Raw genomic sequence first — 270,916 nt, 5'->3', positions numbered from 1 at the left:
GGGAGGATTAGGCCAGATTTACGAAATTCTGCCTGTTAATACTGTCATGTCAGGGAGCCTGGTGATAACGCTGACACCCCCTGCATTTGTTTGTGAGACAACAGGTACTATTTTGTTCGTAATAATCTCCGGGTAGCTTAAAGTGAGATGATTGTGATTTGGGTGACTTTGAACAGAACTTTTATTTGTTGATGCCAGACAGATTGGCCTAGTTTCACAGCCTACAGGGATTTTTTTCAACACACACAACCTTGAATCTTTAACCCTAACAAAAAAAAAAGCAACTGGAGCAACAGACCACTTCGGAGCAAAAGAAATTGAGGTCATTATTCGCAGCGGAAAAGATGATTGTAAAAACACTTTGTGCTCATGAGTCTATTTCTGCTGTGACATTAGAACGCTTGGGTGTCAAAGTGAAAGCAAAAATGCAGTCGGCTTTCCTTTCGTTAACGGTCGTGAGCACGCATGGTGTCATCTTATGGTTAGTTCTTCACAGGAAAAGGAAGTCAGACTGTTCATTATTTCGAGAAGCTGTCTTCAACATGTCACAGTGGTCTTGACACTCACTCGTTTAAATGGTGTGAAGAAAAACCAAGGGAAAAAGAGAACGCAATAATAGTTTGATAACCCTGAGAATATCATGTCAGTGAGAAATGAAAACAGTGTTCAGAGGTCAACTCACCTTATGAACTCCAGCCTGACTCAAAATAGTCTTTAGCGTCCTTCTTCAACTGGTTCCATCAGCCAAAAGCATGAAAGACCTGTCAAAACAAATAAAGACTGACGACTTGGTCAATACACAATTTCCCTGATTCAGTGAAAGTCTCAGCGCTCATTGATGGGTACCACTGGGAACAGAAGAAGCAAAGAACATGAAATAACTGAGACATTTCTACCGGTGACCAAAGCGGAAACAAGATAACTCAATTGGAAAGGAAGAATAAAAAGGTTTCTCCGCATAAATGGCATACAATGTATGCTTCATTAACCAGTGTCAGATCAATTTGGACAATGCCAATAATAGTTTAAGATACAACATGCTGTGACAAACATACAATTATTCCTTACATGAAGATATGTTTAGTGTATTTTAATTAAGCTCTCTTTTATATATTTATTTTTAAATATACATACCTTGCATGCTGACTTTGTCTGGCTCGTGTAATTTCTTCAGCTTCATGAAAATCTGCACGCGGAATCCGGAGAAAATAGAAACCTTGCAGAAACCACTCACATTGAGTGCTTATGCGAGTGACTAAACTGATACAAAATGAAATGTAAAAAAATGTGCTGTGGGTCAATAAAGGTTTGTAAACATTCTAATAGAGCAATGACCATTATTTGAGGAAAGGCTACACAGTGACAGTATAGCATAGCACAAAAAGAAAATACCCCCCACCCCCTCCCCCATTTAATTTGCTTTGGACCAGTTTGTTTGTTTTAGCCAGCAGCTACAACAAATCAAGTTGAAGAAAAGTTGATGTGACATCTCACCCCTTTGATTCTTCCCCTCCTTCAAGACTGACATTTTAGTATTTTTCTCCTCTTCACCACAGCAAGAGGCTTGAGCCTCATAAAATATTTGGCATTCAGGCGTGAATCAAGTTCCACCTCTGTTGTTTTATGCCGCTCATATCAATGAGTTTTACGCTGTGTAACCATAATGGATTTTTCACAACTTGGAGGGAAAAAGTCATTCATCTTGTTCCGACTAGTTTTCTGCTTAGAGAGTGACGTGTGGTTGGTTTTAATTACAGACACCAATGTGATGTAAAAAAAATAAAATAAAAATGGTACTCACCCATTAGGCCGCTGCCATTGGAATGGTCCGGCTGCAAAAAGAACAAACTCGCTCACAGCTAGAGGTAATTGTCTCAAAGGTCATTTTTAAAAGCTCTTTTCCACTCAATAAAATGCACGTTACACACCACTGCCCGGTTTGACACATGCCATCCAATTGTATCGAGCATAGACATATGTTAGCCTAGTGTTAATCATTTCGAAAGCTGGACAAGACTGGTTAAAAGCTTTTTAAAGCCCGGTCGGTGTAACAACAGGGCCAGCTATTTTCTGACCTGTCAATTGACAGAATCAATTGGAAACTGTGAAATTGACCACTGTCAATGTGACTTGTCAGAAAAAAATAGTATGGGAGCAGTACTCCAGTCCAAGGTGGAGTCCCACATACCGAGGACAAGACTTGCTGGAGTCCAGCTCAAGTCAAATGAATGCTTCTGTGAACAGAATTCCTTAGAAGTCTCTTCGCACTCCATAAATCACTTAAGAGGCCAACGTGTCCGAGAGGACATCGGCTCCTCTAAGATAAATTGATGCGGGCTGGGCCACTAGCGAGTGTCCGCTGCCTTATCGTCGGAGTGAGGAGAAACAAACAGTCTTGCTGAGAAGGACAATAAGTTTCTGTGTTTCAAACTTGGGCTTAATGGGCTACGCTGTTGGTATAATACAAACAGTATTAACATTAAGAATCTAAAGTTTTTGATCCAGGCACCTGTAACATAAGCCAGACACCAATCAAACATAATGTGCACCCCGAAATAAGATGGGGATTTAAAAAATTGTCTTCTGCGGAGGAGCTACTATTAAAAATATTTACTGCTCAGCCAATTTTGCAGGATCTCTAAGAGGCTCAAGAAACAGCTCTCAGTTGGAAGCAGTGCAGTTCACTACAACCACAATAGCCCAACTATTAAAATAATACCTCTGTCAATCAAACAAGGCAGATTTTGTGATTCAGCTCCTATATTAGTTTCCTTCAAGGTGACAGGTAATGTGTTGACTGATATACAGATTCGTCGCGGCAACAAAGCAGTAGAGGAAAAAAAACATGACTCTTGGGATGATGAAATCACAGGAAACAAATATTGCGTTTTCGTCATATAGTCATAGAGCGTTTAACTTTTGGACTGAATAACTGCATTTTATTGAAAGCATAAGGGGGAAATAATTTTTTTTCTTCCCCTTCCCAACAAAACACAAACAAAAGCAAAGTTGTCCTATTAACATAATACAAGCAGAGAGATAATCTAGTGTTAACGGAATCAAAAAACACACTGAAAAAAGAAGAGCCGTGTTTTAAGCTAGAGGCCACAAGGCTGCATGTTTATCTCCATCTTGTGTAAAACTAAAACTATTATGCAATAAAATAGAACTCTCACCTAATTTAATTATTATGCTCAACCAAAGAGTTTAAGTTCCCTTATGAACTCCAATTTTCCACACAATCGCTTTCAGTTTCGGAGCTCAAAAAACATTTAAAGACTTAATATATGTTGATCGATGAATGAAATTAAACCGTACTGAATACTGGTTCCACTACCACATCAAATATATTCTCACTAGGAGTGGGCAAACAAAAGTCAAAATAAGGTACTGGCACATTATTTTGACAAAAAAAGTATGACTCTTGAGTGAAGGCATCCTGCTGATAGTCATTGTGTTGAGGAACACGTAGCAGTGATGAGAAGGAAGTTTTTGGTTATTAAAGTGCTCCGACACGCCCACAATTAGCAGCAGTACATATATATATACATAATGTGGTTCCACATTCGAATCAATGGCTTGAAAAAAGGAAACGTCACCAATTTTCGAGATGAGAACATAACCAAAAAAAAGAAAAAAAAATTCAACCTCAGTAGTTACTTCAACTTGACCTCTGGTTATGACAACATCACTTTAAAACATGGAGGGAGGGGTGGGGGGAATGCAAAAGTAAAAACAAACTAAAATAGCCATGCAGATTATTGTCCATATTTTACATACATACAAAAATTACATTTCCTTTTTTTTTTTTGGTTAGTTATTTTTTTTTTTTTTAAGAATAGATTTTGTAAACACTGTTACAAGTCCTTCTGGTTTCCTTTCAGTTTGGCTCCAGTCTGTGGAATATTCCTTTGAACAGTCCCTTGCACGCAAACGATTTTTGGTTAGTACACTTCCACTCATTCCAATTCAAAACCACACAAACGGAAGAAACGGCAAGTTGAGAAGATGAGCGGAAGCTCGAATGAGCTGATGTTTTACAAAATCACGGTAAATACAGACATAGCCTATATTTGTTTTTTATAAAAGGAATATAAAGCAATCGAGTTTTTTAACGGAGCAATGTGAGGCGTTAGCGGGGGAATGGGCAAAGCTCGTTCTGAATATAGATAAGGCATAACATGGGCAGCGTTTGGGAAGATCCGGATTAGTCATCCACGTGTTGGGTTGAGTATCTTTTCTTGAAAGGAAAGAAGGCGTCGAGAATTAAACGGCAGCGGTGTGTTGTGAACGGTGGTGAAGGATTGTGGATGTGGTTCAGAAACCCTGCAGGAACTCCTGGAGTTGCTTCACGAGCTCCGTGTCCACGGTCTCCATGAGGCCGCTGAAGCTCTGGTCCCCTAGAAGGGTCTGCTGAGCCTTCAGCTTCTCATAAACAAACTGCTGAAGCGAGACACTGTGCACGGGGTCCTCCAGGGCCAACTGCAATACAAGAGAGAATGTGTTTTTTTTTTTTTTTTTTTAATTTATCAATGAGGAAAGCGCAGCCATTGCACAGAACAGGAACCATTGCTCACTTTCTCGTTAACACACACAGCCCAACAAATTTTATAATCCAGTATCGTGTTATTGATTTAGTCACATTCCTTTGGGAGTTTTGTCAAAAGCAGGTCACGAACATGTTATGAGGACAGCTAGGAACTGTTTGAAATTGTGGGGGGAATAAAATTGCATGTCTCCTTTAAATAATCGAGCCGGTTCAATTTGGACCATTTAATTACTTTGATCAGCAGTTCACACATCACATTGACCATGTTTCACAGTGATAAACTGCTAAATGGCACAGCATCAGCTCCTTTGAACCAACGTGTTAAGGGCTTTTCTCTGCCAGTTTGACCACAGGCAATTTGTTGTTCTGTTAGCCCGCAGTACGAAACTCCACAGATCCATTTGGCTCGACTCATCTGTTTACTTGCCGCCTTGAGTCTATTCAGTAAAATCATTTCACTATCATGGAGGCACATGGCAAGAAGTCAAAAGACTTTCTGACCGATGCCTTCAGTGCGGTGTGGTTTTTTGCAAAATCAATCCCGAATAACATTTCTATTAAGCATGGTGACCACAGCAGCAGGGTGACAACTCTAAGGCCCTGAGGCACAAAGTTTGCGATGCCAATGAGCGTAAAGTAGATTTTCGACCAGTTCTCTGGCAGCCATAGAAATTATTTCACATCTCATTAATTCCTGCCAGGGTTGTCATCATAACATAAACACCCTTACAGTGTTTCAGACTCACAAACCGAAAGGAAGAAGGCAACAAAGATACATTGCAGTATCCAATTTCGATGTCCACCCCAAAACCTGAGGTTGAAATAATCCCCCCCTGTATATTCAACAGCTGCCAGGTATCTTATAATGAAAGCAGCACGGACAATTGCAAGAAAAACAGGCAACAGAATTTTTGAAATACAAACAGCAGCTCAGATGAGTTATTTTTTCAGAGTGAAAACAACAAACGGAGAAGACAAAAGCAAAGAAACGTGGAATTTAAATTGTAAAGACTAGTGGAGCGACAAATGCACACACCAAAAAATAATCTGTTGCTCAATGCCGGCAGAGCTCAAGGTTGCAACACACACACACGATTTGATGACATATTGTGTGATGAGGACTAGTTATCTAAAAGACTTTGGTAAAAATCAAAATCGCATTAGGTGACTTTTATCACATCCCCTCAACAAACAAATTACGGTGGTGTTGTTTTTTCGTCAGCCTGCCCTTTGAAACTAGGTCGGCGTACGGCGACATGGAAACAGCGTGCGGCTCTCTTTAATCACCTAATCAGCCAAAGTTGCATATGCCCTCACTGTAGACGGACGGCGGCCATCTAGAGAGGTGGAAAGGGCATGAAAAGAATCATTTGGAGCCCTTGGAGAGCAACATTATTGTAAATGGCAACTTGGTCCCGTGCCAATCATGACACTTGTACGGCTCATTAGCTTGCTGCCATTACAGAGCAATCAAACTCCCGAAGAGTGGCTGCGGGAGTGTCTTAATGAGAAAAGCATATGACCATCGTAATTTACTAACTGACGACTCTGTGCTCTGCTCTGTGTTTTCAGCTTATCCGTCATTTGTTGGAGATAGCAGGCAACATTTTCCGGGGGGTAAAAAAAAAAAATTATTGTGGAGTCAATTATATTAAGGTGCGGCTTGGCCTTGGGTAAAAGTTTGACACTGAAGTTACCCATCTTTCAATCCAGTAAAAAGTGATCATTTCTAATATCTAGTACTCAATACATAAAAGACTTGTTTGTCGAAAATGCCAACCTAGATGTGAATGTGGACTCCAGTGTGTCAAACACGGGAGGGGATGGATAAGATTGAGCAGACAGATATAGGAGCAAAACTAACAAGCTTGAGCTAAAAAGATGAGAGAATGCTGAGGGGACCTGCTGCGCTAAGACACGAGCTACTTATCTGGGAAAAACAAGCGCACTCCGCTATCACCCCTGAGGAAAATCGGAGGCCCGAGAGGAGCACGGAGCAAAGAAGAACAAAGGAGAAATTTGAGAGGCGATGCAAGTGTGAGATTGAGGGAAGGAAAGGTGAAAAGGCGAGAAGAGCAAGGTGAGGGAAGGGATCATACATACACCAGTGAAGCAGAAGAACATCATGTGTGCTAGTAAATCTAATGAAATATACTAGAAAGGTTTTCGTCTATGGGGAACATTATCGTAATAATAAATTCATCAATAGGGGCTCCGTGTGAACTAGTGGTATCGGTTTGAATCTCAGATTGCTTGCGTGAGTTTTTTCCAGCCACTATCAATTGCGATAGACTGACAACCACAGGATCAACTCGGTAGAAAACACATCAATGGATTGAAGTGAAAGGAATTTTACGTCAAGGTATGACTGCAAAGACTTAACGGGGGGCCATCAATCACAGTAATGCACAGTAATAACATATGCATGATTTTGAACTGAATGTTAAATATATTCTAATGAGTTCCTGCTCTTCTCAGAGTGTTGACAAGTTTCCCCCAGCCATATAACATTCACAGAAAAGAGACACACGGGAAGTCAAGGTGGCCTTGACATTTGGTCAACAATCTAATCAGTAAGTGAAACTTGAGTCAGGAACTCCTCCCATGAATCTGGAGATGTTACATCTAACAGACTGGCGCAACCATAAAAAACACTTTTCTTGCTGCTTGAGAGGGATTTGAAATGTAGCACTAATCGCCACACAGATTTACCACATGTCGGCAACACGGTGTGTGCCGACACGCTCACGTGAGGTCTGATGAATTCAAGCATCAACCAAGAAGTGCCACAGATACGTTAATTCGATGAGCTCATATTTAACACGACATCTGCAACCGCGGCCAGCTGCGAAGCTTCTCCGCCGCAGCGTGACACGACCGTCACGCAGTTCTTAATTTGTCCCATTTGTCACAAGCAACGTGTCATCCAGCGTGATCGATTCTCGTCGGTTTGAGTTTTTTCCCAACTCCCCTATGTGAGAAATTACAAATACATGAGGTGTCACTCACAGTGAGTGACCCACAGGGGGATTGACGGGAGGAGGTTCAGCCTGAGCCGTATCGATTGGTCAATAGACTTAATCCTTTAAAAGAGTTAGCTGATACTCAAGGGATTAAAAAAAAAAAAAAAACCTGCAACTTTGGGCAACGTTAAATTAGCAAGCAGCTCATTCGAGGTATTTGATTCAAGACGATGAACTGTCAGGAAGTTAAACAGTTTGTGTCTGAGTAAAAAGAGGGTGGAAAAAGACAAATGCTGAAGTGTTCTGCCCTTTAGTGAAGAGGGTCTTTGGCAACAGCAAGTGGAGAGAAACATGCACAAGTGACGTGCAAAACGATTTAGGCGGTGATACACAGCACAAATAATATGATAGAGGGCTGAAGAGAGGCTTGAGGACTAAGTGGACTTGGAGGGATGATGGGAAAAACAACATCGATACAGAGGGAGCCCAAGGCTTTGACAAAGTCAAAGATAAATGAGGCGGATTGGTAGAAGCGAATAATCAGACGGGGAAAAAGGATTTTTTTGAATTGCCTTGTTAGCAGAAGATCTAAATTAAAAGATAAACAGGTTATATTTATACACAGCCTTTCTTGTTTTTTGAATCACCTTTACAACATTGACTCATTCATAAAAGAATGGCAGAATCGGTTTAATATTTTGAAACAACCGAGGCTTGATTGTAAAAGTGTGAAGCTCTTTAAAGAAACAATAATTGGAGGTTTCCCCTCAAGATTTGACAACAATGTGATCCTGCTTTGACATTTCTTAAAGGATGGTTGGACAGTGTAAATGTTAAGTCGGACACTGATGTGACATTGATCAAAAGATCAATACAATCATTACCGTAAGTGACCAGCGTCTAGACTTAATCGATGGCTGAGGTGAGACATGTAAGAAGGGTGTAATGGGACCAAGAAAATAAAATAAATACTCTTCACTGCTTGGTCTTTCTTTTATGGTCTCTTGGTTTAGTGGGAGGATTACATTTTGATTGCAGTCATTTGCTCAGGAAATGAGGCTGCACAAATTGGAATAGGTCTCGCTAATCGGAATTGGTGGAGGGCGTAAATGCTGGTTATCCAACCAGGACTAGTGTACGCTTTCAACACGAATCCAGCCCACGCGTATAAAACCGAGACAACTTATGTCTCGCCGAGCGAGTATGTGACAGGCTCGCGTATGGTTGAGACACTTGATGTCAAAATTTAAATCCTCCACAAGGTTACTTGTTTGGACTGAAAATGCACTCTGGAATACAAAATGAATTGTTGACCTTTGAGGCAAGTGTTTACAAGGAGTCAATAAATGTGTTTTGTAAATAAACAGTACTTTGCTGCAACTATTTTTGTATGTCATGTAGAATAATTAATAAAAAAAAAGCAATTTTAATCAATCTTGTATTTCCATGTCCGACAAAGCCCGTGTGAAATGCAGGCAGACTAACAACTTTTACTGCCAATTAATAAAAAAAAAGCAATTTTAATCAATCTTGTATTTCCATGTCCGACAAAGCCCGTGTGAAATGCAGGCAGACTAACAACTTTTACTGCCAATTATTCAAGGTGAGTGTTTTATTTAAATGACTCCCATCTGTTTTCAACAAATCCCAATTAATCATAAATTGTGTGACAGTGTACTCCGAGTACCGGCAATATTTTACAAACCCCGGTGGAGTTTTAGGTTCAGGTTGCATCTCCAATTACTTGCTTCAAAGTCTTTTGAGCAAACAATCAGCCAGAGATTAGTTTGTACAGTAATGAGCCACCGTGAGCCATATCGGTAATTAAGATGTATTAGAGGATCAATTTAACAACTGAATCATCTGATCTGATATTAATGACTCCCATTAACTCGGTGAGAAAAACACCCCAATGAAGACATAAAAGTGAGAATAAAAACTTAAAGGCAATTATGTTTCATCCAAACACAAGGTAGAGCCTGAAAAAGGATGATGCCATTTGATATTGTGGTTCTGTCTGAGAATGCAATCATGGGCATCATAAAAACAGTTAACTCTGAAGATGGTAAACACCAGCGTACAGTATTTGCAAAATTACCCCGCCCCGTGTGGGGATTGACGTGATCAAATGGCAACGTCGAGATGGGAACTCAATGAGATGGTTGCGCATTGCCTCTGGCAGCAGAATGGCTAATCTTTCTACGTGCTGGGGTAGAATAGCAGTCAGAGAGGTCTATAATTCCCCAAAAAAATCACATTATGCTAACACTGGCAGTCTGTTGAGATTGCGAGCAATAACAGAGCAAAATGCAAACGTCTTCATTACAAATGCCTTCTGTATCTCAGGGTGAATACATAATGCACAAAAAGTCATTTCGTATGAATATACGTATATCTCCACAAGAGTGACAGATGAGCTGAAGGAGGGTAATGGTTCATAAATATAAGAATAAAGGGGAGACGAAAAAAATCGAATAACAATAACAGTTGTGAATAATCATATAATCCATTGATTAATCTCGCTAAAAATCTGCACCTCGTTACCTGATCGAAGCAAACTCACGTGTGTGGACTCCCTGCGATGTGAATTATGCCAGTTTTCTTCCTGTCTGTTCATTTGAGTAAAATGTGCACACAAAGAGGAACTCGCATCCAAAAGTCACTTTGGGAGATGTGCTAAAGGGACAGTCTGACACCTTAAGCTATTTGAGGCCATTGAATATTTATTCCACTCTGTTCATCGCAAAAATAGTTCTTACCGTGGGCAATGAGAAAAAACATGGCTTCATAAGAGCCGAGATATTATTTCAAAAATGTTTCAATGCATGTTTCATATTAACAATAACAAGTGTAAGAGTGTAAGAAAGGGCTTTGAGAATAATTGTCAATTTTGGCTATGTGAAGCCCTTTGAGACTGTTTGTGATTTAGGGCTATACAAACAAACTTGACTTGACTTGGTTGAACACACGTGCACTCACGCATTCACACTCTGCTGGTGGTAAGAAACCCTTGTGAGTAGCCACAGGCAGGCTGACAAAAGCGTGGCTACCAATGTGCCCCTGCGACCACCACAAAATATTTGCATGCAGTGCGAGTGGCACGGGAGGCGAGGTGTGTCAAGTGTTTTGCCCAAGGACACAACAACACATGAGTCGGACAGAGCTGGATTCGAACAGTATGGCAGGGTATCCCTTCTTAATGTCCCACAAAGCACAATTTTACCATTAGTCTGTGTGAAAAGATCCATTCCAAATGTAAATTGCTCCTTTTGTGTCTACAAAATGGCTTTAAGTCCACTTAGTCTCTTGTCAGCAAAGTTTTTTTTTCCCCCCCCCTCTCCTTTGGGTTCACTTTCTAAATTTGGAATAAGTAAGCGCATTATTATGCATTTTTTACTTGGCACTTTCAAAGTCTTCCAAAAGCTGTTCTAAGCAGTACGTGCTTGCATGTGTAGGAAACAAATATTTGATGGTCATATCGCCCAGCCAGAATGCAATGTAAACATTTTTTTACGAGGAGTTCGAACAAATTATCTACAGTCCCAATTAGAATGTATTATACACACTATTTTACACAACATATCCGAAAAAGCATCAGCAGCAGAAAGTCCAAAAGTCCTGTAAAATGTCAAAGGCAGGCCTTTCCCTCAAATTCTTCTTCTCAAAGTGCATTGCACGCACACACACGCATTATCAAGTAGGGAGAGGTGCTACTTTTAAGTCTCCTCTCTTCCTTGGAGCAAGAAGTCAGTGTCTGGGATGTGGTGATAAGTGCATCGGGAAGCACGTACATCCGCACTCAGTCCCTGAGAAGAACAAATGGTTTGGGACCAGGAAAAAAAAAATAGACTGCTGTACGTTGTAAACCAAACAGCAGTGGAATTAACTTTGAACACACGCAGTTTTGTTCAGGGATTCATTCCAGGTGCTGTATATAAACAAAGAACATCGGTATTAAATATGTTTCCAAGGTGTTTATATTGCACCGTGTCAGTCTAATCCCAGGCAGCATGCATGTTCAAGGGTTTTTGTGTTCAGTTTTTATTAAAGACGCTTATCAGTTCTCTTTCAACATCTCGCCTCACATTAGTTGCTTCTAAACATGCAACCCTGACTCATCTTGTAAGAGTTGAACTTAACATGATGATGCAGCACTGTGACAGCAACTAAATCTCAAGATGGGTACTAAGCTTGAATGTGAAATTCAATTCAAAACTTGATTGCTCCCCAGCACCCAAACTTTCCCAAATATATCTTGGATTGCAAGAAGAAGTCAGATTTTCTTTTATCCCTGCAGCCTTTCCACAACACATTTAGACAAACTCAAGCAGTGGCGTGAAAAGACTTCTTATGTGCTTTTGGATGAAAACAGGATGATGATGATTTCAAGTAGTTAAAAAAGACAAGCACTTATGCTGCTGCTATTTCCTGTTTCAAAAGAGTGGTTCAAAATCCAACAAATCCCAGAAGCATAAACTAATATGTATTCAAGTAAAATAAATACAGTGTCCAAAAGGGATATTGAATGTATTACTTTATAATTATAGGTTTGCAGTTGTTTTGCCCAGCTGCCTTTATAAATAAATAAAATCATACTCTGGCGAGAATGGGGCATAAAATAAAAGGTGTAGAATACTGCGTGTGCTATTTGACTGACTCGTTTCTTTCTCTTGTCCTGTTCAGTCGGCGGCTCCTCGTCGTCACTCAGCTTGGGCTCCTCAAAGTGGCTCATCAGCATGCAGCTGCAAACACAATAATATTCCATTTAATATTAATAACCATACATATACTTGCACTGCGGGAGTTCACTTCAGAACAGGCATTATGCGTACACACACGCAAATAAACGCGGAGGGAAAACATAAGAAGCCTTCTGAGTCTAGTGTCCTGTAGCTATTAGGAAAAGTGTGTTTACCTACCACTGATCTGACGTTTGGCGATTTTGATAAGAGTTGCATCGTTCTTAAAATCCAAATAGAACTTCAAGCGAGTGAAGCTTGTATCAGAGCTTAAAGGATCCAATCTAACAGCAATTTTATTTGTTTGAGTGCAAAGTTGAATGTTGAGTTTTGATTTTGAGTTTTGAGATCTAACTCATCTGGTTCTTTTCTTCACATTTAAAGCTCATATATTTGGATTCAGGATGCAACTGTGTCCATTATTACAAGGTTGATGCAAAAAAAAAACATTTGAAAAGTTTTGCAAGTGGTGCAATGACATGGACAGTTTCTTAGTCTAACACTTAAATAAATCTCATATAGGCATCGACGAGCAAACAGATACATCAAAACTAACCTTTGTGTTAAATCTATGAGTTGATTTTTCCCTGACACATTGAGAGCCAGAAAAGGGCAACACCGACAGCAAGAAGCTCAGAAATGAGTCTGATGCCTCGGCGAGACACAGAGCAGACATACTCGGAGGCAGATTTGCTTTCAAAGGACGGCAGGCTATTCCCTTCCCACATCAAGCTGATGTGCATGGGCCATTTTCTCTTCAACTGATTGACTTTGACAATAATCTGCTCCCACCAGTGTCGCTCGCCCTGCCTCAGCCCATCAGTCACTAGCCAGGACTAAAGGCATGCACTTTCACCCTTGCCCTTATCTTGTGAGTGGGCGCCACGCTGATGCCAATCATGGCTTAATGAAAAGATGCAGTGATGAAAGTTTGTCTTCCATCACTGCATTCCTGGTGCTGGCAAAGTTCTTTTGTTCTTAAAAATTTCGAGGAGAAAAATATCCCTTTTTTAGTTCATGAGTCAGACAGACATACTTACTCTTTGTAGGTGCTCGTCTCGGGATCTTCCGTCATCACGTCATGCAAAGACTCGACGGAGACGTTGACAATCCCGCAAAACTTGTCTTGGATCACGCTGTGTGAGACATAAATAACCGGGTCATGACTTATGGTCACTGATGGCACTTGGACATGCAGCCATTTGATTAAACGGCAACACCAAAAAAAAAAAAAAAAAAAAAAAAAATCGTTATCATTCATCAATACTCTGTCAAGCGCTTATTTTAGCAATCACCCTCGACACTTCCCTTCTGACATTTGAAATTAACCTTTCTATTTGCGACATGCACACTTGAGAGAGCATCTTAATATATCACGGTTCAAAGATCATGAAGTGGAAAAAAAAAAAACTAGTCCAAAATACCACCCTGACTTGGACAGCTTGCAGAGAGCCTTAATGCATTAATAATAGGCACATACTGTACTTGATGACAAAAATGCGCCTCTTTTTTCACTTTAAAGTGCGCCCAGAAAACAAATAAATGACCAAAAATGCACCAGAACAGCAAGACTGCATAATCACCGCTGGATACTAAAATCCAATTAAAGACTCTTTCACCGCACGGTTAAACGTATCCGTCAGTTGTGATTTTATCCAACGTCTCCCGTGATTGCTTTCCTAACGACTGACCAGCGCTGCTGGCGACTTGTGCCTTTAATTCAAGTCGGTGAAATTTGATCTCAAAGTCAACAAGGTGCATGCAAATGACAAACGTGTTTCTGTGACATAAAAACGAAGATAAGTGAGCATTCAGGGTTCTTAAAGCAGAACAGAAAAAAGAATTGATGATTTAGGCCACAGGCCACACTAAGCAGCCAGCCGATTTAAATCACATTGAGGGAAAAGGGTGCCTGGACGAGACCCACGTAACTAATTTGCAGTGCTAAACACTGCCCTTATCCGCTGCTCTTTCTTGCTTATTAGCAAATTAGCGCTACAATTACCAACAACTGACAGCAGGAGTCAGAAAACTTTACCAACCTTTGCTCTACTCAACTTTAGTTGAACAACTCTGTCGCTCTTAGAGAAAGAACAAAATAATTAAATGCATAATGGGAAATGAAGATCAAGATACAAGCCCCTTCCAATTTTAGCTGCGATTGTCTGCGGGATAGTTGATTTGTCATGCAGCGACCGACCAGCCAAGGCTGTCAAATCCAATTGGCAATGTCGCGCAAGCATGAGGGTATGACAAAGGATTTCATGGTTGTCTAACATTACATATTCAGGGCGGCGGAAAATGTCAGTCGTCCAAAAATCTTGCTGAAAAAGTGAATCGCTATGTAAAATCACCAGAACATGACGTTTGATTCAAAAATAGGACATTGCTATTTAAACTGTCAAATTGGTGATCATCTTTATTCAAAAAAAATGAATGGATTAAAAATTGCTGCTCTTTACTCACCTTTCAGTTACATTGGGAAACTGCAAAAAAATAAAAATTGCCGCATCCAACAGCAATGGAGGAAAATGGTTGTCTCTTACATTTACTTCCCAACATGTGAGTAGGCACATTGTACAAAAACAGACTGCTGCAGTAAAATGTACTACATTGCCCTTTACTATATACTCCCTTGACACGAGATACTATCAGCAGTCACATTGTGGCATGGTGGAGCTTTAAAGAAAGCACACAAACAGGTAAGGATCTCAGCAAATAGCTGAGAATAGAAAAAAAGTCAATATGTGAATTATACCATGGAAAGGTGGAGCGTGTATACTGTGGATCAGCACAAAAAAAAAAAAAACCTAGAATGGATGCCTGTGACTCACAGATACGTCTTACCTGTTGTCAGACGGTAAAAGGGAAAGCAGGGCCATAGAGGAAAGCTTCCTCCTTTCAGGCTGCGTGATGTTGTCCAGGCGGTCCACCCACATCTCAATCACACTGCCTAACAACTGGTCAATCTGGTAAAGCAAAAGAGAAAGGATTGGATATTAACAGTCTTTGAGGGCGCCTGAATTAATCTCACTGTTTATGAAAATTGACCTTCCCTATTTTCTCCGCCTCATTTAGCAGTCGGCGTAGAAGAGAGCGGCTTGGCACCGTCGAGCGACGGTTGAGGGATTTTTCAAACAGCCTATTCTTTCCTTTTATCCATTTAGATTAAGGCCAAACTATAAACAGTAGGTGATTCATTCCCCCTCTAGCGGGGGCAAAAACAATTTCAAAGTTTCAGAATCAAAGAGGGCGAGAGCTTTGACTTAGCGCCAGGGAACGGTACTATTTGCAATTCCGTGGCTCCTCGCTTTCAGCCCACTTTTTGAAGGATTCCATTTTCACAGGCATCTCTAACGGGGGTTGAAAGAGACCGCTGAGAAGGCGGAAATGAAGGACGGGCGCCGATTCTCACCTCCTGACCCAACTCGGACGCCATCTGAGTGAGCAGCAATGAGAAGAAGCTGGAGTTCTGCAACAAGATGCGGCCCATGATGCCCAAGTAGGTGGACATCACCACAGGGTATCTCTGCATGAAACAAAAAAGAGCTGATTGCATATAAAGAAATACAGATATGTGCTTCACTGCGGGAGGAAAAGGGAGCTGACGCAGCAGTCTAGTAACTTTTAATTGTGCTGATTGATCGATAAATGCTATCATAAGAAACCTTTGTGACAGAAGAGGACAAGAAAAAATACTAGGGCATTTATTTACTCAAATCCAGGCTGGAAGAGGTGTCTAAGGACTTTATTTGTACCCAGGATTTATCGGATAGTAAAGGGAATATCGCAATTTAGAAGACGGTCTATTATGGAGAAAATAAGTTGACTGAGTGGAACAAATAAATTGAGTCGATGCACACAACTGTGGCGTAACCAAATGTCGGCGTTTACATAAAATGTAATTGTTGTTAAACGGGAATTGTCTCTTGAAATTTGTCTTGAATTTTGCACTGCCAAGACACGGGATCACCAGTCTGCTCTTTTAATTGGCAACAAAACTCAAATATACCTTTTAAAGTCTGCGTATGAAGATTATGCCATTTATTTTCCATAATTGCATGACTCACTCGGTGGATAATTGTGGGCACAGCTTCTATTAGAGGGACAGCCAACCTTTGAGTCAAATGTATGTTTACAACCATACATACATTAGGACGGGGGTGGATGGGGAAGGCGGGGGGTCAACTCACCTCGCCATTCACAACACCTCTGAGGACAGCTGGCAGCAGGGGTTGGAACATGTGGGCACCCAGTATGGGGCTAACCTTTAAAGCTATTTCTACTACCTGTCGAAACACACAGGTAGAAGTTGAAGGACAAAGCAGCAAGGAAAATCACAGGAGAAATGCAAGGAAACCTGTTATGTAAATATTATATATTTAAAAAAAATTAATTAAAAAAAGGAATAACAGAATGGCGGGGGAGGGGAACAAGTGTCAGTCAGAAAACCGTATTAAAGGGAAATTCTTTGCTTTTAATTGGGGCTGTGACCTGCAGTTTGAGCGGAAAGGTGAAGTTTCAAGTTTTAGTTAAATATGTTTCCGTGAGGTGCATAAGAAAGATGAAATAAAAAAAGGAACCTGCTTCGGTGCTAAAGTAAAAGCAAAATTAGAGCGGACTCACACTTCATTTTTATTATAAGTGAAGTGTACTTGCAAAATATATGAATAAATAAATAATATCCCCCTACTCTGCGCTTCACTAAAAGTCACAGCTCTGTTGATTTTTCCGGACTTCAAATGAATCCAATAAATAAGCACTCTCCTCGCTCACTAGCGTTCACACAATTAAACCTCTGCAGGAATCATCAATGGCATTTTCTTGTGCACTCTGTGCAAGTAATTAGCTCAAGTGTGAAAGACCAAAAGGAAAAGGGCAGATAGCTAGCCTATGACACAAAATATGAATTTTTCAAAGAAACACACACATGTCGGAAAGGACACGCATGTGTGTTATTGAGTGACACTGTGCGAGCTGACGTGTTCCTTTCAGCCAGAACAAAGGAGCTACATGTACTGGACATTAAGTATGCGCTGTGCACAGAAACATCACTAAAGCGTGAATATCATGCTGTGATGGTGGTGGAGGATGAAGAAACACTGTTGGTATTTGCCTGCTGATGCGCAGGAAAGAAAGTCGGCTCTTGAATTTAGATGGAACAACTCGCCTCATTCTATCACTAACCCGAAAAAGATCAAATTTTTTAAGAAAAATCCAACGACGAGAGTAAGGAAGATGGTAACTGAATGTGCTTCCTTGTGCCGCTTCACAACATCCTTAGGCTTCTGGCCAAATTAGTTCTTGCGCTCCATTTATAACCTTAAAATGTCAGATGTCAGCATCGATGTAAACCAACCTTCAGAACTTGGACCTGTCCCTCGTTCGTGATGTCTTTCAGCAGATCACAGAAGGACTGGCATAAGGATTCGGCATAGTTCTGCAAAAATCAAATCATGTAAATACAAAGAAACTGAAACGGCAAAAAAAAAAAAACATTACATATCAAAGATCAAATTATGTTATCTTCCAATTGAGCACTGTGGATTTCTCACCTGAAGAAACTCCGTTGGAGACAAGTATAGGTAGGCATTGACAATCTGGAAGCACGTGCGCAGATTCTCTGTGCTCAACTCTGCACAAAAGAAATGTTACATCACAGTTTGTAAAGCTTTGACTGACAACGCCGACAGGGATACAAAAGGAAGGGAAATGAACAAGGGCAACCGTGAGAGGATGACAATGGTTCGACTTAATCATGGATCGGACAAAAACTAACTTGCCCGGCAGCGGGTATTGGGCTTGTAATGAAAGCAAATTTAGACAATGCTCGTTGTATAAAAATAGAAGAAAAAAAGGATCAACTCAGAAATCAGCTGATTCAGCCTTTTCTAATTACTCACCTCAGGATGCGAGTAAATGAACAGCACAGCTTTGGGCTTAAGTGGCTCCAAAGAGACTGCTCATCTGTCAGCGCTAATGTAAGGCGCAATATTAACAATGACCTTTATTTTAACGACTCAACACCTTTGACTCCTTCATTAGGCAACTCTAACATCATTCATCCTTGACCTCCAGTATTTGCGTGACCTTCGCTGAAGCTTGTTGACATTCCAGCCTACTAATCGGGGTGATACGATCACCTTTTTTTTCTTCGTATTTGTTCATTTAATTTATCTACGCTACAGAGAAAGATAAATATTTTAAATCATCTCCTGGCGTCGGGTATTATTTGATAGTGAATCGAAAGAACGATAACCAACATGCTTCCTGTGAGAGGCGATGGATTTGGATGTGTGAGCTAAAATTTGAGACCAGTTCTAAAAGTGTGCAATGTACACCCCTCCGCTGTCAATCATATCGGTCACCGCTGGCACGAGGAATCTGCTGTTGACCCACATCAAAAGATCCTGATCTATTTCTTCCAGGCCAGTAGTTTTTTTTGGGGGGCAAGAATCCCATAGCTGCACGCATGCTTCACTCCAGTGAGCTTTGAATCCAAAATGATGCCGTGAGATCGTCTTGTACCTGTGACTAACATCGCCGGAAGGAAATTGAGCTCGGATTGCTCCACTGTCTGTAAATATGGGTGCACGCTTTTGGTTTGGTCAAGCCAAATTGACAAGCGGAAAAGAGGCAGAATCGAAATCAACATGGTTCTTTTATGATTCAAAACATCCCTGGCAGTTCGAGACATGAAGCAATCTGAAAGTGTGCGAATCTGCAATTCAAAGAGGAATTGAATGGTAGGAAATGAGCTTTCATTCCTACACACGCACGGAATTCCGTTGCCTTAATTATGAACTGACCCACTCACTCAACAACACAGCCAGCAAAGGCGACTGTGACATTTTCAACTCCCAGCCAAGACATCACATAGTAAAAATATATATCGTACTAAATTATTGCTAAACTACAATGTGTTTGGAATTGTGTACAAATTCAGCGTACGTTGCCACCATGGGAACAAAAAAAAAATTGTAAACCAAGGACCCATTTTACAGAGGCGTTAAAAGAAGCCATGAGAAAACACATTGAGAAGAAATTTGTTAAATCAGCCTGACAAAATAGTTCCATGCGAGGAACTGTAGCTTGAGCAAGATAAATCAGCCAAAGAGCAACTCTATTTACACCTTCGCTTGAAAGTAAGCCGACAGGCTCGACATTCTCTCGCATATAGAATAATAATAGCTTAATATGGACAAAGTGCACAAAGACGCACATCGGCAGGAAACAGAACACTTCAGAGGACCCGGAGGGACTTACTAAGAGGCTGTTGCTGTCGCCTCGAGCTGATCAGACATAATAAACAGCATCTAATACGTTTTGTTTTTGGCATATAGGTTGAACAGCTATGATAAAAAGCATCCAATATGTTTTGTTGAATCTCAAGCCAGCCACAATGAGGCAAAAAAAAGATCATATTTGCTGCCATCCGTCCAAGCACGCAGTGTGCTCTCGAGGCTCTTTAAGTCAGCATGCGCCACCACATGAATATTCACATCAACAAAACACACTAAGCCACGATATGTGTTACAGCACACAAGGAGAAAGCATCCAACCAGACATCAGGATGAGAGCAAACTTTGGAAAATAAGCCGAGTAGAATTGATGCCACACGACAACAAATGCCTGACCGCCGCAGGCCATTCATTTTGATCAGAAACAAGGTAAAGCTAAAAAAAAAAAAACAGATGAGCCTGGGATCACACATGACACTTACGATAAAGGACGAGAGCACAACGTGCTCAAAACATTGCAGAGTAAATGAATGCCCTTGGACAAGTGGCAAATATGGTCACTATTTGATGAAAACCATGTATCTCCATTCTACACACTCTCCTGCACATATTCTTAAGCGCTCAAAGCTCAACAACCAACCAAATAAAAATAAATGCTCGGATAAATTTATAAACATCTTATTTAACCTCGGAAATGTCTTTCAAATCCTTTTTTGCTTTCTATTGAACACGACAAGACTCCCAAAACAACCTTTACTTTTCGTTAATAAACAAGTAAAGACAATCTTGGCTAAAGAACAGCATGTTTTAAGTGTAAGGGTAAATTTCCGGTGAAATTGGTCCGATCGATGTGTGCGGGTCATAAATCGAGTGACTAAATTCACCGTTAATTAATTTTATGCATCCTATTTGAAGACATTAATTTTTGTAGAGACATTTTTATCTCTACCCACCGAGAGGAACATAAACGGCAAGTATCTGCTTGTCACAGGACGCCATTATTTACCAGTCCTCATTAAGACGCGGACACTCCGGACAAGTACGTCGTATGAACAGCTGCTTTAACGCTGCCAATTAAAGACGGGAATTTTCCAAAGTTTTCCCTCCGACATTGAATGACGTGAAAAATGTGTGATCAGAAATGAAGGGCAGCCAGAAGAATGGTGTGCTGTTGTTTCAGTCATTACATCTTCATTTGTATTCCGAAGTGATTCACAAATGCCCCGCTGTTTTTCGGGAATGAAAAGGAATGAACCAATCACTTCCTCCAAACGCTGTTGACACACCTGTAATACAGAACCAATGAACTATGACTGTGTATAAACAAAGTAAGGTTGTGATATTGTGACTACTGGTCACAATTTGCATAATAATGGAAAATAGCAGCCATTTATAGAATCAATTTACTGGTGAGAGTAAATCTATCTTCTAAAACTACAGCCATTTTTCTTTAGTGTTTGATGATGTTCACAGCTACAAGGACATTACTGCAAATATTTATTATTAAACGTATATATAGTAAAAAATTGAATGTATTTTTTTACCCCAGGGGGTGTGCTCAAAACAGATAAACATTTAAATGATTAGGAAAAAAATTCTACATTCTGATCATGGATCATTGTGTTTGTGACCTTGGGTAAAGAAATGGAGGATAAAGGCGTAAAAATAAAAATACGCTTTGAATCAAACATAATTGGCGTTTAATTTCACATGTAATCACAAAATTGGATTATAACCAGCTGAGTGCTGGGCAAAGAGCTGCAATTGTGTTTTGTTGCTGTGATGCAGTCTACGCCAAGCCAAAAAAAAAACCATCTCCACAAAAAAGAAGCTTAACCCTTGAGCACATGATGCCATCCCAACGTGCCTGACAAACCTCCATCTTAAATTTTACCAGTGAGGTGAGGTGTCACCACTTATGTTTCCACAAGCCTTGGATGACTCCAGAGGAGACATTTATAGCCGAGCAAAAGGCAGCACCTCGGGAGTGGAATAGAGAGTCGATTGTGTTTGGATGGCAGGCAAAACGACAAATACGAGAAAAAATGTGTTGCTTTAGAGAGGAGGTTGCCCTTGAGATGAAGAACCCTTTGAGAAAGCCTACTCGTAAGTGCTGCAGCACCAAGAAGAAAAGCATTTGTATGCTATATACGGCCGAAAACATTACGCTTAATTGATTTTTTTTTTCAAAGAGAAATATAATGGTTATAAATGTCTGTGCATCACAATAAATTACTTGATCCATAAATCCAGCTCCGACATATAATGAATAGCCATAGGTTACTAGCACAACACAAAATCACTACATTTCTTCTCATAGTGGCCAAACAAATATTGTACAAACACAATTTAGTGATTAAAAATACATGTGGATTATATTTACGAAACAAAATTCTCAAAAATGTCATACTGGCTACATCTGCATATATAAAAGTTAATTGCAAGCTTAATGAGCAACAAAAGCAATTACAATTTGGCTTTTAACGATTGCTTTGTGAGTTTTGCAATTACAAAGCTGGAAAAATACAAGCAGCTCTTCAACAAAGTGGGCCGTTTCTGTTAAAATTCACGACCTTGATTTCTTTCAAAATTGCAGCTCTTCTATTGCTCCTCACATAAAAATTATAGTGGCATTACATAAAACGGCTGTTAGATTAATGAACACTCGAGCTGTTGGCGCAATGCCGGCAACCAAAAAAGAAAAAGAAAAAAAACTGCTGCTTTTCATGCACCTTCTTGTCGGCGTTTCACACGCGGCTGAAATGCGTCCTACTTGGAGGGCGAGGTGGCAGTATTACACAGGGAAACGTGCTCGTTGAGTCAGGCCAAAGCGAGGCTCTTGACATTCTAATTAGGGAATTTGTTGCTCCAGTTTAGCCGTGATGGAGCGGGCTCTTTTATCAGGCAGGCCAGACCACATACCTGGCAAGCTGCGGCACCAATCCCAGCCAGACGCTTTTCTATGGCCCAACTCTCTGCACTGCTCTCCATGGGCAAAAATAAATGAACTGCCGGATGCCGCGATAAAAAGGAGCCAAATTGTGATAAGTGACGAGTTTGACAAAAAAAAGAGAAGGGGAAAGTTAATTTGCTGTATCTATGGACTTATGTGGAAATGCAAGCATGAAATGCTCTTCCCCAAAATAACAGCCTACATATTTTCCTGTCTACTGCATTAAAGTGACAAATTGAATATGTGTACTAATTTGTCTTGACCTGCTGCCATCATTCTGAGCTATTATCTTTCATTAGAGCAACTGGAGCGCTGCCCTCGCAAGTGCATTCAAGGTAATTAAGGGGCTTTAAATATGCTAATGTGACTTTCTCAGAAAAAAGATTTTTCAATGCATGGTACAATTTTAGGAGGCGATAAAGCGACATAAATTGTGTTACTGATGAAATAAGTTTTTGCTCTATAAAGGTCAAGGGACAAAAAAATTGTCATACGTTAAAATTGTATGACCTGACAGAAAAATATTATTAAAATGATCTTTTGGTCTAAGTAATTGTTTAATTTTTCATTGAATTATTAGTTTAAAAATGGTCCTATCGTAGTCCATGAGAGACCGAGAGAAAGAAGTTGAGCATGAGGAGTGTTGCCATGTAGTGTTGCCATGCACACACCGTGTCCACATAGTGATAGAAAGCCGAGAAATGTGACTCCATAGTAAACTCAGCCAACGATAATAATAGTTGACCAAATCAGGTCAATCTTTTTTCCATGATGCTCGATCTTGATTAATGAGGGCATGGGCAGAACAGACTGACAGAAAATACTGATGATTGAAGGGCGGGGGGGAGGGGGGCTGTGCCATTTAGTTTCAGTGAGGGGGTCACAATCTATGGAAATAAATGTGATGCAATGTTCTAAAAATGTTTACTACAAAAGCCTACTGAGCTTTTGTGGGTTGGATGTTGTTTTCTTAAAGGTGTTTGTTTTGGTTTTAGAATTGCAAAGCAAGTTGGATCCGAATACTTTTCCTCTATACGGCCCACAAGCCACAGGTTTCCTACCGCAGCTGGAGTGTGGCGGATGCTGATTTATGGCTCGTCCTCCTATCTGTCGTTTGCTCTTAAATCTAATTGATTCCAATCCATGCTGGGAATGATCAGACACCCAAGTAAGCCAATAAGTCTAAACCGGTGTTCATATTAGTGTGTCTCATTCGGTGAAGAGCAGAAGCACCAAATCAATGCGGTTCCTCACCACACAAATCTAAAAAGAGTGTTGAGGGAGGGGGGTGTGAAGCAGCATCCCGGTGCTCGATCACGCAGTTGGTTTCAATATACCAGCAGTTCCTGGCTTCCCTACAGATCTTAGCAAGGCCAGCGGCAAGATCATTACAGGCTGTCTGCTAAAGTGTGATGTAACGCCCAGGCTCATCACAAAAGATCGCACCAATTTTCTGTCCCCATTCTGTAAATTTCCATGCGCTTCCTCACGACAGGAACGACGTGCGCTTCTTCACGACAGGAACGTACATCAAGAGTGTGACTGTGCGTAGACTTTTTGTGCTTATAAATCTTGTTAGTCGAGCGGGAGCTTCTCAAGAGTTACATTACTGAGAAGTACTTTTTCTGAACCTTAACTTAGATACAGAAATGTATTTGTAACAGTGGCGACGTGAGATTTTGACTTTTTAGTATTCAAAACATGAATGAATGCTGGAATCAAGTAGGTTGTGATGTTATTTGATCAAAACAAATAACAAAAGTTATGTGATTTACCGAAGTCAAATTCCTTGTTTGGCATGCTCAAACATGGCGAATAAAAAACTCTTGAATCTTGAATCTTGAAAAGAGATAGATTTGCTCACCAAGTAGAGCTGACATGTTCTGGAAAATTCGGAGCAGCTCAGGGGTGATGGCTGGACTGTTCTCCAAAGTCACGTACCTGGACGAAGAGAGGGACAAGCCGAGGGAGAAGAAAATAAGCCTTTGGGTAAAACTAAGAGTCGTTACACGACGTCCTTTTAGCCAAAATGTTGAGTTCGAGCAGAATGATATGATCTTACTACGTCAAAAATAACTGGTGTGAATCAAGAGAGCAAGATGACAGAAGATAAAAGCCAAATTGGATGAACAAGCTGACTGTAAAAAAAGCAAATTGATATTTTGTGCGTGACTGTTTATCAAGGGAAGATAAAAGATTTTTTTTTTTTTTTTTTGCCACACGCTCTTACATCACAATAATCTGGCAGTGCTTGGTGGCAACACAAAGAGGGAGATTCAGGATGAGAGTTAAAAAGACAAGAGATGACAGGAGGGCAACAAAAAAGGTAACACCTGCAAAGATTCCACGCCACACGGGCAAACCTTTTGCAGGTGCAACTAAAGGTTAGACGAGAGTGTGCTTTTAAATGTGTCTGAAACATGAATTGAAAAAAAAAAAAAAGACCACTGGCCATGCCACATAGTCACAGCTCCTTCCATGCCACGAAAGATATGCAAAATTAAAACATAGTGACAATTACCACATATGCACCAATATCACAGAATGGCTAGCAGTGAAGCAAAAAAAAAAAAAACAAGGACCATACCAAAGCTCCAATCCATCCTCCAGCAGATACACATGAGGTGGCTGGGAGACGTCGGTGCTAAGCTGGATGACAGGAAGAAGGAAGGGATACAGGTTCTTGCTCTCCGCACCAAGGCCCTGCCAAAAAAAAAAAAAAAATCAATGAAAGCTGAAGAGTTTAAAAACTGTACTTTCAACTGAGTGGTTGTTCTTTGCAGACTGCCTGAGAAGAATGAAGTGGAAACAATGTTAGGTTAAGTTCAGTAGAACCAAGCACAGGGCTCAGATACAATGATTGCTTTGGACACTAATGTGCATTTTATAGCCTCCAATCCAAAAGCCCTGTAATTCGATTTACTTCAATTGCTCGAGAAAAGGTTTGGGTGTAGTTCACAGACTACTTACTGCTCATACACATTTAATGGTCTTTCAAGTAATACTGCTGTAAAGGAACAGTGGAATTTTCACCACTGAAAAGAATATTAACAACTAATCAATTGATCAAGTTTTAATTATAGTGGCTTTGCTTTCCTCCACACCATTCACGACAATAATTGGGTGTCAACATGCCACTTTCTTCAGTTCATGCCCCTCTGTGACTTGTGCATGACACTATGTAGTGCCAAGAAACAAATGAGAACGTGTTTTGCAGCACAGATTGACTGATGTTATTATGTTAATTAGGATTGGGTCCCTTGAGTTGTTTTGCAGGAACTACAATAGAAAGAGAATACTTCAAAGAATGTTATGATGGCAGCACCAGCCCATAATGTGGAACACGTCCTACCTGCACAAGGTGAACAAGAGTAGTAAGTATGGCACATCGGAGCATGTTGTGTTCTTCCGATTGCTTCCAAAGTAGGGGTAGGTACTGCACTAGACAGCCTACATATGGTTTGATCTGAAATAGAAAAAAAAAAGATCGATTGCAAAATGTTAAGAACACAACACAGCAACAATATCCAAATGGTATTAGAAATTATAACAACCCAGCATTACTGAGACAGTGGATCATAATTAAAAACAATTTAATTAGTAGAACAATTTGGAAGTCGGCCATCGTCACGGATTGGATTGTGTTCAACTTTGGTGGTCCCACTTTGGGAGCAGAGACAACAGTATTGCAGCTTTTGCTGTCCCCTCGGCAAAACATAATCATCCATCCAATTACTCCAGCGCTTACACCGCTAAGGGTTGCATAGAGGTGCTGACAATACTGACTACACTCTGGACAGGCTGCCAGTAAAACACACACATCACTGTTGTACAACCTGAGCAAAAAAACAATACATGTAGTTTTATTCAGACAATCTAAAATCATTTTGATCCTCCAGTAGATGATTATGTCCTTGACTGTGATTATGCAGCATCCCATTTGTGGTTTGTTGTGGTTCAAACAGCATTTAAAGGTGAACTGAAGTGTAAAGTGCTCTCCTAATGAGAATGCAATACACATATGCAGCCCACCATGCCATCCTCACTTCACATCGTTGGTAATGTATTAAAATGCCAGAGGCTAAATTGAGTATTTTTCAAAACAAACCAACAAAAAAGATACCCTCCATAGTCGGAACATCAGCAATTTATTTATGTACCTACCCTGTGACGGTTTTGTAAGTAGGCTACGTAGCCCACACTGGAAATCTTTTACTTGATTACGCAACTTTGTAGGGAGGTGTAATGGGGAGAGAAAATAACTGTCGGAGAAAGAGAATATAAGCCTGATGAAGATATTGCGCCTGCAAACCAACCCTTCAAATGAAGTACGAGAACAAAAACACACTTTTTTTTTGTGTCATCATCTTCTACACGCCCTGTGTATTTTTCTCAATCTCCCTACAGTCTTTGTGGGGACCAAAATCCCTTTCTGCCAGGGTTAGAATGTTAATAAGATTCGTGCTGACTCGAGAGGTTTAGTCGGGGTCGGGGACTGGGCGAAGACTTAACCAGACTGACAGTCCATGCGGATAAAAGTCATTTCTCTGACAGATTGAAGTCAAGGCATCGTTTAATGCAAGGTGCTTAAAGTGGATCAGAAAAGAGCCTGAGGAGGTCATTAAGAGGGTCAGCTTCTTTTTTTTTCTCTTTCCCCGTAGAGTCGGCAGATGTGGATGAGGGCAATTCATTGAATGCAAAAATATATAATCATTTTGCTACGGCCTTGAATTAAATCCCGGTGGTGCAAGGGGCATCTGTGTCGCGGGGTTAAGTGAGGAATGACATGGATGCAAGAGCCGCTTAAAGACTTGCAGTTACAGTCATTTGTGTTCCCGCTGTCAGGATGACAAATCATTGAGCTCCTTTGTGGGAAGACCCCCTGGGTGATAACTCTGAGCGATGTCTCCCCCAAGCAGACTGGGTTTTCCTCAAAATTAAAAACATTCCTCTTCGCTTGCAACAAATGATGAATTCTCCACTTGTGAATGTCCCAAACCTCACCTGTGTGTTGACTCTTTCAATAACGCAGGAGATGACGTGGAGCACCTGCATTTTGGTGTCACACTCGGTCACCTGCTGCAACAGCTGGAAGAGCAGCCCAAAGATGGACTCCAAGTACTGCGTGGTGTGGTAAAGACATACTGTGAACATTTTCACACTTTAAACAACAATCCTTGAACAAGTACTCACGGGGAGGAACTGCTCTGTCCGGAACTCAAAGTCATCGACGGGTAGGGTTGAGTTAAGGGTCATGTTATTCCATTAATACAACTGTGATCTGTTTTTTTCTCAAATTGTTCACAAGTGCAACCTCAAATAACTCATTAAGTATATCGTGACCAACAGTAAAGTACAGTAGTGTAATAGTTCTAAGCGCTCATGAGAAAGGTTTTATTCTTAAAAAGTATATCAGTATCCACAATTTAATACAATACATATTGGAATATAAAATAAACTGCACTCAAATAATGACTGAATTAAAACATCGACATAAAAGTTGACTAAAAACGCGCTTGAGTAAATATTTAAAATCTACTTCAAAGTTAAATACAGCCGAATTGTGCTTAAACAATGATTCTTTTCCATACCAAAAGCTGGAGGCAACATACAAATAGCGGCTCTCATACCACGCTTTGATTTCTCAATTGATCTTCAACGTAGTAAAAGGATATTAAGCTTCAGAGTTGTGGCTGTCTCAATTCGCACCTGTGGGGAAATAAAACATCACAATAAGCACAAGACAACAAATCCATTTTGCCACTCATCAGTTCAGTCTGGATTAGGCAAAGATGCAATAATCATCAATTCATGGAGTTTTGATTGTGTCGAGGTTGACTGTCTAAGTAAGTGCAAGATGAGGTCAGCTCTGCTAACCGCACAAAGTCAGAACAGACGCGAAATGTTAACAGGCTAATAGTGCACAAATGATGTACTCACCAACTAAGCCTGCCGTTGCATAAGATGTCAAATTTGCGGCAAGTAGATGAAAACTTTTCATCACGTTAATTGACTGGGTGGCAAATGTCACAGCAACCCATTAGCTGAGTTGACAGGACCGGCGGGTTTATACCTCTACCAAGGTCAAATCCAAGCACTTTTCAAGCACGTTCAAAATCAAGTTAAACTTTGGAGAACACTCAGCACTAAAAACATTAAAAGGGATGCTGTTTTGGTTTTCTAATATCAATGGCAAAAGAAAGTAAAACTATATTACAGCGCATTTTAGAGATGCGAAAGTTCCCTTTGCAATAAAAGAAGCTTTTTATAGTTGCAGGAAGAAAAGCTAAAATATACAAAGACAAGATCCGAGTCTTGTAAAAGCTATGTAAATATATCTGGTTAAACGTAGCTTCTGCTTTCTAAAGTCACGCCACAGTCCACTTTCAAAGGGTGCAATCTTGCCGTGTCAGAGTGATGAAGGTGGTAATGACGCCCAGGGGGGAAGAGCAAGCAGATGGAAGAGAGGAATTAAGGAAAGTAAACGAGTGAAGAAATTGGTGGGAGACTCATAAAGTCCATTACAGTCAGTGCTTTGCCACCCTTATCCTCAACCACCACGGATGCCTGGGTGAAAATAGAGTCAGCAGATTTTTTTTTTTTTTTTTTTACGACAGATGATATCAAGATCAATAAAGAGGTTTTTACAAGGATTGGAATGAGTTTGTAGGGAGGACATCTTTAGCTGTATAATTCCTACTGTATTTTATTCTATTTAGATAAAACGTTGCGAAGACATGCCATTTAGGAACAAGTGTTTATTGCAGTCATTTAAAAAAAAAAAAGTGGATATACTTTACTAAAGCAATGTTGTCAGCACTGGCCTTAATAATTCACCTTAAATGAAATAAACTAGATTTCAATTAGTGTGCAAAGTGCAGAAGACAACTTGATAAAATTTGGTTAAAAAAAAAAAAAACTATCTTGGTCCCAAGAAAACCAATCTGAAAGCACCTAACTGAAAAATTGCTGTAACATTAATAATCATTCAGACAAATGCATCACTTATTAAGATTAAATGAGGAGAAAATTAGTTTGACAAAGCTCACTGAATCAAACAGAGGAGTTTCGAGTCGGGGCAGACAAAAAAAAATATCTCCAAAAATCCCGCAACGCTCCTTTTGGGGAAATCTTTCCAGGGCTCAGCAAATAATGTCACCGTTAAATATAAATCCATGTTTAGCAAAAAAAAAAAAAAAAAAAAAAAAAAGATTAATTAAAAATGCAACACTAAGACACGTGTATCAAATATTAGTACTTAAAACTGTGAGACGGCACGTTGCAATATTAATCAAGCTTGTTCATTACATTTCCTCACTCAAGTTAGTAATCTACTTTAATTTGTATTCCTTTAATTACATATTTTCTACAATGCCTATTCATAACTACATTCCATAGCAGGTCCCTAAAGAGAACATCTATATTTGAACACCTTCAAAGTCCTCCTGCAGACATGGCAACGTAATTAACAGTTTCCTATATCACTAGCATTTGACGTTTTCAGAGCGTGCTTATCTGCAAATTCAAAGTAAATCAATGTCACCTACTACAAATGCAAATGGATAAAAAAAAAAAAAAACTCGGACGCATAAGCTCAACGTAGAATCAGCAGGCGAGCATCGTTAATGGGGGGAAAAAAAAGTCAACGTTGTGTTGCCATTTCTTTGGCGACTGTCTTATTGCTCCGACAGAGCGCAGCTGAACTCTCCCGTGGCTTCACTGCGAGGCTAATGGGTTTTGAGGCCAACTCAAAGGCACTTTCAGTTATGGTCTTCAATAAGCTAGTTTCAACTGGTTAAATATAAATAATACATTTATCATTTATGCAAGACATTGTATTCCAGCTTGAGGGCTACCTTGAAATTGCTTCTGTCTAGTCCTCATCAACAACAACAAATCACCATGCCTCCGACTATTTCAGACTACACCTTGCCATTTCAAAACTTTTGGAGTCACCACTATAACACAATTATGTCTTGCAACAATTTTGTTTCAGATGAAAATCTCACTTTTTAGAGTAACATTTCTCATTACTGACACATAACATTCAATTGCAATTTTTTTTCCTCGTCTCGCCGTACCACATAAAACGTATAGCCCGCATTTCACTTCTATACGAGTCGTTCCAGGCTGAACACTTGAAGGGATCGATGTAAATGGATTACATAGAGTGGGAAAATGACAAAGCGGAAATAAGAGCGCTACATTTGTGTATTGACTACAAAAATGTAAAGTACTATGTAAAATGCCCATTGATTGGTGTTTGCAGCTATTATTCAGACATGTTTTTAGGGCAAAGTCAATGTCATGTTTCAGGGGCAATTCGTGTTGCTTATTGGTCACACTATGTTGTTTGCTTCAATCTATTGAATTATCATCTAGCTGCTCAATCATTTAAAAAAAAAAAATATTAAACACGAGAAACATCCTTAAACATGAGCTGAAGGTAAAAATCAATGTCTCTCCCTTGAATTAAATACGTGCTTGTGTAGCAAGTGTAAATTTTAAACTTGTACCTCCTTCTTTGAGGAGAACATTTTTAGAACTTGATATCCAATTGAAGTGTCTTACTATGACCCATTGTTTCACTGTAGCCCATTTGTGATCAAAAATTCATTACGGCCCGGGAGACTCTAATTCACCCTGACAACATTGATCTGGAGCTGCTTTCGCCACACATTGTAATAACTAAAGCCCTATTTTACTTTGAAAATAAAAGCAATATGTGGAGTTACAAACATAATACACTGCTTCATATTTTCAACATGTACTGGGTCGGCGGAGAGCATGGAATTTGTGAGAGCTTCCCTGAATTAAGAGGATCTCAGAACGTATGTTCAGAATATGATTGCAGCGACCATGAACACGCAATGCTTACATCATAACAACAAACTTTGAGAGCTTATTAAAATAAGCATCTATTTGCAAGCTACAACTCAATATTGCAGGGGCAGTGGTATCTCTCGTCGAATGTGGGTGACTCAATCAAGTGCGCATCTTATTTCCTCCTAAGGCTTTTAGTAAGCTTTTGTTTGCTGAGCTTTTGTGGTAGTATATTGTGTGGGGTGGAGCGAGACGCATTAATGTCTGCTGGTTTGTCAATAGAGTTGATTTGATGGAAATCAATGAATGGAAAAGAAAAAAAATGGTGGTAGTGAAATAAAACGAATGGCACTTCTGTGGGTGTTTGGTACTTTTGCTTCAAGGTAACAAATAAAACATGATATACATCTCGATTTTATACCCGCAGGGGAAAGGCAAAACCTTGAGGAACTCGCAATGCATATTGTACGGAGGCGAGCAAAACTGAATGACACCGATGGGTGTAACCGGGGATTTTTAGAAGCAGACTCACCACTAAATCCGGATCCTGCATGAGACTGAGGATGACCTCGTAGAGTAAAGGGCGAAGGTCCGATTTGAATTTGACGGAGATCCACTGGCCTATTAGCCAAATGACCCTTCGACGAATCAGCTTGTACCTGTAAACAACAACAGGGTTGCATTTAGTACATTTAGAAAAAAATAATTTTAAAATACTTCACCAGGCAATCTTTAAACTGGCATGCAGAAGAAATGATGTTATCATTATGCACAAAACGTCAAAATATTTGCAGAAATATTCATTACTGGCTTTGCTTGTTCAGGAGATATAACAAGCCCCTGTCCAAATGCCAGATTTTTATTTATTTTTTTAAACAAGGAGACCGAGATCATTTCTAAATTTGTTCCTGTATTAAAGTGACCTATAACCTGGACAACGCAGTTAAGGGGAAGTAAAAACAAGCAACTGAGAGAATGTGGTAGCACAAATGTGTTGTATTATTTCGATGTACATGTTGTTTTACAAACAACAACACTCAGCAGTCTTTTGTAATTCTAAAATAAACTCGTTTAATTTACAGCTACTAGTGAGCCTAACTGGAATTGATTGATCTTCTCGCAAACAAAAGGTGGCATTTAAGCAATGGATCAAGTGAAGAGAACAGATGAGCATCTAATTAAATTGGGTTGCGAGACAAACAGAGTCTCGCACTGCATTCTGATTTTAGCCGAGGCATATGGTAGACTTCAAGCATGAGCAAACAGGTACAGCGATGCTCGAGAAAAATGGCTTTGGAAATGCTCCCAGAGTACACTGACTAATCAGGCAGCAAAAAAAAAAAAAAAAACCACCTCTGTTTGAGCTGAGTATATTAAATATCATGTAAGTGATATCACAGACAAATAAAAGATGATTAGCTGTGATTTATTCTTAAAGAAAAACAACGTACTGTTGGCAATATTCCTAAGTGGAAGCAGACAAAATTGTAAAATCCCAAAACTCCAGTGATGAAACCGAGTCCCATTCCGGCCCCCAAGAATTCGTACACCACCTGGGAGAGAGCGAGGCTTCATATATCGCAAACTAAAAAGGTCAGGCCACAAAAGGCAATGTAAAAATGTCAGTCTTTCACGACATTCATTGTAACCTGGCCAAGTGCCACAATGGAGCCTCTGCCCAACAATGTCTGGATGACACAAAAGCGCTTTCTTGGCTTATCAGCAATATTTAAGGCGCAAATGATGAATGAGCATCAGTCGTATTTTCATTCTGCTTGGGCAAATTGACTTCCCTTTATTTGAGGATTCAAACACAGTCAGCCATCACACTGCTACCAACTTCTACAACCCGATAATTACGCTTGATTCAACAAGAACGTGAACTGGCAGAGCTGCAGCTGATAAATGTGTAAGCTCATAGCTAAACATCATCTATTTGCGTGTACAGACGCCGGCCAGCATGCTCGTGCGGCTAGGATTAATGACCATATCCCTGCACAAATATATCTCTGACAAAGTAACTTGCTTTTAACTCGTTCCCTGCCATTGACGGCTATAGACATCCAAAATCCATTTTAACTGCGCTGGCAGTGAATAACTGGGGCGCTGCAAATCCAACGGCCCCTGCTATTGTTCGGTTTTAGACCTGGCAATAACCTACCCTTGCTGGCTCTGCTGAGGGTATTTTGCAGAATGCCTAGAAGCATTATTCTTTAATGTTACAGCCGTAATGATCGTTCGATCACCATGTTGTTGCTAAAACACTACTTGCACAAAAGTTTTTTTTTTTTTTCCAAGCCAAACCTCTAAGTAGTTTTTTAACAAGTGGTGTCACTGGCAGTAAAGACGATTGGTAGACCGGACCAAGGACATCGGGACATTGACCATCTTGTTGATGAAGAGGCTCCAAATGTCACGCGGTGCACAGAGACTCTCATCGGTGCATTTGGCCGCATCATTGTACTGCTTCTGGTCCAAGCTGACATCTGTTTGGGCCACTGTGGCCCACAGGTTTCGCAAGACCTGCGGCAGATGGACTTTTTCGGTTCCACCCTGAAAGTTTTGTGGGCATAATATTATGTCAAACTTTTTTGGAATAAATACAGGCATCATTTTTATATCAATCCTTTTCATTGCATTCAATTCTACTCAGACCACAGGTTTGTTGTTCTGGTTTATCGCAACACATTGTGCCCTCCGGTAAACTCATGACAATTCCCTTACTTTATAGAATTAACGGAATATCTTCAAAGAGTTTTATTCAGATCACCAAATAATTTAATGCTGGGCAATAACAGCTCATCTTCATGCAGTCAGGACAAATCATGTTGTGCTGTGGGAAGTTATTTTGAACAACCAAGTAAATGTAATAATATATTAAGATAAATTTGTTGTAAATGATGTTTTGCAAATAATGGTCTGCGTCTCCATGGGGTCAAGTGATGTCACACTTGTCTGTTGGTGCACTCAGGGTCTTTTTTTTTTTAAGATGGTTTCGAACTCCTAGTGCAATATGCGCCAAACGGGTTTAAATGTGAAAAACGGTAAAAGACAAAGAAGAAGCTAAACTAAAAAAAAATCTCACTCTTGCGCAGTTGACTATGGAAGTTCCTCTGCATCCAAAAGAAGTACTTCTTCTGAGGACACATGTATAGATAGACATGTTCCATTTCCTACGACTGCACCTTTTATGCAAAGGAGAAGTTTAGAAAGTCAACCAGCTGCCAGAAAAGCTTCTTGGAATGAGACTCTTGGCTTGAACTTCTCTTTTTGTTTTTCTTGAGAGATTGCCAAGTATATGACGCTACAGTGAAATGTATTTCCCGCTGTAATCAAGGTCTCAAAGTTGATTTTGATACAACGTGAATAATCATGACGATGTCTATAGTGGCTTCTTTTCATCTTCAGAACTACATCAGAACAGAACAGGCACAGCTCTTGGTGAGTGAGACAGTGACTAAAGCTAGTGCTCCCACCAGGATGTTTTATCCCTCATATGTCAGAGCACGTACTGTATATTATATTACTGTATATACCGACTAATGCACACCGCTGGGAACCATACATGCCAGCCTCTGCACGAACAAAGCATACACGCATTTCACGATAGACTACAAACACACACCAGTAATTGCTACAGAGGGAAAATGACTAGAACAGTTCAGAAAAGAAATGGTGGGGGGGGTTGTCATATTTTAATATTCATGACGACTCTATATATGCATAGCAGTCTCTTCAAACAACTCAAGAAACAAGTACAACCTGACAGGAACGTGTTTTGTTTTTTTAATTCCGCGCACGAGAACAAGGAAAAGGCAGCAGGAGGTCTATGAATACATTTAACGCTGACTAAAAGGAACTGGTGGTGAGTTGCTATTATCATTATAGATGTACTTTTAATGAATAGAGATAAATACTACGTTTTGTGACACAAAGGGAAATTAAAATAGCTCCGCCCACAAAGTGCGGAGGGGCTAAAGTGGCCATGTGAGAAAAGGTTTGGGTTTGTTCAGATACTGTGGATTGGCTGGATTGAGATAAGCATAAGGAAGCAACTTTCTGTAAGACCAGAACAAACTCTGATGACGCATTTTTTAACTTTGTGTTAATATCTGAGATGATGAAAATGCCCACGAATGTTTGAATCCTTGGCATCACTCGCAACATTATCAAAACAAAGTCAAAAGGACTGAAGCACCTGAGCAACCGTGTCACAGTGACATCAGTCCGCCGACTCACTGACGTACGCAGCCGGCTGAGTGGCTGATCTTTGGAGTGATGCCGGGTTGCTACTTTGATTTCCCTGGCATTTGTGCCTGCAGGGCGCTCCTTTGTTCTTCATATCACTCACGCCAGCAGCTAGCTCACTCTCCCACTTTCTCATCACTTTTTAAATGCGCTTATCTCCCGGCCCACTGCCTGAGTCTGTAGACTGAGAACGTGACGAGGCCACATTGCCAACCCAACTGCTGCGTCACTCGTCTGGGAGCAATTGAGCGGACACAGGCGGCAGTTTGTTAATGCAGCCGACGGATATCGGCTGGATACTAATGAGGCGTTTGGCATAAACTGACCGTGCTGATTATTCGAATCAATAGCGTAACAGAGGTCAGTAGGAAATTAGCTGGACTTATCTGATAAGGATGTTAAATCTGTAAGATCAATACTTGATGCTGGGGAAAAACACCATACATTAAGTTAAATGTCAATTTATATTAAAATAGTAGAAAAAGCAAATAGGATTTGAAAATAGTTCATGAGATTTACGAATGTTAGCCTCTGCTGCTATCTTGTTAGCCGACTTATTTGACGATGGCGTGTTCCAAATCAGTATATAATATTTATTATTAAAACACAGCCGCAGTGGATTGTGCAAATTCTACTTGAGTAGTGACTGAGAGTGTGCTCTAATCAATAAAATTGGATGCAAAGTTTTCACCCAACTCGTAGTCGTATCTATTTAAAACAGAAAAACACTGTCACCTGTGATGGCTGACTTGCAGCTCCCCGAGAAGCTGATTCTTGAACCATTGGTCAAAGTCCACATTGTCAAAAAGCTCAAAGGCAGCCAGGCCTACTGCGTTGAACACTGCAAACAATCAAAGAAAAAGCAGAGTCAGTCGATCCACTTTTGATATTGAAGAATCCTAAAAAGAAATGAGCCATCTCATTTTTGTACAGCATTCCTTAAAAACTGAGATTTGATGTACTGAATATAGTTTTGTTTTATTAAAAATGAAGCTCTAGGATTCAACAGAAGAACGACTGCGGTATTCAGATGAGCTGAATAATCTGCCCTTCAACTGCAGAAGGCAAGCAAAGTCAATATGACATAAATAAAAGCAATTTGGTAGTAGTACATTTTTGGCATGGGCTTCTACAGCATGGAAACAACTGAGAATATAAAAAAGCATAGCAGTATACCATAGAAAACATCAATAATAAAAAAAGGAAAATCATCAGTGAATTGTTATGTTCTGACAGCAAGTTAGCATTCAATGGCGGAAAGTAAATGTTGCAAAAAATATAGACGAGAGCAGGAAATGCAATTAAAGGGAGAACATGGGGCTATTGTTGCAACGTCAGCTTTCTGCCGTTGGGACACGAATGCCTCACGATATTGAGGTCTCGGGTTTGAATCACGATTTGCATACTTCCCCCATGCTTGTGTGACTTTTCTCTGTACTTCAGCCTCCTCACATATTCTAAAATTATACAAAAGTGTCAGTTAAGTGTGTATGGTTGCTTGTCCGTGTGCCCTGCGATTGATTGGCTGGATACCGTCAGCTAATGGATTGGTTGGATAATTCAGATTTGCAGTGGACTGGAATTGCGGTGTAATGTGATGAGGGTAAAAAAACAAGAGTGATACGTAATTACAGCCATAGAACAATTGTCTGATGCCGCTTGATGACGCGAATCCTTATAGAAACAGTAAAATCATGCAGTCAGTAGGGCATTTAGGATGTCGATGACTGCAGGGTACATCCCCGCTACTGTGGGAGCGGGAAGCCAAGATAATGTCCTCCAAAGTAGATGGCGGCAGCACTGTGGTGAGACCATATGCCTCGAAGGAAAAAAAAAATTTAAAAGTGACACAAGTGGCTTGTGCAGTTCGTGCAGCGCCACGCCTCAGTCACATTTGCTCTCCTTCATCATGACTAACAGATGCACAAGTCCAAAGAGTCACACAGGACAGATGGGACGAAGGTGCCAAATCAAGCGCTTGGATTCTTCTCAATGAAACATTGCCAGAGGTCGACTCTCTGGGACAGGTAAAAGGAATCTCTGCACGTTTTGTTCAACTCACTTCTTACGAGCAATGAAAAGAGATTACAGACACCGTTAAATAGATTCTTTGTCGGGAAGTCAATTAAGGTTGTTTTTTTTATGAGTGTCTGTCTTTTGTCTGCCCCCTTTTCACACGACCTTGTTAATGCCAAGCTGGCACACAACTTTTTCCTGCCTCAGGTCCGTGGACAGTATGAAAGATGATCTTACTTTAGACTCAGCCCATGACTTTAACATCAATTAAAATAACACTTACTCTCAAATAACTCTCACTTCACAATGTGCGTGTCCAAGTTTATGATGCAAGGAGCTGACCAAATTATTTCTTCTGCCCACCATGATCCAAATCTTGCATTTTCTCAACACCTTTCTATAATAGTGAGCTTTTATTCTGTTTTAAATCCAAATTTCACACAACATAAATTTTAATGCCTCCCCCATACCTGCACTTCAACAAAAAAAAACCGACAAAAAAAAAAAAAAAACGCAATACAGTTTATGATCACAAAACGCTTCGCTCTTACGAGGCTAAGCCACCTTGGAAAACGTACTCGATACTGTCAAATCTAAAAACCTAAATGAGTAGTGCAGTTTAAAAAAAGAGTTAAAAAGTTCCTGGCTGTAGTTTGACAACACACAGAGTCCCAATTTCTATTTATTAATTTACACATCATGTTTTATAGCCTGTATGATGGATGTGTGCGGCTGATCCAGACAACAAGCTCAAGTTATCATTGAGAGTTGAGGACTAACAACCCAGCCGCATCATTAATGTCAGATTCTATTCAGAGTGCTGTTAAAATGTTTTTATTTACTCAACACACTTATTTTCTCTTCAACAAGGTTGACACTAACTATTGTAATTATCTGCAGCAGAGCACACAGCTTCAACATCAAGTTGTGTTTTTATTAAAGGTGCCAGAAGATGACTGATGTCTCAATTGGAAACACTTTTGTAGAACTATCCACTTTGGGAAGCGATCCGATTGACATTTGGATGTTGTTAAATCATCCCAAGTGGCAGCGCTGACCTTCCTTAGAAAGACGAAAAGAGAAGTTTGACTCACCTGCGTCCTTCATTAACAGCTCAACAGGATTTTCCACATTGATTGGGCCTGCAACAAAAGAAATGGACATTTTCACTCTCCTTTTTTTTTTGGGTCAATTTTACTGTGGTGAATAACTTGGGAGACACGTTTTAAAATATTCAATATAATCTGTAGGTCCTCTATTTTTGTTCAGAAACAAGCGCTTCAGTTGGCTTCATAAATGGCTGTCATTCTTTTTTCACACTCGATCACAGAGTTTGCGGCTGAGGCCTAAGTTGGTGTTGTCCACAAATTTTATGATGGTAGGTTTAACATAACCTTTCGGAGACATCCGTTTATCAGGCCTTTGCAGACTTCATTCAAATTTTACAGGGTTGTTAAGAACGATGTTCTCTGTGGAGACATTACTTTCGATGGACTAGTTACACAAAGGTTGTGATTTCCATCTAGCGACTTCTGTTCCGTCAAGTCACATCTCTTCACCAGTCTGCTTTCTACCTCTATTAGTCCTTGTGGTGCACCAAGGTCTCAAATCAATAGCTGACTCCCCTCAACCATAGAATTTCATAATCTGCTGTCGCTTTTTCTCTGTCTGAACCTATTTCCACTTTGTCACTTGAAGCTGAAAGCAGAATAGAAGAGGCCAGAAGCAAACCCTACAAAGACAACAAACAATGGCGACACAGAAAAGCCTGTCGCCATCGAGGCGCAAAGGCATATGTGAGTGTGACCGAGTGCTGGAGATGCCATTGAGTGGTTATACAATAACAGTGATCTGTCACAAGGGAATTCAAGGTTGCTGACAAAGCTGTTACATACATTACTAAAGGCAACATGATTCTTTCATGCCTAAATGCTTTTCTGCTTTATAAACCACAGTACATATATGTTGAGAGGAGGACTATATCTACAGTAGGAGAGAATAGCGTCAGTTCTGAGGGCCTTTTTCTAAAGCAGCCAAAATGTGGGACTAACCTATTTGGTCGATAATTGAGAGATGATGATTATTTGTGTGAGAATTGAATTGCTGAATTTGCTGAATCTCAGTTCAATTTTAAAATGTGTTCTCCACAGGATCCAATATGTAATGTACATGTGCATAACAATGACATGTTCTGTACGGAAGGTAATAATAAAGGACAAAATCCATCAACTACTCTTGGAAATGGACTTAACTAACCGTGGAGATTCTGAACCATATCCAGGAGCACAGGCGTCAAGGTCTGGCCGTAGTTGTGGAAGATATCCAAAAACAACACTTCTGTACAGGGCTAAAAAAAAAACATCAAAGAGAGGGAAAATTATCATTAAGAATCGGGAAGAAAAAAAAAACATGTCACTCTGGAGAATAAATCACATTCTTGGGGGAATGCATGCAAGCACTCGCTCACCTTACCAACCCTGCAAGCGTAAAAAGATCAGCAGGGTGAATGAGTCAGACAAAGCCAATTCACTGGCTCCATTCACACAGGTTGATTGACGGCTAAAAGTCACTTCTAATCAGGCGGTGGGATTCATGAGCACAAAAGTTGCATGGTGACATGTCCTCTGTCAACCGTCCTTATCAATTCCCCTCACAGCATGCTGAAGCAAAGGTCAAAGTAGGCTGTGCAAAATACTATCGGAATGTAACGCGGAGTTTTGTGTTGAAAGCAAGTTGCCGCTGTCCAACAAGTCATGAATCTCATAGTCTGATTGCAGGGGAGCTCGGACATAACGCTTTATCTACTGTTACGCCTTGGATGTGACAATTTTTTAGGACCTCTGTGTTAAAAAAAAAAAAAAAAAAATGCAGGAAAACTTGTGTTGACTAGATTGTGAGTGTACTTTTTTGTCCGCAGCAAACTTTTGCCATGATTAATATCAGGGAATACACTGGTGATGTATTAAAGTAGAAGAAGCAACATGGAAAGAGTTCTCCATCTCGAAATCGGAAAGTTTTTACTCACCCTCAAACTGTATTTCCAAGAGTCGCCTCCCGTTTCCTCAACAGCTGCAGAGGGGAAGAGTGAGAGGGAGTCAGATGGTGCTCAATGACATGGAGAAGCCTTCATTGGGAAAGTTTTTCTGTTTTTCTCAACCTATTTACTCCACCATTTGAGCTCAAAGCTAATCATGATTTTCCTCATTTAGATGCAATGGAACCTTCTAAGTTGAACAAAATGGTTGATTTCCAAGTAATTGCAAATGTACTGTATGTGTCCATCATGCAGGGTTTCAAATGATGAAAGTCATGCAATTATTATGCGAGACGCGTAATTGAGAGATCAGATTAATAATATATATTCATGAACAGGAACGGAAATATCTGTTAAGTCTATCAATAATTAAAATTAGATTCTTGGTCACAAGGGAGTTGCGGGATTCATTTGATGTTTACCAAAACTCTCGGGATCCTCTTCCCACATGGTCAGCTCTTCTTCCGTGAGAAGGAAATAGTGGGAGACAAGTCGTCGTCCGATCTCCGTCAGTGTGGGGTGTGTGAAGAAAGCCGTCTTGATCTTGTGAGCCTCCAGACTTTCTGGTTTACTGTCTACAATGAGAGGACAATGAAGCTGTTAGTAAATATTCAAATCCAGTTGGCACGTTGTTATCTCTTGTCCCTGCCAACATTTCCTAAATCACAACAATTATTATTATTAATACAGAGTGCAACAATGCAGGAAAAAGTCATTTCCAACATCATTATTCATAATACTAATTACAAACAGCACATTAAAATATATGATCAGTGAGCCAATAGAGTCATTTGTTATTTTGCTTTCATTAGCGCTACGCTACTTGTGGACCTGTCATACTCGCAGATACACAAGAGACCTGCTGTCTGTCTACATGATTGACGTCGCAGTTTGAAAAAATACATCACAATAGCTGCAGCCAATATTTTTCTGCTAAATGCCCTAAGGCTCTTTAACCTTGCCCTCACAAAATTGCCCTGTGTGGAAGATGGGAACATCAAGGCAAACTTATATTACTCAGTCTGACGCGTGTCGTGAAAGTGATCTCAAACACATGTTCAACAAAATCACCTTCAATATTTTTGGCAGGTTTATAGGCGTCGTTCTTAACAATCATCTTGATGAGGTTCATGCATTGGACGATGAAGCGTTCGAAGGTGACGCCTTCTCCGACGGGCGTGAACACGTAGCTCACGGCGAATTCCAGCGAGCACTGGATTAAAGGTATAAATGCACAGGGGTGGTACTCCAAGAAATCCAACAACTAAGGAAAAGAGAAGAAAAGTACAGTTAGATCTCACTCTTCTGTTTATCAACTACCATTTGTTTTCCTTGAACTCACAACTTTGGTGTAGAGTATGATCGTCTTTTCCAGCTTTTCCCTACAAGTGCTGCCAGTATCGATTTGTCGACCTAAAACCACACCACGATCAAAAGACGGTTGGAGAATGACATCTGGAGTCTTAATTATTCATAATTGTCATGTTGCAGTAATTAAACCTTTACCAGTAAACACAATGCTTGCACGATTGCCCCAAATGGAACAGCATATTGAGGACTGTTTTATCAATCAATTCAAAGCAAACACTTTCATAATTTGTGACAGTGGTCTGATGGAGCCCCTTGTTTCATTAGTGAGCACCATATGGACCAAAGACATCTGTGGCGATGTTTGATTGACGGCAGAAAGCACAAACTGTGACAATTCAATTTTGTTTAAGAGTCGGAGCTGTCTGTTTCTGACATCGCAGCCATCAAGATGAGTGAACTAAAAAATTCATTTCAGGGGGGGTTCTCTGTGTATATATATTCCCACATTCCATACATTAAATGAAGATAATCAATGGTTCATAGTTATAAATAATAATGACTGTAATGCTAATTTGCCTATATGTGCCTTGCGACTGGCTAGTCCAAGACGTGCCGAAACTCTCAAGCAAAGTTTGCCGGCATAGGCTCCAGCTCACATGCGACCCTAATGAGAAAAACTGAAGAGAACGAAGGACAAAGCGCAGTGGAATATAGATAATTTAAAAAGAACCATAGAAAATAGACGGATAATTCAGGCCTTAATTTACAGGAAAACAAATGTAAGGGATCCCTTAATGAGGTGTGCAGACCCACTTCATTTTCTGCTCAGAAACTTGACTTCTCTAGTTTAGTAATGATAGCGTCACAAACGTTGGAGTCTTTCTTTGTGTCTTTCATTCAAAAGTGTTCATATCTCAAAGATGAAGAGAGGCCAAGTACTCACAGCAGTCCAGGAATTGTTTTAGCCTTTCAAACACTGCATTCAGGAAACCCTAAAAAGAAAAACAGATGTAATTGCCGCCATTTCTGCAGTTTAGGTGCTCACTATTTAAGCAAAGTTACACCTGCCTCTCCACTCAGGAGGATAAATAGCAGTGGCAGCCACACAGGATGAAAGAGAATCAATTTTCCGAAGCCCGTGGGTAGTCGTGACTAAAGAAATGGATTGATAAATGGAGATGCAGTCTGTTAAGATCTGCATTAGTGTTGAGCAATGAGGTCAACGGTGGTGTCATTAATCAGCCACCTCGTACCAACAGTCAGGCCAACTTCATAGATCCTCCCCCCCAAAAAAAGTCAAGTGAGGTGGGCTTCATGAAAAGAAAGTAGGGGATGATGAAAACGACTTCCATGGCATGTCATTTGTTGAGCTTGGTGAGCGAAACGCACTTGACTGACGATTAAATGGAACCTCTGGGGATGAGTGATGAGAAAAAGATTGCAACTGTATCGATTTTTTATTAGGAGGAGTTATGATAAGACAATAGTGACAGAGGGTAACCGATTGGGAAGATACACAAGCGCGTAAGAAAAGAGAAACTCCGCCTATAAACTGCAAATGGAAGCAGAGAGGCGATTGAGCTGTGCTTTAAGGTATTACTTTATATAAACGAAGGAATAATGCAATAAAAGCAGATTGTGAAAGTGTTGTTGTGATATACAAAAGAACATCTACTCCCACGAGGAGAGGTTTTTATTGCGGTGGCCGGTCCAATTTGCAGTTATGCGATAGTGGGCGACATTCAAAAATAAAACGCAGTGGCTTCACGCCGCCTCCCCATTGCACGGCACAACTTTTTTTGCCTTGACCTGCCTTAATTGGCGCAGTTGGATTTCCACTTAAAATAATACCACCAAAAAAAGACAATTAGCTGGAACCACACAAAATATCAAACAAGAGTTTTCTGTATTTTCTTGTTAGCATAAGTTTACAAGGTCACATAATAACCATCACATAATAAATTGGAAGGTTGTATAAAACCGGAGACTGCCTCATTCAGAGCTAAGGCCAACATTATTATTTGCTAACTCTATTTGACATAATATCAGGCAACTTTGACCGTGGAAAACCTGTAAACTGGTTAAAAGTAGCACATCGTGACAAAAACACAAATAAACATCTGTTTGAAGGCTTACTCTTACTTCGGAGAATGTCAAAGGAAATCCGAGGACGGCGAATGAACGCGAGTGAAAATGGTATTGCAAACTAAAACAGGAACTAGCCTGAGCTACAACATGTAAATCCAATCTGAACATGAAATATTAACTCTAAAGCCATTATGTCTGCCCGCTGAGTTGGAATAACTAGCTCGAGGCAAATGACATTTTAATGTAAGAGTTACAGCCTCTGTAAGACCTTGTCCCTTCTAGCTAGAACTTAACTCATTTGTGCAGACTGAGTGATTATCAACGATAAAATAAAAAAATAAAAAAAGGCTTTGGCCTCTACAAGGTGAGCAAGTAGGACTGCAAACTAAAAAATAAAGGAGTAAATGGCTAAGTATGTTTAGATGAACGCATTCAAAGTTTAAACAACTAAAGATGTGACGACGGCTAATGTGACGATGCACTTGGACTAGATCATACTTATATTAACATATTTTAGACACTTTCAAGCACAGTCGAAGCTACATTAGCAGTGAGTTAATGCGAAACAAAATGGCAGACAATATTCTATTATTAAACCTCCATTTTAGGAGAGTTTCAAGTAACAGTTTGTTGGTAGACGAGTCAATTTTTGCCTAAATGGAGCTTGGTGGCATTTGTGTTTTCAAACTTGCTGGCAGAAATTAGATCTAATTGGGCGCAAACTAATTGTTATCGTTAGAGCGTTCAACCTAAAAGGCGTCACTGAATTTGTTTTAAAAAAAAAAAAAAAATGGCCGACTGAACAGTAAGCAGCCATCTGCAGTTCAAAAAGAGGAGAAATGCGCACATTTGTTATTTTCAAGTGCGAGCCCTGAAAGCATCGGGGTCATAAGGTGGTTGATGGGATGCAAAAATGAAATAGCTTTATGGATTTGGACTTTGTTTATGGCGACAGTTGGAGAGGGGCTCAAACAAAACTCTGGGCTCTTTGAACACAGAGAGATAGATAGCTGCGGGCATTTCAAATCACCATGGCTATCCGCATTTTTTGCACACTGAACTCTTAAATGAAGCATATAGAAATGCTGAAATGTCTTTTTCCTGGAAATATGTGCAATTTAAGCAAAAAAAAGTGATAGCACTCACCATCACTTCCATATTCTGCTGTGGCTCTTGGAATCCATGGACGGTCAACTTGCGTAGTACTGAGGGGGAGGAAATATTTTTATAGCATTCCCAATGTTTTATTCATGATGCAGTAAAAAGAGAATTTCTTCTGCATCTTTTTTTTTAACAAAATCCCAATTTCTACCGCCTGTGAAAGCTCTTCTGCATAAAAGACACGACTTATTGTTTGAATCATCTTTACTATCCGAGGTTCCACTGAATCGTCGACTTGATTGGGTTCCACAAAGCACAGCCAAGTACTTAAAATTCTTTTATCGGCGGGATGGCGATTGAGCCTTGTGGTGAATGATGAAAAACTGTGAATGACTAATGCGCCGCCAATTTTTTTCCCTCTAAATGTTTAAACGGAATACATACCACTGACTATGACCTCAAAGCACTTAAGAATCCTATGAATCTCATGTGACATAACCCTTTTGAATAAAACGGCTCACAGATGATCTCTAAATCATCCATCGACCCGGGCGAGTCCTCTGCTCTTTAGCTCACGGCGCAGGTTTTCAAAATGGTTGAGGTCTGGGAAATGAGATGGCCGTGGGAGGAGCTCGACTCTGTCTGGTGAACGATTTATAAAAGTTTCACTTACATTTGACACCACTTTAAGCCTTTGAACACATCTTAACCAGGGGTGGCAATAATTATGGAAGGCATTTTATGTCAATTTAAAGCTTAGGAATTGAATAGCTCAATTACCGCCCCAATTTACTGTTTGGTCTTTATGATTCTCCCATTGCTAATGCTTTACATTATGTAATAAAATTCATTTAAAAAAATGAATTTTTATTCACTTTAAAGCATCCATGGCATGGGTGTCAAACTCAAGGCCCAGGGGCCAAATAGGGCCCGCTACATCATTTTATGTGGCCTACAAATTTTGCATCAACTTTGTGTCATTACTGAAATTACAAATTGTGTCCACTTTTAAAAATAGAAATGTTGCTGGCAATTTTTTATTACCATTCATTTTTTTTAAACTATTTGAACAATTTTTACTAGTCTAATTTCAAAACTCGCTATTCATCACTTTTGAGGACATATTACGGCACCATTTACAAAAAGTGTTCCTCGTGTGTGTGGTGCAGGCGTTCACTTTATGGCGCCAACTACCTTTAAGCGACAGCAGTGTTCTCTCCAGCGATGCCATCGCCGCCGTCTCGTCATGGGCACAAATCTGCTGGAGGAAGAGGTCCGTGTGGTGGCTCCACATGGAACAGGCAAAGCTGTAAATGCCCGACGCCAACTGCCGACACGCACACACAAAACAGTCAATCACACACTGCTCAAATCATTCTGGATCAGTGGACACTTTGAGCAAACACCCCAGTGAGCGCATTGAATGAATCTTCAAGTAACATTCACATAGCAAAATATAATCACACGGCTGGAGAAGCTGCTGCGCTAAAAATGACTCATAAACAAACAAAGCAGACACAAAAAGACAAGTCGGGAGAAAATAAGGACCTCGAGAGTCACCACGCTAATTTAAGTCTCAATGAACTGGCTATTTCCCTTACTCCCAAAACATTATTTGGGCTCAAAACCAATTACATTTTCTCCAGGAGAGCATATACTCAAAATGGGATGATCAAAGGCAAACAAAAGCACGGTTGGTCCCATTTGACAGCGGGGTAGGTACCTCGTGTGGCTTACTACCTCAGACAATCAGCCAGGGCATGGTAATGAGCTTTGGGTTTTGATTTTCATTCCAATAAAAGTATGTATACATGTGCAATGTGGCGTAGGGCCCGAGCATCGCTGAATACATTAACAGAAAAACCGAGTAGATGCAAAAAAAAAAAAAAGGCTCATTAGGGTCGATTCAAACCAAAGCTCCGGGCAACAGTTTCCTCTTCTAATTAAGCTTCTGCCAAGGGAGCGTCGTTTTGTTCTAGTTTGTTACTTTTATTAAATCGTGGTTAACATCTGTTTGTACATTTATGACAATTAAAGATGTTAAAATGTTTATTTAAATGTTTTTTTAATGGTCACGGAACAGTTCGAAGTCAATCACCGTCACAGAAGTTAGAAAGTTCCACAGTTCTGTGGGAAATCCTGACGACACTTCATTATTTAAACATTTTGGCATCTTCAGAATACTTGGTCCTCTGATGCCAATTATTCTCTGTCAACTCCAAGTTGTGCTAAGTAATTGACTTCCAGCATCTACACTAAACAGATCAAAAGGTAAAATGTCCAAAAAGTTCACAATCATACATGAAAGGAAGTCAAAGTGTCAAAGATAAAGGTGAGGAAAAACAAGGTTGAAATGAAAATGACAGCAAACACCTTCAGAAGGTGATAACCATGCACATTAAAAATGCAAAGACAGAAATATTCATCAACAAATGAAAGGAGGCTCCAGAGAGAGAAACTGCAAATCCAGCAGCAATCGTGGCATGAGGTAGGTACATGTCGAGGATTCAAGTGTTAAAAAAAAAAAAACTAGAAATGTTAGATTAGAAGGATAGGGAGCTGTAGGAAGCTTCCAAAGCTTGGGGAGTACAGCCGTGCTTTGCTTAGTCTTTTTGATCGTTTCTTTGCCCTAACACTATGTTTTATTCTCCAACTCCATATTTTTTTTTTTTTTTGCTTTAATCTTACATTCTTGAAAAGACTTGATGGCATTTAACGGAAAATCTTCAGATCTTCAGAATCAGAGCTTCAACAAAATGAGCATTACTTTGGATAAGCGCACGGATATATTCATCTCACGTTTGACAGACACACAGCAGCTAAACAGCACCACCTACAGGCAACATCCAACTCTGCGTTGAAAACAAACTTTCAACATTGGCAGCGGGGAGAGGACATGATGAGAAAAAATTTAACAATTTAAGAGACAGAATCTGTCCACAAATGAGGCCGCTGATGACTTACGTCCTGAAACAGCCGTCTGTCCTGTGCCAGACGTTTGGACGAGAGTGTTTTGGTAACGTGATAGAAGGTGAGCAGCGCTCTGTGCTGCTGCAGGGCATCCTGGCCCTTGACAACGGACTCCAGCAGAATGGGGATGAGCTCTGGCCACTGCCGGGGGCAGTCCAGCCGGGCTACCTTGGCTATCAGCACCGCGATCTGGGTCGCTATCTGTTGGCAAAGCAGACGTGCGCACACACACAGACACACACACGGAAAAGAGAATGACCGCAGGCAAACAGCATCAAACGGCAGAGGAGGGATGTGCCAGTGCATTTAGTTAAAAAACAATCCTTGGGAGAGATCACTTAAAAACACTTCTGCCAAAATAGTTTGGCATTTTTAAAACAGAGTTGCATTTCCAAAGTCAAACATAATCCATTTTAGGACACCGGTCAAATAATTTCCTGAGATTCTAACATGAATTTTCATCCATAATATAAGAAGGTACCTCGGTTCATCATTTCTGCTTCTTGTCTCGTAAACTGACATGCAAGCTAACAGCTAATCAGAGTGATTAATTGTAATGCCGCCGAAAACCGACCCGTGGCTCCCCGACGTGAGCAGATGGCGCTCGCCAAGGCCCGGCCAACTTCCCAACTGCTGACGTCAGATTGGTCTAAGAGGCCTTTACTTGCAGACATTTGTTTACCTTAACCTTGATAAATGCATTCTTTCATTCCAAAAGCACACTAAGCCATTGGGAAATAAAACATCGAGCGGTCAGTCTGGTTTTGGTTAGCAAAAGAGAAGGTGCGACTGCGGAGCGGTGGCACCATATGGTATTTAAACAGCCTGCCGTATGGACACTAATAGTCCTAATGTTTAAGGATCTGCCTTCAGGGAAAAGCAAGCAGTAGAGAACGGAATGCTCGCTGCCAGTCAGGGCCACCTTCCATGTACTGGCAGACCGATACATGCCACCTAAATTATTTTTCTTACACATTCTACAAACCTGTCTTGTTGATTCTAGTCCTCCTTGAAAAAAGTGTCATGAGCATGCTTCTAAGGTGTAACTATAGTGACATATTTGTTCAGAGAATTCTGTACAACTTTAGGGGTATTCAGGTTATAGGACACGAACATAAAAAAAATCCCCAGCCCGCACCCGGAGGCAGCAAGTTGGGTCGTCTTATCTTTCAAATAGCATCAGGAGGTACTTTAGGCCACACGGCATGTTGCCAAAGAGTGCAAATGACTTCATTCTCATGCCTTTCATCCTGCCAGCTGTGTCCAGTGGACAGCAAGAGAAATCCTGAATGGCTGAGTGCATATTCAGCCTCTCAAAGAGCTCCTCCGTGGTCGCAATCAGAATCGTTGTATTGTTGTCATCTCCAGAAGGTTCGTGGCAACCTGATTTCCACCCGCACCCAATTATAGCTTTGATCATGCCACCATAGGTCCAAGCCTTTAGAAAAATCACTTTTCATGATGATAAACAGTGGCCCACCACTAATGTCATGTTTATTTTTAAAAATCCCCATAAAACAAAAAACACAGTGTAGTGACCAGTTCAGAATGAGCCACGCATCGATGGATGGATGGATGGATGGATGGATGGATGGATGGATGGATGGATGGATGGATGGATGGATGGATGGATGGATGGATGGATGGATGGATGGATGGATGGATGGATGGATGGATGGATGGATGGATGGATGGATGGATGGATGGATGGATGGATGGATGGATGGATGGATGGATGGATGGATGGATGGATGGATGGATGGATGGATGGATGGATGGATGGATGGATGGATGGATGGATGGATGGATGGATGGATGGATGGATGGATGGATGGATGGATGGATGGATGGATGGATGGATGGATGGATGGATGGATGGATGGATGGATGGATGGATGGATGGATGGATGGATGGATGGATGAGTTTGCATTGACATTTTTCTATCTGACTGCATGTTTTAATTCCCACAAGAACCGTGAGAACGGCAAACGTCGGCAAGCCTCGCTTCCTACCTCCGACCTGTGGTCAGCTCAGGCAGATGTAAATGCATGGATGGCAATCAGTGTTCTACATATGGCATGTAGTAATCAAAATCTGATACGGAGGACAGGATTTCTCTTTAAAGGAGCCTACAATCAGGGCAGGGCAGGTGTGATTTCAGCGGGGTAGAGTGGAGTGAAACCACTAACCTGATTGACAGGCTCGTTGAAGTTTGTGATGAGACCAGCACGTAGCGTGGTCTTCTCCTCCTCTGATAAAGCGCTGGCAACAGACGCACAGAGAAAACATGTTCAGGCTAGAGGAAGAAATAGCATCTGACAGCGCAAAGAATATGCCGTGTTTTTAATCCCTGAGAGATGCGAGTTGCAAGATGGCAGCCCTTTGCAGAGCTCAGCCTCTGCATTGTGAGGACAGCAAGCCTGCCAAACTCTTGGAAGAATCTTTCGCACTTGATTTGAAATATACACATCCAAATAGAAATATGAAGACGTCTACTAAGATGCTAGGGGATAAATTCAAATCCTTGTATAGCAATGACACCAACCAGTTGCCAACATTCTGTAAATCCTCTACCTCCATTAAACATCTTATCGTTCGCAAAATTGCGGCTGACGCTCTTGCCATTGCTCTTTTGTGCAACGAATTTGCAAAACATACCAAAAAAAATTAAGCTGTCGATTTTAGCTGCAGCTGAAGCTTACTGGAGTAGGGGGAGTGCTGAATGATCACGGCGATGCGTCACTGAGCAGTCAGAGCGAGGAGAAGGAGGTACACATGGAGGGTGCGACAATTTACGACGCCTCGGCATGTGCTTAAGTAAAAGAGGATTTACACGCACGCTGGCAATGAGCAAAAGATTGAAATATACATCGGCATTGGGCAACCGGAGGTGAAAAGTGCTGTCGAAAAATCACCGGCTGGATAAAGACGTACAATCAATTGATTCCGGCGTGCCAGAACAGAATGTGCTCAAAACAATCTCACAAATGGGGCTGTTAAGACACCATTTGTTTCCGAGTCCGTGGTCAGATACACTTATTAACGCGGTGCAACAGAGTCATAACGTGGCCTGCGCTTCGTACCGTGACACCACATTCATCGCGCCATATCGCGCTTCAATTCATGGCAATGAGCCCAAAGGTAATCAAATTACATGGTGGCCAAAAAAAACCTTACACAGCACTCTAAAAAATCAAAGCGACTTCACTAAACTACCGACAGCTGCAAAACAAACTTGGTCGAAGGGAGGAAGAGGAGACGGTTGAGAAGAAGGAAATAACAGCGGGAAACAAAGTGGCCTAACACAAAGATTGCTGAGGCAGAACCAAAGACCTCGGGCCAGCCGCTGTCCTGTGGATTTATGGAGCAATGCTTCATTCAAATCCAACTAGAGTCATCTCGTAAAGTAGCCTAAGACACACGGGGCTCGGTGGAAGCACAGAGGCCACCGGATCAGCATGCATTAAAAAGACAAAAAGCCCGGAATATATAAATAATCAGGGAGGGAAGACACAAGCTGTAGCAGTGAAGACGGTAATAAAGGCACAATACACATAGGAGAGCTGTAACAGGAAAATGGAACCAAAACAAAGATGAACGCCATAAAACGAGAGAAATAAAGAGAGCGGCAAAGGAGATAACAGCAAGAGAGGCATTAAAAAGTGAAAAACATCTACTTACTTAGGGGCCACTCTTCTCCAGTATCTGTCAATGCCGTTTTTGAAGTAGAGTACTGCCAGCCATCTCACGTTCACATCCAGCATATGGTTATTGAAGATGTTCTGAAGCCAAACAAGGAATCAATGGTGTAATCGGAGAATCCATTCCAAAACGATTTATTTGCGACAGTCCTAATTGAAAGTATTTATATATAAATATGACATCACTCGAGGCAACTATTTTCTTTTCTATACAACCGAAAATACAAAAATTGTATACATTAAAATAAATAACACGATGTGTAACTTATGATGTGCTGACACCCGAGAGAAGTCGAGACTGCTGAGGCGCGCCATGGATAAATAATAATAATAATGCAACGCAGTCAGCAAGAGCCCTGAGACTTAATCATATACATCACATTTTGCCGTTGAGTTTCCATTTGCGGAGTCTCAATGCAGCTCCATAATCACCCCATATTTCCTGCATTTCAAAATTCGTGTGTCTAAAGCAAATGAGCCGTTTAGAAATATTGAACTCAAATGTAATTCTTGCCCACCAAGAGGACAGAGTAGAAGCCCGGCTGTGTCTCCCATTGTCTGAGCTGCTCCTCGGCGGGCTTCAGCACAGCCGTGTCTTGACTGGTGGCTTGGGTTAACGTCTTCAGCACCACCGAACTGGCACCGTCTATATCCATAGCTGGATATACCTGAAAGGAACACAGACAGAAACTTTTCAATGCTCTTGCTACGTAAAAGTTCTGACTTTGGTAGACATTTTTATTTTCACTATTTTCACAGGGACCGTTAGAATACTATTTTGTAAAATAATAATGAAAATAACAAAAACTTAAAAATAAAAGAAAAAAGTAAAACAAATGTTTCAACAATTCCCTCTCCATTATTTCCTATGGGAGAAATTGTTTTAAAATTCAATTCAATCGGAAGTCAACATGTCACGGAACAAATTGAATTGCAAAATATTTTGCCCCCATTTTAAGGCAAACCAAGCCATTAACCTCAACACGCACATTGTCATTGTCTCCATTACTGCTTTCAATTATGTTCAAGCCTCTCCGGTCCACAATCATCTTCACTTAGCTTAAGAGACAATGAATGAGTCCATCACTTTCAATAATGGGACTTTAGTGCCTAATAGTAGGGTAGGTAGGGAGTGATGTCTTTTTTTAAACATGTGAAAACCTGTGAAGGTTACCAACCCTTGAGGGGTTGCTTTTTTATTCCCCTGCCTCATTCTGTGAGGAATCTGAAGTCAAGATCAGTTGACAGGCACTTAATTCCAAACATTTAATATTAATGAATATTAACAAGCATAAATGTTTCAGGCCAGCAGAGGATGGAGCACAGTGTGTGGAAAAGAATATTGAGACATGCCTCTTGGTCAATTAATTATTATGAGGCGGGATTACGACTATTAGTTCCACTGGACCTTAATGTGTGATCTTATCGTAACATTCTGGACAATTGCATGCCTCCACTCATGTGGGAACAGTTTGCGTCAAAATTGTTTACTGTTCCACCAGCGGAAGTAGTTCTAGACATAAAGAAGTGGCCAGATGCCATTATAATGACCGCTTGTCCCAATACTTTTGTGCATTTGGCGGAGGGTGGCAAGTAGATGAGTTCGCATTGAGCAACACTGCCATCTTCAGGCCAGTAGTTGACATTGAAAGGGATGTTTTGCTGGAATGCTGGAACATTGAGCATCAACAAGTGTCGCATATGTGCGTGCATTAAATAGTAAATTTCTAAATGGGACTATTAAGAGCTACAGATGATATAATTTGGCATGATCATTAGCAAGGGTGCTAGCAGTCCTATCTGAAATGACTGTATATTCATATATTAAGACAATATTGTGTATATTAAGACAATAATGTAAAAAAATAATGGAATTGAAATAAAAATTAAATAACATTAAATTTGATTGGAAAAAAAATCACTGGTGATGGCGTGGTTAACATCGGAAACATTCTCACCATTAATTACATATAAATAATTGTTTTTAATTACAAATAACATCTAATAAAGTCTTTAAATACACATCTACATTCCATTTGATTGCATAAATCCTAATTATTACTAAATTATTACTGTATTATTACTATTATCTATTATTATTAATATTATTATTAATATTATTATTAAAAAAATTCTCCAATAGTAGGGCAGGTCCGCCTGGAAACACGTTAATTAGGATGCAATGTCATACTCATTATAATTTTATAGAAAAACGATACTACTTATAATCACTTAGTTGGGGGGTTATATTATTCTTCCTAAAGGGGCATAACAGAAAATAATTGAGAAGCACTGTCCCAATGTCTTAACCTTCCTAGAAAAACACAATGTCCCATCACTGGTGAGCTATTTTTAGAACAGGCTCACAGGCTACTCATGTGCTTTATGGGGGTAATTCTGAAGTAGCTTTAATTGTGTTTATACATTTTAGGTGAACATAACTGCACGGATGTACATGGACAAAGATCTTGATCATTTTGTATTTTAAATTATGATGTCAAGAAAACATTAAAGAACAACAACCACCTCCACCAACAACAAATCTGTCTCAATTTAAGATAGGAAAGCCACTGAAAAAACAGTATCACAGTTCACATACGACCACCTGGTCATCCAAACCGGACACGGACCAGGTTAGAAAGCCTATCTAGCCTGCACCACTACATGCATTTCATAGTTACACTTGCACTGTTGTTTATTCCTACATTACATTGACACATGCACGTGTCATCCTTTTATGCTGTGCAGCTGTCAAATGTTAGCAACAAGACCACCGCTTGTCAAGCCACAAACGGTGTCCAAGCTTGTTAGCCATGCCATTGGAGATCCCATACACGGGCCTCTCAGCCTAGCCCACCCAAAACTGACCATTTGGCTTTTCTAAGCAAATCACCACACACTAAAATCACGATTAAATCTGATGTATGATCCGCGATTGACCAGATCGTAGAGTCATTGAATGATTTGCACATAGCGGAGGCTTATTCGCATAGGCATTTTGCAGGGGCCTCTTTTGGTGTCACTCGTTAAGAGAGTAATGACATTTGATCAAAACACACAATATGCGAAAAAGCAAAGCTAACTTTAAGGCTAACAAGGGAGCTAAACTTATTGAATAGCAGATAAGATGAGGGCAATGCACGTTTTAGCCACCAATAATGTCTTCATCATCTAAAATCAGCAGACGACACATTTTCGAGAAAATGCTACGGGACTCACCTAAAAGATTGACTGCAGATGAGAAAACACAGAAGTAGGTAAATTGCAAGTAAAGCTGTGTTTAGTGGTACTCCGGCAGGTAGATGGGGGGACACACGCTTGTTAGAATGGCGCCAGCTCCACAACCCGGCGCGCTTTGATGACGTCAGTGGCAAAGTAACGCTTCAAATGGCTAAACCAATGCATTGATTTAAATTGCGGTTTCCGCTGATAATGAAACTTTGTCGCTTTTATTTTGGCATTGTCCGTAAGTAAAATCCTTCTGTTTTTTTGTTTTTTTAGAACGAGTTATATATAAAAAAAAAAACTATTATTTTGGAAGAACGTGCTCTTTAGTTCTGCTTGGAAAATGCATGAAAATAAAATGTGAATTTGATTAATTACTTTTAATCATGGCAAAATTTCACTAGTGGATCAGAGGCGTCATGATCACAGCGTGCATGACGTCACACACGTCTGCTACAGCTTACTTTGAAAGGCTGGAGGTTTTTTGAGCAAATTGCATTTGTTGAATAAGGATGTTTGAAATGGGTTTTCCGATCAAATAAAACCTAAAGCACCTGAATGCATCTATCATACCCTTTGAAGGTACACATATAACACGTGAATTGCAAATTCCTACAGTGATTACACTTCATAAAAGCCATTTATATTGTCTTTTGTTATATTCTATTCCATTTTAAAATGTTACTTGTTATAAATGTTCTTTACCTGCATTAATATGTTCTCTGAGCCCACAGTAGTCTAAACACAGTATTCTGATGACTGCAACTGTAAATAAAGCAGATGAATCCACCTGGTTTTATCCATTATAGTCCACCCTCTCATAAAAATATGGCATTTGGACCAGGATGAGGTAACTTTTCATCAATGCATCCATTCATTTATCCAGAGTAAATGGACTGTGAGCAATCAACCTTTGTACACATCTTAGTCACACTTCGGTTTGACAAATGCAGTTTTTCAAGTTGTGCCTCTCTCTCCAAAAGGACTCGTACCAAAGTTAGTCACATGCCTTACAGCATTTAATGGCTGACACCGACAGATACGATATGTTCAGTAGTTGTTGGACAGAGGGGGGCAGAGAGAGTGTGTGTTGTTCCATGCAAGGGAGTATCTTCTCTGGCAAAGATCACTATTTTCTGTGTATATTTATTTTGGTTGCATCACTCATCGAGATCCTGACTGGAGCACAAACACAGCTGTAAGCAGCAGTAGCAGCGGTGGGAACAGCAGTGTGCCTCAGGTGCCGGACAAACATGAAGAACTTTATGGAATGGTTTTTCACTACTCTCGGTGCTGTCGTTGTGATCTACTATGGAGCGAAGCTGCTTCTTTTTACAAGGATGTTTTATCCCAAAAGGTGGTTTCCAGTGCCAAAGTCTTTCTTTTTGTCCATGGGGGAATGGGCAGGTAAGCATGCTGTGTGTGTGAGTGTGCATGTGTAGCATAAACTATATGGGAACAGATTAGATGTAGATTGAGGTTAACATTCATTAAATCAACATTTCACATTGTTTTCTTCTTGCTAAAGTTGACACTGTAACCTCCACAACAAAACAAATTATGGTACTGTAATAACTTTGTCCCCAAAAATGACCCAAATCTAGATTCCTAAACATCATCTGGGTCATGATTAAAACATTTTAATTGAATCAGTTCACATTCTTAAGTTAACCTGCTTTTCGAATCACTCATATTGACATGACATTGCCATGATTTACTTGCAAACCAAGAATTAATCATTGTGCCTAATCTTTCTAAATGAAATGATCTGGCACATTGGCTCACAGCCGTGTGGCAACAATCGTGTCAACAAACTTGCACAAGTCCAGAATTGCCTATTCAAATACTTGTCAGACAGGAATCCAACAGTGTATTTGATTATGGCAATCCGGAAGATCTAATACCTGCCTGAATTACTGAAATTTTTCCCATCTGAGCTGCTTGGCAGTGTCAGAGTTGTTAAACTAATTTGTACTAACGATTAGTCTGGAGAGACGAGCAGTCACTTGCCATCTGTAACTGGTCCAACAGTTTCTTCTAAAGTTGACAGCATTTCCCCGTGACGGATTTTTAGTGGGATTAAACAGTAACCCTGTGGAAAAGTAATATTCCCATACACTTTGGTCATGCCCAAAGCAAAGGGTCATTAACCCTCTCAATATTGAGGACATTGTTTGACAAGAGATTCCAGTACAGTGTGACAGACAAAACAGTGACACAGCACAAATTATTGTAGTTAATTTTTCTTAATAATTTTAATTTGAAGGATCATTTTACGACAGGACCCTCCAAACATAAGGCGCAGTTTTGAGACAAGGGCTTAAGTCGAACTGCAAATCGTCTTGATCTACTTGGTTGGTGGAAATTACACCAGCAATTTTGCCATATTTACACCACAGAATGAGATATTTCCTCTTTGTGCATGACTCCATATTATAGGTTAAAAATTATACCGCAGAGTAATCTTATAGCATGCACATACAGACCAAAAATCGGAAGACCTGAGATTTATTTGGTATCATACATGTGAGCTCCAGTCTGCTCCACTGTCCCCGCCCCTTAACTCCCAGATCCAATCACAAATCAGACCGAGTTGGTTGCGTTTAGAGTCTCCCAGAAATTTGTACATTACAGAACTTATGAGAAACATACGAAAACGTGGAGCTGCCAACATGACGTAAATAAAAATTCTGTCAAATTCGTTCTAACAAACACAAATCCAAGTGCTGAGTGTTGGAAGATTATTTATCCTACTGCCTGAGGGGGCCCACCAGTGTTATCACACACTATGAGAATCACTGTTCTCAATGTTTTGCAGTTTTAGGAATGTAACTGTTACATATTACTGTTACATATACTGTTACAAGCTAATATTACTAAATTTTAGCACGTTAAAATTACTTCTTCATTCCTTCCATAGCTGACCCACTTTTTTATTATAACAGTTCCAGTATGTCACAACTGACTTGGAAGCCCCCCAAAAGCTTGCTGGAAAGGAAATATGTTATCTAAGTATTCAGGGCCTACGGAGATGAGAGGGTAGTGGCAGGCTGGACATGTTCTCAGCACGTTCCTTATCAGAGGAACAGGCTGTACGTACAGAACGTAACTCGAACGTGATGAATCAGTAAACACAAGCCTTCTCTTTGACATCATGATGATACCAATGCATCCTTGTAGTGAGGAATGCCAAGTCAAATAACAAAGTGTTTCTGTTTCAGTGGTCACCGGTGCTTCAGAGGGCATAGGAAGACAATACGCCTTTGCGGTAAGTTTTTATTTAAACTGGGATTGGACATAACCCTTTTTTAAAATTTATTTAAAACCTAATATGTATGACATCAAACTCACTTTTCACAAATTCATCTCTTCACTTTTTTTTTTTTTATTCTGTGGACTCTTATCCTCAGCTATTCACTGAAAACCTTAGATGTTTTGCATCTTTTTGAAATACCCCAAGATGCCACAAGATGGCACCAGAACTCTGTCATGATAGGAAAGTAGTACTGTGTTGCTGCTTTACCTCTTTTTGTCCCACTATTAGCTGGCTGAACATGGAATGAACGTGGTGATTATAAGCAGAACCAAAGCGACTTTGGACAAGGTGGCCAAGGAAATAAGTAAGGACTACCTCATTTTATTTTCAGTATCTACCAGTGTCATAACAGACTTGGGTAGTGTAGATATCGTGTGTCCATGTGCAGGTGAATCTACACAACGGGTCGTTAAAGTAGTCGTGGCAGACTTCACCAAGGACAATATCTTCACTGACATTGAGGAGCATCTTAAGTACTTGGATGTCGGTGTATTAGGTACATCTTCAGCATGATAATTTGCTATCACAGTCCAACTATACAATGCGTGCAAATTGTTATCAAATGCAATTAATCAAAGCTGGTTTTTACTATTGTGTCCTAGTCAACAATGTAGGCATGGTGCCCAGTGTGGTCCCTCGCAGATTCCTCGAAGGTGAAGATCTGGACCAGGTTAGTGGCGGCCGAGTTTGCAAGTATATTTGCTTGACAGAAAATGAGAAACTTTTGACACTGCACAGTTTTTTCTTCTCAAAGATCAGATGATTACAATGCTTGTTATCGTCCCTTTCAGACAATCACGAGGGTGATCAATTGTAATGTGAAAACCATGGTGAAGGTAAGTGTCCAACCTCCACATTCAAAGGTCCAAAAAATGATACAATTAGGACTTACGCATATTTTTGGGGGGAGGGTCTCAAAATTCTGATAATAACAATATAGAGAAAAATTAATTTTGTCGAAGGTAGGCAGAAGACTGTGGACAAACCAATACATTTGCAAAAATCTAATAAGTTCCATTTGAGAGTAAAGCTCTAATAATAAATTCTTTGCATTGCCCTAAAATCTATCTTTCTTTCTTTCTCTTTGCAACAGATGTGCAAAATAATCCTCCCGGGCATGGAAAACAGGTTTCCTTTTCAGGTTTCCTTCATTTGATGTAACAAACTATACTACTATAATGGCTGCTAGTAGTAGATGACAATGACCATAAAAAAAAAGCAAACACAGCTGCACCAACCGGCCACATTATTAGGTACACCTACACGATTCGTGATCCATTCCATTGACAAAGATAAAAATGCCCCGCTCTCATTGGTATTATTTAATAAAGAGTGGTTGAAGTTTGTGTGTATGTGGTATGCAGGAGAAAAGGGGTGATAGTAAACATTGCATCCGGAATTGCCAGCATTCCATTTCCTTTGTATTCGCTGTACTCTGCATCCAAAGTGAGTATCGTTCAACCTCTCTTTGGCTCCAAACGTGTTGTTACTCTCATTAAACTGTGCGTATCACTCTTGCAGATATTTGTGGAGAGATTTTCTCAAGGTCTTCACGCTGAGTACAAAGATAAAGGCATAATTATACAGGTGCAACCTTTTCAAGTAGGGGCGGGGAAACAATTAGTCAAGCTTCTCTTTGACCTCTTCCTTAGGCAGTCACACCTTTTGGGGTCTCCACTCGCATGGCGGGCTACCAGAAAACCAACGTGACCATGCTGTCCCCACGAGATTTTGTGGAGAGCTCGCTGCAGTATATCAGAGCTGGGGACAAAACTTACGGCAGCATCTGCCATATGTTGCTGGTAAGGAAGACTCGGTTATACTAAGATGTTGGTACAGAGCGCTTGACTTTGTCCATGTTTTGTTATCTCACAGCCTCATTCCAAAGTAGAACAAACCCCCCCACAGACACACAAAGATTTCATGCCGTTCTTTATAAAAAATATTGAGTGTACATAATTTAATATGTCCAATATTCATCCATGTTGTACATATTAAATTATGTATAGTCAATATCAAGCATGTTAATTTTAGTATATTATGTTTGACATTTTTTTTATTTGGGATTATTTTTTGTTTGTGATTGCTATTTTCTTTGCTTATATTTTTTGTGATATTTTTGTTTGCTTCTTTTTTTTTTGTTTGTGATTTGCTCTGCCGTAACTGTGGCCAGTTTGGCCCATTCCTCTGCCACATTTCTCAAACTCCGTCAGCAATCACAGTTATCCCGATGCCACATTTTTCATCTTGGCTGTAACATAGCAAATTTTGGAGAAAGTGGAGCACTATGAACACTTTCTGGATGCAATGAACAAGAAAATAATTTGTCTATTGTACATGTGCACGCACAGGGCTGGTTACTACTCTCTATCCCACTCAAGATTCTCCATTCAGACTTTATGCTACGAGGTATAAAGGACTACGTGGAGAAAAAACAAGCAGAAAAGAGATCCCGAGCAGTAATAATGGAAACCTAAAGGAGGAGGAGTGTCATAACAGTGCCGAGTCAAATACATTAACAATGGAATGTCCAAAATCAGACAGAATCGATTGTGATGTTGGAAATGTGTTTTATGGTTAGAAATCACGTAAAGTTGTTGCAGATTCATTTAAGAAGTTTTAACATGTAGTGCAATATTTAATGAGGCCACTAGAGGGTGTAAAAAGGCAAGTGTTTGGATGATACCCGTTGAGGCTGAGGGCAGGATTTGTGCTTATGGATATTGCAAGTCAGACCTTTGAGAAGAAGAATTTTAGATTTGTTTATGGTTGGTGCAGACAAGAAAAACATTGTCATGGGTTCATGCATATTTGGTAGTATTCTATTGAATTAGTTCGCACTAACAAAAGCAAAAATGTAAATAATGAAACTCAGTATTGGTAAGGTCAGAGAAGGACTTCATTTCACTGTTTATTTTATTGTGATTTTAATTTGCTGTGGTGTATTACTTTAATAGATGACTCTATACTTAATGTGGCTGAAATATCTTTTTCACTTGCAGGTAAAGCAACTAATATGAAATCAGTGCACAGAATCATAGACCAGTAACGTCCAACCACTGCACTAAAAATTATTTAATTTTGTCTTATTTGTATGCTATCCCATCCCAACTTCCTTCTATCTATTCAATATAGTATACTCCATGGCATACTTTAGTTTGCTTGTTTATCGTGAGGTTTCTCTGATGTAATGTGCCTTGGCTACATTATAAGTTTTTTTTTTTGGGGGGGGGGGGCATCATTTGATAAGATTGTGCAGGTATGTATGTTGGGTAAAAATAAAAGTCAGCTACATCCCATGAAACAAAACTTAATGGGCAAAGTTTTTACCTATACTGTACTTTACTTTAATGTGATGCTTACATGGGAATTTCCAGGTGTGTCTATGTTTATAGCGTGTATAGCTGAAATAAAACTTTGTTACTCCTCTTACAAAAGAACCAAAGGTGGGAGGGGATTTTTCTCACCTCAAATGCTCTGCAATTTAGCGATGCCACGACTTTGTGCTACCTTGTAATTTACCATTTTTTTAAAAGCGGCTGAATAGCACTTTTAATCATAGTACTTGTTCACTCACAAAATAATGTTAGAGTATCCATTGCAAGCATCCCCCAACCACCAGGCTATCGGCTATCAATTTTCTATTAACCCAGCTGTCATTGCACTAATGGCTTTATTTGTATAAAGGGATTTTTTGACTAATAAATCTGGACAAAAATATTCTGATTCATTATGTGTGTGTGGGCCCCTGGTCACTGTAATATTCTTGATCAATTCTGAATCGTGCACTATGTTGTATTTTCTTGTCCATGTGATTTTAGGGCAATATAAAAAGACTCCTGGTAGTACAAAAAATGCTAGGGGCTACTGATGGAACAGATCACAATTAAGCACAAACTCTCCATAAAAGTGGCCTCGAGAAGCGAGTGGAAGTCAAGGGAAAGTTGTTTTCATGTCACAAAGCCTGTGGGTGGTCATGCTGGAGGACACTCTCCATATGAGTGATGGAGCGTACGCGTGTTAGAAGTGTTGAAGGCGGGACATGGGTGGAAGGAAATTGAGGAGGAGGGAGTGATGTCTTTGAGGATGCTGCCTGTGTGACGCCCTCCCCCCCTCCCTGGACACGCCTTGCCTGTTGTCTCAGTAAACGCAACGGTCCAAAGATGATCCAACACAAGCACACGGCAGCAGTGGCCCACCCAGGAGACGAGGTCAGCAGCCCTTTTTCCAGCTATGAGCCAAGAGTTGAGACACGGAAGTCGTTCTCATCGCCGCTATCGGCTATCAAGCTTCTATTAACCCAGCTGTCATTTAATCTTTTCGTGAAAAAAAGATGGTGAAAATTAAAATGTAATGAGTACTAGAACAGCAAAAGGAGAAATTCAAGCGAATCTTTGTGGTCACATCGACGATAAGCCCAGTTTGGAAGACCAGATTGTGAAGACAAGATTGTGGCGGAAAAAGGATGATTAGCTAGTGATGAGAAGGGAAAAGAGGTGGAATACTAAAAAAAGAATTAGAGGGTGAAGAAAAAGTTCTCCATCGGGCCGCCGCTCACATATGGATCAGCTTTGCTTGTGTAGGCCCACTTCAAGGCAAAGGGCCTTGCAAACATAAACAGTGCAGGGGCTGCAGCTGGAGCGCGGAGGCAGCCGCTTGCTTAGCGAGACCTCCGTACGCTAAACAATGGATCAAGTGACGCACAGGCCCTTGGCAGCCCAACAGAGAGGCCGGCAGTTTAGCTTAAAAAAAAATCCAGCCTTTTTTGCGTCCGTTTATTTCTGCTCCCTCAATATTTACCCCCGTGAGAAAACACCGTTTCACTCACAGAGGGCAACATCAAATGCTGCTCAGGAAAAAAATTAAATGTGCAATTTTTGGGTGAATCTTCAAGATAAACCTAAAATGCACTATAACCTTTGCAGCTGAACTTAATTTGAACTTCTATAAACTTTTAAAACATATCTTTCCAACTATTGTTTGTTTATTGTCTCACTCACGACAATTAGTTCCGGTACATCCACCAAAACGACCAATCACGGTTAATCATGATTGGTCGCTACTTGAGGTCTGAGCAACTGTGATGACATTTTCAGTCAACAGCAAGTGGCAAAATGGCCGACCACTGAGATGGATAAAAACGAGTGGATTTTCTTGCTCAACTCATATTCCACATACGCAATATGAATCAGAATTGCTTGCTTACAAAGTGAGGGTACATACAATATATTTTTGGGTTGACCTCCTTTTCCAACCAGAGGGGGCCTTAGCTCCCCATCTCTGCTTTGGGGGTAGAACGCCTTTTCACAGAGGTGGTATTTGGTAGCCTTGATACTTGACTTTTCCAGCTTGGGAACAAACCTGCACTTTGTTGGCCCTGGAAAAGCTACATACAGCTACCTACCCCGGAGTCTAGTAATTGGCCCTTCAACACAAAATGAATGCAGATTGCATCTTGAGGGACACTTCTTGACTCCTGCTCAACCTCCATTTCTGACAGTGTACGCTTAGGATGTGTTTCATCACATTGTTGTGTAGCCTATGCGGAGCATCGAGGAGTCTGGATATGGAAACCTGAGCCATACAGATGGATTGGGTGGGCCGGGAGCCCCTTGGGTCAATCAAGGCCGCTGATCGGTCATTCACAGTTTTTTTTAACAAACTAGGTGTCACTGTCTTGACTTGTGCAAATAAACCACACAAGGCCGCGTCACCACATCCACTTTGTAACACGTTCACTGACAGTCAGCTTATTTTGGCAGGAAATGTAAACAGACGTCTCACCTTTCCCTTGTCACACTAATCCATTTGAGGAACTGGGGAGGGAAAATGAAGCCTCACAGCTGTGGGGTTGCCTCTACAAGGAATACAATTAAAATGGTTATTACAAACTGGAGACAATTTCCCATATCACTCAAGGCAGTACAGCAATATATATTCGTCACTTTTTGCAGACAAGAATAAATGCCTGTGAATAGTTTATATAGTCTGTCTACATGTGTTGCCTCACCATTTGTGATGTTACTGCCACATTGATGCTAATTGTTTCCCATTGCATGTTAGCATTGGTGTAGGTGAAGCTTTGCGTGTACTTTAATTACGTGATGACAATTTAATGACAGTAACCTTTAACTTATAATGGCAATAAACAGTCAATGAGCTAAAATTTGAACACTGAAAGACAGAACTTGTGAAGCCTGCTTACCAATTGCATACCAATTAGGACAATCACTTTGCCGAGCCAGTTGACCTCCGCGTGGGTCCAACTAGTGTCAGTCAGTGGATGAGCCGTTCCATTGTCTCGTACTTCCACCGGCTGCCAAATGAATGATCGGAATCTAAAACAAAAAGGCAGTTGTGGGTGGAATAGAAGAGTGAAAAAAGGTGAACGTGAAAGGGGCCTTTTCTTCTCCTCTGGCTGGCGTGTAAACAGGTGTGACAGTGAAGACAGCAGCCATCGTACCACCCATGCACACAAAGATATTCCTGCTGAGGCACGCACCTCCGCTGTTGTTTAGCGATAGCTATCAACGCTTTCTAGTGACAGATAAACAACTAGGGCAGCTCTGTTAATGTCTGCGCTGGGGCTGAAAGACATAAAACAGTCTATTGGGCTGAAATTTGACCACCATTGAAAAGATGATGATTTAATGTTGCACACAAGATCTGTGTTAGTCTGGACTTGTGTCAATGTGTTTTTTTTGTCTAATTTCAACATTAAATTTTTGAGGATGGAAAAAAATAGAGAAAAAAAAAGTTGAAAAACATGATTTTTCCTCAATAGAGCAAAATGGATGGTGATAGACATGTCACAAAAAATGTCTGAGTGGCAAAATCAAAAGGAATGTGAGTTTATTCAAATAAATACCAAGAACCCATCTTTGTCTGTTTTCATCTCATATCGCAAACATTTTAAAAAAATTTAAAAGAAAGATAAATATTGACCTTCAGTAAAAGAAAAACTGCAAAACAATAAGCACATTGTTTTTGCAGTGGTGAGCAAAAAATGCCTTCTCTTCTGGCCTAAATATGATTTAAAAATTACTATTTGCAATGAGTCTGTTTCAGTGAGCAGTTTTAAGTCATCAGATTTCAAATTTGTCTAGCATTTTCTCACCTGCTGATTGGATGGTCAGAGCAAAATGGGTAATAGTAGTCAAAACATTCATAAAAGATTTATTTCTTCCATATAAACTTGTCATTGGTCTTCCAGAGACTTTTGCTCTCCTCCACAGAATTAGCTCGAGCTGCCAAATTGGTTTTGAGGCAAACTCTCTGCACCTCGTCCAGGTCTGTGAGCCTATTGATACTCTCTTCGTTGCCCTCGTTCAAAATGTCCCAGAAGTCCCTGCAGCCTCGTCTTGCTGTTTTTTCTTGTGTGGGGGGAGAGTCTCGTGTACCCGTGTTTGCAGTACTTCTAGATGAACTGGGAGAAGCTAGGACTGAGGTGGACGGTTTTTGGGGGGAACCCTTGGATTTGGGTTTGAACAAGTCATCCAGGATGGAGGTGTCGCCCAAGAGTTCTGTTAGAATGCAGGACTGTTCTTGAGAGGGAGCCTCCTCAGAGTGTTCTTGAACTATTGTAGTCAACTTTTGCTCCACGTTGAGGGGAATCTCCGCCAGCTCTTGAGGTTCTGGACAACTGCTGCTGTGGTTACTGGCCTGACACCCACCAAGACCACCAACAGCTCTGGACACACTAGCCTTCTTTGTTCTCGTATGACTTCTCGCACGGCTGACCGCCTCCTCCCGCTTTTCAGGATCCACATTTGGAACATTACTTGGAGACTCCTCCGCATTTTTTTGCCGATTCAGCTTCTTCTTGGGTAGAGGACTCTTCTGGTTGGATTTACGCCTTCTGGTCACGGTGTTTTTCGGAGATGGGGTCTGGGCTGGCAGTTGAAAGTTGCTGGTGACGAAGCTGGCAAGTTCAGGGTGGCCGAGAGTGATGTAATATTGTCTCAGCCATTCGAGCCTCTGAGACGAGTCGCTACTCAGAACGTCGGCGGCGAGCTGATGGGCCGAGGGGAAATTCAACTTGGACGCCATCTCCTGCAGCTGCTGCCTACGCACCAAAACACAAACTTGACACTGAGCTTTTTAACACCTGCAGCTAATCCAGCTACCGAGTCAACTAAAGTGCAACAGACCTCGAATCTTCCTCTTAAAGATTGCATGATTTGGTATTCCAGGAAATCTTTCAGAAAAATCTGCCATGATGTGTGATATCAGTAAATCACTCTGTGTTTCATTTCAAAACTTTTCGGTAAATGCTGTGGGTGAGTAAATTTAGATAGCGGGGCACAAATGCCCCCCAGGCCATAGTTTGGAAACCACTGCTCAACATTCCCATCAGTGTGCATGTATGAAAGGTTGTTTTGTCTATATGTAGCTTGTTTGATTGACAACCCGTCCAGTGCCCCGCCTCTGAGTCAAGCAAGTCAGCTGAGCAAGCAAGGCTCAAGCTCACTGCCAACTCTGCTACATAAAAAAATGAATGGACGTTGCAGGAAACATTTCCTCTATTGTAAATATAGCTTTTATGATGGTAAAAGTTCTCTGGTATGAATCATTCTAAATATAATTGATATTAAGAGGAAATTTTGTTTTTATGTCAGCCAGCATCCCAGAATGCATTGTCTTCAACTTTGGCACTTCCGCTGTATTTTGAATGCACCATGTGCTACTTATTGTGTCTTTTTTTAAAAGCCACAAGCTATTAAACAAATATTCTGCGGGCATATCAAGTGGGACCCAAGATGAATACTTCTCCACATAGTCAGGCGTTTCCACTTTTTTTTTTTTTTCCTCCGGCGCTCCAAGGCACTTGTTATTAAAAGTGTGGTCTATCCGGACTCAGGAACAGAAACACTTCAAAGTGTGGCAGTATAACGGGTGGTGTTGGTTAATGCAACTTGTGGCTTTCACTGGAAAAACAATAAATAAAAAAGTGATGGCAGTAAAACCCCCCGTGCGGACTTGAATTAAACGGAACAGGGAATCAATATGGCTGGTATGTGTTTTCACACCCTGGTGTGCCTCAGGGCGGAGATAGCTTCTTCCACCTGGGGAATGATATCACAGCCAAAGAAGGTGCCTGTGCGTGTGTGTGCGCACATTTATGAGTGTATTTTGGAGCAACGTCTACATTAAATGTTCCTTAGGAAGTACAAGCATATCCGTCGTAAAGTCCCTGGGGGAGGGCATCTCTTTTTTTTTTCCCTGCACCTTCAGGTCTGAACACAAGTGTGCAATGTTTGGCAGGATGCTGGGAAAAAGGTGGTGGGGCAAGCTCAGAGGTGGTCTCTGTGTGAATGCACGCCATTTCCGAAGGCCCAGATGGGGGCGCTAGACATTCAATCTGCAGTGAGTTTTGGCCTGCGTCCCAACACTGCCAGGAATTCTCCCTCCCTGAAAAATCCACTACTTGTCTGGGAGGGTACACATACGCACTTTTTTTGCCCACCTCACATCTTCGTACCTACGTATGGCCAGAGGGGTCTCCCCCAAGATGAAGGTGTTACATCTGGTGTGCTGCACGATGCTCTTGGTGAAAGTGACAGGGTGATGATCAGGAGCAGGGCAAGGCTGGTGGTCGGGTGGGGTTTCTGGCAAGCTCTGCTGGAATACAGTATTTTTTTTTTTTTAAATTAGACGAAAACAAACTTGTGAATTGTCATTCATTTTAGCCCCAAATTATTGCACCCATCCACCCTGCAATAAACAGGGCTGCACTGCAAAGTGATTTTGTGTGTGTTGTGTACCTCATCGAGGGTGAGAACCTCATTTGCAGGGAATTGAGAGTACATCTTGCGCTCAAACACATCCTTCACCGCAGCTCTACTGATCAACTCCTCGGCTTTGCTCTCACCCACCACGCGCTGGTTGGAGTGGGTGTACGCCACCTCCTGCACCCCACCTTCCAATCAGGAATAAAGGCAATTCTAGTCAAATGCGACTCCTTAACATTTGTTTTCCATTCTTACCTAAGAGGGTGTCAATGGTTCCTGTGCATGAAGGATATTTCTGCCTTTTCACAGAGGTGAATGAAGCACCTTCACGTCGAACCATGCTTGAGCCATCTTTTGAGTGCCCTGCTTTGTCTTTATCTGAACTTGTGGTGCCTTCATCCTCTGAAGTTGTGCAGGTCTCAATGTCCTCAGTGAACATGGCGCCTCTGTTTGCATTTCTCTTTTTACTGGGTCCTCTTCTTCTTTGTACTTTGCGTCCTGTACTTTTGTGAGAATTCAGGCTACCATCCTTAGATCCTGTGAGCGTCTCAATGTCCAAATCGTCTGACTCATCGGAATAATGTTCAAAGGGGCGTTGTTTGGGATGCACTGGATTTTTGCAACTTCTATCGCTCTCCTCATCGCTCACTTCTAAATTACTCCTGCATGACTTCTGCCCTGGGTTTATATTTCCATTTATTAGCGTGTTTCTTCCCCTATTGAAGCTTTTGGAGGTCGAAGTGCTTGTCCCCTCACTACCTGAACTTGTGTCCCCTTCACCTGATTCCGGCATGGCTTGAAGCCTTTGGAGCAGTTTGGCAAAACCGTGCTGCAGCAGACTGGTTGGAGCAGGCCGGGCGGAGGAATCCACGCCACCCGCTCCACTCATACGTCCCCGCTCCTCTTCGACATCATCGTCACTCTCGCTACTGAAGTCCAGAAGCCCTCCGGGGATCTTAGATGCACCCATGCTCTCCTTGGAAGCATCTCCAGCTTCCTGTAATCCGAAAAAAAACATAGGAGTACGTTGGCATAGAAAAGGGTCGGAAGCTATGAAAAAACGGCCTATGAGAACATTCCTGGCGGGATACAAAACAGATGTTGGTAATAGCAAATCATAATAAACCACAATGCGACACAGGCTCCCATTATGATGTAATATGAGGAACTGACATGTCCAGAAGCTATAAATATTTGGACTTCATTTGGACCACCCAACCACGATCGGATTTTTCGTATTCACTGGACAGATCTGTCCATATCGGGAGAATTTGCGTGCATGCATGTGGAACAGTAACCGCTATCAGCTTTAGTATGTGTATAGTTCCGATTCTTTCCATGAATCTAATACTCAGAAGTAAACCTGACTAAACATGATAGGAGATATTTTGAAACAGATGGATGGAATCGGAAACAGTGCAGCAACATAGATTGATCGCATGATGTCATTATTTTTCAATCCAATACATCAGAGCGTTTTATTTACAATTGCTTCGCTTCATTTAACCGTTGCCCAGTTATAATAATACTGTACTTGCAGTGGTTGCTTATTATTCTTTCACAGTTTCATCAGTCAACCGGTTGACAGACACACAGGAAGGCCCCCAATGAGGTATCCCCGTTTTTAGCATGGGAATGGGAGGTTTGAGCCACTGGGGAGAGAAGATGTGCGAGCAAGGGATGGGAACGATGTGCGCCTCATGTTATGAGTCTATGAGAAAAGCAGAGTTGCTCACGCTAACGCTTGGCGTCTTGTCCTCCTCCTTTGTGTGTGTGCTGGTTGTCATGACACCCGCCTCCACTTGTCCTTCGCGCTGGAATGAGGAGAAATACATGCATGTTTAACATTTACATTGCAAAATGACTTCGCATTAAGGAAACGGCAGATAATACTTTTAAGATGTTACGAAACGCGCAAAATCCTTTATTTTCCAGACTGAAGTCATATTTTCAAGACTAAAGTTTTGCATTTGAGGTAAAAAGCACACCACATCTTACCTCAAGTATCTTGCGGGTGAGGCATGTGCCTTGGGTCTGTAGCCTGAAGAGGTTATTGATCCCAAATAGTTCCCCCTTATGAGCGCCCTGCACGGCATCAAAGTATCGCCGTGCGCTCTCTACACCAACAACAGAGCTCTGCAATTGCTGTTTTGAAAAAAAATGAGACTATAATTCTTCATTTCAAGATGCCTGTACTTTTTTTTTTCGCATTTTAGCATCGCTAATCTTTTTAGGATACTGAAGGGCTGCTACAAGTCAAAATTTAAAGCGAGATTTGATCATTTCTCACCACACACGTGAGTAGTACCTGTTTGTAGACTTGTCTGAGGTAGGTAATTTCCTCCACAGTCCCCAAAGAGATGAGCCTGAAAACAGTCACGTCTCTGCACTGGCCAATGCGATATGCTCTAAAAACCATGCAAATCATGTTAAAATAGTGGCACAAAACACTGGATTCTGAAAAAAAACAGACAAACCTGTCGATAGCCTGGAGGTCATTGGCTGGGTTCCATGTTGGGTCAAATAATATCACAACATTGGCCCCTACAAAGTTGAGACCAATACCTCCCGCCCTAGAAAGAGTCACATAACAAAAATGTTTAATATTTTCATAAATGCGTCATATGATCTAAAAAAAAAAAAAAAAAAAAATCTCCAGAGTTAATAGTCATTTTGCATTTTGTGAGGAATATGTTCGTATGAGCATACTAACATGGTAGACACCAGGCAGAGATTGATGTGAGAGGAGGTGTTGAACTCCTTGACGATGCAGACTCGCTCCTTGGCTTTGGTGGTCCCATCCAACCTGCTATAGTCATGCCCCTCAGCCATGCAGTAGTTCTCCAGAATGTCCAAAAGCTGCAGTGACCAAAACAATTATTTTCCAAATGAAAGATGCACTATTGCTAAATCAACAAGAGTCAATGAAAGCATCATTATCAACATGAACAGCTCATGGCTGATTGCCATAAAAACGCTGACTTAATGTTATCGTTCAGTCTCCGGTGACACTGTGGTGTCTCACTTTCTTAAAAGCTCTAATTGCTTTGGCTTATAAAGCCCTGCGGCTTACAGACTAATCTCAGTCATGCGAGGAGGAAAGAGCCACGTCTGCTGCATGTATTTTGTCTATAAATAAGGTGGGGGGCTCTAACAGCAGCAGTAATTAAGTGTTTTAAGACTAAAAGCTAAGCGGCTGTGATTACAAGTCAGCATCTGAGAATGTTGACGCCCTCCAAACTCCCCCCGCAAAGATCACAAACCATCAAATTTCCAATTTCCTATGGGACAGCTGCCCGCCCAGTGAGACAATGGACACGTCATAAGACACAATTCAATAAAATTTAGGAAAAAAAGCATTGACCAAAGTTGAAAAGAAATGGAAATAAAAAGAGAGAATAGCTTGCATTATATTCTCATTTGTATGACAGTTAATATTGTTGAGATTTTACCTAAATTGTTGCCTAGAAAGTTAAAAAAAAGTTTTATAACTGTGACAGTTGGAACAAATAAACAGTGCATGCATTTTGATTAATGCTCTTGTCCACAAGGGTAGACCTGAGCCATGATTCGAAACAAGAACCTGCTCACAATTTAAAGAGCCCTCACCTTAGTTGACAGTGAAAAGAGGAGCACCTTGTCTTTCTTTAGCAGATAGAATCTTAGGAGCCTATGCAAAACCTGAGAGGGACAAATAAGTTCAAGTACAAGGGAAGTCTCGACTGTATTTTTGTGATAAAAAGAAAGACCAAGATCCTTCAAAATGACTGAACCTCAACCCTGTGCCGCACCTTCATTTTGCCGCTGTACATCGGGTCCGACAGCGCCTCAAATGCTTCTTCTTTGCACCTCTGCATAAAGTCTGGAAACTTCTGGAACACCTTTTGACAAATAGCGCTAACACACTTTTCCTAGATGAAGAAATGAGGCGTGTCACTGAAGCCAATCTATTAGTGGAATGTATGTTCAGTGTTATTGGGCCAACACAATGCTCACAATAATTTAGAAACGTTAGTCCAAGCATCATAGAAAATGCGTAAAGGTGGAATCCACCTGTACCTGTTTCTTACTGGTGCCTGCGGTGGACTGGAGCAGTGCCACATGACTGGCAACCTTCCTTAGGATGGACAGGTAAGTGAAGTATAGTGCCTTCACTGGCCCGCCCTCAGAATTCAGCTGCAAGGGAGGAACTTGGGTCATGAAAAACTGTCTTTTTAATGAAAGGAACTATTCTCACGTCAAATGTGAACTCAAACAACCAAGTAAATCTTGTATCTGCCTATTCCTGATGTGTCTGCAAACAAAAACTGAACCTGGTTACCTAATGCTGGTAGTGACCAATTATCATTGTATTTTAAACGTTGTTATTCACATGATTTTATAGTATGTAGAAGAAAAACAATTATTCAACCCTTGTCCGCATTCCAAGAGCTGTAAAAGACTGACTTTATAACAGCATCTCCTCCGAGAACGTCCGCTTTGGCAATCGCATTTCTCGGAAGACTTCAGGAGCAATTGCACATCTTCAGAGTCCAGCACAGTTTGATAGACTGTCTGCTGAAAGTCAGTCAGAGAGCAGTACACCACCTAAACACAGCAAAAAAAAAAACACAGATTATAATGCTACTTGATCATCATTGGCGAATACACTGTTACCTACTCTGTCATCCTTCTTTGGGAGTTGGTCCTTGATCAGCGCTTTGGTCCTTCGGAGAAAACAGTGTGAAATCTTCCTCACCAGCTCTTTGATGGTCTTCCTCGCTGTTGCTAAGGCTCGCTTGGTTGCACTGTGTCTCTGGCCTCGCTCAATTGGATCTGATACCTTGCTCTTAAAATGGCCCAAGTTGCCAAGACAGCCAGGGACTGCCCTGTGTGGAAGAACAGAGCAACAAAGTTAAATTACACGCAGTTCCCACAAAAAAAAAAAAAAAACGCATGCCACTGAGCAAAGTCTGATGACATTGTATGACTTTGAATGATCCAAAAATGAGATTAAAAACTCACCAGTCCATAACACACCACAACTCCTCAAGGTTATTTTGAAGGATGGTGCCAGTTAGGCCAATTCTGACCTGAGTAAAAAAAGCAGAATCAAAATAAAATGAACAAGACTGATTCATTTCAAAGCCATAGAAATGAAAGGCCCAAATCTGACCTGACATTTGAGAGCCTTCATTGTTTGTGTGATTTGAGAGTTTGGATTCTTTATCTTGTGAGCCTCGTCTGCAAACACCGCAGACCAGATGATGCTGCGGGAGAGAAGAGGAGGTCATGTGAAGAATACAAATGGGAATGAAAACTGTAGGGATCAACAGTACCTGAAACACAGGTCAAACAAACAAATCCACCCAACAGCTTTGATGCATACAGATATCATTTGTGTCTTGTACTTGCATCTTCAAGTCTCTCACTTGTTAAATTGAGTCAGGCAGAGGCGAAGAGTGTCATAGGTGGTGAGCGTGATCTCCACGCGGCCCTTCCTGACGCGATCCAGCTCCTCCTGTTTCCTCAACCCGTGGACCACCGCATACTGGAAGTGGCCCCAGGTGTCCAGTTCATCTTTCCAGTTATACAGCACTGACAGCGGGGCCACAATCAGGAAAAGCTACAACAGATCGCAAAAACACTCGCGCTGATGAGATTTGCAGACAACAGCAATCCCCGCCGCTCACACACACACTCGCATTATTGTTGCACTTAATGCGGTCTTCATCTGGATGCACGTCATCTGAATGTCAACGTCCTGCCTAGAAATAATTTGTATGCTCTTAACACAGCACCCACTTTATTTGGCTTCATTCGCTTGGATGGGATCTGACTTTGCAGAAAGTCGGGCTTGTTGTTCTCAATGTCCTCCCAAGTTCCTTTTTTGTGCAATGCAGCCGCAAGAAAACCGAGGACCTGCAACAAACCCACAAAAAAACAGCAATATGAAGAAACACTCCCCACTATTCTCAATGTGTTGACTTCTATGACATATCATAAACTTTCGTCAAGGGATTTGATAAATTATGACTTGATGTGTTTTTATATTTACCTGTTACAGTTTAACTTTGACAAACCTTCACTTGAGCTGTGGCAAGATAATGAAGCAAAATATTCTGCCTTTGCTTGAACTTTGGCAAGACAAACACGCAAGCACACATACTTAAGACAACAGAAAAAAATACATAAGCCTTCACTTCACTGGTGGGTTGGCAACAAAATGAAGCAATAAATCGGGCCTTTGCTTGCACTTCAGCAACATAATAAAGCACCATTTCATGCTTCTTCTAGTACTCTGGCAAGATTAACAAACAAAATAACATACTGCCTTTTTTTATTTATTTGGTTTTATTCATTCTTTGTTGAACCGGGTAAGGCAATTGAGGAGAGTATCTAATTTACAATGTTGACCTGGACCCAGTGTCAAAAACAAAGAGTGTGAACTGGGATTCAAACCACCAACCTTGCTGTGACTGGACAAGCCGCTCTACCACCGTAGTAATGAAGCAACAAATTGTACCTTTGCTTCCACGTTTGGCAAGCAAACAGAAAATGCAGCATATTGTGCCTTTTCTTGCACTCTGGCCAACACGTTTACTAAATAGCCAGGCTGCTTCAGTGTATACCTGCACGGTCTTTCCAAGGCCCATGTCATCCCCCAGGATACATCCTCTCGAACGGCTGTAGTTACTGTAAATAAACTTGATGCCTTCTCGCTGATAATCCCTCAGGTATCTGTTGATGGTGTAAGGGACACTGTCGTCACTTTCATCACACAGCTTTAAAGAAGCACATGCCTCAGAATGTTCCACACCACTGGAAAACAATGGTTTCTCTCGATTCCAATGATTTAAATCAGATCTTGTTTGTTTTGATGCCGCATCTTCTTCATCTTCTTGTGCTTCTTCATCTTCAATGTCCTCATCAGTGGCATCATCGTCATCACAATGAGAAGTGATGTTTCGTTTATGGGTGATGTCTAAATGCTGGCTGTCATCATTATGATCAGGCACCAAGGGCTGATGGCTGTGCCAAGCTGCTGTAAAGAGAAAAGAATAAGCTGTAAATGTGAGCTAGTCTTCTTGTTTTGGAGGTCCAAAAATATAAGTAAACATGCAGCTGACTAGAAACTCCCAAACTATTGAGAAGAACCCTCTGTAGGCTTTATGTATTTAATGAGCAAACACTTATGAACGCTAATGGTGGCGATTAATGGAGGAATACCGACAAAAAAAGTTTAAAAATAAAAAAGTATGCTTTACTAACCTTCTCCAACTGAGGTAGACTCCATCATGCTACCGTTAGCACCCTCGTTTCGAGGCTCAGCGAACTCGGGCAGGGCTGTTTCTCAAAATACCTAATGTTTCATTTACTGTAGAATAAAACGCTTGTTCGCACAACATTTTCCTAAAATAGGTTTTGACTTGATGATTGAGAGTAGAGACTCTTCGTTCATCTGTTGCCTAGCCATGATCCCAGCCGCGTTGTTTACTTATTTGTACGTTCGTCACGGCACTTTCGCTATTTCAGCTACGCAAAATGAAGTAGCTGTAAAAAAAAAAAAAAAAAAAAAAGTAAGAAAACTATTTTTTTTAATGAATAAAAAACAGCCATCAGCCCTTGGTGCCTGATCATAATGATGACATCTCCATCTAGAGCAGTTAATCTTCTTGGTTTGCTACAGAAGTATATGTTGAAAATGCAGCACTGAAATTAAAATTGAGGTGCCGTTACACTTTGGCATGTTTGCTGATTATTTTGGATACTATTATTTTATTTATATGTATTTACACAATAAACTCTTTAGCATCTTAAAATATATACTTTTATTGAATCGTGGGGGGAAATGAGTGGATTTTTACGTAAACGTAAATTTATAAATTAGGTCTATAAAACAACCTAATTTAGACGTCTATTTTAGGGCTATAAAACAACCTAGTTTAGACGTCTATTTTAGGTCCATAAAACAACCTAATTTAGACGTCTATTTTAGGTCTATAAAACAATCTAGTTTAGACGTCTATTTTAGGTCTATAAAACAACCTGATTTAGACGTCTATTTCAGGTCTATAAAATAACCAGGACAATCAAGGGCATCTCCGTGCTCTTTGCTTTGACTTGAACATCCACTTTTTCATTGATTTTCATATTATGAAAAATTGAAACTGTGTACGGGAAGAACCTGATGACCACGTGTTTGCCATGATAGTCCAGCCAGATAGGCACTTCAGAGGTGAAACGAAACTCGCTGGGAGACAGACGAGCGAGAATCAGCGTTACGATGAGAATGGTCAAATTCAGGCTGAAATCAAAGCTGCGCTTGGCAATACCGAAAGTAGATCGGCTGCTCGGAGGAAGAGGTAGAGCCGACTGAGAAGGAGCTCTGCTTGCTCTGAGTAGTTTGATATGTGTCTAATTCACTACATTGTGCCAAGACTAACCTAGGTTCTGGGACTTGGAGTGAAATACTGTATTTGGCTGCAAGACAATATACAATAGCCCACCCAGCCCATCCTCTCCTCACTTGTCTAAGGCACCCCTAACACAACATGCTGCATGACTGCACCTCCCAACAATGAGGCCACACAAAAAGCACCAGCTCAGCAGAACTGGACGTCCATTTCTCAGGCATTTAGGCATGCAATTATATTTCGTCCAACCTCCTAACTCACAATCAGGGTCGGGGGTGGGGAGTAGTTGGGAGAACACAACGTGGTGTCTGTCGTGGCTCACTCCTTACTGGGGACAAGGACACATTGCTCATCTAATAATATCGCATGAATTAAGATATTCAGTTTGGGAATTTTTTTTCTCAATTTGCTGGTGTCTGATTTGTTTAACATGGTTAACATGTTAAATAAACAACAAAATAAACTCCAAATAAGGGGTTCTCCAACTTTTGGGGTCAAGGCACAAAATTGCAAATTTGATCTACTGCAGATAACTAGGTTACCAATATATAGATTTAATTTTTTAACAAATTGTATGCCTGATGTTCTTCATATGTGTCTATGCGTGTGCAGATGTGTGTTTTTACGGGGTGGTATCCAGCAGGGAGGTGTCCTGCTGAGGGCTAGGTCATGCATCCATGCGTGTAGCACACACACATTCACCATATGGAGTCCGAGGAGGGGAGAGAAGGGGGGGTTGACAGGATTCGAGCCAGGCCAAGCCACGCTTATGGACCGTTTAGCACACATTTCTCTCCCCACCACTTCACTGTACTGCAGTCCCATTTCCATAGCAATCCAAGCAAGAAAACTTTACAGCGCACACTAAAAAGTAAGAAGACACCCCCAGAAGAGCCCACAAGGAAGTATATTACTTTCTCTGACTCTTCGAGAATATTGTGGAATCAAACCTTGCATGATGATGATCAACATTGGCTTTTTGAAGGTGTTTTAGTTATGCTGTTGGAGTACTTGTGCCTCAGTCCAAATTTTATGAATGATTACGATTCACGTAATTTTATTTCAATATTGATTGCTGAGGCAAATTACCTGATTTGGCATTAATCAATGAGAACCCTGTGATGCAATTTCACCCGGCTAATAAACAGAACAAATACCTACTGTATATTCTATCACCAATATCAATAAATTAAACAAAATGAAAAAAACATGATGCAAATTTAACTTTCTGTGTCATTGACAGAACACAATCACATAAAATTGGCACTATGATTTTCAAACCACTGTTGTGAACACCAAGTGATGTTAAAATGTTCTCAGCTCCCATCAGGTGACCCCACCTATCTTCATCCTTTGTCTTGATTCCCTTCTTCACATGTGCCCTCCTTCCTTCCTTCCGTGCATTTGTGCATGTGTGTGGTCTGAGACATTGTGAGAGCGCCACCCAATGTGACACCCTCCTTATCAGCTACCATGTCACACCAGCTGGCTCATACACTTTATGTCCTTATCGCTCCTCTAAGAAACCCTAATCAGGAAATCTATCCATTTTGGAATTGTGTCACTCGTTTGCATTAAAAATAAAACACACAACAGAAAAAGTCAGGACTCCCCTGGATGGCAAAACAATGTAGTCCCTGAAATGTACTACTCATTCGGGTTGCAGGCAAGATGACCATGTGAGAGGTGATTTGGAGTTTTTAGTAAAGCTGACATGGGAACAGCGAGGACATGCAAACTCCATACAGGAAGGCCTGAGAATTGTGCCTTCCACCTGAGCGGCGCCACCACACACAACAGATCATGCATGCTGTGACCATCGGTGGGATTAATCTAAGTCACACTCTCGAAAGAGTGGAGGCGGTGAAAAAGAAATCCTGCCGACTGACTTGGGTGGTCTCCCAGGCACCAATATCATCGCAAATGACCGTTCCCTTTCTTTCTCTCTCTCTCTAGTTCACGTCAACAAACACAAACAAACAACGTGGAGTGCAGATAAAGGCGGGCAACACAGGACAGATGGACGGGAGGGTGAGAGAGGGCAAATGTGAAAAAAAAGGAGGGAGCGAGCGTGACTGAGAAGGAGGGAAAACGTGGCGAGAGATCTTCACACGTCTCCGTGTGTGGTCTCAAAGACCTCCGAATGAGCGTGCCCTTCCCGGCCGCATGGAGAAAGTCTTCACAATGGAGCTGGGGAATGTTTGCCTTGCATGAGCATGGGAGAGAAGGAACAGGACTGTTCCTTTATTTGGAATACACAAGCAAATAGTGGCGTGTTTGGACCTGCCATGGTAGAGATGGACATGTTGTCAACAAGGCCACCAAAGAGGATCTATGAAAGCACACACACACATACACACATACTTAATATTTTATTTTTGTTAAATGATATCTCATTGCAGTCATTATACACAGTTAACAAGAGGTGGGGAACTCGAGTCACAAGTTGATTCGAGTTGCCAATTTTAGGACTTGCTTGGGCAGCTAGTGGGACTTCACTTTTTTAACTTTAGTGGTTCGCATATCCGCCTTACAGCATTGAGGTTGAGGGTTTGAATCTGGCCACAGCTTTTTTTTTTTTTGTGAAATGCACACGTTAAGTGGATCTATTTATGTCCTGCAATTGGCTGATGACCAATCCAGGGTGTATCCTGACTCTCACCTCAACGTCAGCTGGGATAGACGCTAGCTCAACCGTAATGAGGAGAAGCTACTTTAGCTTCACAGTTACGCTAACTGTTAGCTTCGTTTATTTACTATCTAAAAAGAAAACAAATTATAAATATTTGCTGTAGGTAAAAATATCTTTCGAGAAACAAAAAATATATTTTACTTTTCTGCACCAATATGCTAGAGTTTCTGTTCTATGGTTGTCATCACATTTTTCCTCATTAGTACTGCCTGGGGTGAAAGAGTTCTGTCATCCACTCATGTTTCACCGCCCTCTTTCACATGTCACATGAAATCATGACGATCGGAACGCTCCCTGCACATGATCTTAACATGACAAAGCGGCCATTGGATGGCATTCGCACATGTGTAGTGGTGCTGGCCCACATCAAATGCATCGTGCCGCGTAATTGCGCTCAATTAACATCAACAATTGGCAAGAGGCCTCGGAGCCTGAAACAATTTCACTTGGAGGTATTTTTTATGTGGCATCAGCGAAGCGGAATACACTCGCAATAGAGCACAAAGAGAGCCAGCATAAAGACTGCAATTGGATTCCGTCACTCATCAGTTCTGCCGGGTCAGGTTTTTACTACCTTTGACCGAGAGGGACTCATGCCAAGACTCTTGCACATAAAAGATGCTTGTGCTATATTGCATATATTAATGATTCTGTGGGTGGCAAAGCACATATGGTTGACAGGCGGCATTCGTTGGCATGACGACAATAATGGTACTACTTTTTTTACACCAGTATCTGTACTTACATTTAGACTTTTGCCAGCCCTGTATGACGCCATCCGTCACCAACACACTCATGTATGCACAGAGTGTTTATGGAGGCTGTATTCCATCCCCCCTTCAGATTACAGCATTGAGTTGAGGTCATCCACGGCGGCACATATGGACTTTTTAGCCTGAGCAGGACGTCCTGTCTGACAGCTAGAAATAATCACCTTCATTAGTCACTCGGTTCAAAGATGCTTAAGGCCCCAAAAGAAACAGGCAAACACTACACCTAAGTACGGCTGCACAAACACAAACCCATTAGGTATGCATGGACATGCGCAGGTACAGAAAGATTTGTCCTTGTAGTCTGACTAAGAGTCTGAATTTCAAATGTGCCATGAATTCATAAGACTAAATATAGGCAAACACCCCGAATAAATACACAATGAGTGGTTCTCAAAGGCAGCTCCACTAAATATGGGAAAACTGAAAGTAGACTTAAATGAAACTATCTGAAAAGGTATTCAACTTAAAAATTAAATACAACTGAACTGTACTCAGGGAGTGATTCTGTCGCTTACCACTAGAGGGAGCCACACATAGTCCACTTTGAAAATCAATGCAATATATAGACTTTTCGTCAATATGTTTTTCTCCCTCTCTTGTCTGATTTATTTAAACATGCTTATTTTTTTGTGGTTTTGGGTGTAACCAATAAATTTACCCCCTGTGGAATCAAGAAAGTCTTATCCTTTGGTGATCTAACTCATTCGGCCTCAAGCAGACATTTTATATGCAACAACAACAACACAAAGCAGGTTAGCAGCCTCATACTGTGCATCAGACTGTACAGTACTACACTAATTGTTGTGTTTGTCAAGAAAAGGGAGAGTGCCGTTTTTACAAGTAGCCTGCGGAGCTTTCCCACATTTCCCACAGACTCGCATACAGGTGTGTGTGCGGGTGTATGCTGCAACACCACATCCTTGTTGGAAAGCAGAGACACTCACAATTTGCTAGAATGTTTGTGAGAAGCAGCAATAAAAAAAAAAAAAAAAATTGTTTAAGTGTTACATCATGTTTGGGTCAAATTAAACCGGGTTTTTAAAAATACCCTAATTTGTTGGTGCTCAAATCTGATCTTTGTTGACTAAAATGAATTTTAAAATTATTACTACGTTAAATGAAGGGTAATGCTAGTGATGGTGGCAATTTTGAGACTGTAAAACTGTATATGCTAAAAAAATTTGCATTACTATACTTTTTAATAGGACAGTGGTTACTGTGGGAGATTGAGAGAGAATATGTTTTAAGCATTAATCATCCATTCTGTAATTCACAATTTGATAAAAAATATATGAAATCATCGTTGGCCATACTGTGGTCCATATTATGTGTGCATGGAACAAGAACCTTGTGCAGGGTTAAACATTCCAAGTGCGATTCTGTGAAGGCTAAACATCCCATCTGCGTTGTTTTCCCTTGTTGTGACACATTAACAAACAAGCAAAGGGAAACAAAGGGCCCCTCGTGTCGAGTGGAGCCAGATGTGCCTCTTGAGATGCTGATTGTGTTTGTCTTGTTTACAAATACAGCCGTAAAAGTCCACATTTTCCAGTCTCTCTTATTATTGTGATTTGTTTTTCCCTGTAATGAATGTACACACATTCCTTTTGTTCACATATAAACTGACAAGGAGTGCCTGTGCCTTAAGTTAGGAGGTATTGTTGAAACCATAAACTGTCCATTAAATGTTATATATCAGATCGCAACACTGCCATACACAGTAGCTGGATCAATTTGGAATTAATATTCATCTATACAAGTTTTGCTCTGATCAACCAATCACAGCACGGGAAAATGGTGATGTCATCAAGGGCCAGAAGACCATTTTTTTTACAATTGAGAGTCTTCAATGTGGGAAAAGATGGAATAGAAAACAAGCAACCTCACAGAGATTCATACCCAGAACCTCCGAATTATGAAGCAGAAGCGCTAACCACTAGTCCAGTCACTCATTTACAGTCCGCTATTTCACTGCTTGTAAATTTGTAATTTATTTGAACAAAACCCAAATATTGTGTTGCCCAGCTGGCTGTCCTCCAACATCATCATCTTTGGGCCTCCCACCATGGGCCCCAGTTTCAGGTCAAACAATGTGGCCCCTTTGCGTCCCTCGCGGTCCCCCGGGCAGGAAATGACCTCACGCGCGGGGAATGAACCCCACGCCGACGCACAACAACCCCATTCACCCCGGGTCAGAGGTCAAAGGAGTCAGGAGGGAGTCACAATGTATGCGTTTGGATCGTGGTATCCAAGTCTCTGATCAATTGTCAACAGCGGACAGTTGTGAGTGGCCCGTGTGTTTCCGTGAGGGATTCTGTGGTATGTCAGGCATGTATGTTTGCTTTTGAAGTGTATTTGTGTGTGTGTGTGTGTTGACCGGGAGGGGGGGGGGGGGGGGGGTCAGGTGACTGTGTGTTTTTGTGTTTGGGATTTTGGGGATAAAAGCACGTGTGTTTCCTCTCAAAATCACGCACGGGCGCTCCATGATGAGGTGAGGTCGCTTTACTTACTGGAAGTCGTCTTTCAGTCATCACTTTGACAGTTCTACGAAAGCGTTGTGCGCCGTCATGTGACTGGTTTGTGGAAGATGATGACTGCACCAGTATATGATTCTTGGGGGACGGACGTTTCCGCTGTGACTTAAAACCATAACAATGGATGCATCGGCACCTTTATGTAGATTCCCTAAACCGAATGTTGCCTTGCTCGATTCATCAAAAACTTTCATCAATGTCACTTATTTTGTTTATTAATGATGCGGTAGTCCAAATGTTCCCTCTCTCATGATATTTTTACAGCCTGGATATTCCGGAGAGAAAAGTAAAAGTTCCCACTGTGTTTTTTTTACGAGGAGGTCCTGGTTCTTGTAAACAGGTCCAAACATCTTCCGAGCTTCTTACCCACTTTTAAATGTGTCACTTTTTCCATGTGGGCCTCCCACGGTGCCAACGAAGCCTTGAGTGTGATGTGCAATCAAGAGCATGTATATTTGTCTGTCCCGTCCTCCTATTTTGAGCTGCCCTTTCTTTCTTTTGCGACGTGTGGAGCTGCAGCACCGATATGAAATTAGACTTGCTTATTTGCGGAGGCCGGGTGCGTGTGTGTATACGTCCAAAGCGGTGCACGTTTCCTGTTAATGTTGGAGGGCTGTGCCGCCTTCCAAAAATTATAGCTTCTCGAGAGCTCTCAGTTTGCGCAAGAACAGGCCGCTGCCTTGTCTAAATATCAGCCGATTCCAACATTGTCTATCCCCAAAAAGTTAAGGTAAATATTGGCCCATGTGGAGCATTGTACTGCCACGTTTTCTCTGAATAATCTTAAATAGTCACCAGAAACGGAAGTTAGTCCGACAGAAGTCATAGCAGTGTGAAAAGTATTCCTCACTTGACCTTATTTCATTAAAAAAAATGTGCACGTTTTCTGTTGTTTTTGCTGTTGCTGGAAAAATGGTGACCTTGGCGTTAGCTTGTCTACCAATTATTTTTTATTTTTTTGTCATTTATCTGTATTTATTAGATTAATTATTTATATTTGCTCTTAAACCTTAGTTATTTATGTTATAGGTAAGAGCACATGCCGTGTGTGTGTATGCTTTGGCAATGATGAATTTTGTTTTTGGACATAATTCATCAAATGTGCGTATATAGTGTAAATAGTGTATATTTGGCAAGTGCAAAGTCAGGACATAAAAAAAAGACATACTTTAGTGGTTTTCAAAGTGGGGGCATTGGGGCTTCAGAAAAAAAGCTAACTTAAAGGTAGATTTTGTTTTGAATGTCTGTGGTATGAAAGCAGAGAAATCCTTTTAAATAAAGGCTCTTATTAAAAGTGGCAGCATGGTGGCCCTTGTGGTTAGCCCTGCCCGACCGTAAGGCGGGCTGAAGGATTAAATTCTCTGGCTTCCCTTCACGTTCCAAAAACATGCATGTACACTAACAGCCTTCAGTGACTTTAATCAATAGTGGGAAAATTGTTAATCCAGATCCACACAGAGAAGAGCAAGTCTCTACACGTAAGGATTTGCCATTGTAGATAATGCTATGAATTTATGATTGTCATCCTGACTACTTCTCAAGCAGATTGAGAAAAAAAAACACAGTTAACACACCCCGCACCGCAGGAAAATCGCTGAGGATAATATTTCAGGGACAACCGATAATCAGGACTTTGCTGATTTTGTTTGAAAAGAGGCATAATGATCCCAATTCTATCCAATTAAAAGGTCAGTTGATTGTGTTTGGATTTTTTTTTGACTGATGTTGCATATTTACCAAAGTACAGATTATTATTATGTTGAACGTTTTACTTAACATTGAGGGATGAGAGATGTCTGCAACAATTATTACTCCAACACCCCAAATGCAACGGAACAGCACACAGCTGTGTAAGGAACATTATCTGGAACATTAATAATCTACTGATTATTAAATGTGTGCAGATGATCACAAATGTGAGTCTTCTGAGGCACACTTTGCTTGCTTTCACCAACCAATCAGAGGATGGAAGTCAAGGAAAGACTAAAAAATGAAGACTTCAATGTAGGGGAATACATTTGCACAACTTTACGGAACTAATATCATAATTTAAGTTGTAAATGGAGGTCCGTGCTTTTGATGGGCCAAATTGAGATGGAATGCATTGTGGTAAGTTTTTTGGGGGGGCGGGGACACAATGCAGGCATACTCAAGATAAATATTTACCCACTTTGAATTTACCTCTAGAAAACATTCCTCGGCCATCCTCTCGCAAAGCGTTGCCATGTTGGATTCCTCCGCTGATTGTGAGCACAAAGCCAGAAATTAGGAAAGGTAAACATAAACCGGCCGGCGTTGCTGCAAGCTGTCAAACAGCTCCGCGTATGATTGAAGACAACCTTGAGTTGGAACATAAACATCCCCGCAGGCACTTCATTTGCACTCTCGCTCGCCGCTGCACCAGGCGACCATGAGGTGAGCTGGAGGAGGGTGGGTGGGGTTTATATGACATGGAAGAATTACTGCAATTGGTACCAGTAGAGGGCTTCAAATGGGCATGCACTGAGGCATATAGGTTCCCAAAGTTGACCATGTGGTGTCCAAGCTAAGGCTTGAGGCCTTCGTATCCCAATTTTCAAGATTCTTCAAGCTATAAGACTGATTTTTTTGTGGTAAATATTGGTGAGCAATGACTGATCTGAGTAACCTCCAGAGCCTCCATTGCTCTAAAGAAGTTAAAAAAACTGGAGGAGTCAAGGTCGAACTTTCTTGGGTTTCCAAATTGTGCTTCCTGATATCCACACTCAACGCTCACACAGCGTAAACATCATTCATGTTGTGTAGTTCAGATGAAACTATAAAAAGTCCACCAGCGGCTACATTCAAATACCTCAATCACTTCGCTAGGGCGGCGCCTGCAACAGTTTTCCAGTTACGACGTGTATTTTCCACATTATTAGCGATTGCATCTTATCTGGAGTTACACCTCTGTTGCTACAGCCAGTAAGCAAACAAAGCAACACTTCATGAGGAGGTAAACTTCATTTGCTTGACAAAATCTGTCATTGCATCGACAAACGGCGCACCGATTAGATTCCATTGTGATGTCATGACCGTGTGGCGTAATTACCGGAGTAAGGATAACAACGTTGCTTTGAATTGCTGCTGTTCCTTGTAATATTCGTCCAGTATCGGTTCAAATGTAGTTCTACTCGCTTACATCCATCCCAGGTGGGTGAGTAAAGCTGTATTCTGTGGGAAAATCTTTACTTTTGTTGCAATTATAATCGGCAAAAAAAAAAGATTGAAGTATGCATTATCAAAATGTTGGCTCACCTCCACTGTCAACTGTAATCCACCTGCAAATCATAACTAGGCGCACGCGTTAATCAACAACCTTCTCCTTTTTTTCCCATGGCCGCACTCCAGCCAGCAACCCCTCGGGCTATAAATGACCCTGCCCAGGGTCAGCCAAGGTGATGGGCTAATGAAGTCATTCCGGGACGAACGCCCAGAGCGCTCCGGCTCCTACTTCATATCCTATCTCATTAAGAAATCCATGTGGATTGGTCTGGCAGGACTAGATAAATTGGAATGATGACAGATAGAGGAAGTAGTACAAGTGCTTTGATTTTACTACAAAATGTTTAAACCTCCAGGCTTTGCGTTGTGGAGTCAAATTACAAGAATGTAGAATGGAACAGACCCTTACTTTCAAATAACAAACAATATATAAATATATGAATAAATTATATAAAAATCTAAATCACACAGATCATTTATTTATGACAAATGATTAAATTACAAATTAAAATGTAAATATAGAATGTGACTATTTTTTATCAAGTCATCTGTCAGCAATTTATTTTCAAGGTTAATGTATGGTAAATATGACATTACATTAAATGCCTTGGATTTTTTGTAAGTTTACGGTTTAAAATTATAGACAATTCTACACATCTTGGGGCGGGGCTTAAGTTACTCACGGTTTTTCACTGTTAGCAACTAGACTCGTTTCCGTAAATCATTGTAATCTCATGTGTATTCTATTAGTTCACACAGATGCACGCAATATAATCTTCTAGTACATTTTACAAGAATATCTTTACAGCCGTCACACTATGCTTTTCTTCTTCATGCCAACGACCTTTTTCCACATTTCCCGCAACTTGATGGTCTCTTGCTGCGTTACCGTCAAGATAACAGCATGTCCTCACATAGATGCTGCGAAACGGATGTGACTCCTACGTCCCGTTGAGATGGGTGTCCATACAGATTAAGTTGTTTTTATAAAAAAAAACTCCTTTATTATATTAGAAACTTCACAATAAAGTAAAGGAAACTATTCTACTTATGTCCTGCAGGTAGCAGTAGTGTAAATTACAAGACAACTACGTGCCACCTGCCCACCAATGAAGAATACTTTTTTTGAGTGACTTCCTAGAGGTACAACAGGTAGAAATTTTTTTCACAATGACACATTTTTGGCTTTTACCAATGTTAAGTCTTTGTAATTTGTATTATTATTATTATTATTTCATGTAATTATTATTAATTTCTTTTTCCATGGCCCTTGTAGTACTACTGACGGCCTGTGGGTGGTGCTATTGTCAATTACAATTCAAACCAATTAGGCGCCACCTGCAAAACAAAGATCTTGAACAGTGCGTTGTTGTATCTAAATCTGCCAAATTTATTGTAAAAGTACAGAAAATATTTTCACACACTTAGCAGGTAAGTTTTTCATATCTATTCTCTGTGATGTTACACTATGTGCGTTCACTGTAGTGACAGTATATTTGTCAATGAAGCGGTAAAGTTCGCTGCGGGCTACATGACGTTTAACAGTGAGTAGGATTCTTTAAGCGCTATAATGGCCATTTTTTAAAAGTCACGTACGACTGTATTTTTTCTTGAGTGACGCCTGGTTAATTTAAACGTTAAGCCTACAAAATACTACACCTTAGCTACATTTAACAAGCAAATTTGTTTCTGGTTGGGCATCCCCAAGCACCCCAGCTCCCCTTCCCTCCCCTCCCCTGTCTGCTTGGGTGGTCCTTCTTCCCTCCCTCCCCTTCTTTACTTTAGCGAGCTGTTGCTAAGCAGCTAATAATAGTCGTGTTTGCTGAGTAATTTTTGCCCTTCTGGAACCAATCAGAAGCGAGCAAACTGTGCGGTGTGACAGCGGCGAGAGGCGGGATCTTGTGTGCGTGTGTTTTGCGGGCCCCCTCCTCCTCGTCCCTTCTCCCTCCTTTTCCACCCCACCTCCTTCTCCTCCTCCTCCTCCTCCTCCTCTTCGAGCTCTTTTTCTGCTCTTCTATTCAAAGTCAGAGTTGGCCGTGACGCGCGGCCCAAGGGAAGACGAGCAGCAGCACACAACTCCGCACAATGCAGCGAGAAGCGTCCAGCGATCTGGCGTGCGGCTCGTTTTGAGAGACACTCCCGTTGTATTCCTGTGTTTTTCTATTTGCTCGCTTTGTTGTTGTCGTTGTGCCTGACGGGGTTTGGAAAACGCGGTGCAAAAGGCGGCGGAGACCCTCACCGGATCACGCGATGTGGGGATGGACGGCGCGCACTACTTTGACTCGCCCTCTCCAAGCGGACTATGAGGTCCCCCCTCCGAGTGAAACTTTGTCGGATCGCAAGTGGGAATCGGTAAGCAGCGCGCAGTCCCCGCAACATGGCCTCGGCTGCTAGTGCGCCCCCCGAGCCGGGGACAGGAGAGCCCGGCCGACCGAGGCTAACGCGGAGGACCCGGAGGGAATCAAGCCGCGAGCCGCCAGCGCAGCCGCATCCGCAGTCTCCACCGCCGGATTTGGACTACCTGCAGCGGCCGAGCTACTGCGACGCGGGCTTCGCTTTGGAGCAGATCTCCCAGGTAACTACTTTACATTCAGAAACACAGAACACCCACGTTCACCGGCGTGTTGCTTACACCCCCTTCTACCCGCTCCCCCACACGCTTGTTTGGACTCCTTCCTCTTGTTTTCCAAACACATAACGTCTTGTCGTCATATCGCAAGCTTGCGTGTTATGCACCAGCGTGGAAGTCCATGTGCCCCCCCCCCGCTCCCCAGCACCAGTCCACGGACCACATGCAAAGCAATGCAATGCACTCTTTTCTCCACTGAATCTCCCTTTTATTGCACAACGCTAATGACTGTGCAAATGTTTGCTCTCAAATTGGATGTTATTTGTTGATGTTATCTAAAAAAGGCCTGCATTTGCACCACGTTGGAGACTTTCACAGCTTTTATTTAATACACACACACACCCACCTCGGATCCAACCCGGAGGTCCAGCTGCAAGCCTTCTTTTGGACTCCTACTTACTGTCACTCGTCGTTTTTGTTACTCTCAGGAATTGTGCCTGGGGTGTGTGCCAACATGTGTGAGTTACCTGTGGAGTGATTTAAAAATCACTTTCTATTGAATTTGTGATTTACTCTGCTTGAATTTGCCCTTTAATACTTGAACACGGTGCAGCCCCCAAACCCGAACGCCCCAAAAGTAGTTAAACTGGAGTTGAACTACAACATAAGCCTTAAAAGTCAGTATGTGTGGACTTTTTCTTCGTGAGTATCTAAACTGGATTATTGTCATTTGCGTGTCAAACATTTTGTTTTTGGGGTGTTTTATGGCTTTTTTGTGATGCCATCCTAGACAGGTACGAGTGATGATAACCATAGAGCAGGAAATTGAATTTGCTGTGATATCACTATTGTAATATGATCAAATATCTGTTAAATGCACATACTATAAGCTTCACCAAGAAAATGCAAACTACACTTGTTATGCAACGCTCATTAGGTAGAGCAGTGTCTTTCGAGCGCCACTATATGATGGAATCACGATACAAACACCTAAAATTACAAATTACAAAACCTTAAAATTCCTTGAGAAGTCAGTTCCATAAGTGCAAGAAGAGTCTTAGACCAAATCAAAAACGATGCTTGGTTGACTACATCGTCGACATTCAACGTCTTAAAGTCACAGACAACATAGAACGAACTAGTTTGCGCAGTGGTGTAAAAATATGTAGTCACACGAGGAAAGTTAATTTACGTTATCGTTAGATTTTGGCCCAGGCGGGCTTTCATTCAAATATTTACTCTCATTATGACTTTACTGCTGCTTTAAGGCAAACTAGTGATAAACTACAATGCCATTTATGTGCAAATTTGGGTTTACACCGCCCCTTTAGCAACACAAGTCCGTCAGAAATGCAGGACCCCTCATAGATGCTTTATCACTTTGAACAAATTCACTGCAGAAACACTTAAAGTTGTGTATGACTCACCTGTGCAGGTAAGTGCATTGTTTCCCAGTTGAATCAGACCATAATGCTTCTTCTTTGGTGTCCTTTTTTTTTTTCTCCCTTTAGGGCAAGGCGACCGGGAGGAAAGCACCGCTATGGCTGAGAGCAAAGTTCCAGAGATTTTTATTCAGGCTGGGCTGCTACATACAAAAGAACTGTGGAAAGTTTTTGGTGGTGGGCCTCATGATTTTCGGAGCGTTCGCGGTGGGCTTACGGGCAGCTAATTTGGAGACGGACGTGGAGAAGCTTTGGGTGGAAGGTAAGACAGTTTTGCTTACGCCTTTTCATTTTTTTTTTTGTGATTTGTGGGCTTTGTATCAAACAAAAGCACATTTATAGGGGCATGTTTATTGTTGTTCAGTGCAACGGTTGGCTCATGTGCAATCATCAAAAAGTCCTCCCTGCTTCTGCAAATACACCAAAGTTATAATTAAGCAGCTTTTGGGGTAGACCTTTTTTTTTTCTCCCTTTTTGCCAAGCCGCCATTTTGTGTGAGTGTGTGTGTGTCTGTGAGTGTGTGTGCCTGCCCCCAGCAGTTGAATGCTCACAGTCTGTGTGTGTGGTCCCGTTTTGGACAGCTCTCAACTTTCCAAAAAGATTTGCCTCCGGCTGCAAGGGGAAGGGAGGGGGGAAAATAAGAGTGAGAGAGAGAGAGCGAGAGGGAGAAGCTACTCGAGTGAGGACAGGAACTCATGTTTGTGAGGCGGATCATAAAGCTCTCGCTTGTTGTTGCTCAAAGAGAAAATATACACAATGAAAGATTTAGTGCGGAAAAAAAAGAGAGAAAAGATTTTGCATGGGTGGTGTTGTTGGAGAGGAGGTGCCGGAGTGGGGGGTGTTCAGCGGCTGTGTTTTTTTTTTTTCTTCTCCCTTTTCTTCCCTTTGATCCACATTCCAGCACGGTCGTATGGCCCATTCATGAATAGAAGAGCACATTTTCTTCCTAAATATAAATTAAACAATGTTTTGGGAATTAAGATGATGAAAAAAAAATGCAGTTTCACATTTGCATGTTGGCCATTCTGCAGCATTGGTCATGTTTATTTTGTGCACAGAGAAAAAGTTACCCTTTTTGTGATTGTTGATTGACTGAAGATTAGTTTGAAATCAAGTCTTGACACATCATGTCATTTATATTTAGAAAAAAAAACAGTTTGTGTTTTTGGGGTGTGACTTCGTGAAAGGGCGATTTTGCTTTGTTAGCATTATTTTTAGCATTTCAAGTCCACAGACGATGCACACTACAGACATCTACAGGACTAACGTGGATCAGCAACAATTGCGCCACACACCGTGGACTTAAATCAAGCTCTGAATTTGCGTTGCCAGAGATAAGTCTAAAGCCATTGGTTTGAATTGTTCTGTTGAGTTTGATTCTGTTGAGCATCAGATACTCTAAAACTGCCGCTAGATGTCTACATTATCTACTTTTACTGTCTTGACTGACCTGTACACTGCACACAAAGAGCAGGCCTCAGTGGTTTCCTCGGTCCTGTACGTGAGGGGTTCCAGATGTTGGTGGGGAGAGATGTGTTTGTTTAGATTAGACTACACAGCTGAGGGATAGATTAGTTCTGCCTGGACCGTGGAACGCCGTGCATTGGTGCGGTGGAGGTGGTGGTGGTGACGGAGGGAGGGGAGGGGAGGGGGGTGTCCTGGCCAAGTCATCCAAGAGGAAAGAGAGCGGGAATGAGCGTATGGAGGGGCTGTTTATGTTTCATTTGGAGCTGCCCTCTGCTGCTGACCCGTGATCGACCCCGCTTGGAAGCTGTGTGGGCCCGTGGATGCACATGCACCCGCCTCAACCTACAGGGATTGCTTTTTTTTTTTTTTTTTTAAAAAACAAAACACTTTTATTTTTTTTAGGATTGCAATATAATGGGCACTCCAAAGTCAGTAGTCATCACATAGCGATAAAGATACGTTTCTGACAAGTATCGTTCTATCTATGCTGTTTGGTAAGCTAACCTAAGATTGACTCGGCTAGTTCGTTTAACACCCAAATTGGAAAGTTGCTCTTCCAATCAAGTCAATACTGCAAAATATAACGAGCCTTGGAGTTATAGTCATGAAATATTGTCCATACATTGTCTCATGTAACACTTTGTAAAAGGGAAGTGTTTCTGGAGAGTTTGCAAATTTTCCATCCATTTTCTATCTCACTTTTCCTCATAAGAGTGGCAAGTGAGTTGGAGCCTATACTGTACTAACTGGCTGGTGAGAGGCATGACACACCCTTGACTGGTCGCCAGCCAAATGCAGTACCTTATATTCCCTTTTGAAATAAATTATTCTCATATTACCGTATTGACAGGCCTTAATGCTAGAAAATGCTTTTCAGTTTGTAGTATCTATCCCGGTGGCCATCACGTGCTACAGCCTGTTTTTTTTTAAACCCAAGTAGGTCTCCTCGCTCATAGCAGTGTTTATAAGCACTCTGACACAGGAAGTTGTGTTTATTAGACAAAGTGACAGAGAGTGATGTGGATGGAGAGTCTTGCTTACACAAAGAGGTGAATGTGTCAAACCTAAGAGCCAAATATTTTGCACAGGATCTGGTTTTTTTTTTTTCGGTTTTTTTTATTCCACCCTTTCCCCCGCCTCGACCGAGTGGCTAAATGCCATGTTTATGCCAACTATGGCACTCACAGGAAGTCATTTGCTGGAACAGGAAGTTGTAGTATTGTTGTTTGCCCTCGACCTCCAGCTGACTTGGCTTTCTGCTCATCTTTCGAGTATCACGTTGCAGATGTGGATTTGCCGATTATCCGCTATTAAGCTGTATCCACGATGATGCAGCGGAGCGTAGGAATAAGACCCCCCTCTTCATTTTTTGTTTTTAAGAGCTCCACCCGGCTGCAAAATGGAAAACGGAGCCATCCCTCAGCATTCTGGGTTCAGGCAAACACAGGCCAAATTGTAAAGAAAATAGCGACACCACCTGCCTCTAATTAAAACAGTATCGCATAAACATTGGCCTTTCCTGTAGGACGGGCCCTCACGTGTTCGAAGACGGCCCGGGATGTGGCTCGGGCCAGTCAGCGCCGATGGGGTGGGGGGTGAAGGGGCTACGGTGAGGAGAGAATTTGCAAATGGGCCTTTTGAAGCTGAAGCGTTCCACGGAGGTTGGAGTTGAAACTGAGGCTGAAGCCGCGCTGTGTTTAACATGTAGTTTTGCTTAGTTATGATCCGTTACGCTAGCAAGCTTAGCCAGCTAAGATGATGATGACCATGACCAATTGCTTATTGCCCTTTAATTGAAGATATCGCATAGTCATTTGAATTTGTGTAAAAATCAACAGGCACACTCTCCGAAAGGCACAGTTTGTCTACTTAACCGTAAACAACGTATTATCCGTAAAATAAGGATATGTCGTGGAGTGTGAATATTTCCCTTGTGATTGATTGGCTGGCGACCAGTCCAGGGTGATAGACTTGAGCTCACTTGGGGCCTAAGCTACAAACGCTAGCTAGAAGTTCTTGGTAGCATCGTTTGTACTGATCAATAGAATTCCATAGGAGATATAGAGCTAGACAATTTTCTCCCATTAAAAAGTCAAATGTAGAGTTTTTTGTTATCCTGGGGTCATGTGACCTATGACCAGACTTTGGTGTGCCTTTTTCAGGTTCCAGCCTAAAAGATATATAGAGTACTTTTGTATGTCTGTCTGTGGGAGGGGTTATGGGGCATAGCGTAGAGGCCAGGGGCCACAGGGGTAGACCCTTGGGATCCTGAGGTCATCGCGTAGGGGCCTACGCTATTTAAAAGCTCACCTGATACTCACCCTGTGGCCTGAGTGCAGAGTGAAGACTCACAGCAGAGCGAAGGAGGCCGGAGCATGGTTTGGAAAGAGTGGTGGTCTTGGGGAGGGGGGGGGTCTTGAAATGCAGTACAGGTTGCAGCTGTCATCCGTCATTGTTTGTGTCCTGTGTGTAAGCATGTGTTGAATATACCAGGTGTCGAATGTGAGGTCATTTGCTGTATCATTACTCCATGAATGGACCCTATAGGTCCATTTTATAACTGTACAATAACACTTCTTTTCCGGGCTTCAACCTTTGCATCTGTTTTGCATCGCGTATGATTGAGAGCTGACTTGACAGAGTTAGTGCTCATTTTGTTGTTGTGCTTGTAAGCACGGTGGGGGGGCCAGGGGGTTGTGCGTGCGGAAGATGACGGGGGGCGGTTGCATCTTGCACGTATGGATGAGCCCGCTTTTTTAAAAATTTCATAGGCATGGGAGCACACACACAGTCACATAAGCAGAGTTGGAATTTTGGTTGACATGGACGAGGCTTACTATGCTATTTTCTCCTCTTTTCATTTTTTTCCCCTCCTCTCCACGCTTCGTCTCCAACCGCTCTCATTCGGCAACGACTCAAACATGGCCACACATCCCATGCTCGTACTATTTTTGCACATAACATCTAGCTTTCGCTTATTGATTGTTATGTTCAAAGAGAGGCATAAAACACATACAAATGGAAGTCTTTGCCACCCAAACTCGGAGCAAGCTTGCGTTGACCAGAAAATGGATTAAAGTTCTGTTGAAAGGAATAACATTCCAGCGTTGTTGTGTTAAACTTTATGAGTTGATGAAAAGTACAGACTAGCTGGTGAGGGATTTAGTGTGGGGAAACACTGCGCCTGTGGTACACTTCTTTTTTTTTTTTTAATCAAGCTAGCTGGCTTGCCTTTGAAAGCAGCTTTGTGTACATTACCCATAAAAAGCTACAATAGACCTGGCCGTTTGTGGTTAACGTCCAAATTGTTCTCATTTCAGAACAAAGGAAATTCTGTGAAATAAATTCATTTGTTGCAATCATCAAATCTATTAAAATGCCAGAGAGAGTTTTAATTTACATTTTCACATCACAGGTATAAGTGTAAAAAGAAGGTTACGGCAAGTCTTACAAGTACACCTCTAATCTAAATTTTGTCTTTGTAGAAGTCTTTGTATGATCACAACCTGTGTAGTGAGAGGGAAACTGAAAACAAAAATTGCAAAGATCTGTGTCCTGCCAATCCAATTGGGTCATTCTCCCAATCTGCCGCCGCCATAGTTGAATAAAGTACTCCTGGCGCCTGATCGATCAGCGATATCCATTATTCTGTCCACCGAGCACATGTATCTCATTATGTCCCTTCCATCAAAGTGAGATGTAAATTCACTTGGATGGAATGTTGACAGATAAATGCTAGTTTTATCGCTATGCTCCATTGTTATTCATTGGCGCACTGGCGCTACTTTACTGCCAATGTGGCTGCGTAAAAGAGACATCCGGAGCTCCATAACTGCCAAATAATTATTAAGAAAAGGTAGACTGCATAATAATGCTACTGTGTAGCTAAAACAAAAATGTGGTAAAATTACTATAAAGTTATACTTTTTTTTTTTGAGAGAGAAAAGAAAAAGCTCGACAAGATTTTCTGCCCTTTGACTTTCTAGGCATATTTTTCGTCCCCGACTCTAAATTTGATGACTTCCGCAGTGTCCAACTTTGGAGCTTTGACTGTATACGCAAATGACAGTCTTGTTATCTCTGTGTGTATGCGTCAGCGTGCACGGTAGAAGGTGCTCCCACTCTCATTCACAAATGACAAACCGAGAGATGCCTCCAAGCCGCTCTGTTTACATTTTGCATTCTTGCAGGCGCTCATATTCAAAAAGCAGAGCGAGGCCTGCGAATGACCGAGCACAGGAGACTGTGGAGAGAATTACCCTCCTCCCTCCCTCCCTCCCTCCCGCTCTCTCTCTCCTTCTCTTTGCCAGAAAGGTCTCTCTCTTTTACCCCTCCTGCCCCCCCCTCCCATCCCTGGCTGGAGAGAGTGGCCTCAGAATGCCAGATGTATTACAGAGTGAGCCACGGCAATGTAAACACTCAGGCCTGCCATGAGATCAGGGTGGTCTGGCCTCCCTCCCTCTGTCCCTCTTTCTCCTTCCATCCCTCCCTCCCTCCGTCTTCCTCTGCACCTCCCTCCCTCCCTCCCTACATTGGTTGCCAGAGGGGTGGAGGAAGCAGCAAACAGCATAGGGAGAGTGTGTTTGTAGCTGGAGCATAGTAGCCGCAGTGTTTTTCAATGCAAAGCATACGACATATAAAGTTGTTTGGCAGCCCTCCAGCCAGCCAGCCAGCCAGCCAACCAGCCAGCCCTCTGGCACGCACGTCGTCGAACACTCACAATTCCCGCTGCAAGGCCTCGGAGAATCTGGCAATTACACCGATACCACACATGCGCATGTGACGCCGAGTAAAGATTTAGAGATGCAAAACATTTCCGCTCTTGCTGAGGCTTCGCAGAGCCAGACGGTGTCACTGTGTGTGTGTGTGTCTCGCACAAGTTGTTTGCGTGTTACTGGAGCATTGAAGATGGGGTGATGAATACATTTCCTTCATCACTTTTGAGGAAAATGAATGATTAATATACTAGTGGTTATTACATCTTCCACACAGTTCTTTGGTTCTACTGATCCTGAAGGAAATTCTGGATCATTGCAAAATTTTGGTGTTCGAAGTGGGGATGTAATGCTTGCCTTCAAAGAAGACGGCCACCTGAACATTATCAATTGCTATTGTTATTGATATGTCGTGAACGCAAAGTAACCCTATGGCTGCCGTAACCACGGCAACTTGTCATGTCAAAGCAAAGAAGTTTGGTGGGGGGAATGAAATCAATTTGTCGTTAGTGTGCGTGCGCCACGCTTTAGGAATGTGCCACTTGGGGACACCTGGAATCACGGGGGCTATCTTTCCAGGAAATGACGAAGAGATGGCTGCTGCAGATTCGGGATGTTGGCCAATCAAGCAAAAGCAGGGACGGGCTCAGCTGTGTTGAATTTGATGGACACTGATATGAATTTTCCCAACTGAGCTACAGCAACAATGTGCTCAGATATGGTACAGTTATTTTTAATTGTCCACCAACCGCAGCATTTTCCAGCTCTCCTTCCAGTATTGCGCAAATCCGTTGCACTTGAATACCTTTTTTTTGGGGGGGGGGAGGGGGTGCGAGAGGGCAGATCTGAATGAAGGCAGTAACGTGGAAGAATCTGCCCATTGAGGCAGTGTGTGAATGTACACCTCATTCCGACTACTAAATACACCCATTTTAGGGGCCGCAGGGGCCGGACAGGTGATTAGCATAATCAGGGGCGAGAGAAGCCATACATATGTTAATGCCGGGCGATGGAATTGCTGATGGGGCTTTGTGTCTCATAGCTCATGGAGGTAGGTAACACATGCATGTCACAGAGCTGACCCCAATGCATCTACTCATCTTTTCTTGTTTTTAACTCATTTTTTCTTTCTCAAAATCCAACTTTTATTTATGCATCCTGCCTCCGTGTGGCGGTGCCCCTCCTCTCTGAAAAGGGAGAGAGCGGGGGACCGCGGTAAGGGGAGGGCTTCACCCTGGGTCAGATGGGGTTTCAGCTCTCAGTGAGGCCTTTCATCACATATTTGTGGCTGCGTGCACACCTGCATTGCTGAGCCCACATTCAAAGCTAGAACTACACTTTTTTGAAACGGCAGGGATCCCTGCCAAATGTAAAAGCAGAAGAAAAAAAAAAGATGGCCCGGATTTCAGCACATGCTGCACCCCCACCAAGTTTAGGGAAAATTTTGCCTGTTATTTTTCTTTAATAGCAACATGGTAGGCAACATGAAGCCGGTAGGCCATAAATGTCCATCTCACATTTCATGCAGTTAATGTGGCCTGCCACTCAATTCTAAAAACAAATAAAGTCACAGAGGAACTATTTAAAAAAATTCCACAAAATGCTCCTGTTACTTTTTTCCCTGTGTAATCTACACTGCAATATCACTCTCCATAATCTCAACTCTGCTACTGTGAGCTACTGTGGTTTGCCCACAGTCTCCCAATGGATAAATCACATGTCAAGAAGTAAACACAGAAGCCTAAGGTCCAAACAAGTCTTAAAAAAAACACAATATCTTGAACGAGGTCTTCAGCGGTTGTTTATTTTTATGGAAAAATAAGTGCCTATTACATTATTGCTTGTCCCATGGCAAAATGCAAAAGTGATTTTCAGGGTGAACTCAAGAGACAGCAGATGGTGGAAGGTAGTGGAGGAGGAAGAGTAATGATTTTGTGGGCTGATTGGTGGCAGCAGCTGAGCGGTTTTAATAGCAGGAAGGAGGCAAATGGACAGCAGACACATACTGAGGATTTCCTGTGGTAAACCGTACCTGCCGACACGAGGACACCAAAGATTTTTCTCACTTGGCTATTTTGTTCTTGTGGTGTGAGTGGAGGAAGTTGATTTACAGCCACATCATGGCTGATCTGATATTAAAAAAAAACATCCCTGCTCACATATGGATAGAGTGAAATTGTGGTTGTTATTGAGAGGCGGTTTTAATCCCATGATGTCATGTCACACTTACATAATGCATTGTATTGCCCTCAGCCGTTTTTAATAGCGGTGCGTGAATAAAATGTATTTTACCGTCAAAACATGCTCACATTTTGCCAGCTATCTAACCTGCAAGAAAACATGTGCTCACAGTGCTCGTGTTGTATTCTTGTCAAGTCATTTTTGCGTCTGACTTTTAGGGGTCTCAGGGCATGGGAGGTCGCCTAGTGCTTTGTGGCGGACAGATGGCCTGATTTTGGGGGGCTTCCTCCCCCACCGCAGGGGGTCTCTGCTGATAGGGGCTCTAATCCAGCTAATCCTTTTTCTACACACACACTCACACACACGCACACTTCCTCAAATCCACACACTGTATCTTGTGCACACATCGTGATGCAATGTGCTCACGTCTGGTTCATTTACTACCCCGAATTTGTTTTTATGAGTTTTAATTTGAGCCGCTAAAGCGATGCTTATTTTGCTACTGGGTTGCCCATGCGTGTGTGTTTTATTATTTATATTGTTTGTCTGTGTTTTCCTGGCTTCCGTTGTCAAGCACGCAACATGTGCATGAAGGGCGTGGGGCTGTGTTGTCGTGAAAGCTGCAGAAGTGGTGGGGAGGTGGGGCAGGAGGAAAAAAAAAAGAAGAGGGGGGGGGCTCTGGCTTTGACAGAGGGGCTGGGCTGATTGCCATCATGATCTGGCCAATCGCAAGCTGGCTTTGAATAGAGCAAAAAAAAGGGGGGGAGAGTGTAAAAAGAAGGAGGAGAAAGGGGGAGTTCAGAGCTGAAAGGAAGGAAGGAGGGAGGGGGCTGGGGGTCAGTGTCAGTTCCTTAGAAGCCCACTTTCTCTCCCTCCATTATCTCGAAAAGAGGGGAGTAGGGGTTAATGTTATGCAACACGCTGAATACTCACACAAGCCTTGGCCGACCTCATCTAATACTTTTAGAGCATCCATCGACTGGACTGTCTCATCATATTTGCGCCAAGGTAGATTGCAGATGTACACATGGTGGACACCTGGCTGTCTCACTTTTAGAAAGTGAAAATGGAAGAAAATATGGGAAGACTTTGTTTTGGCCCATTCATCTGACAAGTGTTTGATGGCCTCGTTCGTCCATATGAAACTTATCCAAACAATTTTTTTTATATGAATATTCACTGATCAAAATGTGTGCGATCTAGTGTGAATTTAGGGAGGCCCCACCAATCGGGACGTGAAGACCGGAGATGGCACAGGAAGTAGTCAAAGGTCAGGGACACCTTTCGGATGCCGTCATACATTAGAGGTCAAGCAGTTTTTGGAAGAGAAGGAATATGTGAATTTGTGTCACTGAGGAAACACAGCTGTGTGTACACACACACACATTTTCCTGGTCCAGCTGGGGTGTTAATCTCACCCCGAGGCTGTGTAAGTGTTGACCCCAAAAACGCTGTAACCTCGTGAAGTGAGGAATTCTGCTAGCCCGAGGCCGTAATGTGCTGTTTCCTGTCCAGCGACTACATTCCTTTAAGTTGTCCCGTCGTTTGCTCTGCCAACTTTGGTTGCCCCCCACCCCTACACACACACCAGCACATTCTGTCCCAGAATGTGTCTAAATAGGACGCGCCTCTTCCCACATTTGTGCAATTTGCTCTTTGCAGTGGACTTGAACAAAGCCTGGGGGGTCAACTTGAACTCCCGAGTGTTGAGTGTATCAGACAGACCGGCCCGGCCCCGGCCCGGCCCCGGCCCGGCCGTCTAGTGCACTGTCTCCAAATCACTTCCATGCGTGCTCCTTTTTTTAGGGGAGAAAAGGAAGAACGGCGTAACGTTGCCGCATGTCGTTTGCTTGGACGTGGCCTGCTATTAATGAGGACTCAGTATTACAAGCATGCGATCAGATGGGAATGCTGCTTGTGGTTCGGGGAATAAAAAGAAATCAAGTATGTTTTCCTAATGCCCCCAGACATGGCTCCCCTCTCTCTTCCCGCCTCTTCTCTGGGTGGTCCTTGCCTCAGCAGAACAAGCATGCTTATGTTTAACTTTAATGCCATTACGACGGCTTGAAAATATTCAATCTATGCCCGCTTACGCCAACTAAGCCGCATTGTTAAATTGGGTTAAGATGTCATAAAATGTTACAGATTTTCACACTTGGTGCTTGGTGTGCCAAAATCTAAATTGGGGAAATTGGCCATTTTTTAATTAACTGAAAGAATTTGTGCATACAAATCTGCACTCGTTGGTTTTGTTTTTGACATTTTATGATTCTTAGCTGATTAATGCATGATCAAGATGGTTCGTCTTTAGCAGAGGCAAGCGCTCCAATCTAGTTCTTTCCATGTGATGAGGCGTTCCTCTAGAAGAGACTCCAAACGTTTGCACCAGTGCAGTCTCATGCATTTGTCGACCCGTGTGTGTTTGTGCGAGAGGCTTTGCCAGGGCAGCTTGGCCGTACCGGAGAGGAGACGGCCAGCGGAAGGAGCTGAAAGGCCGCTTTTGTAGCCGGGGTGAGCTGAGAGCCGAGGGCGCACGCACAGGGCTTAGTCCCACCGTGATACTGGGAGCACAAGTTGGAAGAGAGCCACCCTCTTTATCACACACACACTTTCAGTCCACCTCGTGTTCGAGTGGAAGCGTCAAATGTGGATTTGCTCATCGACCGATTGTATGAGAAAAAAAAAGTGCTGTTCTTGAAGATGTGATTAGGTTGAGGTCAGGTGTGCATGACTGTGGCTTTGCTCTGACAACTACAAAGGATCGTTTTTGCACTCACACAGATGTTGCAGCACGTTGCAGTATGTGGCTTTTTCACACTCGCTGGTCACTTTTTTGGGTCTTACCAAAAAATAGCTAACATAAGAAAGGACATTTTCAAAAATGGTTGATGCCATGTTGGTGGTGTGGGTCCAAAGATTCAAACATCAATCACCGTGTAATTAGCCTTATAATTTACTGGGATGAGCGCAGACACATTTTTAAGATCTTAAGCGTTTTTTTTTTTTTTTTAAATGAGAGACCACACTGCTCTTATGGTGTGTGATGTACTCCAGATGACCAACAAAATATTCCACACACTGAAGAACTCCACCACCACTCCACGAGTCTTCTACCCCAAACCAGATGCCTCAAGAGTTGTCTTTTCACCTGTTGCTGAACTTAATTCATTAATATTACTGAATAAATTACTACTTTGGATATTACATACTTCCTGTATATTATTATTATTATTATTATTATTATTATTATTATTATTATTATTAAAACTTGATGTGCTAGAAACAAAAACAAGGCAGATTCAGAATCAGCGCCCAAAAATTACTTCTCTAATGTTAAAAAAAAAAAAAAAAAAAATTAGTAAAAAGTGCTTTGATCGGAATGCCCACATTTTGCTTCTTATTGCCGACGTGTGTAACTTGTTTTAAATGTTTCTCAACTTGCAGCACGTGTGGTTAGTTCATTTTAAGTGTAGGACATTTTGGACTATCAGTTGAACCACCTCAAATACATTGTCCACTATAAGTTTGAGAGAAAAAAAAGACTTTGAAGGCAAACTCCCCACAGAGAAGCAGACGGTTTTCGACTTTTCCTTTACAACTTCTTTTATAACTCATACTAAATCTTATCAGTGCTCGACTCATTGCAAAAAAAAAATCCCGGGTATGTAACATCAAACATTTTAAAACTTCTTTTCTATTTCTTCTCCCCGGCAGTGGGCGGACGTGTGAACCAGGAACTGAAGTACACGCGACAGAAGATCGGCGAAGAAGCCATGTTCAACCCTCAGCTCATGATCCAGACGCCACGCCAGGAAGGAGCCAGCGTGCTGACTGTGGATGCGCTGCTACAGCATCTGGAGTCAGCCTTGCGAGCCAGCAGAGTTCATGTTTATCTTTATAATCGGTAACGTCACCATTGTCACCCACTCTTGCGAAATATCATAAATGTGGTGACTACATTTAATTTCTCCCTTTTTTTTTTTTCAGACAATGGAAATTGGAACATTTATGCTATAAATCAGGAGAACTAGTCACAGAAACACATTATATGGATCAGGTAAGATGGGAAAATAAGGTCTTCTCTTTCAATATATGTATATGCTCAAATAAGAGCAGACTGGAAGTATAATGCAAAAATCAAGACCTCCCCCAAACCATAGAAATGAGCTCTGGACTCAGCAAAAATTCACCAGGCGCACCTTCACAATCTAATGAAATGCATTAAAATCCAAACGCTACATGAAAAATGCTCAGTATTGATTGGATCTGTCACAGGTTTTCATTTTACATAATGAAAGGTCAATAAAGAGTCAACAAACCAGAATAAATGTCTGAATTCCTGATACGAAATTAAGCTGACCCTAACGTACGTGTATGCCGTGTGTGATCAGATCATCGAAAAGCTTCATCCCTGTCTCATCATCACACCTCTGGACTGTTTCTGGGAGGGAGCCAAGCTCCAGTCTGGGATGGTCTATTTACCGTGAGTATTCTCACCTTCATCTTTTTCCTCCTGATCATTAGGATGCTTAGCCCATTGCCTCACTTGTAAACTGCCCAAGCCAATTAAAAATTAATTATCCGCACAATGTTTCCTTCTCAGTAAGAACCGGTTACTTGTTTTGGGGTTAGTGATTACTAAATGCATTGGAGGTTGACAGAGTTGCACTCTCATGCAGATCCCATTACTCTGATTCACATTGTGAAGTCTACCTTTAGCTCATTTGGGATAGACAGCCATCTTGGAATGGTTGTCATGGCAGCACTATAACAGCGAGTTTGTTTACAAGAGAAGAAGATGGGGATCTTTGAATCCTGTTTTTCTATCTTTTATGCGCGCTTCCCAGGCACACTCAACCCAACCATCAGACTCCGCAAGCGTGTGTGTGTGTGTGTCCTGAATTCGTCCCCTCTGAAGGCTCCATTGTAGTGGTTGTTGGCATGCGTATCGCTGGCGATCGCCTCTCTTCAGCCCTGGGCCTCACATCATTGTCTGGCCTTTCTGTTGCTAATGGCCTGTTGCTACAGTAATACTTCTCCTCAGCATATTTGTGTACGCATGCATACGTGTGCGCTTCTCCGTGTGAATCGCCGGCTCGAGTTGACCCAGATCAAGTAGCGGTCGGTTATCGATCTACACAGGCAATGCTTCCATTTGTCCTTTGGATGAGAAGCGATAGATGATGTTTTTTACCATGTTCTGGTTGGGAGCCTGTGAATAATAACCCAAGCCTGGTTAAGCACATACAATGTGCTGTGAATGACAGAGAAAGAGAAAGAGGGAGATTTAGGCTGGAATGTGCAAGGCATGGAGAGCTTAGAAGGGGACAAGGAGCACTCGGGGCAGGAATCCGACCCTGGCACTGGGAAATTCCTCTTTGCTGTCACCTTGCAAATAAAAGAAAACTTGGTATGGTGCCTTAGCATGAACATGAATGAAGATGAATGTCTTTCCGCCTCATGATTGCTTTTATATGATCATTCAGGGAGATATGTTTCGGTACAGAAGGTTGGTTGTATTCTTATCTGCGTCACCGTACCTTCACACAGAGGTAAAGACGCTTTGCAGTGGACCAATTTTGACCCCAAGGACTTCCTGGAGGACCTGCGACGGGCACACTTCCCTGTGGAGAGCTTTGAGGAAATGTTGGAAAAAGCTGACGTGGGCCACGGCTACATGGACCGACCCTGCCTGAACCCCGCCGACCCCGACTGCCCCCTCACTGCCCCCAACAAGAACTCCACCAAGGTCGGCAGGCGTTCTTTATATATGTTTTGGCTCCATGTGGGATTTTTGAAGGTAGCTGTTGACAGTTTATTTTCCCTTCTTGTTTTGCTTCTATCGCGCCAAAAGCCGTTAGATGTGGCATGGACCCTGAGCGGCGGCTGCCACGGCCTTTCCAGGAAGTACATGCACTGGCAGGAGGAGCTGATTGTAGGCGGGACCACCAAGAACGGTAGCGGACCCTTGCTCAGGTAACACATCCAACAAGATCTGCGCCTTGCTTATTCTGGAGCGACTGTGTGTTTTCTGTTCTTCTTTACTCTCAATGTATTCTGAAATTGTGTTTGTGTGCGTGTAAATCTTGCAGTCATTAGCAGATTCCAGTAAAGTCTTTCATTTCCAGCTGCTCCATTTCACCACATGCATGGACACTCCACATACACACTCATCAGCACGCATACTGTACATACATGTGCTCACAATGATCTATGGCCTCGCTAGTTTATCCAAATATACCACATTTTTTGCTCCACAGACCTAATTCCAAAGCAAGCCGCCAGACAAATATTTCAGGTCATGCGGAGGACACCTGCTTTATGTACACGAATGTTCTGTGTGCACTATGTTCATAAATGAATGGCCAATAAGCATAAACATTATTTAGTAAGCTAAACAAAACTGGTGTTATTAGGGATGACATAGAATTTGGGAAACATTGTTTTATTTGTAAAGTATGACTGAGCTTGCTGCAGCATCCCGATACTAAAGGGACAAAACATTTGGGCACAGCTCTTAAGGAAATAATTACATTATGTCTGCAGTTCTTTAACTCATTCACTGCCATTGAAGACTATAGATGTCAGATATCGATTTTAACTGGGCTGGCATAGAATGAGTTAAAAATGTACTGTAGATGGTCCACAATTAAATGCTAGCTTTTCTTAAACACACAAGTCCATGAAAGCATACTTGTTGTGGAAGCACTTTCTTTTGGATGAATGGCAAGGCTTCTCATAGAGTGTCTGCTCTGAGTTTCGTTTTTTCTCTTTCCAAAAAAGAAGAGAAAAGAATTGCTAGTTGTGTTCATCTTCCATCAATATGAACGTCTCTTCTCCCTCCAGCGCTCAAGCCTTACAGACCATGTTCCAGCTGATGACTCCCAAGCAGATGTTTGAGCACTTCAGGGGCTACGAGGAGGTTTCCCACATCAACTGGAATGAGGAAAAGGCCGCGGCCATACTGGAGGCCTGGCAGAGAAGATATTCAGAGGTACGCAAGCGAGACGGGAAAATAAATCTCCCGTGAATCCCCAACGATGATATTCTGAGGTTAGCATGTGAATGCAAGGAGCCCCTGATGGATGCTAGGTCGCCTGATGATATCTGCTAGTAGTGGGTACAACGTATAGTATAGTAGTAAGCTGGCCATGTCTGGAATATATTAGGAACATTTGGATCTAACATAACAATCACTTTCCCAGCTGTGGCCCCATTGGTGGCTCGGGTGTGACATCATCTCGCCCAACCCCCCACCCACCCCACACCAACCCCCCTGCTTGACACACAGTGACCTCGGTGTGTGCATGTGTGCGCACCATTCATCTTAGGGGCCCGGGGGGTGCCACCACAGAAAAAGATCATTTGTTCAATGGCTGTATATGTATTTTTTTATTTTTTTATCAATGGTTGTAATCCAAGCTGCCGGCGTCGTGCTGTGTTGCGTGTGTTCAAATGTGCGGCGTTGGGCGTGCCTGCGAGATGTGTACACGTGGTTGGTGCAAGTGTGTGTGTGTGTGTGTTCAAGAGGATGTGTGTGAGAATGTGTGTCAGCCAGCCGCGCTCCCCGCTGAGCAGTAACTGCAGGTCAATGTTGAAGACATCTGTCTGCACACGGATAGGAAGACAGGGAGAAGGTGGATCGTGGTACTGTCTTACAAAAACAAGTTTAGAATGGATACACAGCCCTGATTACCTCCCCCAAGGAGTTTAGGTTTTCTGCTATGTGACTCCTTCACTGATTTGCTTGTTTTTGTGAGCAGGTTTCTGTCAGGATTTTTCTGACACACCTCAATTAGTGGCCTGGGGAGTTTATTTACTCAACTGTAGAAAGCACCAGGCTTTATTTGAAGTAAGGCGTCTATTTACAGATGAGGCCTTTGTTTAAGAATTGATTGTCATCCATCCGTTTTTTATAGTGCCTGTTGTCATTATGGTCAAGGGTGGGCTATAATCTATCCCAGTTGACTTTAAGATAAGAGACAATGTACACCATATGTATATATGAACAACGCTAAGCTAGTAGAGACAAACACATCAGCACAAGAAAGTAAACCAGATGAAAATTGTGTTAAAATAAGAAATTTATGACTTAATCGTTAATGTCTCGTGTCCAGGACTGCATGCATCCAGTTGCAATTTGTTATCATTGCTGCCAAATTAACATCAACACTTGCACACTAAGTTCCATTTCTTGAATTCTGTTCCAGGCTGTTTTGCAGAGCGTGGCAGCCAACTCATCCCAGAAGGTCTTGACTTTCACCACCACCACCCTGGAGGATATTCTCAAGTCCTTCTCCGACATAAGCGTCATCCGCGTGGCCAGCGGCTACTTGCTCATGGTAGAAGACAAGCCTGCTCGTCCATATCCGAACGAGAGAGTTGTATTCCCCCGTGAGTCATCTTCATTATCCGTCCCCAGCTGGCCTACGCGTGTCTGACCATGCTGCGGTGGGATTGCGCCAAATCCCAGGGGGCCGTCGGGTTGGCGGGAGTCCTGCTGGTGACGCTGTCGGTGGCGGCGGGCCTCGGCCTCTGCTCTCTACTGGGCATCACCTTCAATGCTGCCACCACACAGGTAACTCGGACGAAGACACTTAATATAATAAGCAAATATGCATTGTATTATTTACAATCAATGGTTTTTGGGCTGCAGGTTCTCCCGTTTCTGGCTTTGGGTGTCGGCGTGGATGACGTCTTCCTCCTCGCTCACGCCTTCAGTGAGACAGGACAGAACAAGAGGATCCCATTTGAGGTGAGTTGAAAAACATCCAAATATTTTGTGTACAACCAAAATAGTTTGCACTGCTTGATGGAGAAAAAAAAAATAAAAATTGACTCGTCCACTGTTTAATCACCATTATGAGCCGGTGCCTTATGTTAAAAACAGTAGTCGGGATTGCTTGTCACTGTGAAAGTGCGTACAAAAAATGGCAATTTCCTATTTGTGTAAAAGCCGAAGAAGTGACATGTTTTTCTTCGGATCTTAAGCCCCCTTTTGCACTGCCAAAAGACACAGAATGGGTGGTTAGAGGACTTGTGAATTTGTGGCCATATTAGGGGCAATGTGCTGTTATGATATTTGTATTATGCCAAGTTTGCAGTTTGCATGGCGTTACATTAACGTGTTTGTCATTAGAACAATTTGATGGATTCTACAACAACAAAGGGTGTAGACGAGTGTGTTTTGTCTGAAAATTTAATCTCCTGTAGGGGAAAACAGGCATGCATTTGCTTGTTATTGTTGCATCTCTCCCTCCACCTCCAGCTTCCTTTGAGGAGATGAAAACTAAACAGAGCTGAACCAGATCTTGCCTCCCTCTCTCTCTCTCTCTCTCTCTCCCTCTCTCCTACACACACACACTTGCACAAACATGCCCGCAAGCAGACGCTCCCTGTGTGGTCCCGCACGTTGTCAAATCTTCACATAGCAGTTGCCGCCAAACCTTCCTCGTGCTTATCCGTGTGCGTTTTCAAATATGAAAGGAAAAAAAAAAGTTGCCACAATGATCTGCTTTGAGAGACATCAGCTTCCTCTCTTGTATAAGCTAATAGCACTTGAGCTGGCTGCAATCACTGTCAGTCAGCATCAGTTCCATGATAATGCTCCTCCGTCTCAAGTATTACACATTTGCCTGTGGCTACAGACGAAGTTGCATCAATAAGTCAGTAAGTCATTCCTTTGTCTCATCTGGCACAGGACCGAACCGGCGAATGTCTAAAGAGGACCGGAGCCAGCGTGGCGCTCACTTCCATCAGCAACGTCACCGCCTTCTTCATGGCCGCCCTCATACCCATTCCGGCGCTACGGGCGTTCTCATTACAGGTACGCACGGATCTAATTTCATGTAAACAGGAATTAAAGATTCAGGCAAGAGAACCTTTTTTTAAGTTCTATTCCCTCTTCTATGGTTGTCATTACACATTTTTCATTCATCACAATTGTCCAATTCTCTGACATTGGTGACTCCAAATTTTGTTTGACTTTTGAGGTGTAGTTTTCCAAAATATTTTGCTTGGATAGTTACTCTTTTGACTCAACTTTGGAGGTTCTTCTGTGTGTTTATGTGGAAATGTGTGTCTGTGATTAGAAGTCTAAATTCTAAATTGAAATTCACCTCCCTTCGTGGTCGGTCTGGTATCTATCCAGATTGTGGATGAGGTCCATGTAACTGAATCTCTACGTGAGTGTGTGTATCACATTTATGTGTGAGTTTGCAGGAAATGTAGAATCTAAGTGGGAGGTTTAAATAGCAATGAAACGCAATAATTTAGCTGTATATGTGTATAAAGATGGGGGCGGGCATTGTCCAGTGGGGGGGATTCTGACTTCTCTTACATCTGTCACAAATTAGAGACGTCATAAAAACAATGAAAAGTGGGACAAAATGCGACGCCTCACGCAAAAGGCCTCACGCTTATACAACATTATGCTTAAATAAAATGAATACATTTTGCTGTTGTGCAAACCTGAATGATTGCAAGATCAAAGTTATTAATACTATTATAATAATCATTAAGAATTAAGCTTCGATACTTTGGTAGAAACCAGGGCCTGAGGCGCTTTTACTAAAAGACCTCTGAAGAGGAATGTGGAACAGCTCCATTGTGGGATCAAAATGAGCAACGTTTCCATGATTACCACTACCACTGATTAAACCTTGTGCAGGACTGTGTTAAATTTTGGAGGCGACAACATCAATTTAAATATTACTAAGCTGATAGGCAGCAGACACTTTGCCAAGGGGGTGGAAAGAATGATGTATTTCTGTCCGCCAGAGGCTATAACAAATACAAACTCAAGGAAATTCACCTTTAAGAATGCAGTGCATGTTGGTATTTGTTTATTTGAAGTTAAAACAAAACTATATTGCTGTCTTTATTCATGTAGCATAGGAAATAGTGATCTTGTAACACATGCACGCAGAGGCCAGATTTCACCAGAGTGAGTATTAGCATGTGTGGATGGATGGCTTTAGTACAGCCACTCTGTCAAACATGATCTATTTACCCCATGGGTCGCACACAGGCTGCTTCATTGTAAGCTCACACTTGCATTTAGCAGCACATGCCTAATGCACATAGCATCCATTCTTATGTACGCTTCCTCTGCCTGTGCAGCGACCAATCATAGCGCTCTTGCACTCTTTCCCCTCCCGCGGGATCGACATGGCTCTGCTCGCTTTTGACACTTTTCAGGCACTCTTATATAGCACACGGTCAGGATGAATGGACAGAAATTCCCCACAGACACACTTTGACATCTGGAAAAACTCCCCGATAGGGCGAATCCATGTTCCACATGTCCCAATATTTTTGTCCAGGGAGCGTGTATCTCCTGCAGCAAGAAGCACTTCCTGCTTCCTGTCTTCATTAGCGTCCCTCCTCGTGTCAGTAAAGGGCAGGCAATTGTGTACAGATAACGGCACAAAGACGCACAGTGGAACACACACGTTTCATGTGTGGAAGACAGATGTGATGGTAAATCTTCCCACTCGGAGGTCAGCGAGCGGTCAACTTGTGTGTGTGTGTGTGTGTGTGTTTGGAGTCATAGGGGATCAGTCTGGACATTAGTGGGCCAATTGAGAATGAATTGTTTTTGCACGCTGTCTCTTGTTGTCTCTCACATTACTCCTGACTGCATAGTGAGCAGAGGAATGAGGGGGCGGGCACAGATGTTTGTGAGTCTGTGTGTGGAGAAGCATTTTTTTGTGTTGCTGTTTTTGTAGTGCATATTTTGGTGTGTAAGAGTTGTCTGCACCTCATCTCAGGCCTCTTGACTCCTTGGGTGGTCTCGCACAAGACTATGTGCCTATCGGGTGTGTTTTGTGTGTAGCGGTCTGGCAGCCGAGCAAGTCCCAGATTACGCGCCGGGCAGCGCCCCAGCCCATTTCAACTTCTCCCCATCATTATCATGATCCTCCTGCGCTCAGTCCACCGACTTCACAAAGTCAACCGCAATCCTGCACCTACTTGGATTTCATTTTTCATAGCAATATGTTCCCCTTGACATAGGCTTATTCTTATCATAAATTAAAAACGTCTTCATTCCTAATATGTTGTAAATGTACTATTTTGATTTTTTTTAAACTGTTCAAAACCAAAAAGTTTAGTTGTGATTGGGATATTTATTTTATAAGTACATATACATTGATTTCATAACACACCAGATGTATTGATTATTAGTCCTGTTCTATTGATTTGGGATTTCTAGCTATCATAATTAATGAGGGTAATTAATAATAGAAAAACAATACTATAAAAATATATGTAATAATAGAGTAATCCTATTATAGTTTTAGTATATTGTAGCAGCAAAAGTGATGTGGCCAAAGATATTCTTGTGTCTATTGTGGTCATAGTTTTCAGTGAGAGCTATTTTTAATATGTCTACGACATCTCATGAAACTAAGGTAGCCAAAAATGTAACAATACTTTCCCTCATAAACAATTAAAATGGTAACCCAAACATGTACTAAGTCAGCTGCAAACATTCCCTAATCCCTATTTTCTTTCTTCTGTTAAAGTGACTTTTCAGGAAGGCTAAGAAAGTTTTGTGTGTTCCCGGCAGGCTGCAGTGGTGGTGGTGTTTAACTTTGCCATGGTCCTGCTCATTTTCCCCGCCATCCTCAGCATGGACCTCTACCGACGAGAAGACAGACGCTTCGACATTTTCTGCTGCTTTCACAGGTTTGGATTGCACACACAAACTAGTTTCTGACAGTGACTATGTCTGACCCACGCAGCCTTTTTACCCTAATGACTTCTCAAGTTGTCTAGTACTGTCTGATGGTTTGTTTTATTTGTTGGTTGTCTGCCTTGGCCTTTGTTGTGAAAGCCTCGCCAGTTCGCTGCCAGTCTGGGCATGCTTTTTGGCGCTGTACTCGCACAGATGTGCATAGTCTAAACACACGCACACACAAAGTCAAATCCTCGTTGGCTCAGCTCCTCATTTTTCTGAAAACACAACATTCGGTACACCTGCATAAGTGAATGAGAGCCAATTCAAGAGCGGTACCGAAAAGAACAAATACAACGGCACCTCCCAGGTTGAACCCAAGCTATTCTGGAAAGTTGGTCCAATTTGTTTGTTTTGCCAAACACTTTTGAGAGACACTTGAAATTGTTGCTTCAATATTGGAAAATTGCTACTTATACTGTCAACTTCACGCCCCCATTCCATGTTTGTGCTGTTTAAACCAAACAACACCATGGAGAAAACAAGGCATAAAAATGCCAGCTTTTACAGGGTCTCGTTTGTTGAGTTCTAACGTGTCTGTCTTTGCAGCCCTTGTGCCAACCGTGTGATCCAGATGGAGCCTCAGGCGTACCTGGATGGATCAGACGGGAGTCGCTACAGCCCTCCGCCATCCTACCGCACGGCGCTCCCCTCATACCACACGCCTCCGCCCAGCTACAGCCCGCCGCCGTCCTACAGCAGTCACAGCTTTGCCCAGCAGACCCAGATCACCATGCAGTCCACCGTTCAGCTCCGGACCGAGTACGACCCCCGCACGCAGGCTTTCTACACCACAGCCGAGCCCCGGTCCGAGATCTCCGTGCAGCCCATCAACCCGCCTCCCGGCCGCAGCAACCCTCGCAGTGACTATTACAACAATAACAATAACAACAGCGGGAGGCGGAGTCACCGGACAGCTCGGTATCGTCACCCCGGGGCCCCGGCTGCTGCTCCGGGGGCAGTCCCTCAGCCAGATTCCCCTGAGGGAAGCCAGATTCCAGAGAATAACAACTCCACACGTGACTTGATCTCCCAGTTTGGGGAGGCCTCCCATGGCCCGAGGTGCATGGACCCCCCCTGCACCCGCTGGACACTGGCTTCTTTTGCTGAGCGGCACTACGCTCCCTTTCTGCTGCAGTCCACCACCAAGGTGAGCAGAGTGGCTTCTGTGTGAGCGTGTGGGAGTTTGAACGAGGAGCGTTAGTCACCAGAGCTCATGACAGAGTAGGAGGAAATCTGGAGTCATGTCCTATCTGAATCACACACAGTCTGACCTCAGTCTAGTGGGTGGCCGGCCCTCTCAAAACACTCGCACAACTCAAATCATCTGGTGGCCTGTACTTGACATCATTACAGAATCTTTTCTTTGTCTTTTTATCGTGCTGTCAAATATTTCTCCACTTTAGCAAATTATTTCATGCGCAATCCTCTCCCTGCTGCCAAACGGCTAAAAGGAACATTCCAGTTTATTCCATCTGCGCTCTTTGATCCACGACTATTAGCCAAATCTGGCAACACATGGTCAGATGATCACAGGCTTTGTATACAAGATTATACAAACCCCTTTTAGAAGGAGATGTAACCGCAAGTGACTGTTACTCAGGGTGCAAGCGCTTTGCTTTCGAAAATATGCCGTGGCGCGTGTTCCGCTTTCCTTCCTCGAAGTACTTGGATTTTCTTTCACTTTTCCTAGTTAACCGGCCGTTGCTCTTGCAGGTGGTGGTGATCGTGCTCTTCCTCTGCCTCCTGGGGGTCAGCCTGTACGGCACCACCCAGGTGCGGGACGGCCTGGAGCTGACCGACATTGTGCCGCGGGAGACCAGCGAGTATGACTTCATCGGCGCCCAGTTCAAGTTCTTCTCCTTCTACAACATGTACGTGGTGACGCAGAGGGCCGACTATGCTCACAAACAGCCGCTCCTGCACCAGCTGCACCGCAGGTTCCGCACCGTCCGCTACGTGCTGAAGGAGGATAATGGACAGCTGCCCCCCATGTGGCTGGACTACTTCAGGGACTGGCTGAAAGGTACTGTTGATATTACATGAAATGAGATTAGAACAACAGGAGTCCAATTTTCTTCACCCATCTGCGACACAGTCAGTAAATCCGGTAAAGTTGGACAAAAGAAAAAGCTACAGTTAATCTTCTAATTCTCGCTGAACTGAGGTTTAATGAGGTTTACTCATGCAAAACGTCTCGTGACAGTGTTTGTGACAGCCAAAGAAAGCAATTGTATAAATTCTGTTAAGTCACGTACAATAGGGACGTGGACTGGCTGACTTTGTCCTGTGGAGATTGTGCGCACGCAGTGTGTATGTGCATGTGTGTGTAAACCACACAGAGAGAGCTTGTGTGCGCGATATTGATGTGTGCAATGGCGGGACAAATTGGAGCCAGACAGGCCCGAGGAACGAGACCCAAAACAACATCTCCCGCAGTCGGCCCTCGGTGTGAGCGTTGGGAGAGCGCGGCGCAGGCACATATGGATGAAGAGAAAGGGACACATGTTCTTAATATTTCCCCCTAATGGTCTCTATGAATAAAAAACATAACATTTTCAGCTTTTTCCAAGGTGGTTCGGGGCCAGTTATCATATTAAATCAGCCAATCTTGTTAGTCAAGGATACAGTTGAAGTTTCCGGTGTTGAGTTGTGCTCGTGTGTGATCTCGCAGGTTTGCAGCAGGCATTCGACAAGGACTGGGAGGCCGGCCGCATCACTCCCAACAACTACAAGAACGGCTCTGACGACGGCGTCTTGGCGTACAAGCTTCTGGTGCAGACCGGACGCAGAGACAAGCCCATCAACCAAAACCTGGTAAGCTTCAGCTGTCATACGAGACTCGGTCTGCCTGTGAAGCGGCCGTTTGATTGGGCCAAGCCGAACGACGCCCACCTTGCAAACTCGCACCCCCCCTCCTTCTCCCCCCTCCTTGTCTGTCTTCCCTCATCGTCTCGCGCTTTGTGATGACTTTACCGAGCTCAGGAATTTAAAGCTCTCACTGGGACCCTCGGCCCGCCTTCTGAAAAACCTATTAACTCTTGCCGTGCGTTAGCGTGTGATGGATGAATGTGCGTGAGGGATTCCGACAGCGGGATGTCTCCTCGTAGCATGCGGCCTGTCAGCTTAACACTTTGTCTGGGATTCCGAAGCCTAGCACAAAGAAGCTGTTGCGTGAAACTACGACCAGATCTCATCCAAGCGATCGCATTAACGTGCATTCTACAGTTCAGGGCCGTTTCTTTTAAAGGGGGCATATTATCGAAAATCGACTTTTTTGCTGGGTTTTTAGCATTTCTATGCATTTTAATGGGAAACAATATTTCGATTCCTGAACACTTGAGGTTCCCAACGGGTTCATGCAACCTGCTCAGTTTGAAACTTTAGGTTGTACTTTAATGTTTGGTGATATGAACTGCTGCCTCCAGGACTAAAAATACATTTATTGTCTTCATGACATTTGTTTGTAACAAAAATCCACATGCATTCTTTTAAAGCAAAAATAATATCCAGTCATGTTTTCATTGGTGTAATTTGGGATCAGTGATTGGGCAAGTTTAACGCCATTCCCGTCCGTGTTTGTAGCCCTTGAACTGATAAGATGTTTGTGGCTTTTCTAAAGAGGCTTCATCATCGTTGGTGATGAGCGTCTGAGATGCTGCTGAGTTAATACCTCCACTCAAATAAGCTTACATCCAGTGCGGAACTGGAGAGGAAATGACACCGGCAAAGTTCTCAACGGGAGGTCCGGATAGCCTCACAGAGTGGGATTAACATCATGCCTCCTCTTCGGCAAGACCGAAATGCGAACCTCTGTCAATGGCCCATAAAAGGAGATGTTAATACCATATGGAAGAATTAAACCACTGCTGCTCATTGAAATTGGACAAAAACGATAAAAAATACACATGCTAGCATTAGCTTACCCTCAAGTTCTGTCTTAACTACACCTTCTCCACTTTTTGGCAGGGGCTCTTATATCCTCTGAGATTAAATAAAAGTCTCCTAACCGAAAAGTAAATCCAGGAAAATTTTGTCTCCATCAATTGCTCTTTGTTAGCATCCCAACTCTGCTCAACAAGAAGGACGCACACAAGACTTCTTTAATTGTGATTTGGTAACATGCAAAGTAATCAATTAAATGGTGCAATTTTTTTTATTTTCTCATGTTCATGTGCAGTACACTACATCCCTCTTACATCAGTTCCTGCATCCTTAACAACTTAAGGTCGTTGCATTTCCTGTTGTTCAGCTTCACCAAAACGCTCCGGAATCCTCCGCCCTTTCCCCTCTCCTCACGTACCGCTACCGCATCCCCTTTCAACCAGAGAAGTCGAAGCACATGGTTCCTTTTCACGCTGCTCGGTGTGCTCTGTTGTGCCTTCTCTCTGGAGCTACGTTTGTCCACAGCGCCAGGCATTGTGTGTAGGGGGTCAGGAGAAGCAAGCACAAGCAACATTTGTACAGATGTCGTGTTATTTTTATTGCTCTCCTCCATTTGCTGGGTGGCATTTCCTTCAGTGTTAACAACCAGGTTAACTACACACAGACGGGCTCAGGGACTCCAGCCAATTTTTTTTATTGTTACGCTAACTCAAGCAATTTTTTTTTTTTTTACTTCACAAAAAAAAAAGAAAAAGAACATCTACCTAAGCCCATTAGTACAGCTAACCCCCCCAACCTTTCCCTTCCTCCCTTGAAGGAGGAATTTACGGCTGAGTAGAGGGAGAGTGGCAGCGCAATGTATAGTAAAGCTTCTAACTCCCAATGCAAGGTTACACTCATTTGCCTCCACATGGGAGGCCAGAAACAAGAGCCTCTACTTTACTCTTGACTAAATACAACGGAATCTTTTTGTAAGGAAAAAAAAGTCTGTCGTATTTTATAGAAGTCGTAGACTTGACTTAGGGCTAGTAAAAACTCTCCGATAGGCACCTCTTCTTTGCTATCAGGAGAAACACGGGTAATAATTGCAATGAAGTTCCATGCTCTTGCGTTATTTATCAATGTTTCAGTTAGCCAGTGTTTTGCAACTTTTATTGACGTGAAATCTGGGCATGTTTAGTTGAACACAAAGCCATTACGGCAACAGGTAGATGAGTTGGTTATTGGATGTTCTGCCATCTAGTGGAAGAGCATTTCAGTCAACTACCTGTTCATTGCATTGATAAATGAACAAAGATACACTATTAGTTGTACATAAATGATTATCTGTCTTTCTGATTCTCAGAGCTGTTCCTTTTGACTTTTTGCCATAATGCTGCATTTTATTTTGTTCTAAAATTCCAAGGTAAATTGTATTACTGTATGCTGGTAACATTGTTCAATATGATCCTCAAAACGCATTGCATAGAAATAAAGGCCTCACCTCTTTCACGGTTGAAAGAATAAATGTCCCTCTCCAAAGTGGGGTATTTCCAGGATTTAATGTGGCAAGATAATTCTGGGAAGAGGTGAGCATGTCGGGAATTTTCAAAAATGAAACCCCTTAGGCGTCTCCCCCATCCATCGGTTGGAAAGATAGATGAACTAATATTTGAATTTTATTTTGAGAGCTTCACTCGTCCTCTTGCCCTCACTCATGTGCTTAAATATGCATTTCTGTGGTCACACTGTTTTCAATTCAGCACGTCTTCTTGCTTCAATATTTTCTCATGTCCATGTTACACTAGGATTTCCAATAAAACAACACAGAATTGTAAGTCTGTCAAAAGATTTAGAACACGGGGCTCAATTGCTCTGTCTGTTTTGCCAGCTGACACGTCACAGGCTTGTGGACGCCGACGGGATCATCAACCCCGGAGCCTTCTACATCTACCTGACGGCCTGGGTCAGCAACGATCCGGTGGCTTATGCCGCCTCGCAGGCCAATATCCGCCCGCATCCTCCCGAGTGGCTGCACGACCGCACCGACTCCATGCCCGAGACGCGCCTCAGCAGTAAGTAAACGTGCCTCATTGTCACAAAATATTAGAACTTTGCCCACACAACATTCTCAGTCTTAATTCTTAGTCTTAAACCAGTGTGTGATTCCACACATACCTGCAAACTCATCTGGATATTGCAGGTGCTGCTGTTTTGGCTAGCAAAGTAATTGAAGATAAAACAGGATGGCTCAGTACAATAAAAATAGCCCTACAGACACACAGAGGAGCGCTACACAAGATTATGCATTATGTATTTTTATGATGTTTCGTAGCACTTCAATTAGTGTGCGGTAATGGCACTGATTGTGACATTTGTAATTACAGCGGTTCAACGTTAGCGCTGACACTCGGCCATGTCTGGAACTGATAGGCCCTCATTAGGCCGGCTGGCCCACAAACTAGCTGGCTAGGACTCAATGAAGCTCTGTTTCACACTGTTCCATCCACCCCCACCACACACACACGTGCGCACACACACACAGTTAAAGCTGCTCCACAGCTTGGTATTGGTGGTTTATCCAAGAATAATCCAAAATTAGTAAAACATATCACTACTATGAATGCATGAATGCTAAAAAAACATTCCAACTTCAAAATAGTCATCTTATTTGTGAAATTTTGGAAAGTATTGGCGACGTTCCCCAAATTCTAACATGTTTCAGTATTGCGCGTGACAGGACAAAATTTGCAAATTCAAAAGAATATGTTGCTAATTTATCTTTGACTCGTCTTTTTACTTTTGTTGACTAACGCAAAGCCTTCCTACTTTGAATTTTCCCACTCGTTCAAGACATCTACAGTTTTCAGATTAATTTGTTCCAGAATGTCTGCCTAAAACTGAACTGTACAAAAACCAAAGCAATATTTCTCACATAGACAAATGTAAATCTAATATATCCTTTCCAGATACTCCAAAATATTAACAACAAATACATTACATATATAATAATTATAGCAGCCGACCAGTCTACTCAGCAGCACATGTACAAACAGTCCTTCAAAATAAAAGCACAGCAGTATTATATAAGGTTCACCACACTTTCTTTGGCCCCAAGGTTGCTTATTTAGTGGTCGTGCTGAAACTATTTTATGCTTGTTTATTGAGTGCCACTGCTAAGTAAGCCGCCATGTGGCCAAAATCTGCATGGTTTTTTTTTCTTGGGGTTCTGATCTTTGACAGGATATGCTATGCTGATGTTGCCATGCAGACCGGGAATGTTTATTGCCTTGACTTCTTCATAAAACTTGAAATACGCCTTGCGGGAAACAAATGGCTGAGACCCACGTTTTTTGTCGACCATTGAAATGGGGGGAAAACCAAATTAAAAACTGAATTGTGTGAAAACCAATATTCTACACTAAATGTTATCATATTAGCGTCTGAGCAATTCTACAGAAATTGTTTAACGCCGTTTTTCATTCTTTAGTCCCGGCGGCCGAGCCTATCGAATACGCACAGTTCCCCTTCTACCTCAATGGGCTCCGGGAGACGCCGCAGTTTGTGGAGGCCATCGAGAGCGTGCGGGCCATCTGCAGCAACTACAGTCGCCAAGGCCTGCCCTCCTACCCCAACGGCTATCCCTTCCTCTTCTGGGAGCAGTACGTCAGTCTTCGCCACTGGCTCCTGCTCTCCATCAGCGTGGTGCTCGCCTGCACCTTCCTGGTGTGCGCCCTGTTCCTGCTCAACCCGTGGACCGCCGGTGTCATTGTGAGTACAGCGCACACTCAATACATGCTGGGTGAGAATTATTAAGGGCGGCATCCAGAGATCCTCTTCTAAGGCAGTCGAGATCGTTATAAGTTAATTTTCTACTGTCGCCAAACAAATACGAAGCAGCACTCTAATCCATGGTGAAAAATGCCATCATGACAAATTTTAAAAATATTTATTAATTGTTTATTTGTATATACTTTGTCACTACTAAAGTGGCTGTAGTTTAATGGTGCCTCACCGTGTCATAAATAATGATAGGCCTTTATTAAAATGTAAAAAAAAAAAAAAGAAAGTTGTGCAGTTTAAAAAAAGAACACTACTAAAACCACCAAGGAGGTAGCGTCAAAATAATGATGAATTTTTCAAATGTGCAGAGAGCAATGTTTAGTTGGCAGATTGTCTTGCGCTCTATATTTTGGGCTTTTTTTCCCTGTGTGGTCTAGTGGGCATCTCCAAGAGAAGCGCAAGGAAGGAAGACGCAACTGCTGAGTGTTATTGTAGGCCCAGTCACCAATGTTTATCTTGTGCTGTTTAGTCTACACTAACACTCCCGGACACTAAATAGACAGTGAAAGGAGATGAACCCGCTCCCAACTTTTAAACCTAGAAAAAAAGTTTGATTTTATTTCCAATCCACCCGACTCCTCTTTCCTGTCCATGGCGGTGTTTCTACGGAGACACGCAGGCGAACGTATGTGGCTGAACGCATAAACACACCGCGACATAATTCACACACACATACGCACATATAGCTCTGTTTTTTCTCTCTGGCGGTGAGCTGTATTTTATGGCAGGCAGCCGCCTCGGCCACCCGAGTCCTTGGACTGGGATGGGAGGAACTGCCCTCATATTTATCCGTCCAGTTTTACAAGCAAAATCAAAGGACCGGTTATGAAGGAGTGTCATATTCAACCGTCACTAAATGAAGCTTCGTTTAAACCCATCTCACTTACTTGACTGCGGACTCCTCATCAATGAACAAAAAGCATCGTACGCTCCAAAATCCTGCTCGTGGAAATTTATGTATGTAGTATATTCTGGCACACAGAGTTCCCTCCCTTGCACACTTTCTTCAAAGGATTTGGGCCCCATGTAACCTGACACCTGTCAGCTGATAATGGCATTTAGTCCAGCCTCATGTCCTTCTCTTCTCCCTGGCCTCCATACAGACACACACATTTCTCACACATGTGCTGGTAGTACACATCTGTAAGAGCATACTGTACACGCATCTGTCTCTGCAACAGATCACTACAGACTGGATGTAGAAGCAAATCTTTTTAAGTCCTTCTATTTACCACCCCTGCTCTGGCATCTGTGTCCTGTAGGTACTGGTTCTGTCTCTCATGACAGTGGAACTGTTTGGCTTCATGGGGCTGATGGGAATCAAGCTGAGCGCCGTCCCCGTGGTCATCCTCATCGCCTCGGTGGGCATCGGAGTGGAGTTCACCGTCCACGTGGCCCTGGTACGCGCTTCCAGTCTACATTTTTGTGCATAGCAATGTGAGCTTGAGGGTGAGAGATGTTTTTGTGTGTGTTGAAGGCCTTCCTGACAGCCATAGGGGACCGTCACAAGCGGGCAGTGCTGGCTCTGGAGCATATGTTTGCGCCGGTGCTCGACGGTGCCTTCTCAACGTTGTTGGGCGTTCTGATGCTCGCGGGCTCCGAGTTCGATTTCATTGTCAGGTGAGCGCACGTCAACACTTATGGATACGGAAGGTTGTACGCTGACAGGATCGCCCCTACGGGGAACGCTTTATCGGGGTCTGCGTGGCGTCAGCAGACCACTGAGACCATGTCTCAACCTGCATGCCGCCCTGGAATCTACCTGAGATGCTGGTCATGCATGAGGGCTTCCTCCCCTTCTCATTCCCCCTGTAATCCTTTCTTCTTGCAGCTACCCAAAGAACACCTTTTGTGTCTCCCATACCTGTCGGATAAAGAGTTGAAGGTCACGAGAAGGAACGCTGGAGAGAGTAAAAGGGGGGCATGCAAAATGAAAAGGGGACGGCGAGGTTTTGTTGGAAAAGCAGAAAAGTCCTCGCTGGCTTTTGAAATCTCTTTCAGCTCATTTTAACAACCCTCGCTAGACATTTATAAACGTAGGGTGTGGAGGCACCGGGTGGGGGGGCTAAGAGCGCAGCTGTGGAAAGCCCGGAGAAGTGGAAATTAAAGCCGACACACTGTGGGGGCTCTGTGTTGGTGGTTGCTCGAGTAAGTGGAGAGTCTGCGAAGGCAGCGGCTTAACTGACGCCGAAGTCGGTACGCCGTTCTATACGTTCGCACGGCCAAAGAGCATTATGAGAAGTTTCCAGTGAGCTCAGAGAGTAATTTAACATCCACGTCGGGTTGCGTGAAGCCGCAACACGGGCTGGCCGTGTAATTTGCCCAGCCTGCTCCTTTAAGAAAAGGCAGCACTGTGCTCCATGTGACCTCCGAACATGCAAACTTAAGTCATGTGCACGCACACCAATGCCGCCATCCCTCCCTCCGACCTGCTCTCTGACCTCTTAATCATGAGGGTCAACGATGGCGTGCCTTCCAGCTAGGACGCACGCACACACACCGGTAGACCCCACGGACACTTCTCTCCTCACCTCCAGCGGCGCGCTCTGCTTTCTGGGCCTCCGTTTGGAAGGTTCTGCTGTTGAGTGAGCAAACAAAGCAGCGCTCCGAGACAAGGCCCCTGCTCGTATTTTCTTGCTGGGAGTGTTTCCCTGACTTTCTCCCGTCAACCCTGTGAATGTTTTCACTCCAAACAGCTCGTCGGGGGCACTGGACCCCGATATGTAGGCCGCACACGGACATGAGTATGCGCACGTGTGCGCCTCCTGAAGGTGATGTAGCCTTTACCCCACGTGGTGTGGAGCACAATCATAATTGTAGTTTGGATTACAGTAATTCCTCACATATTTCAGATTCACTTTTCATGTGCATGTTTTATTTGCATTGTCACAAAATGGCAGCTTTGTTAGGGTCCTGTTTGTAGGTGAGTGAAGTGTACCTCTGAGAGAGACTTCCAGCTAATGATGGCAGCTTGAGAGAGTAAGAGGGGTGTTTCTTACCTGATACGTTGGAGATTTAAGCAGACGGTGGAGATTTTGGAGTGGCCCGGGTATGTCACAGTGGCTTAGCTAGGAAAGAAGGTGGAGAAAAGCGAGGGAATGAAATAAAAGACAGGGGGGGTGAAGAGGTAGAGGGACACGGAGCTCCTCCTTCCTTCTCCACTAAATTGTTGTAGCTTCTAAATTCTATACCCCTCACTCCATTCACTTTCTTAAGAGAAGGAGGCCCCCTCGTCGCCCCTCTTTTACCCCGCACCTCCTCCCTTCACATTCCTTCTTGCTTTGTTTTCTCCATGTTTTGCTTACACACACCACACACACACACACACACTCAAGAGAGAGCGCCCTTACACCCAGTCAGCCCCCTACCCCCTCACAATACATCACTCTTTGAATTAACTCGCGCTGGCTAATTATGCTTCCTCTTTCTCTTCTCTCCGTGGCATCTTAAAGACTAACCCTCTTTTAGCCGGACTTAAAATCTCATCAGGTACATTTCTGTTTTGCTCCAAATACACAAAGTGCATGCCTCAATGTGTAAGGGGGGTTAAGTGAGTTTGCTTTCATGTGGTGGTAGTGGTCGGGCATGTCTAAATGTCTGTGGTTTGTGGGTTATTATTATTTTTTTTAATTCGGTGTCTGCTTTGTTTCAATTCATATTTTTTTATAACTGGCATGTTTCAGATGAGCGCATACAAGTGTGTTGTACAGAAGAACTTATAAGTTAATATGAAGTAAAGCTCCTGAGCAGTCTTAGCAACAACATTATGCTTTTATCTACATGCTATTTAAAATAGAAACGACATGATGAAAAACGTATATGCATTAATTTCAGAATAAAAATTCATAGGTTTGAGAAAAAGTTGCTCTACTGTATGTTGTAAGCTATTGTAAATTTCCCCTGTGTTGTTAGTTAATTCTAAATTTGGAACTTGACTTTAGTGTGGGTTGTGCTTGCAGGTATTTCTTTGCAGTATTGGCCATCCTAACTGTTCTGGGAGTTCTGAACGGACTGGTCCTTCTTCCCGTTTTACTGTCCTACTTTGGGCCCTATCCTGAGGCAAGCATTTAAACAAACTAGGAGAAAATACAGGCGCAAAGTATATCGGACCAGCCTTTAACAATATATTTGACCAATTTATTTTAGGTGTCTCCAGTGGATGGTCGCAGCAGGTTACCCACCCCGGAGTCGCCACCCCACGTGGTCCGCTTCTCCGTCCGACCCCGCCCTACAGCCTCGGCCTCGGCCACCTCGGCAGCAGCCTCGGACTCGTCTGATTCCGAGTACAGCTCCAACAGCAGTACATCGGGAGTCAACCAGGAACTGCCGAGCGACAACAGGGGACAGGCTAGATCCCAGGAACAACAGCAGCAGTACCACCTCCCCACCAGCAGGGGCAGGATACCCAGGACAGAAGAGGAAAGGAGAGCGGGATCAGGGCACAGGCGCTCGACCAGGCAGCCCGATCCCACAGCCTATATTGTGTCCTCGGTAAGACTACACGATGGGTTTCCGTTTGTCCATTCACTGATCTTTGTTGCAATGAATTGTTCATTGTCATTTAAAAAGGGAGTTCTAAAACAAAACAAATAATTTTATTTAACAGTAAATATAGCTTTTATATTTTCTATAATGTAAAATTATTTTCAAAATACATAAAAGAGCAATTGTTAAATAAAAAATATACAAAAAACTAGCATCTTTATCTGGCTTAAAACATTAGTTTTTTTTAAATCATCACTAATAATAATTGCTGTATATTTCTCATCTTTCTATTATCTACTAATATATGAAGAGGTTTTAAAATAAAAACAAAAGTTTAAAAAATATTTGTCCAAGAAATGCAACAAAAATATCTTATTTTCCAAAATTACTTTTTAAAATAATACCTATAAATATTGGATCGAATAAAAAAACAAGCTGATACTTGTTTAAGAGAATTCGCAACAAAGAATTAGCTTTTGAAATTTCCTTTAATTTTCTAATAATGTAAAATACATGCATATACCAGATTATTTTTAAATTTATGTTGTTTTTCCCAATATTCATTAAAATATAAAATGCCCATATGCACCTTCTAAATAACTTGTAATTAATACTATGAGTAAAAGACATGACAATGTTTTTCTTGCAGTCTCAGGGTTGTAATGCAGGACCAGGGCCCAGCGCTTCTCAGCGCGCCAGGGACCCCAAGACCCAGCAGCACCGGCAGGCCCCGCCCCCAGGCCGCCCGCGCACGGACGCTTTTGAAACCTCCACCGAGGCCGGCGCCCATGGCCACAGGGAACACTTTGCGGGCCACCGGGGGCGCGTCCCCCCACACCACCCCAATCCTTATGGCCAGCCCATCACCACGGTGACGGCGTCGGCCTCCGTCACCGTCGCTGTCCACCCCCCTGGCTCCTCTTACCCGGGGTACGCTGCGACAGACGCTTACCGCCAGGAGGAGCCCCAATCTTCCTTCCAGGACCCCCACGTGCCCGCGGACCCCCACACGGGTGCCAGAAGGAGCACAGTGGAGGCAATGGAGCTCCAGGATCTGGAGTTTGAGGCAGCTGACAACAATAGTGGCAGAAGGGCCAGCTGAGGTATGTCACCAAACATTTTGATAATAGAAAACCTAAAAATAATATTTCCGATTATAATATTTAGTAATACTTTCTGTCTTCCAGTATGCGTGTGCGTGTCATGGCCAAAGATGGACTACAGGCAGATAACCTGGTCCGGCCCAGCTCGCCCATGGTCCCAATCCCTTCAACTCATGGTGCTCATTTTTACTGTAATCCCATGATCTCTTGTCTTAAAATATTTCTATCTATATTTAAAAAGATGTATACATATGTAAATAGGAACAAATCAATTAGCTATCTTTTTTTAAGGGAGAAAGTTGTGCAAGTCCTCATGTTAACAGACTGGGGCCGCCAATTTGTATGGTGTGTCGTGCGTGTGTGTTAACCCATTTTTGAACTATGCAAATTTAGGAATGTGTACGAAGACATGATTTGTTGATGGTGGGCATCACAAAGTAATATGACATGATATGATATCCTAATACATTTCTACGATAACCAAGCAAATCACCTATGCATAAAAATATCAAACAAATTATTACCATAATTAATATTAGTCTAAATGGTAAAAAATATAATATCATCATACGATCATGTGCATCGTGTTATAATTAACATTGTTGGCAAGATTTTGTATTGTGATATTAATATTTTTGGCAAAAATACCGTATTACGAATATGTATTATTGGTTTAGTACGGTATCATACTATTGGTATTGTGGAAAAAGAAATTATCCTAATATTATTGATATTGTGATACTATTGGCACCATTAACAAAATACCATATTTTGCCATCGTTGACAGAATGCCATATCGTGATTCTGAGATTCCACCCCTTATGTGTGTGTTAGGTCTGTTAGCAAGCATCTTAGTTTACGTTCATTTCATATATGAGGGAAAACATCATTAGCATTGTTTGCTAGTACAACATGTGTGTGTTCGTGTGTGTGTGTGTGTGTGAGGATGATGATTGTTGTACAAAGGTACGCATGTTGAATTCTTATCACAAACCTGTGGTAGTTTTTGTAACAATGACTGTTTTAACTCCACACGCTATGCGTGCTATTTAAGACAAGTAGATATGAAGACTTTTTTTATGAAGCTGTTTTTTGTTAATTTGTTTGTTTTCAAATCACTGCCTCTACATTGGAACCTGTTTGTGCATTCAGCTTCTCTTTCCAGTGTTTTTTGTTTTTTCTTGTAGAAAAGGGTGGGGAACCATTGAAGTTTTTATAAAGTCCTACAAGGTGGCAAAAGTAGTCACACTACAGTGTACATAAGTAGAAATACAGGCACTTGTTTTTTAAAAAAAAGACTGGTAGAAGTACTGGTTCAATTACTGTACTTAAATAAAAAAAGTACACACTGAAACGTAATTTAAAAAAAAAAATTGTCATAGATGTTTTGGTAACATGCTCATTAAAAAAATATGTGCACAAAATGGTTTACATTTTTTATGAACTTATATTATAAATGCTTATTCAGCAATTAAAAAATTAACAATTAGAAAAAGGGTAGCATCAAATGTTCTGATATGGTCAACGAGCCATATGATTCCCCACCCGTACTGTAGAAGCTTGTCATTTAATCTACAAACAGGTTTTTTTTCAATTTCCTTAAACCACCTCAGAACGTTCTGGAACAGGGTTCAAAACAACCAGTAGGGGCACTAACTGACCCCACTTTGGTTCTACCCTAGCGGATAAGCTAAATAGTCACACCGCATACTGTATAAGTTGGCCCAACCAGGCCATCAGTTATTTTTCAACTTGTAGCAACAACTTTCCTCATGTAGGTTTCTTTTTCCTTTAAGGCCAAACAATAAGCTATTTAGCCCGCTAGCCTGCTAATGGCTAAATTCCACATGATGTTAGCATCATGTGTATGTATCATTACCCTCTGATATCACTTAACTGGAGTTAGCTTGACGATGCTAATTGGATCCCGCTCACCCCCTTCAATGCCAAATGGTACAGCCCAAGCACCCCTCTGTGTGTGAATATGTCTCCTCTTTATGTTCTCTGTCCAGTCAGCTGCTTGCATGAACAAGGTTGTTTTATTATTATTATTACTATTATTATTACTATTATTATTATTTGTTGTTTTCTCTACGTGTCATATTGGCATTAGTGGAGAAAATCATAGCTGGCAACTATTTTATTCAATTTGTTTTGTTTGTTTGTTCTTGACAGTCAATTGCTATATTTATATTTTTGTGTAATATAAGATGTTTTTTGCCATTGTTGTTGTGATGCCAGTGGATAACAAATGCAGGGAATTTTATGAGATAAAAAACAATACAGTTTATTGTTTTGATCTGTATAAAGTGCTTACTAATGTTAAATAGGAGGATAAGAAAAAGATGATATAACATTTTTACACTACAGGTCTCATCATAGCTCTTAGAGAATTTTTTTTAAGTAAAAATGGAGAAAAAAAGTGATTGTTTCAGACTGCCATTTTGGATGTATGCTGTTGTTCCGTTACAAAGATAAATGTATGCCATATAATTTATTTATATGAAAATTTATTTTTGTAGTGTACATAGTAGCGGTCAAGGCTATTTTGACAGAAGTATATTTGAAAGAGTTTATATGGAATGATATACAGTACCATACCACGGGAAAGGTGCACACGTCATCACCTCCCTTTCAGTATTACACAGCTGTTTGTGCGCATGTATATACATACATGTGTGCGTACGTGCGTGGCCATCCAAGTAGAACATTGTACTAGCTCGCCAAATATTCATGTTCAAACACTGATAGAATTCTAACTAATAAAATCAAAAATATAACTTATTTGTGTCTGTTTAACTTTAATAATAAAAAAGAAACTGCAAAAATGATTGCATGTGTGATGGTTTATTTTAATTTTATCATATGTATATACATTTTTCTAGCCACAGTATTGAAATATTTTCAAAAACCTTTCCACACATAGTGGTAGGAAAGGAATGCCTGTTTATAAATTTATTTTATTTTACGCGACAAATTTCAGAACAGTCAAGAAGTTATTATTTCACATATTTATTTGTTTTTTCAAATCTTTTTCCACTCAATAATTTTTAAGTGAGGTTTGTTATTTTTTATTTATCACTCTTTGAATGTCATTGAACCCTCCAAAATAAACTTTTACCTATCATTTCAAAAAATTAATTTACACACCTCAATTTCTTTTACAACCCTTTAATCAATGTATTTTCTGTTTATCTATACATATATCTGTAGAATTAATTAGTGGTGAAAATTAATTCAAAATCTATACACGGTTCCACCTACATGTGGCCTATTGCCCCCATTGCCGCCCCTCTGTTGCCTTGCCCCTCGCACCCCCTGCCTCCATTTTATGATTTTGATTGACAGCTTTATAGACTGCAAGGAAATTGGTTGTAGTCAGAATACAGCTGGCCCTGCTCGGAGTCATGAAAAAATGGCCAAGTGGCCTCGAGTTGGCAACGTGGCCGGGACGGCAGTCAGGACATATCCCCACCCCAACCCCCCGCCATTGCCCTTGTTAACGGCATGGGTGGCAGCCCTACGTCAGCTTGTAGCTTAGCATTGAAAGGAAATAAAGTTAAAATGGATGCTGGGGAATGTCCCACTATGTTGCTGAGTCAACATCATTTTCATCAAAAACATTTCGATAATTCATTTTTTATTGTCCACAGAAGTGTTCCTAATATTGTGCACACTAACTAAATAAGGCAAGAAAGACTGGAATTGACCATGAGAATCTCTAACTAATCTCTAACTCTTCTATTAATATATCCCTAAGACTATAAGGTTGGATAAAACATATTGAAAACAATCAATCGGTCAGTTTATGCGTCTCAAGTCCTGGTGCAAAATCAATCAAATAAAACTGTAAGTCCATTATTTTCATTTGGAATAACTACGAAAGGACACAAGAGAGTCAAATAATCAAAACAATGATGTTAACCAGTGGTCAGGGTCCCCAGTTTTTAGTATCCTGGGGTGGGGCAGGTATGCGAAAGTACCCTCATGGGGCCCTCTTTCCTGAGGAAGCTACACAACAACCTGGTGGTTAACTTTTTACAGGTGTGCCGTGGACACTGTCATCTCAAAGTGCATCACAGCATGGTGCGGCCGCCGCACTGAAGGCTCATTAAAATCACTCGCCTCATGATTGGGGCCCACCTAACTACAAATAGGGGGGACATTGAGCAGGCCGACTGTTGGCAAGTATGGGCCCTAAACATCATCCTGGCCACTACCACCTCCCTCTGTAATAAATCACAGAACAGAAGCCAGAACACACTGCCATTAAGTTTTGACATTGAATTTAAATTTTGCAAATTTATGAGCATGAATTAGTCAAAATGGCACTAAAAAGTATTCATAGAAAATGCACACATTAAAACTCTTTCACTCCGTCTCTCATTTTTGTTCAGAAAAGAAAATATTTGGCCCATTCTTTAGGAGGGTGATGATCATATAGCACAAAAAGCATAAAATAAAGACAATGTGGATGATACAAACTATTATTTCCTCTGTATCTGAAACACGGGAAAAACTTTGTCAGTTTGTGTATCTTCTATGAAGTATGTATTTGTATGCATCGCCGTGGATGTGTGCCACCAGACTCTGCAATGCTGTTTCGCATTGGTCACAGCAGCCTTCGACTTTTTTTCTGCTGATCTCTCGTTTCCTCTTGAAGCCCAAAACCTTGAAAACAATGCTCTGAAGGTATAATATTTGCGCTCTGGGTGGATGTGCATCTTCTATTCAATACATTATTATTTGCTGTATACACATACAACTGTATTTGAAGGATACAGTAAAATATCTACAATATTGTTAAGGTATGAGAAAGGAATTCAGAGTTTTGCCTGGCTTTCAGAGGAATTCAGAACCCCTAAAATTATTGACCATTTCGTGCATGTATGTATTGTCAATATGTGCATTTATTATCATAATTATTTAAAAATACTGTTTGAATATATTTTCGTTTTTAAATTAATCATTGTATTTCAAACTGTGTTTAAATGTGCATTTTAGTATAGAATTGGTGCAGCTGCATGGCCCTGGTGCCTCGAGTATCAAGACTACTACATTTCCCACAAGGCATTGTGCGCAGTAAAACTGACGTCAGTGTCCATCAGCCAATCGAATTCCTTCGTACGCGGAAGAGGGAAATACGGATTGTTACCCTCGTCTGGGATGAATTAACTTGATTTCTTTAGTGTAAAATGAAAACGATACATTCAATATGGCACGATTTTGTCTAGCTATTCAAGGGTAAGTAACTTTTCCTCGTTTGTTGTACATATGGCACCGTCACCAGGGTGTCAAAAATGCTTGCAAATACGCTAGTGCCTGTTCGTTGAATTATTCAACGTAGGAGGCTTGCTTACATATTAATTTTCACATTTATATTGAGATAACACACATTTGGTCCAAGGTAAAGGAAAAGACACTTCCAATAGACCAGTTATTGTATCGCTAAAGTTTCCAAAAGTGTATTATATTTCTTAAATCTACATTTTCCTTATCCGTCCGTTCATACGTCTTCAGGGTTTTCCTAATATTTTCACACTCTTTTATAACACCGTTAGTTTTAAATGGAAAGTGAAGTTTTACAGATTTGATTATACTGGAATAATATAAACGTTCTCATAATTGGAACAGCAAACCGACCCCAACCTAAAATCCACAAGCTTAGTCGTACAAATCTTCAAAGATAATATTTGACCAGTCACATCTTGTTCCTTCTCCGGAGGCTCTCTGGGCAGTCAGAAACTAAGGCAGCAGTTGAGCGCTTTTTGTGCATGTACATATATTTGTGGACAATTTGTGTGTCTGTTGTCATTGTGTACTCAATGTGCTATATGAACTTCCAGTGTAGGATAGAAGTTTTGCATTGTACTCTTTTTCAAACCACTTCAAAATGTCCACCATTCCAAATATCGCCACTTTATTTTGTAACTTTTTGCAGAGGATGTCACCGAGCCCTACTGCAATGAGCAACTTTTTGCTTACTATATCATCACATGATGCTTGTCAGCTATAGTTAGCAGTTGCCTTGGTGATGGCTGTGTAGCATTAGATGTTATGACATCACAAAGGTTGGAAGCCCAATACAAAAGGACTGCTGCGTCTTCCACTGGTGCTTTGACATGCACGATTGTAAACATGCTTTTTGTAGTCCACAATGTTTTCACGGCTGTTGCGATTAGCCTTTAACATCTACGGCCTGGTCTGCCAGAAGATGTTCGGTATGTTCTTCGTGGCAGAGAAGGATCGTCTTGAGAAGGAAGTGAGGGACCTGCAAGCGCAGCTCCAATGTCTGGAGGAGCAGGTCAAGTCACAAGGGCCCGCCGTGGAGGAGCTCTCGGCCAAACTGCGACTGGAAATGGACGAGTACAAGACCCTGTGGGAGCAGGTGGAGTATTTGACCAAAAAGGTGGAAGTGGAGAAGATGAGGAAAAAAAGCGAGAGTGATCTTCTCCAAAAGATACGGGACATGTGTTTGAGAGACGAGCACGAGAGGATGAGACAACTCCAAGAATTGGCCACGGAGGGAGACCACGTGGCCGTCAAAGGTCCGACGCAGCCTTTCCCAAAAGAAGAGGTTGAGGGCGACGAGCGAAGGTGGAACGAGATGTTTGTGGAACTGATGGAAGCAGAAAGCCAGTTGTCTTATCAGAAGGGTCTGGAGGAAGTGTTGGCCTTGAAAGAGCGCCAACTTCGCAAGGAGGAAGCCCAGAACAACCTCCTCCAGTGGGTCATTGACAAGGAGAAGGTGTTTGCCGCCGATTACGAGAATGAATTGCAGAGACTTTACAAGAGCAACAATGAAGGCATTTCTCACAGTTGAGTAAAAGTTTCAAGAGAAGCAGCATTCATTTGCAATGAACACTTTTATGTATTCACTATCAAGGAAAGGATGATCTGCATCACAGTAGAGACTAATGGCGAGTGCGTCAGCCACAAATCGAAAGCGGATGGATTGGATGTTCTCATCTTCCATGTTCCATGCCAGAATATAAAATTCCTCCTTTGAAGAAGGGTATTGGATGGATAGCTGAAGTCACGTTGCTCTTGTTCAATTAACCAACAGCCGGCATTGGTGCTGGTGGAGGACTAGTGCGCTTCATTTTGTCTCAGTTGCTTCAGAACACTGACACTATTCACCATCAATTGATAAATCAGTCAATCCTAATGCCACAAAGGTTTACAAAAACATCTTTTTTATGCAGCTCTTGTGTTGCATCACATTAAATTGTGTACCCAATGGCCATGTGTTTGTATCATTAAAAGAAAAAAGGTGATCTGTAATGTTTGTGAGTCAGTGCGTGTTTTTTACTTTTTTATAGTGTGGCCTTATTGTTTTACAATGTGCAACCTTAACCAAAACATGATTAAATTTTGATGAAACCAATGTGAATGCTTACAGGCTCTCTTCCTGTTCCTTGACAAAACACAGTCCGTGACTTCCCTGTGTAATTATGATAGTGAACACATCTTTTTTTTTTTTTTTTTTGAAGGATCCTCGTTCAAACTGAACCATGTCTCAATCAGTGGTCCGAGTCCAGCAAACAGAGATGCAGTTGTGGCTGGACAAAGTTGAGGCTTGGGGCCAAGCCGACAGCGTGGACGTTCACAAAGATGCATGCGCTCATCTGTGTTCACTGAGGGATTTCCTCCAGCGACTTCTCATGCACATTGACAACATGGTAAGTATTCAAACATACAGTAGGTGTTCATTCATACAAGCATGCCTGGCGGCTCGCAGACTTGACACTCAACCCGCTGAGATAAATTATCAATTGCATCAGCAGCCAAACGGCCGTTAGATTAATGATGCTACACACGCACACACTCTTCAGCTTCTGTCCGAGCCAACCCGTGAACAGTAAGTCCAGCGTTCGGAGGCCAACAGAGGTTGCTCTATGTGCCGCAGAGGTTGCCTGGCTGGCAGCACTGCGATGTTGAATTTGTCAGGTAATAGTCGCGCTGGGACCTACAGTGCTAACCTAATGTATCCCCAAATCAGCTGCAGCAACCTTGGGCAGGAAGGTGCGAGGGCAGGGGGGTTATGCAGAACTGTGAGATTTCAGTGTTGCTACGACCGCAAGTGCTCTATCTCACTCTGTAATCGCAAACCTGTTGGAATGGTTTGCTTGAATAATTTTAATGCAAAGCTAACACTAAATGGAGCTTTCTTGTTTAGCTAAGAAAAAAAAGACAAGAGCCATCCAATGACTGTCAAATATAGAGTGGTACCTTGACTGACAAGTTTAATTTTTGAAACGAGCGAGCCTGTAACTCAATTTAACTCTCATATCAACTCAGGCAAAATGTTTTTCATTCGCTAACTAGCATAAAGATTGGTGCAATGGAAAAGGGGTCATGGGGTCTGAGGAGACCAAATACTGTTATGGCGCAAATTGAGATTTAATGGAATGATGTGACATTGCACAATTTTATTGACACTATCCCACAAGCCAAATTATAAGTCAGTGTTAATAATCGGGCATTAAATGGCCTTTCTGTGTAAATCCAGACAAAGCGTTGATAGCTAAGCCTAAAAGAACAGAACTTAACATGAAGGCCTGCATGAACATTAAAAAAAAAAACAAAAAAAAAAACGATCTTTCCATCTTCCAGTCTGTGAGCATGACTCCGGGCTTACGTCATGCCGAGGTGCGTAAAATGAAGAATTGGTTAAGAAACAAAAGCTGCTATAGTTTAATTGGACTGAAATCCTTTTTACAGGCACTGGAGTCATAAAAGACCATGTGAGGATTGCCTGCTTCTTGGCAGCGCTCCGCATCCCTTGATGACTTAACTGCTTTCTTGTGGCCGATGCCCAAAAAGTGGTGTTGAATAAGAACAGTTGCTCTGGAAAACAAAGTGGATGTTTCTCATTTGCTTGTTGATCTCCTTCAGGTTTCCAATAACTTTTGTCATTTAACTTTTCAAAATCACAAGCAATTAGGATAGCATCTCACTCAACTGAATGAGTCAAGTTAACCATCTTGTCTGTTGCCTTTTTTTTTTCTTTTCTTTTAAGCCATACAGCTACCTAATCATTTGCTACTCTGAAGAATTAATTGCAGTTCACCTCTTTTCAATGCCTCTCCCGCCCAAGTATCAATCCCTTTCTGTTCTTTTACGGCGAAACCCCATGGAGGTCTTTATCAAGGCGTTTCCCCATAAAACTGAAAATTATATACATACTTTCTGCCTTAGGCGTGGCAGTAGTTGGTCTTTGAGGACTTGGATTATATCTTGCAGACTGGGAAAGTTCGAGATCAATACGGACAAAATGCTTCTTAGACTGTTTTTATGTGGGTGAAGTCGCCACCATAGCATTGAAGCACATCCGTAAACTGCGTAAAAGCCTTCAGGCACAACAAGCTTTGTTTTGTTGTTTTGATCAACATCTTCACTAAAGCTGTCGTGACACAATAAAAAGTTAGTAAAGCCATTAATTATGGTTTCTTTGCATTTCGGTTTTTAGAGAGGCGGATTTCTTTCACACACACCAAATGCTTCAACTAAAACCGCTGTGATTTTCATGTCAGACAATCAATGGAGATGACAATGTAACCAAAAAAGAACAAAAAACCGATGTGAAAGTATTTCACCTTTTAGACCAGGCCAAAACCAGGAAGTTACCATTTCCCCCCCAATGATGCAGATGTCGTCTAACCGATTATCCAAACCTATTGAAGGCCCATCATTTGGTGAAGCCATGTGATCGTATGAGATCTTTTTCTACTTGGAGGCACAGTTGGAGTTTCTCTCTGCTTGAGCAGCAGCACATTGCCTCAATTACACTTTTGCGCTGTGTGGCCTCCTCCTGCAACAAAGCTATGCTGTTGAACTTAATTAGCTCATGGTTCAAACATATCATACGGGCTCGCTACGGGTTAATTAGATTCCGTAATACTGTACACAGGCTGGGCTATTTGTACGCACATGTGCCGACATTTACTTCAATATGTTACCGCTGGGTTTTGTTGTTTTTTGTTGCTGGGGGGCACTCACAATAAATGTTGCTGAATCCTCCAATGTAGCGCTCTCAAACCCTCTCGCATACTTAAAGTGCCTGCCGGGTGAAATAAAGCACATGGTGGCTTGCGAGCTGCATAAACAAACCCATGCGCACCCAGAGAGTATAGAAGCATGGACTCGAGCCAGGCTCTGCTCCGTCTTTCACCGCGGCCGTTATAGCGAGAACCGCAACATGAAAATGAAGCGGCTCTAGGAGAGCGGCGAGCCGCTGCCATGGCAGACAGGTCTCCCCATATTGTCGTAATCCTGCTGAGATGGCGGGAATTTGGGGAGGGTTGACGTCGACCAAAATCCAATGTAAAAAAAGTGTTGCTTGTAAAAATCATATAGTGTTTAGAGCCTGATTGTGTTTCTTTTCATAGAACCACTTATGTTAGCTTGTATTATATTTCATTACAGTTAAGGAGTGTTGACTTGTGTTTTACACGTAAAAAGAAAATGAAATGAGTGATTTTCTTTTTTCTGTTCCAAGGGTTCCACAACAGAGACTATGAAGAAGATGCCTTTGCTTGGCCAGATTGTAGGTCGCTTGTGCTGGAACCCCGTTGTCACTGCTGACGGTGAGACCCCTTGTGAGCCGCTGTGAAGTGTGTCTTACAGGCTATTTGTTTTCCCCAACTGTGATGGCGATTGAACAGATGAGTGTAAGTTTTTTTTTTTTCTTTTAACAGTTAAAAGCAGTGGGCTGATCTTCCAGTGTCTGTGGGCGCTATACTCTGAGCAGCCGGCCAATGCTTTGGAAAGAAAGGCTAACCAGTGGATACAGGTATGATGGATGTTATCCAGTTGATCTTCTGTGGAACCTTCTAAGGGAAAAAAAATAGAATTATTGTGCAGTTTGTTTATTAGTAGTTTTCAATTCAGTAACAGTGCAGGCAATTAAATGATGTTAACTCTGGTAAAATACTGCCCCCTATAGGTGTGAAGTGTGGAAAATAACCTGCTCCCTTTTCATTACAAACATGGTTTAGTGCACTTTTTTGCTTTGTGTTGTCTATTCTCCTTTTTAAATGATTGCTTGTGTCGACATATTTTTGCTTTCTCATTTTGTTTCCTCATTGTGGGCCTGTCACCACCACATGTTAGCCTTCTGACGGTGTTTGAAGTCTACTACGTTCTATCTTTGCAGGAGGACCACACAGTGACGCCTGTAGCATGGCGGGGTCTTTGAGGAGATGATAAATAAAGTGTGAGAGTGTTATATTAGAGGACTGGCGATTGCTCTTCTTTCAAGGGGTTGCTTTAGTGACTCAAGCAGTGTGAACCACAGACGGTCCCTGGAGCCTTTGTGGTTGCTTTCCGGTGTTAAAACATTGCCCTGACTCTTAGCTCACACTGGCTGTAATACTTTGTGTGTTTTGGAAATCATTTGGGCTACATCAACGATTCACTTCTATTTTGCCGTGTCTGCTTTTATTGCATCCTATTTAAATTGGATTTCTTCAAAGCTTCCTTGATCTTTGCCCAAACTGTGCTCCAGCTTTATGCAGAAATGCATACAGTATTTTTGTGGAGCCTCGGGTGGAGTAAGTCAAACAGCAAATGACATTTCAGTTCCTTTCAATTGGGAGAATGATAAAAGCGAAAGTGAGAGAGGTGAATCTGCATTCTTGAACCGACTGTGGTGGATCTCAGATGTTGTCTATATATGCTTCTCTCATTGGTTTGGGCAGTTCAGCTATGTCTTCGCCAGTGCCATCTGCTTTTGTATACATGGCTGCTTGGAAGGGTATAATTGCTGCGGTGTCTCCGAGCCAGCTCGGTCGCTGGCTGTTTTTCTGGGAACATAAGATGACTTTTGACTGAAAACATTTGCCGTCCAACAATGGGTTTGTCTTTCATCGCTGGTGATCACGCCCTTTTGTTCTATTCTGAAGATCCAGCAGTCGGTCGTCATTGTGTCTATCCAACCAGGCTTCCTTCGCCATCCTCAATGTGCCTTCAAACCGAGCTGGATCACTTTTGTGTGGACTCGGGCTCGGAGGGCGCTCAGATGGTAGTGATTGGGGTTTCTTTGGTGAGGCGACGTGGAGGGTATGACCACACAGCTCCGCCAACAGCGCAGCATTCCAACTATTCTGCTTGTCTCGCTTTCCAGTCCCCACCATTCCCTTTTGTCCGCAAAGTCCACTTCTTGTGGTGAGCTTATTACTGCGGTCCATTGAAGTCACCAAACGTTGTAGCAAAATGTGAGGCCCTGTTGTCCAAAGTGCCTTTTCTAAACAAGTCTATCACTTTAATGTGGTCCAACAGAAACGGTTACATCAGGGAAACCAAACCTCTTCAAACCAAACCTAAAATGTTGTTTTGGAATCACTTGTTGCTTTTATTCCAACTTTGGGTATAATTGCCCGGATGAAATCACCATTTACAAAGTCTCCCACCACAAAAGGCAGAGTCCAAAAGGCTCTTTAGTCAACATTTCTATTTCATCCGTTTAGCATTTCCTCTCCTTGGCCCTTCATTATCACCATCACCACCGTCAGCCTTTTTCACAGTCAACAATGATTCGAGTTTATTGGTGTCGTTTTATCAGTGTGTGTGTGTAAGATGAGGCCCCTTCTGAAAAATGCTTGTAAAACACTGAGGTCCTTTGCAACAAAGAATGCTCACATCTAAAGGTCTTCCTCATATGTTGTCAATACATTCTTACCTCCTGGAATGCTTTTTTTATTTTATTTTTTGAACCATTCCCGCTCATGTCTTTGAAAAGATGCCAACTGAGTTGTCCTCAATTAGCTTTGATGGTATCCACCTTAGGCATTGTTGCCAGAAGCATAAATCTGCTGCTTCATATGTATTTTGTTGCTCCGACTCCCACAGAAACTGTTGTGTCAACTTGCCACCGAAGACGACGAATCACTAGCCAATTCTTTGCTCCAACATTTACATGTGTCGCCAACTCAATACCGCCTCCAAGTCCTCAGAAAGGTATTGTGTAATCATAATGGTGGCTGCTATGATACATAAAACACAATAATTCTTTCCCCACTATTCAGGTGGTGGCAGAGTTGCAGAAAGACATTGGAAAAAGCTGCAGTTCACTGGGAGACAGAAATGAGAGGTGATCCCCTAAAATTCTGAATTCTGTCGACTGAAAAGATGTACAAGAGAACTAAGCTGCAGTGTTGAATTTTTAATCGTCCAAAGACACTTGATAAAATCTTTGTGCGCAGGTGTTCCTGTGATAGGATGGTGGCAACATGCGAGGCTTGCGTTCCCCTGGTTACCTGCCCCGAGGTTGCTCCTCTCATTGGAACTTTGCTGCAGCGGTCACTAACATGTGCACAAGCAACTCTCCCGTATGACTTCCTGGATGCTCTAAGCTCTGCCTACAACAGGTACATTCAAAATATATTATTTATCACAAGACTTTCTCGTTTATGATAATTTTGTGCTCATAATATTTTTGTTTGGTTCTCGTAAAGTTTTGACTTTTCATGACTGTCTTCTAGTATTTGTAGATTTGCAACTAATACTTCTATTGTACTCTCATGATATTTGTAGTCACTTTAAATTATTGACTTAAAGATCACTAGTTTCCCTCACTCTTAAAAAATATTATAATGTAATATAATAATGGTAAATATTTATTTTCTTACAGTAACAACTTTAGTCTCTTTGAAATTACTTAACCTTAAAACCTGAACCCCAAATTGTGCTTTTGTTTTTAGACCCTTCATATTTCTCCTACATTGGGTTTTGAGAAGTTTTGGAACTTTTAGGTGATTTAATCAATGATTGGGCTCGGCCTCTTAGCCCTCCCTGAATTGTAATATTTCCATTTAACGTAGTTCAAGCTCCTTTGGCAACAATACGTGGCACATGTTGCTTTTCATCTTCCTCCTATTCTTCTAGGAGCAATCAATGTTAAGTTTGTTGCGTATATCAGGACACAAATCAAAGGCTCTAAATTCTTCATTTCACTCTGATTGCATTGTTTTAAAAAGAAACCAAAGCCGAACTGCAACATCTGGTTAACAGATGGTTTCCCCTTCCGATGCGATACAACAAGATGTGACATAATAGATACGACTTGATTTTTCACAGTGGTCGCTTGTCACTGGAGGACCGGGCTGTCGTGGCCCTGTGGTATCACAGCCTGCCCAGCCTGGAGGAGACGGTGCTCGGTCTGCTGGAGTCCACCGTCTTCGCTGACGCGCCGCCGTCACCGCAACAGCTCAAGCGGCAAATAGCGCAGTCGCTGCTGGTAGGTTTGCTACACTCCCGTTAAATCACTATTAAACAAATGGGACGCTTGCCATTATACATTTCCCTTATTTGTCTCCTTGGGTAGTAATGTAGCATGTAGTCTTATGGCAGAAAGATCAAACAGGCTGTTGTACTCATCGGCCCGCAAATAGCGTCTCAGATCTGAATTCATTATTTTAATATTACCGTCTTTTTTCATAACATGAAACGTTTCCACAGATTAGGTTTTTTTTCTTCAATAATTGACTGTTTCCTTTGCCGTTGTTGGATTTGCCTAGCGTGTGTCTCACGTCATTTGGCCAGCTCCAAACTGCGTCTCACATCATTTGGCGTGCACCACACAGTCTTTATTGTGCGGGTTAAATCGTTCGAGTCCCCGCTGCCTGAGCCCCCACCCCACCCCACCACCATCTCATACGCTCGGGTTTGTACAGTGGCAAAGTCATTGATCACATGACGATGATTAAGGTAATGGAGAAAGGAGTGTTGCGAGAGAAAGTACAAACCTGTCCTACATAAATAGCGTCACAAATCATGTTTGTACAAATTCATGGCTGCCACACACTAAGAATTACAAAGTCATAGGGCCACGGCAAAAAGACGAAAAACTTACTGGGGGGAAGAACGCTTATAGAGACTGTTTAATATTTAATCTAGTGCAGTTTACTCATCACTTTTTTATTGGTGAAATTATCACATCTTTTACATATTTCAACTTTTTTTTTTTTTAAGACTCAGTTGTTTTTAAAAAGTACATTTTCAATGTGGGCTGAGCACTCCTACTTCGTAAGGTTAAACTCTGGTGGGAAATGATAATTTGGCCGCCTTCTCGTCACGCTCAAGTTTTTGTCGGGCATGTCACTGCTGCTTTCCAGCATTGATGGTCCACTTGAGTTGCGTTCAAGTGCCTAACAATGCACACTTTTGCAGTTTCAAGTTCTGTACCCATTAAATAAGAGAGATGACTAACACTGCACCGAGAAATACTGAATATCCGCCTCTTGATTGCACTCGATGACCATCTAACGTTCACACGAGTTACTAATCAAGTCTGACGGAAAGAAGTTTTTGTTTATGTCAGTCCGAGATTTGTTTATGCTTTCATCCCTTGCTGGTTTACCTCTTGTTTTTATCACCTTGGTACACACACACGCACACGCGCGCACACACACGCACGTCTTTAGTGAATGTTCTTTGTTTAAGATATTACATCTGGTGTAGTGTGTCTGTCGTTAAGAGAGTAGGAGGCAAAGTTTAGGTTTCACTTAGCCTTAAGGTTGTTTGGATGTCAGATGTGCACACACATGTGCAAAGGCAAAAAAAAAAAAAAAAGGAAAAGTCGACTGGCTTGTGTCTCTCTTCTCTTTCTTTTCAATCACCGCCATCAAATGGGGAAACCTGACATTAAGGCACATTCCTCGTTGGACTTGTGCCGCCACCTCTACGTGATCTATTCTGACTCGAGCCCCAATGACAATAAACCTTCGCTTCCTCGTTTTCGACCGCCAAAGTAAAAAGAAAAAAACAAAACAAAAAAAACAGGATGTTTGTTGCGTGCCGTAATTGCAGCGGTAAGGTTATGGAGGCCAACGCTAAAAGGCCCGTCCATCTGTTTTAAATAGCAGGAGCTGTGGCACAACCTGCAAATGCCCACATTAGGGCGCAGTTGCATGCATTTATGTGGACAGTGACATGTCGCTGTAACCCACCCAGCCACTCGCATACACGCGAGCTGCTGTGCTTGCAAGGCTCGTCCTTTTACATGAGAAACATGCATGGCAAGAACATGATGAAAGGTGGTGATGTTGTAATAACATCAGAAATCCACTAGGTGCTGCTGTTTACCCAAATCTCCGAACTTCACATAATCGACGCCCGCTTACATTTACAAGGGAAAGAATGGAAAATCTTAAAATTACTTTCGTTGTAGTTATTCTTGTAAATGTAAACTGTATTTTTGCATCGAGATAAATGTATGTTTTCTGCTGTCAAAAGATGAAATGAACAACTTAAATGACACCCAAACAAGATGTGCTTCAGTCCTGTGTCTGTATGAGAGAGTACGTTATTATGGTATTAGTGCTGGTTATTAATTAAGATGTGGAAAAAACGAATCAACTGTCGAGACATAGAAGAGGGAGGAGGTGCGCCGTGCAGCTGTTAAGCGTTTGTGCTGGGGCGTTTTTAGAATGTGTTAAATGTAAAACACATGATGCGCTTACAATATAGTGGTGGGGATGTGTGGCGAGACGAAAAAAATAAAAGAAAACTCGAGTTAGGGCCAAAAAGTTGATCTGGAGGGACATCTAGTGGTGTGTGTTCACAACCAGCTTGCCTGTTTTTCCAGCCCAAGGCCTGTGCTCAACACTGCTCCATCTTCTTGGTGGTGAATGACATCTTTCGGTGAGTCAGTCTCACTTGCGTCCACTTTCCCAGTTGATATTCATCTTGTTGTTTTGGACTGACCTGTGAGCATGTGTTTTTGACAGGTCCATCCTCAAGAAACAAGAGGATCACCCGTGCATTCGGGATCTCATCCAAAGCTTTACCAGCTGCTTCTATAGGGAACTGACAGTGTTGCCTACACAGGTACTCATTCCATGTGTTTCTTGAAAATATTTTTCATTAACAGAGCGTTTGTTGAGGGTATGACCTACTCTGTTAAAATAAAGGTCTTCCTTGTAGTTTTACAACCATGTTAACGTTTTACTGTTGTAATATTACGACCATGTACTTTAACATTTGCTCAGTGTAGTATTGTAACTATTTGTTGTAATATATCCTCATTAATTTTATGACTTGAATGTAACTTGCATTACAATGGCATTTTTTGAGTTGAAGATTTTTTTTCATTGCAAACACTAGATGGCAGTGGCAACCTACTCAATACATCCCGCTGATGTCTGCTGTCACACTGCTCAAATGCCAACCAATTACACGCTACATTACAACACACTCTCAAGCAGTTTGTCACCGCTCCGCAACCTCATCGTCACAGCGACATTTGTCACATTTGTCATTGGCAGGTTGCCACTCATTCATTCTCACTTTTTTTCCCCTGTGTCCCTTCAGACATCTTTGAAGGCCTTCTTCCCTCATTCTCCCCCAAATCTGCTGCTTCCGCTCTTGACCCAGCCGCCAGGTCAGTGTGCGTGCGCGCGTGTACGTATAATCACTCAATGCACAATACCTTGTATTGTCCGAACAAGTCGCGGCTTCCTGCTGTGTATTGAATGAGCATTTGTTTGGCCAATCGATATTAGTTAATGACAGTGGTGATTGCACTCACATGAGGTTCATTCAGTGTCAGCCATCACCTATTAAAAGTATTAAGCAACGGGTGCAAGCTTCTTCCTTGTAAGCCACCGCCTGTGCACTCATCGGTCAAAAGATTAGGTGCACTTTGCGCAATCAATATAAAAGCTTAGTTCTACTTTTACGTCAATATTGCTTGTTTGACACTGCCAGGCACAAATACAAAATGAGAACAGTGGCAAGGAGCTGCTGTTAGCCACAGCTAAAGCACAAATGTTCACACAGGGTATTTTTTATGTTTGCATCTTTTTTCCTGATTTATTCATTACTTTTTATCCCCACTTTACAACGTAAGATAAAAGGTATCATTCAAATACCCTCCAAAAAATCAGTAAGGTAACCAAATGCAAAAAACAAAGTACGTACATGTAAAAATACTAACAAAAATGCTGTTACATCTCAAACTAAATTAAGATTCTTAAAAAAAAAAAAAAAAAAAAAATACCCTCTTGGTAACACAATTGTGACTGCAGAACCAGTTATGAGCAGATGCATGTCATTTATGTACTTTGGACAAAAATATATTATTGGTGGGCTCAATGGGAAATTTGATTTTAAAAAGTTACTAATGTGGTCATGGAATAATTAAAATTTATAATCCCTAGGCACCAGTACTTTTATTAGCAATATGTTCAGCATTGCATTGAAGAACTGCACAGTCTGTACTTCATGCCATCAGAAATGTGTAGCAAATAAAGGTCACCACATGTAATATGTTTCTCGTTTTGTCAGTATGGGCATGTCTAGTCGTGCTTATCAATGTATGCCCACACCTGGCCTGCATGCGTAGAGGAACGCTTGACATGAATGGCGCCATTAAGGGAACACTGGAGTGCAGCCAGAACGCCGAGTTAATGATTCCTACTTATTTTTGTGTGCGCGCGAGAAAGGGCAATTTTTCACATCCGCCTGAATGGAAATGAGAAGTGTGACAAGTTGAACATTTCACTTTTTCCCCTCACTGACAAGTTGCCTTTGCATTGTTAAAACACAGCTCAAGGCTTAAGCCAGGATACTAAGTCCTGCTTACTTAACAGACACTTAATTAGGCACACTTGCACAATAGCACAAAGACTCAATCATAGGAAATAAATATGAAATTAGATGTCTTTGTAAGGCAAAGTTTGCCGTATTGGATGGAGATCATTAAAGTGTTCTTAAAAAGTGTGAATTTTCCTAAACTGCAAAGTCGTCTCTTGTTTGTTGAGAATGGAGTTTTAAATTGGGGATGTTTCTCCTCGAGTACAGCTCGCTAGGTTGCAAGATTTGCGGATGGTAATTGAGTGTAAAAAGTGCAGATTTGAGTGCTCTTTTTCTCTGTGTCAATGTGCGCGTGTGTGTCTGTGTTTGTGTGCACGCACACCAATGTGTCCTTTGCAGAGGCGTCTGGGGAGGCTCGCACACGTCACCTGAACTGGCTCAGCAACTCATTACGCAGACTGACAGAGGAAGCGGAGGCAGACAGCGGCGGCAGCGGCGGGTTGGATGCTCCATCCATCCATCCATCCATCCATCCATCCATCCATCCATCCATCCATCCATCCATCCATCCATCCATCCATCCATCCATCCATCCATCCATCCATCCATCCATCCATCCATCCATCCATCCATCCATCCATCCATCCATCCATCCATCCATCCATCCATCCATCCATCCATCCATCAAAAACTGAAAAAGAAATTGTTTTATATGATGTTAAGGGAAAAAAATAAGGCAGTTAGATTATTTGCCCAAGTGTTCAGTCCAATATCATAATATAATGTCATCTCTCGCTAGTGGTGGTGTTGGCGTAGTGTTTGAGGCCTGGTTCCTGCTGGTCCAGTGTTCTCATTGGGTCCACGAGGCCTTCCAGTTGCTGGCCACCGCCGAGCCCCGAGACTGCCACCCCTCGCTGTGGCTCCTGACCTTCTACCACCACCCTACCAACAGGGGGCACCAAAGGAATCAACGACTGGTAATGCTGTCTTCAAAAACAGTGTCGCTCACAACACAAAGCCAAAAAATATGTGGCTCCTTCATAGCTCATTTAAATGCTAAAACGTCCTAAGAAATACCATTCCAGACGCAATGTCTTGCATGGAAAATTGAGTGGCGCAAAATGTCAACCCCTGAGATCTCTTAAGTGTTAAATTGCTAAGAGCAAAGTCGTCGTGGCTGAATGGGATTGGGTGTGTGCCATGTGTGAAGAGCAAACACAGAAGGAACAGAAGGAAGAAACACATTAAAAAGTAAATAATGGATGACCGCTATCGGAGGGAGGAGGAGGATGAAGAAATATTGATTGCTCCCTTTGGGTCGCCTTCTCGCATAACGGAGGAGACGCGCCGTCCGTGGCCGTCTTTGCACAATTGCACAATTGCACATGTATTGATTGACTTTCTGCTTTGGATCTGCAGGTACGTGTGCAACAAATCTGGGAGCAGATGCGCATCCTTTTCTCAGATGATCATCTCGACCCCGGGGAGCAACTCCGCGATGCGCTGGCCGTCATTTCCGCGAGCACTGGACGGCCATCGCCGTTACTGACCCTCGGCCTGGCGCTCAACTGTGCCGTTTTCTCCCGCCGGTCGCACGGCGTCTCTGCTCGTATCGTGTGCACGGTGAGGTGGCCGCCATGCAGATAGGTTATATTACGTATCATTAAACCTACTTTTACCCCCAAACCCTTTTTACAGTGTATGTGGAAATAGTGCACAGCAAGTTTGTGGATGCTAATCTAACGTTACAGTGAGACAAGTACGCCATTTGTGCGCCTCCATGTGCACGCCGTCGAATACATTTGCATATAATTAGGCCTGTGTATGCACACGGGCCAGGTGGCGGCTGCGTCCGGTCCGCTCAGTGAAGCATTACGAGTCCTGAGCCTGCTGGAGCGTCGGCTCGGCACGGGAAGCGGCGACGGCCCCTCATCCGGTGACCCCTGCGCGACCTCTGTCAGGATCCGTCAGCTTCAAAACGCGCTCGCCATCCCTACACCACCACCACCACCACAGCAACTGGATGTCACTCATGCGGGATACGCCCACCTCTCACATTCACCCAGGTGAGACCCACACACGCACACACGGTAACACACACTGTTGAGTTAGGTGTCAGTTCAGGGTCTGCTTCGTGAGCAACGTTAGCATCGTTAATGAAGGCCACGCTCTGGGCAGCACGTGACTCTGTATGAAAGGACAGCGAAGCAGTCAGCCTACAATGAATAAATGTCAGACTTGCTTGAGCTTCATCTTGGACAATATCAAAACAATCGCCCGGATTATATCTGTGCAAAATAATGTAGTAAGTGCTCAAAACGAAATGACTTTTTCCTTGTAATACTGCAACTTTTTTTCTAGTCAATTGTGAAATTACTCTTTTTTTTTTTTTTAATCAATTTTTAATCGTATCATTGCAACTTAATTTCTTGTAACTTCACAACTTTTTTGAATTTGTAATGCACAAATACACAATTCTCTAGTTCTGCTTTATACTAAGTTTAACTGTGGAACTCTCATTTGAAGAAACTAAGATCTATTATTATTATTCTATCTGTCATGACCCCATGTGTGCTTCCCACGTTCTTATTCACATTGTGCTGTATCCCTTACATGAAGTCATGTGTTATGTGTGAAAACACCTCAATGAATTTCCAGTCTAAACTCTGCACAGCCTGATTGGAGCTTCAGACTAAACACAGCACAAACACATGGATCAAGTTCTTTTTTCCATTTTTATTTCAGCAGTACAAAAAAGTGACATTTTTGTGCATGACCACAAAGGTTACAATGAAGCAGTGTCTATCTTTCAACCTTTTTTCTTTCTAATGTTTTGTTTCCTCCGCTAGTTAGCAGCCTTGGCCAGACTGTCGGATCCCCACAAACATTCCGAGTGGTTGACACAGGTGCCCCACCCTCTCACGACCTCCTGTCATCTTCTCATTTGTTGTCAGCAGCCTTGGAGAAGAGAGAGAAAGAGGGGTGCCCATTATGGAACCGGCGTGACAAGGCACATGTTGGAGTGTATACAGGACTTTTACATTCCCTCTAATAGAATCTACAATCATTTGGAAGATCGATACACACCATTTTGCTCGACTCATGTGACTGTTGTTGGTGAGTGGACTGGACGCCTGTTCCTGCTGAACTGAGCCAGTGGTTGTGTACGACTGATTATCAGCTCAGTAGGCACAGGCGGCCAAGCCCATTTCTTGCTGCCTATCAATCATATGCTGCATTTTATGATATGATTCATGTCTGGGGGTCCTTCGTGCTGTGAGTGCAGTTCGTGAAGCCAACTCTGTTTTGAGACCTCAACGCTCACTCACCTTGTATGGTTTTAAAAAAGTCATAAACCATTCAAACATCAACCTTAAATCCATCGAGTGCTTTGCCACTATCAACAGTTTGATTGCGCAAATGAAGAGCCGCCTTTCTGGTCTTGTGCCATTAGTGCATCATAAATCACAGAGGCTTCTCCAGTATATATGTGGGCACTGATGGCTGTCATATGGCCATTGCTCTCTTTAACGGCCCTTTGATGGCCATTAGTCTTTTAATAGGCCCTAAATATAGGTGGACTGATGACACGCTCCGCACGGACCTCATTTTTAATTCACACATCCGTGCTCGTTTAGACGGATGGCACCCTCTGCCACACGCGTCACTTGAATGTCCTATATATGGACACCTCGTGCTCCTTCATCAATGCGTCAATCAGTCAGGAGTTGGTGGGAAGCCCCTTTTCTGCTATTCCTTTTCTTTTGTGGACAATGTTCTCCTCAGGTGCAGAACTTAGCCACTGTGAACAAAGAGGAAATCAATCACTGTTCACCAATCAGCTAAGCTCTGTGCCTGGCTGGAGACAACACACACATGACCTGTTTAAGACTCGCGCACGCACACACACGAAGAGCCCTATATTTCTAATCACAGCCAACTCCTCACTCTCTTCTGGATAATCATGTCTTCAGTTGGAACTGTGTGTGTGTGTGTGTGTGTGGGGGGGGGGGGGGGTTGCCATGGTAGCCGGTCAGGTCAGGCCTGTGTGGTAATCCCTGGCAATGTGATTTTTATCATAAGTCACAAATCAGCATGCCAGGAACCCCCACAGCCCAGACAGTAGGCATCACGACACAATCTTGCGCCTTACCCTTTTCCTCAAAAATTCAAACTTTCCTCGGTGGATGTGAAGTGTACAGGAAAGAGAGTAAATGAGTAGACCTTTCCTTTCATTGGCCACGCTCAGCTAACCTGGCGATATGCCCCTCATTAGTGGATCAAGAGGGATTCCAAAGGCACGCTTGGAGGGAACGCTGGGATGGGGAGACCACCCGTCTTTCCTTTTAAAGGCTTTGAAGAAAAAAAAGCCCCAATTGATGGACGGATGTGTTTTCAAAACTTGCTCTGATCTCAACAAGAAATACAGTTAAACCTCGGTTTTCGACCACAATCCGTTCCAGAAGGCGGTTCGAGAAGTGAATCGGTCGAATTCCGAATCTATTTTTCCCATTACAAATAAGGGAAACTTTTTTAATCCATTCCAAGGCAAAAAAAACCCCTAGCTAACGGCTAACTTTATTGCTTGAAGGGATGCGCCGTTATGCAACAACGGGGAGATTATGCTTCTCTTTGGGTAATCTTGATTTTATTGTTATCCAATATATCTACTGCAATTTCACATTAGATTGCTGGTTTGAAATTTACTTTTATTATTATTATTATTATTATTTTAATAAACATTAAAACCTGTTTAAACTTGTCTGGTGTTTTATTCCTTGTTTTTATTTTTTTTGGGCATGAAAACAAAAATCTGACATTTGGTTAACTGCTTTATATGACAATATGTATATGTTTTACGTTGTGTAATATGTGTTGGTGTCCCCCAAAATAAAGAGCAAGTAGTTAAATACACATTCTTGACACGTACAAAAAATGCATAAAGTTATTAGGTACACTTGAAAATAGTGGTGTACCTAATGGAGTGTCCGTGTGACGTCACAGATCAAACAGCCAATCAGAAAGTGGGGGTGAGGGCGGGTGTGGCACTTTTCACTTAAACCAGGGGTGTTGACCTCCAGTCCTCGAGGGGCCGCGTTCCAATATGTTTTCCAAGTGACCCTCGTTAAGCGCACCTGCGTGAAAAGTTTTAGCCACTTTCACGTTCAAAAGGAGCTAAAACTTTTCACGCAGGTGCACTTAACGAGGGAATCACACAGACACTCCATTAGGTACACCGCCATTTTCAAGTGTACCTAATAACAGGCCACTTTATTAGGGAAATATCATGGTCAAAGGTCACAGGTGTCAAGCTCTAGTCCTCAGGGCCGCGTTCCAACATGTTTTCCAAGTGACCCTCGTTAAGTGCAGGTGCGTGAAAACTTTTAGCCACTTTCACGTTCAAAAGGAGCTAAAACTTTTCACGCACCTGCACTTAACGAGGGAATCACACGGACACTCCATTAGGTACACCGCCATTTTCAAGTGTAACTAATAACAGGCCACTTTATTAGGGAAATATCATGGTCAAAGGTCACAGGTGTCAAGCTCTAGTCCTCGGGGCCGCGTTCCAATATGTTTTCCAAGTGACCCTCGTTAAGTGCAGGTGCGTGAAAACTTTTAGCCACTTTCACGTTCAAAAGGAGCTAAAACTTTTCACGCACCTGCACTTAACGAGGGAATCACACTGACACTCCATTAGGTACACCGCCATTTTCAAGTGTACCTAATAACAGGCCACTTTATTAGGGAAATATTGTAGTAGTGGGCGTGATTCATTGGTTTGCTCCGCCAACTTGGGGGCGGGGCCACCTTATGTATTTACACATAAATACTGTATGTGCATTTGTTTGCATATGCATACGCATACAAAGCGAGGTTCCAATCCAAAAAGCACATTTACGTATATGCTCACACCTGGGATCGAACCACATTCGTTCAGTGCCAGAGTCCGTGTCTAACCAGTCGGCTATTTCAACCTGGCAGCCCATAACCGTCTGCACTCTTTTGTACTAGTGATGTGCATTCCAGTTCTTAGGTGAACTGAATCTTTAGAATCGGTTCACTCAAAAAATTTGTTCAAAAGAATCGTTCACAGAATCGTTCGCTACACTTTATTTATTTATTTTTCTTGTTTTTACCTCGTGTAGTGTACCTATTGAAGTGTCCATGAGGTGTACCTAATCACAGGCCACTTCATTAGGGAAAAAGCCCCCACCCCCACTTTCTGATTGGCTTTTTGATCTGTGACGTCACTAGGACACTTTATTAGGTACACCACCATTTTCAGGTTCGTTACGAGCGAGTGACAGACAGCGTTGCTGCTATGCCAGCCGACACACGTTATGCCGACATTGATGTTTTAATTTTGTATTTGTTGGATTGTAGTTGATGGTGTTATAATACCGAATGTGTTTGTGTTTGAATAAAAGGTTGAAAAATAATCCATTATGCCGACATGTTATTTTGGGGGGCACTAACTCATATAACAACGTAAAACACATATTGTCATATAAAGCAGTTAACCAAATGTCTAATTTTTATGATTTAATTGGCGAATATAAAAACAAGAAATAAAACACCAGAAAAGTTTTAACAAATGTTTATTTAAAACTAATAACAATATTAAAAGTAAATTTCAAACCAGCAATCCGATGTGAAATTGCAGTAGATATATTGGATAACAATATTTAGGCGTATACATGCATATACGTTATTTAAAAACTACTTTTTTTTTTTTTTACTTGTCTAGGCTGTTCTAAAACACCAGCTCAGATGCTTGATACATATTAGATGAGGTAAAACAAACAAACAAAAATCCCGTAATTCACTTCATATGGTGTACCGGCACAAAAGTTTGCAGTGCCATAGAACGAAGTTATTTCGAAGCACCGATCGATGGCCGAGCGGTTGGGCACATTTACGGTAATGTTGGCTCGTGAGTGAACGATTCGTTCAAAGGAACGAATCCTTTCAGTGAACAAGAGTGAACGAATCACTTCCTAAAGTCCAGGCAAAGTATCTAGACTGCCCCCTCCATTCCATTGTTGGTGCGAGCACTTTTTCAGTAGTCGAAAAGGTCAGCTCTTTTGTAAATTTGCTTGTTAGAAAAGTACAACGGCTTGGTAGAAAAGTACAAAGAGTAATGCAATGAACTGCATGGTCATTATTTTTTTTACAAACAAAAAGACTTCCTGTAAATTTTTTATGATTAAGAAAACAGCCTTACTACACATGATCATTTTAAAAAAAGCCTTACTATACATCGTAAAATAAAAATAAAAAGCCTTACATGGTCATTTATTATCCCAAGGAACAATTGTGTGGCAGCTGTGGCTTAGGCTGTAGAGCAGGTGGTCTGGTAACTTGAGGGTTGGTGGTTTGAAACCCACTCTGAGTCAAGGGTTATGTCCCTAAAAAAGCCTTACTACATGTCTTTTTTTTTTACAAAAAAAAAAGCCTTACCATATATGGTCTTTTTTTTTTATTTAAAAAAAAATAGGATTATTATGCATATTTATTTATTTATTTACTTACAAAAAAGGCTTACTGTACATGGTTACGATTTTTATTTAAAAAAAAAAAACCTTACTGTACATGGTTACGATTTTTATTTTAAAAAAACCTTACTATACATAGTCATTTATTTTCTACAAAAGGCTTATATACACGATTATTTTTTTTAAATTAAATTAAGCCTTATTATACATGGTCTTTTTTTTTTTTTTACAAAAAAGGCTTACTCTACATGTTTTTTTAATAAAAAAAAAAGCCTTACTATACATGGTCATTTATTGTTATTATTATTATTTATTATTTTTTATTTATTATATGAGGCCCCGAGGACTGCAGTTTGACGAGGTCTCTCTCTCTCTCTTTTTTTTTTTTATTTAAAAAAAAGTTTAAAATTCTTACTATACATGATCATTTTTCCTTGAAAGGGACAAAGATGGAGACAAGATGTACAATTGTCACACTTGTGTTAGCGAGATTATTCAGGATACAGCCAGCAAAAAGCCTTTCATATCCTGGCAGCTGGCTGTCTAGTCGTGTGTGCGTGCGAGAGAGATAAGATAAAAGCAGTCTTCTGGTAGTGACCTACGTAAAATGAGATTTTTAATGTTGGAAATCAGTCACTCAGGTTAATGTGGACCCGAGTTGAAAGCAGCACATCGAGGTCATCTCCACAGAAGACTGAATCTTGAATGAAAATGTTTTTCTTCTTGCAAGCATGTTGACTAGTCGTATATACGCTCAACAGACAGAAACATTGGGACACCTTACCGCTGCATCAACCTACAGGCAGTAGAATTGGAAGAAAAAGCTGAAATGAAGTCGTAAAGGTCTTTATGCTGGACATTTTACGTGAGTAAAAAAATTGGACACTGTTCCTAGAAATGAATGAGAATTAACTGGGAACGGACACCGTTATAAAAGCTTGTGTCTGGTCTGGTTTGACTCATCAAACACTCCGGACGCTGAAAATTGCAGCCATACACAAACAACAGAGGACGTTTAGGGGTTAAGGCTTAAAAATGACACTGGCTGATCCACTCCCCCCGGCTTTCACTTTCCACATTCCCAAATTCCTTCTCTGACAAATGCGTCCTGATGGTGCTACTGTGAGTGCCTGCAAAAGGCCCCTTCCTGAGACTGAAACTATGCATGCGCACACACACAAAGCAGGATCAGCGAGGAATGTGTCACTGTAGGTAAGAAGCGAATCCCAAGTGGAGTGGAAATCTACTTGGGAACATCAAACCCTTGTTTGAAACCCTGACCCTAGTTTTGAGGACCTCAAAACAGCGCCTGTCTGCATGTATTCAAGACAACACATACCTCCACCAAGGCAAATGTCTCACCTGTGAAATCAATGAGTAAACACATTTTAGAATTCCTGCAGCGTACCTCAGATTGCCTCTATTTTCAATGGTGCAAAAGTATTTGGACAGTTGTCACTATAGTCAAGGCAATCATTGACCAAATACTTTTGAAAAGGATATTGTACCAAAAAGTGGACAGCAAGTTTTACAAAAACCACACCTGTTTAAACAGGTTAACCTTGGGGGAGGTAATCCTGAAGGTAAAACAATTTATACCATAAGCATAAATTACATCAGCTATGAAATCAATGGAAAGATTTCATGATAAATTAGTCTGTTCATTGAAACGCTGCTGCCACGGTAACAGGAGTTCAGAAAATGTCATGTTGAAATTACGAGCGAACGACAAGTAACAACAGACTTGCCTTTACCTGTCAGAGCACCATCTCCTCCACCAGCCTGCGTGCCGATCGGTCCATTTCCTCTCGGGCCAATGAAAGGCAGCGACGAGCCAGCGCCTGCTGCTTGGCGTCCTCCTGAACCATCAGCTCGCCGTACAGATACACGCCCATAGCCTACAGTGATGCAAACACGGCGTTTGACTGCATGAACTAGTTGATAACCATGTGTGTCGTGTGTCTTTACTTGATCATGAAGCAGGAAGTGCTCCACGTGGCCGTAAGCGCTGGCGTATCTGTGCTTGACCACCAGCTCGCACCAGCGATGGCGCACCTGTCACAATACGGGTTCATCTTAAATTTGTCAGAAAATGCTACTAAAAACAGTACTAACCTTTGTAATGAGGTTCATAAAAAATAAATCAGGTTTAAGATATAATTGCTCAAGCCTCATCACCCCCTCGCTCTTTTAAGTTCTGGTCTCCTTGAGTCGGCAAAACAACCGAGCGCTGAGCTCCACGCCTGGCAGGCAGCCACCAAAACACTTTAAATGGAGCTGACGGCTCATCTGTGCTGGCTGAAGGCGTGAGAGTGTATTTTGGCTCCAGTCCTGACCCGCTGCAGTCCAGACGTGACGTGACGTTCTACGAGGGAGGCTACGCGCGTGACCTTGTCAAGGTCGGACGTCAACCTGATTTTTCAAGATGCTCATCAAGAAAGGAGGGAGGCTTGATTGAATAAACGTGATGCTTGACCACTCATAAACAACAGGATGATCTTTGGAGGACAAACACTCTCTGGCTTCTTTTCCAAGGTGCACTAACGGCTTGCCTCCATTAGGACTCTAAAAACTAACATTGAACGCATCATAAAAAAACACATAAATGATGAGTGTTTTTAGGGCCAGGGTGGGGCTGGAACAGATTTCAAGTCAGTTATGAGTTTGCTCAAGTCAAACTCATGCGGTAAAACCAGAGCATCAAAAGTCACCGCACCAAAAATTCTGCACTGGCCGCAAACCTTTGCAATGTTAAATTATGAATTGTTGTTTCCAAGGATAAAGTAGGTGCTCCATTTCCAAGGTAATGTGAGAAATAAGCGTGCAGGTGGGAAGGCGTGGGCGGCAAAGGCCCATGTCAATTCCCCCGACTGGCGGTTTGGAGGACTGCTGCGCCACGCTCAGCCCGTGGTGGCGCTCACTGACTCACGCAGCTGTTGCCATGGCCGGGTTACATTCCTGGGGAGAGCCCTGGGGCGCAGCAGCTGCGTGGACTTCGCGCTCTTATTTTTTTCTCTTAGGGCCCCTCTCGCGCTTACGGAGACATTCCTCTATTTATTAGTGCAGCCCACTACACATCTCCGTGGTGTCAAAGTCGTTGTGTAAAGTGCGTGATAATGTGTGGAAACATTCACGGTTCAACTTCCAATATGTAATTTCACTGTTATCGATTAGAGTGCTGATGATCAGACTTGAGTGAATTCAAAATAGTTTTTAAACATGCTGAATTAATATATTAGTCTAACGCACATTTGCATTTGCTATGGCGCTGCACAAAAACGCGTCCATTGTGCGCCATTCGGAAGCTGCTTCGATTTGAAAAACAGATGCGTTCAATGTGTTGGACTGACATGACCTTTGACACATAGGAAAAAAAAATAGGACATGTTTAACAAATATCTACATTAAATGCACATTTCAGTGTGCTCACACACACACAAAAGTCAGAGGCTGGACATCACATGGGAAAAGGAAGCGGGCCAAAGTCACGCAGCAGGCAGGCCTCATACATGCAGACACATGCTCCACTCACTTTCGCCTTCGTACATGCGTGGTCACTCACAGCGTCCCACAGGGGCAGGCAAATTTGCGGGTAGCTGCCCTATTTCCTTTGGCTGACTGAAAGCGAAGCTTCGCACGACTCGCTCACAGCAACGCCGACAACTTCATACGTTTAGCATTAAAACAGATGCTGAACTTTTCCAGGAGCTTTTCACTTCCAATCAAGTTGCTGTGACCAACACGAATAGCAGCATAATGTGTTCCTCCCTGCTATGGGCTTTTTTTTTCCCCCGCCAAGCATCCATCCATCATTTTCCACACCGCTTATCCACATTAAGGTCATAGGTGAGCTGGAATCCATCCAGGCTGATTATGGGTGGGACGAGGTGCCAAGCGACAACCGACTAGCAAAAAAAGACAATAATAGCACTTAAGCTCAGTTTTCCAAGCTCAAAAAAGGGATTGTTACATTTTATAGCTACCGCTCTTTCACATTAACTAGACAATGTAAACACGGGAATTGAAGTAACCTAAAAAAGTGGCAGGCGCTAGTCCAACCTCCCACGTGACTCAACAAGCAGAGGAGCATAAAGTTGAAGTGGAAATGGCCCCATTTGGTGGAAGGTCTGAGCAATAGTCAATTATTTTTTTTTCATTTTCCATGAGTGAAAATGGGTCAACCGCTTTCCAGGTTTTCCAGGGCAACTGTGACTAAACGGTCATGAAGAGGTTTAAAATACGACAAACTACATGAAGACAAATAGTTTGTGGCTAAAGTCCAGGCAGCGTTATGAAAATTGTCGCTAGGCTATCATCAGTCTTGTGCAGAGAAGATGCAGAAGAAGCACACTGACAATAAATCAATGGAGATGATGAACACACGTCTTCAGATGAGAAATGTTCCTCAAGAAAGGTGTGTGTGTTCATGTCTGTGTGTGTGTGTGTGTGTTCGTGTGTGTGTGTGAGAGCGCTTGTATTTGCCTAAGTGTTTTTCCATGCACCGCCATGTGCATAATGGCCCCGTGTATTTTTAGTACACACTCAAGGTTTTTTCCTGGAAACTCTGGAGTACGACTCTCCTCCCGTGTGCCGGGAAATTCAACTAAGCGTAGCAATTGTGGCCCTGGAGTCAAATTTTCAGTAGGCCGACGACAAGGACTAAAAAAGACTTTACCTTGTTTTCACTCTGTGACCTTAGCAGACTTAGAATTGTTGAAAGCTTTCCCAAAGGCAATAATGTAGAGCTAATTGATTAGCTGAATAGATCAACTTTTATTAAGTGTACTGGTTTATCAGCCTTAACCGTCATACGTGTGTAAAGAGAACTTAACCATCGAATTATACATGTCAAATAAAGTAGAAGGCACGTTATGGAGCGGAGTAAAACCATCACCTGGAGCATTTTAGAGGTATTGCCGGATTTAATAAGCAGCACCGTTCTTGATCTGTATGGCACGTTAAGTAGTAACATTTCTTTTTACGTTAAAAGCTTTAGATTGTTAACTATTTTCAGTTATCATCTGTTTCATAAAATTAAATAATGAATTGGATTGATGGCACACTAATAGCACGCATATTCTGCAACTGCACTGATGCGAGGCAAGCGTCGTTTGTCCGTGAGGAGCTACATTTTTATTTTTTTTTATTTTTTTTATGAAATCACCTGTTGCGAACTATTTTTAAGGGTAAGTTTTATTATTCTACGGCTATCACACTTTTTGGTGACATCACATATAAAAAGTGAAAGAAAAAAATCAAGTTAGTCCTTTCGATTCTCACTAAGCGAAGGCGTGGCGGCACACAACAGTGGTCTAAACTTTGGTTTGACTTTTTTTTTGGCATATTCCACCTTTAAAATTGTCCAACTTTCCTGTGCTTCCACTCATTTCATCATGTACTTAATGCGGCGATCGGCGGGTGCAGGAGAGAACAAATAGAGACAAGTAAAGCACACATACACGCTCATTTTGTTAATAGCACCATTAAGGAACTTTGTGCAGCACCAAAAAAAAAAAAGAAAAGAAAAACATGACGAGCATACTTGTGGGATTTTACTCAGTAATGGCGGTTGTAAAGAGGAGAGTTGCTATTACGGGGAGAATTTACTACGCATTACTCAGCGCGCTGGAAGCTGGGTCGGGAGGCGAGAGGAGACCTTGCACTCGTTATTCTCGGAGACTGCGTGTGTGTGTGTGCGTAGCTTACCTCAGCGTCTTGATTGTGCAGGTCGTAGGCGCGAGACAAAATGTGCATGGTGGATGCGCTCAGCTTGGCTTCTTCTAAGAGGAGCTCCAAAAGCAATACAAGTTGCTCTGAGGTCACCTGTAGACAAAAAACAAAAAATGACCCTGCGTTAATAGCTTGACCCCAAAAATGTGAAAATACTGTGCCTAAATGCCACCTCGCGCTCGTCAACTATAATAACATATTTGCAAACACATTTTCATTTTGCGGCATTTCCAGGAAGTTTCATTTTGTACGCGGCGCAGAGACAGAACACATCAATATAAGTCAATTAAAGCATCCGTTGGAAGGCAAGAAGCATGGAGATAATAAAAGTGAGCCGAATGCGGTAATGAAATAAATATGCTAAACTGAGCGCATCCTTTGCAACTGGGGGATAGAGCAAAAGAGGCAGAAATGGAGTGTAAAGCGGAGGAATTAAGAAAGCAATAAAAGTGTAACATTTTAATAAAGCTGAGGGAGCAAGTCGACTCCATGCTGCTTGCGAAGGGTAAAAGCAGCAGAGGAAGATCTCTTCAGAAAGACTAAAAGGCTTGGACTTCTTTTCCTGTTGAAAGGCCACGAGGGATGGCGACAAGTCAGCGGTGAATGGAAAAGATGATTCCGGCGATGGATGTGGGCTGCTATGTGCTACGGTGATTCAGACTCCTCTGGGGAGGGAAGGCTCTCAGCTCCCAGACGAACCTTCCCTGAGGGGCTTCCCTTCTGGGACAACATTAATGGCTCAGGCCTCCATGGAGGCTCATTTGAAAGTTAGTGTGAGAGCGTGAAGAACAACTGGGAGGAAGACAGGAAGTAGATGCTCTCATGCAACATACTTAATATCCATCCATCCATCCATCCAATACTGTAGCCTACAGCCACCCATCCCATTTCCATCTATATTCCATCGCCAGTCATTCGCAGGGCGCATATGCATAACTGCAGAAAAACAAGAGTCAGGCACATTCAAACTTATAGTTTACAATGAACCTTTGATAGATGAATACCCAGAAAAAAACATGTGAACATCATAAGCAAAATTCTGAGATGAAATTTGAATCCAGAGCTTCAGAAGAGTGAAGCGGGTGTCCTCACTATAATTTCACCGTGCTGTCACCTCACAATATATTCCTCCTATAACCGAGTCCATTTCTTAACAAAGAAGAAAATCCTGATCGATGGTTGGCCCCAGTTATCCGAGTCTTCAGATCATCTATCTACCCTCAACCCCAACCTGCGACAATCCACACTTTCCACCACCCATCTAGCCAAACATCTCTGTCAGTCATTCAAACCGCCCATCAACCAACCACATCTCCAACCATTAAGCCACCTAAGCCTCCACAATGCAAGCCAACAATCCATCTAGCAAATATTCGCTTCCACCCATCACGTTTGTTTCACCCGTCATCCAGCCGTCCATCCAACTCACTGCAAGGAAACCCCCAACCCAAATCCAGAAGCACCAGCATGCAGTTGTGGCTACTGAGAGCACACAGGCACACACTGGAGAGCCTTTAATGTGAAAATGTGAGATCCAGTCTTCATCTTCACTTTGCGTCCCTCCTCTTCCCATATTGTAAAGCTCGAGCACTCTCTGAAGTGGGGCCCACATCTCTGGAGGGCTTCTGTGAGGCCCACCCATGATCTCACTCACCCTCTCACTCTTTAAAAAATTCCAAAGCAATAAACCATAGATCTATCGCACACACACACACACACGCGCGCACACGCACGCATGCGCGCACACACACACACACACACACACACACACACACACACACACACACACACACACACACACACACACACACACACCTCTGCCAAATGTGGTGTGCCTCTATGCACACGTGCTGCTAATCAATATGTCTGCGCCACTGTCGCCATAACAATTTAGCAGCCAGCAGTGGCACATAAATAAAATCATAATACTCTACTGAATATGACGTCAATTATTCTACTGCAAGATATAAACGGCAGTTTTTCTTTTTACTTGAACACCAACACGAACATGATGCAAAGATGTTTGTTTGGACTACTGCATTTTTGGGATATCAAACAGGAAACAAGGCCGGCGGGATGATGATAAGTCATGCGGTTTCCCGAAATGTAAACCTTGATGCAAAGAACACGGAGAAGAGATCACATGTCAGGCTCGACTAAATAGACCCCATGCAATGTTTGGGCATCTTAGTGAGCAGCAAACTCCATTACAATCAGACTACTGAAATGCTGAAGTGCTGCTGTTTTAGTTAGCAACAGAGCTCAAATGGACAAGAGTTACTTTTTTCACATTTGTGTGTAGAAAACCGCGCAAAAACAGTGACAACCAGTGTTTTTGTTCTTGATGGGAAAGGTGGGGCAACGTCTTAAGTGCATAACACACCTAATGACTATTCGAGGAAACCGGACTCAACCGCAACGGCGAATGGATCGCAACACAATACAAAAGAGACTTTTACATACTTTGCACTCAGACTTGCTCATTTTCTGATTTATTGCTCATTAGCATGACTTGCATTGTGTTTGTGAGTGCGTGTGATGCAGAGAGAAAGCAATTACGGGGGAAAGGTGAACTCCATTGCTGAGTGCTCACTTATTAATGAGAGAGCCGCTAGAATGGCAAACAACCACTTAGCAGCAAGCACACACAAAAACAACACAGACAAACAACCACTCACAAACAAAATGCAACTTTAAAGAAGCATCCCATTGGACACCGTCCTTGGGAATGGCAGAACGGGCAGATTGTGGTTTATAAGACGATAGGCGCCTTAACATACACGCAAAGTGCTGACACAACCGCCGTCAGGTAAATATTGAGCCAGGTCTTGCAAAGACCTCGGGGAAATCACACTGCGCAGAACAATGGCGTGTACACATCCGCTGTCATAACAACAACAGATATGAATGTGAGTATCGGTCGCTTTAAAAAAGTCCAAATATCTCATGTGGGCGTACGGAAGCATGGGAATAAGCTAAAGCGGTCATGCGGTTGTTGCTTCGTTGCGTGTTTATGTAACCCAAAATTGAGAAGACCACGGTCGCGCACACACACGTACACACTCATGGTTGCAAATTCACATCAGAATCTATCTTGGCTCGCTCTTGGGCGCTTCACTTTCAGAGACAGCCCAAAGAGATTTAAAGGGGTTGTCCAGATAAAACATTTCAATCCTAAATCTGTTTCTGGTCCTTGCCAGCAATCCATCAGGGTCTCCATAGCAACGGCACCAAGTCGAGCTCAAGTTTGTACAGTAAATAGCAGAGCGAGCCGGTAATGGCCCCACGCTTGGATTGATGGTGAACCTTTCATTTTCTCCGTTCATTCCATCTGCCCAGCGGTCACAGGTAAGCCTTGGCAAGATGAATGCTCATCTGCTCCATTACTAATTAATTAGAGCTTTAACTGGAGGTGATTGCAAGTCAACGACAAAAGCATTCCTGCAACGGGGAGGCACACAAAAGCCTGGAGTAAAGAGTCAAGGATGGCTGACTATAAAATGTATTGTATATAATGACCCCAAAGAACATTCTGCCATTGGCATCTTTCAAAGGCGCACAGAGGTGTTGCTAATGCTTTCTTTCCCCTACTTGCGCGCCCGCTAACCCCCAAGGGAGAGTGCGCTGCTTGTTCAGTCGTAGCGCATTAAAGGGTTTGGCGACGTTGAATAACTGTGACATTATAAAACCAAACTGTGATTTCTGAGAGGCCATTGACTTGCGTGTGTGTGCGCGATGCCATTCAGCCGCTTGGCTGCCTTTTATTTCTGTCTGACCGCAGGCTTGTAAAAAGCCATTCTGGCTCCAGCGGCTAAAGGCCTCGGCGTACGTGTCAGGTACTAAGGTTTCACCCGCCCCCCCCCTCGCCCGGTCCCTTCGTTTTTATCTTCCTCGGCCGCCCCACGTCTCCATGGTGGTCTGCTCTCCCGCGACAAGCCCGCTTCTCGTCACTCTTCCTGTCAAGCGCGCCTTTGTCTGCCCCCGTCTTATTTTAGCCTTGATTTAGGACTACAAACATTCATCTGCTTTAACTGCGGTGGCGTTCACGGGTCTTGACGAGAAACGGCGCGCCGGACAGCTGCTGGGATTCGGTGCGGGCCGCGACAGCCTAAGTGGCATCACAAACACTCGCACGTTTAATTAGCCCGTAAGTGCTCGATACGGCTGCTCAGAATTTAAACGCGGAGCGAAGATGGGGCAGATGGTGGGGAGTAAAAGAGCAAGACGAGAGACTTTAAAGCCAAATGATGTAAGGCAGATAAATAATGGTAAAGCGTTGCAGTCATCGAAGTCTCTCTCTCTTTTTTTTTTTTTATTCTTATGGCGCCTATACCCCAAATAGTCAAGTCATAGTAAAGTTGATGAAATAACCGCATCCCGCCCTCACATGTTGCCAAGATGTCCCTCTTCTCATTATACGGCTTGCAGAAGCATGTGTGGGAGACTTTAATAAAAAGGTACAGCAGAGATGACGGAAAGCTATAAATATAAAAGTCCATAAATACGGTAAGTGGCCAGAGCAAAATAAAATTCCCAGACTGCGGGGATATGATACTGCAATCTTGTGGTTTCATATGGTCAAAAGAGACGTTATTAAGAAAATAAAAATAAAAAGAGGCTTGCTGACATTATAGAATTTGCAAACCAATTTTCTGGTAATGGGATTGGAGATTGCGAAAGGTTATCGGCCAGTCGCACGCTAGCCGTTGGACTGGCGCTATCATCTCCTCCGGCGGTGTTTACACCTGCTTCTGCTGCAGCATGCCGATGATATCGCAGATAGTTCCGGTCACAGACTGATCACTCCGCCGATGACCTACAGTCGGCGTAATCTGATCATTACGGGAATCGGCAGCCCGCCTATCATTCGAAAAGCACTTCAACAACTGCTAGCTAAGGAGCGGATCCAGGGCTGCGTTTGTGTGTTCAAGACACACACGGAGAGAACCCCGCGGCAACAGCAGCCGCGATCAATGTCGCATTGATGTGCTCTCCGACTCGGGAATGTTTGTCGCCATAAAGATCAAATAATGGAAGGCAAAATATTCAAAACACACGCACACACAGAAATGCCAATCAACTGGGGCCATTGGAAAACAAACGTGATTCATTTCATCTTTTCGCCCGATACGCTAAATGGTTTTTTCCACCGATCCAGCCGGGAAACGTGACACGTCCAATCAAATCAACAACCAGAGGAATTAAGCACTTGCCTCTGGCTTGACAAGCAGCTGGTCTTGAGTATGGTCACTTGTTATCCAGAAACAAAGAAAAGAAATATAAATATTTGTTCACTAGTTCGTTCTTCATTGGTCCCACAATGTGGAAATTTCCTAGGTATTATTGTTTCTTGCTAACATTTATATCACTGACTGTAAACTATTTTCAGCAAACACATGGAAACAATATGCTGTACTGTCCTGTTTATCTTCTCCTCAAAAGGTCACTGAAGGGTCAGTTGCAATAGCCTGAGGCTTTGTTAGAATGTGTGATGTGTTTGTGCGAACACAGCTCCATCACACCCCTGCTCAAGTTTTTACACATGTAGGATAGTCGCAATACGTGCTACGTGTGCGTAGCAAATGGCTGCCAGGTCTCCAAAAGTTCCCACAGTGCCCAAGCTTTCTGTCTAAGTTTCTCCCACTGCTTGTTGCTCTACGTAGCGCCCGATCTGAAGAGTGTACATAAACAGTTTTCGACCAACCATATAGAACAGCGTGGGTTCACCGAAGGGTGGCTAGGCAGAGGTTAAGCTAGTCCGAAATACCCCTGTGGGTTTTGCCATGAGGGAAGATGGTTTGTGATGCCAGCATGTGCACACCATCAGATAACTTTCCATCACCACTTTGTTCTGTCTTTGTGCAGCTGTTGTTATGTAAAATGATACCTTCCTGCAGTTGGGCCCCGATCGGCAAGGCAATTACCACGTTTTCTCTGCCGCTCATCGCCACTTTGACTCAATCATTCACACATCCACACACACAGCTCCAAAACCAGGAGGGAGTTTAATTAATCTCCAGCACTTTTTGAAACCCACAAATGGAGCCGTCCCGAGAGAATGCCTCCCTTGGAGCCCAATCACAGTTGCCGCAATTCGCCATTCCGTTGGCGATGGAAACGTAAGCAACTCCTCGGCTACCCTCACGACTGGTTTTTATCTTTACACCTTCATCCTAGTTTAGTGATAGCAATTCCCCTGCAGGACGGGGGTTTGTGTTCTGTTTAGTCTGGGGAGTCGAAGATAGAAAAGTGCCTTTTTCACTTTCCGGCTCCTCTGCCAATGTGTAAAAAGACCTCTTAGATCCAATTTGGTCTTCAACTTGGGGATTGAACCCAGGGTCTCGGAAGCAGCTGCCTAGCATTGCCTTTGAAAGGAGAAGATTTAGACAGCGTGCAGAAACAAATGGATCAAATGAGGGCATGATCTGAATGTGGTGCATTTCCATAACTGAACATTTGGACCTTTAGCCTGTGTAACAAGGGGGGGTGAGGAGGAAGTGACGGTGGCTTCAGAACAACTTGAAGAAATCAAAGAATTGATGACCAGTTTTCAGCCAGATGGGTGGTCCTCCGTTTATGGCTCAGTTCTAAGGCAGCGGCGTACTTTGAATTTGCACTTACTACAAAATACAGAGCGGTCTATCACTAAACTATGTTTACCCAGTAGATAAGTCATAGTTACAATCGAAATTTGGATGAAAAACACATCCTACCTATAAATATGAAAGCCAATAAAAAAATATTACAGGCCTAGCTGAGCTCTCCTTGTGTTCTTACATCGCAATGCAAATAAACTAGCTTATTTCACGACCTCATTATCTCTAAACCTCGTATATCTGACTGTCGTAAACCTAGGATGAGCTGTAAATTCCTGATCTCAGTAAGTAGTTCACAGACAAAAAATCCAGCTAATATTTCACTGAAATATTCCTCCCTTTGTGGAGGTACTTTCCTGCGAAACACAAGGAAGACGAAAACATCTAACATCCAATCACAGAAATTCTTTCTAGAAATCAAGGCAAAAGGTAATCTTAAATTGAGTTATCTCACAGACTCTTTACACCATCATCGTAACAAATAAGGTGCTCAAGTATGAAATGTGACTAAAGGCTGAAAATAGCTGCAGTCCCAGATTTAATTTCCTCTTGTCATTTATTCTGGCCCCGGATCCCGTGGGGTGTGGGAGGTAAAATATCATCCCTGAGGGGTGAAAAGAAACATCAGTCACCTCTGGCCAAACTGTAGCTTCCTTCAAGGACTCCTAGATAAATATTTGAAGTGGTGGATGCAGCTCGTGATAATTGCTGAGGTTAAGAGGGTACGGCCAGACGGGGGCCAGCAGTGGCTTAGCACAGGAAGGCTGCGGGTTCAAGGCCAACTACACCCAGAAAGAGCAGAAGACCAACTGCAGACAGGAGAAAAAAGCACTAAAGTTTTGTAGCATAAAAGGATTGACTGTAGTTTTTGCCATTGGGTGCTATAATGAAAATAAGTGTCAGGAATGGCTGCACGTTCAAGACCAAAAAATGCACACAGAGAGCAGACTATAGACTACAGACAGCAGGAACAATGAGACCAAAGATGAGATGACTTGCAAACAAGAGCAGGGAGTGGCGGTGAGCGACGAATGGAGAGGAGACGGCACAGAGACGCTAGCCAGAGCCAATGAACAGAAAGGTCATGTTCAGGAAAACACACTGTGAATTTGCTTTTGTGTCTGAAGTCAAAGTACATGAGAGGTATTCAGAAAGGACTAAAAGCAGTTATCTTGGGCAGGGAAATGCTCATAAAAGCATAAAGTCGCACACGCTGGACACATCAACCCACGGTCAAAAGCGCTACAGAGACGAGAGGGCGTGGAAAAGAAGAGGTAAATGGAAAAACACATGGCGAGAAATTGAAAATGTTTTGTTTGTGTTACATTAGAAAGTGTAAACTCCTGGGGAAGATAATCCTTCTATTTACTGCGATAAGCCCGCATCCAGCCTCGCATCACATGATAGCCCAGACGCCCAAACTGCCTGCAGTTGGCACAGACTCGATGGCTTTCACACGAGTGCGCCGGCCTGTCTAACGAGATCTGAGATTACAGCAGACTTTGGATGGAGTGAGACAATAATTCCATGTTGTCATTCCTTTGGCAGAGTGAATTACAGCTTCTTTTGTGGGGGAACAGATTTGTCACCACCGTGGCTTTCCTACTCTCAAACGCTAATGTTGAACCATCCTAACACCGTGAAATTCTGAAGATGACCCAAAGTTCAAAGCGGGAGTCACCATGCGAGAACTCGGCAAAGCTTCTCTGCAATAAATGATTTATTGTCCTCTTTTTGTTGTTTCGCTGTGTTTTATTTGGCAACATCTCCAACAACATTGTATCTGAGAGGTTGACAAAATTTTGTTTTCATGACTTGCTTGGGATATTTATTCGGAATCTGGTTCACGGGCAGCATGGTGCCTTCCTGGCTTTTATGAAGTTTCATGACCAGCTCACGAACATTCACCATGCAAGTCTCTCTAAAACGTTATATTACAGATTAAAAAAATCTCTCAATGTTCTGAGCTACTTTTCTCCAAGAGAGTCATACTGGGCGGAATAGAGCTATCCGAAGTTGGAGGTCTGAGTATATACAGCTCAGATCAGCTTTGGTTACAATACTTTCATTTCAATTTTCAAAGGATGACATAACGTGGCCTCCTAATCCATAGAGCTGTCTTCCACCTACAAATACTATAGCTATTGACTTCATATCAGAATATCGGTGTCCGTGTAAACACGACAGCAAAGATAGCTGTATACATTACAAGCCAGCTAGTCAGAGGGGGATCCAAGGTTCTATATACCCTTCGACAACACACGCACACACAGATCTCTGGCGATTGGTTTCACGCGCAAAGCTATTCATCATCTTTGGAACACAGCAGCACACAGCTGACATCACTTTTTGCATGCATGTGCAAGTATGCGTGTGTGTGTGTGTCTCTTTTTGACGAGGCTAATTGCGTTAGGGCCGTCAGAGGGCCCCGTTGGCTCTCCAGTCGTTAGTGGGACCGACAGATGTTTCAGCGCTTAGCACGCTGCAATAATTACACACCAAAACATTAGCCAGCGTACCTATGAAATCTATGAGCCGTCACCGAGAAAGAGTGTCTCAATTCATCAGCCTCCGCTAAAAAAAGTCATCATACCGACCCACATTTTCTTTTTTATGTCAAGTCAACACGAAGCATAGAAAGGAAAATTACGGAACATATCACGGAATGTCAAGAAGACGAGGCAGACTGGAAAAAACACTTGAGTGCAACTCTCGGTGCGTTTTCATGCTCTTTCTATACCAGCAATTCATCAAAAGATGACACCAAAGCCCCGGCTGATAGAAAATTAGTAATTGGTGTTAAAGAGGTTATGGAGAGTCTTTGTCATACGTTTATGTTTTTACTCTGCTGATTGGTTATTAATGAAAGCTCAACTAAAAAACAACAGCAGGCTTGCTCTTGCTTGACAATTATTTTTATGGGTTGTGAAGAAAACACACATGGGGCGCACATTTCCGGTGCATTTTTATTTTTTTTAACTCAGATCATCTGTGAGCTATTCTATTCTATTCTTCTATTTTCAAGGGTATCATTTTAAAATGAGTTTGATATTATATTCGTGTTTTGAGACAAAAAAGCCAGTGGTGTAGTTAAGGTTTAATCAATTAATATCATTAGTTCTGAACATATTTGGGATGCATATTTACTCAGACAATAAACACAAGAGCGACACAAAGCGGAGAATCCCTCACTTGAGAGATTTTAAACGACCCCAAAAAGCAGAACTGCTGCTGAATGATAAATGAGACAAATACACACTGGCACTCTCACATTTTATCCCCTTTGCTCATTAACGCAACACGAACGGAGCCATCGCTCAGAATAAAAAAGTCGGCTGCTACTGATAGATTGGAAATGTCTACCTTTAACTGTGGAAAATAGGAGTGTCTCTCTCCGTGCAGCACAAATCTTACTTACTAATTGTTGTTTGTTAGGCCAAATTAAACAGAAGCCAGGTAACAACAACCTATTGATGCCATGATTAGTGTGAGAGAACACATGCTCGGGACTTTTTCCCGAGTTAAGGATAAAAGTGAGTGTACGATGGCCTGTGTTTTTCTACTGTCGATTAAGTGTTCTTTAATCTCACCTTTATTATCATATCGAACGACATGCGCAAAACTCCCCCTGTCACTACGTCTCGCTAGGACAGATCGAGTTGAAGCTTCAGCGGGCCTTCGTGTTCTCTCACAGATAAAGCAGCCAATTTTCTCTATATGAGCACCTTTCTGTATTTATCGGCATCTCACCCATTTATGGCAGTGTATTAACCTTTCACCTGGAGTGGAATTGTCACTCCATTCCACTTTCTGTCCATCCATTACCTCCTCCACAGTTCCTTCTTGAAAAATCCCTAAAAGAAGGCCATCTATAAAATAGGCCACAATCTATTGGCCAGCCTTTATTTGCAACTAGACTTCTACCAAATGCACCTTTCAAAGTCCACTTTCAAAAAAATGGTGTTTAAAATACTTGCATGACTTCTCAGCTATATCATGGGTGAAATTGAAGGGGCGTGTCGTGCATTAGTAGACCAACCTGATGCCTCACTAGAGCTGATGATGGAGTAATGTATTGTACAAACACACACACAGCATATACTGTTCTTCTGACCATTTCCCATCCTGCTGTGATGAAGCCTATCCGGAAACAGCCTGCCATTTCCCTGAAGGATCCAATCGCGCCCCTCCTGCATCATCTCTGATTCATTGCCAATAAATGCCAGAGACGCAGGACCAAAGAGAAAGGGAAAGGGTGATGGAAGGCTGGGAAGGCAATATAAACCAAGAGACATTGATGGGAAAACAAAGAGCAATGGAAAAACAGATGTGTGAAAGATCTCCTCAACACCAGCCTTGCCAGAAATAGTGCTTTGAAAACATGACAGGAACGCTTCGTCAAAGTCAAACTGGAGAAGTGTTACGTATAAGGAATAGAGAGAAGAAGAATCGCTAACCCAAAGATGAAACCAAAAGCATTGTGTTTAAGGTATTTTTGACTAATTAGAAGATCTTCACTCAAGTCGTTGGATAGTGGATTTTTTTTTTGGGGGGTGTTGATGCTGCTCTTTGCTCTCTGGTGGATCCATGTTTGAAAACGCTAGATAAAATGTTCGCATACTGTTGATTATATCCTAAAATAGAAATGAGTAACTGTACATAATTTTGAAATATACCAACGCTCCTCTGCACTTATTCCGACTTAACTTCAATCACGCTGAACTATTAAATCCTTCAACATCCTCGCATATCATTAAACTAACTCGACCAAGACTCCAAAGACCAGTGAAGTCTGTTCCCACAGACGCTCAATAAGCTGCTTCCATAATGAGCAGGAACCAAGTGGCGTGTTTTCATAGCGTCCTATCGAGTCAAGTGGGAAGGGGCAGACTGCAGCGGAGGTGCAAATGAGGTGACGGCAGCATTTTGCCTTCCTGCAGTCGCTGCCAAAATTAACTAACATATTGCACGTTCTTATTTTACCATGGACGAGAAAAATAGTGTCGAAAAACGGGACAAACGCAATGGGTGAATCAATTGTCGGAAGGAATGTCAAGAATCTAAGATCATCTCCCAGATGTGTTTATTTGGAGGAAGCATAAGAGGATATATCGTTTAAATACTGTACAAACCTGCACATTTACACAAAAGTCAAAGTGTTCATTTGCATTCTACTCAAGATATGTACAACAGAACTCCCACTAGTCATTAATAGTTGTGGACCATAAAGCTCAATGGAGGGAAAAGACGAAGAAACGCTTCAGGCATGCTAAATTTAATCGATTCAGATGATCGTGCGAGTAGTCAAAAGGCCCGCAAGGAAGTCCAGGTGAACAATTTGATCAATTTTCCATCTTGCAAGTGCTATTTTTAAAGAGACCTTATCAATGCCAGAAAAGTCCTATTAGGCGTTCCCAGCCATTTGCCGCTTGGAGGTTTCCTGTTCTGACCAAGAGGGGCAGACGGCGGCCTCATTATGTCGACCACAGAGGAAAATGAGAGTAAAATGAGGCCCATTACCACACGGCCATGACTAATATTCCGCTATAGACTTCCCAGCACACCGGCGGACACATGTATGTTGGCTAGGTACATGTGCGTACGCTCGTTATACGTGTCTACGAAAAGTAACGGAGGTTAGGCGTAACAATCAATAACATTACAGCAGAAACACGTACGAAGGCAAAGGGGAAGTTGCTCATAAACTCGGACTTTATTGGAATGACCAGAACTGGCGGCTCAGCAGGGGGTGTCTGGCTCTTTCTATCGCTTGACTTAAGAGTGTGTGAGCGCTTGTGTGTTGTATTCCCTAATCATCCATCAGGTCATTAGCCCGAAATGCCGTCCAAGCTACAGACGCTCCACCTCCCTCAAGCTTTTCTCTTTTTCGACACTCTTGACCTCGGACATCACTGCATTCTTCAATTAGTTTACTTCCAATTCTGAGATACTAAAGATACCAAACTGCAACTGCAACCAGCAAGACTTTTGCACAGTCCCGGCCCTCCGTTAGACATTGAAGAGTATAAAAATGTGTCGATTCCTGTATGGAATTTGCACAATTTTGCACAAAACCAAGTAGCTGAATATACATTTTGAGGTACATAATTGAAACAGCTCCGATTTTTATGAGGGCTGGGGAACCTCCAGCCCATATACAGCCTGGCCTGCGAGAGTCTTTGATCCGGCCAGCCATGCAATTCAAAAACAAACAAAACCTCAGCGGAGCCACTGTTAAAAAGCCAAAACAGTGTAACCCACGATATCATAAAATATAGAACATTTGTTCATTGCGTCGTATTTTTTCATAGCGGGTAAGTTCTGAATGGCCCTCAGAGGACTTTCTAAAAAAAAAAGATGTATGGTGAAACATTTCCCCGAACATCGTATAGTGCTAAACCTTTCATACAATTTCCAGTCAAGTCGTAACAACCACCTCCTTAATTTCCCTCAATGGATTCTTTAAGTATACAGGGGGTCCTCGGTTAACGACAGAATTTAGTTCCTATGGCAACATAATCCGAATTTGTATTCGTCAGACTGCGCAGTAGTCTCTTATTAACTTACAACAACAAAGTAGTGAAGTTAGAATCACACCAAAATTACACGTGCCTTTACCAACTGTGCCACGGGAAATAACCCAATTCCACCTAATTAGTCCAATTGTTCCTTCGACTATAAATAATGCACCTTTGTTTGTCTTTTAATGCCAGCATAGCGACAGGCAGGCAGAACAGTGAAGACGTCTCCCACTAGATGGCAGAAGGTACAATTAGCCTGTGCATCAACCTGTTGCCGTTCGCACAGCAGAGCTTTGTGTGAAGCCTTTGTTCAATGTGTCACAAGATTTTCTCCAATATAAATATGTGCCTTGGATCAATCAGGTTTGGGGAAACACGGATCTATTGGCACTTATCTTCATGGCCCTTTGCTACCTCCTTTCTGCTGTCAATAACATTCAAACAACAGGCTGGTGGAGAGAGATGCACAGAGGAGGGGGCCGAGGTGAAATTGGACTATTAGCGTTTGAAGTACATGAAGGAGTACTATAAAGTACACCTGGTCCATCCATGGGGCAATCTGCACACACATAAACAAAGGGAGGAGCGTGCCTGGATGCAGGGGAGAGGGTTGAATGCAAAGGGGAGGTTAAAAAAAAAAAAAAAAAAAAAAGGTGGCGGTAGAGGGGTCACTTCGTGTTTCCTTTCAGCATGGCTTTTATGGTGTAACTTCAAACGCTGACCTCCCCCTCCCTCTATCCGTCCAGGCACTCGTCCCCTCCCTCTCTCTCACTATTGTGTACGGCCAAGTGGACAGCAATTGGCCATTCTTTCATGAGGTGGATTATGGCACCCTCCCTTCACTCCATCTTCCCCGCTCTCCACCTCCGACAGGAAGAGGTCCTTTTGCTGCCACTTTTGGAAGTAAGTGTTTGTGCACGGGTGTGCGCCTTGTAAACATACCAGGCAGTAGTTTCAGGCCCTTGAAAAGAGGGGCGCTCTACAGGCATATGCAGGCCCCTGGATAGAAAAAAAAAAAAAAAGGAAAAGAGTGCACTAATCTCGATCTTTCCAAAAAAAATTCTTGTCCGGGCTTGAGTATGCTGTGAATTGCAGCTACGTGTACAACTAAGTTTTAAATAGACACATAACAATACGTTGCAAGCTATATAAAGTGGTACCTCTAAAGTCCAACACAATATGTTATGGGACGCTGCTTGGAAACAATGATTTCCCATAGGATAAAATGAAAAGCAAACAGTCTGTTCAAGAGTCAAACTGTCGACATTACAGAAGCTTGTGTTCTCACTAACATTCCAAACTGCTAAGTGTAAAAATAAGCTGAAAACTGTTATGAAGATGTCAAATCAATACTAGACTTCTCACGTGTCGAATTTGTCATGCAAGTCACTTTAGCTCATGCTAATACTAAAACACGCTACCTTGACATGAGTATAGCAGGCTAAACGCAAAATCGGTCTAAATTTCAGCATTTTCCATTTGTGAAATTATAACCAGAAAAGCGCCAGTTATTGCGGTGGGGTGTTAACATTTGGCCCAGCTTTTGCTTTTCCTTTTCTTTCTATTTTCTAGCAGTATATAAGCAAAGGTTAGGGGGCTTTGCTAGGTGAGGGAGAATTATTCCACCACACACGAAGATTACTGTAAATATAAACGGTGTAAATTTCCGCCATGCAGAGCCCACTGCTGGTGAGTGTACAGAATGAAATCAAATTTCCCCATTTAGCAAAGTTGAGCAAATGTTCCCTGGATGTCCCAGGAGCAAGTACAGTCTTTCAAAACAATGTGTGCGTCAAGGCACACATTTTACATAAAAAAAAAAAATCTCACTGTTGGCAAAATTGGATACGCTGGTTGATGTGTGTAAATTCTGCCATCTAGTGGAATAGCACTTAATTGACTGTCACAATATGTCAGTGGCATAGATAGTTGAACAAAGAACACATTGTTTACAGCAAATACATAACTTTTATACCAATTGGATCATTTCCTATGGCATACTAGTTGGAAATTCCAGATCTAAACTATTACAGACAATGAGAAAAGCAAGCGCGCACTTTGTGATGTCTCCCACATTTGGAAAAATTGCTTAAGACGTTAAAAATGTGTATGCGTGTACACTTTGTGTCTTTCTCCTTGAGTCCACATAATTTCCCTTCCGTACGTTCTTCTCTCTCGCCGTTGTCTCAAAACCCCCTTTTGTCAATCAAGTGTAAAAAAGACAAAGCAGGCACGTCCTTTGATATTCTCAACGTATGCCAGGCCTCGCGTGAGCTGGTGCATGACAGCAGTTTTCAAAATTCAGAGGTCTGTGTGACTTATGGGGCATATTTTTGCTGACTTAAGAGGATCCACTGTATCATATTAAATGCCCTTACTCCTGCACAAAATAATAAATAAATAAATAAATGGTTTGTCAAGTGCTTCATACCGTCCAGAAGCACGCGGAGGGTGATATATAAACGGCGCGCTACTCTGGCTAATGACTCCCGACCCCCTGCGTGGCTCTTGGATCAGTGTGCGTCCATTAATGATGCAGGCGTATGTGCGTGTGTTTGTGTGTCAATTAGTGGGTGGAAGGGATTAGCTGTCCCTGGGGATACCTAATTAACGCCACACACACGCACTTATATGAGTGTTGTTTTTTGGGAGCTTGGTACTATTTTAGTGGGTGATCTACAGGCCAATGTGACAAGAAGTGCTGCAGCGAATGAGACAGACCTTCACTGGCAGAATGTCATGGCCAAATTGCGTCCACTCTTCCCTCCCCCTCCTTTCTCATACACACACACACTGACCATGACCGCATGCAGACTGAGTGGCATGTGATGTATACAAGTGCTTAAGAGGTTAAATATGTGGGCAGAGGGTACACCACATAAACAGGCAAGTGTGTCTATCCTATGAGCCCCGACACAAACATAAGTGACATTTTGTGATTTGGGGGGGAAAAAAAAAAAAAAGAATGCAAAAGAGCCAAGTAAAAGTTGTGTTAATGTTAAGTCAATTGCCGCTTACCTCTTTGTAGTTCACCTTGGGCTCTGATCGCTTCCGCTTTCTGCCCTTCGCCTGATGACTGAGGAGAATCCATTTTGCAACCTGCGGGAAAAAAAATGAGGCGGGTGGGTGGTGGAGGAGGAGGGTGGGTGGGGGGGGGGAGCAAAGAGAAGGAGGAGGGAAATGAGGGGCGTAATGAGGTGGAAGAAAAAAAATACCAAAAAGTAGTGTTGAGTGAGCTATGAGAACAGGGGGGGGTTAAAAAAAAAAGTGAGCGGCGAGGGAGACAGTGAATGCACTTAACCTGTGTGTGACGTCGCTGGAGTGGAAAGTCACACTGGGATTTATTTGAGAGAGTTGCTCACTGAGCCACACTAGCCTTAACTTAACATACAGTGCACAATCTCTCTTTCATTCTCCTTCTCACTTGCTCTCTTTTTTTTTTTTTTTTTTTTGCAGACAAACACATTAATTCCAACCTCTCAGCGCTCCGTCACGCTCCATATATAACCCAGACAAACAGACGACTGAGACAAAAGAGTTAATAGTGAAAGTGCAGCCCTGGAGCGCCCGCAAAACGGAGCTGCATTACACAGTCCAAAAAGCTCTGTCTTGAATGTGCACTTTTTGCTGCGGCTTCAGAGGGAGTCATTCTCAAGTATCTGCCACAAATGGTGAACTTAACAGGAGAAGGGGGGGAACTGTACGGACGCTTTTTGCGGAATGTGATAGGAGGCACGGACAGAAAAGCAACAGATGTACAAGCGACGGGCACTGGGAGACGGGGGAAAGAAAAAAAAAAACAGATGTGAAGATGAAAGATGCTATCAAACATGAAGAAACACAAGATTGCAAAACAGACAAACAGTGGCAGAGAGTGCCAGGAATAGGAAATAGTTGAAAGTGGAAGACAAAGGGAAAATAAAGACTTACCTCCTCCTTGACTTCCTTCACGAGCGTCGCCTCAGACCACACGGCGCTCCTTTCGTGCAGCCACTGGACGACAGAGGAGGAGAAGAGCCGTGAGTGATCGGGACAGAGTGGAATGCTGTGCAGAGAGAGAAAGAGAGAGAGAGAGAGAGAGAGAGAGAGAGAGCAGGAAGGGGAGGGAGGAGGGGAGGAGAGGTGGGAGTGCGATCACTCGCTTCTTGGACGGAAACTCGCGACTTGACTCTTTGGAGGAGGAAGTGGATGAAAGGTGATATCTAACATCAGAAGGAACGATCGCATCATGCTACACACACACGCACACATAAACAAGTACAAACACACACACACACCACTTACTTTCTAACCTTATTAAAGGCTTTCAGCAGGTCTGATGCCAGAGTGATGTGGACCCCACATCAATAGACAAAAGGAGCACTCACAGCCCGGACCTCCAAGACTCAAACCCGCAAAAATCACTAAGTGAACGGCTGTGATCGTTATTTAAAACGAGGGCTGTATCGTGTTCAATAAACAAAAGATTAGTCAGATGAACTGGATGGGCTTTGATGTTGAGATTTTTCATTTAAAATTCAAATATTTTCGTAAATTTAATCCAACTTGGTTGCAATTTCATTGAGAAAAAAAAATACTCATGGACATATATAATATTTAGGAAATGAAAACAAAATTATAATGCAGGACGCCTCCCCGTCCCTTCCCTTCCACGTTTCCACAAAGGGCCAGTCACGATCCAACCTGTAGTATCTCCTCCATTGGCCACATACAAAGTCCAAATACTACGAGCGCATGCCTCAGTGTGTATGACACAATGCTACTCCAGCAGAAATAGCGTGGCAGGGAAAGATGGAGAGCGGCTCAGAGGAAGTTGTCAGAGTGGGCTGCGGAGAAGCCAGTGAGTGCTGAGGCAGTAAATTGGCATTGTGTAACGGGATAGCACACATAGCTCTTTTTGCAGCCTTGATCCGCGCTGCCATTCCACAAATAGCAAGACTTTTTGTCTACCTCGCTGCGAGTCCCCCCCGACACCCCTGTCCGTGTAGTGTCTCTTCCAGTCAATCAATATTATCTGGATTCACCATCATCTCATCTTGCTCACCTCACTTTCACCTGATTTTTTTTTTTTTTAAATCTATAAAACGAGGCTTGTTTGATGCTAAATATTTCCAGTGTTGCAAATAAGATTCACGTCATTATTGTTGGAATCCCATTTGTCCATATGCCATTCAAACTTGGAAAGCTATTTTTGTTACATCAACCAGTGAGACTGTAAGATAAAAATACAAATATGGAGCGGTTAACGTTGGCTGAAGGGGCCGCTCTTGTAAAATCGTGGGCCATATCTTTATTTAAACAAAGTAGCTCAGCCTACATGCATCCTCCCAAAGAGACTGCTTAGTCATCTGTTGATGTGTCCAAAATAAGCCGCAACTTGTCTTTCCATTCTGGTTCTGTAGCTGCGGGACAGCTAAATGTCATTGTTTAATATTGCCTGCCTTTCCGCAAGTCAAGCCTCCGCCGAGAGCCCCGCGGACGCAGGGCAAACAGCACAAAGTCAGAGAACCTTTTCTTTCCGTTTTGAAGCATGTTTGTGTCCCGCGTACACGGCATACACAAGCGCGTGCATTTGTAAAAGGTTTGGATCGATGAGGCTGATCTGATTAGGCGGTGACTGGCACATCAAATGCAAGAAAAAAGGCCTCTGCTGCGGGCCAATCGGGTACGACAAAACACAAGTCTGCTCCCTACTCTGTCAGAAACAAGCTCCCACCCCTCCGAACCTGAAGGCTCCTGTTACATCATCAAAATGAAAGCTCCCAGCCAGACGGTAACACATACACTGCTGATTAAGATGAGTCATCATGAAGGGGAAAAAGGACAATCGACATGCAGCGAACGAGGATTGATTATGGAACTGACAAAGCCAAAAATGACGCTTATTGGTGAATAATCACGCGTCATCTTTAAGAGTCGTCGCTCATGTAAAAGATGTGCTTCATTAGCGCAATCGTCAGTCATCCCTCTAAATTTTTGTGAATTAGACCACAGACACTTTGATTTACATGAGTCCAATGGAACTACGTGTGACTTCATTTGTTGTTAATGAATGGAGCCCGTCGCTCCCGTGTTGATTCGCCGACAAGGATGATTGATATGTGCAATATTCACCACATGCGTGATGATGTCACAGCCCGCAGCAGACACAAAGTGGCCATCAAATAGTAAATAAAAGGGAACCGAAACACGAATTGCCCATTGAAATCATAATAAAAGAGGTTTAGGTTTACTTCAAATAATAACACACTGCACACTTCATTTGGTGCAATCAAATGAGATGCAATGCAAGAGCCGTGTTGAAAATTCTGCCTCGAAGACAATAAAGCTCACCACAATAAAAATAATAAACCTATTGCCAAATCAATAGGTGACCTATCGAAACAGAGCATTATTAGTCCCTCCTTATTTTAGGTCACTAGGGTCTTCTCGGATCATTTTCTTCAACATTTCAATTTCCTCTCACTTTTAACTCTCTTGATATTTTTGACTTGCTTCATCCTCATTACACTTGTTTTTCATCAGGACATTTTGTTACAACTGTTGTTAATTTCGTGTCTTTTTCTGCTGTTTTTGGAAACTTCCCGCTGTTATAATTGTATTTATAATCATGCTTCCTGTTCAGTGCATGCATGGCAATGAATGCTTAATGAGAAGCATGTGATCTGCTGCATCTGACGATTAAAAGGACCAAAAACAATTCACATGTGGTGCTGTTATATTACATTATTTTTTTTTACTTAATCCATAACAACTCTGTGAACCTCAGCTGACAGACGCCAACAATTTTGGCATTCTCTTTTATTGTAATTGTGGCCTTTTCTGCTACATTCCTCCTTTTGTATTTCATTATTATCTACTTTTGATCATTCACGTGCCATTTGGAGTCTTTGTGGCTCATTTTGTCAACCTCTTCACGTGTTCTCACTTCAATTTTATCTTGGCTCTTGTCAATTATGACTTTTTCGCCTGCATCCTCCTTGTCTTGTCACGTCTCGTCATAACTGACTAACCTACAACTTTTTTTTTTACAATGCAAATAGAAAGTGTAAGAACAATAACAACCATAGTGGATTATTTAAAAAAAATCCTGTTCACTTCAGTCTTGAGATTGTTGGCCTTGGCATGTATTTGCCGTGCATCGCAATACATGCTTAATAAGAGGCATGTGACTCGCTGCTGCGTGCCATATAATTGGAAGGCGCAAGAACATATAAGTAGAGTGATTTATGTGAGATGACAGTGAAACATTACATGTGTGCTGCAGACACAGTCTAGCCAATGATGTTAATACTAAAATGAAGAATTAAGAAGGAAGAAAAAAAAAAAAAAACTCACCTTGGGTATTCCTGGTCGATCCAGCCAGTCGGCATAAATGGTGTCGAGAGTTAGATCTTTTCTAAAACACAACGGCACGAGTGTTAGTATTTTCCCAATTATTATGAATGTTATTGCCCAAAATACAAAATGAAGTCAAGGCTGTGGGAATATGTTAACAGCAGATTCGGGGTTGGCGCCTACACCTTAAACAAAACGTAGGGCACACCCAGAGAGGCATGTCAAGACAATCAAGTCAATTTCAATGTATGCCGGGAGAGTAAACAGAAGGCGCGTGCGGCCGAAAAAGTCGCAGCACACACTCTGAGACCCTGATGCTTAATAAACAGAAACGTGCGCGCAGACATTCCGAGAGTGTTTGTCATTCTGCACGTATACAAAGTACACACAAAGGATCATGGTAAACACAACATATTTCCACATCATTATTCCGAGTCTGGGCTTGAGGGGAATTCCACACTTGGCTAGGCTGACTCATTTATGGCACATTAATGTGTCAGTGAAGTCGTGAAATAACTTTTCTAATTAAACTTTTATGTTAAACCTTTGGAGTTGAAAAAAAAAACAAGCGTACTGTAAGAATGAGATAATGTTAAAGTTTTATTTAACAAAGTGCTAACCATAACCTGCTCAAATAAAATTGAAGCACTGTTGCTTGCAAGAATGTGTCAGAATCCGATGCATCTTTTCAGGTCGTTAGATTTAGGTCAGGGCTCTGGCTGAGTCATTCCAAAGCATTTTTGCTAGCCATTATGTGCTAGGAGTCATCTCGAAAGGTGAAATTTTATTCAAGCTCATCTATCTAGCAGACATCTGAAGTTCAAGGGTCAAAAATGACATTTGGAAGTCACGCTGCCGTACCTCATCGTTGCTTTAGTTTTTGACATTTTTGTGAAGAGGAAAAAAAACAAAAAAAAACCCGATACTCATTTTATTTATGCTACAAGTATAAATTTCTCACACCAGCAAGATTGAACTGTTTAACAGTCAGACTCTGGCAAGCTCATGATGTCACAAATTTTCACCAGTCCACGTTTAATGGCCAGCCCATGTGAGCAGCACATGTTTTGAGGCTGTCGCTCTGAGCCGCCATGCTGTTAGTTATTTAGGACTCCTGCTAAACATTTCTTAAAAATGTCCCTGATGGTTATGCTCAGTAGGGGTGAGAGAACTCGTGCGATAGCCTGGCACGGAACTTGCGCTGTTCCATCATCTCTGACGCCAGCAGTGGCCGCGGTGGTTCGTAATTGCAGGCTAGGGGTTAGCTTAACTAGCGGCTAAGTGTTCTTTGAAGTATTTTCATGGATGTATGCGAGTGGTGAAAGGGGGAAAAAAAAATACTAGAAGAGATGCACTCTTTTGTGTTAAAAACATTGAAAATAGATACTTGTGAGTATGTGGGAACAATTGGCTCCACCTCCAACCACATTGCATTATTAATGGAAATTTAGAAGAAAAATATAAAACACTAATCTAAGGCAGTTACAAATTCCAATTTTAATGCAACACGAACATTAACTTGTGTCTATCCCGACAAGAATTTATCCAAAGGCTTCCTCTGTCCATGGATTAAAAAAAAAAAAAAATACCGAATGCTAAAAAAAATGCCCTGGTCTGTTGAGGAAATCGTGTAAGTGTTGAAAATATCTGCAAAATGTCAACAATGAATACCGGTACCGGTATCGGAACTGGACGATGAAAAATGGCCCCGATGAGAGCAGTCAGTTGTTTTCATGTTGTACATAAACAGCGATTGCCTCTGTTAATCACCTCCTCTTTTGGATAGACTGACTGCATTCTCAGTAGTAATCAGTGACTTATTTTAATGTGTGTGTTTTCCTCCACCTCCTTTAATGCTTCGCTCTTTATTTTTTATGTTTGGACGGTTTACTGGCGTACACCGTGGGGAACGTCTGTAAGATGAATGCGGCAAGTGCCCACTCACATCGCCCAGTGTAGCTCTTGTAGTGGGCTGTTTACTGGAAGAGGCATCAGACCCAAATATTGACCACCGCCAACTTCCTCTCTGTTTAATTCAATCAATCTCTCCTAGTCAGGCAGGCACACGGGAGGCACGGACAAAAAAAACCCAACAACAACGCAGACAGCAGACAGAATGGTGCTGAAGGCCGGAGAGGCGAGCGCCACGAGCAGACGGACGCAAGTGAACGGGGCCAGACGAGGAAGCGCGAGACGGGCAGTGGGAGAGGTTAATGAGGCAATCATGAGAAATAGAGAATTGAGTGATTAAGCCAGCACCGGAGAGGAGGCTGAAAATTAGAGAGGAGGAGAGCGGGAGGAGCGCTTGTCCTTTTACACTTCAGCTAATACTGGAGTGGATGAGACTTGTGCTTACAAGGATTGATGTTGGGGCCCGGCCTTCACTGAGCGGAATCGATGAGAATCAAGGCCAAATCCGGCCAGACTCCCCTGACACTGAGTTCTGCTCCAAATCATAACAAGTTACTCAAGACAATGCATAGCATACACACATATGCCCCAATACGTGAACTATTTGAAAATGCAACCATTTGGAGGATGCTCAGTGTTTTGAGTGAACAGCCAAAGACCCAAATCGGGTCACCAAAAATACAACTCTGCCAGCTATTTTATTGATCATCATGCAGGGACACATTTTCTTGGAAAAGCACTTTGGATTTATTCTACAATGCACTCATTGTGGAGCGCTTGTCCTCAGGCTAACCCAGCTGAGGGGACAAAGGGGGACACCCTGGACTGGTCATCAGCCAATCGCTGGCCACACATTCACACACATAGACAATTCTTCAATTGCCATAGTAAGCATATTTGTGGAAAGTGGGAGCAAGAGTGAGCAGTCTGCGAAAAATCACGCAGCAGAGGAACAACATGCAAATTTGACACAGGAAGGGCACATTCAAATCAAGAGTTAAATCTCAAACCTCACAACTGCGAGGCAGACAAGTTGACCGCTTATACTGCCGCTTATTGATTTGTGAAAGTGACTTGTAAAGAATGGTAAAATTGACTTGTAAAATATCCATGTCTGTTTACTAATCATAAATCCATTTTCAATCATCCCTGCCGACTTTGAAGAAACGCGGAGCACATATATGGTTTTATCGCAATATACTACGATATTTTGGGAAAATGCAATTCATGTCTGTAGTTTGATTCAAAACGTGAAACCCATTATGGAAAGTCACTGCAAAGTGTGAAATATTTCACGATTTGTTTATTTTTGGGTAATGACGATTATGCGTAGGATAACACCAATTCACTATGTCGAGTCATGAAAATATTACGTCATTACCATTACATAACTCCTAAAATAAATGAGCTATTCTATGCTATTTAAATTCACTGAACTGCACATGTAGACAAACAACCATACTCACATTCACATCACTGGAATCTTTGCCAAACCCAACATGCATGTTTTTGGAATGCAAACAGAGTTCCCAGAGAAAACACATGCAAGTTCGATGGAAACATGCAAGCTGAGTTCCAAACACGGAACCTCAGAACTGTGAGGCACTCATCCTATCTAGGTCAATGTGCTGGCCCCCATACATGTATGTTTTTTTGATCATGTCGATCATATGATGATATACTTTAATCCATTTGGGTCCGGGGAAGTAACCCCATTCCCATTTTGTGTTTGAAAATATTTGGCAAATAGACAATGTTCAGGTGTGACCTACTTATATCCCATGAGGACAAACATATCCCGTTAATGCCAGAACTGTGCCAACGAGTACATAAGCCCAGCCCAGACACATAAAGCCTTGTGTCTCTGAGTCAATTATTCATGAAAGTAAGCATCGGCCATAAGCACTTGATGTGGAGTACATACCTCGCAAGGTCAGGAAAGGTAGAAAGCAGCATTTGCAGGAAATCCTGTCAAACAATGATCGATAGAAATGGACACATTAGGGGAGGTGTGTCAGAGATTGTGTAAGACCTTAGGTGTTGGATGCCAACGTGTTTACATTAGTCCCATTACTTATCAAGAAAACAACAGCAGCCAGGTGGAATCTATCTCGAGTACAACACAGAGCCATTCACACAGGTGTGGTTGCTCAGACACCAGTAGAATAAACACACGTCGCTAAGCTGATGTACGGTCATCAATTTTGGGGGGGGAGAAAAAAATATTGTAACACAGTGGCAGTCAAGCTTAGAACGCATCAGCATCCAATTAATTTATGGAAATAACACAGCGCCTGGGAGGACGGGTCACATTAAACGGTTCAAATCGGAGCTGAGATTTGATTAACAAGCGCGGAGGAAACTGCGAGCCACCATGGAGATTCCCAATTAATGCCATCGAGTGGAAATTAGGGCTCACCTGAGATAGAATGAGTTGCCCGTGGTATTTCTTCACAAATAATCTGAAGAAGTGAATAAATTGCTGCTCTCCCACTTGACTGGCCAAGAACATGAGGAGGAAGTAACCCTATAAGGGATGGGTTAAGCAAATAACATTTATTTATCAGGAATGTACACACTGGAATGATTCAACATGTTCTTGTAATAGTTATGCAAGCAGTGTTTGGGGTTATTTATTTACTCGACTGCAGATGTGTATTAGGAGGGAGGTGTCTAATGAGCAGACGTCTGATTTTGGTCAACTAGATTTTTGAAGAAACATTAAACAATATTACTGCTATGGTGTCGAGTGAAACTGCAGTTTAAAATAAGATGGAAGGACACAGCAAAGGGAAAGGAATATTATAGCGATTACCAATGTCTGAGGAAATGCGACAAACAAAATAACAGTACCGTAATTTCCGGACTATAAGCCGCACCGGACTATAAGCCGCACCAGCTAAAATTCAGGGATATTTTAGTTTTTTTCTTACATAAGCCGCACCGGACTATAAGCCGCACGTGCACATGAGTTTTTTACAAAGAAAGACAGTACACAGAAAGCCGTAAAAATCCATAAATACGCCGCGCCGCCATTTAAGCCTCAGGGTTCAAAGTAACCTTCTGAATGAAATGCATTAAAAGTTCACATTTATTACAACTTGTTTTTGGTGAGCAAAATTTCAGAAGAATTGAATTTAAATGCTGATTGATTGGGTTTTAATACAATGCAGATGGTCCAAACAGCGCCACTCTGAGTCACATGGCAGAGTAAGAGAAAGGGTTTAGAGCCCTTTGACGCAGGTAACCTAGTGTGCATTCCTACTAAAGCTCATAATAGTCACAAACAACACAGCCAGAATAATCAGCAGCCATAGCAGTGTTTTAAAATAGTATTTTTGTTGTTGTTTTTTTCTTCAAGATACCGCACAACAGTGGTCCACGGCCTTTTTACGAGTGTATAAAAGTGATCAAGTCATCACAAAAATCACGAAAAAAATCTTATATAAGCCGCACCTGACTATAAGCCGCAGGGTTCAAAATTTTGGAAAAAAGCCGCGGCTTATAGTCCGGAAATTACGGTAATGGTTCTCAAAATGCGGTTTGTGGACCAACATTGGTTCCTAGGAAACCTTAAGTATAATCCATGTTTAAATGTCCAGGGGTTGCAAACCATTCCACCAATACAGTGCAATACAGAATGTAGGCAAAATTTTTCAGCAGTAAAACCTCCTACATCTAAAATTGGCCAATTTAATTTTTTTGGTCAGTCCCTATGTTGGCTTTAAAAAAAAAAAAAAAAATCATTGTCCAATCTAAGGTGTTGAAAATTGCTTTCTTTCTATGACAATACATTTTAGAGGTTCAACAAAACATACTGAGTTTCTTCTTTTTTTACTGAAAAGTGGAGATGCAAGGCTTCTTTGGAGATATATTGGTTGACAAGTATTTGTTTTAATTAAAAAAGTGGTTGAGGCTTGAGAAACAGGGTAAAGCCACAATAGCATCATGTTCGTTCATGTTGAATTGAAATAACAAAAGGTTCAGCTTACTAATTATAGTATTCATTACATGTTACATAAATGTGAGTAAATTGTCATGAGAGTAAGCTTTTTTTAAGTTGTGCTGGAAACAGCAGCACTCATTGTGATGAATCATTTTCCACAGATGCTGAGCGAGAAATTGAACGCTGGAACCACTTAACCCACTGAGTGAGCCAAGAGTTCCTTCACTCACCTCTCAGTCAAACTTGGAAGATACACAATCCAGTACCGTAAAAAAGTGTGACGACAAAATAAAGATAGATTTCCCCCAATATGCAGTCAACAGCTTGCTGCTGTCATTTTTGGTGGTGCAGCTTCGTTTTTCAATCACTGTCTGGTTTTCCAATGGACTCACCTTGAGGTAGTGCACTTGCAGGAAGGATTTTTCTGGGTTGAGGGCATGTCTTACTGTGGAGGAGCCAGATTCACTGACCTGACCTGTTTTGTCCATGTTGGGTCTGCATAAGGACAAACGAAGCAGACAAACAATCCACATCACGATCAAATCTAACACAAGAAGCAAAACAACAATAGCAAGATCGGGATATATTCCAGAATGTATGAGTGTGTGTTTTGTAAATCGCACTGTTTCCACAGAGTAAAAGTACAATGTCAGCAGCAACGTTAAATTCAACGACTCAGCTCATCTTTTCAGTGGTTAACACCTTGCTACCACGATTTACCCGAGGCACCCTACAAATTCATAAAAGCACGCTACTCAGTGTTTATATGATCTCATAGCAAAACGCTGCTTGCATTTTACTGCCGGTGACTCACCAGAGGAACATATAACACAAGAAACCCACTCGGTGAGCACGCACGGGAGAAACTAGTGGGGGGCTTCTCTGTTACACGGATACAAATCATTCCTCGGACCCCCGTAAAAAAGATAAACACCTACAAACCCAATAAATCCCGGGCAAACAGGTGAGTGACGTGGGACGCTGTGCAATGATAGTTCCAGTTAGCCCGTATTGATCCGGCCGGGCAGATTAACTCAGTGTGCCAATAGGAAGGCCTTGAAGGATGGCCCTGCTGACAAATCGATACGGCAGGCGCCTGGCCCACCAATCAATACGCCCCCTCATCACCAGCTACCACTTTTCCAACTCATGACAGGGATGTCAAATAAACACACAGGCAGACACGGAAGTCCAAAAACGTGTCTAAAATCACACGCTTGCAGCACAGGAAGCACGAACTCAGGGGGTTGGGCATCTGGATTGAATTGATCGATTTCTGATTTGGAAATAAAAAGATGTTTTGAATGAATTTGTGACAAACGAAAACCATTTACTATCCGTTTCAATATCTTCTGCAACCCATTTGTTCAGTCAAGTACTTGGGCATGAGTTGTTCGTTTTTTTAATGACACACATCAATTATCTTGATTGAATTGAAGATACAAGATGTTCTGGTTAGATTTTGTTTACACAGTATTTGTTCGGCAAGCCAATTAGTTCCCCTCTAAAATAAGCCACTCCATTGCACAACTCCACCATTGTTAAAATTTCCCAACAAGCAACAACTGACAAATTTATTGCAATCCATCTAAGGCAGCCAACTAATTTGCACCAGTATGTTATCCTTAGTTGGCGGTCGTTATGTCTTAAAACATAACAGTGATATAACATCCATCCATCCATTTTCTGAAACGCTTAGCCTCACACGGGTCAGCATAAAATCTTTACATTGATTTAATCTGTTGTCTTTCCATTCAGATTTAATGTACAAACAGTTTACCCGGCAAATTAGATGGGATTTTATCACTTTGCTCATTAGGAGTGCAATATGCCTCCTGCTTCAAGACTGAACAACAACATAACTCGAGTAAACTAGTTGGGCATGGGTCTCCTCCTGATTGTTTTTGGACATACACAGCCATGACACCAGTTAAATATCACATGATCATCAAAATGTACAATTATGAACGTTTTTAACCAAGCACAATGAACAGAAAGGTTAAGTCACGTGAAATCAACTAACTCTGAGGAGGCAAGCGGAGGAGGACTTGGGAGAAATGGAGAATGGGAGACAGATAGGAATGTTTGGTTTGCTCGGTGGACTGAGGGAGGAAGTCATCAGCTTCCTGGAATTTCTAAATTTGACCGGACAACTCTTGCGAGGGACTTTCATCATGCATCTGTAGGCGTTCGACTCCATGTACGCGTTTGCGTCTGTCATGTAAATGACACCGAGTGACCTGATTTGGGTTTACAAAAAAAACCACAAAACTCAGTAATGTTGAAGAAGTGAACATATGCGCAAAAATGGAAAATGGCGTTAAAATAATTTGCATGATGTTTGAATCATTTATCATAGGTTTGACTTGCCGTATGTCCACTCTCATACCCGTCGTGTCAAAATGCATCTGCTACTGCTGATAAGATGAAACAGACTTTTTTTTTTTTTTTTTGGCGGGCAGCAGGATATGCACTATCCCTGGGAAATCATACAGCGTGAGTGGAATTTATGTGGAAAGTGAGTGTCAGGCAGGGGATTAGAGAGCCAAAGAGCAACTGAGGAATGGGACAAATACAATGACAGAAATTATATTCCTACAAGATATGCACGGCAAACACACTGGCGGAGTAGCGTGGCGAGGAAAAAAAAACATTTAACCGTCACTGCCGTCTTACACAATGGATCTCCGCCCTTGCCACTGTCCAGACCTGGCATGTTCGGACGTGTAAATCCCTGCCTCTCTTTTGTCGGAGATGATTTATTGCAGCTTTAAGAGGAATCACTGCTCGCTGCCTTGGAGAATTGCACAATGGGTCAGTGTATTTCAGAATAAATGCTTCTCTTATCTGCCTCGTAGGCCATATGCGCGCGCGAGAGGGCGAGTGTGTGTCCATTCTTGTGTGTGTGTGCATACACCTACCTGCCTGGGTGTGTCTGAGATTGAGCGACCGAGGGAAAGCGCGGGAGGAAATAAGGAGCTATTACTGACAGGACTTAATGTCAAAGGGACACACGCGCACCGGCACACACCCACCCACCCACCGACACACACGCACACGCACACACACGAGAGGTTTATAGCACCGCAAGCCATATCCTGACAAATTACACTGGGTTGACTGTGGAAACCGGATAAGGTAGAGCAGGGCTCCCAGCAGCCCAGTAAATCAGCAGGGAGAATGGTGTCTGGCCCGGGCCACCCTAAATATAACTCATCTGAAAGGCACTGATAAACACGGGCCACGGGCCGCCCGCCGCTGGACGAGCTGCTGTCGATGGTGACCCACTGAACTTGGACAGCGCAACCTGACATTTAGCCTTTGTGAGCGTAGAACTGCTCGCCCATCTCGCTGCGCTTCCCATTCTTTGCCCCTCGCGGCATTCTCTTCAACCTTTCCTCTGTGCATTGTGATAGCCGCTGTGTGTATTTGTGTCCTGTTGCCACGCCGCCGTGATGTGCACAAAGTGAACGGGAAGTCGCTACTAGAAGCAAAATCAATGGGCGACATGTTGTCTCTCTCCAACCTTCTTGTGACCCTTGTGCTCCATTCACGCCCTAAGGCTGCAGAGCTATAGGTGAACCTTTTGTCCGACAATCAGCCGTGACGAACACTAGATGAAAGACGAGTACGCGTGAGTGAATTCGTGATGCTGGTTTTTTTCGGGGTGTTGTTTATTCAAGCCTGTCAGCTGCAGAGAAACCTAATCCTGATGCTACTAATCACCCGCGTGTCTGTCCGTCCCTCTCATAGGGGAGCTCCCTGATGAAGACTGCCAGATAGCTCTAAGTTTAACCCTTCGCTCTTTCAGTCGCATAGCTCGGCTCACAAACAAACCCATTCATCCGTCGCGTTTGTCCTCATTAGGGCAGCAGGTGAGCTGGAGCCGATCCCAGCCGTGAGACGCAGGGTAAGACGTGTTGAATTTAGAGCCTCTTTGTCAGAGAGACAAGGTATTTATCCACCTTTGCCTTTCACACAGATCCAAGCGAAGGGGCGCTACACATCATCCTGCCATCAGATGATGTCAACTCATAAAATACCCGTTGGACAGTATCATTGCTTTCCATTAGACAGGAATGGAGACGTGAGCGTTGAGCTTCACGCCTGTACCCCGCCGATCTCTTTATCACATGAACCTCTTTTACATGTCTGACACTACCTCCGAAAATTCCGACAAAAGCAAAACACTTTGTCCCTCGCGTTTAGCGACACGCAAAAAAAGCCCGACGCTTGCTCGCTTTAACAGGCGGTGTAAAAGCGACTGAGATCACTTTTCAATGAAACATTGCTCAGCAGAGGGTAAAATTGACTACTTAGCTGTTTTCATTATGCTCAGACAGCACATTATTTGAAAAATCACACATTTGAAGTTAATGCCAACCAGAAGTAGAATAAAACAAATAAGCGGCTGACATGCACACTATTGCTTATTAGAATTGTAAATGTCAAAAACAGAATACGCAGCGAAAGCTTGTTAATCAAAGTTGCGGGGTAGCTACAATATTCCCACCCTGAAACAGTTAACTCCAGTCAGAAGCTTTCTGATGCCACAGTGATTTCCAACAAACAGGGTGCGAGTCATGAAGTCACACAAAGACTTGGCATGTGCGTGTGGTCCCTTGTGTTGGCCGCACAAAGAACACAATGCTACACTTCACCGAGATAACTTGCTGCACTCTCCTGCCACACCTGCAGCTCTGGAATGCTTTTAGTACGCTCACGTACAGGACAGGTATGACAAAGGCTTAGCAACTCATTTGTTGTTTGACGTCAGCTATGGGAAGTTGGGCGGGCTTTATTCCGCCAGAGACAAACCTGAGAATCTGAAGTTCCTCTCCGGAATTTTGCAACTCGTCGGACAGTCTTCTCCATCTCAGCAGCGCCTTCAAGTTGGACTCTTCTGCGGCTTCTGGCTCAGAGAGCTGCATGGAGAAACTCGTTAATGGCATGTTATATGCAGGAGTAAATACACATGAAGGACTAGCAAATGGGTAAACAAATGTGCACACAATCAATCAAAGTCATTGAAGTCACCTTTTGGGATTTAGAGAGAATAATTAATGTCAGGAAATGCAGACTACATGGAATTATGTTGCTGCTTTGGGAGGGAAGCAAAAGCATACTTTCACTTTTGGCTATGTGTAATGAACCGCAAACAAAACAGGACATCTCAAACTAAGGGGGAAAAAAAAACGCTGTCAATGAATTATATCAAAGAAAAACACAAACGCTCCACCACGTTGATTTTAAGACTGGACCAAAGCTGCAAATAAGTCGGAAAATGTCTGGATCCAGTCGGACCACACATAGGCAGACTTTACCCCGCCTTGACCCCGGCTCTTTGGGAATACACTGAGTATATTGTCTTCAGCTGCTGATGTTTTGATCATGTGACTGCGAGGCTTTTTGAATGTAGCGCAAGGGTTGTTTGCACGAGAGCACAGGCGATAATGGGAACCTTCTGCTTGTAATTTTACCACCTGTCTTTGGAGCCAACCGTCCTCCCGGAGAAAATCCATGGCAGTAACACGGACGTATGATGTATTTTCTCATTCTCCTCAGGACAGCGGCAATATCGCAATTTACCTCGGCCATCGTGATCTTTCTGGAGCGCTGGGACAATTAAGTTACATGAAATAATAGCGGCAGTAAACTACAATAAGAGCGGTCCGGTCCGTACTTGCTGTGCTCGGGCCCAGATAATGTCCTCTAGGTAAGTGGCAAATCCCTCGCTGATCCATTCCTCCGTCCAATCCCTGGCCCCGATGAGCAGACCGAACCAGGAGTGGGCGATCTCGTGGCACAGCCTGGACCCGCACAAGGACGGGCTGTTTTCTCTCGGAAATGAGTTGCCGACACGCAACACACTCTGAGACAGGAAAATGATGTGCGGGCTGGAGGAAACAAAGGACACACACAAAGTAGTAAGGGAAAGCTGGTTGGAATTTGACGTGAAACAAACCTAATAATATGTGACTGTGAGGGAACACCAATATGACATCACCGGAATTTAGTAGCGTCACAGTAGCTCAAGAAGAAACAAGCTAACATGTAAAAAGAAGACACAAAATTTCCAGATGAGACATTTTCAGCTGATTTTCCACACTTACTGTTAAAGAAAGTTTAGCCATCGTTAGGTTCGACAAAACAATTTCGTGTCAAGCGGTTCTGCCAAAACGTAACAGCAGAATCCTTCACAGTCTCCCCAGGAGCGCAATCACCAACCACAAGTGGGAAAAATCAATTAAATTAAATTAGCACTTTTAAGAGGATTTTATTTGACACGACTTCAAGGCAATGCTGTAAATTATAGTATAAAAAAATCACGGTCCGACTCTTTTAAGCTTTTTCGGACCCAAAGGAAAATACTCGGATCGCTGAGCTTATATTTAGAAAATGATCTGTAATTACTGCACATCCGTATCTGATTTACTGGTTTGCGGAGATTGTCGCGATTTCAGGCGGCTATCGAACATGTGGTTTCACTTACGATATGGGTTCAGATGATGTGCCTCAGAAGTTCAAGTTTAGAAACAGGGATGCGCCGGCTCTGCTTGCACTTATCCTGATAAGATGCTGTATGTTTACAGCGATTCAATTGAATCCAGTCCTTGAATTTGCTTATATAGATCTTTTTTTGGTAAACAGCGTTGGATATAACAGTTGCCTCATTAGCCACGAAGAACTGATGAAAGTGATGGCTCAACAAAAAAGGGATTAAGGAGCTTATTTGTGATTAAATTCAAATGTGAGTAAATGTGAGCTAAACAACACTTTCATTTCATCATTTCGCCCGACGTGCGTTCTTGATGGCTTCTCGTTAAAAGAATTGCGCGACAAGTAATGCAAACAAATGATAATAATGATATTTGACAGCGCATGAACTGGTGAGAAGACTGATGTATTTTGTGCGAGATGAGATCTTGCCCCAAGTGGAGGTGTTTGAATATTTTGGGGTCTTATTCACGATTGAGGGAAGGATAGAGTGGTGGATCGGTGTAGCGTTCGCAGTGATGCCGATTGCATCATACCGCAATTAAATGTGATGTTTCAAAAGGTCAAAATAGTTAGCAACAGAAAATAAAGCACACTTCCAAAACATTTCAGCACAGGAACACGTGACACGTGACTTAACCATGAGACCGCCCTGACAGAACAAGAGGGATAAAACGTCAAAGCCAAGGTCACGGCTGAAGACATTTCCTGAACATCCTTTACTTGTGTCTTACGTAAGCGTCTTCGAGTAGCCCGGGGGCTGTGGGTGGGGGCTTCCCGGGCCCACTGTGCGCGAGAGGCCGGCAAGTCTGCAAGGGGAGAATGGAAGATGGTGGGGTGAAGATGAATGCATTCTCTTTGTCTTGGTCTGCTTGTTATGCTCACAAGAACTTAAGAAGTCCCAACTGCTGTTGACCTGACATGGATGGAAGAATTTGTATTTTGAGTGCTTTCGAGAACTGCCACATCAAAAGTTTTACAATGAGCATATTTATGTGTTAGAGTAAGCCGGGTAAAATGGCGGTGGATGAGCTTTTCAAATTTCCTATCGGTATGAAATCAAATGTTTGGCCCCCATTCTTGATTTTCGAACCTCTAAAGCGGAACCAAATTCCGTTCAAAACAATGTTTACAACCGACTGTCTCCATCACTGGACATTTATTAACTAAGTACATTGAACACTAGTAAATTAGTAGTCGTCATCAAGGTTACATCAGAATCCTGAAAGCGCGATTATATTTTGTTTCCGCAACAAAGTCGACTTGAAAGCAAGTAAAACAAAACAGCGAGTGAGGCTAAATTGCATCTGCTTGACAATCAATTTAAGAGCGTCATAAGCTGATGTTGGAAAGACTTGTCTGTTGTGTCTCTGAGGAGAGTTAATCAAATAGAAAGCAGCTTCTGTTGTTTAGCAACATATCGACATCATACAAAAGGGTCTTATGGGCATACATCTCAAATGTAATCCCACGTTTCTCCTGATTACTCCAACAAAGGCGCTCTCCGGAGCAGCGCACGCTAACATTCGCCTTACGACTGTCTTTGTAGCCTAATCTTACTCCCCTCCGATTGGATAAGCATGCCTTTGTTGTCCGTTCCGGCGGCGCACATGTGCGTGAGTGAGCGTGAAAACACAAAGACAGCCTTTCAGCGACGCCGTTTGCACACGCTCCTCGGAGGGAGGCGGAATCCATCACCACGGTGACAAACGGTGTCATCCCACCACGGCCGGGGACACCAAACAACGGCATCTTTCACGTTCGTTGGTACACTGACTGACAATAGTTGGCACGGGGGACCCGTGGAGGCTACCCGCATGGGTGGACTTGCAGAAACGCAAAAAAGCAGACTTGCACACCTGCGTTCACAATAGATGTGAATATTAAGTAAGCCTTCAAAGCACTTTCATGCCATTTAATAATTCCTTTGAAATGTATGTCTGGCAAGACTACAAAAAAAATGACCTGCATATCCCAGCTGTCACCGAGTTGTGGACTCTCAAAACCAAACTTCAGAATTTCCTGCATTAAAGCTGTGCGAAATATCGCGGTGTGATAGAAAAATGTTTGCTGGCCGAGTGAATCAAGTTGAAAGGTGGTCCAAAGATTGGATAACAAAGCAAATACCTCAAGTAGTACATAGAACCCAAACGGGTCTTAAAGACTGATTAAAGCCCACTCGTGGCCTTTCATGTGACAACGGGGCGACCGCCACTCACCCTGGGTGAGACGCACGGCCCTGAGCGTCAGGTGTGTGCCAGGGCAAGTCTTCAATTTAGCGGGACACAGATTGCAATAGCGTTACGTTCCTCCATCTCTCCATCCATTATTCATCCCTCCATCCATCATCCCTGGCTGTAGGCCATTTATTCCCCAGCGGGACACTGCCATGCATAATGCAAGAGGAGCCCTATCATAGTCCTGTAATTGACATCCTCAGCTCGACTCATAGCAGGGACACTACTAAAACATCCCAGGGAGAGAAAATGATGATGTTGATAAACACGCAGTATGGATACTGTATGGGTAAACAAGTGGGTGAGAAAGAAAAAGATAACATACAAAGATAGTTTGAAATATAGGGAGCGATTTTGGGGAGATGGGAGGAAAACAAAATGATGCTCTGAAAGAACCATATCAGACAGGCGATTCAAGAAAGATGAAAAGAGAGAGAGAGAGAGAGAGAGAGAGAGAAGGAAAAGAAGGAGCAACTTTGTTGAACTTCTTGAGGTGACCGGTGATCGAGCAATGTGTTATCCACCTTTCCAAAATATTAGTACAATTTCTTTTATGCAGCACAGTACACATTGGACATAAGGGTAAGCATATCTGATCCATAATTAGATGGGGTTCGGGGTTTTAATCACTAAATTCAAAATTGATGGATAGATTTCAGCCAAAAATATGATTACAGGAAAAATACACCGGTACATCTGAATATTTTCCACCAAATAACACTTTAGCCCAGATAAGAATAACCCCGACCACTACAAGAGGAAATACTGTAGATTCATTATAGAAACATGCAACCATGAACCTTTCAGTGAGAGGGGAAGGAAGTACAGCGATGGACAAAAGCCACATGAAAGATGACATTCGCACAAAGTACGTTGTTGTCTATTCTTTTCTATCAACGGAAAGGTCGCCTGTTCCTAATGTCAGCCGACGGGAATAAACTTTGTCTCCCCTCCCCACCCCTTCCTTCTTGGACAAAGTCAGTGGGCTATTTTCGAGACTATTTGACCAAACTCCTACCAGCCTTCATCCTTTTTTTAACAAGTCCCAATGTCTGGAATTCCAGGCTGGCTGCAGATCAGCTCTGTACTTCTCAGACAGTGCCCCCCCCCCCCCACCCCCCCCACCCCCCTCCCCACAGGGCCAGGCCAAATGCCAGTCCATGTAGGGCCAGATCACATGAGCACAGGGGCCAGACCAGGGTCCCCAGAGAGATGCCCCAATCACAAAGATTGTATCGCAGTCAAGTCTGGAAATAAATAGCAGCTAGCACAAAAAGGATCATCTGCTGCTCTGTTTTTTTTTTTTAAATAGAAATATTTCATAATGACATAAATTGGCGTTAAGTTAGACTGTAATTTTGTTTGCTGTCATGTGGAATTTCCACTTTGTATCACATGGACGGCATCTACACGAGTAAAAACTGATGAGGCCAAGCGTGCCCTATGTAGGCTTTCTGAAGAAAAAAAACAAGACCTGACATGACCCCCCTCCACACACACACACACACTTGGGTAAAGTCACTTTTGATCCATATCAGCAGAACAGTGATAGCTGAGCTGTCCTCTCCTAACAATAAAACAATTCTGCGCCATTCATTCCTGGTGTAGTCCAAAATCTGATGTCATGCCAGAGGAATGTCGGTGAGTTTGTGCGTATGTGCTTATTATATATGTGTGTGTTGGTAGCGATGCTACGGCATAGATTTCAAACATTACAAACACTCAGACTGGCGAGCTGGCCGTCTGCTCCGATTGTGTCGCCCGCCGCCGTTTCTGCCGGCGAGTCACGTAGATGCTGCGACAGGACAACACATCTGTTAAACGACTGCCTGCCCTAAATGACTGCTTGTCACTCGCGGCACGCTCCATTATCAGAGGATATTTATGAGCCGGTGTGGGGGCCATACTTTAGGGTTTGTTCATGTCACTGATCTAAGCGAATTGGTTATGTGCTTTCACGCTCTTTTGCATATCTATTTAATTTAAATATGTTTCTAATGAACGCATCCCCCTGTTGGTATCAAGGAGGCAGCTATAACAACACACGATATCATACTCAGGTGTCAATGGCTGCATGGGCTAGTTAGATCCACTTATAATATACTATTAATAATTAATTGTATTCATTTATGAGAAGACGTAATTAGCTCTCATAAATATTAGGAAAGTGATCATTGTAAACATGGCGTCGGAAGTAATTTTCAGTTAAGTACAATGCATTAGTTATTTAGACAAAAAATCTCTGAACTCGCTTAAAATATTGACTACATAGTTAAATAATATAAATCAATCTATTGACTGCACCATCGTTTGATGTTGTGAAAACGGTGTCAAAATTCTAACAAATCTAAAGTCAAACAGCATCCTGGAACATAAGGTTGTAGTAAATTGTGCCAGGTCATGCAATAAACATGAATCACATTTTAGGAAGTCAAATTTCAGTTTTCCTGGCTTCGACACGTATCAGTTTGTCAGCGTTGAACATGACACGCATAGTTTTGCCTTCATGTACACATTTGCATGCAAAACAATCAGCCATCGCACAGCACGAAAGATCCCCCCCATTTGGCTTCCACAGTGAAAAGGTTCAGGCGGAAAACACACTTCTAATGGTAGGTGATAAAGGGAATGTTGTTCCTTTGCTATGCAACGCCAGAGAACAAGGTTCTGAGGTGATGGACTGTGAAAGCGCCGCATCATCTCCAGAATATAGAAAGAAATCGTAAAAAAAAAAAAAAAAAAAATCATCATAAAAGTTAGGTGTTATATTGAGCTCATAACTGCACATTAGCAAAGCAATATGGTTGGAACTGCTGCATCGAGTAACATGGAGCCGATATGCTGTCGCAAGAAGGCTACGTTTTACCATGGAAACAGTCTGCAGTCATACAGATGTTATTTTCTATCCACCTACCTAACAACCTAACTACCTTATCTAGTGTTGCTATTTTTTTTAACCCCACTGATTTCGCACAATATCATACATTTTTAAAAAGAACAAAAAAACGATCACGGGCCCGGGTATGTTTGTGTCACAGGTATTTCTTGCAGCAAAATTCTAAGATTGATGGGGAGAGGGGCACACTGGTCAGTGACTCTGCTAGGGAGCCAAGTGAATTCTAAAAGGTATGTTTGGCACAGACACTGCTCATCAACTAAAGGACGCCATAGATACTGAAGCATGGTGGTGGCAGAATCACGCTTCATAGCTCTTTTTCCCAAGGGCGCGATTAGAGTAAAACCCTCCTCGTCTTTAATTATACAACATGAAAAAAGCATGACAATGACTATGCGTGCCATGTGACTACATATGCTTCCACCACAAAACTAAAAAGAGCCCATTACTAATTGCCATCTATAAAATCAAAACTTCATGTCTCAGATTTCGTCCCCTCAGTACAGAATACAAGACGTGTATCGTACAGAGGACTCGGAGCGCAGCTTTCTCCCCGAGGCTTCGCGCAACGTGAGGAAAGAGGAAAATATTACAGCATAGCTTTTCGCAGCACTTTGTTTCGCAGAGGTCCCACGCCCATTAAAGCGTCTGGCTTTGCACAGACAGATGAAATTACCCTCAGCCTCAAGGTTCCACACAAACACACACACACACACAGAAAGCTGAGGATACGCATGAAGAGCAGCCGTGTCCCCTACGCTGCACAATGGATCCATCCATCACTTCTTGCAATGGGTTCTGTGGACTCATCCATTAGTTAGGGGAATGGGTGAGCAGGGACAGGCCTGTCTTGCCGTGGCCTTTAATCCAGAGTTATAGCACAGTGTGTCTGCTTTACTGTTACTTGCGGCACTATATGCCAGCTGTTGCCGGCAGGTTCGTATCCGAGGGCGGTTCGATGCAACACATCTCGGTTATCCGATCATTGATCACAATGGGGGCGTAGAGACGATGTCACCTCCAGGGGAAAAAGGAGGGGGGAGATTCGAGAGTGGCTATAATTTTGAGTAATGCCGCAAATACATTTTTACAGTTGCTCGTAAAATCCTTAAACTATCAAAAATAAATCCTTCGTTGATTCTTGCCGCAGAGAAATATTCACACTTTTTCACGACAAAGTGTGTCAGCCGCGCCTGTCAACTGGAGTAAAATTGCCCGGCTTGAAGCTTCAAGTGGAGGTAAAACTTTATTGCATATGAAAAATGCTGGTCTATTGAAAGCGTAGGGAAATGCTGGATAAAAAAAATGCCAAGATGATGGATCTGGGCCTTGTGTTCCTCAGGACAGGAGAAAGATCACAGTGCCTTTAGCGAGCAACAGAAATGGAAAAAAAAAAAACCTATATCTTGATCTACGTAATTTTATACCCCGGGAAAAATATATACTGTATCTTGATGGATTTTTCTTAATGATAGCATGAAATGAAAGACTATATTTCATTACCATTCCTCAATTTATTAATAAAATGGAGCAGCGGGCTCAAGTCTGGATTTCAAGCAAGTGATACACTTTCAAAGTAGGCTTCAAGAGCAGCCAAAGCTGCATGTAGAGTAGACAATGCCGAGCGACCGAGAGCGTGGAGAAAGAATCGAGTGCCAACACTTTGGATTTGTGAGCTGGGAAGAAAGGTTCCAGGAATAAAAACGCTCTTCCAAAAAGTCTTGATTACTTGTAATCACATTAAAGTGTGCACAGGGCACTCCTCCATCCTCTGTGCCTGTGCAAGCATGCGGACTTTCCTTTTCACCCCGTCACGGTGCCTCTATGGCCCTACAGAAACGGAGGACATCCACTTAAGGCAGGAAGAAAAAAAAACTGCTCATCCTTAACTACTTGATTAACAGATGTCGCCCTCCCTATACAAAAAAAAGAAGAAGAAAAAAATCACACCTTCCTCTCACAATACCTCCCAAGTCGCTCCTGAAAAGCAAAGACTCCTTCGCACACTTCTAGAGTTACGGCACGGATCGAGTCGGAGAGGAGAGCAGAAAAGCAGGAAATCCTTTGAGACGCGATAAACAAGAGAGAGGAGGACAAGACGAGGGGGAATAGCGGAAGGACAAAGAACAGCGGCTTTTAGCTGCTATTTGCGCTTTAAATGGACGTGACTAACCAAGTGTGTTTGAAATTGACGGAAATGAAACTGTCGAGGTAGGGTCATTGAACACAGATTTAGAAGTGATAATAGATTTACTTTATTTATTTATTTTAGAGGTTAAAAAAAAAAAAAATAGTGTACCCTAAATTTTCCCAAGTTTCCCAACCCTTATTAATTTGCAAAATCTTGATCTTGGCTCAATTTACTCATCAATGGTGCACATCCGATTAATGCTAATTATTATTGTACACCGGTTGGAAATCACGGCGCTACATTGCGACTCGTGAAAGGGCGAAAGGATCAAATATGGTGAGAAACTGTGTTTGATGGCGTGTGCATTCGATGAAATTGTTTTGTACATTTGTTCTTACATGTAGGTGTTACAGCTTTTAATCCAGTGCGCTTTGTCGTCGGCAAATTACGTCAGTTTCATGGATTTTCTGGATGTAAATGTTCACCTAGGCTAGCTCACGAGCCGGTACTAAAAGCACCAATCTTGTAATTAGTGGCCGACCACAAAAATCACGCAATCATGGGCTCAGTCCAATAAAAGTTTAAAAAGGTGTCGCTGCACTAAAGGGCATCGTGGCAGCTGGATAGCGTCCAGCGGGGTGCCCAGCGCCTCAGGCAGCCCGGCGAGTAACTTCCTCCTAAATGGGACCGATGTTACTTCCTGTAAGACCATAAACATGGGATGTAGTCAACTGAAGTCAAGCTGAAAATCCTCCGGTGCCACTTAGTAAGGTCAAGAGGTATACACCGTGGTATAATTCGCCCACTATGACAGCTATACGGCCACTGCACTGCAAGCAGAAGGTCCGTGATCCTTTTTACCCAATTTTGTTCAGACAGCCACCTATCAGCTAAAAGGCTTAAAAGGAATCAATAAAAAAAAAAAAAAAAAAAAAAGAGGATTAGGAATTTATCCAATGAGGTCTGAAAACAGTTTTTGCAATGAATGTCAGACACACAGGCTTATCAGAGTCCACTATCAAGAATGTAGGGTCATCTCACGTTTGCCTGCTGGAAAACAACATGACAATGACATATGTGTGTTTGTGTGACATCATTCCACAACACGTATCGTGACCATTACACGAACAATGGATCCATTCATATCGAGACAAGCACAGGAATCCGTGTGTCAGCAGTGAAGCGTAACACCCTCATCGCTCATGCCACTAAAAAAAGGTCCATTTCAACACTTATGTCATTTCACGACAAATGTTTTTTCGGGGGCTGTGATTACCACTTTCTTAACATGCCCTCATTTGGCCTTGCTACGAAGCGAAGCTCATTTCTGATGGGTTTGACAAGTCCAGCAGGTACAGACCTCGACTTTAAAGAGGGCAGAGGAAACGCGGTGCCCTTCCTGTCACTCCCATTTGGAGGCAAATGACGTAGCGATGCGACGAAGAGATAGTATGTGGTGTTTTCGAGATGACCAACGCAGTGGAGCATACACACAGCGCCATTGACAATCGTGGGTCTCCTCCCCCAGACCAGATGTCTGTCATAGCAACTGCACTGAACCAAAAGAGGGAGCGCAGTGCCACAGGACATCATGCAGACTGCCACAAAAAAACGTCAGCACTGGTCCAATATGCTTCACGTAGTGTATTTGTGCGGCGCGCGACTGCACATGTGGTTGCGTTTAAAATCAGGAAATGTATTTTTAGAGCGGGTTTTATGAGTCGGTGATGTCATTACGCTGGTGTGCACTCTCTGCGGAAAATGCCAACTCTTCCACTGCCGTACGGCCAAGAAAGAAACTTTGAAACACAGTTCCAGTTGATTTCATGGGAATCGGCGTTCAGTAGCGCCGACCCAAATGGGTCAGTACCGAGAAAAGATCAGTACCCAGCCCCAAGTACGAGTTATTAGGATACGGCGGGAGGGGAAAAAGAATCGTTTCTTTTAAGGCCCCTTTTGTCTCTCAGCAAGAATTTGAAACTGTTCTTCTCCTTTCTACCCAAGCCATCTCTCTATTTGTGCTCCTTTTTCCGGTGTCAATTTGTCTTCCCCGGAGAAAAACGTTGACTAAAAGAATTTCTTTAGCCAAAGAACACAAGGGGGAGGGGGGGGGGGGGGACAATTGGTTCTCATAGTTATATAAAAGCGCCTAAAATTGGTAAACTCCATCAAGTGCTGACTGGCGTCATGCCTATATTTGTGCAAGCCATATTCACACATAATTGTGTGTGTGCTGAGACTACACAGCGTGGCAGTCTCCGAATGCAGACCTGCCCTTACTTGACTTCTTAATCTTGCGTTTCCTGCCCCCCCCCCCCCTACTGTGTATCTGGGTATAAAAACTTCACACCACTGTGAATCCTCCACCTCTCCCTTTCCTCTGGATCACAGTCCAACAGCTTCATGCCTGCCTGCCACAGGGCCCTCCAGTCCTGCTGTTTCCACCGGGCCACTGCACAAAATCGGCACTTGGCCCATTCCCAAGATGTTCCCACATGCCTCCCAATTTCGAGATTAAATAGCGCTCGTCTCTGAAGTCCTTCCAGAGGCTAATGGCTTTTGTTGCTGGGAATAATCCGCACATCCTCTCCCACATCCCGGGGGTCCGGCGGCCTGTTGCGAACCCCGCCTCAGTGTCTCATCTCAGTCTCAATCTTCCATTTTGGTTGACCTCCCCACCATCCGAATGCACAACTCCCCGCTGTGACGTGCGTGGGCAACTTGGGACCCAAACCACCCGCGACGAAGGGAGGATTCAAGTTAGATGACCGAGCTGAGACCCATGTCGAGTTTTATAGGGAGTCAATGCAAGTGTTGTCTCAAGCTTAATGAAGTCCTTAAATCTTGTTCCCCGGTAGTGAGTCAATTTTCAGCAGACAGACAAGGGCGGGGAGTACCATATTTCCTCATAAGTGGGAAGTGCTGTTTATTTATCAGGCACCTATTACAGACGAGGAGTTTAAAAGTCGGTAAACTATAGGGATGAAGCCACGTTTTATTAGTTGAAATAGATTTATCGACAGATAAATAATAGGGCTTCATGTATGGTGGACAAGTGGCGAGTACGTCTGCCTTGGAGTTGTCAAATTTCATTGAATGTACTTTTTTTTTTTTTTAAATGCGGGAGGAAGTCAAAGTAGATGGAGAAAATCCACACAAACAAAGGGAATGTGTTTAAAAGACAGAGATTTGAACCCAGAAGCTCAGCACTGGGAGACAGATGTTCTAACCACTAGGTGCAGTGCAGAGTAAGCACAGATGTGAGTGGAACGCAAATGGTCAGAAAAACAACAGTCGGTGTTGCCATTTTAGTTAGCAAAAGAGTTCAAATGGGTTCAACAATGAAATCTCACAATTGAAGTATGACCGCAATATTTCCCCGAGGCACTTATTTGGGGTGAGGTGTTTATTTTGCCTCAACAGAGACACCTATTAAAGTGGAGGCCACTATTTGCAGAAATGCGGTATGAAAGTACTTGGGAGCTATCCTCTTGAGGAACTGAAAACATCTATCGGGCAAAAGCCGCAGAAGAGCAGCCTGTGTGTTAAAACTTGATGTGCTTTCAAAAAATAAATGCAGCACAGGAAAAGATTTTTACAAGACCAAGGGATCAAGATCAAAGGGCATTTAGGGGGAACATTTGCTGCAATAAATGTGCAAAGTTGAGAAGTGGCCCAGGCAGCGACCCCGACGCTGTCCAAATGTTTGCGAGAGAAGCTAATCTGGGGCCGTGACGCACGGAGCAGGCATTTGCGGCGATGAGCTCACGTCCAGTCTTGCGAGGGAATAAAATAACAGAGACGCGGACAACGGTGACTGAACACTTGGGCTGCCGAGATTAGACTAGTCACGATTATGTCGACAACCCAATCCGTTGACAGCTAATTTAATCGACATGTTATTTATTTATTTATCTATTTATTTGGCTCAATGCCAGCGCATTTAAAAAATATAATAATTATAGAGAATGTTTTTTTTTCTGATATGAATGTTAATCTAATGTCATTTTCATTTCAGCATGAGTATCATCTTGATAAAAGGATACAATTTATGGTTTTATTTAACAGACTAACATATGTTAATATTAAAAAAAAGGCTGAACATTAGGATGATAAAATACTTTGGAAAAAGTAAAACCTTACAAGTATTAGGTCATACTGATTTTTGTTTTTTAGAAAAATTACAAATAATCAGTCAGATTTTATGGTGTTTAAAGGTTATTATAATTGGAAAAATACAAAGAAATATAACTCGGATTTTTTGTCTTAAAAAAAGTTTTTTAAAAAACTGGGTAATTTTTTTAAAGTTTAAATACAATATAATAAGATATCAAAAAATTTATGCAAAAAAAGGTTTTGAAAAAGTCCAGTTTGCAATGTTTCCATATAAAAGAAGTGCAAGAAAACAGAGTAGGTAGAAGGTGAAGAGGACATGGTACGTTGAAGGCGTAACAAAGATCTGCATAAAAGCAGATTTATCTACTTTGCGGAGGACCGTGAAGGAGCCTTGCCGCATCTCTGCCCCCACACATCAACAAGCAGACCTCGGCTTACATTGCACGCAAACACATCAACACATAGCTGGCTGTTAGACAGGAGAGCCTGGAGACCACTGCTGAGGAGTGCAGAAGGGGGGATTGAGGGGAATTGAGCTCAGGATGAGAGCTTTTTGCAGATGTGGGATGTGTAGGGAAGATGAGGTAGGCCCAAGTCCAGTTTTTACGCAAAGGAGATGAAGGCCACATTTCATAAGCGGCGATAACTAATGGGGAGTTACACTTGGACCCTCCAATTCTGCGAGGACCTCTAAAAGAACATGCAAAAACCAGCCATGAATCACACTCCAGAAACAAGTGAAGTGGAGCCCAGGCCGCAGATTAAAGCGTCAACAGCATGGCAGCCAAACTCAATGTTTTCGTTGCAATGCGCAAATTATAGCTTGCGTCGTCCAAAAAGGCTAAAACACCTTAAAACATATCATCTGAGGATTTATACGTCCAGCTTGACCAATGATCCAGTGAATACATACAGTACAACGATTTCTAATGAACGGAGTCGGTCTGTATTTGCTTTTTTGACCGCAGCCACGACCCACCCGGTCCTACCAGAAAGTAACTAACCGTTTCTCTCTGTCCGCCCTGAGCGTGTGTTCGTACCTGGCCATGCCCAGACTGGAAAACCCCGCTGGCACGATGAGGACATCAAGGCGGGGGAAGGGATGAACTCCCAGAACCGCCTGGGCCGCGGCTAAACATCGTGGCAACAGGGCGAGGATTCGGCTCTAGGATGACAACATGAAATACATTTATTGAGAACATTCATTCAACAAAGACAGCGGAAAACAAAGGACAACAATGGAGGACAGAGTGCTCACTCCATTTTGGTCCCCTCTGTTGATAGGCAAATTATTACATCAAAATAATTTGTGTAAAGCATGAGTAAAGCTAAAATCTTGAAAGTATTTAATACAAAAGTTTAACAGATCATTTTTCTTGCTTATTTTAACAGGAAATTCAACTGTGACACAGGAATAAACAACTTGAAGCAAGCACACTCGGTCTCTTTTTGTGAAGGACTGCTTCACGCCAAAACACCTGTCATGCTCCGGGAGCGCAAAATAGGCAACATCTGCATCTTCTCAGCACTCACATTCTTTGGAACCATGGTTGGGAAAAAGCTCACTCGTGAGAAAAATCAAATCGACGGCGCGACTGATCGTGACTCAATCGTTAAGTCAAAGCACCATTGCGTTATCATCTGAGGGGTGAACGGTCCCAACCTGAGCCTTGTGCAGTAGGCCGGTGGGCGCAAACACGCGGTGCGGGATCACACGCTGGGACTTGAAAGCGCGTTCGATGAGGCGGCAAGGGTAGTCGCCATGGGAACAAGGGAAGCCGTCATCCAACATGGCTGAATGGTCGAGCACAGAAACGCTCTCGTGCTGAGAGGACGAGGCCGAGCGGGCGGTCCGCTCTTCCCTTGGAACGCATTGAAAAGGAAAAGACAAGTTTAATCCAAGGTTAATAAAAAAGCCTTTTAATAGACTTTTCCCATTGAGAGCAAGCAGTGTGCGTGAGGTATAATACTCCTTCCATGTGTGCTAGCTCTTTGTTCTAAGCGTGGGAATGAAAGTCGTGGAAATATGGACTATAGACAAAACCGCTCCTAAAAATATCAAGGTGTCACTCTGCAATCGTATTCTTTCTGAACGCAACGGCCAGCCAGCGCTGACTCCGTATCCGAGGCTTTTCGAGCCGCATCCAAGTTTCCTTCCAGCCATTCACTGAAAATAAAGGCCTGCCTTGTAGTGGGAGATTCCTGAGGCCGGCGGCAGGCTACGGCTGGACTGCCACGGGAGGAAAACCAGGGCGGGAGGAGGAGGCTTACTGGAAATCACTGGCAGACGCAGCAGGGCTGAGGAGTGGGGACCCTCAGCCAAGAGGGCCCTGCAAGCCAGTCCCTCACTGTAGCCTCTATCCATAAAAATGTGTGTCTGCTTTACTTGTTTGCACTCCAAGGATAATTTCTACTGGGCGCTGAATCCAAAGGATGGAATTCTCAGCGCTTTGATGTGTTTGTCATGAAAAGGCTGCGCGAGAGCTGCTGCACCCTAAAGCTCACCATGTTTGGGGGGGAATGAAAAGGGAAAGGTTTGTCATGGAATGTGCAATGGCCAGACTCGGTTTAATGACGCCAGGAAAGGAGGAGCTCTTGCCAAAATATAAAGCAAACGGTACAAAAAAATAACACGCTACCTGCCAGTGTGGAGCCTGGAAGCTTTTACTATTTCGCGGCTTGAACCTCCGCATGAGGACACTGGGGCGGACTCCCCAAACTCATCAGCCCTTTCGCTCCGCCCTATTACGCACGCGGGAAGTAGTTGAGCGGGGACTTGTTGCCAGCGGCCCACTGCCAAGGTGAAGGTGGAAGCCGGCATGGGCATCGTAACGTAGTAGTTCCACAGCAACAAATCTGCGGAGACGAGAGACAAAGGCTTGTAAAATATCTTACGTGCTATGTTTACATGAAATCAGGGAGAAAGGAATGCTTTCATTGTTTGAGTACAGATGTTTTCCAGATCAGTCAAACTTTTTATACCATGTACCACCTAAAACAAAATACATCCTTTCCAAGTCCAAATGTCTAAAAAGGCAAATAAGTGGACAAATTACAACATTTACCCCATAAGAGTTACAAAAAAAATCATACTTGTGTCCCCATTCTCAGTAGGCACAACCTGCTCCTCCCCACTCATCAAGACCACACAGTCGTGGGGGGCCCGCACTCTGGCCTGCCACGTTGACATGGCAACAGGCGGCTCCTGGCAAGGGAAGAGGGCTCGGTTGTTGATGGGTGAGCCGGCGGTGTACACACACGCCCTGGAATGAATAATGAATGGGAGACCAAATTCAAACACCTGAAAAGACTAGTACAATTTGGAGTAAAAAAAATAAATAAAAAAATGCGGCAAAAGTATGTATATTAAAAAATATATTTTGTGAGACATATCGATATTTTTAGTGATGTTTTTGTTTGATGGTTTGCCATGTTTTTTTCTAATAAATAAAAGTTGGGAAACAATGGATTAGCAGACTGCCTACTTTGACTCACCTGTTGTCCTGGTCTTTGGTCCACCTCACCGAGCCCCCTATAGGCATCGTCTCATAGTAAATCCTGATGGCCCGAGGGAACTCCCGTGGGGAGGAGACCCCCGGCTTCCACACATGCAGACTCCAGCGACCAGTGTGAAAATGCAGAGGACCACCATCCTGGTCAAGACCAGGTGCACGGCTGCACGCTGAAAAGAGCTCCTGCTGCCTCCTCCACTGAGCAGAAGGCATGGAGAGCAGCTTTTGGATAAGGTCAGGGGGTCCGACGCCAGGAAAGGCGTCCGACAATGAGGTGACGTCTACTTGCTCCACCTTTGACACAGTGATGTCACAGCAGTCCAGCACTAAAATGAAATGACCTTCCGATAAGGACTTGATATGATCAGCTGCCATCCTGACACCTGGAAAATCACTTGGCCATTGTTCAGTGTTTCTGAACCATGCAGTTTGGGTCCCATCATGTTCCTCGGGTTCTCCAAAAATCGTAGGTTCCAGGAACAGAACCACGCTACCACTAATGACTTTCCTGTCAAAACAAACAGCTAGGTCAAGGGCATAGTGCTTGACTAGAATGTGGCTGGTATTGGCACAAAGTGGAAGGTCGTCTGTATTCGGGTTTAGGTCCCCTTCTTGGTCCTCCATGTCACATAAAAGACCAGGAATAATAATTCAAACGTTCAAGTGACAGTATAACGACTTAAGCTCTAACATTTGAATTCCACCGAGACAGAGTGACAGACAGGACAGTTAACTCAGGTGCAGTGATACGAAGTCGTGTATAAACTTTGCTTTCCATGCGCTCACAGACCCTGACTGAATTTGAGCCGTGACAAAATGCCCGACTAACATGACCTCGTTTTTATTTTAATTTCAGTCCCTAACGTCAAAACAATAGCGGTAAAATTTAGTATAGAATGGAGAGACTAGACGAACCGCTGAGTCTGACTGACCTGACCGACCCTCACCGACACACGAAACTAGACCGCCGAAGGTGTCGAAATGTGATGACGTCAAATAAAAGTGACAGGAGGGAAATGTAGTTCTTTTTCCATTTCAGGTCTTTTTCATGTTACACGAGTCTAATTTATGATCATCTATTGTGTGAATATCTTGAATGTATCAAATCGCAAATATGTTGCGAATTAAGTTTGAAACAATTGCTACGTTAAGGAACTTCTAATGCAAATAACGTTGTCCTATAATTGTGACGTAATAATCTCGCGACTCCAGTAATTTGTAGTTTTTTCTCCTTTTTCCATAATCAGTGCATTGAAACTTTTAGATGGTATTTTCACTTACTTGCTGATTTTTTTTCTAATCTAGCCTACATAAAAATAGAAAATGAAGATGCAATTCTTCTTTTTAAGTTAACAAGTAATGTAGAGTGACAAGAATATTCTATTGTTTATTCAGGTGCTTTTCCAGTATGTACAATACATGTACAGTTAAACTTCGGTGTTGTAAAAAAAAAAAAAAAAAAAAAAAAAAAAAAAAAATGCAACAACATTGAAATAGATTTTAAAATAAAAGATTGGGGGGAAAAAAACCATTTATACAGTCAGGTACACCGACAACATGTATTAGGAACAACAATAAGCGCTGCTTGCAAACACATTGCTCCTTTTTTTAATTGAAATCTGCAGCATTGAAACGTACTGACAGATATCTATTAACTACTCTCAGTATGACCCAGTTCGGTTTACACAATTATACATGTATTGATGAACTAATACATCTTTCTGAAATTGTCACTCAAACCCAACCATTGTCATTTATCCGTGTGTATTGGTTCTCACTGCTTGTAAAAAATTCCTTAAAGTTGTGGTCAGTGAGTCTTGCCATCTTACAATATATCTCAAGGGCAGTTATTATATTAGTCTGGTTTGGAAAATATAATTTCATTTAATAGAGTGATCTGTGTAAAAAAATGTTATGAAGTTTACAAAATAGTACAAAAATATGTAATTTACTAAATGTGCCTTAGATAAACAAGCTGCATGAAAATAAAGAACCACCGACAGCTCGTAAGTGAAATGAGATATTTACAGGACCACTTAGGACATATATTTCCTGGAATACATTGTGCCAAAAAGTAAACACGAACTTAACAATGTGCACTGGCATTTGAAATTATTGCTCTGTAAATTTAAAAAAATATATACATTTGGCACTGTGAAACTGCAATAAAAATTGTTTAATCAGTACCAAACCCTGACTATTGTTTTTAATCAATATTAATGTAATCTACAAAATAGATTTTAAAATTAAAATGCACTCTTTCCTCATAGATTTGTAGACTATTTTATGCGTCATGGATCACACCTATAGTCAAACTAGTACAGATTAAGTCCGTCCACCGCATAAATAAGTTAAATAATAATTAAAAAAATAGCAACCTCAAATTTAAACATACAAACATTTAAATCGCACGTTTTACGCTCAGATTAGAATTTCAAAAAGCCCTTGAGCACCATTTACAGTACACGCACACACACACGCACAGCATTATTGGCACAAAAATAAGGTCCTAAGCCAGCAAGAACCTAATGGTGAAGATCTCAAAATGTTTACAGCATCATTAGGACATGTGAATATGTTACAGTGAACGGCTCCATGCATCAAGTCCTGCTCCCTTACAATGGAAAGGTCTACATTATTATTATTATTAACACTGGTTATCTTTTTGAGAATTGTGAACCAATTGCCACGGGGTGCATTGAGGTCGCTGTTGACAATATATTCCGCCCCTTCACAAAGCGCCACATCCCCGATTCACCGTAGCCCCTCAGGAAACTTCCTCCTGGGTTTTGCGAAAACTGAGACGTTTGAAGGAGTCCCTAGGAAAAAATACCAAACTGTAAACATACCGAATTTGAGCATTTCCTCTCAGAAATCTTGTTAAAACTTTTATTAGCTCTCTGCATGTTTTATGTGACTGTAGAAGAGATTTTCAAAGATTCAACTCAAATTTCCTGTGAATAGAAAAGTGATGTACGTTGATACAGTATACACAAGCATTATGCAAATAAAAGCTGCGTCTTTATTCAAATGTAGCTCTAATTTGAATGAGTGGCACTGAAGCAAGTGACTTTCACGTGAGCCTTCACCTGTTCTCCAGCCGAGGTCTGATGATGGGCTTGTACAGCTCGGGGATCTTCTTCTCCAGCATGGGCCTCAGGTTCTCACGCAGGCGGTTATAGTTATTCTTCAGCTCCTGCTGGTACTCCTTTTGGTCCGACGTGATCAAGTGCTTATTCTTCTCCACCGCCTCGCCGCACCTGCAAGGAGGAAAAGTGGGGTATAAAGTGGATCCAAGGCTTCTTACGGTTTTATGGTGCATAATCATAAAAGCAGTACAACTCTTTGAGGATCTATTCACAGCGGCACGTCGACATTTGCATCATGTCAAATATATTTCTTTCATCTGCTTTATATTGTATAAGTGTTCCCTTTACTGACTGAACTTTCAGAAGAGAGCTTCGACTTGACTTTTGCATATGATGTCATGACCACAAACCTAAAACCAGGATCATGAGAGACTCCAAGCAAACCAATTCAAGGGTAATCCAACCTCATGCTAACTGCAGCCTGCATCCATTTGACACAAATTAAGAAAACAACCTCAAAAGAGACATGGCTTTTGGATGTTTCCATCCGCTAGTATGTAACAACATAATCAATTGCACGCCAGAAGCCGAGCCACGGAATTACGCGCAGGAAAGAGGAACGCGGGTAGATTATAATAATAAGGCAAAGCGTCTCAAGTGGGACAGTAAGCATGTACAGGAGGTCCGCTTGCGGTCCTCCGCAACGACAAAGCGGTCCGCAGCAAATCAGGGAGACTGCCGTGATTACAAACACATGTCACGGTTAATCCCCAATTTTCGAATGCGGGTGATATGGAAAAGGCATTGGCGTGTAACACAATACGGTGCAGTAAATAGTCAGGCGCACGCTTGACCTGAGGGAAGGCTTTTCCGCGACAACGTCTACTCACGTGGAAGCTGGGCGGCTGCCGCATGACGAGATAATGACATTTACGCTCGTTACTGAAACTTTTAGAAAGCTTTTGGGTTCAAAGACTGGGCTCAAATGACCACTATGCTGTGTTTCACACATTTATTTGTATAAAATGTTGTTGTGTCTTGATGAATAATCTGCCATTTTAACCAACAGTTTTTTTTGGGGGGGGGGTTTGGACAGTACTGTAACGCCCGTGAGAAACCACATCTCCACAATGTTTACCGTAATTACATGACGAAATCTACATAAGATGATTTGTTGCAGGGCTGCCTATTAGAGTGCAGAAGAAAGCTTGGAACTAATATGACACTATGAAAAACTAAACACTCAGATTTTCCCTGCTGTCACACAAAGGCCCCATTCCCCCTGGATCGAAAATAAGAACCGTTTCGGAAATTACAGTAAATATTTGCCAACCTGCTTGTAGCAATCAGCGCGGACCGGAATGTGACATGCGAGGGTTTGGAAAATGAAAACCACCTTTTGGAGGCATAAAGGACCAATGGCTAACCAGGTCAACATACACATGCAATGCAGTACACACTTTTCTTCCTCCAAAATTACTTGAACAGACGCATTTCTGTGAGCAGGATGGTTCAAATTATCGTTTTAATTATTCCAAATACAATGAATTCCTTGGGAACAATGATGCTTTGAATGGGAAGAAAAATAGCTTGGTGATAACGTGCGGAATAAAAGCTGACGCTATCATAGAAGGGGGAATGAAGAACAGCCCCATGATACAATGGCTCGTGTTCATTTCTATTCATCCTTCCTGTTTGATTAGTTTCACAATCAGCAGTGATCATCAGCCATTTTGTAACTTTCATCATTCAAAAGTCAAGGCGGAACCATTTTGATTGATTGTGTATTGTATTCTATCTATGTAAAACTTTATTCCAAACTCATTCCACAGCTTTGGTGTCTTCATGGCACTTGTATTAAGAAAACCGTTAATATTATCAAATGCCAGTTTCAAGATAGCAGAGAATTCATCTTTTGCTGTTTGTGACATTAAATACCTGTATGACGTCATCATTAATTGATTTTCAAATCTTATTATCAGTCGTTAAAATATTTGTACACTTTCCATGAGCAAAATTAACATCCTCGTGCTCCATTCTTACACGGCTTTCGCTCAGCAACGCCGTCTTACCTCATAATAAACTCCTTGAAACACAGCCGCAGTTTATTGTGGTGACGGAAGAGCTTGGGGTCTGCTGGGATCTCATTCAGGAAGACCTGGGCCACTTCCAGCGGGCCCTACAATGGGGAGAGAAGGAGCCCAAACACACAAGAGTCAAGGTTCAAGAAAGAGAAAGCAAAAACAAAACCTCAGGAAGGAAAAAGGAGCTTATGAGAGGAAGTGGAGCAATGTTGGAGCGTACCAACAAAAGAAGAATGAGAGATGTCTTCCTGTCACCCACTACTCCCCCCACTATAGCAGTGATGTTCTAATGCTGGGACCCAAAAGTGGGTCAGTCATGGTAAAAATTACAATTAAAAAAAAGATTTATTGTGCATCCAATAGACAGCTGTAAATATGACGACAAGGATTTTAAGAATGTGGCTTGTTGCACATTGTGAAGAAAAAGAGGTATAAACCCCAATGTAATTAAATGTGTCTCATTTGCATAATTTCATACATTTAAACATGCACTTGTCATGTTCCTAGTCAGTTCTTGGCACTCTAAAAACAAAACTGCAAGAACACTTTTTCATAATTCATTTGTGCAAAATGTGCAAAGTGGGTCATGACTTAATGACAGGGTTCCACCGACGTTTTCCCGTTTTCATATGCATCGTCGTCGTCTGATAGTGACAGCAGTGCAACTGGCAAAAATGTCTAGCTCTTACTGTTGTCACTGTGAATTGAGACCTTTGGTAGCTTTGATTTGCAAAAAAAAAATATCAAAGTGTTTGCACCATGTCTGCACCACTGGGACAGCAAGTTTGTTTTCCTACAAACGTCTTTGGATCATCCATTGCATGAAAAAGGGAAGGGGAAAGACTAGATGACACTTGGATGTCTCGCTAAGGATGTGAATTAAGAAGGAATCGAAGAAAACCGTTTTTATGAGGCATTCGTTTGCCTGATGGCAAATCCTCCCCTTGTCTCACGATGGGACCAGCTGAGGAACTCCTGCCACTTTCTGTTTACCAGCTATGACACCTGATGACTTTTCCTTACTTTTGTTTATCTCGAGTCAATTTTGTTTGTTGCTATTTTTGAAAAACGTGAGCTACAGTAAAGAAGCCCTATCCCTAAGCTCTCGCCATTTGGCTCCGAGTTTCCAAGTATGAGACGTAGTTATCCTAACACATATTTGTCACGAAACCGCAGCACCGCTCGCACAGCGCCCGCTTCATGACAGGAGCGGCTAAACATCTCTGATTAGCATCCAAAAAAAGCCTCTTTCATGTACTGCGGACCCAAACAGAAGGAAAAGCCAGGCCTCCTGTGCTGATTACGCCGGAGACGCGGATGTTTACGGAGCTGCTGTGCGTTACGCAGCCGTCGGGTCCTGAGTGACGAGACCTGTCAGATTACACGTTCGGAGATAAAACACGGGAGCGTCATCTTGACATCCAGCGCGCCGCGCCGGCAGGACCTGGAAGCAATCACATCAAAGCGAATCTGGTTGGGGCGAAGCGCGCACGACACATGAAAGGGAGGGTGGCCATGAATTGACATTTTAACTCAATGCGAGGGGGGGGGGGATTAAGGTTATGGATGCTTCAAAGACTTTGATCATGTCTCCCACCTGCAATCTGCCACTACAATGCTAATTGTAAATATGATAAGTTAAATGGAAATAATTTATGCCATCTGTTCAAGACTCCCTCCCCTCAACTGACACATTTAGAGGGAGCACACAGGGGACAAAGGGGCGACGAAGAGCGAAGACAAGCGTTCGGGGGGTAATATGACCCACTCAAGAATAATACCCAATGTTTTGTGGCAGCTGGGAAAACTTTCGAAGGCCTTTCAGGGGTCTCACATCTCACACACAGACACACAAGTATTACCTGGTTAACAGTGGCTCCCACTGAACCTTGCAGCAACATCTGTAACATAACAGCATCAGGTTGCTCTCTGTGCGTGGCCACCGCCAGCTCCCTGGTCTTCTTCTGCATGTCCTCGATAGCCACCTCAATAGGTGTCAGGTCAAACTGGAGGAAGAAAACCTAACATTGTAGGTAACCTCCAAATATGACCACAATGTCTTTGGCACACTACCTCCTCCTTCTGGATGACGTTGATGCGGGTTTTGACATATGGGAACGCGTGCATTGTTGTGAGGATGGTCTTCCTCTTGTACTGCTCGTTGAGTTCGCCCCGCGGACGCCCGCTCTTGGTGAAGGGCGTGGTGTACATGAAGCGCCGTAGATTGAAGTTCTTCTCGAAGTTGGTCATCCGGTCTTTCATTTCGTAGTCGTCGAAGTAGGGCTCCACGTACGTAACCTGGATATAGGCCTGCGAAGGAGCACAAGTATATTCACTAAAAGCTACATCATTGAATGCTTAACCAAGATCATAATTATTTTTGTTTACTCTATCTTCAGACATTTTCTTGTTTGGTGGCGTGCAATTAGATTTATGCTAAATAAAATGGGTACCTTGGCTCAATAAATGTTGGGAATAATAAATCATGACTATCCTTTGAGCAACAGAAAGTGTCTTACCTTGTTGGGGTTAAGTTGTTTTCTGTCCACAGGCGTCGAGTCTTTGATCATCACGAGGACGTTCTCTCCAAAACACTGCCCGTAAAAGTTCTGGCAGCCAGAGAAACATGCACATTTTGCATGGCAGCGTATCATTGTTTATGATTATATAGATGTCATCAGTAATTAAAAATCACTTAAAGTGTATTTGTTTGCTAATGTAATGGAGCAACTCTGTCTTAACAGTGCCTTTAAGTCACAATTCAGGGAACAACCAAAGTCTGACTCGGCAGCTATTTGCGGCCCGCTGCACTTTTTTTTAATAGCCTGCCGCATGAACTAATAATAAGATAGGCTAAGAGACCTGTGTTTCATGACTCAAAGCCAATGTGGGTTCTGCCAACTTGCATTTTTACCTTAAGTGCTGTTCATAAATGGTGGATTGATTTTGTTTATTCTTCCTGCTCCTTTTGAATGTGAGCAGACCTTTCTAGAGCAATTCATAGAAAGCTCAAACAAGTCATCCCTAATGTAGACACTTTATAGAGAACATGCTACGTTTGTCTCTCACCTCTAGCCGGTGAGATATCTCCGGCAGGTGAGTGATGGCCGGCTCCTTGTAAATGAATTCCCGCTCATCCAAGTCTCCAAACTTTCCGCCGTAAAAGCCCACCCGGAAGTAGGTACCGAACATCCTCTTGTGGCCCTGCAGGGATAGGCGGACATATATCTCCATTATGACTTTCTCCACAGTAGGACATTACAGAGTCATTTTTATTTCTTCTTATTGCCATAAAGGCCTGTTTATGGGCCTTTTATGAGTTCCTACTGTCAGTGACTTTCAGGTCATTTAAAAGAAACAGATGCTGTTAATGAATAAAATAATGAGTAACACAACAGCATATTATCTGGGAAGAGGACAAGAGAATAGATTACATTTATTTTAAACTATCCTCGAGTTGCTGTTTGCATCCTTGTGTACTGTACTTGTTTATCATGTTTTGTAAATCTCACTATGAACAGCGTGTTTTCACCGGTTGTTACCTTCTGAATGATATTATCAAAGGCTCTTTGCAGTTTGTCGTGAGTGGACGCCAGCTTCTTGAAGTCACGGTGAGCCTCCAGGATGGGAATGATAACCTTGTAGACCTCGTTAACAGCCTCGTACAGACCTCCCTGATAAGACAAAAGTAGCGCCGTCTGTTACCATGGTGACATACAGCACACCAATATTAGACACTAAGTGACGAACGGATGAAAATGGTGGCATGATTTGTCCATTACATTGCTGAACAGCTCAGCAGCCTGCTCCAGCAACCCCACGAGGCCACTCTCGGTGAAGTAGCGTCCCGAGCACACGCCATCCTCGTCGGGGGACAGGATGTCGTCCGACACGGCCGACTCTTCCAGCACATTGGAGGAAATGCTCTGAGGGGGGAAAATCCATGGCTCCAATCAATCACTTAGTCCTCTTAATCAAATTAGCAGTCACATGGCTGAATTGAAAACGGGGAGCAGGAAATGGAACTAATGTGATGACCCTCCAATCAATGACCTGTTGACTGCTGGAGGTCAAGATGTGTTGGGCGCACACATCTCATTGCTAATTGTGTGTGTGTTTAGTTTTTCATTACTCGTAGCAAGGAGGTTATTTTGTCATCGGCATGAATTTGTGCATTTATTAGTTATTTATCGCACCTTCTGATCAGCAGGCATTTAAAATTAATTATTTGTTCACTCACAATGTTGATGTTGTTTAATAATTTAATTTGTATCTTTTAATTTGATAACAATGGACCAAAATGTATAATCAGCAAAGATTAAAAATCGGATACCTCCCAGTTCAACGCAGTTTAATGAGAATCCAAAAATGTTTAGCTAATCTAGTGAATTCAATATCACATAAACTTTTGAATTGTTATTAAAAAAAAAATTGTAATGCCCAATTAGAAAAGCCTTCATTTAGGCGCGTGTGATGTGGGTGTCTTTTTTCCACCAACCTGGAAGGTGACACTGCCAATGGGCAGGTATTTGTGATCCTCCAGCATGCTGAGGTACTCCGCCACCAGAGCAGCGGCGTGCACCAGACACATCGCCGACTCTGTGTAGCATTTCCTGTTGTTGTGCTTCTCCGCCATGTTCTGCAGCCACGTCAGACGCAGGTCAGGAGACGTCTGGTAGCCTTTTGCTATCCTGTGGGGCAGGCAGGATGGAGGATGTCACTGCTATTGATTTACTACCCAAGAGCATCATAAAGTATTTTATTCTGAAAGACGATAATCTGGTTTAAGATTCATGAGAGGGACAAAATATTACAAACAGCTGTCAGTATCACGCAGTAAACAAAAAGCACAATAACAAACAATTTGGTTGACATTTTGTCCCAGCTGAATTGAGGTTGGCGGCGGGGTACACACGGGACTGGTCGTCAGCCAATTGAAGCAGGCAATATAGGCAAAATTAGCCGGTTGGTGACTCTGTGCGGGAGGGTCTTGATGTGAACTGTGGCCGTCATAAACTGTCTTGTTATGTTGTCATATGTGCTTCATTGTTTTTTGACTGTTTTTTTTTTGACGTGTCAAATTAATCTCCATTTCAATACATTTCAATGGGGAAACACAACTTAAAATGTGAGGTTTTTGAGTTATGGGTATGGCCACAGAATGAATTAAACTCCTAAGGCAAGTCTCCATTGTAAACGGCAAACATATTCAACAAAAAAATCTGATGTACCAGAGCTGTGATAAGTGGAAGACTGTGATGCCTTTAAAGCATTAGAAAAACAACAATTTTAATGAAAGCCTTGAGGCATTTACTACAGTATTTATAAGACAACCAAATTATGGAAATTATTCTCATAAAAGGAATTCATGTATGCATTGCATTTAGATGGAATGCAGGCCATTATAAAGCCAGTTATTCATTTTCTTCGTTAACATTAATTGATGAATCTGGAGGCCAAATTTTTCATACCCTACAACAGAGCAACAAGTGTGGTGAGCGCGCCGGGGTGATTTCAGGTGAAAGTCCATGCACTTCCGTGAATAAGACCGACACTGGAGCCATGCGTAATAAATAACACATGTAACACGACACATGCCGTGCGCATATGGTCCTTTGGTCTCCTCTGGACCCACTGTTTGCATTTGCATGTAAACAAAAGCGGCTCAGAGGGGAGCCAAAGTGCTAGCACATGGTTGCCATGGCGAGGCAGGCAAACAGAGGCAAAACAAACCCCAGATAAAGAGAGAGAGAAGAGGGTGTGGTGGGAGGAAAGTGTAGAAGGTACCTGTACATGAGGTCCATGAGCATCTCGGGATCCTCTTGGAACTCTCGCATCTTCACCGTGTCAGACAAGATGCTGTTGAGGTTCCTCAGGAGCTCGTCCACCTGGAGACCGAATTATTTATATAGCATCAATATGTTCATTGTAATATACACATTTGCTGCATGTGTTTGTTAAAAAATACAGTACATGGGAAAGATATTAAATTGTAATTGCAATATTGAGGGGAAATAAAATCCCAATCAGAATTTTGTTTTATTATTCGGTCCTAGATAAAAGCATAGTTCAAAACATGATGTGATGTGATTGTATTTAGGAACTAAACGTATTGTAAATTTAAAAACATGATACCTGCTGGGGCAACTGTGTGTTCTGCATCTCAGCATCCTCCTCGGCGTAGGCTAGGATTGTGCGCAGGGAGCGTCTCAGGTGCTCCTCCTCAAAGTCGGAGGATTTGCCCACTAGGGAGGCCAGCGACATAGTAACCTGCATCTTCACCCTGGAAAAGTTCTGTCCAGACACACACAAACACACACACACATACACGTATGATGTACGGACAGATAAAATTATGTTTATTGTTTTGCTTGTTGTTTACAGAGGTGAAGAAGTGTGCCACATCCCACAGAGCAGTATCTAATATTTTGTCCCACTACTGCAGCTAAATTTGTCAATTACCCATCACGGCCTCGCCGAGAAAACAAAAATGACGTCAAAAATGTAGCGTGCAAATTGAATCAGCACCCGAACGCATCATGGCGATATTGAATCAGGAAGGCACAGTGGCCTGATTAGGTTGCATCCTCTGCTTGCTGTTGTTTCACCATTCATTCTTCACACTACCTGTCAGTGACAAGCTACCACATGTGCGCACTCAGGTTGCGAATGTATACGCGTGTGTGTGCGCGTATGCATGTGTGTGCGCGCTGAGCGCCATCTATCTCCGACATGAGCGGCAAAGCGGGAAATGATCCCCCATTAGCAGAGACATAATCACCCATGGATCATCTCTACGGCCCCATTCTGTTCAACTGAGCATGGAGCCGCAGCCTAACCACCCATCACTGCCCACTAATGCACTTGATGTGTGTCTGTGCGCGCATGTGTGGTCAAAAACTGCGCCTATATAATAAGATTTGTCTCATCACTCGACATCTCACTCGTTTTTTAGAAGCATCTGAAGCACAAATGTCAGCTTGTGTGTTTTTCTGCGTGAGCATGATGTTGAAAAAATGGCTTGATATTGGGAAGAAAATTCTATTTGAGTGAGTCACATGGCCACTAAGCTAATTCCCAATGCTGCATCGTCTGCATAAACAAATACATGGTGGGTTGGAGAGGCGTGCACGTTTGTGTGAGTACGCGCGCGCATGTTCCAGAGGCTGCTGTCTGACTTTCATTACACTGCGAATGCTGTAAACGCAGCAAATATCAAAGGAGCACGCTTAGTTTCATTTGAACACACGCACAAGCAGAACCACTTTAGGCACTACTCATACCCACCACAATCATATGTTGGACATATGCTGGAATTTTGTCATTGGGATTTAGAAATTATGATTCACTCAGACACAGTTGTATCTTGACTGAGTGTTTCAAATTACATACTCTTCAAATTCAAGTTGTTGCTTGGTCCATTTTTACTCTGTATTGCGAGCAAAAAAAATTTCTGAAAATGAGACCAAGGCACACCGCCACTAGATGGCGGCAATGGGCACTAGGCTAATTGCCAATGCTGCATCGTCACATTTGGACAATCAGATCACACTTGGGAGTGCTAGGATTTTTTTAAGGTAGAATTTGGTGTCACAATATTGCAAACTGCTATTTTAGCGAAAGACTTCATAGTCATATTACTGATGATCTGGCAGTGACTCCTATATACTTCTATCTGTGACAATGTTAATCAAAACTAAAAATGGATCTCATTACAGAGCGCAGCAATGTTGTGACCCGGGAGTATCTCCATTTCAATACACACACACAGTAACCCAGAGTATGTGTGTGCGTGTGTGTGTGTCATCATTAAAGAATGGTAAGTGTGGGGGAGGCAGACAGTGACACATCACTCTGCTCTCTATTCACCCGCACATACTTCACCAGAAACTTTTTTTCTACCAAGAGCTGAGAATAGAAATAGGAACGACATAAATGCGGGATAAAATGTGCATGTGTGTGTGCGACAAAAGCAGACATATCATGAGCCATTCCCTTCTCTTCGGTGCACTTCAATCCAATTCCTTCAGGTTAGATAAGGACTAAAAGGTCACCCGCTATTTACTTTGGTCTGCGGCCGGTGGCCCAGATAACGTCGAGTGAGTGATCACAGGATGTTGACGTGTGTGCGCTTACGCTGGCATTGCTGTAGCTGTATCTCATGATGAGGTAGAGGGTGGCACACGCCTGGCTCCGGTTCTCATCCACCGGGCTGCTGCAGTACTGAAGGACCTTCTGGCACAGGTCCGCACATTGCTCAGCCTCTTCTTCAAAGAGCAGCTCGCCAAACTTCAATGAAAGAAATTGAGGACTATTATGCCATTTGCAGAATAATATAGTCAATTATATTATTGACTATATAATTGAGAAGGAGTGCAATTAACAATATGACTAATAATCCTGTGGGGTACCTTAACAACAAGTGCCCTGAGTGTGCCGAAGGTGTGTGTGAGGAAGGTGGTGCTCTGGTTGCAGGTGAGCGAGTGGAGTAACACCTTCAACAGACCACCCACCACGCTGTCCTTAAAGTCCGCCAGTGGCACCGCCTGCATGGAGGACACAAGCAAAATAAAATTATATTTGTCCAGACCTTGAGTGGCTTAACAATGTTTTGAAAACTCCTCAAATCAACTTCGCAAGGATATTCACCAGAAATGTCCCACTTCTCCGAGACCTTAGAACTTGCAAGCTAAGTCCTTCTTTAGTCTGAGAGTACATTATCAAAGATAGCTGATGTATTTTTTTTCCAAAGTGCTTTCACCAATAAAGTGTAGAAAGACTCATTTTGATCTGACATTGCCAAGGCTTACATGTGTGTGGGCGGTTTATTTAGACACGTGAATGCAGCCAATCCAAACTGCTTGGTCGGAATTCTACACAAGATGACTGCGAATATTCTCATTCATCTGGGTCTTCCCACAGGACTGAATATAAAGCAACTGATGTTCACGTTGGCGTGAAGCAAGCAATTCAATGACCTGAGTAAAAGGAACTCAATTCAATCAAGTGATTGTGATAACACACAATCCTCCACTTAGAGTGCTCATCCTGACCTGCACGATGGTTTCCAGCAGGTCCAAAACGATGAGGTTCGCCTCTGTGGCCAAATTTCCACTGATCAGAGCCTCCTGATCCAACTCCGCCTTGGTCCTGGTGCAAGGTGAGATGATGAATACTCAGAATTGAATGAGTGGCGTATGTTTGGAGAAATGAAACTAGACATACTTATCATGTCTGTCGTTGGTCTGTCTCCACTGGGTTTGATCTTTTCTCCAGCGCAAGTTCTCTCTGTGACCTATGGATCGGTCCATTCCTGAAAAACAAAAAAAAATAAGAACATCAGAAAGTAAACTATGTAGTTATGATGACCAGTTAAAAATGAGCCCTGTGGTCACCGACCACTTAATTAGGTATATCTAATCGAAAAAGACAACAACTATAATAACAGGTGCAGTATGGCCCCATCTTACATTACAATATTTAAAGATTACAAATAGGTCAACATTTCAATGGTTCTATCTGTTTTTAAATAACTAGACTAGACTAGTGAGCTCTGGAATATTCCGGAATTTATGAACAAATGTCAAATTTAGATTAAAATGAAATAACGAGATAGTACTTTTGGCCATGTTGACATGAGAACGACCGTTATGAACAGAGAAGGTCTTTAAGGTCTAAAATGGATAAAAATGTGCTCCCTGGCGGCAAAGTCCTTCAAAGTGCGCGTTACCTCCGACTCGCTTCATCATCTCCCCGCGGGCTCCCATCCCTCTCAGCAGGGCTTCTTCCAGCTGGAGCTTAGCCTGCAGGGATTTCTGTAAAGCTTGTGTGCTCACTTTATCGCTGCTCTGATGAGCCTGGACACACACAAATACAAATAATGGAGAGTTATTGACCAACAAGGCCTATGAAAGGACTCCATGCCGCCAAGCAAACTGACCTGGTACTCAAAACAGGACACGCAGATTGTGAGGAGCTCCAGCAGCTTGTTGAGCTGCGAGGGGGGCATGTCCACAGTCCAGCGTTGGATAAGACCCCGGTCGGCGTTCTTCATCACCCATAGGAAGCAAATCAGCAGGTGGCGGCTTGTGTCAGCCGCCAGGGTGGCTACCGACTTCCCCTGCTGTGTTAAAGAGTGAGACGCTTGATAGAAGTCAGGCAAAGGCTTATTTGAAACTACCAATAAATCCTGCAGATCATCACAATACATTGCCTGGCCTTGAGTAGTCTTTCTGTTATATTTTTGCAAAAAGATCCCTGACATCCCAAACTGAAATTTAAAAAAAAAACTATAGCAAAACACAATGCAGCAATTAAAGTTTAATATACTTAAAAATATGGCAGATAAACTTCTTTCTAATTGAGGAGCTGAAAGTAGAAATGAAAAGAATGAACGCGGCGAACAAAGAAACCAACAAGAGCACTTCAAGCAAAATTCATTACTGATGTTACAGGTGACTGGAGCCTATCCTAGCTGACTCTAGGGTACACCCTGGATTGGTCACCAGCCACAATTCAAGAATTCATGAATGCACCATTAACACCCAAATGTGCTGCTCTCACGGGAGACCCTGATGCAGCATGCACACACGTTGCAAGGATGGTCGACTACCTCTTTTCCTCATCTAGCGGACGTGAAAATCTACTGCAGACTAATTCACCTTCATTCTCCTGATGATGAATTACGACGCGAGAGGTCTACTGCTGCTTCACTTGTGTGGCAGCTCTTGATAAATGTGGCCATTATCGCCCCAGTGCTTTTGGGTGTCCCGCCTCGTGGTGGGACCCAGCCCAGCTTTTTCCCTAACAGACATTCTCAGCTTTGACACAAAAACGCTGCTGTGAAAATATCAATGAGGTGAGAAAAAAGCAAAAAAAAAAACATTGATCGAAGCGGCTGAAGTACATCAGCTGCCATGTTTGGAACTATGATGAATATCAAGCCGAGGGCTGCGTTGTGTGAAAGTCACTTTTCCCGCTGCAGTGGTGTTTCATGCAAAGAACAAAAAAAACAAAAGCATTCTGGGGTCACTAGAATGCATCTCTTGGAGGTGACTGTGGAGTTTGATAGGTAGATACTACAAATGATGGATGTGTTTTTTCAGATATGACGACCAGCTTATAACAGCATTGCATATAAACCATTTTTGCGCGTGTAAGTGTATGTGCGTGCGAGTGGCTCTGACAGCTAATCAATCTACCTCAGCGAACTGAACTTCACATATTTGGCACAACACACACGCAACCCAAATACATGTACACTTCTAAAAACAGCCTAATAGTTGACAGTTTTTTACCATGGATGCCATGGAAACAAGAACGCTCCTCCCCAGCGTGTTGAAAGGGTTCCCGGCGATCGCCATGGCAACAGATTGATTGATGGGCGGCACGCTGTCAAGGTCGTCCTCAGGTCCGCCACTTTTGTTCTTTGCGCCGCGTGTGTCTGACACTGGAGACAGACACACGGACTAACTTGCAAGGCTCACAACACCTACACATACTGTACAGTAGCTTACAAAAGAGAGCACACCTCAAATATGTCTAATTTGATTGAACAAAACTCAAGAAATTATACCTGCTTATAATATGAAGTAGCCATTAAATTTACTGTTCCCTTACTGGTCAGTAAAAGTATAATATGGCACCTCATGGTAAAATCATCTGAGAAGAACATGTGTTGCTCTTTAAAATGATGGCACTTAGGGGTGTGCTCACTTTTGTTGCTAGAGGGTTAGATATGATTGACTGAGTTATTTTCAACACACAGTTATACAAGATGCACACAATCTATCGAACATTATAACCAGTGTAGGATTTTAGTTTTTGGAATAATACATACCTGTAAAATCCAGGTAGTTGGTGGAGTCAATGATGATGCCCACCAGGGGCAAGTAGAGGGCGGCCATCTTGGCTCTGACCTCGCTCTTGATACAGCGATGGTCCAGATCGTGAGAGCACAGCAGGCTGAAGATGGCGTTGATGGCCTTCCTCTGAACCTTTCCCCTAAAGTCAAACAACCAGTTACTCAAGATAGTGAGGCTAATATTTAGTATTCCATGAAACATTGTTCCTCCTTTTTCCATACCCTTCAGATTCCATGTCGAGGGCTGCATTGAGCTCGGTGAGCAACAGGCCAGTGAGGTAGTGCTGCTGCTTGAACTCCTGAGAGAGCTCAAACAGGCCCAGGATCCTTTGCTGCTCTTGGAAACTACACGAACCGGAGCTCTGTATGGCGACACAACACAGTACACGCGTGTTCACACTCATTCCACGCAAATTACCGGTACATCAAACAACGGACAACGACGGACCTGTGAGGAAATGGACGGGCACGGAGAGGCAGGAGCTGAGGCTGGACTGCTGAAAAACAGGCTGAGGTTGAGGTAGTGCTCGTGACTGCAAAGGATTCGCAGAAACTCCAGACGCATGCTGATCAGTGTTGGCATCGAAACACTTTTGGCGGACATCTGGACAAGAAAGAAAAGAGCACACTTAAGAATGACGCTGACGTGGAGGATAAGTGGCTGTGGGGTTTGACCATGTGCCATATAGTGAATGAACTGCACAACTCCACAAGTTAAAATACTTTTTTCATACATACTAAAACACATTCAATATATTTTCTTTCATGGTGTTCATTTTGATTCTACATACTCTAGGCTCTGCTCATGCAATTAGGAGCCACTCCACTCCCGGTCGTCATAGTAACAAAATCCATATACTTAACATTGGCCCAGTAGTAGCTGGGTGGGTATATAGTTTCTCACAAGTGTTATAGCAAAGTAAAACCAATATAGTCTGCTATAACTCTTGATCCTCCGGTTATTTTGGCGAACACAAAAAGCATGTCTGTCACCAAGAAAAAAAAAAAAAAAGCATATTACAGCTATCAGCAAACTCCATGAAAAATGCAAAGGCTAATGTTGGGTTTCTAGTCAGACACTTGTATTAATATTAACTAGTAAAATCTCCTGTATGTGATAATGCTGCTTTAACATCATGCAGGTGTATCTAATGTAGCGTCTACTGAGCTGTACCTGATTACAGTAGTTTTTCACCAACAGGAAGACGAAGCCCCGGTCCATGAGAGACAGCAAGTCGTAGAGGAAGAAGGCCAGGCTGATGTTAACTTTCTCTGCTTGCTCCACCTCCTGAAACAGACATCAACAAAGTGCCATTGGCGAAGGGTCTCACTTACGCTGAGCTAAAGAGGCATCAATGCCTACCTTCTGTTGCTTGAACAGGATGGTCCCGATCTCAGCTGTGACCACGGAGACGATGGTGGTGATGTCATCTTTAAAGCGGTCGGAGAAGCGGCTCCTCCGTGGTACGTTTTGATCCAGCTGGGACATGTGCTGGGCCATGCTTTTCACCTTTTTGGAAGAAATTTGGGAAAATACACAGGAATTGATCCCAATCAAGTGGCATTTTGAATGCATTGTAATTTGCAGGTTGACCAAAGCACATTTAGGGGGTACTCATACTTGGCTGTTGGAACCATGCTTAAACCCACTTGACACCTAAACTTCAGAACTGACGAGTGAAGTGATTCTCCAATTGTAATACTACTAGTGCCTAAGTGCCGCTCTGTTGTGTTTAAATAGCTTTTAATCTTGAAGAACTGTTTATTTGTAATTAGTGTCATTAGCGTACATGTTTGGTTCATGAATAGTATTAACTAGCGTACTAGCCTAACACTAATTAGCACAATCTGACATAACATCATCACACATGGGCAAACAAATATAGGCACTAGCAAAACACAAAGGATGAAGTCATTAAAACACTCTTTCTGGCATTATTATACAAATACAAATGGTGGGCAATTCTGTACAAGCAGACTACAAAGGCTATTAGTGCCAATGGGAGAGAAGAAAAAGACATTTAGTTTCACTTTTTACATTCCCCAAAGTGCAATCAACAAACATCAAGAAAACTGGACATCTTAAACCCACAAGTTAAACTACTATATCAAAAAATTGAACCTAGCAACAACACCACATACAATAGAAATGACACAACGGGCAGAAAAAGAAAAAAAGCCTATTGTCAATTTGTTTTTAAGCTGATCTGAACAAAACAAAAAACTAAAACCTTATCTAAACTCCGCCAAGGTAAAAGTATAAAAATGCATAGTATACAGCCTGCATTTGATTCATCCCTCAAGTGAGGTCAGTGCAGGACAAGGATGACTAAGTGAGATTAATGGAGAGGTTGAGAATAAATGTGAGTAATGATATGCCTCAGTAAAAACAAAGGGAGCGAAAGAGGTGAGAGAGAGAGAGAATGGGACAGAAGAGAGATTCATGGTCAAATGATGTGATACATAACACATCAACATCACTAAAAAATTTTTCTCTAATGTGCCAGTCAAAAGGCGGCATTGTATATTGAATCTACTGACCAGCAGCTCAAAGAAGAACCAGGCATATTTGTAAGCGTTCTCCCTGCACACTCCTGTGCTGACCACCATTTGCAGGGCCAGCTCCTCATGAAATTGCTGCAAGACACAAAAACACACAGCGCATGTATAGAAATCGATTATTTGCGTTACCAAGTGGCGGAACTTGAACGCTGGGAAAAGTGAAAAAACTTATACCACACTGACACCTTGTGGATTCACAAAATGCTGGTTTGTTCTGATAACTATAGTGAACCAAAAACATGTATTTTCTGCTCACGTTGCAAACAAATCTGGCTAAATATGGTATAATTTACTACATATATGGTTTGATTTAGGGTCTCTTGCGCTTTTACTGTTTGCTATTCGCATTTTTTCTGTACTATACATAGGGTAAGCGTGTTTTGGATCTAATTACAGTTAAATTGTTAATTTTTAAAGAAGATATTAAGTCAAAAAGTTTTCATATGTAACGTAAGTAACCATAGCGACGCTCCCCCCTGCTTGTACCTTCCTGCTGGAGGGCCTGGTGGTTCCTGTTGCGTTCTGATGGCTGTTTGTGTCCAAAACAGTTGACAAGCGACTGCCTGGAACGTTGTGGCCCTGCAGACAAAAACACATACACACGTTCCATCACAATGAGCATGATGGATGTCCTCATTAGAATTGCTGTCTGCCAGCCTATTACAATAGCTAATGTACAGGAGGAGTCGGAATCAAATGACTTGAGTGATTGTGAGTGCGAGTTTGTGAAGAGGCATGGTGGGTGATGATGTAGAAAAAGTGTGAATGTACCTGTGCAGGGGTTCAGATTTTTTTTTGCAGACCTGAGAGGTCAGGACTCCAATCATGACTTAACTGTAGTCATACTTAAGTAACCAATTTTAGGATTTAGGAATTGCTCGGATAAAACCTACGGAAGACTTGACTTGAAAGTGCATAAACAGCTATGACATTAACTTCAACCATCACTATAAAGGCCATAAAACAGGTGTATGACTTGCACAAATGTGACTCACACCCAACCTCCAGCATACCTTGGCAGCCAAGATGAGCTTGATTTCGGCATCCTCGGCCGATGAATGCGGCACGGGGATGTCGGGGTTGCTGCTGCTGCGGATCCTGGACTGCAGAAGCGTGTTGCCCACCGTGGTCGCGGATGCACGGCCCATCGTGCTGTACCGGCTCTCTGTGGTCGGCAGCATCACACCACCTGTTCCTGTTTGCGGCCAAACACAGATTTGTATGAGCTCCGCTTTAGAGTGGACACTCCCTGTCCCTGTACTCCACATTCCCAAAACATCATTAAGACAAAGACATTTAGTTTCACACAGAAGTGCATACCATTTGGAATGTCTCGAGGGGGGTCAGGTAGACGAAACACCCAGTAAAGGTAGGTCGCCAGCAGGCTGTTTCGACCCTGCTGGTCCTTGGTCAGCTCCTGACTGTTATGCAGACTGTTGACAATGCACACCACCGACTCGAAGGCGATCTGGGCCAGGTTGGCTGAAATGTTTTTTTTATATGTCATGACATATCTACTGGACGCATTGAGGTCAGCGATATCATCAACTCAACTCACCGGTCTGGCCGCCAATGAGCATGGGCTGCATGATGAGCGTGAAGAGATTGTCCAGCACCAGGTGTAAGAAGAGCACAAGTGGCTCCAGGCTGGACGACGCCAGGGAGATGATGCTGAGCTTCAGCTCGTGCTCCAGTTTGTTCTCAGGAATCTTCTCCTCTCGGACACGCAGCGGGAACGTGGCGCCGCCCTCCAGCGCGTGGCACAAGGTAAAAAAGCGCTCCAAGTGGTTGTCCTGGTGGGTAAAGCAAAAGAGTGGGGAAATTGTAGCTACAGTGTGCATTTAGAGGTTATTTTTGTTCACATCCTTTTTTGTTGATTTTTTTATATACTGAGAAATTACTGAGAAATGTGTTGTAGAAAATGAAATATATGAAGAGCACATATTTTGTTCTCACTTTTTGTCCATGTTTAAATTAGCATTTTTGCCATACATCTAGTTAAGAAGTGTGTGGTCCTATGTGACCCCCCCTCCCTCACAAGCACCGATGAAAATTTTCCAACGGCTGTTCTAAACCATGAACTGCAACTGACCTGAGTGTGCACAGAGGACACAGCTTGGACCTCCAGATTGAACAATCCCTTGTGACTTTCCATCCACTTGACTGGGATGGTCTGAGAAGAAAGTTTCTGCACAGCAAACAACATCAAAAGATAGCAAACTCTTATCCGTACTTATACGCGATTAAAACAAGTGGATGCTGATAAGTATTTTTTCCACATGTTTACCTCAGCAGTGTGTAGCGAGTAATTAGGAGGTAGTCGCTCCAAGGCGATGGGCAAGCAGAACTGACCCGTGTGCAGTCTCTCATTAATCCATATGGGCAGCCACTATATGAGGAGGTGAGCACAACAAAACAGTGTTACCTCAGATTTAACAAAAAAAAATAATAATAAACGAACTGAATGATGGTTGTGAGTCTTACAGAGTAGCCAATGAGCGTTTCACAGCTGTTGCACTGGTTCTGCTTCTGCTGGCAGCTGATGTGGTAAAAGGTGAAGAGCAAGTGGTGTCGCTCCGTCAGACGGGCGGGAAGGGCCAGCTTCACTTCCTCGTAGAAATCCGGCGATCTGCCCAAAAATGACTGTCAGAGGGCAGGGCTCCTGACCGCTCCTAAATGGTGGCATTTTGCTTTGTGCGACCAGTGAATGCCTTTCATCCGGTTTAATCACATTGGAACTTATTTAAACAAACATTTTAAACTCATTGTATTTCAACACATTTAACAAAAAATATGCGATGGGTAAACATCATTATGAGTTATATTAATGTACTTGCTTGTTATGGTAGGTAACAGGTGTGTAGACTTCCCGCACAAATTCAGACCCACTGGATTTGCCGAAAATGACCTGAGGGGACACACAAACACCCAAAATTAAATCAAATTACTGAACAGTATATTTTCATTATCAATGGAAACTGTGGCAGAGGTTAGCATCGGAACCCAAGTGTTTTGTTGAAGGAGGTACAACTAAGCAAACATTACATACTAGTATTAGATACATTGTGTAATAATTTTTTTTTTCTGCTGAGAGTTTGCATCTGTACTCACAGGTAGAGCGCAGTTGGGGTCCTCGCCACTCATAAACTGGATTTTGATGCTGATGTTTCGCGCAGACGTCAGCCTGTTGACAAAGTTCAGCCTCTGGGGATAAATAAAGAGCAAGTTCCTGCAGAATGCAAAGCAAAAAAGGTGATGTATTTCATGTTTCAACCGCTAGATGGCAATAGTGATACGCAATAAGCAACCATTGGGAAACAAAAGTTAATTTAGCTTTTAACACAAAATTAAAACATCTTGAACTCAGTGATAGGAAGTCATTATTTAAGACATTGTCAGAGCATCCATGCATGTTTTTATTTTTACAATTAGAGTATAGGGTGTGCCAAAAATTTAACATAAATGACAAGCAACAAATCAAGCTCCTTTATGCAGTGTTATTTGAGGCTTCTCGAGACTGAGTCCCTCCAGAGCAAGAGAAATTCAGCTCTCTGAGTCTGGACTGCAAATGAACTGGCTAATTATCGATTTCATACTTGATAGGTAAACTAATTGTGCACAAATTAACTTTCCATAATGTTCCTTTCAAATTACAACTGCAGCATAATGAAGAAAACAAGCAGCGTGACCTCTAATGAGTGCGACATGACTGTTGCTTGAGGCATGTTAGAGGAATAAATACTGTTTCTGTTTAGACAAGGAGACTTGTTTGAACCTTGGGCTATTTTCATATTTGAGCATTTTGCACAAATGCTTCCAAGGCTTTCACAGCAGCTCACCTGTAAACGTTATGAGGGACATAAACTTCACTGGAGGGGAACTCCAGCATCTCTTTGACGTGCCGAATGTTCTTCTCGGCCACAGGAATCAGGGGGATGAGCTCGGTGGACAAACAAGCCTGAGGTAAGTCGTGCAGTGGAGTCATGTCCAGCTTTATGCAGCCTGAAGACAACAAGACATCAATGTGACTAACACTGACTATTTTCACCCCAAAAAATAATAATATTATTATTTTTCTAAACATGACAAGGGGGCACCTGGTATCGTCTTGATTCGTCTCTGTGGAGTGGATGTTTTTTTAATCTCATACAGGAATTTCAGCAAGTCTTCATCACTCAAACGATCTCCTTCCTGCAACAGGAAATTCAAGAAGTTCCAATATGTAATGCGCTAGACGATTTAAAAATCTGGCCTTACATTGCCAGCCTCATAATGATGAATATTGGTGAATCACCCATTTCTCAAGTTGCCTAAGCATCAGCGCTAACGTCACTTTTCAAAGTTGTGTGTGGTGGTTGGAGGAGCTTTGTCGCATCCTAAACTACTGATTTAATTTTAAGACAATGGCATGTTTCGCCTTCAAACTCAATGTCTCCTTCCAAGGTTAAATAGCTTGAACCGTTTTTACAGCAGCTTGACGTGGATGCCAAGCATGGTTTTGTGTTAATGGAATGCATTTGGAAGATTAAAATTTTGGACAGGACATGATGAATCTCAGTATGACAATAGAGTTGTTTTTTTGCATTTTGAAGCCGGACCTGTTTGAAGATAGTGTTGATGGTGATGGTGGCAGGCTTGAAGGCGGAGATGTTACACGGCTGCTCGTCAAAAGTGTTGAAACGTTCAGAGTTCCTCCTGGGCAGCTGCAATTTACGATCAATGCTGCTGGATTTCCCTGATGAAGATAAAAAATACATCTAGCTCACATGACAAAGGACAAAAAAGGAGGGGGGGGGGGGTTGCAGACCTTTCACGCTGTCTGAGTCTGTGACGTCGCGGTCGATGGCTGCGGTGTTGATGATTTCCATAATGTTGACGGTGGCCCAGGCGAAGGGCATGCGGTAGCGACCCAGCCTATGGCAGAAGGCCTCGGCCTGGGCTCGCAGTTTCTCTACCTTGTCCTTGTTCTGGAGGGACACAGGCACGAGTTCTTCAAATGCGACCGACATTCACAAGAATGATATACTGTACTCTTACGTTACCTTTGACAATTCACAATCCCGCAATGTCATGTAAGGCTCGGCGCAGTCGCTAATTTCGCCCTGCTGGAGAACCTTTTCAATCTGGAACACAAAGTACAAAATTCCATAGAAAGAATAAAGTTCAATCAAAGTGACTCAACATGAAAATCCATTAAATCCAGAAGGAAAGCAAGGAAACCATAGTTTCTTCTTCTTTTGGCTGCTTCCATTAGGGGTCGCCGGATAAGTATTCTTTTTAGATGGTACTGTAAGATTGCATGCTCACCTTGATGACCAAATAAATGTCGGGCGAAGGGTAGGTGACGGAGAAGATGGCCGACCGAGCCAGCGTGGAGGGATCTACATGAGGAGTATGCGATCGCAAGAAGCTTTTAAACTGCTCAGAGTTCAGGTCACAGTGGAAGTTCTCAGATATCTGAAAGAAGAGAATGGTCTTATCTCAACATCAAATGAGAGTGCAGAGAGTGTCCAAAGATTAGGAGTCTTCAATGAATTTAACATTAGGACTGGTTGATACATATTTATATTGTACATGTTGACGCTCAGGGGGGCTCAAGTTTTGAAACGTCTTTGGTATTAGGATAAATAAAGCAAATCTCAGACAGTGGGAAAAATACTACAAGTGCTGGTGAAGGAAATCAATTAAATTATAAGTAAGATTTTCAATTTCCCGAAAAATCTCATATTGTATTTTCAGGCCAGATTACCCAGCCATAACTAATTTTATTTTAGCTCCCTATCAGAAAGAGAAAGGAAACTTCTGTATTGTATTTATGCCCAGATCTTGTGTCAATTTGAACAAAATTTTCATGGTGCTGGATGACTCCACACATTGTCTGATGATACCAATCTGAAACTAGAGTAAAGTGAAGCACTCATCTGAAAACGTCTCGCCTGTTTAGAACATAAACGTCACAAACATGCAATCAAACTTGTGATCTGTGTGCTGCTCATAAAAATCAACAGCGCCAGCAATAATTGCCAAAACAGAGGATTAATACAAGCTGGTTCAATGAGTACACATCCAGCGTAAACCGCTGCAGCATTATCATCACAACCTCAGGCTATGGAGAAAGCCACATGTGCTGGTCATGTGATCCTTGTGATGCTTGGCTTTTCCTCTCACTGGGCTTCTTTCCAACATGGCCGACCACACTTAGCACCGCAGCAGACTTTGCGGTCGGCTCAAAAAAAGGAGCACCAGATGTCAAATAGTATCCGTGAATCCTGTGACACGCTTGGTTCTGTCACTCTCTGTGTAGATGAAAACCTCATGTTGATAACGGGCCATGTTACAGGAAGCCAAATGCAAGGGGTGTGGTTAAAGAGTCATCATCATCGGTCTTCTGCTAAGCGGAACAAAGGCGTCAAACAAAAGCGCCTTTGTTGTGACCTCATGGTAAATGACAAACATATTTACTTGTGAAAATGGGCCTTTCAACTTCCAGTGTCCAAGAAACAATTCTGAACAGCAATATTAGCATTGATGCTATTGCAAACACAACATGATGGGTCCACTAATAAACCCATGTGTTTTCAAGTGCGGCAAAATTTGTACAGTGCTGCACACAAATACGTACATAATGTTATTTTTAGTTCAAGTTATTACAGATCACTGCTTTTGTGCCCGTTATTACCCATCAGCCCAAATCAGAGTCATCAGCATCGGTTCTAAGGCAGTCAGAAGAGGGCAAGGCCATTGGCATAAAACTCCATCACACTATCACCACTAGCTATTAATCACGAGCTAAATCCTTCCGGCCTCTTCATCCACAAACCCCCCTCCGTTAAATCAGTCCTTCAAAAACATGCAAACAAAGTAGCCGGTTGGGAAAAAAAACTGCCCAGCATTAGTAGCAATTGAGGCAAAACATGCTGTAGATTACACTGATCCCTCACCGACTTGAGTGCATGAAAACATGCAGTAAAGCAGGAGGCGCATGGCACGCAATAATAAAATCGGGGAGGTGGGAAATAATGAAATAACTCAATATTAAAATAACTGTGAGCTCGGAGGGGACTGCTTGAGTCCTGAATAAATTAATTAATAGTAAACGCTTGACCTAAAAGCTTTTTTTGTTACTAGTGACTTTTCTTACCTTTTTCTTCTCTTTTAGGTCATACAAGGCCATGGTGGCAAATATGGGCTCGATGTCAATCTCAAACCTGAGAAGAAAAGAATCAATCAGAAATGACTCAAGTGCTGAAAGGCGCTGATATGTAATTGACGTTTCGCCCGGTGCTATCCTCGTACCGTATTTCTATTCTACTTCTTCCTATCCTGTGACTTTGTTGTATCTGGAATCACTTTGTAATGTGAAATGTGTGTATGAAGCCAGGAAATACATGCAGTGGGTTATAAGAAGGACACGGTTGTGTTTGCGTATTTGTAAATGCTATAAAGGAGTGTGGAGATGTTGTAAATTAGTGGGGGAGGGAGGGAAACTGTCGCCAAGTATGCTGCCTGAAACCACGAATGGACCCAACATCCAAGAATGTGCGATGTGTGAGATAAAAAAAAAAAAAAAAGCCTTTAAAAACATCTGCTGGTGAAGTCATACAGAAATTTCCGACATACTTGATGGCCTGGCATCGGATCTGAATGCGGTCTCCAGTGTGTTCTTTGGGGCATTCGGGGATAGGTCGAATCTCCACCGCATCTTCCTGGAACACGAAAGAAGTCTTACTTTTGGAAACTATGCAAAAAAGAGCAGGAGGTTGCTAAATTAGTGTCTTTACTTTAGTAAAATACTCCTTTATTTAGCAACAAGAGATCATTTGTTTGGCTCAGATGACAACAGAAATTATGACCAGACTTTTGGCCGAGCTTATCAGAATGGCCAATATTTTGCAAATTCTATGCATGTCTTTAATTTCCCGATTGTCCAACGATGTCATTGAAATTGAAATAAGACATTTCAGCTGCACATTTACCTGTGAGACAAATTCATTTTGTCCCCTACGAAACAATTTAAACGTCACATAGCGAACCAAATACAAATCCCACTGAATCAAACCACATCAGATGGTTTAAAATATATAATGCAAACCCCTAAAAGTAATGGATGATGCCTCACCTCGTCAATGGGCGGGTACAACGCAAAGACCTCAGGGTGTCTGTTTCCCTGCCGGCTCTCCTGGTTAAAGCGGTCTAGTTCCTCAGGACTGCTGAAGGCCAGCAGCCCCGGCACCCTCTGATCTGGAGTCAAACAGCGCAAGTTGAAGTCGGAGGAGGTCAGCGTGCGGCCAGAGTCATCATTCAGCCCCGCTAGAGTTGGAGACTTGACCTGGGCAGATGGCAAAAAGACAGGGTTGAATATTGAAAGAAAGAAAGGGTGGAGGGGAGCTGGTGTCGTTGAATGTGAGAATGGAGAAAACAAGAGGAAACAAAAAAACGGAATACTAAAACAACCTGATCAATAAATGTCATTCCAATGTTTTGTGAAGCGTAAAAATCACACTTCAGATTTGAAAAGAAGTCTCTAGTTATTATGTTGTCAAGGACACTAGAAAAAAGCTGACAGGCATCCAGACAGCCCTGACAGTCTTGACAGTCCTGACAGTTTTTTGCCCCCAGACAATAACACAAAGTTGTCTGGTCTGCTCAAGGTATTGAAAGGCTCTCCTCAACATGTGTGCCTAATGCTGTGGTTGCTAAAATGTAATTAAGTCATCAGTATGAAAAAGGAAATCAAACCAAATGTGATACTTTGCAGTGCAATGAAAGTGGAGCTGCTTGTCAATAGTATTGATGCATTCTGCAGTTGCGGATGTAGCTTTGAATAGAAAGACATCCCGTTAGTCGGCTGGATTATTCGATTACAGGATGTACAGTTATTGTAGCTTTGAGACATTTGGGTTACGCATATGGAAGGAATCTAGCAAGATCCAAACCAGGTTTCTTGCCTACTCTCGTTTGGCCCAACTCATCACTTTTAGTCAACACAACAGAACATTTGTATCATAAATTATGTCGCTATGTACCAATCATTATTATTGTGGATAACGTTGGTATTGTACTGCATCATACAAAGAAATATTTTTAATATTTGGACTGCCCTGATGGTCAATAGACTTAGTTGCAATTAACCAACCGGAGCATCTGCTCCAAACAAGTTAGGGTAGGCCATGACATCAGTCAGCTAGAATTACTCCACAGGCATGACCATGCCGCTCTTGTCTTTGAACCTTCCTCCATACTATCCCCTAAGCTGTTCTTGTCTCTTTGACTCCCGTCACACATCAATCCCATATTCCCGCTGTCAAGAACCGTCTGGGCATTGAGGCCACGACAGCAAAACGGACCGTGACGTGCCGAAGGACAATCGCCCCGTTCTTCCCTTCGCTGTCACACTCTATCTGGCATGCAGATCATGGGAAGCTGGCTGCTCCAATAAAGACCTTTTTGGTTTGGGTGATTAAGCGGTGCTGGCATAGACGGAGTGACAGGGCGGGGGAGGGGGGCACTGAGGATGGTGAGGATTCAGATTGGCTGGCGCTGCCGCAAGGCCTAGAGCCCAAGTGTTGGTTCATTTGGGACAAAGGAGGATGGAAACTTGGCACCAAACGCCAGTTGTGGGCCAAGAAAGGGAAATGGGAAGTAATTAAAAGAAGAGAACTCCCTAAAATATGTAGAACCACCAGTCCACCATGTAAGATTAATCAGCTAACTTGAGAGTCAAAAGTGTGACACATATACATACATACATGCGTGACAGAAAAGCCACTGGTGTATTGTCCACTTTCTACCCTACCCTACCCCCCACCCCGTTGTATTGTTGTTTCCCTCTCAAGCCTCAATCAGTATGGACTGCCATGCCGCTCTAACTTCAGGCCTGCTTCCCACCAAACAAACTTAAACCAAAGGCTGCATATTAGGAGTTGTAGAGCCAAACTGTATAAAACAATACGAGAAGTCATGGAATTTAACTACGACCACGCAAAATTATGGGAAATAATTTTCTGACAAAAGAGTCATAGCACTAAGAGATACAATCTTGTAATTTTATGAGAATAATTTAAATAAACCAAAAATTACAACAATAAAGTGGAGTATAAATATTTAAATAGTTACCCCCATGCCACCTACACATCCCCATGGTGATGCTAACCTAGATTTTTTGTCTCGTTCAAGTCCAGCGGGCGCGTGGAGAATTTGAAGTGACTAACGCAATACGAGTGTGACACAACAGCTGAGAGGCAGGTCAGGAGTATTACATAATGATAGAAGAAGGAAATGAATGAGTCAAGGATGGAACCTCTTGCCTGCATGACAGAGGTTATTATCTAAAGCTCAAGTTCCCCCAAGTCTTCTTGTTCCGACAGCTGAGTTTGGACTGCTTGTGGTGACACAGCATGAAATATTTACATTTTGCTATACATGACTCACATCCAAATACAGTACTAATGTTGACTTTCTGGAGTCCCCTACTGCTCTGCAAGTGTGAAAATAAACAATAAAAAGCAAAAGTAAACATTGATATTAGTAGGAGTGGTACCATATTTCTGAAAATGTAAACGTATAGAAGAAATTACTTAGTATTTAAAATCACTCTTTTTGCATAGATTTGAACTATTTTCCTCCCTCCTGCAAAAGATTACGCTTTGCATCTTACTGGTGTGTTTTCTTTGAGGGACTTGACGTCAGACTCAAAGGTCTGCTTCTGGAGGAGTTTGTGCAGGCCGGCTCGATCCGAATATGCACTCCAGCCATCGCCTTGGCACCTTTGAGGACGCACAAACACAAGTTAGTGAGTGAGGGATGCACACACTAGAAACAACAAGCATGGTTACCGCTGATACACCTCTGCACTTAGATAACGAGACACATCAAAGTCTTGCACACTAAGATAGTGTCGGTTTTAATGCATCAGATTGGAGGTGTGTATTTATCGGCCTCTCTGATGTGTGTCGTTTCCTTTTTCCAACCTCTCAAGGAACTCAAGTGTCTGCAGAAAAGCCTGCACAATCTGCTTAACCTCAGATTTTATTTTCTTCTTCAAATTGAACCCTCCCCCAATTTCATCATTTTAAAAACTATGATAATTATCATAGATTATAATCGGTGAAACTAAAAGAGAATGGGACTGGCTGAAAGGCCTGACCTTCTAGACACCACAAGCCAAGGTTGGGTGTAACTCTTGACGCAATCCCTCACATGGGGATCCAACTCCACTCTGCAAAATAGAGACAAGATGGAATGATTACACATTAGCAGAAGAAAAGCTCAGAGGGAGAAACTAAGTAACAAATGACTGTGGACATGAAGATTATACACATACTATTTGCTAAATGCCAGGTTTTTGTGGTATCAAAATTTTCAGCTCAACTCAACTCAAACCATTACTGATTTAAAAAAATAAAATAAAATCAATCGTGGGACAATTTTTTTTAAAACGTTTTTTTAAAAAACATTATAAATCCAACACAAGTACAAAAAAACACAAAACGGAAATTTTGTGGTACAAAAATTAAACAAATATTTAGTGTGGTATCCCCTTAAACTGATTGGATTTATCTACCCAGGTAGCTACTAAATAGTTCCTATGGTGATTCACATTCGTGAGGAAGCGACCCACCCGTCGTCAGGGACAGGATGCCGGATGGTACGACACTCCTTCTCCACCAGGTCCACCTTTAGGTCATCGTCGGGAAAGTCGCCGAGCTCCTGCATCAGGGCGGAGTCGCCGCTTTGCAGCTGCGACATCAGGAACTCCTCCAGGTCCAAAGGATCCACCGCGTCATACGACTGCGGCTGAGGAACCAAATTGAAAAGTTTAGGACAAACATAACTAAATGCAAGTCATTTCAGACAACTGTAAGATTCCAAGCAGCGCTGAAAATTAGTCTGGCTTACACTTCTGAACATAAATGTCAGAATTTGAAGCAGAACCTCAAACTAAGTGGCATGTGCGTTAAACACTATCCCACTGTGCTACTCCGTTCAATTTGTTCAATCCGTTCAGTTTGACTGGAACCAGGAGAATACATTGGCAGTAATCAGTAATGAAAAAAATGATTATTCTAAAAGGCTATTTTCTGCTACCTCTTACCTGTCTCGAAAAAAATCAAAATGGAACAAAGAGGCCTGCATTAGACAGATGGTTCTATTTTTAGCTACCAGTACAATTCACAGTCACTCTTGCACCGAGTCTTTGCCTGAGTGAGCTTGGAACACAGCATCGAAAATCATCCCAAAACACATTGAAGCTACTGTCGGTGGCACTTAAAAGAACACCACAGAAGGTAGGGGAGGCAATGCATAAAAAACAGGTACACACACACACACACACAAGATGGATGCCAGAATGAGCAAGATAATGACAACACAAAGTTAAAATGATGTTGCCTATATCAATACAGTAAACGCTTGATGTCCTCAGCAGACCTCACGAGGCCTCATCTCAGCATGCAATAGAAATATCGTTAGGGTATCACATTTACTTTTCCTTTGGGCTGTTTTTTGCAAGAAGAGGAAGATGAATCTGTGGCTTTAGTAAGTGGTCAGGATCCTCGTAGTGTTGTTACTTGTTATCATAGTCAAGATAGAATCTTGGCGATAGGCTGAAATAAGGTCTACCATTAAATGAAATAAAAATAGAGAGCTAATAGAAAAGTAAGATTATCTCAATCAAATTAACATTGAGAAGAGAGAAATGACTGCAGGAACATAACATGATGAGTCACCGCTCAAGCCGACAATTTCGCGCCAAGCAAATTCCATTTACCTACAGACATGTTGCTGCACATCTGTCCACCCTAAGGCGTGGTTTTTAGCAGCAAATTATATCGCGAGTGGTGAGCATTAATGTTCAAGGGGTAGATCATTAGGAGCAGACGCAACCTCACTGTCTGCATCGTCGCCACCGTGTCTTTCAAGCGTGGCGGCAAACTAGAACAAATGAATGCAAATGTATGCATGCCTCTGATCAGTGCATGTTGCTATGTGGAAGCAACACTATATTTTTTTTCAGTAGTTGATGTCTGTGTATTAATCATTTATATAAAAAAAAAGTTAAGAAGGTTAAGCAAAACTCAGGAAGTCAGTTCAAAAATCTCAGTACATAAGATTTTGTAAAAAGTGTACAGTACAGCACAGCACAGCACAAGCAAAATGTGTCATTTCAACAACTGAAGTAGTCTCTAAAAACAATTTTAGCAAGCCCGTCCTGATATGTGCTCATAGAGAAATGCTGCGGACTTACCCTGACGACAACTGAAAAGTGCAAAAGGGGAAGCGTGCAAAATGGCGCATGCCGGATGTGAGAAGTGACAGTAGGCACCTCCACTGCACGGCGCCCACTGCTTTTTAATGAAACTAAGCCGTGATGCAGATCCTCTTAAATATTATCCATCCTCATATTCCTAGAAGCTGAAAAGTACAGTGGCTCAAAGATCAACCTTATCAAATAATGCATTTCTTTGGCCAATATAAAGTCTTCAAATTGAGCCTTGAACATAAAATTTCAGACAAACCACAAGAATTAACAGGAAGTGACATCTGCACATACTCCTTCCATAAACTACACACACAAACACACATGCAACTTTTCTTTTTAACGCAAGCACCGTGTACCACACTTTTAGGTTCTGATTTGAATTTCAAACAAGAACCCGTACACCTGCAAACATAGTGAAGACAAACTCGATTGAAAATTGATGGATGAATCTCTTTGCCATATGAGTGAAAACAAAAATGGAAAAGCCCATGGAGGGAATTCTGAAAACAAATAAACAAGGAAACTATCATCCCAGAGATTATGGCATTAAAAATCCCTCTCCCACATCCCAAATCCGGCCGGCCATATGAAACATTTGCCCATGTAAGCTGCAAGGTAGGCAGACCCCCATCCAGCCTAGCTCCTGACCCACTTCGCAAGCAGGTTAAGGATTAACCATGTAGCAAGTCGTCGCAAGCTGGAAAAGACTTGAATGGTGCGAGGCATCCTCCTTCAAGCCTCTCAGTTGACTCGTTCATGCATCTTCACTGGGGAGTGTGCGTGTGTGTTGAATCAAAGGAGCACACTCAGTCAGAGAGAGTGAGTGTCAGGAGTGCCGCCTGTGAGCTTTGGAAAACTCGGTCGGCTCGGGCGAGATGTAGGTCGGCAAATGCAGCGAGGAAGGGTGGGAATAGAAAATGAAAGTGTGAAGAGAGGGTTCACAAGAACAAATCCCTTCGACGGATTACTGAGCATCAGCTTGACAGAACCTGAGTGGCTCCGGCTCCAGCTTGTCACCAACTTTGCAGCAGATGAAATCTCCCAAGTATGTTCAAGTACAACTATTGTACACGTTCAGATTTTTAACATCTTAAATGATTTTTATAGAATGTGACAGATCCTTGCTTCAATGACAATCACAATCATTTACAATCATAAGAGTCACGTTTGTGAATAATATGACAAACTCAGTGTCAACAAAGCACAACTCACCACGGTGAGGTACGTCGTGGTTGAGGCGTTGGAGTTTGACCGTCTGTGATAATAGCCATAGTTGCCACTGAAGTTTCGCCTGATCTCGGCAGATGAATGCCTGGAACAAAAAAAAAAAAAGTAGACTCTCAAATGACGTGTTCAGACACACATCCGACATTGTTGAAACTACATTTTAGGCATATATCAAGCAACAGGCACGTCATGGGACTTAATGAGTGCTACAACTCCAGCACCACCATTGTTCCCACTCACATTAGTTTGAATTGCTCATCCATGGTGATTCCATTCACACTATTGTTCCCTCCATACTACAGAAGCACAACTCAGTGGAGGCTTTGTCGCGTTGGCACCCCGTGGAATAAATATGGGGTACTGATTTAAGAGTCGGGCTGTGGCAGAAAATCGACATGACGTTACAATGGAAGGTTAAATTCAAAGACAGTTGGAAGATACAGTGGGTGTTCATGCGCGCTTAGTTGCGTGTTTGCAATGCCAAAAAGTGGGTAGGCTAAAGAGTGAAAAGAAGAAACCATTGAGGAAGTTTCTTGCAGCTCACCTCAATGCTTCCCAAACAGAGAGACATGAATATTTATTTAGGAAAATTACAACAGCCTGGAGGTAACCCTGCATCATGTGATCAATTGTGTTCTAACTTTGGAGTTTCCACTTTATGTGGGTCTATTTTATTTTCTAAACACATTAAAAGCAGCCACTTGGGAGGGGGGGGGATGTTGACTTTTTATTCAAGTGGAAGGGATCAGAGGTAAACAGATTGTGTTTCATCTTAGACGCTCTAGTGTAAATGTGACACACCTTCCATTTACAAACAACGTCAAGTGTTATGTGAGTAAAGACACGATATACCTGGAAGGTAGGGGACATGTTCGGGTCAGTGAGCTGCATCTAGTTTTCAGGGCAAAGTCCAACACTAGAGCTTCCTTTTATGTAATCAACACTACTCTGCCAGTCATTAGAGAGCCACAAATTAATATAGGTAAGGAGCATTAAAAATAAAGAACAACAGACGTTTTAAACACGGGTTAGGTCATGGGTCTGAATGTCTTCTTCGCTCAACATCACGCCAAACACTCATACACCGAAGCCTTTATGATCATTTTTATTGCCTGTAGTCTATAGGTTATATTTGAGATGAGGATGATGGCTTCATTATCTTGACCTAAATGAAATAGATCATTTACAAAAAGTCTCAAAAAGAAAAGGCAGACAGCATCTGGATTGCAAGACTGGAATGCTCACTTTTATGCAGCAACTGAGCCAACACAAAAGAAAAACATAACATTTTTCTCCGACCCCGAGAGAGTATTGACCTATGACTGTATTAATATTATACGTGTAACAATTCAAGCCTTGTAAAACGTTTTTAACACTCTACTTCTAAAGGGGCAAGCCCTAATCCTAAAACCACAAAGCACACTACAAATATTCTGCCTATATACTGTACATTCCACTACACTAAGCAGGAAAAAAACAACAAAAAATCCCTTCCATATCCATGTCACTACAAGCCCTGAACAACTGAATATAAAAGTATCATTTGCATGTGCACGAGCATACTCGCAAGCACACCCACTGCGGTTGGTCGCCTGCTACCATTCAAAACACAAAGCGCCTGGCTATAAAAAGAGAAGGCAAGTAAAACAGTAATCAGGCCTTGCCAGCAGCACACAGGCATTATTTCATCACAGCACACAAGCAGCCTGTGACTATTGTCTTCTTTGGACCCGGCCGTCCTTTTGCTAGAAAAAAAAAAATCGGGGTAGGATTTAGGTGCTCTGCTAATTTTGCTCAGTAAAATGTTGGATAAAAATGTTAACGTATCATATTTGAGTATGAAGACACCGTTCGTGCAGTTGTGAAGAAACAATCACGATATGAAGAGTTATGTGTTGTATTCCGCTGTGTCAGCCCAGTCTGGGACGTCAGGGTCTTTGATCCCGTGAATGACCGCTAAGTCATTTCCCAGCCGGCTCTCCCTTTCAGCTTGACGCTGTCGTCCCAAAATAAAACCCCAGCGCAGCCAAGCAGTGGTGCATTGGCAACTCAGGCTGCAACAGTGAGAGAGATGTCCAAAATTGTTTTGTTTTGGGTTTTTTAACAAACTAACTTTAATGACAGGACAACTGGACAACTAATGATTAAGTCAGGAAAGAGTCACACCCTGAAAAAAAGACCACTGAGAGTCACTTTACTGTCCTGGAAAACAATAATCATGTAACATCATGACCAAAAAATTGTATTGCCGCAGTTTACGATCCATGTTCCAAAATAATAGTAAGTGACAAAAAACATGTTGCGAAATAACAGTATCCTTTGAACCAGCCTGTGGAATCAAAAACATCATAAGTCCAAAAACAAAACACAAAGTGGTAAAAACAAAACTTGGGACAGATTCACAAACAGAAACAGATACAAAAACTGACAAAGACAGAAAGAAAGCAGGATACTAAACACAAGAAAACTGACAAGACAGCGACAAGATACGAGTGGCTGAGGGAGCAAAATGAACAAAAAAAAACAAATGAGATAGACATGTCCATAATGGCTAAGATGTACTTATTCAAATCCTGTATTTACTCGCTTTCCTAGAACCTGCTCCCAAGTTGTTTGGCTCCCCCAATAGCAACTAATTTTTTCTTGTGTCACGCTTGCAGGCCTGCACTTGCTGTGTGTGCACATGGTGTGTTTTTGTCAGCACTTCTGCAATCGTTGCGCAAGTCTTCCTGAATATGTGACAATCCCCCCCACACACACGCCCCCCCGATACCCCATCATCACACATTTTACCAACTCTTACTGACACATTCTGATTGGATTTCTCAATAGGGAACTCTGCTCTTGATTATCTCTCTTCATATAGTGATACATCAGCTGGGAAAGTTTCATGCCAGAATGGAGTGATGGAATTTAACGCTTCAGGGCATGTGAGGTTTGTCAGACAAAGTTTGATCCATTTGTTAAAAAACTAAATTCCATGCACAGTGAGTGGCACAAGTGTGCCAATTTTATGGAGGAGGTTGCTGGCAGGGAGGTTGATCACGTGGTGTTAGCACATAGAGACAGAAACTATGAGTCTTCCGAACACAGCTCGCCCTCCCCAAAAAAGACCACCTCCCGTCTTCTGGTCCAAAGAGGAAGTGGAAGAATAACAGAGTGTGGTGTGGCGTTGACTTCAAGAGGATTGTGGTGGCGGGATGCCCCCGCTGTGTGTCTCATCCTATCATATGTCTCCAGACTTTAATGGGCCGTGCTGCTATCAGCTCCATCGCGCTTCAGCTTCCTGCCAGGGGCAGGCACGCACAAACACAGGAGTAAGCCCAAGTGACCAAAACAAATCTTACTGCCAAGATGATTTCAATTCTTAATACGTTTTTGGGGGGCTTTTTTGTTAGTCCGAGCAAATCCCATGTAACTCAATCCGGACCACCCCCGGTCACTTAAAAATTATTGAACGGTAGAGGCCCCGCATCCACAGCTGTCCTCACACCTGCTACCATATGGTCATGATAACCACCATGCTACTTCTCTTCATGGACAACTTCTTCTTTCTGCATTCTTTTTGCTTACAATGGGGAAAAAAATCATTTTGTGGTGGAAAAGTGAAGTGAAACCGGAGCAGCACTATGTACAGGATTTCCTCCTCAAGCACTGTTGGAGACTCTGGATTCATTTTGTACCAAGAGACACATCCTCCATATGGGTGGGATTCATGTTAAACATTAGTTGTGCTGATTTGTCATTTTAGAGTAGAGGTGGTGGACTAGCATCAAGTTAGTTAACGGATAAGATGCTATACGCTAAAACCTATGCGAGGCTTGTTTTAACTGATACTTTCACAAATCTTTCCTGTTTGCATTTGACATCTGCCTCCAGAAGATAATGTGCCGTTTGTTATGTGAAGAAAGGGGTTTTATGGACCTTTGTGTAACCTGGCAACCCACTACTAGGCTGTGAAGCGGAGCGCAGAAGCCACGCTGTGAAGCAAGTGTCATGGAGGGAGTGCCTAAAATGATCGCATTTTGATTCAAGGATTATTTTCAATACGATCAGGAAAAAAGAAAAGTGTCTTAAATTATTACTTGGTAATGACTATTTGACTTAGTATTTGAAATATAGTGGGGGCTTGAGACTTAATTGCAACTTGTACATATATGACTTACGCCCACCTTTATACTAGCCTGAGTCAACAAATGGGTGCAACTCAGCAATGGAAAGTATTTTCACCTTTGGTTGCATTTTAAATTATTCTCTTTTTTATATTATAAAAAAATTAAAAAATTAAAATAAATGTTCAAACATTTTCCGCACATTGAAGGCCAAATGTCCATTCCTGTGCAGTGCATTTTTTGTTTTTACTTTTATCATAAAACAGCACAACTCTCCGCATATACAAAATGTCACTATACTGTCAATTGCTTATTTAATTGCAATGAGGGAGATCATGTCACTATCAATGAGCATATCATTGGCGTGCGTCCTTGGGCCTCACGGCACCCTGCAAGCAGCTGCTCTGCTGGCTCATCAGTGGATTCAGACAGCGGCCCAAAAATCCCTTACATCCCCATCCAGCTGAGCTCAGCGCTGCACAGCAAAGCAACATCCTTGATGTGTCATGGATTATGAAAAAAATAAATAAAAATCACTGTGCAACATTCCCTCTGGAATGGATAAAGGATTTGACATAAAGATGAAAACAGTGGCATGTGATATGGGGACTATTTGCTATTTGGATTCAATTCTACAACTGAACACCACAGGAACTGGTATTATTAAAAAAATAACCAACACATGCTCATAATAACATTTGTTCAATTATTGTGTGATAGATCTCGTTTGACCCTCAGTTGAAGGGGGTTGGAGTTGAAGGTTCAAATGGCAAAAGGGCGAATAGGGACAATGCACAGGATTGAAAAATGTTACAGTAAGCACTTTGCTTACTCTGCATCTTTCACATTGGACGACTACGTTGCAAAAGTGGAATGTGCAAACCTCTGCCAAGGCTGAACAATCATAATTGGGATCAGCACCAAACAGGACACATTCGTAGAGGCAAACCTTCCTATGCTGGATTTTTTTCCCCATTTAGATGAATGTATAATTCACTGATCAATTAAACGCTGACATAATAACTCTGTGGCAATCTTTTGACAAAATTGCCGCCGTGAAAACAATATAAAACACTTACTCTGTGCATGTGGTGAATGCAGCAGAAACATCCCTCCTTGCGTAACATCACAATTCGGCAAACAGTTCATTCATTTTTGTAATTAGGTGTATTTTGAAACATTTACTAAGTTGAGTAATGCAATGGCTGGGTTTGATACGAATGTAGATTGCGAAACTAGAAAGACTCTAAATCATCCTTAGTTATGCATGGTTGTTTGTCTCTAGAGTCTACATGACCAACGATTGGGAGGCAACCAATTCAGGGTGCACACTGTTTCTCAACTCAAGTCAGCTGGAATAGGTTTCAGCACTCCCATGACAAATAAACCAGATAGAAAAGGAATGAATGAAGCAGCTTATAGTCACAGGGAGTGGAAGTAAATAATTTCCCACTGTATGACAAGATGTACATTCATTCACCTGTGCATCCACATTCTGGATAAATATGTGGCTCAATAAAAATTGGAAAACACTACTTTAAAACCATCACGTGCCTCACTACAAAAACAGGGAAGCGTCACATGCATTGACAGTTATTCACAGGAAGCTCCCGTTAGGCTCTTTTAATGAGTTAGCGTTGAGCATAAGACACAATGGACTTCCATGTACAGTAGTAACTTCCTCTACACCTGCAGGAACTATGAGCACATGCCTTCTCATATAGATTACAGCATAATCACTTGTGTGGCACACCGCAGGATATAATGGTAGTGCGTGGATCTGTTCACCGGAATACAGTCGTAACGCATGGAGTCAATTTTAATAAAGTCGAGTCGAAAAGAGAGAACAAAGCCGATGTAGCAGTAACCTGTTTCCCTTTGAAAATGAGGCTGACTGTTTTCCGTAACAGTTATACAAAAACATAAAATAGTTATTGTTGTTTGTTTTGTTTTGTTTTTACCTGTTGATTTTCAAAGCAAAAGCCCGTCGCTCCGCACTGGTCACAGATGCCATGGGAGACCGGAGGTCGAAAGTCCGAAAAAGAGGGGGGGGGGGGGATGCTGCTCAACCGCTGCCGGTCGGTTGTCTTCGGTGTGTTGGGCTGAGTTCTGCCTGCCCGTGGCTTCTCTTCTTCACCCGCCCCGGCTGTCACAGAGGCACCGCCTCCGCACTGAAAGAAAAGCTCCGCCGTCGTCAGAATGCGCGCGCTTCTTGATTCCAGAGTCCGGAAGTACGAGTTCGTGGATCTACTTCCTGTCCGGGCGAAAACGTGCCAAAAAAATAAAAGGCAGGCGCGAGAGCCGGAATCGAACTCGCAACCTCTGAACTGTGGGGGGGAAGTGCTAACCAGTACTACAACTTGAATTTATATGCATTAAAAATAAATTATGTGTGTCGTCTATAGCCTTATTTAAGTAATAGTAGTAGTTTGAGAATTTTTGTTTAATAATTACTTGACTACATTTAAACATTTAAATTGTCCTCTATCAATTTTACACAAATGTGGTTTAAATGTTTATATATTTAATTTTTAAACTGCTGCTTACTGCAGCCGAGCTAACAAAGAAAGGTCTATTAGGGCCCTCTTGTGATTATTCTTAGTTATTACATCCATCATATACATATATAAAATGTAAATTTTACATACACATATATGTGTGTGTATGTAAAATTTACTCAATGAAGGTCATTTTTTGATTTACCTTTATAACGCATTATTCTTGACGTTTTTAGCTTGGTTTTATCACCTGGACCTTCCTTCGTTGTGTGAGCCGGACTCTTAAACGTACTGCACACTGCCACAACCTGTTAACTGAGCAGACAGAGCCACTATTTTTTATTAGTTTATTAGTTTTAGTTTTATTACTGTTTGGATTTCTGTATGACTCAGCGGGTGTTGGGTATTTTCCCCCTCTGTATACGTTATTTTTGTCTTTTTAACCAAATAGGAACCTTCATCTTTGGTGATATTATTAGCCGGACTGTCAACCACGCTGTACACTGTTACCTCCTGACGTCATACGCTCCGATACTTTTCTAGTAAAAATAGGAGTAACTCCGATTGCCGGTGTGATTAGTGCTGCATCAGGTAATCGTTTTGCCTTGCTTTGTAAACTGATAGAAGAGTAGCTAGTGTGCAGTCATTGTAAATTTGAGAGGAACGTAGGGATGAATCGTGCTAGCTTATCAAAAAAAATCAAATAAAAGAGGGTGAATATTATTAAAACCTAAAATCTTTTTGATTGTTTTTATAATCTTTGATTTACCCCACGACAGACAGACAGACAGACAGACAGACAGATAGATAGATAGATAGATAGATAGATAGATAGATAGATAGATAGATAGATAGATAGATAGATAGATAGATAGATTTCCTTTCTTATGTAGCTAAATAATGAAACCAAAATATCTTCCTTCATAGTGATGCAGTCAGTGTAGTTCCATTAATCTCACTGACAATTAGAAGTTAAGATAATAAATTGTGGAAAAAAAGGCCAGTTACTTGTGTTACTGCGTCTCATGTCGTGTATCAATGAAGGATCTAGTGAGTGTATTGTCTTTGTGTTGATTCAATAGATCATTCTGTCTGTTGCCCAATGGTTTGAACGGGATGGAGGATGAGGACGATTGCCCAGAATTGGTGCCAATTGACGTGCAGTCTGGTACACCTGCAGAGCAGATCCCTGTCACCATCATCACTGGCTATCTTGGTGAGGCATGCACCTGCATCGTGCATTCTATTTCTGTCCATGCAGTCACTTAGTCAGAACAAGAGCAGAGGAGTGAACATTTGTCACAAATATTTAGAATTCTATTTATGCTACTTAATTCCCATAATCTTCCATTGTAGATTTCCAGCTTTGGAAAAAAATAATTTTGCTGCCCGATTACTGTATTTCAAGCCAGGGTTAATATTTGTTCTTTTGTAGGTGCTGGAAAGACCACCCTCTTGAATTACATCTTAACAGAACAACACAACAAGCGGATTGCAGTCATACTGAATGAATTCGGTGAAGGTAAAGCTCGTGTTGATAATGCTGACTCTGGGTTCCCGGTTTAGTAGTTTTCCACCGGAGGGCAGCATAGCTGCACCTATGATGGCCAAGGGTAATGCAAAACATTAATCACAGTTGTGATCAAAATCATTAAAAAAAAAAAAAACTCATTCAAAAGTCTTCTGGGTCCAATTAACTGAATTTCTATTTGTATTAATTGAGTTACAGTATTTAGTGGATTTATTCAGTCTCTTTGAAAAGCATTTTGCATGACTATGCGATGTATTTTTGTCTCTTTTTTTTTGCTCATGTTCCAAGTTACCTTATGACATTCCTTTTCCCTCATTCATGAACTGCGTTTACTCTCTTACAGGAAGCGCACTTGAGAAGTCCCTTGCCGTGAGCCATGCTGGAGAACTTTACGAGGAGTGGCTAGAGTTGAGGAATGGCTGCCTCTGTTGCTCTGTCAAGTGTGTCCATTGTTGAGATTCTGTGCCAAGTTATTGATTTTTTTTTTTAACATTTCTTTGGATCTTGCTACAGTTTACATTTTCATTTTCAGGGACAATGGGCTCAAAGCCATCGAGAACCTGATGGAGAAGAAGGGCAAGTTTGACTATATCCTCTTAGAAACCACGGGACTTGCTGACCCAGGTAACCATAATTGCCATTATTATATTGGGTTGGGTGGGGGGGTGACTTCCGAGTGAACCTTGGAGGAAAAATCACTCTCAATAGCCCCCCACAGACGCACATGATTGGTCAAGCTGTAATAATAATGATGATATAATGATAAGACACCAATCCTGTAATTGGACCTTTGCTGACTTGAACTGGAGCTGAACTGTCCAAATTTGACCTTTTTAATTATGTGTGTATAAGTCTAGCACCAACTGAGCCTGGTGCTGAAGTGATAGGAGGTGTCAGGGAGGGTGGACACATTGCCGTCTTCAATCCTTTTGACATGTTATTAGAGCAGACAAGCTTGTTATCTACTGCCCATGGCCCTGCCGCTGCTGTCAATCATAACGGCAACTTTAGGGGAGGGGTCGCCCCTCCATCAAGAGAAGGGTCGGATGACTTGCACGAAACGTGTCACTCAAACACTTTGTTTTCATTACACGGCCATCAAATAGTTACAATTGCTCTCTATTCCAATCTGGCTGTTTGACAAAAGTGCATTATGCGAACAAGATGTGGCTGCCACAGTAACACGGAGACCTGTGATGACTTCTTGGATAGGAAGATGGGAGCAAAGTATGCGTAGCAGCTAAGCTGGAGATAAACAATCAAAAGCCTTGGATAATGACAGCTGCCTCTAAGAACTGGCTTGAAACTTAAATGCTGAATGTGTTTTTTTTTTAATAATACTCTTGTTTGTAGCTCAAAGTGCCATAATTTAATTTTGTGCTGAACATAATTTTGTCTTGTTGAAATTAGCTTATTTGTAGGATCTGTTTCACATCTGAACATAAGATTTCATTTGTCATCCAGGTGCCGTGGCTTCCATGTTTTGGGTCGACGCAGAGCTCGGCAGTGACATCTATCTGGACGGTTAGTGAGTTCATTTCATCTTAGCTGCCAGTCGTTGATGGCTCCATATAAGTTGCATGTTAAAAGAAATATTAGTGTTACCAACACTAAATTACATTCAAACTAGTATTTCTGATATTAAGGCTTAAAATTCAAACAAAGCACAGATTTTTTTAAACATTCTTTGTTTTCACACAAATTAAAAGAACATTGTGTGCAATTTTTATAAGAAAGTCCTAAATGTAAGACATTCAACTCTGAAAGTTAAAGGTTGTGCATGGAAAAGTAATTTCAAAACATTACTGCAGGGAGTGGCTAATGTGTACCCAAATGGTACCTAGTATTTTGTGGGGATGACATATTTTGTTTGCTTTTGTTTTGTTTTGTGGACATGAAGCCAATGCTCAGCTGTCCGCTGTGTTGTTTCAGGGCAGTTGACCAAATGTCAAATTTGCTGAGAGAAAAACGTCTCCCCCTGTCTTATGTCAACACAACAGACTAACACCAAAAGGCTGCATGCAATTTAGTCAAGAATGTGCACAAATTGTCAGAATTTTTTTTTTTTGCGCCTCATCATCTTGTTTCTCTCAGGCATTGTGACCGTCATTGACGCCAAGTATGGACTCCAGGTATGCTATTGCATGAACATTCATTGAATAAAGGCTTTAATGTAAATCACAAGAATTGGGATATTCTGTAAATGTGTGATAGGGATTAAATGTGCAACTTTATCCACAAATCTCTCCTAAAATGAGATTTTCATTGATTTAATGCCTTCAGTGTGTTCCCATTAATTACAATAAATTTAAATAATTAATTAATAGATCAGGATAAAAAAAAAATGTTTTGTTAAATGAAAATCACTCAATCAATCATCAGCTCATTCCGTTTTTTCCTCACAGTTAAAGCATTTTTTTTTTTTAAATAATAGAATCACCACATTGCCCTTAATGAAACATAAAACATCACCTCACACACCAGGGAGACGCACCTAGAGTGTGAGAAAACCGTTTTTATTTCAAGATGGAACGGCAAAACACGCCTGTTTCTAATGCAATACTTATCATGCGCATTCAAATAGTGTTCCTTTTAAGCCTGATTAAAGATGCTAAACCCACAAAATTCAAAGTTTGCAAGTGCAGAGCAATAGATAGCACACAATAGCAGTATCACATGAAGACACACACATCCTACGCTCCCGAGGGCATTTAGAAAGAACAGGACAAGTGACACCTGCATAATGAGCTCTATTGCAAAGGTGTCGAGCCTGCCCAAGTGACAACTTTGGTGGAGGAGGCCAGATCCCAGTGAGGAGAACTTCCAGTGAAGCAGTCATTCCAACATAGCTCTCCCTTCATATGCTCTGCAGAATATCCTAATATCCAAAGTCTTTTGACCCAACTATTGCAACACACAAAACACTTTTCAATGTATTTTGTTACATTTCCTTTGGCTTGCAGAAATGTATATATGACATATATACCTACTAGTCCGCTTCTTTTTTTGTAGCATCTAACAGAGGAAAAACCTGATGGACTTGTGAATGAGGCAGAAAGGTTAGTTATTTTTTTATGTTAATTTTTATATCCTAAATAGACAACTTTATATATTTTGTGATAATGAGTGGGATTCTCACCACCCATCTTGAGAGTTTGAACAATGTGTTGGACTTGATGTCACAAAAGCTCAGCAAGTCTTGCAAGACCTGCAGTGTAATTCTAGCCTAATAATTTTGCTGTACTAGTAAATCTTGTATTTTGTATCTTTTGTAGGCAGATTGCACTCGCAGACCTGACAATTATCAACAAGACTGATCTGGTAAAGGAGACGGAACTTGTTCAACTCCGAGATGCTGTCAGGTAAGATCTTTGTGTTCTTCACCATGATGTGGGGACATGTTGAAAATGATGGATGTGGTGGTAGAAGGAATAACAATTGCTGCTCCCACCCCCAGGTCAATAAACGGTGTGGCGAAGATCCTGGAAACCCAAAGATCAAGGTAGTTAGCGCTGTCGTGCTCACAGCGGGGTCTTATTTTTATCGTGAGATTGTAAAGCGTCTCTGCGGGCCGCCCTCTTTGCTTTGTTTATAAAGTGTGGCAGATGAACTCTACATGCTGCCCCTGCTCAGATCTTCATATCAAAGATGAAGGGGCGTAGGCGTGACATTGCGTCAGAGGGCCTGCCTCCTCTTCCTTCTCACGCACACTCACATGATGAAAACATTCACAAAGCACTGCATCCGTGCAGACGTGCACGGGTGTCCAGTTACCCAGGATGCTTTGCTCTCCTTGACCCGGGGTCTTCCTGCCAACGGGGATTGGGTGTGCGTTTACATTTGCCGAGACTCTGTTGGCTTGTTATTGGACCCAGGTAGCACCTGGCTGACACAAGCAGCGTCTACCAAAGGTTGGGGAGTGTGTGTGTTTGTCCACCCCCACCACCAAAGTTCAATCAAGGGCAAGAAGATAAAAGGGGCCACGCAGCGAGGGGTTAATCAGAAAAACTTGTCATAAATCGATATATTTTCGCGTCACTTTCAGGCAACAAAAGTTTTCATTTCTGCCTTAGGCTTAACCCACAGTGTCTCTAAAGGGATGAGAAAATGCCACAAAAAAAGTCTTAATTTGATTTTCTTCCATAGGGTGTCCCTCTCAGAAGTTCTTGACCTTCATGCTTTTGACTGTAAGGATGGAGCAAAGTGAGTTTTACCATACACACCTTACAAGAATAAACTCATCATACACAAGAATAAGTGTTAACTTTTATACGAACACATTTTGGTCATTCATAAAATTAATATGAAAAGAAGCCAACATTTTACAGAAAATAAAACTACTAAATTGTCAAATTTTTGGTAAAGTCAGATTTTTTAATCCTCTTTAATTTGATTTGCAGGTGTGTCTGGTGAGCGTAAACTCCCGTGTTATTTGTTATTGTACCGGTTGCTAGCTTACGGCGATAGCAGTGTTCTGCCTCGACGGGCTTTTGTTAGCCGTCCATCCGAAACGTGTAGCCAACGGTCTTTGACAGTGTTGCTCGCCGTGTTTCTTTTTAATTAACAGACTCTTTTATTGTGCGCCCCCCAGCCCACCCCAGGGTGGTCATCATATTGTGTCCCCCTTCTCCCCTCTGGTAGAATGTCATTGTCATGAATAGAGTGAGTGTTCATCCCTTCATGTGAATGAAACGGGCCACGGCGTTAAAGCTCTCTTACATGCCCTCGCTCAGTGTGTGTGAGGCCAGCTGCAGAGGATTAGAGCCGTGTGTGTCCGCCGGCTCCCGAGGAGTCCCCCTTGTCCCAACAGATAGCTCCTTTCCCCCTCGCCTTTGAGAGTCGGGGAAAGAGGGGGGCTCCTCCCCTCCCCAGAGCCCACGCTGGCTGTTTGAAGCGGGCCCCCCTGCCGCTCCGCTTGTGTGGCACTAACTAACAGCGCATCGGGCTCAAACCGCTGGGCACAACATTTAGCCTCCTTGTGAGGTCAGCTGGACTGGGAGGGGGGGGGGAACAATAGGCCGAGTTTGTTTGCTGGCTGCAGTGAACGTTTTGTAGGCTTTAATTGCCATTTCTAAAGTTTTCACAAGTCCATTGAGCGGTGGTGGTGTTAAGCATTGATTATACCGCAGGATGGGGGACATACACCAAGAATGATTCCTTGTAATCTTTAGAGCCAGTTTACATACGCACAGTGTTTATATTAAAAGGGAGGACATTGTGTTGGGTTGGCTCAGGATGGGCGATTATCGATTCCAGATATCTTATCGGTGCCGATATCAGCCTTATTTCAAGGTATTGGTACTCGCAACGGCGGACGCCCTTTTGTGTCCGTTTTACGATCAACAATTAGAAATGCCCACGCAGATCCTGCTAATGCTTTGTTTTCAGACTGTTTACGGCGTTTCCATGGAGACTTTTATGCTCTTGCTTGCTTCCACTTTTGGATCCATTGTGGAAAAAAAACTGTTGTCATGCAAACAAATAGCCAAGGCAGTGCCAGTTTGTCTGATAAAAACAAGATTGTATGAATGGATGACAGCAAAAGCCGTCAACGATGAATATCTGCGGTTTCGTTGAGCACATTGGAGGATCTCAGAGTCACGCTCTTACTGTACCTGTAATAAATGTAAGATCTCAAGATCTGAAAAGATCGCATTGAATTCTATTTCTCCTCTTGACAGTCTCGTAGAGAAGCTGCACCTTGTGAAACCAAGCAGACCTCATCTTGACAAGGTATTGTCTCACTCTCCCACCTTATATTTTTTCATCACTCCCTTGGCCTTTGTGTTTTGTTTGCTAATTTCTTTTGACACATCATTTCCTGCAAGATTAAGGGAATGCATTCACCTGGGGGCCCAAAAACTTGTGCCTCGCATCCCCTCGGGCGGCGACACCACGGTGTAAACTCCCTCCCCTGCTTTTTTTTTTTGGGGCGGTGATCAACTTGGAAGCTTTTGATGTTGTTGTTTTTTGTGTTATCTTACACATAGAACCACTTTGAGTCATGCACGACATATTAAGAGTGTTAAAAGTTGGATTTGATCTTTTTACAGTAGCAGATGATATTTAAGTCTACCATTCAATATCAAATTTGTCATATTCCAAATGTATTTCTAAGGCCTTTTTCATCAGGTGTTTTCTTTAGAAATGAGCCTAAATTGCTCATCACCTCAATTTGCCTTCTATTGTTTGATGCCCATTAAGTTTTACCACAGGATGGATGCAGATGAGACGCGTTTGTGTGTGTAAATACCACCATTGTCGTCTGTTTTCTTCACGTTGCCTTTTCCCGCATGAAGCCAAACCCTCCGTCAAGTAATCCCCCAACACAAATGCCACCCCCCCTCCTCAGCCTGTTGCTCTTTTCATGTAAATGAGAAGACTGTTTTGCTGTTGTTATACCAAATGACAAGGAAGTGTGTAACCTTAACACTTTGACACAAAAACAGCAAATATCTGCAAAGTGCCCCTTTAATGCCACGAGGAAGTTTCGAGAGGAGGGTGAGAAATGAGGGACGAGAGCAGGGTGGGCTATTTTGCGCTATTGTTAGTAGGCAGAAGAAGAGAGGTGCCAAGTGGAGTTGTGCTTTTCAACATGGTCGTTAACATTGTCATCATCGTCTTTTGTTTAACCGTCTTAATGGCTTTTTTATTCCACTGTCTTCTGTTAAAAAAAAAAGAAAATGTGTAATGTGTTTTGTATTTAACATGCTTCTATAACTTTTCATCAAAATATTACATTTGTTGGAACAACTTCAACTTCTCAAATTCTGCTTGTATGAGCTGGAAAAAAATACTATACTTTTATTTTTGTTTATTTTTTTTTTTTAAATTTTTTCTCTCAGCAGAATTTATTATGTCTCTTGCTCATGATCTCACGATGTACCTATTATTGTGGCTCGTGTCATTGAATGAAGCAGAAAAGTTGTCATTTGTTTTTAAAATGAATCCTCTCTTGTTGTCAGAGTATTTTAACAGTGACTTTTGAAGTGGCGGGAAGTCTTTCAGAAGATGCTCTGAATCTTTTCATTCAGGTACAAACACATGTTGTGATCCTCTGCTTTGCCTCCCCATTCCCGTTCCCCAATTATCTCGCTCACAATGCGCCTCTTTGAGAAAGTAAATCCTTTCTTTTCTTTTTCTACACATTTTGCAGGATCTCCTCTGGGAAAAGACGCTGAGGAACAAAGAGGGGCAACCCATGACTGTCATCCGCTTAAAGGTACAGTAAAACAAAATAGTTGCCTCAGTGGCAGGCAGCCATCAATAACCCGCACCCTTATTTGTATTCATCAGTCCCGGGCCTCTTTCTTTGGCTGTGGGTTAATCTGTCACCAGTAACATATGACGTGCGTGTTTCTAGGGAATGGTGTCGCTGGCAGCCAAAGCACACCAATTCATGCTGCAGGGGGTCCACGAACTGTATGAGCTGAATGAGACTCCCCAGCTTTGGGAGGAGCAGCCGCGGATCAACCGGCTGGTCTTTATAGGTAGAGAAACAACACGTACCCAAACACACACACTATCACATTGCTTTTCACACATGTTCCCTTGGTAATGTTCACTAAATCCAGCTAATGTATAACATGGTCATTGAAGCATGAGTCTTTGGAACTAACAAGAAGGATCAGGGGGGGAGGTCATTCACATGACATCTTATAGAATCTTTGCCTTTTTTAATGACTGATAGAATGGTGCTTAGTCGATTACAAATAGTGGTAAAAGCACTAGCGTGATAACGATTTCTGTCTGTGCTGACTATCAGGGAGGAACTTGGACAAAGATATTCTCCAACAACAGTTCATCTCCACTGTGCTACAAAGACACAAATAATTTGCTGTGCTTCTCCTGGAAAACAGCCAATTCTACAACCAGTCTTCTGATTTTGGAAAATCAAGAGACAGATTGAGTGTCATGGAGGCACGGAATATAATGAAGGATACCAGAGGTTGGCTAATGGTAATGTAAAGTCCAGAGACTCCAGACGTTTTACTTTGAAAAGTGGCATCTGATTATGCTGATGTTTATATTACAAATGTACTATGCTCATGGGGTATGCAATACAAGTTACAAGTAACAGATTACAAGGCTGTATTTTTAATTGACATTGGAAATTTCACTGTGCAATGAAAGTCATGCATCTGCAACTATTGTTTATCCTCACAATAAACAATTTGATTTAGCATATTTACTCTATTGGTTTTTTTTCTTTCACACAAAATGAATATTTTAAGGACGATTTTATTGTTTTTCACATGACAAACATGACCATTTTAAGGACTATTTTATTGTTTTTCACATGACAAACATATGTATATGTTTATCTACACAAAACAGAATATTTTGCATTAGTTTTTCTTCTGCATAAACATATTTTTTTGTGATTTGTTTTAATCCTAAAATAGTTTATATTTAATATTTGTTTCAATCCTAAAATAGTTTATATTTCATTCATGCCATTGTCTATTCTACTAAAAAGGGAATAAAGCGTACCTATGTGCAGAAGTGAACTTGTTCTTTACTTTTCATCCAGAACATGTGCTTAAATGATTAACAGGTCTGTGCTGACGTGTTGCTGCTTTCGCATTAAATTAAGTCTGTGCACGCCATACTTGATATTTGGTGCCGTTTAAAGTTGCCGTGTTGCTGTCATGTGAGCACCATTAGCCTTGTCTCACATGCGCGCACATACCCTAACGCGCTCAGTTCAGGTGAGGAAGTGGGTGGAGTTTTCCCAGCACTGCTAATTTGCAATGGAGATATCGTTTTTGTTTGTGTTTTGTTTTTTAAGCACATATCCGCTCACTTTGCTTTGATGATAGCTCCCGCTTTATTCAGGTCGGGTTGTAAATCCCCCCGACCAAGCCCTGGGTCGAGCCGAGCGGCACCGTGCAGCTGGGCCGTTTCCTACCCGATTCTGATGCTGATTGACCTCGTTAATAGCGGCCATTGGCTCTTTTCTGCACTTCCCGGCGGGACGTCCCACCACGGCCATTTTCATGGTCACGCCCCCCTGTGGCCATCCCGAGGTGGCAAACTAAACGAACCCACAGGGGAGTGGGGTGGGAGGGCGAGTCCACCAAGATGGAAACCTTTCAACAAGGCGTGGTGTTACTAACAAGGTTTCACAATACTCAACATCCGACACACTCTCCTCCCATCTGCCTTTTTTGTCAATGGATGTTTGGAAAAGTAAATCATCCATCCATATTTAAAAGTATTTTAAGTGTTTTGTTTGTTGCAAGAATGCACACACTTTACACTATATAGAACAACTGTATAAGTGGCTCATTCTTACGACGAAAACTACATTGAACATGTTTGCAATGCATGTTATGCATAGTGCTCTTATTTATATTAAAGAAAAAATATACTGTATTTAAAGTTTTGTTTTGAGCCAGGATGGCCAAGCAACATATTGTTATATAATTATGTGTACCACGTTAGTTCATTTAGCCAATATTAATTTCTTTATTAAATAGGACTGCATTAAATATACATGCATTATTACTAACAAATTCACTTATTTGATATATTTTGGAGGGGAAATAGTAAGTTTTACAATCTAGATTCAATATATTGTAGTTACGTTTCTTGCTAATGTGAATTATGTATAAATCACTGCATAATATTGGCAATTAACGATAATGCTAAAAGCAAAAAAATCACGGGGAGTTTTACTATTTTGCAATTAAATAATGCGCATGTAAAGTTCCAAATGACGCTTCAAATCTTTGCATGTATTTACAACTTAGGAGAGCCCCATTTGGAAATACATAGAGATTTAAATATGATCTAACGTGTGCATGGGTAGTTTGACTCCCCCCACCTGTTCGCTCTCCTTTGGCCCCCGCTGCGGTAAGGGGATCTTGTGATAGGCCCAACGGACCCCCAACCCGGGTGGGTCTACCCTGCTGGGCAAAAGCCTCCCAGCTTATAAAGCTTCTTCCCCCAGGTCAAAGCTGAGGTGGACGAGCGAGCACATGCACTTTAACGCGCAAGTGGTTTGGGTTTTTACGCACGGCGCGTCGTGCTTCATTTGCGGGGGGAATTTTCAACCTTTGTGAGTTTTGCCATGACACTTTCCGGTGATTTTGAATCTTCCCCACACACCGAGTTGCCTCTGGCAGAGGACGAGATCGACATCGTGGGTGAGGATGACCCGGAGCCCGCCGACCTGGGCTCCGGGGCCGACTCTTCGGGGACGGAAAGCGAGAGCGGCTTCTGCTCCGGGAAGGCCGGTGGGGGGAGCCTGGTGAAGCCCCCTTACTCCTACATTGCTCTCATCACCATGGCCATCCTACAGAGCCCCCTGAAGAAGCTCACCCTGAGCGGCATCTGTGACTTCATCAGCAACAAGTTCCCCTACTACCGAGACAAATTCCCGGCTTGGCAGAATTCCATTCGTCACAACCTGTCGCTCAACGACTGCTTCGTTAAGATCCCCAGGGAGCCGGGCAACCCCGGCAAGGGCAACTACTGGTCCCTGGACCCGGCCTCGGAGGACATGTTCGACAATGGGAGCTTCCTAAGGCGCAGGAAGCGGTTCAAGAGGAATCCACCCGAATTCGGGAAGGAAGGACTCGTGTTCTGCTGCCGACCTTTCGGACAACCGTACCCGGTGCAGGGGCGCGTCACCGCGACCGCTGTGGGCTATGCGCCGCTGCAGGACGGCGTCATGATGCCTTCTCCCTCGTCTTATCACCTTTTGCCGCAATCTCGGAGCGAGTCCACTGGACCAAAAGAGGTCAAAACTACAGAAAGCACCAAGTCCATGAGGGGCGTGCAGGGCAAGTGCTCCTTCAGCATAGACTCGATCATGAGTAAACCGGCTCCCACCAATGGGGGTCCACATCAGTATCCCCTTGCCTACCCACGCTTAATGTCAAACCATGTGGCCCCCTTGGTCCCCACACTCCTGCAGAACCCAAGAACTCATTTTGGACCCCCTGCCATGCTGAGTGTCACCCCTTTCATCAGTGAACAACTAAGACGTTCATACCCACAGTGCTGAGGTGTGGTTGTTAATAATATTATGTTGGTGTGATCTTTTGTGTCATTACTTAAGGCACGTGTTTCTCATTTCTTAAAGAAATAATTGGACTGCATGATATTTATGTTGAGTAAAGAATTTCTATGTTTCTTTGGACCGTATTACTCAAACTTTTTACATCAAGGAGGCTATCATCTACTTTGTAAAAAAAAAAAAATCCAAGCACTGCCATCTTGACCAACTGGAAGTACACTACCAGTTCAAAAGTCTGAAGACAACTTTCAAGTAAAAACATGAAATTGTTTCAAAACGTTTAACTGGTAGTGTATCTTTATCAATATTGTAAGCCACTCTAACATTATTCTACATGTATTTATTTGACTTCAACAATAACAATGGTTTATCTACAAAGTGTTGAGCTGGCATCTGGTGTTTAAAATTGAAAATTTGCTTTCTTGATGTGCTCTACTGATTAGTTGAGGCTTAATGTATCGAAGGACTGTTGTTTATAATTATCCCTCAAAATAAATATTACTGCTGTGAAAATAGTTTTGTGTTGCTGCTTAGTTATGTCTGTAGAGTTGTCAAAAGTACTCACACTCTTGACTACTATATTAAAGTGCAAGTACGAATATTTGTTCTCTACCTGAGTAAAATTTTAAAAAGAGCAGACTGAGTACAAAAATTAAAAAGCAAAAATCATTGTTTGTTTTTGTTTCATCAATCAAAGTAATCTTCCTCTTTACCTCTGTTCTAAATTGTCTAATATGAAGTAAAATAGTAAAATGAATGTCATCTTTATTATGGAAGGACAGTAGTGAGTCACAAGAATACAGTAGGGCGTAAGTGAAGATTTTCCCCATTCTGCCCACACGATGCCGCTATTGATCAAATGTTGTGCGCAACTTATTTTTTAATTGAAGAAAAACACTAAATTTAAGTATTAAATTACATACCAATATCAAGCGCATGTTTTAAAGTATGTTTAAAAGATTTAAGATAAGAGACTTGATCAAAGGTTGTAAAAAAAAGGCTTAATATCACTTTCTATAACTTATAAAACGGTATACAATTGAGTATGCAAGCATAGTTTTTTTTTTACTGTCTTTCTTTGGTACAGTCCCAACTGTCCAGTGCCATCAGTCAGAGTCTATTTTTATTTGTGATCTGGACCCTCCCAGTGCTCTGTTTCCCCCCCTCTAGTGTCAGTTGTTCATGCTTATTAGGAAGAGAGGGGAGCTGTCACGCTGACTGTTCCGAGGGATGTAGCAGCTCTCTGGTGAAGAGGTCTCCGTGTGCTTTCCGCTTCTCCGGCTGTTTTTTTACTGTTGGACCCTCTCCCGCTTTGACGATGGAGACCAGCCCGATCCCGGTGGTGACGGTCCAAACCACCCCCTTCGACGACCAGCGGCCCGGTACCAACGGACTCCGGAGGAAGACAACCGTGTTCGAGGGCAAGAAGAACTACCTACAGAACTACATCCAGAGCGTCCTGTCCTCTATTGACCTCCGGGACAGGCAGGGCTGCACCATGGTGGTGGGCAGCGACGGACGCTACCTGAGCCGGGCGGCTATCGAGGTGATCGTCCAGATGGCGGCCGCCAACGGGGTGAGTTTGAGCGGGGGCGGTTTTGGAATCGGAACCCGCAGCCAGATTTCCCAATAAACTTTTTTTTTAGTTTGCGAACCAATCTGAAATTTAAAACTTTAAAAACACAAACTTGAAACTATATCAAGCGTATAAAATGAGGCTTTGTGAAAAATCAAGCCCTACTCTCCGCTCTCAAATGCTGAGGGCAGCTAGGAATCAGTTAGATATTTGATTTGGAAGATGATGTAACCAGTCATTAGTTTTTTTTAAAATATCAGGCCTATTGGTTTTTCGGCTGGCCAACTCATGGCCGACGGGTGAGCACGCTTTGTTGTGATCGGATGGCGTTGAAGTTTTTTAAACGATGACATTGGAATAAATCAGCAATTTTGTAGTATATTAAATATACAAGTGAGCAATATTTTTGTGTTGGTGTGGTGTTAATGTTGGTGAGCAACAGAATTTCTACAGTATCATAACTTGAATGATGGTGACGGTGTTTGGTGGCTTTTGTGATTTAGAAGTGTCAACATATAAAAAATATAAGAGTTTTTGAGTCAAAGTTTCATGGTGTGCGTCGTTAACTGCTCTGACCGCATGTGTTGCCGGCTGCGATGTTTGTGTGCAAATATAAATACGAGAAACAAAGTTTGAAGCACAAAGGGAAAAAAATTGACAGTGACTGTTTGTATTAAAAAAAAAAAAAAAAAAACACTACAAGTTGGCTCACTCCACAGTCCAAGTCCCATTGCAATTGAATTGGAGTTGCAAAATGGGTAGCCCGAGTCAGTTGCTTGTTAATCCGACTCCAGTGTTACAATCGCGCCTGCTGCATCACTTTTGACACATGGAAAGAATCCGATTAAGTAATTATTTGTGTTAACACGAGGAAACTTGACAGCTCTCCAAAGAATGAAAGCTGGAAGTGAGCGAGAAAATCCCCACTGCTCCACTCTGACATCTTCATAATTGCTTTGGAGCGCCTCCAAGGGAACATCTGAAGGGAATCTGATTTTGTTTTGGTGCCAAATGTCTCTGAGTGTCAGTCTTATCAGCACTTCCATCCATCCTGCTCTATTTTCCGGTCTTGTTCCTCTTCATCTCTCTCTCTCTCTCTCTTTGGTCGAGCTTTTGAGTGGTCAGGAGTCAAGATGGTCCCGACATTGTGCTGCATATCTTCCTTTAACATACGCATTATGCATGCTAAGGACCACAAATGCCTCTCTGGTGAGGAAACACCTATTATAGGATGCTGATGCCATTACTGGGTTATATGCCGCAGACAATTATAAATAGTGTGGCTCCCTCTGTTGTGTTATTGAGGCTCCACTTGGCATGAGGAGAAGCTAACATTTTATATGTGGTGACTATAGCTCGGACGCGCCCTTCAAATTGTGTTGATGGTAACAAATGACTTCTGGATGAATCAAATGGTTATTCATTGTACTTTTCCGAATGAAGACGTGATAGATGAACAAATGGAAAAATCGAATTTGATACATTAATTATTTTGGTGAAACTGGATTTATCATCTCAGTATTTATTTCTAAGATGGTTGATGACACACCGCTGTTTTTGGAGAAACATCCATGTGGGTCTTGTACCTGTGATGTGCAGATCGGTCGCCTGGTAATCGGCCACAATGGCCTCCTGTCCACCCCTGCTGTCTCCTGCATCATCAGGAAGATCAAAGCCATCGGTGGGATCATCCTCACGGCCAGTCACAACCCCGGAGGTCCCGGAGGAGACTTTGGCATCAAATTTAACGTGGCGAACGGAGGTGCAGAAGGAATTAGGCCAGTCAAACAACCTCTTGTTTAGACTCTCGTTTCTGTAAGAACCTTTGCTCCTTGGTTGCTTTTGGGTTCGTGCCACAGGCCCATCTCCAGACACGGTGATGGAAAGGATCCATCAGGTGAGCCGCACACTCGAAGAGTACGCCATCTGCCCTGACCTCCGCATCGATCTGTCCAGACTGGGACGACAAGACTTTGACCTGGAGAATAAGTTCAAACCTTTTCGAGGTACACTTATCATGATATGCAGTTATAAAATTATACTTATTGTAAAAAGTACAGTAACTGAGCATGCCTTTGTATAAAACCTGACTGTGCTTCCAGTGGAGATTGTGGATTCTGTGGAGGTGTACCTCCAACTCCTACGAAACATCTTTGACTTCAGCGCCATCAAAAGTCTTCTGACAGGACCAGGGCAGCTGAAGATATGCATCGACGCTATGAATGGAGGTGAGACCACCGTCATCATCATCTTGTGATAAAAGCCAACTGAGTATCTTGTCAGCGTTAACGGCATCTCCTCTGCTGTTACAGTGATGGGCCCTTATGTCCGTAGAATCCTATGCGATGAGCTTGGGGCCCCCGCTAACTCCGCCGTCAACTGCGTTCCTATGGAGGACTTCGGGGGCCGGCCCCCCGAGCCGAACTTGACGTATGCCTCTTCGTTGGTGGATGCCATGAAAGGAGGCGACTTTGGCTTGGGCGCTGCCTTTGACGCAGACGGGGTGAGATTGGGTCAACTAGCTGCTAAATGCTAACGGCTACAGTATAGAGGGTGATAAGCGGTGTGGCGAGATAGTGGGCACTCTAACAGCTGTTTGGTACTACGTAGACTCACTGCCACCTCTTAAGGAACAAAGTGGTTTAAAAAGATTTTTTTGCTCATGCTAAAACGGCCAACTCGTCCCACCCACCCACTCGTCTGGAAGGCTACATTGGCGTCTCCACCAAATTTGTATTTTTAGGGAGTTACAGTGCTCGTGTGAGAGAGAAGGATGATTATGGTAAAATATTTGACTTACTGATGAATTGCTATGAAGAGTGTTAGTAATATTTATTTATTGTCATGAGACACAGAGACCCATGATAAAATTTGTTTAAATATGACAAATGGGAAGATAAAACAACATTAGAGATACGTTGAATGTTTATCAAAAAATGTGTGTTTGATGCTTGGAAAAATATACAGCTGTTGCATTTCTCAGTACACAGGAAAAGAGGGGATTGTTTTATTACTTTGAAAAAAAATACTTATGAATATCTCGGGGAAAAAAGTTTCTGAGGCCGCAATAAGTAGCTCAAATTTTCCACCAAGTCGTCCAACTGTGTCCTGAATAAATGATCTTATCATCAGGGGATTTAAGTCATATGAGCTCCCATCACGATCAAAACCGACTCAGTGATTAGCGAGGGTGTTTGTAAGATATTATGTAACACTGTCATCGCTATCTGGCAAACTCCTTCTACATTCCAAAAATATGTCATTGTAATTGTTCGTATGTTTAAATGAAAGTGTGAATGTGGCCTGCAAATGTGCGGCGAGTCCAGGTTGCACCTCAGCTTCCTTCAGGTGGTAAAATATATGTTATATCTATCAGGACCGCTACATGATCCTGGGAGAGAATGCCTTCTTCGTGAACCCGTCGGACTCTGTCGCCATCATGGCCGCCAACCTCTCCTCTGTGCCCTATTTTCGCCAGCTGGGAGTCAAGGGCTTCGCCAGAAGTATGGCCACCAGCGCTGCGCTCGACAGGTACAACACACAAGCGCTATGCTTACTGAGTGGTGTTATTTATTTCAGGGACTCTCCGATGACGACTGACCTCACACTGAATTTGCGACCGTGTAACCCCCTTCTAGCACTCACATGCACATATAGTACTATATGCACTTTTACTCACAGCCTATAAATATGATGTGTTATGTGAGGGGAGAGTAGAGCAGGGGGCATTTAGTGAATGGGTGCCATCGCTAAAGTTAGGGCTGTTAAAAGTGTTCCACAAAAGTGCATGGGGAATGGGGGGAGGCGCAGCTTTGAATTTGCCACTTTAAGCTGAACAAAATTCAACTTGCTGCGGTTATTCATCATCATTTTTACAATATTAGATGTCGGTGAAGATTAAGTGCAAATTTGTGGGTTGTTTGAGGATACGCGAGTAGGAAAGTCAAAAATAAACACACATACTTAAGTTAGATGAGCCCTCTTTACTCTGGAGGCTGCAGTGTTGTACTCATTCTCTACTTTGCTGCTGCTACCTTCTCGGAAAAAATGTGCCTCCTTTTCATGGCCAAATTTATCTTACAAAAAAACAAGACTAGAAATAGTAGAGCCCAGGTTCCTTGTTTGTCAAGGTACCACTGTGCTTATGAAACAACTCAACAATTCCCTCCAAGCGGTTATCTAACCAAAAAGAGACCTTTGACAACTTCTAAACCTCAACCAGAGTTGTGCTTCGTCACAATTTAATATCAGGCTTCCGATATTGGAGTCAAGGAAGAACTCCCATTTCCAAGTAAAGCTCCAGCATGCGGTGCTTTTTTGTCCAAATGCCAGACCAAAGCTTTTAAATCTCAGCTGATCTCTCATCAGTGGAGACGGGTCACTGGATGCTATGTTTGGCCAAATATGAAGTCAGTGCCAAAAGCTGATAATATTTCATCTCCTCTCTACTTGTTACTGCTTTGAATGTACTGAGCAGATTATGGTGATGTTAGTAACCTGGACGTTTGAGTTCGTGTTGGGTGTAAACATGCTTTTTCGGGCTTCAAAACCTCATGGGAAAACTAGGGTTATTATATATTTTTTGTCTGTGCGGAATGTCAGGCTTTCCGTTCCAGCCTTCACATCCCTGAGGACAACTCTGGTTTACTCTTATTTGGTCATTTATCCCTTCCTCGTGTAAACAACTGCACTGGGCACTCTGGGGGCTTTATTTGTGCATGGCATGATTAATTTACTCTGTATCCACATATTGCATCTCGAAATTTTAAGAAGATGACTTTCAACTATTATAGTCATCTCTCATCGGAGCCCACTTGTAGAGTGACACATTCAGTTGATTGAGTGGAAGAGAAAAAGGTTATTGTGAGTAGAAGCTGGCACACACTTTGAAATGAGCATTACCGCCACCTAGAGGCAGGGGCGTCCCACCAAAACTCAGGCTTCCATTATTGTCATCACAAACGTTTCAAAAGTTCACTGCTGAAGCCATTTAAACTCTGTTGCTAACCAAAACAGCAGTACTTAGCAAGGCACATAAACTATCTCTTGAATGAATACTGCGTTGTTTTTTCCAGTGAGTTCCTTGCGCAGTAATAAAGATAGTCTCACACTAATGTTCTAAAAATACTGTACGTTTGAAATCAAAAAGGCCCTCTGCCAAAAAGCCCGTCTACATTTGTGAAAATAAACTCAGACCACTATTTGTTGACAAAGTATTACTATACACTCTCAGTCTACCTACACACAACTGCTCATCTCCTTTCCACCGCGGCTCACTTTCAAAGGCGACATGAACTAAAAGGTTCACAGACTCTGTTCATTTACTTTATTAAAGTGGACAACCTCTTGGCTCGTCATGAAACATTTGGTTTACGAGCAAGGGCTGCTGGTTGCCAGAAGAGGCACATAACAAACACATGCTTCAAAAACTAAATTTGCTTTTTATTGTAATCTTCTTAGGGTAGCCAAACTCATGAAACTGGCAATGTACGAGACTCCTACCGGTTGGAGGTACTTTGGAAACCTGATGGACTCGGGCCGTTGTTCCCTCTGTGGCGAGGAAAGTTTCGGGACAGGTACGGCACCTACTCAAGCACAAACAGGATACAACGAGTCTTGTTAAAACATTGACACTACTATTTGACCAACATGAGAACAAGTTCATTTAGTGGTAAGCATTTGAGATAGTAGGAAAGGTGTTAGGATCGGAATGGACCAGGGTTTGAGGGAAAAGGTAGTTGGAAGGGAGGATAAGGGGAACAAACCAACAGAACCAGCAAACTAACATACGAACTTCCTAACAAAACAACGGGACTGACCGAGCGACAGGGTTGGCTAACAGACAGAACAGAAAAACAGGAATCAAGAAACAAGAACAACATCCGCGACCCGGAAGGGGAGTGAGTACCAGACAGGACTTAAATACAAGACAGGTAACAAGAGATAGGTGACTGTGATTACATTGATTGAGGTAACACAGGAGGGGAGGGGCAACGCAAACAGAAACCATGGTAACATATTGACATAATAAAGCAACCGGGGACGAGTCGTGTCACCTATTGCAATCAGAGAACTCTGTTCTCACAGGAATTTAGTCGGATTTTTTTCCCATAAAAAGTTAATCATTTGAGAACTGACATATTTTTTTGATTAGTTTAACACGTTTTGCATTTTTTTAATCAACGTTACTGTATGAGAATAATCTTCACATTATTTAATATAAAACAGAGGAGCCAGTTCCCACAAGATTGCTAATTTTTTTTGTACACAAATTAATTGCGTAATCAGTACAGCATTGGCCTAATTTTAAAATTAGCTGAGCAAGCTGTCATTTTTAGTGTCGTTGCAGTTGCAGAGCACAGAAAAAAAAATTCTCATGTGAATTTAGGAGGATTTTATTGTCACACAATTTGCCACTTGATATTGGTGAGGACACATTGAGCAACTTATTTGCTAGCCCTGCTTATTTTGGCAGGAAAGATTTCCAATGCACGTCCATGTCTTTTGCTTTATTATTGATATTACATGTTCCAAGACTCTCGCCTCAGAGTACAATTTGTCTTTTAGCGATTGAGAAGAAGGCCAACTAAAAGGTCCTAACAACTCTACCTCTTCTGTATTTTCTCTTGAACACACGGTCATTCTCCGGCAAATGAATGCATCCTGACTGCCGCCTAATAGATGTTGTGGCCGTGACCCAGGCTGCCTGTGTAAATAATCCCCATTCTTCTGCTATAAAAGGAGACGGGAGCTTCTTTTGAATGACTCCAACACGCAGACAAGGCCCGCTGAGGCATACAAGCACATTTGCCGTGTCTACCTGCCTCCAACACAGTTTCTTAGAGACGACAGGGGAAAGTGAATGGGTGCGCGAGTCTGTAGCAAAGAGCAAACTCGACTGCTGGGAGGAGAGAAGTGAAAGGAGCACTCAGAGGAGCTTGTCTGTCCTTTTAAGGCCAAACAGCTCAAAGGGGAGCTTTGCAGTAAATCATCTCAACTGGACGTGACTTTTCCTTTTTCCGAACTCGCTGTCATTGCAGTTTTGGAAATATCATTTATAATTATCATCATGTGTTATGGTACATTTTATGACCCCAAAGAAGTCTCTTAGGTTGTTGTCGTGTGATAATAGGATCTGATGAATTATGTGATCCCAGACAAAGGCAGACAGACAGCAAGACTGGGATTAAACACTGGCGACTGTCACTTTCCCAACAGATGTCAGTCACAGATGCTCAGGATCAACAACAGAGGGAGGGAGCGGGTTATGCCAAGTGTACAAGAGATTCGTCTTTTTTTTCATGTGGTCCTTTTCTGCTCCACGCCCTTTTAGGGAAGTGTTGCTCGCACATTGGTTCTTGTTAAAATGTCAATGTGTTCCTAACAGAAAGTGTGCAGCTGTCCACGTGAGGCAGCGTAATAGCTGCCCAATGAAGGGTGTTAGCGTAGCGTGTGGATGTGTGTGCATCTCGGGCTATTATTCTCGTTTCGGGTGTAAGAGGTCTCGGGTTTAAATTCCAGACGAGCCCTTCTGTCTTATAATGACCATCATCGACGTGAGTCCTGGAAACCAAAATGCTAGCTTATGCATTTCTTTAAAATAGTCACTTCCCTATGTTTATATTATCAGGAACAGATTAATACCCAATTATTTCAGTTCATAACATTGAATGTTCACACTGATATGTTAAAGTGTTTACCATTGAACTCTGCTGCTAACCAAAACAGCAGCACCCATTAGGATTCTGGTTGACTGGTTACTCGACAGCCTTGTGTTTTTATGTTTTCCTGCAAATATTGTGTACAAATTGGAAGCACTGAATTTAGAGATTGTCATCAGAATGTTGTATTTTCTTTGCCAGGTTCGGACCACATTCGTGAAAAAGATGGTTTATGGTCAGTGTTGATGTGGCTGTCTATCATGGCCGCTAAAAAACAGAGCGTGGAGCAGATAGTCCGAGAGCACTGGGCCAAGTTTGGACGCAACTACTTCTGCAGGTAAACACGACGACTGCCTCTTTGTTTGGAGTTATCACGTCTTAAAATATTTACTTCACATTTGTGCCTCACAAGCAAGTCTGTTGGCTTGCAAGTCATCATCCCTTGTATGGATGAAGCCAAACATAGCTCCTCAGCGTTCACCTTTGTCCACTCCTCTTTCTTCTCCTCCAGTCGGCCTCCCCAGTTGCTCTTGCTTTAACGTCTCCCCAGTGAGAGACAGAGAAACTAATGAGAGTAAATGTTCCCGTTGACGATTGCGCTGCAGCAGCTTTTTGTGTTCCCACACTTGGTACACATAAAAAAAGACCTTGGTCAGGTAGTGCGCTCGTAAAGCCTTTAGATGGCACTGCGTTGGAAAAAAAATTACTTAGACTGAAAATATTCCACTACAAAACTATTTTATGTTCATGTAGAGAAGTGCTGCTTTTGGAATAATTTGATGTATCTGTTCCTGCCAACTTTTTTAGTCCCTTTTCAGATGAAAGGAATTAAAAAGATAATTTAAAGTCACAGATATCCTGCTTTGTGTCAGGTTTGACTATGAAGGCCTCGAGCCCCGTGCCGCCTTCTACCTGATGAGGGATCTGGAGTCGGTCATCTTGGACAAAGCGTTCAGCAGCCAGAAGTTTGCTGTAGGCGATCACATGTACAATGTGGAGCGGGCTGATAATTTTGAGTACATCGACCCGGTGGATGGAACGGTAGCAAGAAACCAGGTGAGGGCTGATAGTCGAATATTGTTCAAATTAGCTTTTTCCAAAAAAACATCACTGTCCAACTGCATATTATTCCTGTAATATCTCTTAGAATATAAATTAAGCAGCAAATCTTCATCCATCTCAGGGGTGGCCATTTTGCCTCTTACTGTCAACTGAAAATGACATCACAGTTGCTCAGGCTCCAACCAATCACAGCTCACCACTTTTTTTGAAGCTCAGCTGTTGAAGCTGTTTATTTGCATTGAAAGTGCAATCATTTTAATCATACAAAATTGTGATGTGACTTTGTGGTAATGTTGGCTCTTCCTGCTCGTTGTTGTGTTTGGACACAGACCACCCCTACTCTGCTTCATCTGAGGAGATCCATGTTTGGATAAGATGGTGGAGCTTCCATTTTAAACCATAAACAGACACACGTACACACACTTAGGGAAGTCTGACTCTGTGCGCACTTCCTGTATGCTCCCGTCCTCCATCTAAAGTTTTCCCAGCTGACTTCCATTGGGGCTCTTCTAAAACGCCTGGCACTGACATTTGCCCCTCCCTGCCACATGCCTGACACATACACACACGCACTGTACCTCGCTTTGTGCATACTAGCAGTTGGCCCCAAACACGCATACCAACACCCAGCCACTTTGTGCGACAGTTTTATAGAGCGACAAGGAGAGCGTCAATCATGCTGCTGATGAGAACAAAGTAGTACCACAGTAATAAGTTTCTCCAAAATGTGGTTTTAACCTCACTGGTAAACCCTCCATGCCCAGTTGCTCTCACTTTATTATTGTAACCCACATTCCTGCCAGGCCAGAATTATATCAGCTGTCGCCTCCGCTCTCCAGGAGACAAGCACACACACACACACAGACACACATATATATGCTAACACATTTTTGTTGACCATCTAAATATCAGTAGCTCGGCCTTAAGGCATAGGTTGTAGCATTTGATTTAGATATAGCCACGACAGCAGTTGGACCCTTCACCACATCCACCTATAAAACAATCCATGAGTCTTAAAGCAAAAATGTCACAGATCGGAATGGAGCTGGGCGAGGAGGATGAGGGGAACAAGACCAACAGAACCGGAAAACTAACATAACTTAACGGACTGACCGACAGACAGACTGGCTAACCGAAACAGCACTGACAAAGACAGGACCCAAGAAACAAAAAAGACATCAGACGACATCCACGATCCAAAAGGGGAGTGAGGGGCAGACAGGACTTAAATACAAGACAGGTAACAAGAGGTAGGTGACTGTGATTACATTGATTGAGGTAACACAGGAGGGGAGGGGCGACGCCAACAGAAACCATGGCAACAGACATAATAAAGCAACCGGGGACGAGTTTGACAATAGTTTCAAATAAACAAACCTATTTTAACTGACCATGGAAGTGTGGACATGTGAGAAAAAAATGTCGCTTTAAAGTTATTGAAAACATTGTGTGACTTCAAATTCCCAGTGGTTCCACTGCCCATCGCCGTGACGACAGCTAATCTTCCCTCAGGATTCTTAAACATTTCTTCTACAGTATGAAAGCCATCCCTGCCAGGATAACTACATAAAATAAAAAGTGAACAAACTCATTTAAGACAAATAGTCCCATTTATTCACCTACAGGCTGACCAGTAGATATACGCTACAAATTTTAAACCTACATTAGAGGTAGGAATAAAGAAAGGAATGTGTGCTGCTTGTGACATCTAGTGAATGATAGTTGCTGTTGCACATTGAAGATGCTCCCATCCACTGCAGTTTGTTTTTCAGTAAAAAAAACACAACCACTGTACGTATATGAATGAATGTATCATATATATATACTACGTACATACATGCATACACATATACACACGCACACACACTGAGTATATATAAAAGAAGACAAACCTGACAAACAAAGTAACTGAACTCCCCCACCCCCCAGGGTTTGAGAATTGTCTTCAGTGACGCATCCCGTCTGGTGTTTCGGATGAGCGGAAGCGGTGGTGGCATGGGCGCCATTATCCGCATTTATGCAGAGTGTTTTGAGAGAGACCCTGAGAGACATAGCAGAGAGACGCAGGTACTGTATGAGTTTTCATATATGACTTTTGACACTGCTTTCCAAATGACAGATTTTATAATATTATGTCTGTCTGCACCTTCATGTGACTCTGTAGATTAAAGTGTAGAAGTGTGTGACTCAGATCACATTGTCAACTTTGGTCCCAAGCTGTGTGTTGCTCAATGCAGGTGGTGCTGGGACCTCTCATTGCCATCGCGCTCAAGATCTCCAACATCCACGAGAGGACGGGACGTCGCGGTCCAAATATGATCACATGAGTGAAAGGAAATGAAAGAAAAAAACAGTCAGAAAGTGCATAGAAAACAGCCTTCCAGGAATGCGTATACAGTTTAAAAATACTGTTCTCCCTAAAAGCGACCATCAAGTAACAATTGCAACAGGGAGATTTTGAATTATAGATGAAAAATGTCTAATGAATGCGCATGTGCATTTATTTGTCTTTTACAGAGTTGGTTTGGCAACTATCGGGAATTATTTACCCACCTTCATGCTGAGACACTTTTTCCCCTAATGTTTGTATGCACCACTATAAAACACTTGAATGTAAAATTGAGCAGGCAATGCATCACAGCTAATAAAGCCTTGTGAAATAAATATGATTGAGTTTTATATCAAGAACGGGATTGCGGCGGATTTCATATCGCACATTAATCAGCAACCCACTCAAAATGTGTCAATTTTGGTTCTCAACACTGGATTAACAGTATTCGAGGCTGTTGCGTCAAGATAAGAAGAAAAGAGTCAATCTTTACAAGGACTGAAATTGACATTGCGAAACGGAACTCATAAACACGCTGATTGCCGTGGTTACGAGTTGAGGATGTTCCAGTGAATCTCCGTGCGGATGTCTAGCCGTATTTAGCAGCCACTCGTTATTGCACCATCAGGGCTTATATATATTTCACAACACTTTTGTCAATCAAGCATAAAAGCATTTCTGTTTTTCAAAACGTTTACAGTTAGCACCAATTTGTTTCTAATATATTGCCACAGGTCATATTGTTGAAATGTAAATAGGTTAAGCTGACAAGAAAATATCTGTTTTGTTGCTCTCGTCTCAAAATAAGGTAACAAAATGCTCTATGTCCCTCTTCCATTTGTATTTTTGTTGTCAGAATTTGGAAGAAAAAACTGAGCCAACAAATTTCATTAAATGAATTAATACTAATTCTAAACAACGATTACACGATGTAATTATTGTGCAACATATTCAAATGTCAATATTAAATACAATATGCATTCACTGAAAAAGCAAAAGATTGAATGGAAATGAAATCATTTAGGTCTAGTAACATTAAGTTATGTTACACCATTAAAATATAATTTAAATTAAAACCAAATCACCAATTGAAAATGAATATGTTCATAAAAACAAATAAGTGATATAAACATAAAATATGAATTAAAAAACAAGAACATCCAATGCCATGTCCTCTTTGGTGTCTCTCTCCATGGACCCGTCTCGTCTGTTTAACTCTGTGCTGATGTCCACTTCTAAAGAACATACATCTTCACCACATCTTCCCGCTCCATGGTGAGCCACCCCTCCTCCGCATGTCTCAAATGCAATATCCTCATAAGGTGGCGGCTGTTCCCAGCTCCACGTGCAGTCCGGGCTTTGCGTACTGTCCTGGCAGTAGAGTGGCGGTGCCAGGCTCAGAACTACCTGAACCCCATCTAGGACTTCCACGTCCTCTGGATCTGCCTCTGGACATCGGTGACACGTCTCGGACTCTTGGTAGGGTGGAGGGGGTGAGCTCGGCCTCCTAA

At 42.3% G+C, this 270,916-nt stretch overlaps 10 protein-coding genes across 27 annotated transcripts; 6 read left to right on the top strand and 4 right to left on the bottom strand.

Moving 5' to 3' along the window:
- Positions 1–3,817: 3,817 nt before the first annotated feature.
- On the bottom strand, positions 3,818–55,093 carry ipo11 (importin 11). Its single transcript, XM_049763536.1, has 30 exons — positions 54,958–55,093; positions 52,257–52,406; positions 51,719–51,819; positions 50,227–50,299; positions 48,031–48,237; positions 46,261–46,393; positions 45,112–45,170; positions 42,821–42,869; positions 41,909–41,979; positions 41,638–41,830; positions 40,989–41,141; positions 40,558–40,601; positions 39,789–39,879; positions 38,627–38,674; positions 36,252–36,357; positions 31,801–31,927; positions 28,121–28,154; positions 27,639–27,679; positions 27,450–27,566; positions 25,798–25,911; positions 25,033–25,148; positions 24,310–24,386; positions 17,807–17,886; positions 17,611–17,691; positions 16,445–16,540; positions 15,667–15,780; positions 15,099–15,220; positions 13,292–13,387; positions 12,170–12,254; positions 3,818–4,482 (listed from the first exon to the last, which is right to left on the bottom strand). Exons 2-30 carry the CDS (start codon positions 52,392–52,394, stop codon positions 4,318–4,320), a joined length of 2,931 nt encoding a protein of 976 aa, XP_049619493.1. The 5' UTR covers positions 52,395–52,406; positions 54,958–55,093; the 3' UTR covers positions 3,818–4,317.
- An 840-nt stretch (positions 55,094–55,933) lies between these two features.
- On the top strand, positions 55,934–61,435 carry hsd17b3 (hydroxysteroid (17-beta) dehydrogenase 3). 3 transcript variants are annotated; one of them, XM_049762853.2, is made up of 11 exons: positions 55,934–56,203; positions 56,321–56,370; positions 58,185–58,231; positions 58,508–58,583; positions 58,668–58,775; positions 58,882–58,949; positions 59,071–59,115; positions 59,373–59,407; positions 59,644–59,866; positions 59,932–60,081; positions 60,631–61,435. In XM_049762853.2, the coding sequence occupies exons 2-11, from the start codon at positions 56,355–56,357 to the stop codon at positions 60,754–60,756; spliced, it is 894 nt and encodes a 297-aa protein (XP_049618810.1). In that variant the 5' UTR covers positions 55,934–56,203; positions 56,321–56,354; the 3' UTR covers positions 60,757–61,435. The 3 variants fall into 3 exon arrangements, with proteins under 3 accessions (XP_049618810.1, XP_049618808.1, XP_049618809.1); XM_049762852.2 differs by having other exon boundaries at positions 55,937–56,370; positions 59,644–59,725; positions 59,801–59,866; XM_049762851.2 differs by having other exon boundaries at positions 55,936–56,370.
- Positions 61,436–61,506: 71 nt separating this feature from the next.
- ercc6l2 (excision repair cross-complementation group 6-like 2) lies at positions 61,507–75,500 on the bottom strand. 6 transcript variants are annotated; one of them, XM_049762849.2, is made up of 21 exons: positions 75,262–75,500; positions 74,622–75,034; positions 73,795–73,911; positions 73,422–73,615; positions 73,166–73,259; positions 73,015–73,082; positions 72,671–72,878; positions 72,457–72,597; positions 72,070–72,186; positions 71,802–71,921; positions 71,620–71,691; positions 70,724–70,869; positions 70,488–70,583; positions 70,319–70,418; positions 70,009–70,155; positions 69,747–69,824; positions 68,266–69,007; positions 68,044–68,198; positions 67,761–67,900; positions 64,485–64,617; positions 61,507–64,136 (listed from the first exon to the last, which is right to left on the bottom strand). In XM_049762849.2, exons 1-21 carry the CDS (start codon positions 75,287–75,289, stop codon positions 64,074–64,076), a joined length of 3,372 nt encoding a protein of 1,123 aa, XP_049618806.1. In that variant the 5' UTR covers positions 75,290–75,500; the 3' UTR covers positions 61,507–64,073. The 6 variants fall into 6 exon arrangements, with proteins under 6 accessions (XP_049618806.1, XP_049618802.1, XP_049618803.1 ...); XM_049762845.1 differs by lacking the exons at positions 61,507–64,136; positions 64,485–64,617 and adding an exon at positions 65,110–66,344; XM_049762846.1 differs by lacking the exons at positions 61,507–64,136; positions 64,485–64,617 and adding an exon at positions 65,110–66,344 and having other exon boundaries at positions 67,761–67,897.
- An 11,486-nt stretch (positions 75,501–86,986) lies between these two features.
- ptch1 (patched 1) lies at positions 86,987–126,887 on the top strand. 2 transcript variants are annotated; one of them, XM_049763537.2, is made up of 24 exons: positions 86,987–88,223; positions 89,729–89,921; positions 101,737–101,926; positions 102,010–102,079; positions 102,414–102,505; positions 103,573–103,771; positions 103,877–103,998; positions 104,869–105,016; positions 106,233–106,364; positions 106,445–106,600; positions 106,679–106,777; positions 107,723–107,848; positions 110,594–110,712; positions 111,311–111,911; positions 112,478–112,787; positions 113,436–113,578; positions 116,517–116,700; positions 118,116–118,396; positions 119,731–119,868; positions 119,946–120,088; positions 122,428–122,527; positions 122,615–122,959; positions 123,603–124,056; positions 124,141–126,887. In XM_049763537.2, the coding sequence occupies exons 1-23, from the start codon at positions 88,026–88,028 to the stop codon at positions 124,053–124,055; spliced, it is 4,542 nt and encodes a 1,513-aa protein (XP_049619494.1). In that variant the 5' UTR covers positions 86,987–88,025; the 3' UTR covers position 124,056; positions 124,141–126,887. The 2 variants fall into 2 exon arrangements, 1 of the variants encoding a protein (XP_049619494.1); XR_011086629.1 differs by lacking the exons at positions 123,603–124,056; positions 124,141–126,887 and adding an exon at positions 121,921–121,957 and having other exon boundaries at positions 122,615–122,632.
- Positions 126,888–129,159: 2,272 nt separating this feature from the next.
- fancc (FA complementation group C) lies at positions 129,160–147,345 on the top strand. Of its 2 annotated transcripts, XM_049716684.1 has the most exons (16): positions 129,160–129,300; positions 131,550–131,738; positions 134,558–134,645; positions 134,757–134,851; positions 136,909–137,016; positions 137,085–137,149; positions 137,262–137,426; positions 138,136–138,295; positions 140,645–140,700; positions 140,787–140,886; positions 141,370–141,439; positions 142,993–143,092; positions 143,393–143,570; positions 144,013–144,216; positions 144,433–144,659; positions 145,443–147,345. In XM_049716684.1, exons 2-16 carry the CDS (start codon positions 131,571–131,573, stop codon positions 145,444–145,446), a joined length of 1,788 nt encoding a protein of 595 aa, XP_049572641.1. In that variant the 5' UTR covers positions 129,160–129,300; positions 131,550–131,570; the 3' UTR covers positions 145,447–147,345. The 2 variants fall into 2 exon arrangements, with proteins under 2 accessions (XP_049572641.1, XP_049572642.1); XM_049716685.2 differs by lacking the exons at positions 129,160–129,300; positions 131,550–131,738; positions 134,558–134,645; positions 134,757–134,851 and adding an exon at positions 135,329–135,681.
- aopep (aminopeptidase O (putative)) lies at positions 145,310–204,528 on the bottom strand. 9 transcript variants are annotated; one of them, XM_049716678.2, is made up of 19 exons: positions 203,508–204,519; positions 203,106–203,275; positions 202,652–202,868; positions 201,676–201,874; positions 201,053–201,177; positions 189,367–189,441; positions 187,818–188,031; positions 186,953–187,059; positions 182,527–182,629; positions 180,608–180,715; positions 180,113–180,156; positions 178,634–178,720; positions 176,278–176,338; positions 172,870–172,932; positions 171,958–172,038; positions 155,799–155,915; positions 152,061–152,147; positions 151,841–151,990; positions 145,310–145,551 (listed from the first exon to the last, which is right to left on the bottom strand). In XM_049716678.2, the coding sequence occupies exons 1-18, from the start codon at positions 204,146–204,148 to the stop codon at positions 151,850–151,852; spliced, it is 2,640 nt and encodes an 879-aa protein (XP_049572635.1). In that variant the 5' UTR covers positions 204,149–204,519; the 3' UTR covers positions 145,310–145,551; positions 151,841–151,849. The 9 variants fall into 9 exon arrangements, 7 of the variants coding, with proteins under 7 accessions (XP_049572635.1, XP_049572633.1, XP_049572638.1 ...); XM_049716676.2 differs by having other exon boundaries at positions 151,847–151,990; positions 203,508–204,518; XM_049716677.2 differs by lacking the exon at positions 145,310–145,551 and adding an exon at positions 150,687–150,888 and having other exon boundaries at positions 151,847–151,990.
- Positions 204,529–204,886: 358 nt separating this feature from the next.
- Positions 204,887–243,853, bottom strand: dock8 (dedicator of cytokinesis 8). Its single transcript, XM_049716675.2, has 48 exons — positions 243,684–243,853; positions 237,596–237,695; positions 234,743–234,918; positions 234,269–234,340; positions 233,780–233,888; positions 231,242–231,451; positions 230,743–230,828; positions 230,264–230,330; positions 228,430–228,579; positions 228,165–228,245; positions 227,930–228,089; positions 227,721–227,857; positions 227,220–227,313; positions 226,962–227,124; positions 226,234–226,351; positions 225,960–226,030; positions 225,607–225,751; positions 225,410–225,511; positions 225,215–225,310; positions 224,681–224,915; positions 224,443–224,604; positions 224,136–224,317; positions 223,609–223,701; positions 223,102–223,197; positions 221,924–222,070; positions 221,735–221,848; positions 221,009–221,164; positions 220,783–220,922; positions 220,537–220,700; positions 219,995–220,146; positions 218,638–218,820; positions 218,428–218,554; positions 217,923–218,010; positions 217,751–217,847; positions 217,109–217,243; positions 216,834–216,986; positions 214,833–214,991; positions 214,485–214,585; positions 213,196–213,388; positions 212,480–212,623; positions 212,240–212,371; positions 211,767–211,901; positions 211,217–211,306; positions 210,771–211,007; positions 210,560–210,703; positions 208,686–208,792; positions 206,614–206,784; positions 204,887–206,343 (listed from the first exon to the last, which is right to left on the bottom strand). The coding sequence occupies exons 1-48, from the start codon at positions 243,734–243,736 to the stop codon at positions 206,292–206,294; spliced, it is 6,279 nt and encodes a 2,092-aa protein (XP_049572632.1). The 5' UTR covers positions 243,737–243,853; the 3' UTR covers positions 204,887–206,291.
- Positions 243,854–244,664: 811 nt separating this feature from the next.
- Positions 244,665–253,938, top strand: cbwd (COBW domain containing). The gene is made up of 16 exons (XM_049716686.1): positions 244,665–244,811; positions 245,303–245,436; positions 245,656–245,742; positions 246,095–246,191; positions 246,284–246,375; positions 247,216–247,275; positions 247,846–247,883; positions 248,764–248,810; positions 249,027–249,113; positions 249,209–249,253; positions 249,898–249,954; positions 251,433–251,484; positions 252,717–252,785; positions 252,908–252,973; positions 253,115–253,241; positions 253,517–253,938. The coding sequence occupies exons 2-16, from the start codon at positions 245,337–245,339 to the stop codon at positions 253,582–253,584; spliced, it is 1,092 nt and encodes a 363-aa protein (XP_049572643.1). The 5' UTR covers positions 244,665–244,811; positions 245,303–245,336; the 3' UTR covers positions 253,585–253,938.
- Positions 253,939–255,679: 1,741 nt separating this feature from the next.
- foxd5 (forkhead box D5) lies at positions 255,680–257,292 on the top strand. The gene has a single exon (XM_049762809.2). It carries the CDS (start codon positions 255,827–255,829, stop codon positions 256,763–256,765), a length of 939 nt encoding a protein of 312 aa, XP_049618766.1. The 5' UTR covers positions 255,680–255,826; the 3' UTR covers positions 256,766–257,292.
- A 661-nt stretch (positions 257,293–257,953) lies between these two features.
- pgm5 (phosphoglucomutase 5) lies at positions 257,954–269,740 on the top strand. Its single transcript, XM_049763945.2, has 11 exons — positions 257,954–258,353; positions 259,953–260,115; positions 260,213–260,359; positions 260,456–260,581; positions 260,666–260,856; positions 261,730–261,884; positions 263,814–263,929; positions 266,216–266,351; positions 266,887–267,070; positions 269,006–269,143; positions 269,314–269,740. Exons 1-11 carry the CDS (start codon positions 258,096–258,098, stop codon positions 269,401–269,403), a joined length of 1,704 nt encoding a protein of 567 aa, XP_049619902.1. The 5' UTR covers positions 257,954–258,095; the 3' UTR covers positions 269,404–269,740.
- The last annotated feature ends 1,176 nt before the right edge of the window (positions 269,741–270,916 follow it).

The sequence above is a fragment of the Syngnathus scovelli genome, chromosome 3, assembly GCF_024217435.2.
Source record: "Syngnathus scovelli strain Florida chromosome 3, RoL_Ssco_1.2, whole genome shotgun sequence".
Classification (NCBI taxonomy): domain Eukaryota; kingdom Metazoa; phylum Chordata; class Actinopteri; order Syngnathiformes; family Syngnathidae; genus Syngnathus; species Syngnathus scovelli.
This window is presented reverse-complemented; position numbering and strand designations above follow the sequence as displayed.

What these genes read in the sequence shown, in the direction of transcription:
- pgm5 (XM_049763945.2), top strand. Translation starts at nt 258,096, where the DNA reads ATGGAGACCAGCCCGATCCCGGTGGTGACGGTCCAAACCACCCCCTTC. An exon ending in GAACGGTAGCAAGAAACCAG is followed by an intron (nt 267,071 to 269,005) that starts GTGAGGGCTGAT and finishes CCCACCCCCCAG; the next exon opens with GGTTTGAGAATTGTCTTCAG. An exon ending in GACATAGCAGAGAGACGCAG is followed by an intron (nt 269,144 to 269,313) that starts GTACTGTATGAG and finishes TGCTCAATGCAG; the next exon opens with GTGGTGCTGGGACCTCTCAT.
- dock8 (XM_049716675.2), bottom strand. Translation starts at nt 243,736, where the DNA reads ATGGCATCTGTGACCAGTGCGGAGCGACGGGCTTTTGCTTTGAAAATC. An exon ending in GATGATGAAGCGAGTCGGAG is followed by an intron (nt 218,011 to 218,427) that starts GTAACGCGCACT and finishes TTTGTTTTTCAG; the next exon opens with GAATGGACCGATCCATAGGT. An exon ending in ACCAACGACAGACATGATAA is followed by an intron (nt 217,848 to 217,922) that starts GTATGTCTAGTT and finishes ACCTTGCACCAG; the next exon opens with GACCAAGGCGGAGTTGGATC.
- ercc6l2 (XM_049762845.1), bottom strand. Translation starts at nt 75,289, where the DNA reads ATGATGGAGTCTACCTCAGTTGGAGAAG. An exon ending in TGAAGGCTCTCAAATGTCAG is followed by an intron (nt 73,083 to 73,165) that starts GTCAGATTTGGG and finishes TTTTTTACTCAG; the next exon opens with GTCAGAATTGGCCTAACTGG. An exon ending in TTGTGGTGTGTTATGGACTG is followed by an intron (nt 72,879 to 73,014) that starts GTGAGTTTTTAA and finishes TCTTCCACACAG; the next exon opens with GGCAGTCCCTGGCTGTCTTG.
- fancc (XM_049716684.1), top strand. Translation starts at nt 131,571, where the DNA reads ATGTCTCAATCAGTGGTCCGAGTCCAGCAAACAGAGATGCAGTTGTGG. An exon ending in AAATAGCGCAGTCGCTGCTG is followed by an intron (nt 138,296 to 140,644) that starts GTAGGTTTGCTA and finishes CTGTTTTTCCAG; the next exon opens with CCCAAGGCCTGTGCTCAACA. An exon ending in TGACAGTGTTGCCTACACAG is followed by an intron (nt 140,887 to 141,369) that starts GTACTCATTCCA and finishes GTGTCCCTTCAG; the next exon opens with ACATCTTTGAAGGCCTTCTT.
- cbwd (XM_049716686.1), top strand. Translation starts at nt 245,337, where the DNA reads ATGGAGGATGAGGACGATTGCCCAGAATTGGTGCCAATTGACGTGCAG. An exon ending in CTCTGAATCTTTTCATTCAG is followed by an intron (nt 252,786 to 252,907) that starts GTACAAACACAT and finishes CACATTTTGCAG; the next exon opens with GATCTCCTCTGGGAAAAGAC. An exon ending in TGACTGTCATCCGCTTAAAG is followed by an intron (nt 252,974 to 253,114) that starts GTACAGTAAAAC and finishes GCGTGTTTCTAG; the next exon opens with GGAATGGTGTCGCTGGCAGC.
- ptch1 (XM_049763537.2), top strand. Translation starts at nt 88,026, where the DNA reads ATGGCCTCGGCTGCTAGTGCGCCCCCCGAGCCGGGGACAGGAGAGCCC. An exon ending in ACAAGAGGATCCCATTTGAG is followed by an intron (nt 106,778 to 107,722) that starts GTGAGTTGAAAA and finishes CATCTGGCACAG; the next exon opens with GACCGAACCGGCGAATGTCT. An exon ending in ATTTTCTGCTGCTTTCACAG is followed by an intron (nt 110,713 to 111,310) that starts GTTTGGATTGCA and finishes CTGTCTTTGCAG; the next exon opens with CCCTTGTGCCAACCGTGTGA.
- foxd5 (XM_049762809.2), top strand. Translation starts at nt 255,827, where the DNA reads ATGACACTTTCCGGTGATTTTGAATCTTCCCCACACACCGAGTTGCCT.
- aopep (XM_049716678.2), bottom strand. Translation starts at nt 204,148, where the DNA reads ATGGAGGACCAAGAAGGGGACCTAAACCCGAATACAGACGACCTTCCA. An exon ending in TACTGAGAATGGGGACACAA is followed by an intron (nt 202,869 to 203,105) that starts GTATGATTTTTT and finishes TCGTCTCCGCAG; the next exon opens with ATTTGTTGCTGTGGAACTAC. An exon ending in TCCAGGCTCCACACTGGCAG is followed by an intron (nt 201,875 to 202,651) that starts GTAGCGTGTTAT and finishes ATGCGTTCCAAG; the next exon opens with GGAAGAGCGGACCGCCCGCT.
- hsd17b3 (XM_049762851.2), top strand. Translation starts at nt 56,217, where the DNA reads ATGAAGAACTTTATGGAATGGTTTTTCACTACTCTCGGTGCTGTCGTT. An exon ending in ATGTGAAAACCATGGTGAAG is followed by an intron (nt 59,116 to 59,372) that starts GTAAGTGTCCAA and finishes TCTTTGCAACAG; the next exon opens with ATGTGCAAAATAATCCTCCC. An exon ending in CTCCCGGGCATGGAAAACAG is followed by an intron (nt 59,408 to 59,643) that starts GTTTCCTTTTCA and finishes TGTGGTATGCAG; the next exon opens with GAGAAAAGGGGTGATAGTAA.
- ipo11 (XM_049763536.1), bottom strand. Translation starts at nt 52,394, where the DNA reads ATGGATATAGACGGTGCCAGTTCGGTGGTGCTGAAGACGTTAACCCAA. An exon ending in TCATACTCTACACCAAAGTT is followed by an intron (nt 41,831 to 41,908) that starts GTGAGTTCAAGG and finishes TCTTTTCCTTAG; the next exon opens with TTGTTGGATTTCTTGGAGTA. An exon ending in GGACAGAGCAGTTCCTCCCC is followed by an intron (nt 27,567 to 27,638) that starts GTGAGTACTTGT and finishes CACACCACGCAG; the next exon opens with TACTTGGAGTCCATCTTTGG.